Source organism: Mytilus edulis, chromosome 7, assembly GCF_963676685.1.
Source record: "Mytilus edulis chromosome 7, xbMytEdul2.2, whole genome shotgun sequence".
Lineage (NCBI taxonomy): Eukaryota > Metazoa > Mollusca > Bivalvia > Mytilida > Mytilidae > Mytilus > Mytilus edulis.
This window is the reverse complement of record NC_092350.1, coordinates 23,693,097-23,981,454: the sequence shown is the minus strand read 5'-3', so window position 1 is coordinate 23,981,454 and position 288,358 is coordinate 23,693,097. Positions and strand designations below refer to the sequence as shown.

General features: G+C 32.4%; 6 protein-coding genes across 15 annotated transcripts; 5 read left to right on the top strand and 1 right to left on the bottom strand.

Annotated features, from left to right (window-relative positions):
- The first annotated feature begins 7,814 nt into the window (after positions 1-7,814).
- On the top strand, positions 7,815-25,795 carry LOC139481067 (SET and MYND domain-containing protein 4-like). The gene is made up of 2 exons (XM_071264137.1): positions 7,815-7,913; positions 21,164-25,795. Exon 2 carries the CDS (start codon positions 21,188-21,190, stop codon positions 23,204-23,206), a length of 2,019 nt encoding a protein of 672 aa, XP_071120238.1. The 5' UTR covers positions 7,815-7,913; positions 21,164-21,187; the 3' UTR covers positions 23,207-25,795.
- A 6,791-nt stretch (positions 25,796-32,586) lies between these two features.
- On the top strand, positions 32,587-40,417 carry LOC139481066 (microtubule-associated protein 1 light chain 3 beta-like). 3 transcript variants are annotated; one of them, XR_011654552.1, is made up of 5 exons: positions 32,587-32,745; positions 35,637-35,692; positions 36,691-36,797; positions 37,126-38,692; positions 39,250-40,417. XR_011654552.1 is itself a non-coding variant. In XM_071264136.1 (4 exons), the coding sequence occupies exons 1-4, from the start codon at positions 32,706-32,708 to the stop codon at positions 37,283-37,285; spliced, it is 363 nt and encodes a 120-aa protein (XP_071120237.1). In that variant the 5' UTR covers positions 32,587-32,705; the 3' UTR covers positions 37,286-40,417. The 3 variants fall into 3 exon arrangements, 1 of the variants encoding a protein (XP_071120237.1); XR_011654553.1 differs by having other exon boundaries at positions 37,126-38,962; positions 39,242-40,417; XM_071264136.1 differs by having other exon boundaries at positions 37,126-40,417.
- Positions 40,418-44,675: 4,258 nt separating this feature from the next.
- Positions 44,676-49,306, top strand: LOC139481065 (acetylcholine receptor subunit beta-like 1). The gene has a single exon (XM_071264135.1). The coding sequence runs from the start codon at positions 44,847-44,849 to the stop codon at positions 46,473-46,475; it is 1,629 nt and encodes a 542-aa protein (XP_071120236.1). The 5' UTR covers positions 44,676-44,846; the 3' UTR covers positions 46,476-49,306.
- A 23,044-nt stretch (positions 49,307-72,350) lies between these two features.
- LOC139481064 (MAM and LDL-receptor class A domain-containing protein 2-like) lies at positions 72,351-219,968 on the top strand. Its single transcript, XM_071264134.1, has 168 exons — positions 72,351-72,485; positions 76,793-76,939; positions 77,362-77,624; positions 78,091-78,181; positions 78,601-78,774; positions 79,210-79,469; positions 80,750-80,840; positions 81,319-81,456; positions 82,267-82,526; positions 83,015-83,099; positions 83,651-83,737; positions 84,120-84,260; positions 84,667-84,932; positions 85,401-85,485; positions 85,957-86,154; positions 86,797-86,951; positions 89,037-89,147; positions 89,591-89,684; positions 90,198-90,338; positions 92,602-92,760; positions 93,210-93,392; positions 93,541-93,744; positions 94,478-94,746; positions 95,474-95,561; positions 96,603-96,767; positions 97,152-97,346; positions 97,909-98,064; positions 98,268-98,411; positions 99,231-99,493; positions 99,751-99,838; positions 100,548-100,670; positions 101,090-101,230; positions 104,845-105,113; positions 105,487-105,568; positions 105,973-106,164; positions 106,621-106,886; positions 107,203-107,293; positions 107,648-108,063; positions 110,124-110,295; positions 111,069-111,215; positions 111,744-112,006; positions 112,407-112,494; positions 112,826-112,990; positions 113,382-113,533; positions 114,146-114,262; positions 114,695-114,785; positions 115,171-115,311; positions 115,733-115,989; positions 116,394-116,478; positions 117,071-117,148; positions 117,414-117,554; positions 119,094-119,362; positions 119,527-119,611; positions 120,036-120,197; positions 120,541-120,735; positions 121,130-121,291; positions 121,719-121,865; positions 122,809-123,074; positions 123,716-123,875; positions 124,252-124,389; positions 125,025-125,308; positions 125,505-125,592; positions 126,007-126,247; positions 127,245-127,458; positions 128,257-128,344; positions 130,056-130,193; positions 130,908-131,068; positions 131,723-131,909; positions 132,230-132,307; positions 132,728-132,877; positions 133,375-133,722; positions 134,296-134,448; positions 134,769-135,025; positions 135,360-135,591; positions 136,407-136,541; positions 136,952-137,076; positions 137,753-137,837; positions 138,535-138,612; positions 139,654-139,800; positions 140,096-140,256; positions 142,603-142,798; positions 143,118-143,267; positions 143,628-143,887; positions 144,130-144,220; positions 144,685-144,825; positions 145,067-145,323; positions 146,679-146,763; positions 147,334-147,555; positions 148,009-148,365; positions 148,713-148,859; positions 149,190-149,534; positions 151,051-151,194; positions 151,622-151,881; positions 152,197-152,281; positions 153,150-153,233; positions 153,474-153,626; positions 154,196-154,470; positions 154,830-154,917; positions 155,825-156,246; positions 156,863-156,953; positions 157,285-157,706; positions 158,610-158,727; positions 159,270-159,410; positions 159,722-159,978; positions 160,509-160,623; positions 160,990-161,127; positions 161,592-161,851; positions 162,107-162,338; positions 162,709-162,834; positions 163,298-163,558; positions 164,155-164,301; positions 164,896-165,237; positions 165,660-165,800; positions 166,240-166,496; positions 166,823-167,051; positions 167,439-167,695; positions 168,265-168,352; positions 168,715-168,831; positions 169,174-169,311; positions 169,512-169,637; positions 170,108-170,238; positions 171,013-171,217; positions 171,642-171,791; positions 171,964-172,073; positions 172,915-173,079; positions 173,473-173,563; positions 174,041-174,199; positions 177,066-177,200; positions 177,651-177,782; positions 178,215-178,348; positions 178,700-178,823; positions 179,492-179,626; positions 180,429-180,688; positions 181,653-181,743; positions 182,328-182,468; positions 182,946-183,211; positions 186,367-186,721; positions 187,285-187,415; positions 187,882-188,014; positions 188,914-189,066; positions 189,640-189,798; positions 190,356-190,483; positions 190,860-190,950; positions 191,312-191,458; positions 191,775-192,031; positions 193,120-193,351; positions 193,647-204,098; positions 204,432-205,054; positions 205,453-205,621; positions 205,992-206,089; positions 206,449-206,631; positions 207,128-207,224; positions 207,608-207,760; positions 208,179-208,328; positions 209,499-209,837; positions 210,142-210,270; positions 210,563-210,706; positions 211,811-211,956; positions 213,346-213,550; positions 213,951-214,109; positions 214,473-214,679; positions 215,232-215,357; positions 216,064-216,139; positions 217,237-217,316; positions 218,062-218,158; positions 218,506-218,575; positions 219,118-219,153; positions 219,748-219,968. The coding sequence occupies exons 1-168, from the start codon at positions 72,434-72,436 to the stop codon at positions 219,793-219,795; spliced, it is 38,931 nt and encodes a 12,976-aa protein (XP_071120235.1). The 5' UTR covers positions 72,351-72,433; the 3' UTR covers positions 219,796-219,968.
- Positions 219,969-222,901: 2,933 nt separating this feature from the next.
- On the bottom strand, positions 222,902-240,492 carry LOC139481063 (glucose-6-phosphate exchanger SLC37A4-like). 3 transcript variants are annotated; one of them, XR_011654551.1, is made up of 12 exons: positions 240,412-240,473; positions 237,906-238,069; positions 237,055-237,192; positions 236,237-236,331; positions 231,385-231,520; positions 228,554-228,646; positions 227,459-227,614; positions 226,609-226,694; positions 226,078-226,191; positions 225,018-225,156; positions 223,575-223,875; positions 222,902-223,494 (listed from the first exon to the last, which is right to left on the bottom strand). XR_011654551.1 is itself a non-coding variant. In XM_071264131.1 (11 exons), exons 2-11 carry the CDS (start codon positions 238,042-238,044, stop codon positions 223,697-223,699), a joined length of 1,275 nt encoding a protein of 424 aa, XP_071120232.1. In that variant the 5' UTR covers positions 238,045-238,069; positions 240,399-240,492; the 3' UTR covers positions 222,902-223,696. The 3 variants fall into 3 exon arrangements, 2 of the variants coding, with proteins under 2 accessions (XP_071120232.1, XP_071120234.1); XM_071264131.1 differs by having other exon boundaries at positions 222,902-223,875; positions 240,399-240,492; XM_071264133.1 differs by having other exon boundaries at positions 222,902-223,875; positions 240,412-240,470.
- Positions 240,493-240,525: 33 nt separating this feature from the next.
- LOC139481062 (phosphonopyruvate decarboxylase-like) lies at positions 240,526-271,200 on the top strand. 6 transcript variants are annotated; one of them, XM_071264126.1, is made up of 13 exons: positions 240,526-240,682; positions 243,467-243,562; positions 244,619-244,636; positions 248,538-248,552; positions 256,773-256,917; positions 258,283-258,413; positions 259,358-259,517; positions 262,340-262,395; positions 263,067-263,176; positions 263,806-263,916; positions 265,539-265,644; positions 266,036-266,236; positions 268,322-269,840. In XM_071264126.1, exons 1-13 carry the CDS (start codon positions 240,629-240,631, stop codon positions 268,499-268,501), a joined length of 1,383 nt encoding a protein of 460 aa, XP_071120227.1. In that variant the 5' UTR covers positions 240,526-240,628; the 3' UTR covers positions 268,502-269,840. The 6 variants fall into 6 exon arrangements, with proteins under 6 accessions (XP_071120227.1, XP_071120226.1, XP_071120228.1 ...); XM_071264125.1 differs by having other exon boundaries at positions 244,616-244,636; XM_071264127.1 differs by lacking the exon at positions 248,538-248,552 and having other exon boundaries at positions 244,616-244,636; positions 268,322-271,200.
- Positions 271,201-288,358: the final 17,158 nt, after the last annotated feature.

The following is a 288,358-nucleotide window of genomic DNA, read 5'->3' as shown; positions in this document are numbered from 1 at the left end:
CTTATGATAGCGAGATCGCTTGTTGTACCACCTAATCACAGGGTTCCTATAAAGATATTGAATGCAAGTAACGTTCGTATAACACTACCCAAAGGCAAAAATATTGCAGAATTTACTGTTTTATCAAATGATAATTCATATGTTAGAATGAGTGACAATACAGAAAGTTTTAAAGTACAAAATATAGAACTTGTGGCTGAAAGCATTAATATTGTTGAAGGACAGGACGTTCCTTTCAACCCGAGTAAATCAGTAGATTTAAGTGTGAATATGGTTGCCGAATTTTGCAAAGAATTTCATTTATCATTTAAGATTTGACTGAACCACAACTGCTACAACTACAGCGATGTCTCTATGAAAATCGAGATTTGTTTGTCACGAAAGATAATCCAGATCTCGGATTTACATCTCTTATTGAACATAAAATCAATCTCAAACCAAATGCGGTATCGAAACATCAGAATCCATATAGGTTACCCCCGTATAAGCGTGAAATATTACGGGAACAGTTGGACGATTTACTAAGACAAGGTATCATTACACCCGTTAGTGAATCAGAAGCATTACCAATCACCAGCCCCGTCGTTTTAGTAACAAAACGCAGTGCAAATGCCGATAAAAAGGAATCGCAAAATTTTAGGTTCTGCTGCGATTTTCGTCATTTGAACGCTCAAACAGAGGAGTTCAAGTACGTTATTCCAAATTTGCAAGAATTAACTGAATCTATGTCCGATTTAGTACCAAATTTTATAACATCAATTGATCTCTCCAGTGGATTTTTCCAAATGGGAATATCACCCGACTCAACTCGTTACACGGCTTTTAACACTTGCTTCGGCACATACAAATTTCAGAGATTACCGATGGGTCTGAAAACTGCCCCTAATACTTTTCAGCTTTTAATGGACAAGGTGCTCCATGGATTAAAATTTAAAACATGCCTGTGTTACTTGGATGACGTTCTGCTCTGCTCGGAAACATTTGAGAAACACTTAAACGACTTGAACGAGATTTTCGAGAGATTTCGATCAGCAGGGTTAAAGTTAGGTGCAAAGAAGTGTTACTTTGCAAACCAGAAGTGCGTTTTTCTTGGTCATGAGCTATCAAAGGACGGTATATGCCCTCCCAAGGACCGTATTCAGGCTATCACAGATTACCCGGAACCGAAAAATGTTAAACAGCTCCGTCGTCTTATCGGCATGTTCAACTGGTTTAGGAAATTCATTCCAAATTTTAGTCCCCTGATTTACCCACTTAATAGACTTTTGCAGAAAAATCAACGTTTTGAATGGAAATCTGAGCAAAGAATGGCATTGAATGATTTAAAAACACGTCTCGTTAATTCTGAAATTTTAAGTTTTCCGTCTTTTGACCTACCTTTTCGGTTGGCAGTGGATACGTCTTCTCGGGGCATTGAATATATGCTTTACCAAAAAGATTCACAAATTAGTAAACCGAAAATAATCCGCTTTGATTCAAAATCTCTAAAGCCTTGGCAACAATCCGGCATATGGACCGACAAAATTGGAACTCTTAGGCATGGTGACAAGCGTACTAGATTGTGCTGATTATTTAAGGGGTGTTAAATTCATAGTCGAATGTGACCACCAGGCGCTTCAACCTCTTTTTCAGAAACAATTTAAAGGGGCCATATATGAAAGATGGCTTGCCGTTTTACAACAATTTTCATTTGTTATCGAGTACAAACCTGCTGAGCAGATGCAGGTTGCGGACGCTCTGTCTCGTTGTGAAAACCCACATAGTTTACAAGCTGAAAGTCCAACGGAAGAAGATCCTTATTTCCCGTTTATAAATGATGAAGTCGGAGAAATTGAATTACCAGGGGGTCAAGATTTTGCGGAATTATTTAAACATCAAAAATCTACGTCTAATGGTATGTCCGACAACGATATTGTACATACTGGAAAGGAAATACCGATAGTTCAAGTTTTGCGACAAAAATCAGGACCCATATGACGCCGATACTGATGAGCCTACGGCTAGGGAAAACAGAAAGAACGTTACTAGGAAACGAAATATCAAAAATAAGCCTACAAGTGACAGTGCTAAAAGTGTAAATTCTGCGGAGTCAACAAATGAGGATAAAACTTACGATAAGAATCATCTTGATTTGTGTAATGGGGTAAAGGACATGGCAAAAGTCAAAAATGAACAACGAAATGATTTTGAATATAAACATATTATTGCTTATTTGGAGGACAACCAACTCCCTCTGTCTCAAAAACATGCACGGCGCATACTACTAGAGGCTCCGGATTATAAATTGATAAGTGATGTACTGTATCGTAATAGAAAAGCTAAATCCGATTGAAATAAGAGCAAGTCCGCCTATCAGTTAGCTGTTCCCAACAAAATGATCGATATGATATTATTTATGGTTCATGATTCGCCGCTAGGTGGTCATAGCGGTATTCAAAACACACTTGATCGTTTGAGAGATGATTTTTATTTTCCTAGGATGGGGAAAATTGTCACAGATTATGTTGCTTCATGTCATGACTGTCAATCCAGAAAAGTTACGAATCTAAAAACAAAGGCAAAGATTGTTCCGTATCGTACACCAAGTGAGCCATTTCAGGTATGGCAAGTTGATTTGTTTGGGCCGCTCAAAACATCTCCGAACGGAAACCAATATTTATTCACTGCAAGCGATATGTTCTCAAAATATCTATTTGTATTGCCTATTCGGAATAAGGATATGCTTACTGTTTCAAATGCAGTATTTAGTCTAGTATCTCAATTTGGACTATGTGAAACACTGATTTCAGACCAAGGTTCTGAGTTTATAGGAAGTTGTACACAAGAAGTATGTAAAATGTTTGGTGTTCATCAGGATTTTATACCGAGTTTTATGCATCATTGTCTCGGGCTATGCGAAAGAACGCACAGAACACTAGCGGAACGCATTACCCCATATGTAGAAAAATGGAAAGAATGGGAATTCATATTACCCGCTGTTGTGTTTTCAATCAATGCGTCAATCAATCAAAGTACAAAGTATTCCCCTTTTGAAGTTTTATACGGCAAGAGACCGGCTTTCCCATTATCCGCATTTCCGTCAACAGATTTAAATAATATACCCGCCGATACAAAATCCTACATTGTGGCACACCAGAAGCGTCTCGACACAATTCGAACTTCAGTGAAAGAACATTCTATTAAAGCACAAGATAGGATGGAAAAAGCGACAAATGCAAAAACAAATGAATTGGAATTATCAGTTGGCGACTACGTATATTTGCAAATTGACCAACAAGGACAAGGCAGAAAATTCAAACAAACATACGATGGTCCATTTGTAGTCACGAACATACCGAGTGAACATTTAATTCTTTTGCGGGATCCAAACGGAAAACGTAAATTCAAACAACCAGTACACATCAATCGATTAAAACTTGCCAATATCCGGGAACCTAACCCTAAACCCTATTTTCGAAGGGACCGCACATCTAGCTCATCTCACAGTACGACAGAAGCTGAAGTGTCTCAGTCTGATAATTTGTCAGCATCACAAGGCAACGATAGTCCGGATGAACTTAATCCGCAGCATGCAAATGAACTTAGACGTTCTTCTCGAAAAATTCGTTTACCTGCACGATATCAAGATTCTGATTTTACAAATTTAGATTCTGTTGCGTCGGAAACAGACAATGGTTGCGTTTTTAAAGTAAAACGTATTTTGGCGAAAAAGCGAAATATGGGAGGATTTCTATATCTCGTGCAAAAAGTTGGTGAATCCGCCGAAAATGCCGAGTGGTTTACAGGTTCACAATTACCACCGAAAGCTCAGGAACTCATGATTAAACGACCACCTCCTTTAATTGAATGAGGACTATGTAGTCAACATATGTTAGATTGCACTATGTGTAAATAATTTGTATCAAAGATCTATTCCCATTGAAATTTACTGTATTTTGGTGATAATTGTATCGCCAATGAAATGATAAGTGTTATATTATGCTGATGTACAGTCGGAGAGAAAATACCGTTGTTATAAGACATTGGTTTCCTTTTTGTTTGGTGATAATTGTATCGCCAATATCAAAATAAGTGTTCAATTATTTTGTGTTACAGTCAGAGAGAAAATACCGTTGTTACATATATATAAGCCGTTGGTTTCCGTTTTTGTTTGGTGATAATTGTATCGCCAATGTTATAATAAGTGCTCAATTATACTGGTGTACAGTCAGAATGAAAATCCCGTTGTAATAAGACTTTAGTTTCCGTTTTTGTTTGGTGATAATTGTATCGCCAATGTTATAATAAGTGCTCAATTATACTGGTGTACAGTCAGAATGAAAATCCCGTTGTAATAAGACTTTAGTTTCCGTTTTTGTTTGGTGATAATTGTATCGCCAATATTATATGTTCACTTAGGATGGATTATAGTCAGAGAGAAAATCCCGTCGTTAAAACATTAGTTTTAGTTTTATTGGTGATGATTGCATCTCCACGATTTATATAAGAAGACTGCGTTTAACAACAACTACCATTATGCCGATATTGTATTACTGTATACTTACTTAATTTAAGTCAACCAAATTTACTTGCATTTAAGACATATATTGTGGTATATAAAATTGTGCTTGGTACTTAAGTTCATGTGCGAGTTAGACATAAAATCTACTGTTTCATATGATAATGTTGATCTTGTATGTGTGTGTGATTGTGAGTGATGCGTGCGTGTCTGGTTGTAAGCTTTTGTAGTTTGATATTTTCATTTGAAGTCAATTTAAGAGTATAGATCTCTACTAATTTCACAAAGATAGGAACGCAAAGTTACCATTGCAAAATATACAATATCATGAGTATTGACACATCAATTTTATTATTATCCATTGACATGTATGCTTATTTAAGCAATAATAGCAAGAAATGGTATGAAATGTCTCAGAGTATACTAGAGTATGAAAGTAGAAATATATAATGGATTAAGGTAGAAAGCAGTCTTTTAAATTATATTGTAATGTGTTCGGCACTTCCGATAACCAGACAAAATTTTCCAAATTTTATAATTTGGGGCGGGGATGTTATATACCAATTTTGGGTCTTCTGGTTATCGGGACTGCCTCACACAATTTATACTATTATGTCAGAAAACGTGGAACATGTTTTAGCTATTATGATTACGTTGAGTTGTCGTCTGCCTATGCAAGAGCATGGTCATCATGTAATAAAGAATTTATTTGAAGAACAGTTTATTCGTCTCTCGTTACTTGCGCTTACCATAGTCCCCCAGCCAAGTACACGATAAAAGAACGTAGTGACTTCTATTTCCCAATTTCAACCAAACAGAAACCCTCTCATGAAAAAAAAATCCACAGCAATATTATTTACCTACGTAAACATGTTTAACCCGAAACGCCCCAGCCTATTTTGAAATAACTTGATAGCTGAATAATGACCCCCAGTCAGTATAAGCTCTAGATAGATTTAAAGTCTAAGGTACAAACCATTTGATTTGAGGAGGCAGTCTAAGGTATTTCAGAGAGAAAAAATACGCCTCTGATTTTTGCATTAAATAAAAATTCTGGCCGTATCTGGATTGAAAACAATAATTTTGTCCACTTTTTTGCTATTAGAAACGAAAATTTTCAACAGAATTATTTAGCATTAAATGAACATGATGAATAAAAAACGGGCGTATTTTTTTTAGGCCGGGGTTTGCATGTCTGACGCGGCGGAATATCTGTTTCGCCGAACTGATATATTGAATACTCTTTTCAAGACCAGACTGCAACCTGACTGCTGAGTGTGGCCTTTATGTCTCCATTAGTCGACCGTCATTCATAAATTCGTTGTCATTTCAGACTCATTCGTAGCCTTTGGTTGATTTGGAACCGGCCCTCACCTAGCTCCCTTTATTTTGTCGGGTGAAATATATCAACCAAACATTTGAATGACAATTGCTTGTTTGACTTTTTAACTCGTTTCGGTCGTATTCACGATACATCTCATCGAATATTATAGCCCGACGTATTTCTTGTTTACAACAAGAAATCTGTGAGGTTATGCATACTTAACATACATGTAAAACAAACGAGAATTTACCATGTCGATTTTTTACTGACAAGTCCGACATCAAATATATCAGTACATATATCTTTGGATCCATATACTATCATTTTATGATAGAATATCAATAGGGAGAAAACAGCATAAAATTTTTTCAACACTTACACTTTACAAATACAAATACAAATAAATACAAATATTTTATTGGCACAAACACAATTACAATAATTGGCAATGGCCCATACAACTGGTATACAAATAGTAATAATGCATAGAATATCAATAGGCATATTTAGAACAATATCATCGAACGATATCAATATCATCAACAGTAAATGATTAAAAAAAAATATATCAATTACATAGTTGGTCAAACATATTAAGTATTGAAAATAATGACAATATTAATATGTAATATTATGAACAATGATTATTAGCAATTTTATAGAGTTTGTTCTGCTTTACGCAGGTTCAAATTGTCTGAGATGAAAGAGGAAGTTAATTTTAGGATTGTGTATGAATTATTATTTAATAAAAAGATTATATTATTTTCATGTTTTTGAAATTTTGTAGGATCAACGATTATATTTGAAACTTTATGGTAAAATATGTCCCTCTTAGTTGAGTATTTTTCACAATGTAAAAGAAAATGTTTTTCATTTTCAATTTGACTAGAATTACATACAGAGCAGTATCTCTCATTTCTGGGAATATTTAGATGTCTCCCTCTTTCAATCATCAGTGTATGAGCGCTTATACGGATCTTACATATTGCAGCTCTGTCACTTCTGTTTTTTAATATATCAACATAGGGTGGTCTTCTGCCCATTATGTAGACACTTTTGAAAAAGTCTAACTTTTTGGATTCAAATATATTTGCATTTTGAACTTGCAAACATTGGTCATTAATTCTTTTTTTAATAGAATTTAAATTACCTTTAACATAATTAAAGTTATTGATGATATAAGACATTTCAAGTTCATTCAAAAGACTCTTGACCTTTATGACCCAAGGGTTTGAATCTACAGATTTAGTGAATATATTATATGCCAAAGAATTTTCCGAAGAAACTATATGGTTCAGGTAGTTGAATATTGAATATAATATTTTATTTTTCAAGGGAATTCTATTAAGTTCAGCTCGACAATTCTATTAAGTTCAGCTCGACAGCAACTATAGAATATACATGCCCCACGCCAGGAACCGTTTAAAATGTGCATTTTACACTTATTTTATGTTTTTACGGCCAAAAAAGGTAAAAAAAAACCAACTTAGCCCTTTCCAAATTCCTGGATCCCGCGCCCCTTACATGAATTCCAAGGAAAATTAGTCTAGGCACATAAATCATATTTAAAGATTAATCCACAACTGTAAAACAATATAAAAACGAAGAAATATATATTCCATTGTTTACACATATGTGAAAAATTTCTTTTATTACACATTAATGATCAAGTAAAATAAAGGACATTTTTACCTAGGGAATCATGATTAATGAAATGGATGATAAATTACTAGGAAAAATAGTCTGGGAAAACAAATTGCTGATATCAGCCTATAAATATTAGCAGAGACATATAAAACAATTATATGTCTCTTATATTAGTAAATTATTTTACCATAGACTTTTACACTAGTTAATATTTGTTCGCCCGTACTCTTTAAATCGGGACCTATTTAGCTTTTACACTTTGACTAGCAGATGGGTGCTCCTTCGAAAGGAGGATTATACCGCAGTCGATTATATTAATACATGGATTGCATTCTTTCCCCTCTACGTATCCGTCCCCCCTGATGCCGAGGATCAAATTTCAGATCAGATTGGAATCTCGTGTCAAAGAATCTTATTTAAAAACGCATACATGAAAAGAACTTGGTAAGGTCTACTGTAAAAAGTTATTTCGCATAGCTAGAGATGTGTAAAATGAAGGGAAATATACGTGTACTCATAAATGAAGAATAAAGAGGTGCATTCATTCTGTATTTTCATAATTAGTTAAAACATTTATTTATAGTGGATTGGGAAACAAGTTTTGCAACTTATATTAATCCCTTTCCACTTTGCGGGTGCGAGTGCTGCCTTATAGCGGCATTAGCCTGCTCTTTTTCGAAATCTACAAGGGTGTCTTTAACGTGCAAGAGATATGGCTCTCTCTTAACACGGGTCAGCTATTTTCATAAATTTTATTATTTGTGCATGCCATGTTTGGCTTCCATTATATCATGTTTCTAGTGATATTGCCTAACAAGCTTAATTTTCCTGGATTCTTTTTGTTTTTCAGTCTTTATAATCTATTCCTCCAAGAGTTATTGCTTTGTAAATGTATGCAAAGAAGAAATATCTTGTATTAAAAAGCATAGGAGGATCCAGGATGGGGGATCCCCCCTTTTCTAGGGGAAAATTTGGTTAATTTTATGGCACTGGCTACGGTTACATGGAAATGTAACAATAATAAAAATGTTATTGTTACATTGAGGACTAAATGCCGGAATGCATGGTTGGATAAGGAACAGATTATTTACGAATGTAACAATAATTATTGAGGCTACGGTTACATTGCGTTATTGTTACATGAAAAACAGCAATGTTCGATGGGACTAGTAATATGTACTAAATAATAAAAGTTGAAGACATTATCTTATATTAACAATACATACAAGTATAACATACAATTTTTTGATTTTTTTATAGTATGTCCTCCATGGATTCTGAAATCGGACTCGGACATCTCTTAAACTGAGTTTTACTATGCGTAGTGTTGTGAGTTTGTTTTTTCTACATTGGCTAGAGGTATAGGGGAGGGTTGAGAGCTCATAAACATGTTTAAGCCCGCCGCAATTTTGCGTCTTTCTCAAGTCAGGAGTCTTTGCATGGCCTTTGTTAGTCTTGTATGATTTTTTTAATGTTAGTTTCTTGTGTAGAATTCGGAGTTTAGTATCAGTGACGTCCATTATCACTGAACTAGTATGCATATTTGTTTAGGGGCCAGCTGAAGGACGCCTCCGACGGGTGCGGGAGTTTTTCGCTACATTGAAAACCCATTGGTGACCTTCGGCTGTTGTCTGCTCTATGTTCGGGTTGTCGCTTTGGCACATTTTCCATTTCCATTCTCAATTTTATACATGTATACAGAAGTTCACAGTGTTAGTTCACAGTTAGCAAACTTTGCTTTTGATGTATCAATGTTTGGTAAGTGCGTTTGTATAGCTGTATGGAATTTGTGTCTTGATATTGTTTCAGTTTCGTTTCAAACGCATCCCATGCAAGATTTAAATTTTTCACCTAAAAAAAATTGGTAATAGGAATCTCTTCATCTTTTGTTCAAAGTATAATGACAGTAGTACGAGTAGGTGTGCAGTTAAATACTTAAAAGTGAAGTTTTCTCAGCCCGAATTTTCAACAACAAACCATTAAACAATATTTTTCGCCTTTGGCACTACTAATTTGAAGTAGTATCTTTAAGAACATCAAATCCATTAATACCTAAAACTATTTAAACACCATTTGTTGAATAATAATATTTATTATTTATTATTATAACAAGTATTATTTAGTAGACATAAATGAATTAAGCAACAAAACTATATAGAAGATTTAAGTTTAATAAATCTAGCGTACATTGCTGTTTTTCATGTAACATTAACGCAATGTAACCGTAGCCTCAATAATTATTGTTACACTCGTAATTAATCGGTTCCTTACCCAACTCTGCATTCCGGCAATTAGTCTCCAATGTAACAATAATATCTTTATTATTGTTACATTTCCATGTAACCGTAGCCAGTGCCTAATTTTATAGGGAATCACTGAAGCATGATTGGAGCAGGCCCACTTATGTCAGTCAACAGCTCCTCCCCCTTATGAAATAATAACAGCACAATGCAATGACTTAGATTCCAAAATTACTGATCCTAAAACTGACTGTAAAGATTCTAAACCACTTAGAATGAAATTCAAAACAGTGTGGCTGTGGCCATTGATTGACACATTAAATTCATCCATTGACTGGGACAATTTACGTGAACTTTTGTCTGTAACGACCACTATTCACGACGTTCCTACGATAGGCATTTAAACTGTGGGGTCACCAAGGTTTCTTAACGCCTTTAATTATAAAATAATTCGAAAAAATAATCAGAAATAACCTTTATGTTTTGATTTAAATAATTGATATAAATCAAAACATCGTGTTATTTCTGATTAATTTTTTCGAATTACTTTATTAAGGTGTTGAGAAATTGGTTTCTTTCCCCCTTACCTATATTCCCTATCAACAATGCTGGTTGTTAGAATGAAGTACAAAGAACTTCTGAAGGATTTGCCTTCAACTGCAATTATATTGTATGCTGGCGAAACAAAACTATCCATAGCCGCTGTATGTTTATGCACCTGTCCTGATTGATTCAGGAGCATGTCGTTCAGCAGTTATCGTTTGTTGATGTTGTTCATTGGTATTTTCTCGTTTGGATATAAATTAGATCGTTGGTTTTCCTGTTCGAATTGTGTACGCTAATAATTTTGGGGTCCTTTATAGCTTGCTGTTTGGTCTGTATCAAAGCCCTGTGTAAAAGGCCGTACTTTGACCTTTGTTTGTTGATATCAGGTTGAGAACAACCCTCCCTCAGACAAGGGGTAATTTTACTGATGTTAAAAAGAAAATAGAAATACCAAGGATTTGTTTAGTTCTTCTATACAAAACCTTAGAACACTTAGAATTTTGTACTCAAAAAGAGGAGAGCTACATCATATTTTAAACAATTTTTTCTAAAAGAGGGGTCCACTTATTTTGAATAATATTAAACTGTTAAAGTAAATGTGTTAACATGGTTAAAGTCCAGGAATATTACTAAATTCTTGGACATGTTTTGACCATTTAATACCAGATAGATATATAGTTCTATGAGAAAATATGAGCCCTTTTGTACTAACAAATATATTATAACTTATATTGATCCCTCATACAACATGTAAAAGGGATATTTATAACATTAAGGGGTTGCCCCCAAACTGATTATGATTTGGATGGAGAATTGTCTCATTGTCAGTCACACATACATAGACCAGATTTAATTATTTCTTGGTGAACAGGGAAAAATTACTTCAGAAATTAAAGAAATGTCAAAGTACAAGGGATAAATCAAGTTTTAATATTGTCAAAACCTATTATTTTATGTTTACAAAAAAAAATTATAATCGCTCGCCTATACTTTTTAAGCTTCGCCTCAAAAATTTGCAAATTAAATATTTTTTCATTAAAATTTTCAAATCGCTCGCTCGCCCCAAATTTTGGAGTCCAAAAATCCGTAGAACAAGAAATTAAATTGGTGTGGCCCTATGTAAAAGTTTCTTTAAATGCTTTTTTTCTAACGTATATATATTTTTAGCTTATTTTGGGTTTTTACCTAACTTTACCCACGTCCAAAAACTTGTCTTCTTGTAATCAGCATGGCTTAATACAGGTAATTACCGGGGTATTGTAAATGTGACATATTCGGGTATTCTAACAGTCAACTTCCTGGCAGGCTTGTTTAATTTAATACACAATGAACAAGGTCAACGAATCACATGCGTGATCGCGAGTGAACCAGGTGTGCACCGGTAAAATTTATAAAATATACCATACCAATATAAAACTGTCCGTGATATACGGCCTGTGTACAAAATCTAACAATTTTTTTAAGAGTGATCGCAAGAATACGTATAGATTATCCCACTGTTATCTAATTTCAATTTTATTTATATATATTTCAGCACCTATTCTTCCGTTTCTATATATAACTGTTAATCCCGTTATTTCGTAATTCGTCTAGTTTTTATCCTCACATATGTGACTTCATTTTCACTCTAGAAAACAGTGGTATATTTTGAAATGAATGCCGTTTTATTTTAATAACTGTTCATTCATTTTACATGTGAAATAAGAATATCAATTTGTAATCTTCGGACTATACTAATGCAGAATATACTGTGCAGGTTTGCTTTCGTCTAACGAGATAAGAGAACTGAAAAAAACTGTCATATAAAAACAAGCACGCTCAAATCAAAATATAAAATTATGTGAGTAAAAGTTAACTTGAACAGCAAAATTAACAACCTTTGATCTCGAGTGTATTGGTAATAAATTTATGTGTTTTTTTATAGTATAGCTCCTTCCATAATCCAAATGATATCAGATAATTATTTTTCATAAGATTAACCCTTCCGACTTCACTTAAATCTGAGACTGTGTTATAGTAGTTTCAGCTAAAATCTAATGGCAAACGCTAGAAGTAAAAATGTAATACAGGTACACCTTTCTTTGATCATGGCTTTCAAATGTCTAAATTTAAGTGTTCCCGTACATTTTTTGCCTTTATAAGACAATTAAAATGCTTTTGTAAAAACTAGTTCTATTTTCCATCATAAGAGTTATATCATTTTATTCCGAAAACTAAATTTAAAGGGAAACTTCGCAAAAAAATCAAAAATTGATATTATGTCCATTCTGTATAAAAATGCTCAAATTTATAGATATTAAAGTTTTATTCCGCTAAATAAGAGATCACCATCGATTTTAAATTTTGAGTATCAGTTCTCTACTCTCCGCCATCTTGTCACCTTCTCCGATGAAAAATCCCGATATGTCAATAAACCACAAAGGAACAAAACTACAGTAAACGATGTAGTCGTAATTGCGTGTCGATATCTTGTCAATCGTACGGTTGTTTTATCTGACTGACTAACTTGATACGGAAAATGGTCTTATATTTTTAAATAACCATATAGTCTGTTATTTTTAAACTGATAATATTGTAATTAGTTAAAAAGTCAAAGTTCAAATCATAAAATGATAAATAAGTGTTCCGTGGAAATTGTTTTCGAAAATCTAATTCGTTCATAATTCTTTCAAGTAATAAACTTTATTTAAATAAATTCGGATCTTCCCTTATCTGATCACCAGCATGGCTAAAGGTATTACTCCCAAAGGTATTGGAAGGGGTGTAAGGTGACACGTCCAGGTATTCAATCGATTTCCTGTCCGGCGGGCTTGCAAGTTCATGCATCGTTTCACTTCTGTAGGTATTGATCAGTGTACACGACCGTTACTTATAACTTTCCATTTTGAACTATCAGGTGCATGTATAATATACATTTTTGTCTTGCGTGTCCGAAAGTGATATAATATACTAGTCATTACTGAACTCATACGCTTGTTTATAAATAACATTTCTGGTGTAAAGAATATTATTTATAAAAAAAAAAATAATACAAAAAAAATAATTGAAGAAATACAAATCTATTTACATATTTTTCCAAGGGTTAATTTTGGAAAATGTAATATATACTCGTTGTCAATAGTTTAGGACAGATTGGAACATACCAGAATTATTGATCTAAAAAAATGTGCGCACTTGTCGACGAGTCGTGTATACATACGCCTGGTAGAAAGTTACGGAACTATATAGTCAGTAGCGCAATTTAAAATATGTATACATGTATACATTGAACATAAGAAAGAAACATACATTTTGTGTAAATTGTGGTAAAAGTTTTGTAAATAGACTAGTCCATGTATGCCAACAGTATGTAATCAACGAATTCGATAGACTATTGTATACCAAAAGAAGAAGAAGAAAAAAAAGAAACAATTTGATTTAAATACAGGTCAATTTATAACTTGCTTTGGTTCATCGAAGTTAAGAACATAGTAAACTCACAGATTTATATATCAATTAAATTGTTCTCGAATAAAGGACGAAATTCGTCATCATCACAATTGTTCCAACATTCATGTAAAATATATGCAACTGGACGTACACTAATAATCCCCAAGGAATGTGAATATTTTCTAGGAAAACTATTGAGTATCAATTTCGGGATTTATTTTCTTTCTTGATATTCAATGACAGCAATTTAAAGAATAAACTGCTTGTCGGATATTTGTCCGCTTTAGGGGTATTCTTGCAAGTTGAACAGACTTATAATAACATTCAAAAATAGGGAAAGATAACATTAAATTCGTTGTCTTTTAATTTTAAACATCGTTGATCAAATAGTTATTTTTAAAGTATATATATACGTTGGGAGACGACGATTATTATAGTTGTCTCAGATTTTAATAAGGACGTTCCCCATTATGAATAAATTTGGTTGACGTTTATCACACTTGAAAAGAATATCTATTCGTAATTTTTCGATTCCATTACAAAAATATTTTTTTCTTTATTCGTACATATTATATTCCGCTTCGGTAGAGTTATCTTCAGATAGTTTCATATATTAATTAATACATGGCTTTCAAAAGTCTAAATGTAAGTGTTCTCGTACATTGTTTCGCCTAATAAAGACAAATAAAAATGATTTAGTAAAGCTATTTCTAATTTCTAAGTCCCCCTTTTTTATGAGACATAAATCAAGGACAAGACTTGTATATCATTTCATTCTGACATATGAATTAAGTTTCCCGTCTTTAACCGAAAATTGTGTATTTCTTAGTAAATTAACTTATTTGAATTCAAATAAATAATAGCACCAAATATAATTAAATAATTCCACGGCGACCAATTTTTATTTGTCACCAACTTGAATATGTATTTTTAATGTGTGTATTAAATGCTACCACTGATCCGAATAGACAGTCACACCTGGCAAGGTGTGCCCTAGAGGCGTGGTTAAATACCGAAGTGCAAATAACAATTTACCTTTCAACAAGCCATCTACGAGTATTGCCACAGAACCGTGAATACACACATCGTATAAACCTAGCCATAGCAGAGATAGTAAAAGGTCAATAATAGTACACCAACATATTGTCTTTACAGATTATTGTACTTTAATTTGTTCACCTTATCAGTCCGAAAATGCATTTATTAAAAATAAATTTATAACTTTTTGTGTTGTCTACAAAAATAATTCGAATATATACGTTTAACATAGATAATTTATCTCACGAATGAGTACAATTGAACGTCTGTGCGTTTTATCTTCTTATTATCGGATGGTTATTAGATAAAGCATAAGTCATCGGCGCGCTTACGATTACGTTAAAATATGATTAAAAACCAAGACTTTAACCGGTTCATTTTTGGAAAGATTAGAACTTGTTCTAAATCTTTACTTAGGCACCTGCCTCCCCCCTAACAACAGGACAGGTTAGCTACTGTTACTAAATGTATTCACACTGAAATATAGTTCCCTATGGTTCTCATGTATGTGCACATAATACACATGTAAACTGAAAAAAAACTGGGTATATTATTGGAGCAGTTCATTCAAGAATGTATGTCATTAAGGTGTGTTGATGTGCAGGCTTTTTAAAAAAACATTTTGATTAGGTAACTGGGAATTGATTCAACTAGTATGATTGACAACTGTCATTATCACTAAACAATCAAAGACTAGGTGGACCTTTAATTACAATGCCCCACCTCCTAAACTGCCAATCAAATTGACCACATTACCTATCAACCTCAGTCTTACATGATTATTCAGACCACTCAATATACATATAATTCTTAAAACACAAACATTTGACCTCATAATTGAATACACAAATGTGTATATTAGATGTTTGATATTTATAAGGATGATAGATTTATTTATTGCCAATTACTTTTGATCTACATTACATAAAGTGATTCTGTAAATTATATCTGAAAGATAAATGATTAATGGATTAACAAGATCTTAAAAAAAATGAAATATGAATATAAATATGAATAAATAAAAGGTATTCAAGTAAGGCCTATAATTTACTTGATAAATTTCCAATAATCATCTGTAATTAATCAACAATTAGATTAATTTTAGTACACTTTTTTTCATCAGGAATTAACTTGAAACAGTTTTAAAATTTTTAAACTTTTAATTATAACAAACCATTGTTTATTAGTTTATTTCCCATCAATCATTATGTCTATTTTAGTCATTTGAATTTTTATTAGAAGTGAATATATATTTTTGCAATCAAGAAAGAATCCACATTTCAATTAGATAAGTTATTTAATTGGTTTACGTTGAAAAAGTACATTTTAATGCCCTGTGTTGAAAAATACTTTAAAAATTGATCAAAAGACACTCTAAAACTTTTAATCTCCAATGCCATATAACCTCTGTTTCAACTTACAAAATGCCCCAAAACAACATTTTTCAATTTTTTTTGTTGACACTCTAAAGTTTTAAGCTGTTGGTCCAGATTTTTGTCTTACAAGGATAGTTGGTAACATTTACTAGAAGAATTTTTGCATTTTTTTGTTTTTTTGAACTTGTTCAGAACTGGCAACATAATTTTTATAAGATATAAATTGCAGTTTAAATAAAACTATGCAAATTAAGAGACCCATATTATTTAATTTGAGCTCATTTTATCCTCATACTGGAAAAGCAAGTTTCCTTCTAAAGACCTGCTGTAAATGCAATTTTCAGCAATAGTGCTTTATAAATGTTCATTTTTCCCCACCATACCTTAATATGAAATAATTCAAACTACTCTTCTAATCTTTCCATGAGTGATTTCCATCACTTTGATTCAGTTTAGTTACTTATTTGAATTCAAATAAAATAATAGCATCAAATATAATTAAATAATTCCACGGCGATTCACTTGTATTTGTCAACACCTTGAAAATGTATTTTAAATTTGTGTATTAAACGCGACCGCCTGTCTTATAATCCACTGATCCGAATAGACAGTCGCACCTGGCACGGAGTGCCCTAGTGGCCAAGCTAATTACCAATCTTTAAATAACATTTTACCTTCACAAGTCTTGTCGGAGAATAATACAAACATCGCATCAACTTAGTAATAACGTAGATAGTAAAAGGTCAATAAGCGTAAACCTATATATTGTCTTAACAGTTTAAAGTTATATACTTCAATTTATTCACTTTATCAGTATGAAAAAGCATATATTAAACATGTTAAAGCAAAATAATAATAATAAAAATTTCTTGTGCTGTCTACAAAAATAAATCGAAATATTTAGGGAAATATAGAAAAATTATCTCATGAATGTGTACAACTGCACGTCTGTGCGTTTTATTTTCTTATTATCGGGTGGTTATTAGATTTAGCATTAGTCATCGGCGCGCTTACGATTACGTTAAAATATAGTTAAAAACCAAGACTTTTAATGATTGTATTTTAAATACCGGCATGCAAAAACCAGGAGAAAACGTCACGACCTACAGGAAGTAATTAATATTTTTTCATTAATTATTGAATTTCTCCTTTATTACTGCACATATAGCGATAAAACTTTGTGAATATATATATTATGTCATAATGAACATATTTAAACCATAAGTAAAAAATCGTGAATTTTCCCTTTAAGATATGGTAGTTGATCCTTCGCATGTGATCGATCAAATCACTGACACTTTTCAATTTGTTGTGTTCATGGAAAATTACAAACAGACAAGTTGTTGTCGTATATATGTGCGAAGTAACTCACATAGTCCACTCGTTATATTCTGCTGATGTACGCTGCCAAATAGAGTAATTCGTTCGATGTTGATTTAAGTCCAATTTTCATATTTCTGTTTATTTTGATATTAATCATGTGTTAATAGCTAGCACAGAAGAGACATACATTAAAAATTAAAATGCCGAACATAAATAAACTTTAACAAAATCAATGTAAAATCAATGCGGAAAAGAGTACTATAAAAATGCGGAAACGTAGTGCCAAAATGGGGTAATGTAAAATGCTGCTTTATTATTACCATACTCAATAAAATTATGTGACTGATATAAAGAAAGTCCAGATGCCATTTTACAACCATGGTATCACAGAAAGTTACCAAAAGGGGTCTTGCCGCTGAGACTATAATTGGATAAAATCATATGACTTTAGTGCAGAGCTCTACATGCCATTATAAATACATGCTAATTAGTCGTTGTTATTCCTTTTCAATATTACTTCCACGGTCTGAGATTACTCTGATGTCCACCACATGAACAAGTGTTTTGATATGACATTCCACGGCCCCAGATTGCCTGGCAAAAAAGCTGTTTGACTGTCAGAGTAAACAGCCCCAGCTTGTCAGGCAAAACAGTGGGATTGATGTCAGGTCAGAGTAAACGTCCCCAGCTTGTCTGGCAAAACAGTGGTTTGAGGTCAGAGTGATCTCAGACTACTGTAGTCTGTGAAGACTGCCTTAGCTTTGTCTATCCTTCTTATTGGAAGCAAGACAACACGCCCCACAGGGTTATCACTATGGACATTTTTACCTAGGAATATTAATGAAATGGACATAAATTCTTATGAAAAAAGTATAGGGCAAAGTAAAAATAACTCTAAATCAAATTATGTCAATGAAAAACTATCTTTATTTCCTGATGGATTAATTACATTTTGTAATACATGTACAAATATTTCCTTTAAATGTAATGAATAAATAGAAAATATCCTTAACAAATTTTATTTGTTGATTATAGGGAGTCTATATCGCCTTCTTAAAAATTACCTACATCATTTACTATGACTACATGACAACAATAACTACACTGTAGTCTGCATTGGTTTTTTGTCGAGCCTGCAACTTTTGTTGCAGAAAGCTTGACATAGGGATAGTGATGTGTTGGCGGCGGCAGCTACGGCTGTGGCGGTGGCGGCATTAGCTAACTTCTTAAAAAAGCTTTATATTTTAGAAGGTGGAAGACCTGGATGCTTCATACTTTGTATATAGATGCCTCATGTTACGAACTTTCCTCATTTCATAGATCAGTGAACAAGGTTAAGTTTTGGTGGTCAAGTCCATATCTCAGATACTATCAGCAATAGGTCTAATATATTCGTTGTATGGAAGGACTGTAAGGTGTACATGTCCAACTGGCAGGTGTCATCTGAACCTGACCTCATTTTCATGTTTCAGTGGTTATATTTGAGTTTTTGTGTTTTGGTCTGTTTTTCTTATACTATATGCAATAGGTCTACTATATTTGGTGTATGGGATGAATCCGATGATTGTATGGTGTACATGTCTAGCTGACAGGTGTCATCTGACCTTGACCTCATTTTCATGGTTCAGTGGTCAAAGTTAAGTCTTTGAGTTTTGGTCTTTTTTTCTAATACTTTATGCATTAGGTCAACTATATTTGGTGTATGGAAATATTTTATGATCTATATATGTCTGTTATGCAGGTTTTATTTGACCTTGACCTCATTTTCATGGTCCATTGCTAAGTGTTTAAAAGTGTTTGTGTTTTGGTCTGTTTTTCTTAATTTATAAGCAATAAGTCAACTATATTTGTTGTATTGAAAAATTGTTAGCTGTACATGCCTGGCATGGTTCATCTGACCTTGACCTCATTTTCATGGTTCATTGATCAATGTTTCCTTTTCTTGGTTAATGTTGAGTTTATGTGACAGTTGTAATAAAGCTTTATATTTAGGTCTATCAACATCTATAATACTAAAATTACGAGGTCCAATTTGTCAGCCGTCATCACGTAAAAACGACGAATCACAGAATTCAACTTTATATATAACTAATATAGTACAAAGGTGTAGATTAAAAATTACACCACTCCAGGCCCTTTTGTTTTCCACGTAATTAATATTGCCAATAATTAAGAAGTTCCAGGTAGAGTCCGCTACCGATACCAATAGTAAAGTTACCTGTTACCTATTACCTTATCTGTACGTTCCGCATCTGACAGGCGCACCACCAAACGTTGTATTCAGGATTAATATGCTATATACACGGGTCATAACCACAGGGTTGACACTACTAAATTGTCAAATTGTTACCTATTGTAGTATTTTAATCAGTAACACTTTCTAAGATAACAATATGAATACTAAAATTCTGGACTAAAAATAAGGCGTATAGGTACAGTTTTCAATTTGTTAGTGGGCATGACGTAAAACAGCGAAGCAAAGAATTCAACTTTATTTATAACTTATATAGCCGTCATCACGTAAAAACGACGAATCACAGAATTTAACTTTATATATAACTAATATAGTACAAAGGTGTAGTTTAAAATTACACCACTCCAGGCCCTTTTGTTTTCCACGCAATTAATATTGCCAATAATTAAGAAGTTCCGGGTAGAGTCCGCTACCGATACCAATAGTATAGTTACCTGTTACCTATTACCTTATCTGTACGTTCCGAATCTGACAGGCGCACCACCAAACGTTGTATTCAGGATTAATATGCTATACACACGGGTCATAACCACAGGGTTGACACTACTAAATTGTCAAATTGTTACCTATTGTAGTATTTTAATCAGTAACACTTTCTAAGATAACAATACGAATACTAAAAATCTGGACTAAAAATAAGGCGTATAGGTACAGTTTTCAATTTGTTAGTGGGCATGACGTAAAACAGCGAAGCAAAGAATTCAACTTTATTTATAACTTATATAGGACAATGCTGTTGATTAAAAAATACTCCATTCCAGGACCTTTTGTTTTCCAAATAATTAATATTATTGTTTCAGTTCGACGGGTTCAAACAGAAAGACTTGAAAGCAGAGAAAAACTGTGTATCTTATAATCGGCATGACTTTATCAGATGACAATACTTATACTAAAATAAGGCTTGCGCATAGTTATATACTTTAATTCAGTCACGGACCCGTGATATCACGGGTGTGTTCTAGTAGTATTAATGATTAGTAAAGAAGGCGAGACATTTCAGCGTGTGCACTCTTGTTTACCTATACATCTTTTATTCATGAGGGCATATATTTGTAAACTGCCTCTGTGGTCCTGTGGTAGTGTCTATGCCTCAAGTGCAGGAGGTTGTGGGTTCGAATCCTGGCTGGGTCAAACCATAGACTTTAAAATTGATGTTCGCTGCTTCAGCGCTAAGCACAAGGCATTAATTAGTAATTAGAACATGACTGGCCAGCTTGTAGTCAGAATAATGTGTCCGGGTAAAATGATGTGTCCTCTGTGGGCTGTTATCTTGTGAACTAGCACGTTAAAAATCTGGCTCAGAGTATCGGTCTAGTACAAACAGAATTTTCAGCTGGATATTAAGCAGCTGCCCATCATCATCATACATTTTAAAAAACTCTATCCGCATTTCATTTAAATTCATTTATACAATACATGACAGTTTATTTTATGAGTTGGCATAAGCATTTTAATTTTTAAGTTCTAAAAATGTTTTCAATTTTGCAGATACATGTACATTGTACTAACAAAATGACTGTGGTACAGAAGCTTCAAAAAGAGTTAATGAAGACACTGAAGCAGGATGGTATCTATGATGAAGTTCTTACAAAGTTTAAAGATTGTAAAACAAACAAAAGTAGAATTCAGCTGGTTGCACAGATAGATGGTGTAAATAAACATTTTGACACTATCCCCGACACTAAACAAAAGTCATCTGATACTTCTATTAGGTTTAGAAATGAAGGAAATACATTCTTTCAGAAGGGAGAGTTTCAAAGAGCGCTGGATAAATATAACCAAAGTGTAGTATATGCTCCTGCATTGTGTTCTGATGATCATTCCAAGGACACACATAAGGGAGACAACTTAGAACTTTCCTACGCCTTAGCTAACCGCTCAGCTGTCTTTTTTCATCAGAAAAGCTATGATGATTGTTTGAATGATATTGATTTAGCCATTCAGAATGAATATCCTAAATCTTTGATTTATAAATTACATGAAAGAAAGGCAAAGTGTTATGTTGAAAAGAAAGAAATACCAAAAGCTACTGAATCATTTCAAAATGCACTTAATTCATTGTCAGATGCTGAACTTGATGACAAAAAATCCCAAAATATCAAAAACTCAGTTGAAAAGTCCATTGAAAAATGCAAGAAAAGTGTATCAAATAATGATGGAAAGGCAGGAACCCAGTCAATCCAGAAATTTCATGGTCCACTTCCAACCATTGAGAGGAGAAGTAAGATATTCCCGTCTGCATCTGATGCTGTTGGGATAACTGAGAACGAAGAAACAGAATTTGGACTGGCTGCCACACGAGAAATTTATGTTGGTGAAGTACTAATAATAGAAAAGGGCTATACTTCCATTGTATTACCGAAGTTTGATACCATCTACTGTCATCATTGTTGTCAGAGAGTCGTGTCTGCTCATCCATGTCATCAATGTAGTGAAGTCATGTTCTGTAGTGGTACATGTCACATGGAATCATGGGAAGAATATCATTCGTTAGAATGTCCATGTTTAGGAACGGTGAAGCAGGCCAATTTGGGCCTTGGTTATCTAGCCTTTAAGATGGTAGTGAAAGCAGGATTGTCTTTAGTAATGGAATATGAAAGTCAAGAACAAGAGGATGGATGCAAGAGGTCTGTTGGCTTCAATACTGATGGTGTTTATAATTCTGCTGATTACAACACTGTATATAGCTTAGTTAATCATAGTGAAAAACGTACACCAGAAGATCTGTTTAAGAGAAGTCTACAAGCATATTTTCTATTGAAATGTCTAGAGAAGACTAGCTACTTTAATGAAGATGAGAGGAAAGTATCATTTGCTGACAAATGTTACGTAGCTGGGCATATATTACGACATATCATGATGCTACCATGCAATGCCCATGAAGTATCAGAACTTGCGCTGAAACCAGAATGTTTGCCAGAATCTGAAACCAAGGAGATAGGATCAGGAATCTATCCTATACTCAGTCTTATCAACCATTCATGTGACCCTAATGTGGTGAGACACTCATATGGTGATGTATGTGTGGTCCGTGCAATAAAGAATATTGATGCTGGTGAAGAAATAGCAGATAATTATGGTGCTCTCTATCCATTAACAGTATGTTCTGAAAGAAGAGAAATCTTAAAACCACAGTATTATTTTACATGTAATTGTAAAGCATGCCGAGAAGATTGGCCATTGTATTTCAACATACCTGTTGATGTACCCAAGTTCAGATGTCAGAAATGTAATGGGCCTGTGGTCATTCCTCCGGACAGGAAGACAGAGAACTCTGTTTGTCTCAATTGTTCACATGTCCAAGATACAACCGATGTTATTGTCAAACTCCACCAGTCACAAGATGAATATCAGAATGTTCTACAACAAGTCCTTACTGGAGAGAAATTACACGAAGCTCTGCCCAGGTTAGAAGCATATCTTCAGTTCCTATATAAAACTGTTTGCATACCATGGCAGGACTGTAACAATTGTCAGGAAGCTATCAAACAATGCTACGCTGTACAAGCAAGCTGCTTTATTGCTAGCTGAATTAACCATTCAATGTTTTTAGGTGCTTTAAATATGTGCAATCCCATGTTGAAAAAAAATAGGAATTAGGAACATGCACAAGTTCAATGAAATTAGATTTTTATTATTCTATTTTAATTTATGATTGGGAATTTCTAATTAAAAGGTGTTTTATTCAAGTGTCTTAATGTGTCTGGTACTTGCATTTTTTTGCTTGACTCACTGCTTTCCTTATTTCCATATCAATTGAGTGCATACTTTCAAGTATTGCTGGAACATATTTTTTGTGAAAACTGGTTCATGTTTATATTATTAAAATTTCTAAACTTCATGTTTTAGCCATTTGCCAGTGCTACAAACTTCCTAATTTTTGCTATTATTTGAGTATAGATGTATGTGTAATTGAAATTCTTTGTTTGAGTCAAAACAACAATGAGCACTTACTCAATATTCTCAGATTTGTTACTAGTTTATTTTGTACATTTGTTTGTGATATCATGTTTAAGTAATATGCACAACTTTTTATGTCAAAGCATTTATAAATATTTTTGAATTTCCCTTGTGATAATTACAACTGAAAAATTAAATGAACATTGTTACATGTAAACAAATGTTAATTGGCATACATATAGCAATGTCAGTTTGTTCATGACAGATGTACTTAAAAGCTGATAAAGTCCAGCTGTATATATATATACAGGTATCAAAGTTACTCTGAAATGTCATCTTGCAATATAAAAATATGGGAGTTGTGGTATTGTGCCGATGAGGAACTATCCTGCAGAGACCAAATGACTGTATGTAAACAACTACAGGTACAGCCTTCAACAATGAGCAATACCTGCACCTTATGGCAAGCTATAACACCACAGGGGTTAACAAAATGTAAACAATTCAAAAAAGAAGAACAGCAGCCTTATTTAATTCAATATTTTTATTTGTTGTATGCTTCAAATTATTATTTATACTAGGTAAAAAAAAAATCTTCTGTCATAAACATGTCCATGATGTGGTGGAAACATTCTCTAAACAAGATATCATTGGTTTACATGGTCAACTGTATATCTTTTACAGTTATCAGGGGCGGATCCAGCCATTTAAAAAAGGGGGGTTCCCAACCCAGGACAAAGGGGGGGGTTCCAACTATATGTCCCCATTCAAATGCATTGATCGTCTGGAAAAAAAAAGAGGGGTTCCAACCCCCGGAACACTCCCCCTGGATCCGCCACTGGTTATTATGATTTAATAATTATTTCATGGTGCCTATTCATAATATATTTGTTAGACTAAATGAACAAGTATGACAATGAGTTATGAACATTGTGTTTGTTTTTTAGAATATTTTTTGTCACCAATCTACACTTGTGTTCCTTTATTAACCTTGTAAGTTGTTTACATATAAATCTTGAATTTTCATGATTAAATGGACTGTTTGTTTCATTATTCTAATGTGAAATATTTAAATTTTTTTGTCATGTTTGTTTTCTCATTTATATTTGCGTTTTCAGTGTTTTGTTATTGTATGTCTTACCAACATTAATACCAATTGAACAATATATGCATTGATGTAAGCTTAAATTGGATCTTATTTTGAGGGGGGAAATCATTTGAGAGAAATTAAAGTTATTACTGTGAAACACTGCACAGTTACATTAATGAAAATGTGTCTGTGTTTATTAATGTTATAGGAGAAAATATTATGTTGGATAACTGTCAGTAATGCTAGCTAGCTCTATAAGTTGAAGTTAAAGTTACAAACTCTCAGTCATGTTGCAGATGGTTAATTCAGTTGCTCAACTGTCAGTTATATTTTAAATGGATAAAGTTCAGTTGGATAACTGTCACATGATATTGTTGGACAATAAAACTGAGAATAGAAATGGGGAAAATATCAAAGAAACAACAACCCGGCCAATAGATTATTCATTTATAGGTGAACTTTTCCAGTTGAATAACTCAATCATGTAATGTTCAGTTGAATAACTAAGTCATGATATTCTTGGACAACTTCAGTTGAATAGCTGACTTTTTTTATTACAAAAAGTCATGTTTACAAGTTCAGTTGAATAAATCAGTCATGTTACAGGTAAACAGTTCAGTCAAATAAATTATCAGTCATGTTAGAGGGGATAAGTTCAGCCCTCACACACTACTAGTCATGCTACATAAGTTCAGTCACATAAATTAGTTAGCATGTGCGGACGAACAAGTTCAGTTGGTCCAAATTAAGTAACATTAACAGTAACTGCAAATTTGATTTTAATCCTTTGTTATCTTTGACTGATATATTATAACACTGAAATGCAACGAATCAGTTACTGTCATGTGTTCCTTAGTTGTTGTTCTTTATGATATGAGATAAGATGAGTTTAACATGTTTTAGCTTAATTATTTAAGATCATCCATATTTTCAATCTTAAAACTGAAGCAATGGATGGTGTGTGATTCCTGTATACTGTAATATATCTACAGATTGTTGTATGATTTATAGCTGAAGTTTTGTGTGAAACCATAGAAAAGTTTGATTTCAGATATTGTTTTTGAGAACATATATAATTTATTACAATGGAATGTTCATTTTTGATGATGCAATAAAATCAATTTCTTACATTGGAGTGTTCTTTACCTTGTGTCAGCAGCTAGGTATTCGGTCAACTGTGATCAACTGTAGACGCAAATCGGCATGGGGTCGGGGGGTGTTCAAGGCCACCGGCATGTCCAGGGAAGGGGGCTCAATGGGGGGAAGCCCCAAGACGCAAAACGGTTTTTAGCATTTTAGTAGCAAAATGTTGTGTACAAAAAAGAACAAAGGAGTAGGTCCGGTAAGGACCGATTTCGGCCTCAAATTTCAGGTTCATCTGACGAAAGATTTTTACCACATTTTAAACATTTAAGTGTCTATTTTATTTGAATCAATTAGTTTATGTGAAAGATTTTAACTGATTTAGTCATTTAAAACGATCCGTTTCAAGCTCAAATATGGAAAATCTAACAAATATGCCGAAAATGGCACTTTTCAGATGGTTTTTGTCAAAAATGAAAGTGCTCGCATCCGTGTTCATCCTCAACCTTTATATTATGTTATGTATTATCATCGAATACAACTTACATTTCAATATTAAGGATGAACACGAATGCGGCCACTTTCGTTTTACACGAAAACCGTCTAAAATTTAACTAAAATGCTAGAATTGTGAAGATTTCAGTAATTTAGCATGACTTAATGGTACTAGTACCCGATATATGTGCATTGTATTGTCAAAAACAGCCCATATTTATGTAGAAGTATTCTGCTGTCCAATAAATAACTAAAATTTTACATTTTAACAATTTTGTAAAACTGCTATATTTTTGGGCAAAAAAGGGGTCTTACTGGACCTACTCCTTTACTAGTTAGTCCGACACTTATCATGGTAAAATAAAATGTGTCTGTCTGTATTATTCCCGTGAGGGAGTTACTGAATATCCTTTCGGGTATAACTGTGACGACAGCACTTGCCAAATCATACCCTGTTATAACCAGAAAACATTAAAAAACATACCCTGTTCTATACATGCTCAGAAAATGTATACCCTGTTCTAGACCGTATAAAATAAGATGCTGTCCTAGACCCGGGTTCTAGACTGTATCTTCAACAGTTGAATAAGAGATCCTGTTCTAGACAAACACTTTTTGTTAAAAAAAACTGTTATCACCAGCAGGGCATAAAAAGCGACCCTGTTCTAACCAACAGGACATGAAAAAGAAACCCTGTTCTTACCAGCAGGGCATGAAAAAGTGACCCTGTTTTGCGGTACACCTATACCACTTAAATATAGTTAGTAACCCCCGGAGTATTATAACGTTTATGTTATAACATATTTTAAGAAATAACTCCGTATATATAACATAGGACTAAGGTAGTTCGAATACTTTCTAAGTACATACTCAATTCTAAATCTGCATATAGAATAGAACAGAAAAGAATATTTCATTTTCCAAATTATAGGGTAGATATATATAAAGAGCATATAAAGAACAATCAGTGAAAGTGCGAGCTACTGATGATACCCCCGCCCAAATATTTCGGTAAACATGAAGTTGTTGAGTTGTGAATCTGAAAAAGCATCACACGATAAAGCTGATTTCAATAAACCCGGAAACCAAATTTCAAAAATCCTTGTAAAGTAGTTCATTGGAAAGATGCAACCAAAATATTCATGGGACGGACGGACGAACACTGGCGGATTGGTGGACAGTTCCCCCCTTGCACACACTTTTTTTTAGAAGCGGCGGTATAATGATTGGGTCAACATTAAGACATTACAATACTAGTATGATATAATTATCTTTATAGCAGCATAAGCCTCAGTCAGAATCGGAACCCAAAACAAAATAGAAAAAAACCAACTAACACATTGATATCAAATAACAGTCAGTATCAAGACCTGAGACTTTTTTCCCATATATAGTAAAGTTTTCTTGTGTTAACATCAAAACAAATTTCGAAGATTCATCATGTTTATTTAACTTTTTAAAGTTCGGACAAGTGCTAGAAATATGCTGAAAGAGTTCATCCCTCAAATATTATAAAGTGAGCATGCGATTAAAAAAGGACGCTCATCCTCAACTTTATCAGTTGTACAATACGATTTTTTGAGAATCTGGCATTTTTAATTCCTAATGTAATGGGTGAGCACCGATTCTTAATTAACATATGAACTGCCTTTTTTTCATAAAATCAATGATATCTAAATATATTTCTTTTTAAAAACAATCTTTAAATGAAATAGGTGTCAAGTTTGCCTTTGTCAGTGTGCATTGTTTGAAATTTTTAATAGATGATTCCAGAAACATATATAAAATTGAGAATGGAAATGGGGAATGTGTTAAAGAGACAACAACCCGACCGAATAAAAAACAACAGCAGAGGGTCACCAACAGGTCTTCAATGTAGCGAGAAATTCCCGCACCCGGAGGCGTCCTTCAGCTGGCCCATAAACAAATATATACTAGTCCAGTGATAATGAACGCCATACTAATTTCCAAATTGTACACAAGAAACTAAAATTAAAATAACACAAGACTAACAAAAGCCAGAGGCTTCTGACTTGGGACAGGCGCAAAAATGCGGCGGGGTTAAACATGTTTGTGAGATCTCAACCCTCCCCCTATACCTCTAACCAATGTAGAAAAGTAAACGCATAACAATACGCACATTAAAATTCAGTTCAAGAGAAGTCCGAGTCTGATGTCAGAAGATGTAACCAAAGAAAATAAACAAAATGACAATAATACATAAATAACAACAGACTACTAGTAGTTAACTGACTCCAGACTTCAATTAAAATGACTGAAAGATTATGATTTCATCATATGAACATCAGGCACAATCCTTCCCGTTGGGGGTTTAGTATCATAACATATGTGTATATATGTCTCTGATGATTCCAATATGTATATTTAACCAAAACACATAATTTACTAAGTTTTTTATTACAATTAGATAATTCAAGGATTTGTTTAGTTATATAATATACTGAGACAAATATCCAACATGAAAAGAATAATTGGAATCAAAATGGACAACCACAAATAGTATAGAGAGCGGAGTTTGTCTTTTTAGAGAAAATTTACCCATACACACAAGATAAATGCATTGGGAAATAATGAGCTGTCGGTATAATGGGCTGTCGGGGTAATGGGCTGTCAAAGTAATGGGATGTCACCAAAAAAATATATATTTAATGGGGCGGTACATTTTGTTTGGTATTTTTATATCTATTCCTTTCTGATTGAGGATAGACTTGACAACTATGTGTAGATTTGAGTAAAAGACATAGGATGTACAAGGTCAGCTGCCCAACCGAGTGCCAATATTGTCAACATGATTTAGTCTACTCTTTAATGATTTAATTGTCCCGCCTCTTTTTAGACTACCAGTATTCCTAATACTTTTTGGAGAAGATGGCCGTGTTTTTTACGATCAAAGGGCTAATACTTTTTGCATGCACAGAAAACGGACAACAAATCATATGCTTCTGTATGTACTCAAAACGGACAACAAAGCATGCTACTGCATTTACTCAAAACGGATAACAAATCATATACTACTGTATGTACTCAAAACGGACAACAATTAATAGGCGAAAGGTACCGAAAACGTTAAACAAATCATAAGCTACTACATGTACTGAAAATGGACTACAAATCATATGATATTGCATTTCTGAAAACGGGCAACAATTCATATGCTACTACATGTACTGAAAACGGACAACAAATCATTTACTATTACATGTACTCAAAACGGACAACAAATCGTGCCACTGCATGTACTCAAAACGGATAACAAATCATATACGGCTGCATGTACTCAAAACGGATTCAAAATCCCTATCCATTCAACTTAATTTAGTCTGTTTAAATGCAGATTTCCATAAGCGGGACGAAAGATACTAGAAGGACAGTCAAACTCATAAATCGAAAATAAACTGACAACGCCATGGCTAAAAATTAAAAAGACAAACAGTAGTACACACGACACAACATAGAAAGCTAAAGAACAAGCAACACGAACCCCATTAAAAAACTAGGGATGTTCTCAGGTGCTTTGGAAGGGTAGGCAGATCCTGTTCCACATGTGGCACCCGTCGTGTTGCTCATGTTATAACAAATCCGGTAAATAGTCTAATTCGGTAGGTCACATTCATGAAAGGAAAGCAGATTGTAGTTACGACGTAAGGAACATATCTGATGTCATCTGTGAAACGGATACTCCATAACGGTCAACCAACTCGCGATGGCGTCTGTAAAATTTACGAAGGGATGATTTCAACTTCACCATTTGGAACTTTTGGTTTAATAGCTTCCTTGTGAGCAGCAATCCTCTATCAAGAAAATCATGATAGGAAATACAAGCACGGGAATATTGTATCAATTAGGAGATATATACCCCGCATGCAGGTGCTGCTGGATTGTTGCTACTTAGAAATGAAAAGTTAACAATTAGAAAGCTGAAATCATCTCTTTTGTCGTAAAGTTTTGTTTTCAATCGACCCTCATTGCCAAGTTTTAGATGTAAATCAAGATATGAGGCCGACTTACTTGTATCTGTTGTATCCTTTATCTCTAGTTCGATGGGATATATGCGCTCAACATAGTCACCAAATTTTAAATTATTTAGTGAGAGAACATATAGCGGAAAGTAGAGTTAAATATTGCTAACTTCTAATCTTTTTTTTTCGAAGAAGTTCCTGTATGAAGTCAAAAACAAGTCGGCAAAAAGAGGGGCACAATTGTTTCCCATTGGAATGTCGACAGTTTGTTGAAAAACACGTCCTCCAAACGTAACAAATATGTTGTCAATCAAGAAATCAAGCATATTAATAATGTCACTTTCAGAGAATGACTTGTTTGAATCAGAGTGATCCTTTGTAAAGTAGGATGTATATCTCCCTAAAACAAGATACTTGTATCTACGTTGGCCATTCTTTTTCATAAAACAAAGCAATACCAAATCTTTCAATTTGTAGTTTAGTTTGGAATATCCTACCATAAGTTTAACTTCATAGAATCCAGGTCATCATGAATTGTGCATGTGTCATCTTTCTACATGCCAATTTTGAACCAATTTTTAAAATTGTGTAGCGAAATACTACCGGCGGGAGTCAATTACTACTGAAAATAACCCCTGGTTATAATAATATCTGTAATACTCAATTTTGTATGCAAACTCATGGAAAAGTAAATTTTGGCTAAAAATGGTCTACATATATTTCTCTTTCAATAAAAGTTGCATTTCTGCACATTTGTTTGTTAGATTAAGTAAATAATGAAATCAAAAACACTATTCTCTGTCAAGGGAGAGCTGGTTTCACGTTCTAAATTGAATTGGGTGAATTGGTGGTCTGACACTTGAAATAGACACGAAATAATGGGTCCCAATTTTTTTCCCATTAAATTCACTTCTTGCGTCAGTATATATCAACTCTATATATCCGATGCCGTCACTATTTAAAGTTCTGCAGTCGTGAATTCGCTGAAAGCAAGACCAAAACAGAGTTCAGAATCTAGCAATTTCATATGCAGAATTGTGCATTTGGTCTGAGGTTAAAAACAGGAGTTAGACGAGGATACACGATGTCTGCTCTTCTTTTCAATTCGATAATCGATTGTAATGAGAAACCCCAACATTAGCTCCAAGAAGCCGGAATAAGATGGAAAATTTCATCAGGATTAGAAGATTTTGACTTTCCTCACGATCCAGCTCTTTTATCACATACCCACCATTTACAAGAGATAACTTATTATTTGGTCCTTAAAAATAAAAAAAAATATGTTATCGTTTGCATGTCTTCTTTGACTGGAAATATGACATCATACTACTAAGTGTATTGTTGGCACCTTTTTAAGACCTTTCAATCACCTTAGTATTAAACCAAATGCAATAACATGAATAACTGGCACATTTACAAATTGACACTTTTTCAACGTGAGAAATTCAGGTACGTTGTTTCTTGAGACTAAATGAAGGTCGCGTTCGATTTTTCACGATGTAAAGTTATCGCTGTCGGGATATTCACGAACATTGATACGTAGAGGATCTTCAAGGTACAGTGATACATATGCATGTCTGTGCAATAATTTACTTGTGTTCAAAACTTCAAATCTGTAATCTGTAATCGTAGTTCTGCCAATCAGGCACACCTCCATTCACACAGAGGAAAATGTCAATACGCAATATAACACAATACAACGCGCATCACTTCATATATTAAAATATAAAAATTTTCCGCCACCTCAAGAATTTATGTTACATACACAAATAAAACATAAGAAAAATCTTTGATATAAATAAAACTAAATATGTTCTTTGAATACAAAAACAACTCATTCTGGGACCATGTGTGCCCGTTATGTACTTGCAAGGCCAATCTTTCTATACTACACTATTAAGCAATTAGAAGTTAGATTTTCTACTGCCTTGCTTATCTATATTAGCTAATAAAGCATAGCGTTTGTTATGCAAATTATAAAGCAACTGTCTACACAGGGGTTACAAAAACTCTTTGACAAAATATTTAACTTACACTATTTCCTTTGACTAAATGAACGTGGTGTAGAAAGCTGTTATAACTTAGGTAAACAATAGTAAAAGAAATCTGCAAATAAATGTGATCCTTTTTTCTTTATATGATTATTGGTAGGCCGAGTTTGTTATAGGCCGAGTTTATGATAGGCCGAGATTGTGTTAGGCCAATGACAGCTGATTGCTATTCCTTTAAACTCCCATCTAACGTAATTATTTAATCAAACTCAACTTGAGAGTTTCAAATTATAAAAATAAGTTTAAGCAATGCAGCATTTTAATTTCAGTTTTCCCTTAGTATATAATAATAAATTTTATCATCTCGGCAACGAGTTCAATAACATAGAATCATGAATTACGGGGTGTAAATTTAAAGGAATGTCGATAACATCCGGTTAAAAAAAACTAGGACATAAAAAAGTAATTCGCAATTAACAATCACCCAAATCATGAATAAAATCACCAGGTTCAAGGAGAGGAGGAACTATGGTAAGCTTCTATATTGGTCTATATGTTGTAAATATAGAGTTCTAGAGAGAAACAATGACACAAACTATTGAAATGCTCAGTCCAAAATTATAAACAAAGGCCTTTTTCATGGAAATGTACCATATTTTGTTTGATTTTCCATTGAAAAAGTGTGAGGGTATCTACATATATATATTATTATTTGAGAGAAGAAGCAAAATGGAATTATCAAACACATGTAAATGTTTCATTGATATAGCTAACGTGATGGTACCAAAATTGCACCTATTTTGACAGTTTTTTTAACTACTTTTTTTTTATAATCAAGACAAAAATTTCCATTTTGTGTTTATTTTGTAGCCGTATCCTTCTGTATTAAATAGGTACACCAATTTGATTTTCAATCCATATGGAATCATAGAAAAATTGGTCTGAACCTAGTCTGAAATACTCTGACGTCCAACGGCTGTTTTGCCAGAAAATCTGGGGCCGTGGGACCCCAGCTTGTCTGGCAAAACAGCCGTTGGACGTCAGAGTAATCTTGGACTACTTCTTCTTTTGGTTTCTAGCGATCCTTCAATTATTGAAGATTATTCGCCGGGCGTCGACTATAAAATTTATAATTTACACTAATTTAGCAACAAAAAATCAAAAATACCAAAATCAAAAAATCAACATAACGTATGTACATTTGAAAAAAATAAGTTGTGATAAAACTATATACATTTGATAACAGAATAGTTAGGGATAGAATATGGGGATTAGAGCAGATTCTGAGATCATACTCTTGAATCCCTCTACTGTACTGCATGATACTATTTGTTGTGGCAGATGATTCCAATTTATAACTGTTCGTGGATAAAATGAATATTTATAACTGTCTTTAGATGTTTGTATTTGCCTAAATGAGTGTGGATTGCTATGTCTGGTTCTATTGTCAAGTGGGATCAAAAGATTATGTGTAGGAACTGCAACAATTTCATGAATAATTTTGTAAAAGAAAACAAGTCTGTATCGTAAACGCCTAATTTCGAGTGGGTACCAATTTAGGTCTGTCATCATTTCAGTAACTGAGCTGGTGTTATGGAAGCGGTTGCATGAGAAGCGTGCTGCTCTTCTCTGAACTTTTTCAATTTGTAAATTTTGTTGTTTTTGATGTGGGTCCCAAATTGTTGAGCAGTACTCTAATTTTGTTAGGTTGGACTAGTCTGAACCTAACCGCCAAAACATCAATGATTCTGTAATGAGTAGTACCCAAATTGCATCCAGTGGCGTAGCTAGGTCATTTCTATGTGAACGCCCGAAACTTGGGGGTTCTTAGCGGGTCCATTTCATAGCACCTTCTGGTAGTATAGGTTCGAAGTGGGGAGATATCTGGAATGAGATACTATTGCTATCAATAGCAACATTCTTAAAAATATCTAAAACTTTTTTATGTTTAATTCGTTCATTGTCAGTTAATTTGGAATCTAATGGTCATTGGTTTTAGAGAAAATGTCCAAAGCAGTTACTTTAAAATGTGTTCATTCTCAATTTTAACAGAAATGTTAAAATGCACTATTAGTTCTGTGAAACCTTGGTTCACGCCTGGGATTACTGACTTTCCACCAAAGCCGAATCCGACCTCTCGCAGTCCTTTATAGGATTTTAAAAAAAATCTTTCGATATGTTTGCTTGAACTGGTCAAGTTCCAAGACAATCTATGAAGGTTTATAAATTTATCATGTAAGAAAAAATCCAGACGGTGTGTTAATTGCGGAATAATAAGCCTGTCTGTTAATATAATACTGAAACTTAAAATGAAAAAAACAACACTTTCAGAATTTTGCTTTAGACAATAATCTTTAAAAAGCTTCTGTCAAACTTTCATGAAATTCGATGAAGGTTTGACAAAGTAATTGATGTGTTACAAACTAACCCAACACTGTATCCACTTATTGACTTCTAAAAGAACTTCCTATTATCCGTGAAATACAGGGTAAATACACATTACTTTACCATTATGCTCTGGATACTCATTTGATCACAATTAGTTTCAGTCCAACTTCCGTAATGTTTTTACCCCATACTGAACTTTAGTATCATTGAGGAAGCCGACGTTTAGAATCGTTATGTCTTGTTTTTGCGACACAAATGTCACATGCTCCAAAAATAATGCAAACCACATCGAACTTCAGTAGACATGGTAGATAATGAATTGCTTTAAAGAAAAGCAAAGTGATTAGAATTCACATGTTTCAGACTTTGACAGAAATTGAACAAAATTTAATATATAATTTGATACCATTTGGTTGAAATGTGGTATTTTTGTTATTTTCAGTCAAAACTACAAGCCATTGAAGAAAGAATTGCATTGTGGATGTGCTTTTACCAGTTCTGTTAATATTCTTTATATTAAAATATCTTTTTATCAAATTTCAAGTGTACGCCCGGCATTTTGACGTAAACATAGCTACGCGCCTGGCATCCATGCTTAAATTCGCATCGTCAAAAGTCGAATAACAGAGTTTTTGTTTAATTTTTTCAAATATTTAAACCAATTGGATATTTGTCCATGGTTACTCTTCATTTTTTAAGAAATGGATACTTGAAACATATTGTATTTGCTAATTTTAAAAAGATGACGTTTTGATGATGTCGCATGGCGGAATTCCTTCGCCAGTTGGGTATTATTTTTTTTAAAAGGACTGTCTGAACTGATTATCATTGAACTAGAACACATTTTGGTTTAAGGGCTAGCTGAGGCATGCCTCCGGGTGACGGATTTCCTAGCTGTATTGAAGACCCATTGGCGGCCTTCGCCTGTTTTCTTATCTTTGGTCAGGTTGTTGTATATACACATATTATATGATATGATAACAACACATGCATGGTAATTTTAATGTACATGTAAGTTAATGTTTTTGTTTTAGAACAGAGAAGTAGGGATGTTGAAGCTATCAGATGTCAACACGATGACAAGATACCAGTAAGTATATATTAATGAATAATAATTATTTAATTATATATATGTATCTACAAATACTTCAATATGATTGGTTAACAAATTAAACAGTAGACCAGATGCTATTGTTAGGTTTGTAAAGACTGTCGATTTCACCATCATACATTCATGCACAGCATGATATCAAACAGATAAATGGAATAGTAAGGATTAAATATGGTTTTTTTGGGGGGAGAGGGTATAAAAGTTACTATTAAAATAATAGTATTGATCTGTAAACTGGTTTAGCATGTTTATTGATACATTTTACATACAAAAAATATAAACATATTACGTATTAATCCACTTTTAATGGCTTGAGATTAGATTTTAGAGTACAGTACATGTATGTAAAAAAAAAGCATTATAAAGCTTGATTATTTTGTAAGGCCCAAAATATAAACATGTAAATCAAAGTTGTTATCTGATCTGTACAAAATCTTTTGACATCAGACTCGGACTTCTCTTGAACTGAATTTTAATGTGCGTATTGTTATTGTTTTACTTTTCTACATTGGCTAGAGGTATAGGGGGAGGGTTGAGATCTCATAAACATGTTTAACCCCGCCGCAATTTTGCGCCTGTCCCAAGTCAGGAGCCTCTGGCCTTTGTTAGTCTTGTATGATTTTAAATTTTAGTTTCTTGTGTATAATTCGGAGTTTAGTATGACGTCCATTATCACTGTACTATTATGCATATTTTAGGGGCCAGCTGAAGGACACCTACGGGTGCGGGAATTCTCGCTACATTGAAGACCCATTGGTTGCCTTCGGCTGTTGTTTGCTCTATGGTCGGGTGGTTGTCGCTTTGACATATTCACCATTTCCTTTCTCAATTTTAAAGATGTTAATTCTGTTAAAATACAGCAAGTTTTCAACAATAACACAAATGATCAATGTTAGAGCATGTTGATAACTTCTTACATAAGCATCAATACATACAAATTTCAAGATTTTTTATTAAATTATTTTTTTTGATTATAGGTGATAATTGAAAGATATGAAAAGGAGAAAAACTTACCACTGCTTGACAAAACCAAATTTCTGGTACCAGATAATGTTAATATGAGTGAGCTGGTCAAAATTATAAGGTATGTTGGTGTGGAGGTATGATGTGCTAATCAAGTGTTCTCCCCAGGATTTTTGGATAGCGCTGTGGTATAAAAAATGTAAGCGCATACAATGTAATTTTCGACAATTCTGAGTATTAAACTATATCGCGACGCACAGTTTGTTTGTAATTGATTTGTTATGTGTTTTTATTATATCATGCTGTTGATGTTTCCTCTTGTTATGATGCCCTTGTCATGCTCATGGATGTTACAGTGTATCCCTTAATGATGCTTTGTTCGTTAATGTTATTGTCTGGATAAAGAAGAAGAGTATTTAATGAGTGATATTTTGATATTTATTTTTCAGACGTAGATTGCAGTTGAATTCCTCTCAAGCTTTCTACCTCTTAGTAAACAACCGAACCTTGGTCAGTAATACAACACCAATAGCAGACGTTTACCGGAAAGAAAAAGATGAAGATGGTTTCTTATACATTGTATATGCTTCTCAAGAAACTTTTGGGTGATCAGATAATGCATTATTCATAAGTCAAACAATTGTGATATTGTCATATAAGCAAGTCAGATTTATCAATGCATTATGACCATATTTTTTTTATCATAAACTTTTTTTAACACTTTACTGGACTGTACAAAGCTGGCATAATTACTTTTGAATCTGACATATAATCGGACAACATATGTACATACATGGATACCCTATAAACATGTATATTATTTCAGAATATTTTTTTAACTGGTTCATCAGACCTGTTCTATTTGTAGCAAATTGTTAGATTATTTGTTTAAGTATTAAATTGTTATTTTTCTAATAAATTTACTTTAATTTGGCACTGTAAATTATTCTATTCAGTATGAGTAATATGGATTTGAATAACCAGAATTTGAGCAAAAAACTGATTGTGTTATGTTTATTGATTCACCATGACATCACTGGCATTGATTTTATTGGATTTGTGTAATTTTAACAAAGAGTTAATGGTTTCTAAGTTATATACTTAAAGTAAATAATTACATAGAAAATGACTTTGTAAATTAAAAAAACATTATATACATTTACTTTAAATCTGTTAAAGTTTATCAGATACTTTTGAAGGTTGTAATTAGTAATCTAAAGAAAATACATATGTAAATTTAAGAAAGAAGTAAAGTAAAACAAATCTGCTAGGTATCCATACAACCGTTGTCTTTTGTGTGCTATACATTTTATATCTTCCCCTTCTTTTCTATCTTTAGCTACTGTTTTTGCTATGTACAGCCTTACTTTGCTCTCTGTTAGTTACCTCAATGTTGTCAACCACCATTTTATTCAACTGGTTCCTGTTTGATATTTATTTCACTGCCATATCCATCAATAGAGATGTTTGGATTAATTGGGAACAGTTAGTTTGAAGAATGTATATACATGTTAAAGGGGATAGGAAAAACTCATTACAATTTAGTTAATTATGCTTTATTTAATTATATCATATTGTGGAATGTTTTTTTCTAAATCACCTGAATGTGGGAATGCCATGTTAAGTACTATAAAAACTTGGTTGTACAATGTATAGGTATGGATTGGTGCTTGTTGTATTAAGATTGTTTTGTTAGATGTAACTGTTATATGTGTATTTTAACTTTTCTTATCAGTCTATAGTGTTTGATTTTATGTTAACCAGTGTAAATTATTTCTTTTTTTAAAAGGAGCAAATAAAGTAAAAATGTTGTACTTTGATTGGAATATGAAATACTTATTTGGAAGAAGGAATAGTTTTATATTGGGAGTAAATTTTATTTTTTGTGATATTTTGTAAAAAGAGTGGACATCTTTAAAAAAAAAAAAGATATAAGTTAAAGCAAAGATTTGTAGAATAAGCTAAAGCCTTAAATCCTTGTTTACAAGAAAACCAATTTGTAATTTTTGTTATTTTGTAAACTTTTGATGACACTTATTAATCTCTAAAACTGATTTGCTTTGGGGACAATACGTTTCATTTGGTTTGTTTCAAGTCCTGATAAATATACTTATTGAAAAATTAAAATTATGTACAATGAGCATTATTTATTTAGGACGTTAAGCAACCAACAATCAATCAATCATTATTTATTTATTTCAAAACTTGATTGATATTTTAAGTTTAAAAAAAAAGAATGTTTAAACTGTATTGATGATTTGTTAATTATGTTTGATATCTTTTTTTGTTTGTGAATACAGGGTCATACAATTTTTCAATTCACGTGTCCAAACAAATGTTTAAGTTGAAACCATCAACAAATCTGTGTGAAAATGTTATATTGTTTTACTTAATGTGTTATGTATCTGTATTATGATAATGATCGGTATTGCCACACTTATCCCAGTTTTTTTTATAGCATTTCTTTATCTTATCAGTTGCTTGATATCCTTATTTAGAATGCAGTATGTCTTGAAGAGATACCTTGATACAATTATTGATTAAATTTTTTAACTTTCAAATTAGAATTTAAGAAAAATCTAAAGTAAGCTTGCAAACAAATTCTGAAGCAATTTCAAATTTCAGAAAAAGTAGACCAATTTCATGAATATTTTTTTCTAATTTTTAGACACAAGCTTTAAAAGTTATTTTCATATATACTAGTGATTCAATAAAGTAAACTTGCTGTTTCATTATTTTTTTGTGTTAGGATTAGACTCTATATTATTTTAGCATGTGTTCAACAAGTATTCAAGATTTATGCATTCTTTTCATGTAACTATATTTTCTGTGATTTGTTGTAGTGGGCATCAAAGAAGATGTAGATAGTAAAATTTCATGTGTGTATTTACTTTTACTGGTATACAATACTTAATTTGAAGAGTATTGAGCAAAATTTCTCATTTTGGTACTTCAAATTGTAATATTAGCCTTTTGATATTTCTTTTTTTTTTTATTTAGGTTTTATTTTGAGCAAAAAATAATCTAATTATTACTATTTCTCTTTGCTCTTTCCTGTATTGTTTTAATTGATGAATTTTATTGAAATTCTTTGTTTCACAGCAGAAGAGTATATTAGAATAAACATATAACATTTATAAGAAAAACTATGCAAATATTTTCTTGTATAAATCAAGTGTATTTACCACAGGAAATGGTACTTTTTTTCAGCATCTTTTGTGATGAAAGTCTTTATTTTTTCTGTTAATTGTTGAACTTTTATATTTTTTTGTATTCTTATGTTTCACATTAATATGGTTAATGTATTAAACATTTTCATGAAATAGATAAAAATTTATAAATAAATAACAAGAAAGACCTATTATTTTCAGTAGCATTTAAAATTGTCATTGTACTTCCTGTATCACTTATGATATACTTGAATAGCTACTTTGATTTCTAAAGTTTTTATAATTACAAGGAGATGTTTGTTATTGGAAAATCCATTACTAGTTTCCATGAAATGCATACAAATTAATACCAAAAAAAAGATTTAAAGTCTAAATGTATTCTATCAATAAAGTATCAGTATTAGGTAACAATTATAACCTTCCTTGAATTTTTTAAAACTGGTTTATTGATCATAGATTATGGTATTTATGATTTTCTATAACTAACATGTTTAAAAAATTATGGTGAAAGATTAAAAATTGATGATACAATTAATGTATACTGATATTGTAAATAAAATAAAACATGTGATAATCTGTTATACACAATGCCATTTCTCCTTAAAAATGATGCTGTACTCAACACTGCTGACCTGGACTTGTGGTCATACAAATTTGAAGTATGATTATTGTACTTCGACTATTTTGAAACTGGTATATTGATCATAGATTATGGTATTTATGATTTTCTATAACTAACATGTTTAAAAAATTATGGTGAAAGATTAAAAATTGATGATACAATTAATGTATACTATATTGTAAATAAAATAAAACATGTGATAATCTGTTATACACAATGCCATTTCTCCTTAAAAATGATGCTGTACTCAACACTGCTGACCTGGACTTGTGGTCATACAAATTTGAAGTATGATTATTGTACTTCGACTATTTTGAAACTAGTATATTGATCATAGATTATGGTATTTATGATTTTCTATAACATGTTTAAAAAATTATGGTGAAAGATTAAAAATTGATGATACAATTAATATATACTATTGTAAATAAAATAAAACACGTGATAATCTGTTATACATTACCATTTCTCCTTAAAAAATTATGCGGTACTCAACACTGCTGACATGGACTTGTGGTCATACAAATTTGAAGTATGATTATTGTACACCGACTCAGATTTCAACCAATCAAAATGCTTGATTTGGTGTTTCAAGTAGAATTTGTGTGCTGACCTGGACTTGTGGTCCTACAAATTTGAAGTATGATTATCATACTCCGACTCAGAATTCAACCAATCAAAATGCTTGATTTGGTGTTTCAAGTAAAAATTTTGTTCTCAGTACCAAGTAAAGTTGTATGACCAAGACCCCAGATATATGTTACATCCCCTCCCACCTCTCCTATGCTTTCTTTTCTTATAGGGAATCACTGATACATCATCTCAGCCATTATTGTTTGAATGTTTACCTTAATCAAAAATTCTCTGTCAAAAGTCTGAATTTACATATATCAGGAACCCTCTGTCAAAAGTCTTAATTTATACCTATATCAGGATTTCTCAGGCAAAAATATTAATTTACCTACACCACTGAGGAACACTAATTTAAAAGTCTGCAATAGCCTACACTAAGAGCGCTCAGCCAAGAGTCCGAATTTACCTTTACCAGGAACGCTTATTCAAAAGTCAGAATTTATCTACACCAAAAATTGTCAGTCAACAGTCTAAATTTACATATATCAAAAACTCTCAGTTAAAAGGTCAGAAAACAGGTACATTTACATAAGGAACTCTCATCCAAAAGTCAAAATTTATCTACACCATGAACACAAAGTCACAAGTCTGATTCGACCTACACACCAGGAATGAGCTCAGTCAAAAGTTTTGAACTAAAATATACATTTGGCACTCATACCACATTTTCCTATATCTAATTACAAAAAGTTCCTGTACGTACAACAATAACAAAACCCTTCTAAAGTTAAATTTACTTGAAGCGATTTTCCAATCAATGTATTAATCTAATAAATCTGCACCAGTACTTCACACTGACTAACAAGTTATTAACGTAAGAAATGAATTCTTAGTTTTGAAGCCACGTTTTTATCCAAACCTGCCAAGCGTACAACATACAACATGACAAATGTTCAAGATGACGAATGTACAATCTGATAAGTGTGCAACATGACAAATGTACAAGCTGACGAATGTACAACCTGACAAGTGTGCAATATAAGTGTACAACCTGACAAGTGTACAACCTGTAAATGTACCACCAGACAAATGTACAACATGGTAACTGTACAAGCTGACGAATGTACAACTTGACAAGTGTACCACCTGACAATGTACAACATGGTTACTGCACAAGCTGACGAATGTACAACTTGACAAGTCACGGTACAACCTGACATGAATGAACAACCTAACAAGTGTACAAGCTGACGAATGTACAACCTGACGAATGTGTAACCTGACAAATGTACAAGCTGACGAGAGCACAACCTGACAAGTGTACAACATGATGAGTATACAACCCAGCAAATGTACAACCTGACATGTGTAACCTGACAAGTGTACAACCTGACAAATGCACAAGCTGACGATAGTACAACCTGACAAATGTACAAGCTGACGATAGTACAACCTGACAAATGTACAAGCTAACGAGAGTAAAACCTGATGAGTGTACAACCTACCAAGTGTACAACTTGGCAAATTAACAACCTGACAAGTGCACAAACACCGCAGTTTACCGACATTCTATCTGACATATATTTTGAAACAAAAGTCACAAATTTACGACATATTCTTTGCATCACCTAACAACAAACAATTAATATATAAGTTCATCTAGATGTAAGAGGCATGTTTATAAAATTATCAAGAATACAATCATAAATTTGCTACGTCTACTACATGTATCATCTTAAGCATGTTACATGCATTACCATGATTACGTACATATATCTTTTTCATGTGATAAGGAAAAATCATTATAAACACTGAAAGCTTCTATCTCAAATGCTCTATTTACACAGCCTTTCAGGTTTTGGATCTTACTACATATATACATTGTTAAAAGTAATCACGTTAGATAAGATTACAAATGAGTAACTTCCGCAAGTTCATCAGGTACGATCGACAATAAAAAGTTGGAATATCTAAAAATATTGAGAATTGAGAGCATTTAAATCATAAGATGCTAAAATGAACATTAAACCAAAACGACTAAAACAGGGTATTTAACCAACACTGCACGAACAGAGCAATACACCAAAAAGGGCACATAATAGCATTAAACAAAAGGATATATAGAAAGCATAAAACCAAAACAGCCTTTAGATACAGAGCATTGAATCAAAATTATCTGAACAGAGCATTACACCAAAGTGATCTGAACAGAGCATTACACTAAAATGATCTGAACAGAGCATTACACCAAAGTGATCTGAACACAGCATTACACCAAAATTATCTGAATAGAGCAATACACCAAAATTATCTGAGCAGAACATTTAAACAAAAGGACATAAACAGAACATTGAACCAAAAGGCCCTACGCCGATCATTAAACAAAAATTGGCATACACAGCATTGAATCATAAGGACCTATAAACATCATTAAACTAAAAGAACCTTTGATAAACCGTAAAATAGAAGGGCAGTTATATGAAGAGCATTAAACCAAAAGGGTTTAGACAGATCATTATCATAACAGGGTCTTTACTGACCGTTAAATCAAAAAGACCTGAACAAAGCAGTGAATCAAAAGAGCACGTGAACAGAGCTTGAATTAAAAGGGCATAGTAACACCACAGAGCTTGAAACCAAAAGAACCTGATTATAAACATTTAACCATCTTAATCTATGTCATTACTGAAACAGTGAATTCATGGCGCGGTTTATACCCGATGAGACTGCAAATCGGCTAGCTGCAGAATTGAACAAGTCGCTGTAATTAAAATATTTGATTCCACATATACCTGCCATCTGCCTGGACGAAGATGGCTAGTGCATGACAAGAATTGCAAAGGTTTTAATTATTTATGGCGGGTTTTTTTTTTTGTACATGTTTCTTATATTTGACTGCTGTCTCTCTTTAAGCCAATTCTTTTTTTGTTGCTCCTCTCCGCTATCATAAATCCTGGCTCAGAAATGAAGATCATTAAGTGAAAGCATTTGTCTGTCAACGATATAGGGGAACATATATGGCCTTTTTCCATCATTTTCAAGATGTATTTAAATCTTTATGATAATCATGGTATTAATTCGTACTATACTATGAGGCTAAGCTAGTGCTGTCAATAATTTGACACTATTTCATTGTTTTAGTCAAACCATATATCCTATACAATTAGATGCATCAAAACCGTGATAATAAGAAGGCATTCATAGCTAAAAAGTAAAATTATATTTAAAAAGTGTCTTCTGACAAAAATACCAATCTTTTTAAAATCGTTGCAAATTTATCTGGAAATGTACACCCATTACTGTTAATAAATTCCTTTTGGATAATCCCCTTTTTGTCTTGTACACCATTTTCACATGATGACTTAATTAGGATCCATTTGGGGATTATTTCATATTTTTCAGAATCACAAATGGGAATTAAAAAATGGAAACAGTTTTGTACCATTTACTTACTTCAATAAATGAAAATCAAGCCATTACTTTCGAAAAACATTGTTTTTGAGGAAAGTTTAATAGCGTAATGGTAAAGAAAATATTATGAAAATTCGATTTAACATACAATATAATTCGATTTGTTTGTTAGAAAATTTACATAATATGATTAGTTAAGACGTCATGCATGATTTATATATGTAACAGGACAGAAAATATTCAATACAACTGCCGCGTAATTCATCATTCATTTTCTTCCTTAATATCTTACTAACAACACACTGAGAATATCTATCAATTTGTGTATCACAGTGTATGCAAGAGAAATACAATATTAAGTGTAATGGCGACAGACAGAAAATGATTGTTTATTATGATGTTTGGATTTAACCATTTATTCCTTTTATTAATTATAATGATTATAAAATTGTGTCGGACTACGCGCCATACACGTGGATTAAACAGTGAGGATGAAGTTCGACTAGTTAATGATTTATTTGAACATGGGAGATACAATCCTTTGATCAGACCAGTAAGAAATGTTAATGACACACTTACAGTGGCATTCAATGTTGCTTTAAGTCAGTTGATCAATATTGATGAGAAAAATCAAATAATGAAGACAAATGTCTGGCTTCAGATGTTTTGGCATGACTATCAGATTAAATGGGATCCAGAGGAATATGGTGGCGTTAAAAATATACGTATCGATCATGCAAAGATGTGGAAGCCGGACATTGTCTTGTTTAACAATGCTGATGGAAAATATGAGGTGTCATACAAATCCAACGTAGTTCTGGGACACGATGGTAACCATTCATGGGTACCCCCAGCCATATACAAAAGCTCATGTACAATAGATGTGGAATACTTCCCCTTTGATCAACAAATCTGTGAAATGAAGTTTGGATCTTGGACGTATAAAGGAGATCAGTTAAAGTTTCGTTTTTATAAGAATATGGATTATGTTGACCCGACTGATTACCTTAAAAGCGGTACTTGGGATATAATTGAATTTCCTGGAAAAATTGAAAGGATTAATGATTCTGAAACGAAGGATTACAAATATCTGATCGTTTTCAAGTTTGTCTTAAGAAGGAAAACGTTGTTTTATACAGTCAATTTGATAATACCGTGCGTTTTGGTATCGTTTGTCAGTATCTGTGTATTTGCGTTACCAGCTGATGCCGGTGAAAAGATAACTCTCTGTATCTCTATTTTACTTGCCTTGGTTGTGTTCCTGCTTCTGATATCAAAAATTCTACCACCATCATTGAAGATTCCTTTAATAGCAAAATATTTGCTTTTTACATTTATAATGAACATATCAGCTATTTGTTTAACAGTTGTCGTTATCAATAGAAACTACAGAACCCCTAGAACACATAAAATGCCGTACTGGGTAAGATATGTGTTTTTAAACATGCTTCCGAAATTGTTACATCTGGAACGTCCTGATCATGACAGTAGATGGCGTCCCTTGCTTGAACAGGCTAAGCTTAACAAAGCAAAACAACTTAAAAGACAACAGGCTCAACAAAACAGTTATTTATCTGCAGAACACTATCCTTTGTCAGGCAGTAGAAATTCTAGCAGGCATTCGAGTACGTTAGACTTGACAGAATTTCCCCATTCAAACTGTAAGCTGAACCACATGAAATGTGATATCAAAGCTGGGAATACAGAAAATATGCCCAAAAGAGTAACTGCTGAGTTATTCAAAGCCACCGAAGCATTAAGTTTTATTACACACCACCTTGAAACTGAGAATGAATTTGAAACAGTTCTGGATGACTGGCGATACGTAGCCTTAGTATTAGACCGGCTCTTATTTTACATCTTTCTCATTGTGACTATCGGTGGCACTCTTGGAATTCTAATGCAGGCACCCCACATATTTGAATATATAGATCAGGATGCAATTATTAATGCTGTCATTAAACGAATCGGCGAAACAGACAACATACAAGAAAACACAGCCAATGTAGGAACAGGGCAATAAAACATACATTATACGAACATTATAAAGTATTTATAGAAATTGTAAACGCATTAAACATTTGCAAGAACCATTATCATTACATTTTAAGTCACGTTTTTCGGTTATTTGATGGATATATATTGACGTTCGATTCTACTATCCATACATTTGAAGAAGACAGTACTTTAATTTATTTTACAAGTAGAAGAATTTCAAATCTAGCATCGCGGTCATGAAGGTTACCAATCTTTTTTTACATATAAGATTAATCTGACTGTTTTTGTTTTACATGTATATATATATATAAGGACATTGCTGGGTTTTAGGAGTCATGTTTTGAAAAATATGAGGTCTTGACTGCTTTGTTTTTTACAGCTTACATATGTTTTCGGGGGTGGGGGTTCTGCATGTTTTTGTTTGACATGTATAAGGTTTTGACTGCTTTGGCTATAACACCTATAAGGGTCTCTGACTGTTTTTGCTTTACAGATTTCTCTGGTCCTGTCTGTTATTGTTTTACAGACATCAGGGGGTCTTGATCGATTTTGTCAATATATGGGTCTCTGTAATATTTTTGATTTATATATGAATGCTGTCCTGACTCTTTTTGGATTTAAAGAATTAGGGGTCCCTGAATGCATATCTGTTTTAAATATACTAGTGTCATGACTGGGTTTTTTTTAAACAGGGCCCGATGTAAAAAGTCTTAAAGAAGATATAAGGTCATGACTGTCTCTGGTTAACAGTCACCAAGGGATCCTTTGTGACAGCTAGAAAATATATTAAAAAAAATGTAAAGTTATAAAGGGGGAAACGTTGTGAATCGAAAACGACAGACATGATCACGCTTTAAAAGACAAATAACAATCCACAAAAGCTTGCACAATTTTCTAAGGTGAAAGGGGTAAAACAAATAGAATTAAAATGCTGTAGAAGGGAAAGCCATGATCAGGATATATATTAAGTAACAGTCTCGGATATACGTATTAATAAGATTGATTGATTGATTGAGTATTTGCTAATCGTCCAGTTTCAAATAGTACATGCATATTCTTAGTTTTAATTTTCTTTGAGATATAATCCGAACAAGGACAACGGTTTTGCTTCAGAACTGTTTTATAACATGGGAAATTTAATATTCGCCATATCATGCTTAGTTTAAAGACATAACATGAAAGAAAGGAAGATAAAAAGAAACCAAACCAGTGCTGATTGAGAAAAAAATCATCAAATGCACTCCATTTATTTACTAATTGATCACATGTTGCTTTTATAAATCGTTTAGATTTAGTCATCAATTGCAAAGCTATACATGTTGTGTGTGTTAAGCAGAAATAGAAATAGAAAAAATTGAATGCAATGTTATCTTGTTTATCATATCAATTGGATTTGTACTGCAGTTCGGTTTTGCTAAAAAATAAAAAATAAAATCAACCTGTCTAAATTTGTGGTGTTTTTTTAAAAGATATAGTGCTGTTTTAAATAATGACAATATCAGCTGTTACGTAATAAACACGCAGATGTAATAACAATATGTATGTTTAAAATAGATAAATCAGTTGTACGGTTTTAAAATGGTTTTAATTTTAGAAGTGACTTGAAAATGTTGGTTTGTTTTTGTACTTGAGAAAAGCGTTAATTCTTTAGACAGATCTAACAAAAATGTTGGCAGATATACATTTGGGGGAAAACCAAAATTCGTTAAGAAAAGACAAACTAGATTAATCTGTCCAATGCACAATGCATTACTGTTAGGAACAATTTTGGATGATTTGTTCATATTTTATATTTTTTTCCGCATGGAAAGTCAGCTAGCTAATTTGTTTTGTGCTAGGTCGCGAATTAACATTGTTTATATTAGATATAAGATCCCCATATAAGAGGTGCGTAAGCATAAGTAAAAATATAAAAAAAGAAGATGTGTCGTATGATTGCCAATGAGACAACTGTCCACAAGAGACCAAAATGACACGGACATTAACAACTATATGTCACAATAGTTTTGCTGAATCAGAAAAGGTGTCTTCATGTAGTAACACTTTCAGGATGTTTTATAATTATGGATTATGAATTGGAAACGGAAATGAAGTCTCTATCATGTCTATTGTGCATGTTGTGCATATGATTTATTTTCTGTCATCAAATTGATAACATATCTCTGCTTTTGTATGGCAATATTGGTCGTTGTACTATCTTTGTCTTTTTCTGGTGTAATTGCCAAAATCTGCTGATAGATTGTATTAGTTCTATGTAAATCTAGATTATCTTGTAGACAAGTATGTTTTATCCACTGTTTAGGGCTTCGTGGTCATGAAGAGACTCAGTAGTGAGAAGATTTTCACTTTCGAATCATGTTCTTTTATATGTCTCGCTGACCAGGGTGTGTGATATAGGGGATAAAAAGGGGGTCTGGGATTAGGCAATGAAATAAGCATCTGTAAAAAGGAAAATATCGTGCCCTGTGTCATGTGTGTGTAGTGAACGAAATAATAACAAAGCGGAGTTTTAGGACCCCCGTTTATCCCCTCTATGTTGCCAGCTGTGTTACACTTGCTAACTGTTTGCATCAGAATTATAATAAATCTATGAACTATTAAAAATTTCCTCAAGATTATTAATGTATATAGTAGAAAAGAAGGCGACATTAATTTTGTCTGTCTGCATTAACCATTTTATCAATTAATTTTACAAAAATAACTTCTGTTACAATATTATGTAAGTATGTGTATAACATCTGTGACAGTATTATATAAGTATTCGTATGATTAAATAGTGAATATTTTATTGTAAATTGCAACTCTATGAGTTTCTGTCTCAGCAAATAAATAAAGATATATATGTATTATGACAAATATTGCACAGTTGTTTAATTTTAAAAATGTAACAGTGGTGGATCCAGTGGAAAAGGGGGAGGGTCACTGACTGCCTGAAGTGGGGGTCCGCTCTAGTGATTCCTCAAATAATCAACAATGTTTTTCCAAAAAAGGGGGACCCTAAATCCGCCTCTGTATAAGACGTGGTAAATCTACTAGTTATAAAAATAAGGAAATGTGGTATGATTGCTATAATGATACAACTATCACCAGAGTTCAAAGGCGAAGATATAAACAAGTATAGGTCCCAGTACGTCCATCGACAATGAGAAACACCATACTGTGTGGCAGGCTATATAAGGCCCCTACAAGAAAAGTGTGAATCAATTCAAACGAGAAAAACTAAAGACCAACTATATAACAATTGAAATGAATTGTATTTACAAAAAAAAAAATATGACGAACATGAACCAAAGACAACCACTGAATTACAAGCTCCTGAGTGCTCCGTCAATCTTCCCTTAATCCGAAGTCAGTTTTTCGGGGTTTTTTTTGTGTTATGATCTCTGAAAACATGTTGATACATACGAATACAAACATTTATCTGCAAGGTTTATTGCACAAATGTTGAACCATTAAAAATGTCAAATCTCCCGGTACATGTATCTCAACGAAGACATTATCGTTATTCAGAAAAAATCATTTGTTGTTAAAATGCTGATACACGACGAAACCAAAATGCACACCAGCAGCACTCGCTTTCTATTGCTTGTTTTAACGATATCTTAATATTGTTAAAAAATTTGAAGATAGACGAAGTCTAACAAGATTTCGCATATCTGCTCACCATTTACTTATAGAGAGAGGTAGATATAGTAATACTCCCCGACACAATAGAATATGTAAGAGATGTTGTAGTAATGAGGTCGAAGATGAAACACATTTTCTTTTCAACTGTGATAGTTTATCAGATCAAAGGAAAGACATGATAACAATGATAAATAATTGCTACAAGATTTTTCAAAATCTTGACCCTAACCAAAAACTGATATGGTTAATGAATAATGAAGATGAGAATTTATTATCAGAATTATGCATGTTCATTAAGAAATATGAAAAGTTTTAATGGGATTTATCTCCCTCTACTACTTGTAATTTGAACTTTATATTTTCTCCATATGAGTGAGTTTTAGAGCACCGTCCCTTGATGAATATTGCCCAGTAGCAATGTCAACCTTTGCTGCTGTGCATTAGTCATGAGGAGAATCACTATTGGAGTAATCTCATGTATCTGTAGCTAGTTCTGAAGGATCTCCCCTTGATGACCTTTGCATTGTTGTGATGTAAAAGTCCCTCACTACTGTGCACTGGTCATGAGGAGAACTACTGCAGAATGAGATACTAAATTCCCGGTTCTATTTTTACTATTGTTAGTTTCCGTATTTTAAAATAAACTTATAATATCATATCCTTTTAATATCGGCCTCGTTACACTCAATGTCTCTTACCATAATTATATCCTACATTGCTCATATTATCAATTTATTATTTGTGTATTACTTATTGTGTATTTCACTAATGTTTATATAATCATTGTATTATCATGATGTTTTTGTCTGACAAGGGCCCATGATTGGTATAATAAAATAATGTCTAATGTCTAATGTTTTAACAATAAAATAGGATAGAATAAAAAACCAAATAGAGGGTCAATGAAATATATATAAATTGTGAGAACGCATGATTGTATCAGATAGAGTGAATTGCCTGTGAAAGAAATGCCAGTAATTATATTTGATAAAAAAAAAAACCACACAAAATGCAAAGAAACAACGCTTTCGTTGAAACTCTCACCGCACTCAACTTTAAGACAGTCCCTAGCACCGGTTTGAGCGGAATTCTTTGCAAAACGATTTGGATAGACTCTTTTTATGTAATTCCTCATGATCGGGCCCATTAGCTTGTTCTTTTAACTTATTTGGCTTCTTTGACAGACGACATCTAGGTAATATATTTGAAACATTTTCCCTCGTTATAGACATAGTTGTCTCTCTTTTGCCAGACAAAACGTACACCATGTTATTAAACCCATTGATGAAACATTTTGTTTGTATATGGTTTTGTAGTCTGCGACACCGATTTTCATTGATTTGAGTGCCTTACTGTAATATAGTGGGTTGTCCTCTGTATCTTTGACATGTTTGAGGTTATAACACTGTTTGCGATAAAAGAGGAAGGTTGAGTTTTCAGAAAACTAGAAGTTAATTGTCACAGTTGTGATTTTCTGCTTTAAACATCTGTATGTTGATTCGAGATAAAGAGTGTTTAATCTGTTCATAAATATTAAGCACAGAGCGGTTAAATGATAATCATTGCTGTTCATCTTAGAATAATCGAATATTAGTAAGATTTTAACGGTTATAAGAGAACATATAACAAGACCATGTTTTAGCCTAATATTATAATCTGTTATATAACACCCTTGAGTTATCACAGGAGATAAGTGTGTCTACAATCAGTTATAATACTTACTTAGTATGGGCTTTATCTGATACCAGCGGTCATATTTGAATATTACCTATAATCTATAATCTATTTTCTTTCAGCCTTCGATTCCCTTGATTTTCAGAAAACCTTTAAAAAAATTGTCTCAATTTTTAGATCCTATCATATTGATTAGAAATAAACAAGAGCCTAACTCCTTACTACTGAAAAGCAAGTCTTTTTTTAAAAACGTTTTAATTTACGAAGAGCCAGAACAAGTGTTTCGGACAATACATTGGGATAGTTGAAAGGTGTTTTTTTTCAATTTCCTTCAATTTTTTTCTATATATTATAAATGTTCATCTCGGCTGATGTTGGTTGTACGGTGGAAGTATCTTTCAATTCATTCTGTTGTAACACTGTTTGATCACATGAAGGCTGCAAACTCACAGTTTAACTACTAGTATCCACCAGAGACCAAATGTCATAGATGTTAGCAACTAAAAGTCGACATATAAGCTTCAAAAATGAGCAAAACTCATACCACATAGCAAGTTATTAAAGGACCCGGCAGAACGAAATGTAAAACAAATCAGATGTTAAAACCAATGGCCCGATTTATGTACAAAACAAATCCCGAAAAACAAATTTTATAAACAGTAATAAACGACAACCACTGAATATTACCAAGGATTTGTATAGTACTATACAAATCCTTGATATTACAAACTCTTGGCTTGGGACGAGAAACATACAGAATATAGCGGATTAAATATGTTTGCGGGTGTCCAAACCCTCTTCGTATACTTGGACAGTGGTGTAATGACTCAATATAATCACATAGTTTTTACTATAAAAGTCAGTTGAAAAGTGCTTTACTTATCAGATCGATACAAAGCAAAACAAACAATAATTTTTGTGTTATTTTGGTCTCTTGTGGAGAGTTGTCTCATTGGCAATCATACCACATCTTCTTTTTTTATAACAAACAAAAACACTAAAGACAAAAAGCAATGATCTTAGAGTGCTTGTAGTATCTGAAGGCTAGTTCAAAGACAATAGCAAATAATAACAAAAATCAACAACAACAAATAAAAACACCAAAGACATAAAGGACCGAACTGACATAACTTGCGTGTACTGAAAGCTAGTTCCAAGCCAAAACAACTACAAATGTAAAACAAAAGTCAGAATCAAAATATCAATCAGAACACAGCCAATAGATTTAGTGTGCATACGTCATAAACAGTATGATTGAGGTACAATTCTATTCATATGATACCAGGCCGGTCTCAATTTGATTATAGTAGCGACAATAAATACGAGAAGCAGAGATTTCTTATGGGAAATTTGTGAAATTTCTGGTTGTTGGTCTTTTTTGGCAAGATGAATGACAGTTTTAACTTTCTGTTTCGGTTATAGTGGAATACATTAGATACCGAATCTAAGATTTATATGCAAAAATTAACATCTAGCGTTCCCGGTATTTCAAACCATCATACAATTTCCCGAAATGTACCTATTTCAACAAGTTTTTTTCTAGGACACCGGTCAATACGATGTCACTGCAACTTTTGATATGAAAAAAATTGTCTTATTGTGTCTCGTTTGTTCATATTTTAACATTTTTTCATACCACTGCCTTTTATAGCTTGTTATGGCTTCAAGGATCATAGTTTAAGATTGCATGATGACCAAAAGTAGCTAGCATCTACATCATTTGGTATTTGGTGCATAATTATTTCATTTGCAATTATACCACAACTCCTTATTTAGCTCACCTGGCCAAAGCAAGGCAGAGAATACACTTTAAAAGTCAAGGTCAAAACTGTTGGTTTTCTCTGTAATGGATTTATTGCCCATAATGGATGATTTTTACCATGTAAGTGATTTTATGCGCCACCTACGATAGTAGAGGGGCATTATGTTTACTGGTATGTGCGTTCGTTCGTCCGTTTGTCTGTCCGTCCGTCTGTCGTACCGTCCGTTCGTTCGTTCGTCTGTCCCGCTCCAGGTTAAAGTTTTGGTCGAGGTAGTTTTTGATGAAGTTAAAGTCCAATCAACCTGAAACTTAGTATACATGTTCTTTATGATATGATCTTTCTTATTTTAATGCCAAATAAGAGTTCTGGCCCCAATTTCACGGTCCACTGAACATAGAAAATGATAGTGGGAGTGGGGCATCCGTGTTCTGGGGACACATTCTTGTTCCTTTTAATTCAAAAACTATAAAAGTTAAAGAAAAACTTTTCAGAGCAGAAATGATCAGCAAACTTAATCTAAAAATATTTCAACAAAGGCAAAATGGTAAGTAAATCACTAGAAGAAGAATCAGATGTTATTATTCACCATAAAGAAAATTTGAGACTTATCAAATTTCATGGAATTTTTTTATATAATTTTACATTCTGTTTATTTTCTTATTCGAACATTTTTTTTATTTTTTTTATTTTTTTTCAATAATCAGAAGCATTTTTTTTTGTTGAAAACTTGGAAGTACTCCATTTATATGTTATTGTCACTGAATTTTAGTCCAACAAGTAACTATAGTATGTTAATTTGGATACTGTTATATATTATTCATCTAAAGTTTGTGAATAAGTTTAAGAATGTTAACTAGAGTAAACTGTTTGTTTTCTACGGAAAAGTGACCTGCTTTAGCAATTTAGTTAGTATTTAGCAATTTTCCTTGGATGGAAATGTTAATTTGCCCTGGTCATCTAGTTGCGTATAGTCAGGCACCATTAATACCTTGGTATCATTATAAAATGTGCAGTTTATAAGAAAATGTAGCTCACTTTCAACATTTTGAGAATTACAAAATCGACATAGTCTGTTTTCTACTGGTTCCCCAATATATCTACCAGTCTCAATTCTGATCGGTAATATCCCGCATCTAAACTGGGCTAGCACAGATCGCTCGTGTTTCGTAAGATTTAGTTTTCATAGTGCTCTAGTTCGAAGTTTGTTTTAAAGTTTAAGCTTTGGCTTATTTATCAAAGACTCTCTCCATATATCACTGTAATAAGTTCGTACAATTTGTTCAAAAGATTTTACATCCACCATTGTTTTACTTTCGTAATAATGTAACAAATTTAAGTTCAGTGAAAATATCTTTAGTGTCACTACACCAATTGTTTGTGCAACGATCATAATCCATATTGAACACCACTTTCGTTAATCGGTTAATCAGCCTAATCCAGTAGCGAATAATGTTTACCCAATGCCGAAACTGACTTGGTATCCATCCAGTATCCCCATACAGTGCTAAAACTGGTGCAAATCTGTGAACGCCTACGTAATATCGAATTGCTCTGTTCTGTACGTTGTCTATTGATTGGAACTTCCTATTTCCCCATATTCCAGATGCGTAGTCGAGGATTCGAGTAACACGCGAATTAAAAAGTTTTTCATAAGACTGAAAACCAAAATCCTTTAAACTATGGATTTTCGAGATAATTTTACCTAAGGCTTTTTCTGCACCTTTAGCCAAAGTCTCTGCATGTAAATCAAAGTTACCTTTATATATAGTTAAAAGTTACACCTAAGTATTTGTAATCGTCCACTATTTTTACGCATTATTGCCGATTGAAAAGTCAAATTCACTCTGCTTTTTACTTCCTTTACGAAAATGCACAGATTTGTCCGTGTTGATCAGAACCCTCCAACGTTTACACCAGCTATGAATCACATTTAACATTTGTTGAAGTTCATCCTCACTTTTGGCGAACATAACAATATCATTAGCGTAAAGTAGAAGTGAAATCTGTCTTCCATTCATATCAAATCCTAAATTCAAATCATTAAAACTTCTTTAACCAGATCGTTGATGAAGATAGAGAAAAGTGTCGGGGAAACGTTATCCTCTTGTTTTACGCCGGATTTACAGTCAAACCAATTCGTCAGCTTATTGTTGATACGCACACAGGAGCTTGTATGCTGATAAATGCTTTTAATTGAATTGTAAATTTTGCCGTCTATATTATTTAAGCGCAACTTATACAACATCATGTCTCTATCAACGAAATCAAATCACTTTTTTAAGTCAATGAATGCCGCTAAGACGTTGGGATTGTTTCTCACAATACTGTTTAAGGTAAAAATAGGATCTTCACAAGACCTATTTTTCCTGAACCCATTCTGTTCATCTGCAAAAATATTTTTAGTCTCGAGAAAACTTGATAATCTCTTGTTAACAAATGCGCTATAGAGTTTGCTTACACATGATAATAGACTGACTCCTCTGTATTTCATCGGAATGCGTGCATCTGACGACGGATCCTTCAATATAGGACAAATTATGGATTTTTTCCAGGCAGACGGAATTAAACTCGAGTCAAAAATCAGTTGAAAAAGATGGTGTAATATGTCAATAATTACAGGAAATTTTAAAACATCGTATGGTATTTCGTCATATCCACTTGCAGATGGTAGTTTCGCTTGTAATACTATAGAATTTATCTCATTTCTTGATATGTTCACATTTAAAAGATTATTCGGCATATACAAGGGGTCCTCCATATTTTCCTCTAATAGGTTTTTGTGTTCTTTAGCTTGAATATAGTGTTCTAAATCAAATTCATCACTCGACAAACCATTGTATAAATTTTCAAAATCACAACGCCATCTTTCCAAAACTTCTTGTTCAGATCTAGTGATGGTACCGTTATCATCAACGACTTCCTGTGGTATACATTTGTTACTTCTAGGTCCTAATTTACGTATTTTTCCCCAAAAGTCAGTTGGATTTTTGCTCGTCATTGTCTCTATTTTTACCTCTAATGTTCTTCTATAGGTACGTTCTGCCCGTCTTAGATTTTTGTCGAAACATTTTCTAGCTTGCATGTAGTTATTGCGGAAAGTTGTTTTGATATTTCTCCTCCCTGAATACTTGACAAAATCTTTTTCACATGTATGCATCTTATTCCAAAGTTCAGTCAGATTTTCGTTCCAGTACGGATTTTTTGTTCGTTCTCTACGTTTAACTAGTTTGTGCATTTCTGCTACAGAGGGGGCATAAAAAAGATTTTTATAGATTGAAATAAATACATTTGCTTAGAACAGTAGTTCAAATTCATTATATCTATCAACAATATAAGATATCAAACTGCTCCAATTCTTAGTATACTTTAACACCTTTTAGATTTCAATCCCGTAAGTGGCTATAAAGTACGGCAAGCTGTTGTATATTTATTCAAATTTCTAGATATCTTGTGATTTTGAAAAGATTTCTTAGAAGATGTCTTATATACTCGCCTATTAGTCGATACCTCTCTCTGGATTATGAATTTCACTCCCCAAACTTCCAACTAATAAGCAAGTAGGTACGGTAATTGAGATATCTTATAAATTGAATAAGGTATATTTTTGGTTGAATGGGATACATCTTATTAAATATTCTATAAAGATATCTTATTTGGTTTATTTAGGTGCCTCGGGGGCTGTATGGTCTAAATAGTCAAACTACTGTATCACTAGCCTGTCAATAGAGATAAGAAGTTATCCCTGCCTTAGTATTTATATGTCTAGGATTTTTACATACTATATATGCATGTCATTACAAAACCCATAGGCCCTGGGTGCTGCTGACCAATAGACCCTTACGTTGCTACCCAATATACCTGGGAACGTCACACGAGTTTTCCTTAATTCCATGGTTGTTAGTTGTGACATATTGAATTCTGTTGATGTCTTTAATTAAAAATTAATCCACTAACAATTTTTCTCTATTATGCTTATCTTTTGGACTCATTTTAGTAAATGCATCACTTGGCTGCCACATTGTCAATGAATGGGACAACTGTTATTGCCCTGAAACTAGAAAAAAGCTTGTTTGGTCCCTTATTCCTAAACGGTTGAGACATTCACTCTAAAAAATATGTATGTGATACTTGACATAAAACCATCAATACAGACTTTTAAAATCAATTCAATGATAAGTTAAAAAGGTGAGACATCTCAGTATATTAACTCTTGTTTGTTTTTTAAATATTTTTCTTTTTGTCTTTAGGTTCTATGTACAAACATGTTTACTCTATGCCCCACCCCACCCCATCCCCAACCCAACCCCTTTATCCCACTTTTATATTAAAAGTTTCACATAAAAATAAGAAGATGTGGTACAACTACCTAAGAGAAAAATCGCCACTACAGACGAAATAACATAAAAGTTAACAATTATAGGTCACACTCATTTACCAATTTAAACCGTCGTTCTATAATCTTTTATATGAATGTTTCGTCAAACAAACAGCACACTGTAGGATTATAAATGTTGTTTTTTCTTATTTTCAGTATGTTAAGAAGTTCAGAACAAGCTATTTTGTTTAAAGAGGAATTACAGTGGTCAAGACCTCGTCTTTAAATAAAGTTAATTGTATTAGAAGTGAAGCTTTAACAGTCATAAAACAATAACCAATCTTCAATTGGTATTTCAAAGACTATGTGGATGTTACCTGACTATCATTTGTATGACTTAAATGTGGCATTTTTCATGTAGAGACTCACAAGGCAAAGAATTGAATGTGACAATAACCTGCATGCATTTGAAGGCAGTTCTGCGTTTGAAATGAAGAGTATGTGTTTTTTTAAACAACAGAAAAGATAGAATTTTTTTTTTCTTTTTTCAGGACTTTTACTGAATTTATAGACGTGCTTCAAGAAATTTCACACAGTATGCCTTTTGCAAGATTATTTGTAATCCTGAAAGAGAAACTAGATGGGTTATCAACATAGAAAACTGGTAGGATTGCCAATGAGACAACTATCACAAAAGATCAAAGAAAGTAATTAAAATTATAGCTAAACATGGATTTCAATATTAAAAAAGAAAGATCACCATATACTGTGGATTCATTTATTTTCATGGGTACCATTTTTCATGGATTTAGGAAAACTTGCATGTTCACGGATATTTGATTTTGTGGTTTTGCCAAAAACTTTATATAAGCCTATCAAAAATTGTTATTAGTCGATCGTTTAATTTCATGGTTCACCTGTATCCATGAAAGCCACGAAAATTGATATCAAATAAATAATGATCGATCCACAGTAACATTCAAATACCATTATTAGGTTCTATCAGTTACAATCATTTATTGTTAAAGACAGTTTTTTTTACGTGGGTTTTCTCTATTGTTGAGTTACTGTCACACTGTGTTCATCTTCAATCCCCCAAGAAATCAAACCTAGATTACTTGATCAATCTTTTATAGAACTTTTATACAAAAAATATTCCATTTCTTACAACAGGAACCTCAAGGTCTTATGTTGTTATTGCAGTAGGTATTTAATTATAAGTTTCTACATTTTATTTTGTACAGTGACTGACATAGAAAACATAATGTTACTTATCAGTACCCTTTAGATACTTGTAAATATAAAAAAAGAAGATGTGGTATGATTGCCAATGAGACAACTGTCCACAAGAGACCAAAATGACACAGACATTAACAACTATAGGTCACCGTACGGCCTTCAACAATGAGCAAGGCCCATACCGCATAGTCCGCTATAAAAGGCCCCGATATGACAATGTATTTTAACAATTCAAACGAGAAAACAAACGGCCTTATTTAAATAAAAAAAATGAACGAAAAACAAATATGTAACACAAAAACAAACGACAACCACTGAATTACAGGCTAACACGTATGGGAAGTTAAGCCGCACTCTGTGTTTAGGGTTCACAGATATTATACCTCTGAGCCTCTGCTCTATGTATAGTAACGTCCCCTACCATACGTACCAAGTATCCAAGTTTACTGGTACAAACTGAGAGTGAGGAGGCTCAGTCTGGCTGAGAGTGAGGAGGCTCGGTCAAAAACCTTTTGGGGATGTTTTATCCCCAGTACAAATAATCCGCTAGTTTTGGTACAGACTGAGAGTAAAGTGGCTCAGTCAGCATGTGAAGCTCTGTAACATGGTTATAAAAGTCCAGGGGTATTTTATTTGTTTTTTTGTCATGTGCACGTTGCACACTGTGTCGCTGCATATAGTAGATTAAGGAGAACAACGATTCGTTAATGTGCCAGTGCATGAACCGTCGTTAGCGAGAGCAATTTTTGTCAAAATTTTCTTCAGTTATATAAATAAGTACAGAACTTTATTTTGTTATTGTACATATTGTCATATTATATTGTGTTATTATCATGTTTTGAAAACTTTTGTAATTTGAGCTGTTTACATATATGATTGTTCATTGAATCTCTTAATAGAGGAAATAAAGATATGAATGAATGAATGAATGCTCTGCATAAATTGATAACATTTTAATTCTCTTCGCATCCTTGATTTCAAGTTTATTTTTCATTATCATTATATTGATTTTGTATCAGTTTTAAAATTTTGTATTTGTATTTTGCAGTTAGCTTCAAAACGTATATTTCATGGTAAATTTCCAATATATCCATATTGGTGAATCAATTTTCCCAAATTAAGTTAAGTCAGTGAAAAAAAATGTGAATTATCAGGTACATTAAACTTGATATTGTCCCCAAAGCTTATATTCACCAATCGTTTAATACTGTTTCATTTTAGGAGATATGTGTAATGATGGGTGAGGTTGTGATAAACAAATGAAGAAATCTTTGAAAATAGTGGTGAAAAATTATTATTGAGCCGTTTCAATTGAATACATGAATATCGAGTTAAATATCAGGAGACTGTTTATTTAAATCAAGATTCCTAGATATTTACATGAAAAATGTATTTTACTGATAAATGAAATAATAATTATAGTGACGACGAAAGACTATTTAAGCTAACAAATTCGATTATTACTTTTTGAACAGTCCTGCACTGGATTTCAAATATGAAACGCTTATATGCTTCTAAAATAAAATTGTGAAAGACCCCTGTAACTTTGTTGATATGTCATTTTATTTGTACATGTTTGTATGTAGATATGATACCATTTGTTGATTTGTACTTATTACTTGAAGACCCGGAGGAAGATAAATTTGGACCAATGAGGTTATCTTTTTTCAATAAAGATTTGTTTTAACTTATTATTATATTTTATCAAAACGTATTTTTGAAACTTTTGATAAATAGAGTCAATGCGGAAAACGTACCAAAATCTGAAGAGTCCCATTTGCAAAGTCTATAAATTTTTTCACTAATTTTTCCACTGCATTGCAGTAATTCAAATATTACTGAATAATTGCGTGGTGCATTTTTTGTTCTAATATTAAACCAGTGTGGAAAAAGATAGACAACAACAAGAATAATGATGATAAAATGATAATTTTAAAACTAAAGACAATATAATGATAATAGTAATTAATAAATAATAATGGCGAAGAAGGGAGTCTTTCAAATGGTATAACATTTCATATTTGTTTGTTTGGCGGATATTTGCCTCATTGACAATCATGCTGCATCTCCTTATTTCAATATTCATTTTATATTAAATTTTAAAATTTGTATTATTAACCAAAAAAAAAAAAAAAAATGCGTACGGTAAATTCAAAACTTGAGAGGGAAAGGGGTCCATTAAATCTGACGAACCCAAACGCTCGACTATAAAGTCAACTTTGAAAACGGTTGTCATATTCCTGGCTTGGTGCAGGTATTTTCCGAAAAAAAAATGGTGGGTAAATCTGGTATAGCAGTTTCTCACAATTTCTGAAGTAAATAAGTTTTCCCCCATTGTCTCCCTCTTTAACCACCAACGACGGATATCAACTCTTGAATATGTTCTCATTCTGAACATGCATGGAATATTTGCCAATGGACGTTTAGCAATCAATCAGTCCATCAAATGTTGAAGTCACAATGATGCATTTTATTTCCTTCATGAGCATTGCTTTGATTTGCCTGATGTCGGTCGTACAAAAGTCAAACATTTTGGTGTTCTAGTTTACAACACGGGTAGTAACTGAAGATAACCAAGTACCTGCACGATACCAGGTGAAATCTATATTGTGCATAGTACATACAATTACCTGGCCTAATTACAAAGAAATAAAACAAATAAGATAAAATAATCAAATGTTATACAGCAGTTTCATATACATGTATATAATGATAATATGATAAATTAGATTGATACGATATCCAATTTACAGAAATTGAGAAATAAAATTTATACAGCATATCCTAGTTTAATCTAAGGTCGCATGACATTTAACGGCTTTTTATTGCTCACACTGATACCCCTTACCAAAACTAAATCAGATCCTGTTCATGAATGAATGTTTTAAAAAAAGATTTTGCTTGCGAGGATAGGAGTTTATCTATCCTTTTTATATCCTTATCGACATAACTCAGTAATAAGTTCGTATTGGTTCTCTCATGTCTTTACAAGATACCACATACTTCCATTTGATTGATTGTTGTTTTTATCTTCACGCTGTACCCAGTGCAGATCACAAAAGTCGTGATAAATTTCAAATTGTTTAACTTAATTTTGTTACTTCTCTAAAAGATTAAATGTATAGTGGTTTTTATTTTTCTGTTCAGTTCTTTTGAATTTTGCTGCTTGGACTTTTCCCCTCCGGTAGACTTGAAAACTCATTTTGAGAAAATGTCTTCTTGTCTGTGCAGGATCTATATACTGATTCGATTTCTCATGTCATAAGAAGGTCACGCAGTTTGTATGTGAATGAACCCTAGCATCGACTCTTTGAGGGGTCCATATCCCGACATTTTACAATTCAAAAGGTAGCCATAACCGACATGACTAACATACTCTACTTTTTAATGGCAGTCCTACATCCCAGTCGTCCCTCATTTGACTTATTCATAATATATTTGCTACTGGACGTTTAAGTACAGCTCTTTATAAGAACCAGGCAGTGTGCCATATACATGTGATACATGGGGGGTTTCAGATTTTATCTATATTTGGCCTAGTAGAAGCAATACGTGAAAAACGCTTAAAAAATAATTTTGAGTGGGAAAATATGAGTGGTTGCCATGGTAACAGACACACAATTTTTTGGTTGTTAAGCGTTGTAAAATCTTTCAAAAATCAGCTAAATCACCACATTTCAGAGCCTGATTATGAATACAATCATGCATTTTTCATTAATTTTCATATATAACATTGATAGAACTTGGTTTAAGCTTCATTTTAGTGAAGATTGCATGTCAGCCAAATTTGTAATTTTTTTGTAAAATTTTGTGAAAAAATGCATATTTTCAACTTTTCTGAAATTGGGATTTTTGCTGAATTACCACATTTTCTCTGGTGTTTTTCAGAAAAGTGCAAATGTGTACAGAATAGTTAGCACTGTAGTTATGAAGTTTGGATACTACTTTACCAAATTTAATAGAAAAATGTGTGGGATTTTTTTTAGTTTTATCACCATAGCAACCGATTTTTTCCTTGGAAACGGAGTTTTCATTTGCAGAATATTGCAGTTTAAGAGCTTAAATGTCCTGAATTTTTCATAACCGATAAGAAAAATACATAAAAGCTAACGAAAACTTTAAATAGCAATCGTTAAGTGTTGTTGACTTCAATTGTTACAATGGAAAGACATATTATCCATAGCATCATCCACCAAAAACCTGCATAAATAGAAATTTATGTACAAAAAACATATAAATAAAGCGTTCAAATTGGAATATGACTTAAGTCTTTGCTTCACTCACAGTCTTGTCTGGAATTTTTTCTTCAGATTGTTCAATAAATGTAATATGTCATGAAACATTAGGGTTGGGGGGGGGGGGGGGGCTTTGGAGAATGGGGGGAGGGTATAAGTTGATTTGTTTAAATGTTGCATACATTAGTAGATACTTGAAAAGATAATTGCGTTTCGTCGTCCGAAGAATCATTGGTTTTCGCACTTTAACTTTAGTTTAAGTTAATAGAAATCTATGAAATTTATACACACGGTTATTTACCACAAAAAGAAGGTTGGGATTGATTTTAAGAGTTTTGGTCCCAATAGTTTAGGAATTAGGGGCCAAAAAAGGGCCCATTTAGACATTTGTCTTGATTTTCACACAATAACTTCAGTATAAGTAAATAGAAATATATGAAATTCAAACACAATGTTTAAGAACACAAAAGAAAGGTTGGGATTGATTTTGGGAGTTTTTGGTCCCAAAAGTTTAGGAATTAGGGGCCAAAAGGGGCCCAATTAAGCATTTTCTTGGTTTTCGCACCATAACTTTAGTATATGTAAATAGAAATCTATGAAATTTTAACACAAGGTTTATGACCATAAAGGAAGGTTAGGATTGATTTTGGGAGTTTTGGTCCCAACAGTTTAGTAATTAGGGACCAAAAGGGTCAAAATTAAACTTGAATAATTGGGGTTCTTAAATACTAGTATGCCGAATCTGAACTGTGAATGCATATTCTTAATTTTTGGTCCCGTTTTCAAATTGGTCTACATTAAGGTCTAAAGGGTCCAAAATTAAATTTACTTTGATTTTAACAAAAAATGAATTCTTGTGGTTCTTTGATATGATGAATCTAACCATGTATTTAGAATTTGGATATTGGACCATAATAGGTAAGTTTAAGTTCTAAGACCACATTCATTCTGTGTCAGAAAACTATGTTGTGTCAACTATTCGCAATCCAAATTCAGAGTTGTATCAAGGTTTAATGTTGTGTCCATACTGTTCAGGATTCGGACTCTGCGGTCGTATAAAGGTGTGCTCTGTGGAGCAACTGGTTTAAGGTTGACAGGTGATGAACTTCATGGGATTGCAAAAGCCGGGCCAACCTGGCTTATGGAAAGGCAAGATATATATGGCCCTAACAAACGTAAGACAATTCTTAATTTCTTATGGCACACATCCGTCTGAGATGTTATTCCACCAGCTTGAATCACAAAATTGACCCGTAACATAATATTAACAAACCAATAATAGAATCATTTGGTCAATGCATTTCTAAACTGAAACTGAAGTGTGATGGACGGGTGGATAAAGAGGGAAAGGCAAATTGAACACATTTTAAGTTGGTGGTGATTTAAACAAAAAATAATAGGCAATGGGTGATAGCTAATATCGGAAGTCCAGTATAATGGAAATTCTCTTAATATATACATGTAGCTATTAACATATCATTAATAACTGCTTTGTTGTACTATTATCCCGCAAATGAAATTCATGATCTACGAGATAGACAAATAGAATACATCTACTAGGTTGGAATTGTGCTAATCCCATTAAAAAATTTATGCTATTACCGGCAAAACTATCAAATCAGAATTATCAAGCAATGGGTCCAACAGCACATTAGTCCAACAGCCAATTAGTCTGACAACCCATTAGTACAACAACCCAATAGTACGACAATCCGGTGTCTTCTGGCTATTCCTACATTTTGTATTTTACTATTCTGGCTATTCCTACATGGGGGATTAGCCGAAGAACAATACATGTTGTTATTGCGAAATATGTTGTTTTAGTCATTAGTGTCTAATTTGGTCAAAGGTAAATTTACCTGTGGAAATTAAATAAAAATTATTATTTCTATGTAAAAAATGAGACTTTTTTGTTTGAAAACATGCATAAAGTAATAATTTTAAGTATTTTAATGCCATGGAATTTCTAAAAAATAAAACTAATTGAAAGAAAAGGAAGTAGAAGCATTTGTAAAATAAAAATAAAATGAAAGAAAAAGTAGTAAAAGCATTTAAAAATCTGGAAAGTCTGAAAGAAAACCCCGTATTTAAAAAGAAAATTAATAGTAACCCACACTTTCAACTTCAGCCTCAAAGAATTTGTTAATTTCATTATCTTAACAAATTATAATTTTTAAAAATGAATATAATATCAAAAGTACTTAATTATCATAGATAAGTGTATATGTTGGCCTAATAGATTAAGCAAAGCCAAATAACTTTGAACTTTGATTAGCTTTGAACACTATTAACTTGTGAAGCATGGTCTCCAACTTGTTCGTAGAGCTGCAGTACTGCCACTTTTACCACCCAATACAATTGAAGATGTTTGGTTTATTTCACTTGAAAACATCGATGATTCAGATACTACCACACCAACACTTAACTTTACTGACTATGTAACCAGCTACTGAGTAGTGAACAACCAAAGTCTGTGGAATCACTATGCAACAGAAGGTCCTAGAACAGCAAACCATTTAGAAGGTTGGCATAGTAAGCTAAAGAAGTTAGTAAAGGCAGCTCACCCAAACATCTTCAGTATGATTAGTGTGTTGTGACAAGAAGAAGCCTTCCATGCTCTCACGTTGATCCCGTACAGAGCTGGTGGGAAACGTATCCCAAGAAAGAGGAAGTAGAGGGAAATAGATGACAGACTCCAAACAATGAAAATAAGGTTACAGAATGATGAACTTACTCCAGTCGAGTATGGAGATGCTGCTTCTCATTTCCTGCACATTGATTAATACTTTGTATTCTTTTATATGTTCAATCATGATCAATGTATTACTATGTGAGTGATATGAATAATGTCAATTTAGTATACTTTTGGTGCTTTGTTTAATGTAACTCAAAATTTAGTGCTTTGATTTATAGAATGATTTAACATTGATATTTCAAATGATATTATTTACTTGTATATATTATTGTAAATAATTGGAATTACATGTACTTGTGCATGCCATTATAGCTATAAATTCATATAGTGCTTTTGAATATTATTTACATAAACTGTGCTATGAAATTATTAAATGAAATAAAAGACTGATATAAATTATTCTTTTTCTTTATTTTCTACAAGAATTACCTGGATTTACCTCGATTCATTAGATCTCATTAGTTTAGTGTTGTTACAACATAATCCTACATAATCCCATTGTTTACACAAAAATTCTGGGAACTCCTACATAACATTTTACTATTTTACCTATAAAATTCAAAATGTAGGAATAGCCAGAATGAACCGACAATCCATTGCTCCGACAGCCCAATACTTCCACAATCCATAAGTCCAACACTTATCAAGTCAAGCATAAGGGTAACAGGATAAAAAAAAATGTCTGTCTGTATTATTAGATATAAAAACATGTTTTTTTAAAAAATAACTCTGTATATATAACATCAGGCTTAGGTAGTTCGAATACTTTCTATATACTCAATTCGAAATCTGTATATAGAATAAAACAAAACAGAATATTTCATTTTTCCAAATTAAAGGGTCTATAAAGAGCATATAAACAACCAATGATGATGCAAACTACTGATGATACCTCGCCCAAATATTTCGTTGTTGAGTTTTGAATCTGAAAAAGCATCACACAGTATAGCTGACTAATATAAACCCCGAAACCAATTTTCAGAAATCTTTGTATTAAATTGTAGTTCTTCAGAAAAATATGACGATTTTTTTTTAACTTGGCTGTCATGTAAAAAGTGTTTGGTAAACAGGAAGTGGTTGAGTGATGAATCTGAAAACATATCACACGATATAGCCGACTTCAATAAACCTTTCAGAAATCCTTGTAATGTATACGTAGTTCATGAAAAAATTCAACGAAAATATTCATGGGACGGAGGGATGAACTGGACGGTTGGAAGGACGGACAGACAGACAGAGGAAAAACACTATACCACACTTTTTTGAAGCGGCGGTATAATGATTGGAACAACATAAAGACTTTACAACAATAATAATATGATATAATTATCTTTATAGCACCATTAGCCTCAGTCACAATCTGAGCCAAAACAAAATAGAAAAAAACCAACCAAATTTTTCAAATAACAGTCAGTATGAAGACATGTACTACATATTTCAAAAGAACTATATTTTAACAATACAATCGTCAGTATCCCACATAATAGTCAAGTTTTCTTGTGTTAACATCGAGATGTGCTAGAAATGTGCTGAAAGAGTTCCTCCCTCAAATTGTTATGAAGTGAGCATTCGATTGAAAAATGACACTCATCCTCAACTCTATCAGCTGTACATTACGATTTTTCAATTCTTAATGTAATGGGTGAGCACTGATTCTTAACTAACATATGCACTACCTTTCTTAAAATCTACGGAAACGTATTAGCGCCACACATTTTAAAAATTTTTCTTCCAATGTTTGCGTTACAATGCAAAACTTTGCGAAATAATGCAAACCTTTGTTTTATCTTATTTCTTATTTAAGATTCAAAGGAAACAGTTGTTATTAATAGAGGAGGCTGTATATATTAAAATGTATCACTATTGTAGTCATTGCAAAGTAAAATCATTGAATAATTAGATCATATATCATTGACTTCAATAATGAGCAGAATAATATAAGAAAATGTGGTATGAATGCCAATAAGAAAACTCTTTATCTAAGTCACTATTCCTAAAAGTAAACCATCATAGGCCAAAGTACGGTTTTCAAAACGGAGCATTAGCTTACACTGCATGAACAACAAACTATAAAAGCCCCCCAGAAACGATATCCTTGTTACTACTAGTATATATATATATTAGTGTTGTCAAATCGTACACTTTTGCCTAACCGGTTACTCGGATAATCGTTCGACCGATTAACCGGTTAACCGGTAATTTAAGTTGATGATTGAAAGCCTTATCAATAGAACCCTACACATAGATATAAGGTTTGGTATGAGTGTCAATTTGACAAACTTTCATCCAAGTCTAAATACGCTTTTAGAATTAACGTTTTTCCTTTAGCATTATAAGGCTTGTCTGTGAAGATTTCTGGCGAAGTTTGACTTTTAATAATCAAATATACCGTATCAACTATAGCGTTTGTACCAACTTCGGATTAAAAATTCCAAAAAGAAATCTTAATCTCGTACAATTGAATATGTCATATGTCTGAAACTGATTATTCTTTTCCTTTTCTCTTGTTTTCTCCGAAAATAAAGGGGTGTGTTTCAATTTGAAATGATTAATTATAAAAAAGAAGATGTGGTATGATTGCCGAGTCATTTTTTCACAAGAGACCAAAATGACACAGAAATTAACAACTATAGGTCATTGTACATGCTGTACGGCCTGTTTCTTCGCTGTGTTTTTTTTTTTTTTCTTTAAGCATGTTACTCGTACTTTCACGTATACATTGAGTACATTCACATGACTGGGTTTGCATTTCACAATTTTTGAATTTTAAGTAAGACTAACCCTTGCACTACGGAGGTTGCACATTTAAATGTAGGTTAACACAATATTATATCGAAAACGAAAGTATGAAGTAATTAGTACAATTAAATCTCATTACTGATTTAAAGTTACTGTTAAAAAAACATATTTACTAATTATGTTTCTTAAAGATCCTGCCCCGAACTCTAATTAATTTTATGTTGTTATGATTAACAATAGCAATCAATATACTGGACAATTGATCTGTCAAACTAATTACCATGAGGACAATTTTAAAATAAAACATAACTATTTAATGATTTGATTTTCAACACAAATTTATATCAAATCTATTGAAATTGAAAAACAGTGCGGTTAACCGGTTAGCGTTTTTGGTATTCGGTATTCGGTCGTTCGACCGATTAACCGTTAATCGTTGACAACACTAATATTGCGGTTATACGGAAAACCAAAACATCAACCCTGCTTATATAGCTATAACCCAATATAAATATACTACCAAAGTAAGCTCTCGTTTGTGTAAAGTAGGTTGGCAAGAAATATATATAGAATGGAGATGTTTTATTGATAAAATTATGTTCTCTCTATTTAAATTGCTATCCAAGCATCTTAAAAATACTTCATTAGTATATTGAAATGAAAATTCAATGACTAAATTTCTATCAAAGAATCTTGATCATATTCTGAGATTCAAAAAAAAAATGTTTCCTTATTTAAAATTCATTTTAAAGCAGAAAGATAAAGGAGTAGGTCCAGTAAGACCCCTTTTTGGCCCCAAAATATAGCAGTTTTACAAAATTGTTAAAATGTAAACTTTTAGATATTTATTGTACAGTAGACTGGTCCTGCTACATGAAAATGGGCTGTTTTTGACAATGCAATGCACAAATATCAGGTACTAGCACCATTAAGTCAGGCTAAATTACAGAATCTTCACAATTCTAGCATTATGTTAAATTTTAGACGGTTTTCGTGTGAAACGAAAGTGGCCGCATTCGTGTTCATCATTAATATTAAAATGTAGGTTGTATTTTATGATAATACATAACATATATAAAGATTGAGGATGAACACGAATGCGGCCACTTTCACTTTTGACGAAAACCATCTGAAAAGTGACATTTTTTGGCATATTTGGTAGATTTTTCATAATTGAGCGTGAATCGGGTCGTTTTAAATGACAAAATCAGTTTAAATCTTTCACATAAACTAATTGATACAAATGAAATAGACACTTAAGTGTTTAAAAAGTTGTCAAAATCCTTCGTAAGATGAACCTGAAATTTGAGTCCAAAATCGGTCCTTACCGGACCTACTCCTTTGTCCATTTGACTTGGAGTTTCACAATTGTATGACATTATTTTGGATCTTTCAATTTAAATATAAGTGAATATCGATAGGGGATGATTAAAGGAATCAAAAGAGTAAAAAAATATAGAGATCAATGTGCTTGATTTCGAGATATTAGCCATTGAAATTTTGGCTGGAAAATATTCTCTTGACTTTTCGTAGCTATTTCATTGACAAGTTTACATTCTCAAAACTATCAAAGAATAATTTGAATTTAATAAGACTTTTACAGATTGCTTAATATCATTATACATGTAAAAGATTTATAAAAAGATAAATGGGGGTCAATGCCTTTTTTTTTTTGGTATTCAAATGAATAAAACCTGAGGTTTCCGAAAATCTGACAAAAATCAAAAACCCTGACAAGCGAACTGCAATATACCTTAACTAACCTCTGAAGCAAAACCCAAGTTATAGATAATCGATCTTGTATATATAAAATTTCTGAAAAAAAAAATGATTCTATTTATAATCAGGCTCTCCGACCAAACATAATCTTTTCAAGAATCTACATGTATATCTTTAAAAAATAAACCTACCACCCCACCCCACCCCTTTTCTAACCTTCCAACCATAACATTACATTATATATTACATTTGTTGAACCTTATGAAATAAACAGAATAGACTGTAAGTGAAGCAAAGCAGTCATATTCCAATTTGAAAATAAACACCCTCTATTTAATATGTATTTATTACATAAGTTTCTATTTATGCAATTTCAGAGTGGATGTTGCTATGGATAATATGTGTTTCCGTGGTAACAATTGAAGTCAACAACACTTGACGATTGTAATTTAAAGTTTGCATTAGCTTTTATGTATTTTTCTTATCGGTTATGAAAAATTCAGGACATTTAAGCTCTTAAACTGCAATATTCTGCAAATGAAAACTCCGTTTCCAAGGAAAAAATCGGTTGCTATGGTGATAAAACTAAAAAAAATCCCACACATTTTTCTATTAAATTTGGTAAAGTAGTATTCAAACTTCATAACTACAGTGCTAACTATTCTGTACACATTTGCACTTTTCTGAAAAACACCAGAGAAAATGTGGTAATTCAGCAAAAATCCCATTTTCAGAAAAGTTGAAAATATGCATTTTTTCACAAAATTTTACAAAAAAGTTACAAATTTGGTTGACATGCAATCTTCACCAAAATGAAGCTTAAACCAAGTTCTATCAATGCTACATATGAAAATTAATGAAAAATGCACGATTTGATTCATAATCAGGCTCTGAATTGTGGTGATTTAGCTGATTTTTGAAAGATTTTTCCATGCTTAACAACCAAAAACTTGTGTGTCCGTTACCATGGCAACCACTCATATTTTCCCACTCAAAATTATTTTTTGAGCATTTTTCATTTATTGCTTCTACTAGACCAATTATAGAAAAAATCTGAAACATTCATGTATCGCACGCTGCCTGGTTCTTACAAAGAGCTGTACTTAAGCTCTCGGGCGGGGGGGGGGGGGGGGGGGGTGGGGGGGGGGGGTGGGGCACTTCGACACTAAATTGCACTGTTATGCAATTGAAGCACTGTTTTTGGTTTGAGTTTTTTTTTTAAACTTGTCGGAAGTGTGTCCTCTTCCTTTTCAGTCAACTCATATGCCTCCGGTTTGCTTAATGTTTTGTGGAAAATGTGAAGTAATACTGAGTTGTGTAAATGATACGAACGGTTGATGCAGCGCTGCATTATGCATGTGCTTATCATATTGAAAATAGATAACATTAATATAATTTTGTTTTACACAATTTCTGTAAAGATGAGTCCAGTGTTGGTGAGTATTCTCCGTATCAAGGAAGAAAAATGATAATATCTATATAATTATTTACATAAATATATGTAAATGTACTGAACTAACAGTCTAGTATACAAATTATTGTCGTATAATATGTTTATATATCAAGTTAAGGAATAAATAATTCAATCAAATATTTTTTCGGCTAAAAAAAAAGAGAGATAAATTATTTAGCCGGGGTGACACACACTAAAAATAATTCAATTTTGTTTCTACACAATTTCTGTAAAGATAAGTCCAATTTTGGTGAGTATTCTCCGTATTAAGTAAGAAAATGATAATATTTATATAATTATTTACATAAATATATGTACTAAATTAACAGTGTAGTATCTCTATTATCAGAACCTTTGGCCGTCCAAAGACGTACCTGTATATATCGGGTAGATACTTCATTAAAACCATCGTGTTGTTATCTATTATTTCACTTTTACTCAGCCACTTGCTGTGCTGAGTTCAGTATTATTTTAAAAGAGGAAAACTAATTTTAAATGAATTATTGGAATTTGTTTAATACCATATGAATTTATACTTTTGTGTTTTAGTGTCCATCGTGGCAGTCGGATTTCCGGGTAAGTAAAGAATACTTTGAACTCCATAATGGGAGTAATTTTTGGTTGCATAAACCCTTCACCCGACACCAATTGCACCAATATTTTTTTTATCCCATTTGATTCAATAAAATCATAGTTCTACATAGTACTTAAGAATGCATTTGTAAAGAATAAAACTGACTAACGAATAAAGGGGCAAATAGTTGAATAAAAACTTTTGACAAACAATCTGTATTTTGCATTTAATTAAATAGAATGCAATTTATCCAAGATTTTTTTTACATAAAGTCTAGCTCTTCAACGGTTTCCACTGTCTTTTTTCTTTTTATAAAAAAAAGTAGCCAAATCCAAGCATTCATGTGTGTGTTTGTTATAAAGAGAAAGAAAACAAAAACAAACTATTTAATTAATAAATTGCAAATTTTCTTAAATATTAGCTTAAAGTTATGCTTGTCTAAAGATATCAGAAAAGTTTGTGAAGTAAGCATGCTGACTAGGGAGTTATTTTACATCTGTATCTCAGTAAAGCAATCAGAATTTCTCGTCGAAATCAACCAACATAATTATAAACGAATGAATGAATATTTTAAGATTTAGGTGCAGCCTAAATTATAACAAACATTATTTAAGAATATACAATTTATCTTTAGCCAGACAAATAGGCTTATTGTGCATTTATATATGCGTTTCAATGAATTTTAAATGAGTAAGATAAGATTTTTTTATGTAAAGACATCATGATATGCACCATTTACATGAAAACAAAGTAAGCTGCGGAGATTATGCAGTTTTCCATCATTATTTCATTTGCCGAAACCTCATGCTCAGAAAAGAAATTACATAATAATAAAAAAAAAAAGATTTTATAAGTTTCAGCGTAATAAATAGCAGAAGAGAACAATTTGTTACAATGCCTATAATGGTGTATGCGTGTGCTGTGAAATCTGCTATGACGCGCAGCCACCGATATTAGAGGATAGGACGGCATGGTTTTAAAACAGAAAGAAAAATACTCAGTTGACACTTGTTTTCAGTAGCTGCAAACATTCAGCATTAAACTCGGCTGATTTTTTGATTTTTTTGTTGTTCTAGGTGTTTTTTTTAAATTTTTTTATCGTCTATCGTTTATTTAAGAGTTCAATGATTTTCTATATTTCATATTATATAAGGCATTTCTTCCGGAGTCATGATTCTGAATACTGATTTTTATTCTCAAGTTTATTATTTACTTTTTAGTGGTCAGCTGCATATACCGTGGCGGATCCAAGGGCGACGGGTTGCGGGTAGGGTAGGGGGGAGTCGTGGTTGGAACCCCTTTTTTGGGGACGATCAATGCATTTGAATCGGGACATGTAGTTGGAACCCCCCTTTTGTCCTGGGTTAGGAACCCCCTTTTAAAATGGCTGGATCGGCCGCCCCTGATATATATATATATATATATAGAAATAAAGGCCTGTTATCTCTGAGCAAGCATATTCTATAAGAAATAGGGTCTATAGTTTATTATTTCATACTTGTACTGCTGCAATTTTTTTCTAATCCTATTCGACTTTTACAAAATATGCATTGTAATCTATGAGAAGAATAATAATGTGTTCTGGGCCTACATTTTGAATTGCCTTTCCATTTATTTTACTTTGTAAGTTCATAAATCGAGACTAGAGACTGGTGGTTTATATTTCAAGTTAAACAGGCAGTGGCTGTTTTGTCGTGGAGAAAATATGCTATTTTGCCGACTCTAGGGAAGTGGAAGTCTATTTTACCAGTAAACGAATTTAATTGTTTTATACCGATGTTCCATTCAAAGAACCTGGGAACAGTATGTAAGTCAATATGTATGTTCCTGAAAGAACTGACTATTATTTCAAAAGTAAATTTAACTTGATTCAATGATTTTTTTACTGATTTTGAAGCTATGTGATTGATTTTGGTAGATTGTATGATGTATAATCGAATTTGAATGCATTAATATTTTTTACATTTTTTTATACAACATACATTGATTAATTTCAACTGTGTGTGTTGGTTCACTTGAATCCTAGATTCCACCATTTTCTACATACGAAATGCCCGCGTACCAAGTCAGGAATATGACAGTTGTTATCCATTCGTTTGATGTGTTTGAGCTTTTGGTTTTGTCATTTAACTGTTTAATTATGGACTTTCTGTTTTGAATTTTCCTCGGAGTTCAGTAGTTTTGTGATTTAACTTTTTGATATGATTTCATTGCTATACAAATCTGAGATGAAACTACTATCACACATATAGTTAGTTAGTAGTCTCAGATCTGAGATAGTAGTCTCAGTACAAATGAATGCTCAACTTTTTTACTTTTATTTTCTTTTACAAATTCGTATTTTATGCACACATTCTTAGTACTTTGCAAAAGTAAATACTAAAAAGTCACTTTTTATCTGTTTATAACATCACAGATCATCACAGTCAAGTTATCGGAGTGATGATAATTTATGAAAATAAATTTATATACCGGAACAAGCTAGTTTCCATGAACGATGTTGTGCTCAAATTTAATTTTGAAGGGAGGTAATTTTGCGGGAAATTTGCAAAAACAAATTCATTTACATTTTGTAAGACTACTATTTATATGGGGACAAAGGTTATGCAGGAAAAATCCAACTATTTAAATGCACATCTGCAAAACTCGCAGAATATTAAATTAACATAGCTTTTATGAGCTTTAGGCTATAATATGTCGATTTTAAAAGCTCACTAGAGGCTAGAGCTTGTGTACATATGATGATACTTTGTTTACTATGTAGGCCTATTGACAATAAATAAAACTTTGATTTGATTTGATTTGAACACAGTTAAAACTTTTTTTTCGTACGGGTATGGATAGTAAACCCCATATTGACAGAAACATGTGCCTGACAGTGTGTATATGTACCCCATAGCAAAGCTGTAAAGTGCATCTGCAAGAGGTTGTGGGTTTCAAATTTTTTTTTTGCTTCTTCTTAAGGACATAACATTAAACATGGTAAGCAGTAAGAGCAAATATACTGGTCGGAACAAGATAGTTACCATAAGCAATGGTATGCTAAAAAAATGTATAATTTTGAAGGGAGGTAATTTTGCGGGAAATTGCAAGAACAAATATTATACATTTTGTAAGACTCGATCATAATTTATGCACAAAAATACAACAATTTAATATGTACATATGAAAATTCGTAAAATATCACAGTTACATCCTGAAAATGCATCAATCTTGCAACTTGATATCTAAAGTAGAGTCCCCAATGTCCGTTTGTCCGGTGTTTTCGTCATATCGTCAATGTAAAATAAATAAAATCGTTCTTGTTATATTTTAGTTTTCTGAAGGGACAAAACAGATTAAGATTGACAAGTTCAAGATAAACTTTATAACTACAATCTGAAGACTTAACAAATTTAGACAATTTCAATTAAAAATATTACATCATCAGATAAAGTTTGTTTCATTTAAGTCAAATTTTATAAATCAGATTGAAATAAATTTTGCTCTGCATCCTAACGGCAGTCTGATTTTTTCTAATTCAATTATATTTTGTACTATAAGATCTTTCTTTTCTTCAAAATAAACTGATCTCAAAATCCCGGGCTTAAAAACATGAAATCCTGAGGTCCCGAACTTAAATAAATTAAAATCCCGACATCCCGAATTTCGAAAAAATAATTCCCAGTTCCCATAAGGGTCAATCCCAAAATCCCGAGATTAAAAACACCTGATCCCAGAGTCCCAATAAAGGTCCTATCCCCCTCACTAGTCACATGGTTCAAGTTACATGTAGGTGTACTGTATCAAACCAACTTTGTTGGTATAAAAAAGGAAGTTGTGGGAAATTTCACCTGAATATATAAAAAATAAGATGTGGTATAATTGCCAATGAGACACTGTCAACTGTCCACAAAAGACCAAAATGACACAGACATTAACAACCTGAATGCAGGTTTTCTACATATGTCACAAAATAGAAAATGATCAAATATTTCTAGTGAAAATCTGTAAAAATCATTGCATTTACATTTACTTCATTTGCTTGCAAGACAAGACTACAGGCAGATGCATAAAAATATGTAACATGATATGCAATTTTAGCTCACCTTTTCATCTGTATTGAGAGGCTTGATAAGAAAAAAAGTATGTCAACCTGATCAGTTATCAATTACAAAATGTAAAACATACAATTAGGCAATCAATCACTTGACTTTATTTAAAACCCTAAATCGTACTTTGATTATTTGGACTGTATACGACATTCACGAATCTACATAATTAAATTCATTTCAATGATTTGTTGAACATGTACTCTTTTGTTTTGCAGCTGCCCAAGGACAGAATCTCAACTGTACTTTTGATACTAACTTATGTTCCTGGACACAACTAAGAAATGACAATTCGGACTGGAAATTGAAGAGAGGATCAACTACTACAACAAACACAGGTCCTACAAGCGATCATACCTCTGGAAGTAAGATGCTTTATAGTAGAAAACATAATTGTAGATTACTGTCCTTCAAATTTCTTTTCTAAAAACTAGTTCTAAAAACTAGTTATATATAGATAACCAATATGAAATCTCTTTTACACATTTAAACTTAAAGAAGAATGCTTTAAGATTTAAAGTTTTGATATTGAGTTATTTTTGTTCTACAGTCAGTCTACGAATTCTCTATTTAGGGGTGTTACAGGGGTGCTAATTTCCCAAATCATGTATTTTTTGTAATTTTTTCCAAATTCAAACATTGTTTTCTTTCTTTTTCCCAGATTCCACTTTTTTACTCCATACATTCCACATCCTCAAAGTGTTTCATTCTCCTACAGCATATCTGCTTTGAAACATCAGCATGTTGAAATGTCAAAAAAGCTTTAACTTTATACTTCTATTTTTAGATGGACAATATATCTACTTTGAGACATCCCAAGGAGCCAGTGGATCTAAAGCCCAGTTATCTAGTCCACAATTTACAGTGCCTAGAAGACCACCATCGTGTTTCTCTTTCTGGTACCACATGTATGGAGACAGTGTCAACAATCTTAATGTGTACCTCAAGTCAGGAAACACTTTAGGCAAACCAGTCTTTACAAAACATGGTAACCAAGGAAACAAGTGGATTCAGGCAAAAATCAGCGTTAAGAACAAAAACAACATTAAGGTAAAAAATTTATAGAGAACAAAAAATCTTTAGTTTTTTTTCGTAAGGAAATAGACTAATATGACTAAAAGCTAGATAATACATATTGATATATTATGATTAAGTTTGGATATACATGTATTGTAATTTAATAATGATAACCAGAGAGTAACCCTGGATTTCTTGTTAAAAATATAAAGGGACCCTTCACTAGAATGCTGGACTTATGAAGTAAATTGTTAACAGCATGCAAGATATGGTTGAATAAAAAAGAAAAAAAAACTTTTTGTAAATGTTCAAATTATGTTCAATCATATCTTTAATGTGCATATAAAAAAGTTAGCTTCTTTCTACTGATAAGCCATTCTTAAAGTTAAAAGAGTTATTGCACATTTCTTCAATCCATCTGTCATAAACATTTTCTATCATTTCAGTGTTTAATTTATCCATCAGTGGTATGTTGTAAGTGGTTATAATTCTTTTCCAGGTTGTTTTAGAAGCTGTAAAAGGACGTGGATTCCGTGGTGACATAGCAATAGATGATGTCTTGTACACTCCTGGAATACGATGTCCACAAAGTATGAGCTAACTATAGCAGAATTAATCATCTATTTGTTTCAAAATTCACCATTAAATGATTCATAGAGCACCATCTGAAATGACTTTATAATTTCATACGTCTGACATGCCTTTTTCGGAATTACCTTCATCAGGAACTGACCTCTGAAAGTCCGTGTAACAAAGCAAGATAAGAACAAATTGAAAAACTCAGTTCAAAAGGGCTTGACTCATCAGATATACTATGACCAACAAAATATAAAAAGAGAGCTCATAGTAAGACTTAAATATTGATCAATTAACCTCCAACAGATTTAGTGTTGTGATGTCATAATCATCTAAGAAAAGCATTACCATGTGCCATTTAAAAAAAAGAAGTATCGGTAGGCTGTAGGACCATAAGAACACCCCTGATCCTGTTTTATTTTATCTATTTCAGATACTGCACCAGGTAACACAGGGAATACATCTATCACCTGTAACTTTGAGGATGATGCACTGTGTGGTTACAAACAGCTTACAAACGACAATTTTGATTGGTCTAGAACAACTGGTACCACATCCACTACAGGAACTGGTCCCTCTAGTGACCATACATATGGAACATCAAAAGGTAATATTATTATTATTTTTTTGTCCACACAATTCACAAGATGACAAATTGGGATTGATTGATTGTTGCTAGTATCAGGTATCTTCATGGATAAAAACTTTACGAGGTAGGTACTTTTACCATGACAAATACCCTGTCTACGGCATGGCATCATTGGAAGATAATTCAACGATGGTGGGGGTCATTTGATGGTGGCGTAAGATATTTTAAAGATGCCATTACATAAAACAAGTCATGAAGATCCCTGTGGCATAATGATCTATGGCTAATAGTTCATGCAGATTAAGCATACAAGAACATTTTCTGATCCATTTACATCATTATGATAAATAATGATAAAAAGTTGATTTAGTCATCTATCCTTTTTCTATTTTACTGTATCAGTGAAACTAATTTATACTTGATAATTGAAATGAGACATTCAAAATTTTCCAGGTCATTACATGTTTATTGAGGCCACTGGAAAAAGACGCAACCAGAAGGCTCGTCTGATGTCACCACGGACCACTACACTGGGAGACAAATGTCTTCGCTTTTATTACAACATGCATGGTTCTAACATTGGAAAATTGAATGTATATGCACAGGCTAACAATGTTTTGGGATCAGCAATTTGGTCCATGACAGCAGAACAGGGTCAGGACTGGAGACTAGCACAAGTCACTGTCAGGAGGAGAGGAAACAGACGTTATAATGTAAGTATTCAAAAAGGGATTTTCTACAAAAGAGGGGGAAAGATAATAATAAAACTTTATTCCGAAAGCAATACAGCTTATAGGATACATATAAACAATTTTACACCAATATAAGAATTTTACAAGAGATATATAATATATATAAATATAAAGGTGTGCATGAAAGAAAATATAATACATAATACAAAATACGAAATATGAAATAGGAGCGGAGAATGATATAATACTTTAATAAAGTGAGAACAAATATACTATTTACTGCAATTAAATTCTAAGTTTTTCTGCTGATTTTAAAAATATACCTAAGTTATTCAATTCTTTAATATTTCTGACAGATAAAAACTGAATAAATTTGTATGTAGAAGGATTTCTCCAATATTACTTTTTTATATACTTTTCTCGAATTTTAGTATATTTTTTACATTCAAGTATAAAATGGTATTCATCTTCAATAGAGCTAGTATTACAATTTGTACATAGTCTTTTATTTTTATCAACATTATAATATCTGCCTGTTTCTATGCTTAATATATGAGCTGATATACGATATTTACAAATGTATGGTTTGTATATATAATTTACAGGTTTATCTAAATAAAATTGCAATGCGTGTGTACTATACATGTATCTATACAAATGATATTTATTTGAATTCTCAAAAAACACAGTTACTTCACAAATGAATGCACCAAGCATTCTTTCTTTTAATTGTGATAGAAAAATATCTTTACAAACTACACTTTGGTCTAACCAAACATAATTAAATCCATATCTAAACAAAATATCTCTAATTTTACAACACCAGTTTTGTTTATCATTCTTTTTAATACAACTTCTGTCATACATCTCATCATAGCAATTCTTTAATATACAATTTTCTGTACTCAAATTTTTAACCAGTATTTGACCATTCTATACTGCCTTTCGATGTACATTGGCAATCTACCTAATTCACAATAAATCATATTAGTTACAGCACTCATTTTGACTTTAAGAATATGTTTTAAAAAATACAAATGATTTTTTTCGATATTTGGTGCCATATGAAATCCCCATATTTCTGAGCAATAATTCAATATACTTGCTACACAAGTATCAATTAATGACAACCAACAAAGATAACATAGGGACATTCAACTCAAAGTTCAAAAATAAACTGACAACACCATTGCTAAAAAAGATTAAGAAAAACAGACTTCATTTAAATATGGATTTGAGTGTTAATATTTTTGTGTATTTTTTGTTCATAAAATGAATTTATATGATGTTTTTTTTTCCAGATTGTATTTGAAGGCGCCAGAGGAAATTCTAATACAGGAGACATTGCATTAGATGATGTTTCAATTATTCCAGGAAGATGTCCTGCATTAGGTAAATACATATTTTAGTCATAAGTTCCCATATTTTGCAATCTTATATAAAAAAAAATCACATAGCTGTGAGATTTGTATTCAAAGAAATTATTTTCGTACCTAAATCATTTTCTATTGTGAAGCAATTTTTTTTTTACTTTTGCTTGAAAATAACCAATATTTTAATTTAATTAATTTATTATTGTTACTATCATGAGTAGAAAAATAATGTGAATAATTATAAATACATTTTACAAACAACTTGAACTTGGATCTTCCCTTACATGAATATACAGTATCAAGAAAATTTAAAAAAAGTGAAAAATAAATTGCACTCTAGAAGGAACTCAGCACATTGGTTCATGTTATATATTTTTTATCATTTGCATTTAAAAAAAAGTGATTGTTATTGACTTTGAAAATAATGAATATGAACAGTGAGATGAATTGCACAATAAATGATTTAGAGATATAAACCAGTGATTTCTACTTTCCAGGATCCTGTAACTTTGAGAAAGATTTCTGTGGTTGGACTAATGTAGCTTCTGATGATTTTGATTGGAGGAGAAATCATGGACCCACATCAAGTACAGGGACAGGACCCCCAAATGATCATACACTGGGGAATACCAAAGGTACTTTGCACAAGATTGTTTCTGTAGTTATGACCAATTTATGATAATGGTAAAAAGTCCCAAAAATGGTTTCATGTTTATTAGTTCTTTTATTTTCAAATGTAGAATGATAACATTTATTTCACATTTTCTAAAAAAAAAAAATTCCACATTTGGAAAACATTATTTGCTCCTGAGGATTAAATACATTGATTTCATGTACAAACTGACAACATATCTTTCACATGTTAATAAAAGCATTACCTTAGATAAGGTACAGTCAAACTTGTATATAAAGATCACCCTCAGAACAAGAGAAAACCATTTAAGATTGATTGATTGTCGGTTGCTTTACGCCGCATTAGCACAAACAGGCTAAAAAACCATTTAAGACAGATGACCTTTCATATGAGGTTCAAAATGCAAAGGTATTACGACATAGGGACAATCCGAGTGTGACCTGACAAGACAGAATAGATGTGAATGTTATAGTAGGTTTCACCTAAAAGAGGGTGACACACTTATCAAGATGTGTGATGTATGGGGTAAAAAAAATTGTAATGTGGGATATTGGGAGTTAAAAATGTTGGATCTGGTAAAAAGAAGGTAAAAAGTGAGAAGTGGTAATAAATTATAAAAGAATCAGGATTTGAAAACGAGCACCCCATGTCTCCCCTAACTGAATAACAAAATTTCTTTCTCATGTTGAAATTTCTGTGCAAGCGGTTTTCCAACATTGTAGTTTATAATTTTAAAGATGTTATTTATTGGAAAATACAAAGTGTTTAAAATAATGATAACTTTTTCATCTTGTATGGAAATTACTTATAGGAACATACATATATATTGAGACAAGTGCACCAAGAGTTACTAATGATAAAGCTCAACTGAGATCAGAAACATTCCCAAATAATAATGGCAACAAATGTCTACAATTCTGGTACAACATGCTTGGCTCACAAGTAGGAAAGCTGAATGTTTATATTGTTCAAAATGATATTAAAACATTAAAATGGACTCTTAACGGACAACAAAGTGGAACCTGGAACCTAGGTAGACTTCCTGTTCCCAGAGTAAAGAACAGTTTCAGTGTATGTATTGTTTTAAACAATTTTACAAATATAATTATTACTAGTCTATGCCGTAATAAAGTTGAGAATGGAAATGGGGAATATGTCAAAGAGACAACAACCCAACCCAAGTGCAGATATCAGCTGTTATGAATTGCTGAAGAATTCATTTTTAACAGCATTAATTTTTAGCTTCGATTTGTATCAAGAGCCTGAAAGTAAATTAAAGAAAATGTTTTGTCATATGTGTCACTTGACATTCATCATCCAGCAGTGACTGCTAATACTACTGTTGTCTGCAATGTTTTGCTTTTAAAGAAATTTTTGAAGTTACTATTTAAAAATTGAAATTTTGTTGGTTTTAAAAAAGTTAAATAGATGATGAAACTTAAACAACTAGAAATGTTCTTATGTTTTTTGTGTGTCATGGATGAATTTCCCATATCCATTGTGTTTCTATTATATATACTATGCTTATGCTTTTGATGTGACATTTTATTTTTGTTTAGTTTCTATTGGAAGGAGTTCGTGGTACAGGGGTCAGAGGTGACATAGCCATTGATGACATCACTGTCACAAACACTAGATGTACATGTAAGTTTTCTATTAAAAGACAAATTTACTTGAATATTTTGTAACTCTGCACTTTTGATAACATCTTAATGTTTAATTCAGCCACCAAAAAGTCAAGATTATTATTTTTACTTAAAAAATATAGTATTCTTCAAGAATTGTTATAACATGAAAGTTTGTAGAAAAAGCATTGAAAGAATTCTTCCTTATATCATTGTGTTTGTTTGTTAGTATATGTTGCATTAAACACAAAAAAATTGTATAAATGTTGCCTAGCGTCTGGAGATGAAAAGAAAGGTCATTCTTAAGGTTATAGGTTAAGTTTGTGCTCACCTGAAGTAGTCGTTTTATTGAATGCTTTTAACAATATGTGCCTTCAGATATTTTAAACCTGAGGTCCTAATTTCACATTGTCTGGTCCATATGAAAATTGTATGATTATTAGATCTTGATTAAATTATATATATTATATTAATGTAATTTTAAACCTTATGAATAAAACTTTCTTCCATATTATCTGTGAATAAATAAGCAAAGTACAAATCTAACTCTTTCATGTATTTTTATTTTAGTGTCGCCTAGCACTGCAGTGGCATCTAATCAAGGTTCTACAACTCCTACTCAGGCAACAACTTTGGGGACAACGAAAACACCAACAAGTATGTCTCTTTTGCATATATATTACAAGAAATCATTGCATAACTTTATAAAAGCTTTAAGTGATAATTTAAAAAGAAATCACAAGGCTTTTTGCTTTTTTGAAAATAAGAAGCAAACTTTAATAATAGCATGCAAATTGAGAATATTGTGGATTTATTTATTTTCCTGGATTGAGAAAAACTTGCATTTTCGTGATATGATTTCATGGTTTTGCCTATGGCTATTTACAAGCCAATAGCAAGTTTTTACTTCGTTGATCACTTAAATTCCTGATTCACGTATATCCACAAAATCCACTAAAATAAGTACACCATGAATAATAATGAATCCACAGTAACACAAAAACTCAACTAAGTTATTGAATATCTATATTTTGTTTAGATGGCAGAACAGTTAGCTGTAGTTTTGATGCTGGTTTTTGTGGCTGGACACAGTTGAGAAATGACCAGTTTGATTGGTCTAGGAAAAGAGGCAGGACAAGTAGTGGTAGAACTGGACCAAGCAGAGACCACACTAGTGGAAGTAAGAAATTTAAACATTTAATTTTCTATATCAACCTTTATATCAACTTTAATATCAGTGCAGTTATTAGTTAATACAATTTTGAAATTTTGTTTTCAGATTTATTCTTAAAATCATTTACAAATTCAAAATTTAAATAAATTTTGTTTTTACCTAATGACAACACCTAGGTGATAATATCTGTAACATTGTACAAAATGTATGGAAAAGATCCATTATCAGAGGGTTAATGTTTTATTCCAGGTATAAAAGGTAAATATGTGTTGAGTTTTCTTCAATATTTATCATGCTATTGAATCTAAACATATTTAATAGAGAGTGACCTTGCATTGCACTTTGCCTAAAAAACCCACAAAAAATGCTTGTAAAATTTTTTAACAAAACCTCTTTTTTGTGACTTTTTTAGCTGGTTACTACATATATACTGAAGCCTCAGCTAAGACAATGAATCAGACAGCACGTCTGCAGAGCGTACCTGTCAAACCAACCAGGTCATCATCCTCGTCATGTCTGTCCTTCTGGTATCATATGTATGGACCTCAGATTGGTGGACTTAATGTCTACATACAACTAGGTGCATCTATAGGCTCACCTATTTGGACAAAGAAAGGGACACAAGGGAACAAGTGGATCAATGCTAAGATAACTGTCAGTCAGACAAGACAATATAGTGTTAGTATTTAGTGCTTATTTTATTGTACAGTTTAAGAAGCTTTGAAATTAACTTTGAAATAACATTAACAGAACCAATTTTTCTGAACCAGATGAGCATTTTAACAATAAATGTCCATTCACTGATGCTCCAGTTCAAAATATTTGAAATCTGTAAATTATTAAGAAAATATAATAGAACTTATAAATGAAAAAGGAGAGGCATAGCCAACTTAATTTAAGGCACAGTTTCATTTTACAATTATGCACAAAATAGCAAACATCAGATGTTTCTGGTTGTTCAACAAATCTGTTTTGAATGTTGAATTTAAACTTGAAAATAAATCTTTTATAGACAAGAAAATTTTAATTGTTGCTTTGTTTTTGATCTTAAAAAATATTTTGAAGGCCTTAAATTATTTTATCTTCCATATTTTCATTATGATATTATAATAAAAATAAGTAGTAAGAATTTGAATTAAATTGTAGATTATTATGGAAGGTGTTATAGGGAATGGATTCCGAGGAGACGTAGCTTTAGATGATGTGGCATTGACAAACGGAGCTTGTACTGGTTAGTTATTTTGTATTTATAGTCAATTCTAATAAAACCTAGTGGCTGTGATGCAATGATACTTTCTGTTAGAAATCACTGGAAAATAGGATGGATGGCATTTGAAGGTTATTGTATGACCTCTGACAAAAATCAGTGGTCCATACTATACAACAAGTTCTGGTATGACTATTGTAACCTGTTCGGCAAACTCAGTGTATATATACTGTAGTTCTTAGATTGAATACTGTAAATAGAGAGAATTGATTGGGGTTTTACTATCTTAACTTTTATGTTTATATCTTAACCTTGAAATTTAGTGTTTTTGAATTTATAAGTATAAAATATATTTTGAAAAGAGGAAATTGAAATGAAACAAATGAAATTGAGAATGGAAAAGGGCAATATATCAAAGAGACAACATTTAATAGGTCTAAAGTTTCTACACAATTATAAATTATTATCAAACATGTCTTTATTTCCAAATATTAGGACAGACAAGTGCCCCTGGAACAGTGACCACTATACCACCATCAGGAGGAACTGTAAGAAGTTGTGACTTTGAGAACAGGAATCTTTGTAGATACACTCAGGACAAAACAGACAAATTTGATTGGACTAGACAGGCTGGTACCACATCATCAACCAATACTGGTCCTTCAAGTGACCATACATATGGAACAGGAAGAGGTAGGGAAAATTACAAAACGGGAAAGTTTGATTTATCTGTAACTAAAGCATCCACAAAGTAGTCACTGAGCCCATTGTGTAATCGTTATGAGTGCACATGCTTTAAATTTAATATATGGAGCAATGTTAGTGGGTAATACAGGTATTAATGACCAATGAAAAAGAAGATGTGGTAAGATTGCCAATGAGACAACTCTTCACAAGAGTGACTGTTATTTACACAATAAACGCAAATGTTCAATGTTTTCTGATTACTGTTCAGTTCAAATAAGAATTTTATGTAAAGATTTTGTAAAATTTTTGGATATGTTAATCTGTATTTTATCAAAAGAAACCCTGTGTTAGATTTACCTCAGCACCACCTTAGCAATTTTGGTACCAACACCTGAAATTCTTTTAAGCAGATTTTTTTTTTTATAGAATTGAAATAAATATGACCTGTTGCAAGAATGTTGGTTATCATTATGTAAGATTTTTGTTGTAATGTACCTAGACCTATTTTTGGTAAATCAGTTGAGAAAAAAACAATAAGAATCAAAGAGGAGGTGCACACGTTCATTAATTAAATAGAACAGAATTTAACTTAAAAACGAAAGAAATATACAAGATCTGTAACAGACGATTTCTTACATTTAATTTCAGGACATTACATGTTCATTGAGGCTTCAGCTCCACGTAGAAGAGGAGATATTGCTCGCTTGATATCACCACGTTATGTTGACAGACAGGATATGTGTGTTCAGTTCTACTATCACATGTATGGCACAGGGATAGGAACACTCAATGTCTATGCTAAGGTAAGGTATAATTAAGCTCAATGCAATTGTTTGATTAGGATTTTAAAAAAAACCAGAAATACCACTATTGTCTTTAATTTCATAAATACCATGAAATTTATTTCTCTTCTTAAAAAAAAGCTCTTGAACTAAAAAAAAAGTATCATCTTGAATAAATGAATCCACAAGCTTCTTTTTGTTACAATCTTTTTTGCTATTTCTGAATATTTCATTGGTAATCCCCCTTTTTGATAGAAATTGAAACATGCGCTTAAACAATATATAAACGATACAATATGTTGCATTCATTTGCATAATTTGACAACCCTGCATACCAAGGTATCCACTTCAGGGACTCTATCGAAATGAGTCACACAGGCATTGGTTCACCAAACAGAGTTTAATTTACAGCTTTTACATTAATGCTAGCAAGACAAATCTTTGTTTGGCTTGCTTGCTTTGTTTGTATCAGTGATTGCTCAAGCATGGTAATTAAGATAGGCGGGGCTTCAGCTTGTATACATCATACTTAGATTTTATTGGACGTTATGTCTGAGGTTAAGGACACTTAATTTTAAAACATCACATGACAAATACACTTTTTTCTTGTATGAGGCTGAGAAACTGGCCTTCAACATTAATTGACTTAATATTGTTTTTATAACATATCAATCTATTAGTTCAGTCAGTTATTTCCATGTCTGTCCTTCGATTATGCAACTCCAGAAAATATTCTAAAAAATGGGAAACAATTGTATTGAAAAGAGAAAATCGAGTGCACCTTTTTTTTTTTTTTATGTTAGGGTGTGTTTGAGATGAATATTTTGTCTTGAAAATGTACAAAACAAGAGTATTTGATACATCATCTCGCTTCAGACTCTATCATTTTATATAGCAAAGCTACAGGTTGACTTTATAACATAAAAAAAATCACAGTACTAAAAGATGAAATGAGGGCCCTCATGGGGTTTTTGATTATGTGATTACTTGGCCGTTTTTTTAATGATTATTTGATTATTAAGCCAAATATTTCATGATTATTTGATTACCTAGGACTGTATTTTTAGTTTATGATTATTTGATTACTAAAGATAAGCAAATATTTAATGATTTTGTGATTATATTGGCAAAAAAATGGTGATTATGTGATTACTAGGACCCCCCCATGAGGGGCCTCTGAAATATAGGGGTCAAGTGAAATACCTATCCAATGGATCACAAAATCAGAGTATGTGTGTTCGAATAGCTATTTTACTAAAAGTGCTTCACGACAGTCTTTAAGTTGGATCTCTGAAAAAAAAATTGTCTTCCGTTTCTACGATTGTGAAAATGAACAAATAATTTCGACGAAGTAGAATCCCGTCTGTATTGTATATTTACAGGTAAGGAAACATGTGAGAATATGTGTCATGTGATGTTTTAAAATTTAGTGTCCTTAACCTCCAACATAACGTCCAATAAAATTTAAGTATGATGTATACAAGCTGAAGCCCCGCCTATCTTAATTACCATGCTTGAGCAAACATTGATACAAACAAAACAAGCAAGCCAAACAAAGATTTGTCTTGCTAGCATTAATGTAAAAGCTGTAATATATAAACAAATTAATGATTAAACATAATATATAAGTAGATCTATAAATAGACTGAAGTAATATAGGGTTATTGCATGAATATTGGGGAATATTGTCCCTTGTAGAATTTTATATTGCACGAGCTTGCAAGTGCAATATATGTTCTACGAGGGACAATATTCCCCAATATTCATGCAATAACCCTTTTATTGTATAGCAATATAATATTTGAAAGTAAAAATTAGTTTATAGTAAGATTTTGTCGCTGATGACATCATGAATTTTGAAGATTTATTGCACTAGTGCAATATTGGAATTTGTTGCATGCTAACTTTTGGTTACTTTCTTTGGGTAATATTATATTGCTATGCAATTATAATTGATATCCAAGGCTGACTGTATCATAATTTCTTCTGCATATAGATATAATTTTTTTTGTATAAATTATTTAAACCTTCCAAAAAATGGATAGACACTTATCCATCTTCACTTCATCTGATTCTTCCAAATGTTTATGTAAAATACATTTTCAGACTGGTTCTCAACTTGGACGAGCATTATTCTCTATGACTGGTAACCAAGGAAACAGGTGGCAATATGGAAGTGCTACTGTTCCCACATCAACTGGATCCAAAGGTTACTATGTAAGTATACCTTACCAGTGTTTCAATTGGATATTTAAATCCTTCAACATCAGATTGTTCAAGTAATGTTTTAAGAAAAATAAAGGTCATATGTGTCAATTTTTTCAAGTGGCCAAAGTGAGAGTTACTTTCTGAAATGTACATCAAAACACACAATTAAGAATTTTACCCATAATTTCATAGATTCTCATATGTTGAATGATTTGTGAATGTTATTATAGCCTGTTATAGTGTCTGACACAACCTTTTGTAAGTTTTGGTTTTCATATACATGTATGAGGTTTTTGGGCCACTGTTAAGTCTTATGTAAAAGTAAAGTGTGTCTGGCATACTAAACTATAAACCTGGGTTCAATGAAGATTTTTAATAACATTGAAAAACAAATTGAAAGTATGATGTGTATTTAACTAGAATGCTAGTAAAACTAGAGTTTGTATTTTTAGGTTGTGTTTGAAGGAATTGTAGGTACCAATGTGAGAGGGGATATTGCCATTGATGATGTAAAGTTTACAACTGGAACATGCTCAGGCAGTGATGGTGAGATTCTTTAATTTATTTTGAAAATATTATTTGTTGATATAATTAGAGAGTAAATTTATAAGCTGTAGAAAAAAAGTGAAAAGAATTAGTTTCATTTGATTTTAAAAGCTTATTTTTCAAGATTATTTAAAAAGTTCTAGATTAATATTGACCTAACGGAGTTTACAATTTTCGAGTCAACAAACTGTGTAGGTTTTTGGTGAACCTACACATATATTTTGCTCTACAAGAATTGGGTAACCTAGAGTAGATCATCAAATGGTATGATTCAGTTGTTTGTATTCACATACATTCAAAGCAAATTAAGTGTTGGATATTGACAATTCCACAATAGTATTGAAATAATTAGTTTTAAAATATATAAACAGCATAAAAAGGTCAAAATAAATCATATTTACAAACATACAACATGTTGTCTGCTCTATGGTGGGTTGTTGTCACTTTGACACATTCCCCATTTCCTTTTTCAATTTTACTTCAGAGAATGGTAAAAAAAATGTTCAATTACAGGTTCCTGTGACTTTGAAAATGGATTATGTACTTGGACTAATGCTCATACCGGGGACCAGTTTGATTGGACTTTAAATCAAAGAAGAACCAGTAGTGTCAACACTGGACCCCAAGCTGATCATTCTTTGGGTACACCACAAGGTATTGGATTTTTCAAATAATTTTTTAATTTTTTTTTATTCAAGTTTTGAAAATCTATGATAAACGGGACGATTTCAACTTCCCAATTATCAATTTCCCATTTCTTAGCAGTAACATACCCTCTGCCCCTTCGTATGGTGTTTACATATCACAATTGATACGTTATTCACGTGCTTGTTCACACTATACGGACTTCATATACAGGAGTGTGCTCCTTACGCAGAAACTGCTCCAACAAAGTTATGAGGAGGACAGATTAAAATTGACACTCCGTAAATTTTATGGACACCATCACGATTTGGTGGATCCATACGATGTTTCGTTGACCAAACTAGCTAAGGACATTTTTACCACATGGTAGATTGTGTTTTGTCATAATGTCGTCTAATCTTTTAATTACCAAACGTGACTTATTCCCGATTGTGACTGTTTTGCCGAGTGTGAACTCACATTACTATAAGACGTGGTACGGTACTTATACATCCCAAATTCATGTATTTAGTTTAAATGTTTAATGTTATATTTGTAATTCTCATCGGATTTTGTCAAATGTGTTGACGTCTTTTCTATTATATTTCTGTGTTATGGTAAAGAAAATTAATCACCGCCTTCATTTATCAGATTTGATTTCGTTCAAAGTAATCAGTACGATATTTTACGTTTGAAGTTAGATTCATAACAAACCTGACATAGTTTTATAATATAGTTAATTGCTACCTCAGTTTTATATTAATAAGAATTAAAATGTGCTTTGTTATTAAATGCAATATCAGTATTTAGTTCAAATATATAATCTTAAATTAATCCTAATTCTAATGACGTCATTTTTTCGTCATTTTTCATTTTTTGATGCTCTGTTTTACTAATTCTAATGACGTCATTTTTTCGTCATTTTTCAGTTTCAAATAGGACGTCACTTGGCGTAGAGGTTTAAACGTATTCGGATGTGTCTACTTTTGTGTTTCAAATGTCTGGTTATGTAAATGTATTTCAGTTGTTTCCTGTAATTAGTTAATACTTCAGCTTTATCATGTACATCTTTTGAATATTCATTTTATTAAATTTACTGTTTGCAAAAGTATAAATTACTCTAAATTATAGGGATTTTCTGGTAACTTAACGGAAAACCCTTGCCGTTTTTGGCACAACCTTTTTGATCTTTTGGTCCTCGATGCTGTTCAACTTTGTACTCGTTTCGGCTTTCAAACTTTTGTATCTGTGCGTCACACATAGGTCTTGTGTGGACAAAATACACTTCTGGCGTATTAAAATTTTAAACTTGTTGCCTTTTGTTGGCTGTTGTTCGTGTGATTCTTTGTCAATTGTGTTCTCCAATTTATTTATATTGTAGTCCTGTGTTGTCATTTTGATGTTATATTTCATATGGCCATAAAAGTGCGAGGTTTGGCATGCCACAAAACCAGGTTCAACCCACCATTTTTTCCTTTAAAAATGCCCTGTACCAAGTCAGGAATATGGTCATTGTTATATTATAGTTCGTTTCTGTGTGTATTACATTATAACGTTGTGTCGTTTGTTTTCTCTTATTTTTTAGTGTAAATTCACATTGCGATAAGACGTGTCACGGTACTTGTCTATCCCAAATTCATGTATTTGGTTTTGATGTTATATATATATGTTATATTTGTTATTCTCGTGGGATTTTGTCTATATGTGTTACATTTTAGTGTTATGTCGTTGTTCTCCTCTTATATTTAATGCGTTTCCCTCGGTTTTAGTTTGTTATCCCGATTTTGTTTTTTGTCCATGGATTTATGAGTTTTGAACAGCGGTATACTACTGTTGCCTTTATTGAACTATGAGCTGCAAAGCCTTAATTGCTTATATTTAAGATTATCAATGGTAATTTCTTCTCTTCAATCTCATCAAAGGGTAAAGGCAACCCCCAGATGGTTGATAATTTTGATGTACAGTATTCTGAAGACGAAATAGTTTTCTCTTATACTAAATAAGAAATATTTTAACAAGAACCAAGAAATAAATTGAAACTTTAGACTTTTTCATTTATTTTTTTCCATATTAGATACGATGAGATGGGATACATATAACACAAAAACAAAAAGCTCAAAACATACAAATCTTAAATATACTTTCTGTTTTAATCATAAGAAATTTGTTAGTTACAAAAACCTTAAGTGTCAACATGATATTTTCGGGGGTTGTCTAATATGACTTGTCTTATGACTTTTGTATCTTACAACTTTATGTATTATATATTAACATCTTACATGTAATATTTTAGGACATTATGTGTATATAGAGACATCTACTGGACGACAAGGCTACAAAGCTTGGTTGGTCAGTCAGCCATTTACATCTACCACTGGACGCTGTATTAAGTTTTGGTACAATATGTATGGTCAAGCTATAGACACACTGACAGTTTATGTTAATGTCCCAGGTAAATAATTTGAGTATAGATTTAGGTAGTTTACAATTTGTCAACAGTATTTATAGCTATAGCTATTCTATATATTCTATTTCATAATGTCCTGTGGAAGTAATTAGTTTTCAGGACGAATAAAACTGCAACAGTCATGTTGTTTAGATACTTCAAAAATGATACTGACTTTCTTATTCTTTTTAAAAGCATGGGGTTAAATAGAAGAGCTTCATCAACTGCAAACTTCTGAGACTTTGTAAAGTACGGCATTTTGTAATGTCAATCTATACATATATGAATGATTGAAAAAAGCCCTATGGTAGTTGGCAGCTTTTTTTTTGAGTCCAAAGATTTTGTTATTTGTTTTATCTTTGATTTTTAAGCATAACAGATCATTAGCATTGTGTTCATTGTTTAATTTTTAATTTTTTATTTTATCAGTAAATATGTTAAAACTGTTATTTTAGGACAAGCAAATTTTCCAATATGGCAGCTCTCTGGTAACCAAGGACAACAATGGCAGAACGGGCAAGCTGCCATACCTGCTCAGTCTCACAGTTATAAGTTGATATTTGAAGGTCGACGTGGAAATGGAGCATCAGGAGATATTGCCATAGATGATATCACCTTCTCTGATTCCAAATGTGGAGGTATGAAGAAATATCACCTTTTTGCTAAAAAAAATATAATAAGAGAATAATATTTGGGACTTTGTACTTAAAAATACAAACAAAATAAATTATTGATGTACATATATATTTTTTTGCTATGTTAAATGTTTTTTTCTTTCACTCACAGTAAACCCGAAACCAGCTGGATTATTCACCACTCCATCAGGTGCTACCGTTCCTTCCACAACCCCAAACACTGGTCCTTTCAACTGTAACTTTGACCAGAATCTATGCAGCTGGACCCAGGATAAAACAGACAATTTTGATTGGATAAGAAAGACAGGAAGCACTGCAACAGCAAATACAGGACCAACATCAGGTCATTTAGGAAGTAAGCCTGATTTATTATTTGTCACATTTTAATCATGAAGCATCTAATGATATAATAAGGGTCTAGATGGGCAAGTTATCTTTTAGTAATTCTTCTACAGTGCTTACTAGCCCGTTAACACTGAGGTGGTGAGTTCAAACCCTGCTTGTCACAAGGTTGCTGGGGATCTGATCTTAATTGACTAGAATTACCACTTTCCCTGCCAAATGTCTGTGATTCCCCTGCTTCCAAAACAAATAAAAGCTAAATGTGACATTAAACACCAGCAATCAATTAATCAATGACAATATAATCATATTAATTCTTGTATTGTTGTGTGATGTTTTATTCAGATAATCTTACCTTTATATTTAAATTGAAAATAACAGATTATAACTTTTCATTTAGTTTTCTCTTTTGTAAATCATAATTTAAAGTCTATGCATGATTTTTTGATAGTCCAAAATTTTACTATGGACGAAGTTATTCTCATGGATAGCAATAATCATTGATTGGTGAAAATTGGTCTTATTTGTATATTCTTGATTTCATAGTTTTTTCAAAGTCTTTAAAAGCCAAGATAAAATTTGTACTTTTTTGATAATCTATATTCATAGTTGATCTTTAACCATCGGATTCAGGAAAATTGGTTTCCTATGAATAGTTTTGGAATTTGAGTATGCTGAAAATATATGTACGTCTTAACTGTTCATTATTGGAATTTACAAAGTTACATAATCTGCTTCTATTACAGGTGGTTCATATATATACATGGAAGCAAGTAGCCCCGCCAAACCTGGAAACAAAGTACGTCTAGTCAGTCCTCAGGTAGCGCCAAGTTCAACTGGACACAAATGTGTTACTTTCTATTATTTCATGTATGGACGACATGTCAACCAGTTAAATGTTTATGTACAGACAGGATTATCTTTCCCTGGAAATAAACTATGGACCCAACAAGGAACAAAGGGAAGAAACTGGATTAAAGGAACCGTTGATATTGCATCTAAATCACAATTTAATGTAAGTTATGATTACTTGAAAGAATATATTGTGGTCTTTAAATTTCTTTTTACCAAGTCCATATGTCTTATGATTGCCATTAAGACAACTATCAACGAGAGATAAACTGCTGTAGATTTCAACAATGAGCAAAACTTATACCACATTGCAAACTATAAAAGGCCAGGACATAACAAAATGTATAACAAATCATTTGAGAAAACCAACTTCATGATTTATGCAAAAACAACAAACAAGACACAACTTTAATATTCAGACAAGAACCACTGAATAACAGGTTCGTGACATGGGACAGGCACAAACAGAGTGTTAATCTTCATATTTTGGGTACTAGTTTGAGAGGAAAAGTCAAAAGACAACCTGATATTTTAATTGTTGTCATGGTAATATTAATTATCAGCTCTTGATTTTGTGTTGCTATTTAACTGAAATTTAGCAATTTAGAGAAAGGCAATTGTTGCAAAAATTAACTTGGATAAACTAATATAATGTAATTGCTCTTATCTTTGACATTTGAACTTTGTCAGTCTTTTTAAAATCTGAAAAAAATCTATATTGATCAATTGTACATAACCAGACAAATTAAGGATCTAGTTCAAGGGCCAATATGATCATAGGTCTCAGGCAATTTCTAATTTCATTCATGTTATCTAATTTACTAGCATGTGATTAACTTATCATTCTTCTTATATCTCAATTAATGAAATTGATGAATTTTTGCTCTTAGGTTATTTTTGAAGCAATAAGAGGAGCTGCTTACCTAGGAGATATTGCCCTTGATGATATAACAATGACAGATGGACCATGTAGTTCTGGTAACTATAGTTACTTTCATCTCATCATCTTTTGATAATGATTGATTTCCAAGTATAAAAAGTAATTCTTTCCTGACAAATTTCTGTTATCATATTTTCACATACAGTTAACTCTCGTTGTCTCGAACTCGGTTGACTCGAAATTTCGGATGAGTCGAAGTTTTCACGTGGTCCCGAACTTTATTCCATACAAAAGTATGTAATTCGACTCCTGATGAGTCGAAATTGGATGAGTCGAAATTTCGGTTGAGTCGAACTAAATTTACGGTCCCAAGGTTAACAAAGCATTCAAAATTCATTTTTTATCTCGAACTAATACACATATGTCAAAACATGACCTCCGGGATTTAAATGGATTGAAGAGTTAATCTGACAATACACGTGTAATTAAATATCCCCTTGCCATATTCACCCGGATTTATTTTAGCTTTACCAAGCTAAGCAAGAGTTGTGTCCCTTAGATTGTCGAACTTCCGGTGTTCGTTTGAGTCGAACTACGTGTATCTCGAAATATTTCTCTGGTCCGGCTGACTTTGACATAACGAGAGTCGACTGTATATATAATTTATTTAAAACAGTATACCACATACTCCCCTAGCACTTAAAATGATGTCCTCATCATTTCTGATTCCATTAGAAAATACCAATGGAAATAGAAATGAAATAGTATTATATATGATGCTGCAATGGACTGATACTGATGACTATTACTGTGGATTCATTTCTTTTCCTGGTTACCAATTTTTTGTAGATTGAGAAAAACTTGCATTTTCATAAATATTTAATTTTGTTGTTTTTGCCAAATAATAATGAATCCACAGCACATAGAGTGTTAAAAACTAAAGAGAAAATACAATGAATACTATCAATATAATGTTAATGGCATCAAAAGCTTAAATTTCAGCTGGCAAATTCACTGTATTCTATTGAAATACTGTTAAATTTTGTAAACATCTGTTGCAGGTCTGCAAAAATTGGGGAAACCTCAGTTAATACACTTATTTTTGAGACACTGGTTTAATTTCTATGCTTCTGTTGTAGGCCCACAAACTGGAGGCAATGTCAGTTGCAATTTTGAACCTGCCAATCTTTGTGGCTTCAAACAAGAAAGAAGTACTGATGATTTTGACTGGAGTCGTAGTACAAGGTCAACATCTTCTTCTGGGACTGGACCAAGTAATGACCACACTTATAAAACAGCTGCAGGTATTTATACAGTAAACAAGTTAGTTAATATCTTTGTAATCTTATTTGTATTCATGAATTGAGTTCTATTCCCTTTAACTTTCCCTTTATAGAATATAAAAAAATAAAAAAATACATAGTTTTCATATTTCATGTCACTAAGGCAAAACTTAGGTGTGCTAATGTGCCAATGGCAGTGTCAGCAGTTGTTAAAGTTTGTAAATAGGTCATTTTATGAGAAAAGACTAATGCTCAGTCAATGATGTTTTGTAGACAGTTGTATTGGCTTTGGTACGTTTCATTTTTTCCATGAATTGTTTTGGACAGCCTTTCATCCATGGTCCATTTATCTGTTCAAGTGTTACTATTTCAATTATGTTAAATTAAATATCTTAAAAATTTCAGGACATTACATGTACATAGAAGCGTCAGGGAAGTCTGCTAACAAGAAAGCCAGACTGATCTCACCAATATACAGAGGTCCTTCACAGACCATGTGTATGGAGTTCTGGTATAACATGAATGGTGCTAATATTAACACACTCAATGTGTATGTACTTAGGAGTGGTGTTAGGGGAAACCCTGTGTGGACCAAGAAAGGTGAGAGAGTATTATATTAGCAATATCACTTCCTGGAATAATTTCAAAATTTATGAATGAAAAGGTACTGCAATAAGAAAATCTCGCATGTAAAATTCTGGAAACAGATTTTTTTTTATGACAAACTTAATAGTTGTATGCCATACTTTTAATTTGCAACACTTTTAATATCAGATTTCATATATATTGCAATCCCTGCTTTTGAACATTGAAGTAGTTTTGTAAGGACAAATTGCAACACATGTTTACATTGTAATAACAGAAACCTAAATGATGGTAAGCTGATGAATTTTTAATGGCATCTGTTTTAGTTTAGATTGTTGATTTTTTTTTTAACTAATTCACTTCCACATCCATTTAACCCTTTCCTCCATAATGACGCATTTAGACAACTTACTTAAATTTATTTGATGAAATATTTGTTTTTTGCAATGCATTAATACTTTGAAGCATATTTTCAGCATTTTATTGAAAAGTTCTATGTGAATCAAGTATGCAAAAAAAAAATCCATTGAGGAAAGGGTCAAGTTTATAAAAAATGAAACCTCTATGTAAATTGCAGGTAACCAGGGCAGCTCTTGGAATATAGCCTCTCTAAATGTTCCCCAGGGAACCTCAGCATATCAGATTGTATTTGAAGGAATTACAGGAAATGGTTTCCGTGGTGACATAGCTATTGATGATTTCTCAATGTCACAAGGAGCTTGTTCAGCTGAAGGTATGACATGTAAAGTTGATATTTATTGGTTAAAACATTATGCATATTGGCTTCCCTCCATCAATAAAAACTGATCACCACAAAATTGCACAATATTAGTGTTGAAAGTGGCTTTAAAACCCAATCAATCAATTGTTTTTCAGTAATTAACTAAATAAAACTCATTACTATATATAAATATGCAATGTTTTATTCTGTTATAGGAACTTGTGATTTTGAGGTTGGTTTATGTACATACACAAATGACCACAGTGGTGCTGACAATTTTGATTGGGTTCGTCATAAAGGAAGGACTTCTAGTTCTGGTACAGGACCAACAACTGACCATACTAAAGGGTCTGCATTAGGTATTTACAATATGTAAAGTTCACATTTCATGAGCTTCTATTTGATTTTTAAGTGGGGATGGGGGGGGGGGGATTTGAATAAAAATCTGGACAGCAGGTTTGAGTAATAAAAAGGCAGGCTGAGCAACTTAGAAAAAAAAGGCAGGATGGCAATTTATTTAAAAATGTCAGGATTGACAAATCACAAAAAAAAAAAGCAAGACCGAATAGAGCAAAAAATAAAAAGGCAAGACAGAGATTACAACTAAAGAAAACAGCAGGACAACATTTTCATCATAACCCTGACCCCATAAAAATCAAAAGGTAGCTGACTAGGCTTCCTTGTAGAATGTGTAATTAAAACAGAACTGTTGTTTATCTAAATATTATTTTACCTAGTGGTAATATTAGAATTTCTAATGTATCGTATTTAATTTGCATTCTATTCTGTTTAATGAATGTTGAATTAATCCCTCATGTAAAATTTATACTCGAAAAAAGATTATGTTTTCCATCTGTAGGCTGTTATGTGGTTTTTTTCAATCTGTAGCTATTATGTTTTTTTTTCAATTTGTAGGCTATTATGTTTTTTTTTTCAATTTGTAGGCTATTATGTGTTTTTTTTCAATCTGTAGGCTATTATGTTTTTTTTTTCAATTTGTAGGCTATTATGGTTTTTTTTCAATTTGTAGACTATTATGTGTTTTTTTTCAATCTGTAGGCTATTATGTGTTTTTTTTCAATCTGTAGGCTATTATGTGGTTTTTTTTCAACCTGTAGGCTATTATGTGGTTTTTTTTCCAATCTGTAGGCTATTGTGTGTTTTTTTTCAATCTGTAGGCTATTATGTGTACATTGAAACATCTGCCCCAGCAAGACCTGGGTTCGAAGCCAGACTAATAAGTGAAAGCTTGAGTTATGCTACACACAACTGTGTGACCTTTTATTACCATATGTATGGTAATACAATTGGAACTTTAAGAGTATGGACCCAGTTACAAGGAACCAGCAACCCACTTCCTGTCTGGGAATTACATGGTAACCAAGGCAATAGTTGGAAGAAAGCACAAGTTTCGATACCAAAGCAAGGAGGAGACTATAAGGTTTGTAACATCATTACATTGTTATGTGTAATATTTGAAACTTTTGTTACTGATGTGTTAACAGGTCTTTCCACTGAGAAACTTTCTAACGTTTCTTTTAAGTTTGTAAGTGTGCTGAAACACTAGCACAATTTCATATTTAATTCTTAATTAACAAATTGCTTATTTGCATAAATTTAGGACACTTACAGACAGTTTACATCTGTTTAAATTTGAATACATTTTGCATTTTACACAAAAATATTTTGTTTTTTCAGCTTATATTCCAAGGTATCCGAGGAGGTTCAGTCCAAGGAGATATAGCTCTAGATGATATTACTGTTTTCGCCAACAGTGTTTGTCCAAGTAAGTCAATTTTATGTTAAATGGAAAGAAGATTTGTCATCTGTTCCTACAATGTTGGTTCTAAAAGCAAGGTAAAAAGTAAAATACCAAAAATACTGAACTCAGAGGAAAATTCAAAATAGAAACTCGGTAATCAAATGCCAGAATCAGAAGCTCAAACACATCAATCTAATGGATAACAACTGTCATATTCCTGACTTGGTACAGACATTTTCTTGTAGTTAAAATGGTGGATAAACCTGGTTTTAAAGCTAGCTAAACCTCTCAGTGGTATGACAGTCACTTGAAATTCACTCAGGTCTTGTTTAGGGTATTAAATTTTCTTTCTTTCCATATAAACCTTCTACTGTCAAGGAGGAAAAGAATAGGTAGTGTATTTTTTAAGGGCTTAGATGAATATGTTTACAGATGTTGATATGCATTACAAAAAGAATAAACATAAATTTTCAGGTTGAGAAAATATCCCTTTTGTGGAATAGATGGCTAAAATGGTCTCTGTTTAATTTTAAGAGTAGCCACAGTAAACCTGAAGTTCAAATAAATGAATCAAGATCAAATAAACTGCCATTATTAGGGAATTTCTTCAATGAAAAGCATTGTTTGTTTGTGATAATATGTATTTACGACTTACACATGATTAGTTGATTTGTCACTACCAAATGTGAAAAGAAAAATTCTAAATATAATAAATAATGATGTTATTTTCAAGGAATGCCATCCAATGCCCAACCAACTGTTACTCAAGCTCCAACAACAATACTTGCAACAAACAAACCAACAACACAGAAAGTAACAACTCCATTGACAACATTGCCAACAACTAAGGGTACAGGTAAGTTATTAAATCATGGTGTGATCTTATTGAAGTAGTGTAAAAATAATATTTCATTTGGTATTAAAATTTGTGGTTTCACCCAATCTATGAAAACAGCAAAAGTTGGTATCCCATGAACAATAATTAAGCCTCAGTAAAAGTTCAGCAAAATATGTTTAAACAAAATATCATTTTCTTAAGTGACCTAGTGTTTAATTTCTAAGAAGTTCACTATATACACACGAAAGCTATAATAGAAATTGTAATTAAAGTTATATAATAGATTGACAATTACTTAGTTAATAAAACAATCTGATTTCTTGTTGAATAAAAGGCATGACTTCTATTAATGTCAGATATAATTCAGAAATTTTTTGTGTTAATTTGATAGCGACATTTGTTTACTAAATAATTTCCGAACCTCCATTGTATTTTAGGTGGCAGTAAGTTTAATTGTGACTTCAGCTTTGACACATGTGGCTGGAATCAAGATAAAACAGATAACTTTGATTGGACTAGAAACATTGGCAAGACACCATCGACAAGTACTGGTCCAGTTTCTGACCACACCAACGGAAGTAAGAAATATTTCTTGTTTATAAATATGAATTAAAACCTGAACTAAAAATAAGGCATGTTGTGCATTAATTCATACAACAAATTATTACATGCTCTTGACAGAAGCCATAGCTAAACCAACTTATTTTCACAGATACTATATTTCACATTTAGCACTTTCTAGTCCACTTCACGGCAATAGAATTATTCACCATTTTCTAATTAACTTGGTGTTGTTAATTAAGGAAATATCCAAGGCTATATAATTACTTTTCGACTTGTGAAAGTTGCCAAAATTAAGTGATCACGATAAATAAGTTGGTTTACAGTAGTACTTTTAGTGTTGTTCTTCATCCGCAGTGATGTCACTAAGTTTTGAAGAAGCAGGCTGAATTTCTAAAATAGGCGGCAAGTACATGCATACGGCGAAGCCGTTCGCGTCGACGAGCTTGCTCGTCGCTACTACGGCGGGGGGTCTGGGGCCCGCTCAAGGGCCCCAGGATTTTTTTTTAAAATGGTGCAAAATCATGCATTCTGGGGGTGTCCTAGACCCTTATTAAGACCTCTGAAAACATCATTTTTTACTGAAGATAATGTAAATGATTAACTAAAATTAGCAACATGATGGGTAAATTTTCTGTACATGTGATCACATCATTGATCATCTTGATGGACCAATATACATTTTTGTGCATTTTCCTGCAGGTTGACTGCTAGTAAATATTTTTGAACTGAAAGAATCCAAAAATCTTAGTTTGAATAGAAACATATTGTCTCTGGTTTGAATTATCACTTGAATAATTTAGTTTTAAATGAAAATTGTAATTGTGACATTGAGAACATTATGTTTTAATTTTATATTAAAAAAGTGTTGGTTTTGTTTTTACAAAATTAAAAACAATATTCACTGACTAGTAGTCAGCTGGAGCTTCGATTTCAAAGTTAAAACTGTTACAGAGGTGCTATATTTTATAAAATCGTATGCTATCCCAAGGACGTATAACTAACATAATATACGTCCTTGGCTATCCCCAAAAAGATTTGAAAATTTAGACTAAAATTCCTGCATTCTGAGCATACCTGAGAGTGATTTAGATGCTTGGGAAAATGTTAATTTTGTCTTATTTTTGTTGTTGACTTCAATCACATTGATTTTTTTTTTTAAATGAGAATCCGTAGTCCTGGCAAGGCTAATCTATATTATATTTTTTTCTGGGAAGGTGTCTTTTGTAAGACAACTAAGGAAGTCTGTTCTTGAATATATGTAAATAATACACAGGCACTTGCCTGTGAAATAATAGGTGAAATATTATAATTCTATTTCAAAAATAATCGAATTTATTAAATATCTTGATCGATTTATTTGCGTACGTACTTAGTGACAAATGACCCCCTTTTTTCTCATATAAGACTTGTACACGTATTTCAAACATGTTGTCAAGCTATGTCGTTTTATTTTCTCTTATTTGTTAACTGTTCAGTAATCAGTAAACTAAAATCCTTTTGAACTATAAAAGATATTTTTAAAAATTATTTGTGGTCGACAATATTCTACTTTCGTTATTGACCTTCATTCTCTGGACACCACGTGGTCGTGGGCTTTGAAATGTGAACTTCAAAAGGTGCTGTTTTCCAGATTCTTGACAACATTATATATATTATACTTTCTTTTATTTGACTGATATATTAATTTCCATAACATGCTATTGTCATCTTTGGCTTATTCCTTCTCTTGAAGCAAAAACCAAACAGGGTCATAATGTCCATCGGAACGTCTCTCTTTTTATCCTTGCAAACATTACAATACTACCGACTTTAAATAGACGACCAATCAGCGGACTGCATTTACGTGAACTATATTTAGTCAAAGGTAAACACTGATTTACATCCTTGTTTATCGCGACTTTAATCGTGGAAGCTGATGCATTGAACAATTATTTTTTAATATTAACCTGATTATCTTTTTTATCTTATTAATTTTTTTTTACTCATGCAAAAATAGCCGGCGGGAAAAGGACAATAACCGGCGAAAATCGCCGGCTGCCGGCTTCTAACGACATCACTGATCCGAAATTCACATAAGAACCATCAACACTGAGCAACAGCTTACAAATCACTTCAAGATGGCCCATACTACTGGTTTGAGCTGATTTTTTTTTATCATTTTGAAAATGTACTACTAAAAATACTTTAACCTGTACTTTAAAGATTGATATAGATAGATATAGTATTATGGCATTTTTGTTTTTGAGCCTCTGTATAAAAAAATTAAAATGCCATTAATCTTTTGATCAGCTATTTGTCTAAACTGGTTTTTTTTGGTTGAGAATATGAACTAAGATGAGATTGTTAGTAATAGTTAGTATAACAACTTTTAACCCTACAAACTTTGGAATAGTTTTTGTGCCCCACCTACGATAGTAGAGGGGCATTATGTTTTCTGGTCTGTGGCTCCGTTCGTGTGTGCGTCCGTCTGTGCATCCGTCCGTTCAGGTTAAAGTTTTTGGTCAAGGTAGTTTTTGATGAAGCTGAAGTCCAATCAACTTGAAACTTAGTACACTTGTTGCTTATGATATGATCTTTCTAATTTTAAAGCCAAATTAGACTTTTGACCCCAATTTCACGGTCCACTGAACATAGAAAATGAAAGTGGGAGTTTCAGGTTAAAGTTTTTGGTCAAGGTAGTTTTTGATGAAGCTGAAGTCCAATCAACTTGAAACGTAGTACACTTGTTACTTATAATATGATCTTTCTAATTTTAAAGCCAAATTAGACTTTTGACCCCAATTTCACGGTACACTGAACATAGAAAATGAAAGTGGGAGTTTCAGGTTAAAGTTTTTGGTCAAGGTAGTTTTTGATGAAGCTGAAGTCCAATCAACTTGAAACGTAGTACACTTGTTCCTTATGATATGATCTTTCTAATTTTAAAGCCAAATTAGACTTTTGACCCCAATTTCACGGTCCACTGAACATAGAAAATGAAAGTGGGAGTTTCAGGTTAAAGTTTTTGGTCAAGGTAGTTTTTGATGAAGCTGAAGTCCAATCAACTTGAAACTTAGTACACTTGTTACTTATGATATGATCTTTTTAATTTTAAAGCCAAATTAGTCTTTTGACCCCAATTTCACGGTCCACTGAACATAATAAATGAAAGTGGGAGTTTCAGGTTAAAGTTTTTGGTCAAGGTAGTTTTTGATGAAGTTGAAGTCCAATCAACTTGAAACTTAGTACACATGTTCCATATGATATGATCTTTATAATTTTAATGCCAAATTAGATTTTTTACCCAATTTCACGGTCCATTGAACATGAAAAATGATAGTGCGAGTGGGGCATCTGTGTACTTTGGACACATTCTTGTTTAATTGTATGAATGAAGCCACATGCATTTCATAAATAAATTGATTTGTATGTCATTGTTGTACTGATACATGATGTTATTGCCTGATATTATTTTTAAGTATCAAGTCTTGTCCAGGATCTTAATATTATTAAGCAGAAAAATCAAAGAGAAATTGTACAAATTGCTGATATCAACAAATTTTGAAATCCCAGATTAAACCCATTCTCTCATTCATCTTAAAACCTTTTTTTTTGGGGTGATATTTACATAAATAACATGTTTTTGTAGAGGGCTATTACATGTACATTGAGACTTCTGGTCGTAATAGTAGACAAAAGGCTCGACTGATAAGCCCACAGGTCACTCTGCAGAGTGGACAACAGTCCTGTGTTACATTCTGGTATGATATGTTCGGTGCACACATAGACCATCTGAATGTTTATGTCAGAAATACATCCACCACACAACTTGGTACAGCAGTCTGGTCTAGGATGAAGACTCAAGGAAATAGATGGATACAGGGTCAGATAACAATCACTGGTCCTGGACCATTAAATGTAAGTAATTTTGTCATTTCATATGACAAAATGACTGTAATATTAAGATAAAAAATGAGGTTATTTCAAATAGACATGTAGTATTACAGTCTTTCCTTATAATTAAATTATGAATTCAATTTTTTAAGTAGAAAATTATATTGATGACTTTAAAGTTACATGTCCAAATTATGCCTATGAACTATTTGTAGTCTATTCATGTGAAACGTATTGCAAAAGATAGAAGGTCTTAACTTTCTGAAATTTTTATACTCTAACTACAATAGTAGAGGGACATTATGTCAAAAAGCTAATCATAAGATGTGTTACAACCAAATTTAAATTATTTACAATTTAGATATAAATTTATTAAGACATGTTTATATTTTTTTAGGTGGTTATTGAAGGAACAAAGGGAATAGGTTACCAAGGAGATATAGCTATTGATGACATTGCAATGAGGTCAGGAGCCTGTGGTGAGTAGTGTTACTTTAAAATACAAATGAATGCCAATTTAAATGTGAGGTCTGTTGGGAAAAAACATGAAATGATAGGTTTTATTGTCTCACTTTCCCCATTTCGATAGAATATTTACTATAATTGGATAAAGTCATACAAGATAGTAGTTTACAGGTGTAAATTTAATATATAAAAAAATAAATTTGATTTAAACTTTAAGGTGGGTCATGCAAATTATATGACTGTTCAAGTAGTATCTAAGTGTGTGATAAAAAATGCATGATAAAAGCAAGGAACTAGATTATGGCAGATTTTTTAAGCCAAATCTGACAAAGGTATTTAACACTGATAATCTTAAACTAGGCACATAGCATACATTTAACTGCTTTTAATAAATCAAGAAAATATTTTAAATGTTTAGGTGGACCTACAGTATCCCCAACTGGCCCCTCTGGATCTGGTAGCCTGTCAAAATTGGGTTGTAATTTTGAAGTAGGGATGTGCTCCTATACACAAGGTACAAGTGATGATTTTAATTGGACAAGGAAGAGAGGAAAGACGTCATCAGCCAATACTGGACCTGCTGTAGATCATACTAGGGGAACCAGTAGTGGTATGTTTACTCTCTAGATACTTATTTTCATGTAAAACTTATTGCAATAGATAAAGGTCTTAATTTTCTGATATTTTTATGCCCCAACTACAATAGCAGAGGGACATTATGTTTTCAGGACACTTTCATTAACAGTCTAATTTGTAGGGAAAATGGGGCATTGCATCCTATGGATGCATGTTCTTGTTTATTGATATTTACAGTTTAAACTGCATATTTTATATCTTGATCTTTATGCAGTTATACAGTAATTAAATCATCTTTGATTTCAACTTCAAGATATGAATTTTTTACAGAAATTCTTTCAGACAAGAATTAAATACTTTTCAATGCTTCTCATTTTTATTTTTACACACACTTTGAAATCATACATAATAGAAAAGAGCCTTTTTCAAATTATATAAATTATACTGTTATCAAAATTCATTTTTTTAAAGAAATGTATATATTTTTTAGGATATTATGTTTATACTGAAGTCTCATCACCAAGACAACCTGGGCAAAAGGCTCGTCTCTTTTCGGGACTTCAGATCTCATACTTAAAACCAGCCTGCATGACATTCTGGTACCATATGTATGGTAGTCAGATAGGAACGCTCAATGTGTACTTGAAACAAACACGGTCAAACAGTCTAGGATCTCCTATTTGGACAAGGAAAGCCAATCAAGGAAACAGCTGGAATATTGGTCAAGTATCACTGAATCCATCACCAGCTTATCAGGTAATGCAAATCATTCGCCTGAAGTTTTAATAATGGTAGTAAGAAAGGGGAGTTGTTCACTGTCAAAATATAGGTACTGACAGATTGCAGAACACTGAATATACATATGTGTATATCAATAGTCTTTAGCTATAGTTTGGTTTTAGTTTTAATCCTTTTATGAGTTGCTTTGATATAATACCTTTAGGAACTCTGTGGCTTAAAAAGTAACATGGCAATTACCAACACATAATTGGGATGGAATATTAAGCTTATTACTGATCACTATCTGTATACTATTTCTTTGAAAAATATAATCTTTCATATAATTTTGTAGGTTGTATTTGAGGGAGTCAGAGGAAATGGTGTTCAGGGAGATATTGCTATAGATGATATCAGTGTTCAACCAGGATCATGTAGACCACAAGGTAAAAAGGATTTTAACATTCAATTAATTTTGTGTTGATGTTTTACACTAGATGATGGTCTTTTAAGACTGTGTTTGCCCTATTATTAATTTTTTCAGAGCAAGCTTTTACAATATAACAAATAAGTCTGCATTGCTTACTTTTTAGATGGTTATTATTAGTTTTATTTTTTTTGGAGTAAATAATCAGATATGTTAGAGAGAAATTAAAAAATAATTGCCTGTATATTATTTTTTCTAATTTTTTTTTTTGAAATTTGGAAATATTTATTCATTTCTTTCCTTCTGTAAAATTGTACTTCTTGCTTTCTTCTTCCAAAAAATTATGTGCCACTTAATTACTATTTTCTTGTAGGTGCCTGTAATTTTGACACACGTACATTGTGTTCATGGAGTAACCGACAAGATGATGATTTTGATTGGAGTATACAACACAATGGTACACCAAGCACTGGAACAGGTCCAACACGGGATCATACCCAAGGGAATGCCAATGGGTTCTACGTGTTTATAGAAACAAGTGCACCAAGAAAACCTGGACAAAAAGCCTACCTACAGAGTCCAACATTCCCCCCTAACAACAAGAGTCCACAGTGTTTCAAATTCTGGTACAACATGAATGGAAGAAGGATGGGAACTCTCAATGTTTACTTAGCAACAAATATGACAGCATCTTCAGTATCAAAAACAAAACTGTGGACACTAACAGGATCACAAGGAACAGCTTGGAAATCTGCCCAATTTACAGTTCAAAGTTCAACTGGATATCGGGTATGTTACTCTCCCTTCTTCATAGGTTCAGAGATTATTAAAGTCAAGATTTTTATTATTGCAAATGATTTGACTGGGTGTGTATCACAAATGATTTGACTGGGTGTGGTATCACAAATGATTTGACTGGGTGTGGTATCACAAATGATTTGACTGGGTGTTTATCACAAATGATTTGACTGGGTGTGGTATCACAAATGATTTGACTGGGTGTGGTATCACAAATGATTTGACTGGGTGTGGTATCACAAATGATTTGACTGGGTGTGGTATCACAAATGATTTGACTGGGTGTGTATCACAAATGATATGACTGGGTGTGTATCACAAATGATTTGACTGGGTGTGTATCACAAATGATTTGACTGGGTGTGGTATCACAAATGATTTGACTGGGTGTGTATCACAAATGATTTGACTGGGTGTGGTATCACAAATGATTTGACTGGGTGTGGTATCACAAATGATTTGACTGGGTGGGTATCACAAATGATTTGACTGGGTGTGGTATCACAAATGATTTGACTGGGTGTGGAATCAAATGATTTGACTGGGTGTGGAATCACAAATGATTTGACTGGGTATGTATCACAAATGATTTGACTGGGTGTGTATCACAAATGATTTGACTGGGTGTGGTATCACAAATGATTTGACTGGGTGTGTATCACAAATGATTTGACTGGGTGTGGTATCACAAATGATTTGACTGGGTGTGTATCACAAATGATTTGACTGGGTGTGTATCACAAATGATTTGACTGGGTGTGTATCACAAATGATTTGACTGGGTGTGGTATCACAAATGATTTGACTGGGTGTGTATCACAAATGATTTGACTGGGTGTGTATCACAAATGATTTGACTGGGTGTGTATCACAATTGTAAGATATATTTGTATGCAGCTTTTTCTGTAATCTCAATAATTATTCTCACATTTTTGTCTGTCATGTTGAAATTGCATTATTTTAGTCAAAGCATCATAACCCTCAAAGACATCCTGGATACAGGCTTAAGTTCTATTAATGCAAAAAAAAATAAAAAAAATATTAAGATACCACTAGATGTTTGATAAGCAACCAACAATTGATTAAACATATTAAGATCTTTATTATATTTTAATATTGAATATAGAAAAATACAAAATTGTCTCTTTTCTTATAGAAACAAATCAATTAAAGTAGCTGTAAAAAGTATTTTAAAGGATAAGCTCAACTGTTAAATGATTTTTATGCCCCACCTACGATAGTAGAGGGGCATTATGTTTTCTGGTCTGTGCGTCCGTCTGTCCGTCCGTCTGTCCGTCCGTTCGTTCGTCCGTCCGTCCGTCCGTCCGTCTGTCTGTCCCGCTTCAGGTTAAAGTTTTTGGTCAAGGTAGTTTTTGATGAAGCTGAAGTCCAATCAACTTCAAACTTAGTATACATGTTCCTTATGATATGATCTTTCTAATTTTACAGTCAAATTAAACTTTTGACCCCAATTTCACGGTCCACTGAACATAGAAAATGAAAGTGTGAGTTTCAGGTTAAAGTTTTTGGTCAAGGTAGTTTCTGATGAAGCTGAAGTCCAATCATCTTGAAACTTAGTACACATGTTCCTTATGATATGATCTTTCTAATTTTGCAGTCAAGTTAAATTGTTGACCCCAATTTCACGGTCCACTGAACATAGAAAATGAAAGTGTGAGTTTCAGGTTAAAGTTTTTGGTCAAGGTAGTTTTTGATGAAGTTGAAGTCCAATCAACTTGAAACTTAGTACACATGTTCCCTATGGTGTGATCTTTCTAATTTAATGCCAAATTAGATTTTTTACCCAATTTCACGGTCCATTGAACATGTAAAATAATAGTGCGAGTGGGGCATCCGTGTACTTTGGACACATTCTTGTTTTAAATTTCATTCAAATGTTGTATGTGTGGTCCACATGTACTTTATCTTCTGTACATTGTAGGATTGGTACATAGCACACTAAACTGCTGATGGAAATTTTTATATTTTTTTTATAAAGCATATTGTTTAAAATTGATCCTTGCTAATAATCCAAATATTTTTTTTAACAGCTGCTTTTTGAAGGGATAGTAGGAGGAGTAGTGTTGGGAGATATTGCTTTGGACGATTTGTCATTCGTCAATGGTCAATGTGGAACCTCTCCATCCAAAGCAAGGCCAGCATCATTGTCTACAACAGTGCCACCTACCACGGCAGCCACCACACCTATTGTGGCAACATCAGGTAAGTCCATTTTACACTCAACTTTGCATAAAACTGCCCCTTTCCACACACCTGCAACATGTTATGACCACTTAAAACTGAGTGATGTCCAAATTAGTGGCATTTACTAAAGCAGTGATGTCATTTTTCTGTAGCAACACTAGGTGAGTGGTCTTAATAGACCACTTTCGAGTTTGTCAGTCACTGGAAAAAATTGTCAATTATGCTCGCCTTATGACGTTATTTACCAGATAGAGGGGATTGTCTGTATCCCTGCACTATAAACGTTCATCAAGCGTCAAAGTGATCGTCATTGTGCAGGATGAACTAGAAATAATATTTGTTCTGTAGGTACTTAATCACAATTCCCTAATGACAGCAGTGCTGAAAGAGAATTATGAGAATTCAATTTGCCAAATAATTCGTGCAATATAGCTTTATAGTTTTCCAACCACTTGCTCAACATTGGAACGGAAGTGACGACGTCCCCCTAAACGCACAAATGATGTTCACCAAAACCAAAGATTTTGACGGAAATGCATCAAACTCAAAAGTTGTCTATCAATTGACTTGTGTATTGCAGGCAATATTTCTAATACAGGTTCATTATTTATGGACAAACAGAAAATATCCTTGAAAATTTTACTGGTATTGATTAAAAGACAAACTTAAATAGATATTTGTTTCAGTTGAAATATTGACTCTAATAAATATGTATACAGTATATTTTCTTAATTTGTTATGTGTTGATTTATATTTTGGTCAAATCTGATAGCAACAATAATCTCTTTTAGTTGGAGGTGCTTTTAACTGTAATTTTGAGAGTAATACCTGTGGCTGGTTACAAGCTGCTGGTGATACCAGAGGTTTTGATTGGATCAGACATCAGGGCAGGACAGCCTCAGGTGGAACCGGAGCATCATCTGATCACACTACTGGACGTAAGTAATCCTGGTCTATATATATTATATTTTGAATATACAGTGTATGTCTTATTTATCATGTCTACTCATTCTTTTACTATAGTTTTCATTTTCATATTTTTTGATTTTAATTTCTATATTTGTACCATCTTGCTGTAAGATTCTTCTTATGGTTCTATGGTTCCTCATACAATCAAACGTATCATGGATGAAATATTTTATCAATAAAAATTCAAATCTTGTAGTCATGGACAGGTTGAAATTTTCTGGATGTAACGAAACTTAATTCTCACGAAACTGTTAGTTGTCAAGAGCAGACAATGATAAAGTGCACAAAATCAACATTCATAGTCAAGTCTATAAGTATTGAAGGACAGTTTCATTACTATGGTCTTTTTCGTAGAGATGTTTAAGACAATTATATTAATAAATCATGAAGGAATATGAACACCAGGACATACAAGTTGAATATTACTTGAATTTGAGTGTTGCTTTTATTGTCATATATTTTCTTTTCTTCAAACTAAAACAATATTTGTATTTTAGGCGGATATTACATGTACATTGAGGCATCAGGTAACAGACGACTTGGAGACAAAGCTCATTTGGAAAGTCCAACAGTTTCTGCTGATCCATCAACAAAATGTCTGCGATTCTGGTATCATATGTATGGTGCTACAGTCGGTTCGTTGAACGTTTATCTGAGAGCTGGAGCTGGGCTTGGTCCAGCAATATGGACCAAGAGAGGAACCCAGGGCAATAAATGGATCCAGGGACAAGTTGTTATTAACAAGACTTCTGATTTTACGGTAATCTGTTTTAAAAATCATTTTAGTTAACCCCCTGCATCTGTATGAATGATTCAGTGAAAGGGATAATACTTAATGTAAAAACAATCATTATTTATATATGACTTGGCCTTATTCCAACTTAAAGAGAAGTTATCATTATATTACTCTCAATCATGATTTTTATTGACTTTTTATTAAAGTGAGAAGACTCTTAAAACAACAAATTACTGCAGCATTCCCTGAAGTGGTGTTTTTATACAAGTCTTAACATTTTATATGTGTTTTATCATAACAACCCTGCATACATTTAGGGGTTCTATTGTATTGAAAAATTACCTAGCATTGGTTCATTGTCGTTCTTAATTTTAATAAGCAATTTAAACAAAAATTTAATGATAATTGAATTATCGACTTACAGGTAGTATTTGAAGGAGTAAGAGGAAGAAGTTACCAAGGTGATATAGCGATTGATGATGTTTCAATGAAAAATGGGGATGATTGCTCAGGTAATTGTTACATTAGAGATATAGATAAAAGGTAGCTTTGAGAAATACCATTGTATCATGGAAGTCCTTTCAGCATAATAAGCTGTTATAATGTTGAAAAAGAAATGTTCGATTCGATATGAGTGCATGAGATGAAAATATGATGAAATATTAGGGCATTGTGATTATAAGAGTAGTGGTTTTATTGATTTGGTATATTCTAATGTCAATTAGGAAAAAAGAAGCCTTAAAATATAGGTCAGCATATATTAAATTTTGTAGACATAAAATTTAAGTAAGTTATTGTTACATATGAATATGAATATCTAGTTTTTAATGTTTCTTTTCCTAGGTAACGCAGCCACAGTACCAACTTCCTGTAATTTTGAAGATGCTCTTTCCAAATGTAAATATACCCAAGATACAACAGATGATTTTGATTGGACAAGAAAGTCAGGTGGTACAGCCACAAGAGGTACAGGGCCTTCTGCTGATCATACTTATGGAACAAGAACAGGTAAGGATTGTTCATACAAGATGTTTTAAATATATTCATTTACCTTTTTTTATTTCTAGCTCTAATATGAGCTTTTATTGCTGCTCTTCATTGTAAAGTCATATTGAGGCCTTCAGCACACAGCTCACTAGCAATATTTTTGTACATCTAGTACATCTGCTAAAACAAATATTGTACCCTAGGAAGGCACGTTGAAATGGTCTAACAACCTAGAGAGGCAATTTTAGAATTTCACTTACATTTTCATGATGCAAAAAAGTATTTGACACTATCCCATAGATACGATTTTTGAAGTACTTTACATTTGTTCAATGTATATTTAATATTGCTGTCTTTATTTAAATAAAGTGATTTAAATATCAGGCTAATCAAGTTTCATTTTATATTTTAGGACATTATATGTACACTGAGGCCTCTGTACCACGTAAACCAGGACAGAAAGCACGTCTTCTGACTCCACAATATTCAGCTGTACAAACTCCACAATGTCTGACATTCTATTACCACATGTTTGGTACCAATATTGGATCTCTTAATGTCAAGGTCAGGACTCATACATTTTATTATTGGTTACTATGCATATTTCATAGTACAACAAGATAGTGAAAAAGTGATAGAATATTGAGGAAAAACAGCACTTTCTAAGACTGTTATCTTGGAATAGATTAAAAACTGATTTACACCATTAATTTGATTTGCTATGTCATTTAACTTCTTTCTTTACTTTATACTAGTTTGAACAGATTAAAAATAATCCTGACTATGTAATCTTTCATACCTTAGCTGTCTAGATTCCTCTTTGTTGTAGGAGAACTGGGTTTACATACCAACAAAATGTTTGAAATTTCATCACATTTAAATGCATATTTTTGGCACCATTTAGACAATAATGTTTTATTTTCAAATTCATAGCATAAAGAAATAATAAGATAAATCAATGTTGCTGATTATTTCATAAAGTTTCTATTACTCAGTCTAGTCTTTTTGGAAAGGTACCATGGAATAAAACTGAAGAATTTGTTTACTTCCTGGAGGTAAATTGCCATTGTTGTTTTCAATGATATAAGCGTTCACTAATTTGAATTACATCTCTCCATTTAATAAAAAATTTAGGTTTTGTTGTTTTAATTTTAGACATAAATGATTTTATTACAGGTGAATGTCAATAATGCACTTGGAAACAATATTTGGACAAAATCTGGTAACCAAGGAAACTCCTGGAATATAGCACAAGTAACACTTCCTGTCACAACAGTCAGTCAACCATATCAGGTATGTTGATAGAACACATCATAGATTCAGCACTTAAATTTCATTGTCAATTTTGTGAACCAACTAATTTCAGGAAATTTTTAAAATCATCTATATAGATGTTTGAAATATTAGGATAAAGATGTTGATTTCAATAATAGAGGGGCAAAATGTTTTCTGGTCTGTTCGTCTGTCCAATATTTGTCAGTCAGTCTGAACATTATAAATATGTGATCATTTAAGCTTGAAGTCTAATACTTATTATAAATACACCTTTTTATTTTGAGATGAACTTGTGACAAATAATGATTTTGATCACAGTTCACTGAACATAAACATATGATAGTGTGGGACAGGCATTATCTCATGTTTTCTGGTTTTATTATAAAATTGTTTTTAATGAAACATGATCAGAAAGAATTTTTACTTTATACTGTTCTTCTTCTGTATTAGGTTGTATTTGAGGGTTTTAGAGGTAGTGGTTACCTTAGTGATTTGGCTATTGATGATGTCAAAATAACATCAGGTGCTTGCACATCCCCAGGTAAGCTATATGTAAACATTATTTTAGTGCATTAGAACCATCCCTGAGGCCTTCAAATCATAATTCTAAAAATAAAATAAATTGTACATATTTGTATGATTTTTTTATTTTTAAGAAAACTCTTTCGGCATACACAAAATATATAGGTATATAGCTTTGTATAGTAAACATATATGATATGAAATTCATACATAACATTTTGTATTTATTCTATTCAAAGTTTAAAGTAAACATAAATTTCTGAAATAACCCCAAAAAAGTACAATTCAACTCTTTTGATATAAACAGAAATTGTAAATTGAACTAAATACAGACAAGATAGCCAGAATTACTGGAACTACTCATGAATTTCATTCACTAATATATATTTGGTGTTTTTATACAGGTGCCTGTAGTTTTGAGAGTGGTTTATGTACATGGAAGAATGTCCAACAATTAGACGATTTTGATTGGGTATCTAGGAAAGGAGCTACACAATCAGGTCGTACAGGTCCCAGCACTGATCATACTCTTGGAAATGCTAGAGGTAAGGATTTTAAAGGGATATATAACATGCATAAGAAGGGAGATTTTTCAGTCTTACTCGTTTATCTGTAGTGACAAGAATAAAATCTAAATATCAATAATCATGTATTATAAAATCTCTTGACAATTATTATAAAAATTGTTCACCCTTTAAAAACTTTAAAACTGAAAACAGCTTAAATCTTCAAACATAAGTTATATTTCTGCATTTATGTGGCTCTTAATTGTTCAAATCTGAACAATCTTTGTTTGCATGGTTTGCAAATATCTCATTTAATGACCTATGACCTCTGAAAATGTTCAAAACTGTTTTATTTGAATGTTTTAATTGTTAAGCCTAAATGGGATCATGAAACCTAAGGGGGTACCCTTCTGAAGCCCCATTTATAGTGCCAAGAATAATCACACAATATCATTTTCAGGATCTTACATCTATCTGGAAGCATCAGCACCTAGAACTCAGGGAGACAGATGTTGGTTACAGAGCCAGAACTTTGCTCCTACTAAAGGCTCTTGTGTTTCATTCTGGTACAATATGTATGGTCCAAATATTGGTACATTGAGTGTTTATGCTTTATATTCTACTGGTACCAATCGTACATTATGGACACTAAGTGGTGATCAAGGGAACACTTGGAAAAATGGGCAGGCACCAGTTGCATCAGGAGTATCATTCACAGTATGTTGTTATAGCTACTGTAAAATACTTTATTTTCACATATTATACATTCAACTTTTACATGGACATTGACTAAAATAGCAGTTAACATTTGCATACAGTATGGAACTGATTTTATTGGAATGTTTTGAAACTTTGACAAAAATTTTGTTGATTTCAAAATATAACATCAAAAGAAAAGAATCAATTGTAACACATTTTTTTTTTATAATACTGATAACTTGACATAGATTTTGTCAGTCAATTTTCATTTTTACACTGATAGCAGCAATGGTTCAATGGTGAGATATGGTTTAGGTAAAATTCTTTTCAAATTTTACTGATCTTTTTAGAATATACTTCACTTGTAGTTTATAATTATCATTTAAAATGTATTTTACAAGTAGATTAATTATTTTACTCAGATAATAATAGAAGGATTGAGAGGAAATGGTTACGCTGGAGATATTGCCTTAGATGACCTTAGTGTAGCTAGCTCATCTTGTGGAGGTAACATTTTTAATTATTTCTCTTCTTTTTCATCACGATTTGTTTATAATTTTTGAATCAGTTGATCTTTTTGATAAATGTTAACTTATATATATTATTCAATGTTTATCCCAAAAACTGTAGACAGGGGCGGATCTAGCCATTTTAAAAAGGGGGGGTTCCCAACCCAGAGTAAAGGAGGGGTTCCAGCTATATGCTCCCATTCAAATGCATTGATCGGCCAAAAAAAAAGGGGGGGGGGGGTTCCAAACCCCGGAACCCCCCCTCTTGATCCCCACCTGGTAGACATGTAGTGATTGTAGGGGTATTTTAAAATCCTGATTACTGAAAACAAATATAAGATCATAAAAAAAAAACTTTTATAAATTTCTATATTTTAATTTATTTTTCAAATTTTAATTCTTGTGAAGTCATCAATATGTAGCTAAAATTGTTTTTAAAGGGTTGTAAAGTGGGGGCATGTTTACAGAGGATTGGGAAATAAAAGGGCAAGGTCTTGAAAATAAATATGAATATATATTATTTGTAAAATATATTAAGTCTACTAATAATATTATTGAGCATTATTTGATATTGATGAATCTCTTTACAGTTCAACCATCCAATGCCCAGCCAGGCAACCAGACTGGAACTGTCCCTCCACCATCAACAACCGGAGGCACAACACAAGGTTAATATTTAGAACAACTCTCAGTGAAAAATACAAAAAGTAATTTCATAGAGCTTTAAATTTTTACTTTACAAAGTTCAAGAGATGTGGTGTATAGTTTAATAAGATAGCAGCCCAAAAAGAAAATTTTATACATGTACCATTGATATAACATTTATGAGTTGATAAATTATAGAACATTGGTTTCAATCCATATTTATGCAAGGTGAACTATCATTCAAATTTTTAATCTATTTTTTTTAAGTACTGTTTTTATAAATTTCAGCACCTGGACAATTTGACTGTCAGTTTGACTATGGACCATGTGGTTGGACAGAGGACAAAACTGATACCTTTGACTGGATCAAACGTAGTGGAGGGACACCAACAGTAGGAACTGGTCCATCAGGGGACCATACATCAAGTAGTAAGTTTTAGCAAAGAAAAAGTTTGTCTAAATATAAAACTATGAACATTAGAAAATAATTGTTTGATAGAAGTAATATGTCTTTTATATTAAGCACAACCTGATATGATTCGATACACTAAATGTTCTTGGTTTGTCATGATGATTGAAAAAACAAAACATCAGTGGACCCATAAATGATAGATTTGGTTGATAATTTTATGTAGAAATTGTCTTAAATGTCCCTGTTCTTTCTCTAACAAAAGGCTTTAGTGTCAAATTCTAGAAAAAAAATTGTATGGTCTTAAATCAGTCCTTCTACTGCTTTTTTATGCCCCACCTACGATAGTAGAGGGGCATTATGTTTTCTGGTCTGTGGGTCCGTCCGTCTGTTCATCCGTCCGTTCGTCCTGCTTCAGGTTAAAGTTTTTGGTCAAGGTAGTTTTTGATGAAGTTGAAGTCCAATCAATTTATAAATTAGTACACATGTGACCTATGATATCACCGTGTATCATCAGTACACCGGATATAGGTACTAACCAAGCGGGCATGATCGATTTTGACCTTACACGGTAACGAAAATCTTTGTTTTGCTTTATCAATATTCAATGTACATTTCTCAACATTTGAAATTCCTGCTCCCAAATAATTTTCGCATCGATTTTTTCCTACTTATAAAACAAATTTGATATTCTAATAAGAACAATTAACTTGTACATGCGGAAATAGTTGTGAATTTCAACACCAACTTTCAATTTCGATACAGTTGTTGAGACATTTACATGTTTTATCTGAAAGAAACCTAATACAGGACAAAAGTAATTATCACCAATCTTAAACCTACCTGTGATTACTCATTCCTTGAAACTTTTTGGGTAATAAACGAGTATAAAAATAATGTTTTTGTGTACGGTGTACAACAACTAAACTATGCACCGTACATAAGGATTTATGTGGTCAGCTAAACACCGTACACAACACTTTTTTAGGGATAAAATATCGAAAAATAACATATGAATGAAAGATTTCAATGCCAATTATTGAAACAGCTATACTTATTACACGCACACATTGACCTTCTATCAGAAAAAGAGTTGCAATGAATATAGAATTATATCGGATGAGACGATGGCCACCTTCTTTGACAAGTATTTGCACATGCTTTTACAATGTTTTAGTAAACCCTCTTGTTTTGGGAAAATAATGAGACATCTCTAATCATCAACCTACGACCAAATCATTTCTTAAAACAGCAATTATGTTTAGATTGAAGTACACATTGATTTTATGTGAACAAAACAAAGATTTTCGTTACCGTGTAAGATCAAAATCGCTCACGCCCGCTTCGTTAGTACCTATATCCGCTGTACGATGATACACGGTGGATATGATCTTTCTAATTTTAATGCCAAATTAGAGTTTTTACCCCAATTTCACGGTCCACTGAACATAGAAAATGATAGTGCGAGTGGGGCATCCATGTACTTGGGATCACATTCTTGTTTTTAAATTAATTTTTGGATATTTTTGTTTTTAACCAAAGATAATTTTATATTTTAGCTGGATCATACTATTACATTGAATCCTCATCCCCCAGAAGGAGTGGTGATAAAGCCCGATTTATCAGTCCTCTACAAGTGGTCTCCAGTACCAGCTCACCATACTGTGTAACCTTCTGGTACAACATGTATGGTGCTCATGTTAACACACTTAATGTTTATCTGAAGTATGGAAGTAACTTGGGGTCACCGATCTTCACTAAACAAGGATCTCAAGGTCAACCATGGAAACAAGGACAGGTGACAATACAACCCAAAGCTCCATACAATGTAAGTTTGATACTGTAAAACAACGAATTTATGTCAGCAAATTTTTTTCAAGTAGAAAAATAAGGTGGATCGTCTAAATTATGTGAAAATCAGATTGGTTCTTTTAATCAGGTTGAATGTAAATAAAAGTAATATTCTACCAAGATTCTATTTTTCCATTATAGATTGTGTTTGAAGGAATAACTGGTATAAGTTATAGAGGAGACATTGCTATTGATGATGTAAAACTGGGACAAGGACCTTGTATAGGTATGTATCATAACAAAGATAAAACATAGTTATTGGCCTTGAAAGTGATGTAGAGCTAGTCCAGGTAAAACTCCCATCAACTACCATAGTTAAGTCAGGACAGTTTCAGCAAAAGTAAAAACAGTCATTACTTCCAACACTTGTAATAGAAAAAACAAATGTTTTGTGAAATGTTTTTATCGTAAATGCTTTATTTTAACTTATTTGAATGTCAATTTTAATGATGAAATCTTTCCTGCTTGCAGCACTTAGTTAAAAGGTGCAAACATTTTGTATTGTAGTGTGATCAGTTTAAATATGAGTTTTTATACTTGTCATCAATTTTAAAAAATTTACTCTGAAGTTGGAAATACTTGATGATAATATTGTAGTTTTGCGAAAGCATTAATACACATAAAGTAAAAAAAATGAATTTTATCTTCAGCCTCCAGCCTTCAGCCAGCTTCTTGCAATTTTGAAAATACCAATATATGTAGTTACTCTCAGGAAAAGACTCAAGATAACTTTGATTGGACAAGAGCTACAGGAAGCACAGGGTCAACTGGTACCGGCCCAAAAAGTGATCATACTTATGGAACCAGTAATGGTAAGCAGTGCATTCTTGTATTCATTCTATGATTGATTATTGCTATTTTTTGAAATTTTCCTTTGATCTTACAGACTGATAATTTCCTTTCTCAGCACAGTAGACTCTACTGAGTAGACTGGTATGAAAAATTAATCGCTAGAAAACTTAGGGTGCATGTGCTGTCAATGAAATTAACAATGTCATCATAGGTGAAATAGTGATAAACAGTAAACAGATTATCATTGGTAATCTCAACTTGATTGTTTTTCTCACTTTCAAAGAAAATTTGTAGCCAAGAAAATAAATGAATCCACGTTATATTGTCTGAGAAACACTGATTGAGACATTGTATTATTTGCAGGACATTACATGTACATCGAGGCATCAGGCAGACGACCAGGTGACAAAGCTTGGTTACTGTCCCCACCCTCAGGATCATCTCCTACAACCATGTGTGTAGAATTCTGGTATAACATGTATGGAGCACAAACAGGAACTCTTAATGTCTATCTGAAGAGAAATGGAGCCAATGGAACACCTGTTTTCACCAAAAGTGGTAAATAATATTTATTTGATATTTTATAAAAGATTGTGAACAAAATGAAATGATAAAAATAAGTTTTCATATATACAAAAGAAGCACTGGAAAAGTGCAACAAAGAAATGTAAATGAAAATTTTAGGATATGGAAAACTAATTTGTTTTTGTATCAGAAACCTGCATGCTGTTTACATCACTCAATCAAGCATTGTTAAATGAACGCATAACAAAATGTTTAATTTTGTTTAAAGAGAAACTGATTCAATAACGTTTAAATTGTATAAAGCTTAAAAAATAATCTAGAGACATAGATTCATAGTAAAATATGTTATCAACAATAAGTGAAAATAACTATTTTATAATTTTTTGTTAATTGCATAGTGATAATTTGAACATTTGTATATTTTTAGGTAACCAAGGTAATAGATGGATTCGAGCACAATATAATGTTGCCCCAAATTCTGGTAACTTCCAGTTAGTGTTTGAAGGTCTAAGAGCTAATGGATACCAAGGAGACATAGCTATTGATGATGTCAAGGTCAATACTGGAAAATGTGGATCAGGAAACCTAGGTTGGTTCATTTTATGTACTATATTTGTATTTATGATTTCATATAGTTAATTTGGTAAACTTCTTTTGATGAAAGTTAAATGTTGTTGAAAATCTTAAAAGTAAAGAGTATGTAAATTGTGACAACATAAATTTATATAAAAAAATGTTGAAAAAGCTTTAGAATTGCAGGCTTGTGTTTAAAATATCAGATGAGGCTGGGAGAAGGCATCATTTAAAAAAAAATTCTCCAAAAATTATATCTGTGTATATTTTATTTGTACAAGAAATTACCAATCTCTAGACATTTCCAATTAGTTTCAATACAGGCATGTTTTGAGTGGAAAAGGGAGGATCTAGGAATCTATATATTTTTATTTTTATTTTGACTTAAGTTAAAACTTGTGCAAGGAATTGATGATAATTTTTTTGTTTATTGCCATTAACAGATGGTAGCTGTAACTTTGAGTTAGATTTATGTTCCTGGAGTAACTTACATGGAAGTGGAGATAACTTTGATTGGGTTAGAGGAACTGGTACCACTACATCTACTGGAACAGGACCGGCTGCAGATCATACCTATAATAACAGCACAGGTAAAAACTAACATCTATTAACCTTTACCAAATCTTTTCCTTTAAAACTGTAATGCCAGTTGCAATCAATCTTGGCTATAATAATTCTAATAATATTTAGTTTTAAAAAAAAACCTGGCAGCATTGCTGAAAATAAAAGCAAGGGTTTGACAAAGAGAAATTTTCTATCACCTTTTAAACTGATATATAAAATCTGTACGGGGCAAAAATGTTCCAAATTGTTTAAAAGACACTTTTAACAATTATTTCCCTGAAATGGCAAATATTTAAAAAAAAAAAATGCATTTTAAATTGGGTTCACTGCAAGGAAAATTTGGTTATTAAAATGGTTATGGTACGACTTAGTTTCTATGCTATAACTTATGAATTGTTCCACTGATGATTTTCAATATTGGTACTGTGGATTCATTTATTTTCGTGGGTATCAATTTTCGTGGATTGCTGAAAACTTGCATAATCGTGGATATTTGATTTCGTGGTTTTCCCAATCTCTGTATACAAAGCCTATTGAAATATGTTATTCGTTGAACCTTTGAATTCGTGGTTCACTTGTACCCACGAAATCCACGAAAATTGGTATTCCACGAATAATAATGAATCCACAGTATATTGTTTCTGATTACAGGATGTCAAGTTAGATATATCATGTTTCTCTTTCCCCATTCAGTGCTTTAGGTCAGCTCTTTTATAAGTGATCTTTCATCTTAGTCACAGTTAGGCTATAAGCATTAAACAAAATCTCTGACCTCAATAGAAGTTCAAGACTGCTTCTAACGTTAGTTTGAGTAAAATTCTGTTTAAGATTTCTATCATGTAACACCTGTGCATTGAAAAACACAGCTGCATGGAAGATCAACAAATTAAAAATTATGTATTGGGGTTAGAAATCTCACAATTTACAAAGAATGCATGTTTATAATATATTCCCCCCCCACATTTCTAGGTAAATATCTGTATGTGGAAAGTTCAACACCAAGACGCCCAGGTGATGTAGCAGTACTTCAGAGTGCCATGTTCCAACCTATGTCTCGTGTATGCTTTTCTTTCTGGTATCAAATGTATGGCAGTAATATTGGAACTCTCAGAGTCCTGCTACTCAAATCGAAAAACAATGCAACTGCAACAAACCTATGGGAGTTGTCTGGTACCCAGGGAAATCAATGGTATCAAGGAAAGGTACCAGTTTCAAGTGGAGATTCACAGTTTCAGGTAAACTCTTATCATGTATTTACTGTAATCTGTTAAAAATTGTATAAAATATATGAAATCACGATTATTGAATATTAATATCATGTTTAAAGGGGAATAATCCTTACATATTTATTGATTGTCTCCCATATTATGCATGCAATGACTGGTCAGTGTTCTATTGTGTTATGTAGTATTTTAATTTATTATTATTTCATATTGTTATAACAAAAATCATTGTAATCATTGTATAAAATTTTAAACCTGCAAGAGTCCATAATTGGATTAATAAAGTATTCTCATTTTTATACAGTAGATTCCGACCAATCGGATACCTAAAATGTCAGTCTAAAATATTCGATTATCCTATATATTCAAATAGACCATAAAATGAACATTAAACATATAGGGAAGGGTTTTGTGTTTTGAAATAATATAATACCATTTCATGAGGTTTTGAGTATGAATTAAAATGTCTTATTGGTCAATAGATATCCACTAACTTTTACCTGAACATAAATCATTTAGAAAATTTATAAAACTACAAGTAATAAAATATCAAGAAATCCCTAAAAATACCATTTTTATATTATATAAGAGATAAAACAAAATATATATGTGATTATTAAAATGAGTTAATTTTGAAATATTGTATTTCACAGCTGTTAATTGATGGAATTAGAGGAAATGGTTACCAAGGAGATATTGCAATTGATGACCTATCTGTTACCCAGGTGGGATGTGCACTCACACCAAGTCAAGCTGTACCAACTACTGCAGTGCCCTCTACCACCCAATCTGTCACATTTGGAGCTACACCACGTAGGGTTCTTTAAAAATATGTTCAAATGCGTTAATAAGATTTCTTACAAACTTTATAGTAACACTGTATAAAAGTAATCACACTACCTTTAAAAGAAATAATTATTTAAATTCATATATGTACATGCTGGACACAGTGCATGCAGTGTTGTCATGATATGCCAATAGTATGAGTTCAAATCCTGGCGAGGGAATAACAAATTAAACATTGTTGTGCAGATATTGAGAGTAATTTTGAAATACATATGCATATTATAATATAACTAAATAGTTAGATAAGAATTTTTTTAAGAAAATGTACAATTAGGGGAAAATATGTGACAAGGCTTTGACTTATAATTGAAGGATATTGAATTAAAGATATTTTCCTTTTTAGCATCTTACAACTGTAATTTTGACACTGATTTCTGTGGTTGGAGTCAGGATCACAAGACTGACAATTTTGATTGGATAAGGTATCGTGGATCTACCCAATCAGCTGGCACAGGTCCAGCCAGTGATCATACTTCTGGAAGTAAGTGTTTTCTAATATAATTTTATTTTAATTATGTGCAGTATTGAAATTCAAATTGCATAAGAATAGTCAAATATTGAAAGTGAAGCTGAGCTTTTCTTGACTGTGGAGACAATAGTTCTGTTGATAACGCTTCCAGGCTTGAGCTCCAACAGAAAAGTGCTAAGATTAGAAGTATAATAATACTTTATTATTACAATAATATTGTTCACTTTCAATTGAATGTTTTATACCAGTTACTGTCCTACTGTCTTACTTCATACAATATCTATATATTGTAAATTCATTTATTTTCAAGGGTTCAACTTTTTCGTTGATTAAGAAAAGATTGTATTTTTGTAGACACTAGGTTTCATTATTTATGCAAGAGTAAACTGACAAGACTATAGGAAATTAGGACTTTGTTTAACTCATAAATTGTTTGTTCACCTATCCCTTATGAAATTGATATTCCATGAAAAATACACAGTATATTAACTGACTGTTGATTCATTTTTAATCCAGGAAAACTAATTTTCTGGGTAAACATAATTCACATATTAGTTCTTAGCAAAATACTTATAAGTTTGTATGCAGATTTGTGAAAACCACACAATCAAATATCCATGTATAAAAGTTCTTTTTTCCTTTTGTAGCCAACAAAGGATATTACATATTTATTGAAACATCTGCACCTCGTAGACCAGGTGATAAGGCCCGTTTGATTAGTCCTATCATTGCTGGTAACTTCCCTCAGTGTGTCACATTCTACTACCACATGTATGGTATCCATGTCAATGCTTTGAATGTTTACCTATCTACTGGGGACAACAGTAACTTGACCTCACCTATCTGGTCCCGAAAAGGAACACAAGGGAATCAGTGGAAATTGGGAAAGTTCCAGATTGCTGGAGATGCAACCACACAGTCTGTTACAAACGTAAGTGAAAAATAGCATAAACATTGTTAAGGAAGTTATGCTTGAGTTTTTTGTAATTTTATTGAATATTTTCTCCTTGCAAATGATATTTTATTTGTTTTCATGATTTTATTGACACTTAAAATTATTTAACTTTTACTTCACTTAACATTTTTGCAACCCATTTCTGATGTTTTTACACTATATTTAATTGCAGGTTGTATTTGAGGGTGTTAGAGGAACTAGTTATAAAGGAGACATTGCCATTGATGATATGTCCTTGACATCTGGTAGTTGTGGTCAAGGTTTGTTATCTCCCTTTTATCTTCCTAATTTATTTTATAAACAAGTTTTATTTTGTATCAAATTGATAATGTTTATAGTAAAAATGTATGGTCATGTATTGAGATGATGAAATGAATTAGATTTAGATTTTCAAGTATAAGAATAAATAAAAGAGGAAATTATAAATACATTTTGTGATGTGATTATCTATGAATTTTCAGACCAAAGTTCAAGTTAATAACTGATAAATAAAGGCAACAGTAGTATACCACTGTTTGAAATTTAAAAATCAATTGTAAAAGAAACAAATCCAGGTTACAAACTAATACTGAGGGAAACACATCAAATATAAAAGTGTCTTTGGTATGTTCTTATAATTAAGTGTGATTTGAAGATGGCTAAGAAAATATTTGATTATTTTTTCTTTCTTTTAGTTACTCAAGCTCCTCAATCAACTCCATCCACTGTATCGTCACCTATCAACTGTAATTTTGAAAGCAACAAAATCTGTAACTACTTTCAAGATAAATCAGATAGATTTGATTGGACAAGGAGCACTGGATCTACCAGGTCTACAAATACTGGTCCATCTGCTGACCACTCTTATGGAACAAGACAAGGACATTACATGTACACGGAAGCTTCAGCTCCAAGAAGAAGATTGGATGCTGCAAAGTAAATATTTTTTATTAATTAACAGAAACAAAGATGTCTAATTGTTTTATATAGGGGATAATTTGACCTATGATTGAGAGATGAGAATTTGCCCAAAAACTTAATAATGTCCTTAATGGTGATAGTTCCTTGTCATCAGTTAATGTAAAAAAAAAATTTTAATAATTTTTTTATTAGCATTTTATACCTTTTTCAGTAAGTGCTGCCCAAAATTGATCGTTGTGAAGGAGAGGAGGCATTCAAATTAATAAATTGTGGTGATACAGTTTCCTTATGATTGTGTTTAAATTAAAAGTAATGTGAAAACATTATATGATGGTTGGTTAGAGTCTAAAATAAGGACCTCCAGTAAATTAATTCTGGAATTGTTTATAAAATTAAACCAGATTATTGTTCCATGGTATAAACATAATCTGATATAAAGCTCGACTGGACTTCTCTTGAACTGAATTTTTATGTGCATATTGTTATGTGTTTACTTTTCTACATTGGCTAGAGGTATAGGGGGAGGGTTGAGATCTCATAAACATGTTTAACCCCGCCACATTTTTGCGCCTGTCCCAAGTCAGGAGCCTCTGGCCTTTGTTAGTCTTGTATGATTTTTAATTTTAGTTTCTTGTGTATAATTCGGAGTTTAGTATGACATCCATTATCACTGTACTAGTATACATATTTTTTAAGGGGCCAGCTGAAGGACGCCTATGGGTGGGGAAGTTTTTCGCTACATTGAAGACCCATTTGTGGACATCGGCTGTTGTCTTCTCTATGGTCTGGTTGTTGTCGCTTTGACACATTCCCCATTTCCTTTCTCAAATTTATTTTGCTCTTTAGAAAGGTTATTATTTAATTTTTGGGTTTGCTCCTTTCATTCTTCAGTTTTGCAATGTAGATATATCTGCATCATGCTTACTGTAAAAAAAAAATCCCCAATATTTTTTAGAGTGAATAATAATTATTTTTATATTGTTATCTTATAGATGATATTTTTCAATTATAGACTATGGTCTCCAGTATTTCTGCCACAAAGTGGACAGTGTTTGTCTTTCTGGTACAACATGTATGGCCGTAACATGGGAACATTGAATGTGTATGCTAACAACAATGCTACAGGGAGACCACAGCTAGGAAGACCAATCTGGAGTCTGTCTGGTAACCATGGAAACAGATGGTACCAGCAATTTGCCCAGTTACCTTTGGGAAAACCCATTAATGTAAGCAATTTAAAGCCTAGTTAATGTAATTTTCTTGCTTAACTCTCTCCTGATTCTGTGGATTCGTTCATTTTCTTGGGAACCAGTTTTCAGCCTGTAATTCAGTGGTTGTCTTTTGTTGATGTGTTACATATTTGTTTTTTGTTCATTTCTATTAGTACTTAAATTAGGCCGTTAGTTTTTTACATTTGTCATTTTGGGGCCTTTTATAGCTGACTGTGCAGTATGGGCTTTGCTCATTGTTGAAGACCGTACGTTGACCTATAGTTGTTAATTTTTTTTGTCATTTGGTCTTTTGTGGAGAGTTGTCTCATTGGCAATCATACCACATCTTCCTTTTTATATTCAATGATTGAAATAATATTGTATTATTGTGGAGATTTACATTTTTAGTTTGGCCAAAGTTTGCAAATAAAGAAAGATATAATTTGTACTGATTAAACATTCATGTTTGTCTATTTATACCCACAAAATCTACAAAAAATTGGTTTCCCATAGATAATATTGAATCCACAAATGAGCCTTAACAAATCAATCCTATAGCGGAGCTAAGATTTTAATTGTAATAGACACCTAGTCAGTTAGTACAGGCTGAATTACTTTGAAATGTTCATGTAACATCATCATACAGGAGTTTTCAGATTACACAGTCTGTATGGATAAGTTCACATTCTGCATTACTTCTGAAGATTGATTGCATAATCTCTATTTGTAGTAATAGTACATTTGTAACAGTTTTTGATTTCTTATATATTAAATTTCATAGACTATGGTACATGAATTGTCTTTTTATTTTAGATTATATTTGAGGGAATAATTGGAAATGGTATAGCTAGTGACATGGCAATAGATGATATCCAACTGTCTACCAACTGTCCAAGTCCAGGTAACATTGTCATAAAAAGTCAAATCACAAAAAAACTGAACTTAAAGGAAAATTAATTTGGAAAGTCCATAATCACATGGCAAAATCAAATAACAAAACGCATCAAAAACGAATGGACAAGAACTGTCATATTCCTGACTTGGTACATGCATTTTCAAATGTAGAAAATGGGGGATAGAACCTGGTTTTATAGCTAGCTAAACCTCTCACTTGTATGACAGTCGCATCAAATTCCATTATATTGTCACCGATAAAGTTATAATTAGTAAAGGAATATGATGAGATAAGAAATGACAGGAATGACCAAAAGTTTTTGACAATACAACACAAACACCTGACTCCTTCCCAAAAAAGGTGCAAAAAAAATTGACAAGTAACATTAATCAACACATGTCATGTTTATTCAACCTTGCCTAGGCCTTTCTACAAGTCATTGAAAATATTCGCATTCAGGCATAGTTTTGGAATTTAAGTTGTGTTTTATCCTATGTGTTTTGTTGTTGTTTTGTTTGAAATTGGTACCTTTATAATGTTATTGTTACATTTTTTTGGTAAAGTGAACAATTTTTAATGAATTTTGTCATGGAATAATGAAGTTGATTCTTGGTGTCTCAGCTGTCATGATGCCTTCTTGTACACTTTACTTAAGAAGGTGTCATAAGAGTTGGAATACCTTTTGTCATAACAGTTAAAATCAATTTTGTCTTAACAGTAGGAATGTTTTGTGTCGGTGTTATAACAGTTGGAATATCTAGTGTCTGTTTCATAACAGTTGGAATATCAAGTGTCTGCTCATAACAGTTGGAATACATTGTGTCATAACAGATGGAAAACCTTGTATCAGAACAGTTAGAATAAATTTTGTCATAACAATTGGAATACCTTTTGTCTGTGTCATAACAGTTGTAATGCATTGTGTCTGTGTCATAACAGATGGAATACATTGTGTATGTGTCATAACAGTTGAAGTATTTGGTGTCTGTGTCATAACAGTTGGATTACATTGTGTCTGAACAGTTGGAGTATTTTGTGTCTGTGTCATAACAGTTGGATTACATTGTGTCTGAACAGTTGGAGTATTTTGTGTCTGTGTCATAACAGTTGGATTACATTGTGTCTGAACAGTTGGAGTATTTGGTGTCTGTGTCATAACAGTTGGAATACTTTTTGTCATAAATATGGAATAAATTTTGTCATAACATTTGGAATACCTTTTGTCTGTGTCATAACAGATGGAATGCATTGTGTATGTGTCATAACAGTTGGAATATTTTGTGTTTGTGTGTGTCATAACAGTTGGATTACATTGTGTCGTAACAGTTGGAATAAGATTTGGAGTACCTAGTGTGAGATCTTTTGTCATAACAGTATTCAAAGCTGTTGGAGAGGATTGTAATGAAAGTTTTTATTCCTTATTTTTATTGTCATACCGGAAAAAGTGATGACCTCCGAAAAAATATGACAAGGCTAAATACTGGCTTATAATATGTGATTTATTTGTACATTTCTATGGTTAGTTAGTCATTTGTTGGCTTAATTTACTATGATGAGTTTTGTTTTATATCTTTTTAAGTTAGCCATGTTCAAATGAGTTTGTTTGATTAGTTTATATTCTTTTATTTTTATGTCATTATGATATGTATGGCCAACAGTAGAAATATGGTTTAAACACATTAATTAATTTATTTGTAATATTTATATTTGTTTACAGGGGATTGTAACTTTGAGCGTGGACAATGTGGGTGGAGTAATTCCAAAACCGATAATTTTGATTGGATACTATTCAGTGGAGCTTATGGAGGGTCCAGACCACATCCAACAGGAGATCATACATATGGTGTAGGAAAAGGTTGGTAAAACTGTATAAATGTTTGATACACAAACTTATAGTGTATAAATGTTTGATACACAAACTTATAGTGTATAAACGTTTGATACACAAATTATAGTGTATAAATGTTTAATACACAAACTAATAGTGTACTTAGATATTGAAAGATGTGATATGAGTGCCAATGAGACAACTCACCATCCAAGTAACAATTTATAAAAGTAAACCATTATAGGTCAAGGTAAGGCCTTGAACACAAGGCCTTGGCTCATATCGAACAGCAAGCTATAATGGTCCCCAAAAATTACTAGTGCAAAACCTTTCAAACGTGAAGAACAACGGTCTAATCTATATAAAAAACCTTTGATAAACCACTGGATGTAAAACAAACAACAATCATTCAATACATTGACAAATCATCCATTTTTCTGAAGACATGTAATTTGAGGCAATATATAATATTTCAAATTTGATTTTATTCATTCTTCTTTGGAAGATAGCTTTATTTAGAGACTATGAAATGATGAATTTTCATAAATTCTGATGGAGAAAGGAAAAAATATAAGTAGTGCCTTTTTCAACATCAAAATTAGCAAACTTTTTAAAAATACACTACGTTTGATAGCAAATATGACAAATTGTATGATTGGTGATTCCTTGTCCATATTACTATGAATTTACTAAATGTGGTTTAATTTGAAAATGCTCTAGGTACATGCATTATATTTTCAGGAAAATACTTGTACAGTCAACTTTCTGGACAGGGACGAGGCAATAAAGCCCAATACATGTCACCTAACATGCAAGCCACAGGAGTAAATGGTCAATGTATGAAGTTCTGGTTCATGTTCTTTGGTAACTCAGCTGGTACCCTGACTGCTACTGCCACTACTGTAAGTCAGATAAAACTTTTCTTCTTCTGCACAAGTTTCATTAGCAGCTGTACAAATTTTACAGTAATATCAGAATGTGTTGCCCTCATCTATTGAGTTTATTTTGGAGAATTAGTGACAGATAATAAAAGTGAAACATTCACATGTTGCAGTAGAATATTGTAAACAGTATGAGTTTTGGATTTTTCTTACTTTAGCAATACACCTTATCGCTATTTGTCCGCAATTACTGGATATCACACAGGTTCCCGTAAAATTTTGACGTCATAAAACAAAATATCTGATGCCACAATGGAAAAGTGATTGTTGTATGCGTCAAAAGTTCAAGCGGCCGGGTCAGCCGGGATTAGTGATATTGTGTATAGCAGTACCTTGTACTTTCAGAAAACAAGGGAAAAGCACACTTTTAAGTTGAGCTTAAAGATGCAAAAATCTAGGTGTGGATCTAGGATTTTGAAAAAAAGGGAGGCCCTTGACAAGCCAATTTTTGAAGTGATACTTGTCAAAAGTATATACATTTTATCATATATGTAGCTTCATAAGGCCCCCATTGAATCTGCCTCTGTAACTCTTAGATTCTAAAGATCATCTTTTAGATATTTGAATGAATGTAGTAATTATGTACACTTCAAAACTGATTTTATTTTTTTTCAGGGTTCACTTTCAGTACCACTGTGGATTAGGTCATATTCTGACACCCCAGCCAAATGGCAATCAGGACAGTTTCCAATTATCAATGTAAATGGATCCTACCAGATAACCTTTACTCTCACTTCATCGGGAGCAACTAATAGTTATGTGGCTCTTGATGATATAACATTTACCACAGGAGGTTGTCAAGGTTAGTTTGAAATGAACAATGATAAGGAAGGTCAAGGTAATACAATTTGATAGCAAGGACAATTATCTGTATTGAAGGTCAAGGTTAATCAACCTTTAATAGCATATTAAATGTTAACGGTTTGGTGAGTATTTATTTATTCCTTGTGATAATTTATTTACTTTCACTGATAATACAACAGTTCAGTAGATTTTGGAAAAATATTATCTCATAAATTCTTTCCTGCTACAAAAAATTATATGGAGGTAATAAAATCAGGAATATGTAGATTATTTTTTATTAAGATAAGTCTAAATATATTAGTTTTTTTCATTTTTTAGTGATACCAATAGATGCTATGTCAGGAAGTACATTGCCACCAGTACCCACCGTAACAACAACAGTAGCACCGTCTTCTGGTTAGTTTATTATATTTTCATGTCCCACAATACTGTCTCTGATATAGAGCATTGCATATTGAATTGAAACTTAACTGCTGTTGAAGACTTTATTGTCGACTTTAATAACCTATTAGCTAATTTATTCATGAAATATTTGCCATTGGACTTCAAACAAATTCTGTGTTATAAGATGCTGATATTTACTATGCATGTTCTTTAAATACTTGTTCAATATAAACAAATGGATTAGTAAAATTTTTATTATGAAAATTTATATTTTGCTAGCACTTTTTCATCTTTTATTGTAAAAAATTATGTTTTTGTGGACTTTTTTTACAATCATCAATTAGTTTATCAGTAAATAGTTCTGGACTTATTTATTATGTTGATGTTTTTAAAGTTTTAAATTTTGTGTATGCATTGAACCTTTTGTTTTAGCACCATCCACATATGACTGTAACTTTGAGCAGGGTCTATGTAGCTGGTCCCAAGTGACTAATGGAGGGGACCAGTTTGATTGGACACGTTTCCATGGTAGCACTGGTACTGCTGGTACAGGACCTGTTACTGATCACACGACAGGCACTTGTAAGTTATTGCCTCAGAAAATACAGTTGCTTATTACAAATATGAATTAAGGTGGATCAGCAGATATAATTTTCTTATATTTTTCCAAAATGTTGATTTTACCATGTTTTTTTTAATATAATAAAAATAGAATTTTGCAGCCAAGATTTTTTGGTTATTATTCACATTAAATGGTTTTAAGAAAAGATTATCATTAAAATACTTATGTTGGTCCTTTTGACTAAATTTTCTACTTGCACACAATAAAATAAAGCAACTATATTAGTAAAATATTCTGTAGATAAATTATTATTCTTTGAATACTGATTTGCATAGATTTTGTGGGTACAGAGAAACCTTAAGTTGAATTTGAATTTTCTGCAGAAATCTCTGCAGATTTTGGCAAAACCACTAACTCATGACAAATATCCATAAAAATGTTTTCTTCAGTCCTTGAAAATTGGTACAAACTTAAATAAATGTATCCACAATGCAATATATAATACATTTTTTAACAGCTGCTGGATATTATATCTATATTGAGACATCTAATCCACGCAGACCCAATGACAAAGCTCAGATTGTCAGTGCAAATATTGTAACCAAGACAACAAAATGTCTGACATTCTGGTACCACATGTATGGCTCAAATGTCAAAGCACTGAATGTATACCTAAGATTTGCCACAACAGTAGGAAAACCAATTTGGACACATACTGGTACCCTTAGTAACAAATGGTACCAAAGCCAGGTAGATATCCAAGGAAACGCAACATATGAGATAATGTTTGAAGGTGTCCGTGGAACTAGCTACAAGGGAGACATTGCTGTTGATGACATCACTGTTAGGGAAGGATCATGTGCAGGTTTGAAACTTTTCTATTTTTTTTTGTTTCTATTAAGACTGTTTAAGATACAATCAAATTTTTTCTTAATAACAATTATCTAAAACTTATATTTCCAAATCAGTTCTCAGATACTTATATGTCATAAATTACAGAAAAGTTAAATACTACTGTATAAATGTCAGTAATATTACCATATGATTATTATCTTAATTCTTATAGCAATGAGAAGAAATTAGTATCTAAAAGGAATAATATTTACGGTATTAACAGCACCAGATGGGTCTTTCCACAATAAATGTCTCTTCAGTGATGCTAGGGGTCAAAATATTTGAAATTACAAAGCTTATTAAAGAAGAGCTTATAAACCAAAACTGATGAAAAGATATAAGTTGGGGAAGGAATCAGATTTTTGTGTGAGGTAGATATATCGAAAATATAAAAGAATTCAACTATAAAAAATTCAAAGAAATACGCCACTACAATATTTTTACTGACAATTTTCATCATTTTCCTGCTATATGTTATAATAATAATACTTGCTCAAAAATTTGTCTTCAAGTTACGATGCTTTTCATATTTTTACAATTTTAGGTACAATCAATGGAGTATGTACATTTGAAGATACTCAATTGTGTGGTTATACTCAGGCTACAAATGATGATTTTAATTGGTCAAGAAAGAATGGAAGAACAGCATCAAGCAGTACAGGACCATCAAATGACCATACCTATGGAACATCAGCAGGTCAGTTTATATCTTACTTGGAAGCTATAAAATTGATATTGAAGACTTTATGCATTTTCAAATTAGTGCATGTGCATAATCATGATTTTTTTTACATTTAGTGAAATAGATAACACAACTTGGACTTTTTTTACAGGGAAAAAAATATATTTTTCGGGAAAAAAGGGTTTTAAGATAACATTTTTAAAAATAGCTAAATGATTAATTTATGAATTCTATGAAGGAATAATTAAATTATAAGTCTGGTACCTTTGATAACTATTTAGCTCAACAAAGTAAAAATGTTTTTTAAAGGATTTATTTTCTACCTTCAATTACAGGATATTATGTATACATCGAAACATCTTCACCAAGAAGGTCAGGCCAAAAGGCCCGTTTGATTAGTGGTACCAACCCAACAACTTCAGGGGTGTGTTTGACTTTCTGGTACCATATGTACGGGAGAACAATGGGAACATTAAATGTGTATTCCATGATAGGTGGAGCATTAGGTACACCTATCTGGTCAAAGATTGGAAACCAAGCTAATAAATGGCAGAATGCTCAAGTAACCGTCACATCACAAGGATCCTGGCAGGTGAGGTTTATCTTTCAGTCTAGATAACTATTTCTCCTTGGTATGCTCATGTTATAATTTGATTTCTTTTGAAAATCTTAATTCCTTGAATTATTTATCCTCATTTAACGTAAGACTTTGAGGAATAGCAATTTAAAGTGCTGTATTTTTGCTTTGTGTTTATTTTTGCTATGTGTTTGTTGAGGTCCATGTTTGGATTTTGTGTCATGAATAGATAAACCGTATCCTTTCTTTTCCATTTTATTAATACTAAAAAATTGTAGTAAATAAATATCTAAAAAGAATTACTTATTTGATAAGAGATGTTTCAATTGATTTTGTTCTCCTATTGTAGGTTGTCTTTGAAGGAGTTATAGGAAATCCAGTGTATAGTGATATTGGTATTGATGATGTCCAGATTACCCAGGGTGCATGTGGTAATCCTGGTGACTGTGATTTTGAAAAGGACACTTGTAATTGGGTAAACACAAACTCAGGTGACCAGTTTGATTGGCTGAGACAGAAAGGACAAACTTCCAGTACCAGAACAGGACCAAATTATGACCACACTATAGGTTCTTTGTTAGGTAAGGATGGTAATTTATACTACAAGTGGGTTCCCTGGTTGCCAAGTGGTCTAAGTAGTTGAACTACTATTTCACTAGCTTGTCAACTCTCAGGTTGCAAGTTTAAATCCAGCACGAGGCAGGTCAGCTTTACAATCGAAGGTCCATGGGGCTTTCCTGCTTTCTCCACCAGTAAGAACTGACCAAATAGATAGAAAAATAGTGTTGAAAGTGGCATTAAACACTAAGAAAAAATCAATCAATTATACTACAATTTACTTTTTTATTGCTCTTGCCACAGAAGCCACTGAAGGGAGATTTATTTCTGATTATGTTCCTCATTCAAGACATACCTCTGTGTTAACAGATTATTATGATATAGTTTTCTTTAATCATTAGTAATTTTCTAGACGTTAATAAATTTACAAATTGCCTTAAACTTTAGGCCTAAAATAAAATATTTTTTGTTTCCCCAATCCTGACTGACCCTGCAAAAATGGTCCAACACACAAAATTTTATTGTTCAAACTAAGTCAAATATTATTTTATTCATTTCTGATTTTCAGGCTTGTCAGATCAACCGATATTGTTCCAGCTTTTTGGAAAAATTAAAATTATTTCCCAACCTACCTACCCACACCTGGCTTGGCAGGGTCAGGATTGGGGAAACAAACAATATATTAATTTAGGCCTTATAGATAAAATTACATAACCATTTTAGCAAATTAAGCTGCATATGTAATGCATACTTTGTACCTAGTTATGATATTTAAAGTTGGATAGTATTTAAACTCACTGAACCATGACTTCAAATAAAACATATCCTTACTTTGTAGGACACTACATGTACATTGAGTCCTCAGCACCAAGAGTGAAGGGAGACAAGGCATGGCTGATCAGTGCCAGTTTCCCGTTCTCCCAGAATGCAGCTTGTATGCAGTTTTGGTATCACATGAGTGGAAATGGAGTTGGTACGCTACACATTTTTGTTTACATGTTAATTATTTAGAACAAATATAATTATACCTTTGTATTTCATAGAAAGTTATGTAACAGTTCACATGATATAATTAATCATTCTGAAATCCAAACATATAAGATAAAATTATATGAATGGATGACAGACAATCATAATTTAGTTTTATAAGGCACCATTACGTAAACAACATTTTTTTGCATTAAATTTTGTTTATCATTTTGAGCAAAAAAACAGTCAACCAAAATTTTTTTTCTTATTTGACTGTAGCATTTTTTGTGTGTCTAAGATTTTCTTTATTTTATATATGCATTGTTGGTGAATATTTCAAAAGTGGCTTGCAATCTCTATATAGTTTCTGAAATAGCCCAAATTTATGGTAAAAAACTTTCTCTTTTGTTCCAGGAGCTTTGAATGTGTATGTTAATGATAGTGCCTCCAGAACATGGCTATGGACATTATCTGGTAACCAAGGAACACAGTGGGTTCAAGGTCAAGTGCCCATCCCTGCACAAACATCAGCATATCAGGTAACTTTATCTTTAAAAGAAATTAAGTCTGATCTTTCCGCTCACATTATCTGTATATGTTTTTTATTATTTGATATAGGAAAATATGTCAATGAATTAATCATTTCAAGAAGTAACGATTTGATTTCTTATTTCTGAGGTTCTTTGCAGAACTGTTTGTAGGATAGACATATTTACATATTGACTGCTTTAAATTCTGGTATTTTAGAGAGTAAAGTGACTAATACCGTATAGCAGGTTATTTTCGCGGGGTGTAAATTTTCACTTATTTTTGCGGATAGAATGAAATTGCCAAAATCAATTCCAACAATTTAAAAGGACACATGCAAAGGTATTGATAAAAGTTTTAAATAGGCCAAAATAATAACTGCCAAAATTATTCGTAAACCTTATTCAATGAAAATCACGAAATTTTACACCCTTGAAAATAACCGCTATACAGCACTCAGAATAATTTTCCTTATTCTTTCATAACAAGTGAGATATAGGTTGACCTATGTTAATAGAACTGGATGCGGTCCTTTAACTTTCCAAGGGCTAGGTCATTTTGTGTGAATTTCCTATAAATTAAACAGATGAAAAAAATGGATTACTGTCATTTGATACTTACTGTAAAATTTATTGACGGTTTCTCCTCTGAATACCTAATGTTATGAGTATGTCTTTGTTATTGCAGCTAACATTTGAAGGAATAAGAGGCACCAACTACCAAGGTGACATTGCCATTGATGATGTCACAGTCACACAATCATCTTGTGGATGTAAGTAAAAAGTAAATTTAAAAAGAAATACTGAACACTGAGGAAAGTTCTGAACGAAAAGCAAATTGTAAAATCAAAAGCTCAAACACATCAAACGAATGGATTAACAACTGTCATATTTCTGACTTGGTACAGGCACTTAACCAACTCGTATTTCATATACGATTAAATGGGAAAAAGTAGTCACATTTTCGTCTTAGATTTAAATCAATATGTAGTGGAAGAAATCCTGTTGCAGTATAGATAGCAATACTTTTGATATGTTTGCTTTGACATACAATAACTTTACAAGAGAAAACAATAATTTTAAATGAGAAACTTGTGAAAATAATTGTCAAATTCTGAATAATGGCTTCAAAACGAGAATAATTGTTTCAAAGTCAAAGAAAAAGCAACAAAATTTACAATTAATTTTGTATAAGATAAAAGAGATGTGGTATAATTGCCAATGAGACAGCTATCTACCAAAGTTCAAATGAAGTTGATGTAAGCCATTATAGGCAACTGTATGACCTACAACAATGAGAAAACCCCATACCTAAAAGTCAGCTATAACAGGCCACAACAAGTCAAAATATGAAATGATCCAATAAAGAACAAAAACACCATAACTTATAACAACACAATTTACGAAAAACAAGTATGACAGATATGAACAAACAGCAACCACTGACCTGCATGTGTGTTCTATTTTTAGATAATCCAACAAATGCCAATCCAAAGATAGCGCCAACAACTACACCACTACCAGCGTCGACAACTAACCCTCCATTTGGTATGTAGTGTTTTCATGTTATATTGGTTTTTTATGCCCCACCTACGATAGTAGAGGGGCATTATGTTTTCTGGTCTGTGCGTCCGTCTGTCTGTCCGTTCGTTCGTCCGTCCGTCTGTCCCACTTCAGGTTAAAGTTTTTGGTCAAGGTAGTTTTTGATGAAGTTTAAGTCCAATCGACTTCAAACTTAGTACACATGTCCCCTATGATATGATCTTTCTAATTTTAATGCCAAATTAGAGTTTTTACCCCAATTTCACGGTCCACTGAACATGGAAAATGATAGTGCGAGTGGGGCATTCGTGTACTGAGGACACATTCTTGTTTTTATATGTTTTAGATTGGAAGTTTTGATTGGATGATTTATGTTTAACCCTCTTGCTGCCAGTTGTTTTTCAAGGTTGCATTTTGTGTGTCAGAAAATACTACAGATGGACGTCTGTGATGTTAGATATCCAACAATGATGTCATTAGATATATGACGTCATGCCATAATGACCGTTACATTTGGGATCCATTGATGAAAAATAAAACCATGATTGAGGGATCCATTGATGAAAAATATAACCATGGTTGATCTTTAGTCTTTCATTTGAAAAGATACAGCACTGAGGACAAGCTTGCATAAATAAAAACATGGACAATTGTGTCCCTCCAGCAGCAAGAGGGTTAAGATGAGGGAAATGTATTTAAATTGTTAAGACTAGGGATGATAACAAGAAGCCCTACACTAACATTGTCAAAGATATAAAACACTAGCAATCTTTTAATGCACCAGATTTAGAAATTAAAAAAAAGTTAAGGTTTTTGTTTTAACTACCAATTACTGTAAATTAAGAATTGTTTTGAGTTTTTCAAACAATGCAAACAGAGGAGTATCTCAGTAGTAAGAACTCACATTAACAATTCATTAAATATATTTGTTTGCATATTTTTCTGAAATTGCAATAAGTAATCTCCCACTTTTGTCCATTCTTCAAAAATTGCAATAATAAATGCAATGAATAATTTACTGAATTTACAGTAGTGTTTTCTTTACAGTATCCCAGTCTGCATATGATTGTAACTTTGAAAGTAACCTTTGTACCTGGACCAATTTGAAGGATGATAAATTTGATTGGTCAAGAGCTCAGGGACCAACTGGTTCACAATTAACAGGACCAACAAATGACCATACTACAGGAACAGGTATGGTATGATATAGTGGCTCTTCTAGTTTTGTTTATGAACATTGGTTACATTAATAATATTTATGTAGTATTATGCAAGAATGAATGGTCAAATAAGAGTAATTGAAAAAAAAAATAGACAAAAGTTCATAGAAATATTTTAAACATAATGTACATAGTACTACATGCAGTTAGTTCTAATGATAAAGTTTAAAGAATTTTGTTTTTATTACAGTTAAGTTTTATTATTTGTTTATTCCCCCTTCCAAACCTCAAACAAATATATTTTAAAACATTTTATTGATAATTCACAGGTCAGGGATGGTACATGTATATTGAAGCATCAGCACCAAGAAAATATAATGACAGTGCCCATCTGGCATCGGCCAATGTTCCAGCCAATCAGCAGCAATGTTTACAGTTCTGGTATCACATGTACGGACCAAACATCAACATGCTAAATGTTTATATCAAGGTAAGAGAATTGGGGTATTATCACATGCAATCATATCCATAAAAGGAAAAAAGTTATGGAAACTTGCACTTTATTATGCCCCATTTATGGGCATTATGTTTTCTGGTCTGTGCATCCATTCGTCCGTCCGTCTGTTGTGCTGTTCGTTCGTTTGTCCCGCTTCAGGTTAAAGGTTTTGGGTTGAAGTAATTTTTTATGAAGTTGAATTCCAATCAACTTGAAACTTAGTACACATGTTCCCAATGATATGATCTTTCTAATTTTAATACCAAATGAGATATTTCCCCCCATTTTCATGGTCCACTGAACATAGAAAATGATAGTGGGGATGGGGCATCCATGTACTGTGGACACATTCTTGTTCTTAGACATATGTTTGGTCAGTGAAATTTTTGTAATGAATTTATCACAAGATAAGGGAACCAGGGTTAGAGAAATATTTATAGATATATTGAGTATTAATCTGAGTTGATTACATTTCCATACATTCTGTGCTTTTTCATTCATTCCTGATCTTAGGTTATTAGGGCCCCGCCAAAGGCGGGTCCCCTATAGTGATCAGTCTGTCTGTCCGTCCGTCCGTCCGTCCGTCCGTCCGTCCGTCCGTCCGTCCGTAACACTTTGTGTCCGCTCCATATCTAGAGAACCATTATGATTTCATACTTTATACTTTACATGTTTATTAACCACCACCAGAGGGCGTGTCATGATGTGTGTACAACTTCCTAGGTCAAAGGTCAAGGTAAAAAAACTTTGGTTTCAGTTGACAACCCTGTGTCCTGTGGTGAAGATCGTGTCCGCTCTATATCTTGAGAACCGTTATGATTTCAAAGTTTATACTTGACATGTATATGAACCAACACCAGAGGGTGTGTCATAATTTATGAACGACTGCCTAGGGCAAAGTTCAAGGTCAAAAACTTTGGTTTCAGTTGACAACCCCATGTCGTATGGTAAAGATTGTGTCCGCTCTATATCTTGAGAACCGTTATCATTTTAAAGTTTATACCTGAAATGTATATAAACCAACACCAAAGGGTGTGTGTCATAATTTATGTGCAACTTCCTAGGTCAAAGGTCAAGGTCAAAAACTTTGGTTTCAGTTGACAACCCCATGTCCTATGGTAAAGATCGTGTCCGCTCTATATCTTGAGAACCGTTATCATTTCAAAGTTTATACTTGACATGTTTATAAACCAACACCAAAGGGTGTGTCATAATTTATTTACAACTTCCTAGGTCAAAGGTCAAGGTCAAAAACTTTGATTTCAGTTGACAAACCCATGTCCTATGGTAAAGATACAATTTTTTAATGCACATTATTCACAGCGGGGCCCACAGAGATGGCTCCCATCTCAATGATATCTAGTTGAGATAGTGTGTACATCCAACACAGCGACCAAGTGTTTTCCTTGGTCGCCATTTTGGATGACCGCACAATATTTATATCAATCTTTATGACCTTACCTGCTTGCTGTTAATCACCTTAACGTTATAAAATACATTTATGATATAGTTTTACTTAATAATCAATGCTTTAAAGTCACCCATATGATGTAATATTAAAATTTCAAGTGATATTTGGTCATTACAAGTGTTATTTGGATAATAGCGGTGTTATTTGGTCATTCATGTTACCCTCCCCTCAGAGTTGATTACATTTCATACATTCTGTGCTTTTTCATTCATTCCTGAACTTAGGTTATTGAGAATTTTGATATTAAATCATAAAAGGAAAACATTCTATTTTGAAATTACCCAAATATAAATTATGACTGATTTCAATAGGAAAGGTGCAAAGAAGAAATGTGTTTTTAGACAATTTGAAAACTATAGAAAGCTTCTAGTTAATGGGAACTGTCAAAGTTGAATTTAAAGTCCCTAGAAATTTTCAAGATGAAGTTAAGTTCATTTAATATATTTAAAGAATGACTGTAATATTTTTTCTGTCTATGAAGAAATAACACAAGAAAATTGGTGCACACTGAATTACGCGCGTAGCGGGTTATTTAACAGTGTGCAACACATTTTTTATGTTATTTCGAATAGACAGAAAAAATATTACAGTCATTTCTTATAATTTAATTCTAAATTCCATTTTAAACCTTAGAAAACCATGAAAAAACGTTGATGACGTCACGGTCACATTATGTCTATGGGCTCATAACAAAATAATGTCAGCCAATCAGAAGACGTGTTACATCCAAAATTAAATTACTGATTATTAAGTCTCAGGATTATTGTCATGTTGGAATTTAGGTGATTTCTTTTTACAATTGGATCTGCATTATTTGTGAACTGTATATTATGAAATGACAGCTTACAATCTCATTATCCTATTTTTAGATTGGAAGTAATTATGGCAATGCTCTATGGACAAGACAAGGTACTCAGGGTAACAGCTGGAAACAAGGACAGGTTCAGGTACCAGCACAGACATCTCAGTACCAGGTTGTGTTTGAGGGACTTGTGGGAAGAAGTTACCGTGGTGATGTAGCTATTGATGATGTCAAAATGATAGCAGGAGCATGTCAGGCAGCAGGTATGATAAAAAAAAATGAAGAATAATCAATGGAGGATATATAATAATAACATTTCTGTTATCCCCCCCCCCTCTCAAAAAAAAGAACAAACCCAGCTGATCTATCTTTATTGTTGAGTAATAATTTGAGTGGATTTTTGGGTTATAAATTGACCATGATTTTACATATTCAACAGAATACAAATTCCCTATTATCTTGTACGTATGACTTGTTAAAAGCATAAAATCAAATTTTCTTGAATTCCAAAAAACTTTTGGGTGTACATCATAAATCAATGATAAAAAAACAGCGTTCACAAGTAATGTATTTATTTTTTAGGTGGTCTAGCTTGTAACTTTGAAGGTTCATCTCTTTGTACTGGATGGACCCAGGATAAGACAGATGTATTTGACTGGACACAACAGAAAGGAAGTACAGGCTCAACAAATACTGGACCTAAATTTGACCACACTTTTGGAACATCTGCAGGTCAGGATTTGTTTTATTTTGTATCATAGAGACACAAATGTTTATAGTATTGTATTTATTAACTTTCATGTAAAAATATATAAGAAGTGCAAAAGTGTTTGTGTATAGAAAATGCTTCCTTGTGTTTGAAAGTTTACCCAAATTATTTTTATAAAAAAGAAGATGTGGTATGATTGCCAATGAGACAACTCTCCGCAAGAAACCAAAAAGACACAGAAATAATCAGCTATAGGTCCTCGTATGGAATTTGTTTACTCTTATAAAATCTGAAAGATAACAAAATTTAAAGATTGACTGTTAATTCACCAAAGAAAAAGTAACAAAGTAATGAAATACTAAAAGATTCTTAATAATTTTTAGGAAAGTATGTGTACATAGAGACAAGTGCTCCTCGAGTGTCAGGTGACAAAGCCAGATTAATCAGTCCTCAAGTGACCTTTACACAACCTACATGTTTACAATTCTACTATCACATGTATGGACGAAATATTGGTACATTGAATATTTATCAAAAGACTGGTTCAACATTACCTATAAATGCAGTATGGAGCAAGTCACTTAATCAGGGCAACACCTGGATCAAAGGACAAGTAACGATACAATCACCACAAGCTTTCAATGTAAGTTTTCTTTAAAGTTATTCGGAAACCAAATAAAAAATCTAGTTGAAGACATCATTCAAGCTTTACACTCTCAAGAAATAACCATTATATTAATAAACAGATTTAAAATGTTAAATATTAAATATTTGATTATGAAAAGCAAGATTGTTTTTTCAGTTTTAAAATTTTTTTCCATACCTACATTGAATTCAGTGTTCATTGTTCATTCTATGTACTCATTATTTTATATTATTAAACAGGTTGTGTTTGAAGGTGTCCGTAGAAATGGTGTACAGGGTGATATTGCATTAGATGATGTTAGCACTACAGCGGGAGCTTGTCCTCTCACAGGTAAGCCAGTCTTCATTAGCAGCAGATAGGGAGCAACTATTGCCTTACAAAACAGCAGATAGGGAGCAATTATTGCCTTACAAACAACATGATACAAATAATTTCCTTTGAATAACCTATATTTATTTCTGAAAACTGTAAATGAACTCATTTTTGTGAGCAATATATTTTTTCAGCAGCTTTTGCGAGTAGAAGAATACTGAAAAAAGTTGGTTTACGGTATATAAGTTTAAAGGTCTTTACAAGGTCTAGGTAATTGGTGACCTTCATTAGAATTCATTATATCCTTTTCTGTATCCTCCAGGTATATTATAAACCTTTTATACTTGTAAAAACTCATTAGAAAATGTAACATTTGTGTAATCCTGTCTTCAAAGACATCAACTAATTTATGAGACTCTCAGCAATGTCATCATTTACATTTGAAACTTAATAGTGACAAAGTTGTATTTTTCTCATTTCAGGTGACTGTGATTTTGAGAGTGGATACTGTACTTGGACTAATGTTAAAGCTGGTGATAACTTTGACTGGGTCCTTGGAAAAGGAAGAACATCTAGCACCCTCACAGGACCTAGTGCAGATCATACAAAGGGAACCAGTGCAGGTAAAAAAAATTGTTTCTTTAGAAAATACTTGTAAAACCTAGAACAGAGCAATCAAGTGTTTCAGAACAAGTAAAAATACCCTGTTTCTTAAGAAAATACTAACAAGACTTATATGAGATCATGCTAAGAGAAACAGGCCAATATTTACTCAAAACTTACAAGAATCTGACATTTTGAATATTTTACAAGTATAAAATTGTCCAAAATATGTTTAAACAATCAGTTTTTTTGTATTGACAGGTCAGTATATATTTATTGAGGCATCAAATCCAAGACGTCCAGGTGACAGGGCACAACTTCGTAGTCAGTTGTTTAATCCTACTTCTGCTAGATGTATAAACTTCTGGTACAACATGTATGGACCTAACACTGGAAACCTGAGAGTATGGATACAGCCACAGAATGGATCTAATTTCAAAGTTTGGGATCTACAAGGTGATAAAGGGGCCACATGGCTTCAAGGAAGGACCACATTCTCCAGTAAAGTACCATTCTATGTAGGTTTTATTTATCTGTTAATGCATTGTAGTTAATTTTAATGTTATGGATGTACTTTTGTTGTTGGTGGTGTATATTAATTGTGTTAAAGAAAAAAACTGATCATAAGCTAAACGCAAAAAAAGTATCAGCAAAAATAACATAGTTTTCAGTAACAGATTGTAATATTAAATTTGATTAAAAAAAAAAAATATGATGTATCAATTTATGTCACAAAATTCATACAAGCACTTAATAAAACTAAAAGCAATGAAAAAAGGCTATTAGTTCTGTTCCTTATTTGACAGTTACATACAGTTAACTCTCGTTGTCTCGAACTCGGTTGACTCGAAATTTCGGATGAGTCGAAGTTTGCACGTGGTCCCGAATTTTGTTCCATATAAATGTATGTAATTCGACTCCTGATGACTCGAAATTGGATGAGTCGAAATTTCGGTTGAGTCGAACTAAATTTACGATCCCAAGGTTAACAAAAGCATTAAATATTCATTATTTATCTCGAACTAATACACATATGTCAAAACATGACCTCCGGCATTTAAATGGATTGAAAAGTTAATCTGACAATACACGTGTAATTAAATTTCCAGTCACTGACCACTGTATTGATTTATGACATGCTATTTCCATGAGTGTTTACCTAAGATTTTTTATAAATAATTAGTGATGCATTGTTAATGTTCTTGAAAAAGTATTTAAAATGTTTACAAAACAATTAATAGTAATTTACACTAATGCGCTTGGGTGTGTATAAAGTAAGGATTATGACTTACGTTGATGATCACCTAAAAACTACTCAATCGGCGTCTTTAATCTTGTTGTATTTTCTTTTGAAAACAAAGAGTGAGATAAAACAAAATGAAGAGGAATCTAAATTTTCTAAAGTTTCTTGTATCCGAGAATAAACAATTTTGTCAACTATAACTGACCTGAATAACGGAACTATCGATTGGAAATTATTCTCTCGGATAAAAGCCATGGGAAAAGGTTATAACTGAAACAATTGAATATTAAGTAAAAATAATGTTATTATGTTAATGAAAGACCTTGACCTACAAGTACATCGATCCGATATCAGAATACCGATCCCCTTCCCATATTCACCCGGATTTATTTTAGCTTTACCAAGCTAAGCAAGAGTTGTGTCCCTTGTTCTGTCAAACTTCCGGTTTTCGTTTGAGTCGAACTACGTGTATCTCGAAATATTTCTCTGGTCCGGCTGACTTCGAGATAACGAGAGTCGACTGTATTTGCCTTCAACAGGGGCAAGCTGGCTTACAACTCACTACAAAATTAAGATGCTGGAACACTGGTTTAAACAAATTTTGTTGACACCATCTTTTTTCTATTTCAGTTGATAATAGAAGCAGTACGAGGAAATGGTTACAAAGGGGACATAGCTGTGGATGACATCACTTTAACTAATACAGCATGTCCTAGTAAGTTATTTTATCTTTATTTCAAAAAATTTAATAACAAAGAAAAATTGTAAAAATTGATAATATAACAGATATGTAATTTAACAAAAATAAAGAAAACAAAACTTGCCAATCTATGTTAAATTATACTTAACAAAATATAAATTGAAAACATTTACGAGCATGTGACGGAAAATAAACATCTGTATGTTGATGGTTTTCTGAAACCGAAGAAGTAGAAGAAGAATTTGATGTAGAAAGTAGCATTTTCATGCTACATGGTTAAAAACAGAACATGACTGTTAAATTTTATCAAGTTCAATATGTTTTGTAGCTTTAGATTCCGATTTTTCTAATTTTTAAATTAATTACAGTTATATATGTTTTCATGTTATATATTAAAACACAGAACATGAATGTTAGATTTTAACAAACTTGATATTTTTTGTAACTTTTGATTCAGAATTGCTAAGTTTAAGTTATATACATTTATATTTTAAAAATGCAACACAGTCTGCATACATTTTATCCTCTGTGGTAGCAATAAGTGGTAGAGTTAAACTAATGATATTATACATCCTTATTTAACAGCTCTGCCACCAGAGGCCTCCTCCTATGTACCAACAACCCCTGTACCATCTTCAACTGTAATGACCACCCCAGGGATTGCTACACCTTATGATTGTAACTTTGAGAGTGGAGGAATTTGTAGATGGACCCAAGACAAGACTGACATATTTGATTGGACATTTAGTAGTGGTCCAACTGGCACTGGAAAGACTGGTCCTACCAATGACCACACTTTCCAGAATGGTAAGTTATAAAAAATGCATTGATATCAAAGTCAGATAGTAATTAGTATATCAAGTTAAATATTGAGATATAGCAGCTTTAATATTAACAATAAGGCATAACTAATGGATACAGGATTACTAACTAAATATGAAGTTTACTGCTCAGCATTGTCAGATAAGAATTATGTTTTGAGTTGCTTGCTGTGTTTAAGATCCATTGATGGCCTTGAGTTGTTTTCTGCTCTTTGATCATGTTGTTGTCTCTTTGACATATTTTCTATTTCCATGCTCAGTTTTATTGAGTGTCAATTATCATTGAATATGGTGGCTATAACAATTTCATTACAGGATAACATTGAAATAAACTTTACATTATTGAAAATATTGTAGTGTTTTTGTATCTTATATCTCGTAAACCATGACTTTTCATAAGGTTTGCTATAGACTTATTATATGTTTTGATTACTTTCAGGAACAGGTCACTACATTTTCATCGAGAGCTCTTCACCCAGACGAGTCAATGATACTGCCAGGATTATCTCCCTTAACATTAATCCAACCAGTGGAGCCTGTGTAACATTCTGGTACCATATGTATGGTGCTCACATCAACACGCTTAATTTGTACACAAAACAGAAAGGACAACTTGGTACTCCAATCTGGACACATACTGGTACACTTGGTAATAAGTGGAACAAGGCAAAAGTCAATATTGTCAGTCAGACTCCATTCCAGATGGTGTTTGAAGGAGTTAGGGGTACCAGTTATCAGGGAGATATTGGATTGGATGATATTTCATACTCATTCTCACCCTGCTCTGCAACAACATGTAAGAATTAAGTTATTCTCCCTGTCAGTTTTCTTGCCAGCAAACTTTAAAAATATAACTTAAAAATGTTCTAGAATAATTGAAAAATGGTTTGATATACATTATGGGTTTTTCTCCTTGTTGAAGTCAGTATGGTTGCATATAATTGCTTCCATCTTATTTATTTGAACTTTGGTGGATAGTTGTCTCATTGGCAATCATACCACATCTTCTTATTTTTGTTCATTTAATCAGTCTTTTTATGTAGAATACATCTACGAAGAACAAAAATTTCTATGGGAAAATTTTTCTTTTATTTAAGAAATATGATTTGATGATTATTTTTGATTTTTTTTTTTTCGCTTCAGCATCCTCAATGTGTAACTTTGAAGATGTCAAGATCTGTGGGTATACACAGTCTACGGTAGACACATTTGATTGGACTAGGTCTGCTGGTCGTACAGGAAGTAGTGGAACTGGTCCATCCGCTGATCATACTTATGGAACCAATGCTGGTAAAACTTTATACCTGTTTGTGGAATTTTAGTTTTATATTTTCAAAATTTGTGATAGTGCTATATTTAATTCTTTTTTTTTCTTTTAATTTTCCTCCTTTCCTTAAACAAAATTCAAAATAAAAAAAAATAATTTCAAAACATGGCAATTCATGCGTAATTTTGTATGTACAAGTCTTAGAGTTAAATAAAATAAAAGTTATTTCTAAATAATAAGAATATATTTTCTACGTTAATAATAAACTAAATATAACAAGTCTTTCATAGCTTGATTGAAAGATGAATCCTAACGCAAATTACATGCACTTATTGCTTTGTTTTCTCTTACAGGACATTACATGTATACAGAAGCTAGTTCACCCAGACGGCCAGGAGACAAAGCTGTTCTAATGAGTGCAAACTATCCCATAACACCTGGATCATGTCTGTCATTCTACTATCACATGTACGGAACACGAATGGGAACTTTTAATGTGTACCTTAGGCAGCTGTTTTCAGTAAAGAAAATATTTACCAAAACTGGTAACCAAGGCAACAAATGGATTCTGGGACAAGCTACATTACAAACGACAACTAACTTTTCTTTGTTATTTGAGGGAGTTATGGGATCTGGTTATGACAGTGATATAGCTATTGATGATGTTTCTATTTCAAGTGGAGGCTGTTCCCTACCAGGTAATGTAGAATACAATTTCTGTTTAAAAATATAATATTTTCAATATTGTTCACAAAATCATCATGATGGTGAATGGAAATTCAACCAATGAGGTGACAATATTTTCATTTTATGTATGAAAAAGTATATTACCCATAGGCCTTTAGATTCTGAAGCGATGAATTGTCAGACAGTTTCATGGAAACATACTTACATGATGCAACAAAACTTATTCATTTTAAAAAAAAATACAAATTTCTGTTTGTATCTATTTTAAGATTTTGTTTCTTCTTTTATTATACCCCCGCTTTAAAAAAGGGGGGGTATACTGTTTTACCTCTGTCTGTCAGTCCGTCCGTCCATCAGTCCGTCAGTCAGTCCGTCCCATGAAACTTTCGTCACATTTTTCTCAGGAACTACACATCCACCCTTTCTGTAATTTGGTATCAACATTTATATATGTCAGCCACACCGTGTGATGCGTTTTCTGATTCATCGCTTAACAACTTCCTGTTTACCGAACACTTGTCTGATTTTACACATGATAGCCAAGTTGAAAATTTTCGTCACATTTTTCTCAGGAACTACAATACAAGGATTTCTGAAATTTGGTTTCAGGATTTATATAAGTCAGCTATACCGTGTGATGCGTTTTCAGATTCATCACTCGACAACTTCCTGTTTACCGAACACTTGTATGATTTTACACATGATAGCCAAGTTGAAAATTTTCGTCGCATTTTTCTCAGGAACTACAATACAAGGATTTCTGAAATTTGGTTTCAGGATTTATATAAGTCAGCTATACCGTGTGATGCGTTTTCAGATTCATCACTCGACTACTTCCTGTTTACCGAACACTTGTATGATTTTACACATGATAGCCAAGTTAAAAATTTTCGTCACATTTTTCTCGGGAACTACAATACAAGGATTTCTGAAATTTGGTTTCAGGATTTTTATAAGTGAGCTATACCGTGTGATGCGTTTTCAGATTCATCACTCAACAACTTCCTGTTTACCGAACACTTGCATATTTTTACACTATTAATATTATCCACTTGCGGCGGGGGTATCATCAGTGAGCAGTAGCTCGCAGTTTCACTTGTTTGGTATTGCATTCTATAAGGCATCTTATGATTTGATGAGAACTTAATTTGTTGATTTCTTTCTAAATTGAAACCTCAAATCATATTGTCACAAATATCCTTGTAATGTTTTTTTGAATTTACTGAACCCATAAGATTTCTGTCATAGAAAATACATTGAATTGAAAAAAAATAAATGTCAGCCTATACCATTCAGAATGAGACTTGATAGACCTTTTCTGTTAACAAGTTAATTAGAGCTTTGAAACTGCTCTTTTGTTGTAAGTAAACTTTTTAAAAAGAATATTTTTATATGTAAATGGTGTCACAATTGTTCATTGTGGATAACATGGAGTAAGCTAGTTCTAGAACCAAGTTTTTGCTCTTGTTTTATTTCTCATCCCTGTATACAGCATTGAGTAAACAGACCAATTTCTTTTTCTTTCAGGAAATTGTGACTTTGAAAAAGGTTTTTGTGCATGGAATAATATAAAAGGAGACCAGTTTGATTGGTTGGTTGGCTCAGGAAAGACTGCTTCACAATATACAGGACCAACGGGTGATCATACAGTTAGTGATGGTTCTGGATCAGGTAGGACAGTTATATAATTGAATTTTTAATGATTTTGTTTTTGATGAGATAAACAAATACTGCAGAAAATATGGTTGAGGTGTGTAAAGATTTAAACCGCTGTATATCTGTATATATACTAGTTATATCTTGTTGATGTATGCAGTACTTTTTTCTTAAAATCTATTTATTTGTTTTATAAGTGTTTTGTAACACTGTGAATTTATTATTATACTTTCAACACCAATTTTCCTGGAATTCATGGATTCAGGTGAAGCACAAATTTTAAGTTCAATGAATGACAAATTTTGTAATACTTGTATACAGACTTAGTCAAAGACAGGAAAAATGCATCCTTACCTCAATCCACGAAAATTGATACAAAATAGATGAATCCACTAAAACTTTTCAAGGCTAGCGATTAGAAAAGGCTTCTTTTTTTCTATAGGACATTATTCCTTCATTGAATCCAGTGCTCCTAGAGTCAGTGGAGACAAGGCATGGTTACAGAGTCCTCAGTTTAATCCTACCCCAAACAAATGTCTACACTTTTGGTATCATATGCTTGGAAATGGAATCGGAACTTTGAATGTACTGGTACAGATATCTAACACTAACCAGACTGTATGGAGTCTCAGTGGTAATCAGAATAACCAGTGGAACTCGGCTCAGGTCAATGTAGTAGTACCATCTCGTATGCCTTACACAGTAAGTTTTACTCAGCTCAGGTCAATGTAGTACTACCATCTCGTATGCCTTACACCGTAAGTTTTACTCAGCTCAGGTCAATGTAGTACTACCATCTCGCATGCCTTACACCGTAAGTTTGTCAGGGTAGTTCTTTCCGTAGTATGTTTATGTCAATGTAGCACAGGAAGGCCACTTCCTATGTAATGAGTGGTAGAGGTGAGCCACTAAAATAAGTAACTTTTTCAAGCTTAAAATATATGGTAACATGAATTACTAAATATATGTACAAATGTAGAAGAAATGACTTCTTTAAAGATATAATTTTGTTTTTAGGTAATCTTTGAAGGAATTAGAGGATTAAGTTATTCAGGAGATATAGCCATTGATGATGTGTCCTTCACATTAGATGCTTGTACATGTAAGTATTAAGGATAGGTTATTAGATATTTGAAGTGATTAAATCATTATGTTCCTGCATATGTATGTATGAAGGATCATCCTGATTTCTGAAGTGTTTAATTCACTGTTCCAAATTTTAATCAATGATGCTCATATTTTAATGAAATACTTCTGTAAATCATTTTTATACCCCTGCTTTAAAAAAGAGGGGTATACTGTTTTACCTCTGTCAGTCCATCAGTCTGTCCGTCCCATGAATATTTTCGTCGCATTTTTCTCAGGAACTACAATTCAAGGATTTCTGAAATTTGGTTCCATGGTTTATATAAGTCTGCTTTACCGTGTGATGCATTTTCAGATTCATCACTCGACAACTTACTGTTAACCGAACACTTATTTGATTTTACACATGATAGCCAAGTTAAAATTTTCGTCACATTTTTCTCAGGAACTACAATAAAAGGATTTCTGAAATTTAGTTTCATGGTTTATATAAGTCAGCTATACTGTGTGATGCGTTTTCAGAGTTGTCACTTGACAACTTCCTGTTTACCGAACACTTGCATATTTTTACACTATTAATATTATCCACTTGCGGCAGGGGTATCATAAGTGAGCGGTAGCTCACAGTTTCACTTGTTTTGTCTACTTTAAAAATATATTATTTTCAATTAAAAGTAATTAATGCATTTCATTTTTTGTTGTTTTAAAATATGTTATCTTTTAGTGCCAAATTTATTGTAAAGACAACTAGAATTTGTAATAACATGAAGTTTCTGCAAATCAAGGATATGCAATCATTTGATTCTTTCAACCAAATCAATCTGTTATTTTACCAAAATCTGTCTTTTTCAATATTTTTTATATTTCTTGATTATTTTTAACAGTACAACCCAGCAAAGCTAACCCAAGTACACAGTCTAGTACGACTGTCATGACAACCATTACACCAACTACTGGAACTACACCACGTAAGTACAACCCATGCAGAACAGTTCAGATTACTGATATTATTTTATTTATCAATAATCATTACTTGAACTAGTAAACAGAAGCATTGTCAGACAAATTTGGGTAAAATTATCAAATTACAACCATTATTGATCTAGGAATTGAAATTAAAAATTTCTTGAACCATGAATCTTTTAGATTCATAATTAAATGTATAATATATGATAATTCATTATAAATATTGCATTTCTTTTTAACAGCACCAACTCAGTATGATTGTAATTTTGAAAATAACCAGCAACCACTGTGTCAATGGCAGCAGGATAAAACAGACCAGTTTGACTGGACCCGTGCACAAGGTCCAACTGGTTCCTCTTTAACTGGTCCCACTGTTGATCACACTACTGGCACCAGTAAGTTATATGATCTGTTCTCCCCAATGTATTTTAATCTAATTAATTATAATTTTTTAATAATCATTTAAGAAAATAAAGAAGATATATGGTATCGGTCATTGAGACAGAAACTTAACAACGAGAAACTAAAAGACATCTAGCGGTCAACCTTCGGTCTTTAATAAAAGACAGGTTTCTTTATGAATTGTTGACCTCTAAATTGTCCCAAAAAGTTGTTAATACATTAAACAAGAGACTGACAAAGATTCAACATTAACTTCAAATTTGGTCAATGACAAAAAAATGATGTCAAAGAAAGCTGCTGAGAAAGCTCCTGTTTCTGGGCAGACACATTAACATTTGGCAAGGCGCTTTACCTATATTAACATTTTTTATATTTACTTAACCTAAATCTTAATTTACAATGAACTGAAATCCCTACTTAGGTGAAATTGTTTTATGATTGCATATTGAACTTGAATATTGTAAAGTTCTAAAGACATTTAAAAGATATGCATTTTGTTTCCTTGTATTATTTTGAATGTAAAAGACATGTTGTTTTAAATGATTTTATTACTTTGATTTAGAAAATGGATGGTATATTTACATTGAGGTGTCAGGCCGTCATAGTGTCAATGATAAAGCCCGGATTGTCTCCCCTAGTATCAGCGACTCTCAACAAAGATGTCTAACCTTTTGGTACAACATGTATGGTGTTCACATCAACACACTGAATGTGTATGTGCAGGCCTCTGGTAATCTGGGACCAACATTGTCCAACCCAGTATGGACACGCAAGGGGACACAGGGTAACCAGTGGAAACAGGGCAAAGTACCAATTAACCCTGTAGGATCTTATCAGGTAACAATTAATACTTTATCGTCAAACCTGTATATAAAGATCATCCTTGGAACCATATTAGATTGATTGTAAAAGAGAGGTAACTTTTGAATAAATGTTTGAAATACAAACGTATTACTATAGCTGGGAAATTCATGGATGATCTGACAAAACATGTTCAGCTAAATAGATGTGAGCTTCCTATAGAAAGTTTAACTGTATTTGGAAATTCTTGTCTATGGTTTCTTAAATTTCATGCATGTTCTAATACAGCAAAATTTTTGTAATTACCATTTATAAATTCAATTCTCTGTAAGAATACCACATGTAATGCTATAATTACTTTTGAGAAAAATTATACAAGTCTTTTAATTTGACAGGTGATATTCGAAGCACTCCGTGGAGTAAGTTACCGTGGTGATATAGCTATTGATGACATCAGAATGGCTATTGGTTCATGTAATCCAAGTGAGTTAAATGAATTATATATTTCTAACTCGTTAAGAAAAGAATGATGATAACAATACTTTTGTCAGTAAAAAGTAGATTAAGAAGGAAGATTGTTATTTTCATAGGATTTATAATTTGTATAAGATGCACTAAAATATCTCATAAAGTGATATCTTTGACCAGATGTAAGTCATTCTATAAAAAACAAAGTGCATATCAGAATTACTACGCCTACAAAGAAATAAAGTGTATTATTTGTAACTTAAGCATCAGTTTGAGTTTCATGTTTTAAAAATATTTTCTAGATTCTGAGAAAAACTAGCAGTACTGATTTTCAATTGAACATTGTTTTTTTTCTAGCATGAATCCCCATATTTTCATGTGCCTTTTTTTCTAGCATGAATCCCCATATTTTCATGTGCCTTTTTTTTCTAGCATGAATCCCCATATTTTCATGTGCCTTTTTTTTCTAGCATGAATCCCCATATTTTCATGTGCCTTTTTTTTCTAGCATGAATCCCCATATTTTCATGTGCCTTTTTTTTCTAGCATGAATCCCCATATTTTCATGTGCCTTTTTTTTCTAGCATGAATCCCCATATTTTCATGTGCCTTTTTCTTCTAGCATGAATCCCCATATTTTCATGTGCCTTTTTTTTCTAGCATGAATCCCCATATTTTCATGTGCCTTTTTTTCTAGCATGAATCCCATATTTTCATGTGCCTTTTTTTTCTAGCATGAATCCCCATATTTTCATGTGCCTTTTTTTTCTAGCATGAATCCCCATATTTTCATGTGCCTTTTTTTTCTAGCATGAATCCCCATATTTTCATGTGCCTTTTTTTTCTAGCATGAATCCCCATATTTTCATGTGCCTATCTTTTTCAGCCTCATTAAAAAAAACACTTTTTGTTGCAATTTTAGCAAGCACCACAAGTACATCTTGTAGCTTTGAGAATGACCAGTGTGGATACGTAAACAATGTTACTGACACATATCACTGGAAACGACAGGCTGGAGGTACACCAAGCAGTGGAACTGGACCAACTGTTGACCATACCCTCGGTACAAGACAGGGACATTACATGTTCATGGAATCATCATCTCCAATGAGACCAAATCAGACAACCCACCTCATCACACCAACTTACCAAGCCAATGCTAATTCTCCACAGTGTTTGAAATTCTATTATCATATGTATGGACGAAATGTTGGAGCTTTGAATATCTATTTAATGAACTCTGGATCACAACAGGCAGGCAGCCCTATCTGGAACAGAAACTTCAATCAAGGAAATAAGTGGCAGATTGGACAAGTTGCCCTATATCCGACACAAGCTTTCCAGGTAAATCTTGTTTGTAATGTTGACTTTATTATAAGTCTTCACACTTCTTTTTTGACCTGTGTGTCTGTCAGATGATGAATGAAATGCTTTATATTGGATTAAAACTATATGAATAAGAGGAAGATTCCATTTTATCTTGAAACTATATGAATAAGAGGAAGATTCCATTTTATCTTGAAACTATATAAATAAGAGGAAGATTCCCTTTTATCTTGAAACTATATGAATAAGAGGAAAATTCCGTTTTATTTTGAAGTCACTTATCTAGGTTCTAGGTCTAGCTACTAAAAAAAAAAAAAAAATTGGTGCTGGAAAAGTTTTTGCAATTTAACTCAAGAACCTTACTTGGGATTTAAGCCAAACGATAGATTTTTTGGTCCAATAGCAAACAAGAATCAAAAAGTTTCTTCTGAATTCACGTAAAAAATACACACATAATTTGATTTTATAACAATATATCTCATCTAAATAAATTTCCTGTTTAGAATAATAGAGAGTCTTAATAATGTAAGAAATATATTATTAAGAAATTATGGCTATCATGTTACTGAGATTGTTTCATTTGACAATCAGTTCTAATTTTAAAAGTTAAAATGAACCATTTATTTTGTTTCAGGTTGTATTTGAGGGTGTTAGAGGAAATGGTTACCTTGGAGATATAGCAATTGATGATGTCTCAATTTCTCCTGGATCTTGTAATGCACCAGGTAAGGCATTGCATATTACTATCATTATTTTAGTTCTAGAGTTTCCATGGTAATACAGCTATCATTGTTCCATTATTGCTACAATTGTTTTCAATGTAAAGTACTAAACTATTCTCAGAATTTAAACTTTTTTGAAAATTGAAACTAATTTCATATTGAAATTTATACTTTTGAAATGTAATCTTCAAAAGTTTTCTGTTACAATGTGAAAGAAAAGTGTTTGATAATTCGAATTACTAAATTTAGGTACAGTACAAAGATTTGTGTATACATTGTACATAGTTTTAATATTTATGCTAGTCTTTATAATCTTTAATTTTTGTAATTTCAGGATTCTGTGATTTTGAAAAAGACACTTGTAGTTACCAAAATCTTCAAACAGATGATTTTGATTGGTTGAGACACAGAGGAAGGAGTGCTAGTGCCTCTACTGGTCCCAGCACTGATCACACCAAAGGAACCAGTCTAGGATACTACATGTACATTGAAACGAGTAATCCTAGAGTGGCAGGCAATAAGGCAAGATTTGTCAGTGAAGTTTTCCCGCCAAAACAGACTGGATCCTGTTATGTCTTCTGGTACCATATGTATGGAGCAGACGTCGATACACTAAACATTTACATTCTTCTTAATCAAACATCAGATACCATATCGACAGAAGCATTGCTATGGCAACAGAAAGGTGATAATGGTGATGTATGGCAGAATGGACAGATGAACATTCCAACAAAATACACAGCCAAACCATATCAGGTACGAGATTGTTTATTTTATTTCCTTGAACGTATATTTTGTAGTTTTGAAATATATACCAATAAAAATTACATGGGTAATTGATGACTGAGTGGTTTAACTACTGTACTGTATCACTAGCCTGTCAACACTGAGGGTATAAGTTTTAACCCTTCACTTGACAGGTGTGTTTGACTTCAATCTTAATTGACTTGACAGGTGTGTTTGACTCCAATCTTAATTGACTTGACAGGTGTGTTTGACTCCAATCTTAATTAACTTGACAGGTGTGTTTGACTCCAATCTTAATTGACTTGACAGGTGTGTTTGACTCCAATCTTAATTGACTTGACAGGTGTGTTTGACTCCAATCTTAATTGACTTGTCAGGTGGGTTTGACTGCAATCTTAATTGACTTGACAGGTGTGTTTGACTCCAATCTTAATTGACTTGACAGGTGTGTTTGACTCCAATCTTAATTGACTTGACAGGTGTGTTTGACTCCAATCTTAATTGACTTGACAGGTGTGTTTGACTCCAATCTTAATTGACTTGTCAGGTGTGTTTGACTCCAATCTTAATTGACTTGACAGGTGTGTTTGACTCCAATCTTAATTGACTTGTCAAATTTCCTGCCAAAGGATGATTGTTCTCTCTGACATTTCATTGCTTCCTCCTACAGAAAAAACTGACCGTCACCAAATAGCCAATAGTGATAAAAGTGACATTAAACTTCAATCAATTACTAATTATTATTACAAGAGAATATCTATCATAATAACTGAATGTACACACATAAGCATTTTGTATACAACCTCAAACAAGGGTTCTTATAATAGAATATCTGGTCAGTCAGAAATTCTAATGTTTTGTTATTATATCCATGAATCAAAATTAAGTAATTTCCATCTTCTTTTTGTTTAGATATTGATTGAAGGAGTTCGAGGAAAGAGTTACAAAGGTGACATAGCTATTGATGATGTAGCACTGAATGATGGAAGCTGTCAGACTTTACCTTCTGATGCTGATGTTTCTTCATATGGTAGGGTCTTTATATATTTATTAAGATGATTTTTAAATATACAGTTGTTTAATCCTAGGTTGAGTTGAATTGAAAGGGACCAAGATCTTATTTTAGAGACAATTTAATTCAATTTACATAAAACAAAAAATCATTCCTGTAAAATATAAGAGCTTAACTGTTAGATAGGAAGTCTAGATTTCCAAATTTCGATCTGACAGGTATGAATAATTAAAATAATTTTATTGTAAGTATTCTTTTCTTTTTTTGCCATGGTGTTGTTTATTTTGACGTAAACTTCTGAATGTCCCTTTGGTATCTTTAGCTATGTAGGTGAAAAAAACACACTGTATTAGAAATGATTTGTGCAGTCATTCCTTCCTTAACATGAAGTCACCACTTTTCAGCAATCCCCTTTCTAAAATGGTCACTTTCAGATTTACTCATATATTTTCTCTATATAATTTAACTCTTTTCAATTGTCATTGGTCTAATTCTGTCAGCAGTCATCGAATTTTTGGAGGAAATTTCTAATTCAACTTTAAACCACCTTTATTTTTCAGGTGCTGGAAGTCCATTCTGTGATTTTGACACTAATACATGCAGCTGGACCCAAAGTGTTTCAGACCAATTCAACTGGACCAGAAGTAATGGAGGAACACCAAGTTCTGGAACAGGACCTCTAGGAGATCATAGTGGAACAGGTATTCTTACTATAGCTATTTAAACAAGTATTTGAAATAGTACTAGTCTTGATCTGGTCAAATAGTATGTTTCATAAGATTTTAATTTATAGAAACCATAATAGCATCTGTTTAAGGTGATCAGATTTGAAATATGAGTTCGAACAAGCAAATCCTAAACTAAATCTCCATATTTTGGTTGTACTAAAACCAACACAAAAATTTCTGAATTAGTATTTTTAAACTAGAGGATGTATACACACAAGGAAATATTTTAGAGGGTATTTCTTAATTATGCTTAAAGTGACCCTCTTTCTTATGTCATATTTCAGGTTACTACATGTACATTGAAGCATCAGGTCAGAGACCAAGGAGTAGGGCTGTCCTTGTTTCACAGGTCAATGCCCCAACACTGGCGGCTGGCAACTGTTTTGTTTTCTGGTATCACATGTATGGTCCACAGATAGGTCGTCTTAGTGTGTTTACACAATCACAAGGAAGAAACATTCAGAGATGGACGAAAGCTGGAACACAAGGAAACAAATGGCAACAAGCTAGTTTTACTTTTACAAGTACTACAGATTATCAGGTCAGTATAGTATTATTGCTGATGTTTATTCATATAAATTGGAAAAGAATGAAGATTTCTTATAAATTTTTTATTGAATGGAATTTGGTCTGATTCTTTTTTTATTAAGGTTTTATTGCATTGATTCTCAGCATTTGAGATAGTTGTTATACATATAAAAAACGCCTTTAATATTTGTCTCTCCATGTGAACAATTTATCATAACATATCATAGTCATCACTTATCAGGTTTGAACAATTATAAACTTTTGATAAAAATATTAGAATCATATAGTTTAGTAAATCATGATAAAAGAATAGGATCTAACACAACAATAACAAGCCAGGATGTGTTTGCATGGTAATAAGAGCATTTCTACCAATATCTGTAAAAGAACTGATTTAAAATATTTCACATTTCAATGCATCAAAAATGAACAACCAAATATGTTCACAACTTAAAGTTACATAAAAAAAAATGATCTGCACACAAGGTGATTAAAATAGTCATATAGAGGAATTAATGCCTGTTTTTCTTTCTTTTTCCCCAGATTATGATTCAAGGAATGGTTGGTACAGGTTGGGCAGGAGACATGGCTATAGATGATGTTAACATGGATAGTGTCCCTTGTGTGAACTCTTCGTTGATTAATCAGAATGCTGGAAGTATGTATAGAATTCATTTTTACCCAACAACGTTTTCTTGATTAAACATTCATAAATCTGAAATTGAAAATCATATGTTGTCTCTACTGACAAGACCAAATTACATGTGGTCATTCGTTTAAATTTTTATTTTAGATTCCTTGATCTTTTCTGTCATTTCAAATGTATTGTTAAATATTGTAAGCATGAACTTTGATGTTAGCTTGGTATTTTATATTTTCATTTTTTTTTATGATACTCTCTTACAGCGTCTTATAAAATAATGACCAAAAAATCTAGATATCTTTCAATGATATAATAAATAATCATTCTTGGAAAGAAACAAGAAAGAAATTGTTCAAATTATGATGTTCTTTAAAATTCCAGCTTCCTGTAACTTTGAGAATGGATACTGTGGGTGGACACAGGACAAAACCGATGATTTTGATTGGATGAGACATGCTAATACAACAGGTACAGCAGGAACTGGACCGTATGCTGATCATACCACTGGTTCAGGAGCAGGTTAGTATATAAATTGAAAGATTTTGATTGGATGAGACATTTTGATAGTCCTAGTGCTACAGAAACAGCATAATATGATGACTATACAATTGGCTGGGGGACACAAAAAATGCTTCAGAAGAGATTTGATTTATTTAGTCAAGCTACTTCAACAAGTACAGTAAGGTCATCTTCACTGTTGCTTGAAAGTTTAACAGTTTTAGTATATAACTTTTCATTTGGGTTTCTGGGTTCTGTTTATATAGAATGTTTTTTTTAAATACATGTAAATAAAAGTCATCATCTTGCAATATTTACATTCAGTGGATTTCAATTTTCTTCAAGCAATATAGTATAACTCAATCTACTCGTATTAAGTTTTCCTGTTTATAGTAAATTTTCTGCATTAGAATTGCTTATTTAATAAAATTTCTCCAGAAAGTATACTTTTTCCACAAAAATTTAACATTTGTTTTTGTTTTTAGGATACTACATATACACTGAGGCCTCCAATCCAAGAAGACCAAACGATAAAGCAAGGTTACTTAGTCCAGTATACCCACAGACTAGTGGCGAATGTCTGAAATTCTACTATAATATGAATGGAAGAACTATGGGGACGTTCAATATCTACACTGCTGACACAAGTGGTAACCTTGGAACTCCAATATGGTCAAAGTCAGGTAACCAAGGCAACAAATGGAACTATGGTGAAGTAACACTAAAAACAGCTGGTAGTTTCCAGGTAAGATTTTATGTAATATAGAATATGTTGCAAACAAATTTTATAACTTTCTATGATTGAGTTAAATGGTCCATCTTGTCTATAAGATAAATATTAGTTTAAGAAAGCAAGTTAACCATTATAGATTATATATTGAAAAACATTTTTATGTTATTGTCGTTCAAGGTTAAGATCAATATTAAGATAAGCAAACTAATGAATATGTTTTGACAATATTTGACCTGTATAAATTATTTCCTATCAATATTTTTTCAGATTGTACTGGAGGGTGTAAGAGGATCCAGTTACTCCAGTGACATTGCTGCTGATGATGTCTCTATAACTGCTGGCCCATGTGCTCAACCTGGATCATGTGACTTTGAAACTGGTTTCTGTGGATATTCCAATGTTCAGCAAGGAGACCAGTTTGACTGGGATATGGGATCTGGAAAATCACCATCATTCTACACTGGACCTAACAATGACCATACAATAAATTCTGCCCAAGGTAAAAACTCATCAAAGATATAAAGATACAAGGCTTATCATTTAGTAGTTGTTAATTTTGTCAACTTGTTTATAATGGGTTCATTTATTGCTACCAAACTGGTTTAAGTTTTTTAACAGTTTTCAAAACTTTTCATTTGTTTTAACAAACTAGTTTAAAATCTGGTTTAAAATTAAAACTGATTTTTTTTTTTTTTTTTAGACCAAACGAAATATTTTTGATGATGTGACTTATAAGTACATGTACTTTATGGGCAGTTATTCTTTAATGTAATTACACATGGCTTTTTTTTTGTTTTTATTAAAAGTTGTTTGAAATTTGTATTTTTTATCACTTGAAATCAATAATTTTTAAATGTTGTCTTTTGTAGGTCATTATGTGTTTATAGAAAGTAGTACTCCACAGAACGTAGGTGACAAGGCATGGTTAGTTAGTGAATCATTACAACCTACAACAGGTGCTTGTCTCACCTTCTGGTACAACATGTATGGATCAGGTTAGATTTAATTATATATTATCACAAAAATGTGTACACATTTTACATTCATGGATTAAATCTGTTTGAATTTGTTTAACACACAGCAGTATTTATACATTAATGGCTTACTTGAAATTGTTTGGGTCAGGATTACATTGTTTGCCCCAAGTTTCACCCCTAAATTTTGATAACAATTAGGTTGCTGGACTAGTTAATGGCAAAGAGTTAACAATTTGGACATAATGTAAAAAATATTTCTTTTGAATGATCTTGTGTGTACGCTATTTTTAATTATCAATTGAATTTTTTTTAAATTTGGTCAATGCCACTTGCTGGTAGAGTTGAGCATGGTTTTGTTATAATGCTGATATGTTCTAGGTCTAAATGCAGGTTGAGGATTGAATGCTGTATTTGAAACATTCATGATACTAATGCTATATAGCTGCATTATTCAAACCATTTTTACCATTGATTATTTTAGGCATTGGTTCCTTGAATGTGATTCAAACAACCACTACATCAAACAAAACTCTGTTTACTGACTCTGGTAACAAAGGACAAGTATGGCTGAAGGGACAGAGTGACCTGACATCTATTAGTCAGTTTAAGATTGTTTTTGAGGCAGTTCGTGGATCTAATTACAAAGGAGATATAGCCCTGGATGATATCAGTATCAACGCTGGAATATGTTCTCTACAGACTACTACTGGGGTCACTCAACCAACCGTTGCACCTACTCAAGGTAAGACTGTCTTGAACTGTTTTAGTGCTGTTAAAAAGCTCTTGTAATTAAACAGTTGTTTCAGAAAATACTTTTATTAAACAGATTTTATTCATATTGACCGTATAGGAAGAAAAACCTAATAACAATTATATAAAGAGATAATCATGAATCACAGGTTTTAGTAAAGACTATGTCACTTACAGAAAAAAAGATCGAAAACATAATATATGTCAAATTAGTGATATAAGTAAAATAATCTTAAATGTAAAACTAGTGATGTTGATGAAAACTAAAGAAAAAGATTGTGAAAAAATAAAAACAGCATGCTATAAATTTCATGCATTTGAGGCACTTTTCTGGATTTACCATCATCAAGAAAGCTCAATGCCGAATATCTAAAAGCCATTGATGTATAAAAAATATATAGTTGAAGCGAAAGTGACCTAATAAAAATAGTTAAAGAAATAATCTCATAGAATATGTTGACAGGTAAGATATTGCATAAGTAAGGTGCAAGGTACATTACAAAAACTTGAAACAGAGGTAAGGATAGTGTATATGCATATTTTTATCAGTTTGAGATTTGCCTTTCTAATGACTGATATTTTTTGCAGCTGCTCTCCAGTTCTGTACATTTGAAAGTGGATTGTGTGGCTATGTACAGGATACCACAGACACACTGAACTGGATCAGGAAAAACAGAGGAACAACTAGTGTGGGCACTGGACCTAGCTTTGATCATACTACACTAAATACTAATGGTAAGTCTTAGTATCTGATATTTTGTAGGCATTTTGACTGCAACTGCCATCCCTGCTAATTCAATAGTTATTGAAGGTCATTTAATTTTTTTGAAATTCAATTATGAAAATGTCCTGATGTAGAAACCATTTAGGTTTCAATCTGTCAGTCTGCCTCTGTGCTCATCTGTAACCATTTTTTCTGATATCTAATTTTTCAACTCAAAACTTGTTACTTGAATGAAAATTTAAGATAAATGCCATTATATGTTGATATGATTGTCACATTTTTATGAAAATTGTAATAGTTTGTGAGGAAAAGTCATTTTTTTTTCTTAGTCAAAAATAAAGGTGATCGTAGGAAGAATACTATTTCATTAGGTGGAAACAGCATTTTTATCTTAACAAAGACGGTATAAATATAGACAATGATTTTTTAAATGTTAAAAAACAATTCTTCAATATTTGATTTTTTTCAACTCTTGATCTAGAATTCAGTTTCGTCATTTAGGATCCATCAGAAATTAGTTAAAATATATAGGTACAACAACATAATTTTTTTTTGAATTTTGTTCAGTTTTGATCTTTATTTTTATGTTTTTCTATTCCCTATAGGTTATTACATCTATATAGAGGCCAGCAACAATAGCAACAAGACAGCCAGGATAATCAGTCCTGGAATATCCACCACAGCAACAGTGTGTGTGTCATTCTGGTACCATATGTATGGAGCTCACATCAATAAGCTCACACTGTATGCTCAACAGGGGAGAAGGAGAACTCTTATGTGGCAACAGACAGGAAACAAGGGAAATAAGTGGATCAATGGTAAAGTGGACGTTATTGCTAACACAGGAGACAAGGTGATATTTGAAGGAGCCACTGGAACCAGTTACCAAGGAGACATAGCTCTAGATGACATTTATATTCTGAATGGACCATGTCAGACGGCTGCATGTAAGTAATGCGGATAGAAGATTTCAAAATTTTATATAAAATTTATTAGCTAAAACAAAAATGGTGTGTTAGGAGTTACCAGTGATAGGAGGTGAATTGAAAATATGATGCATGAGAAGTCAGATGTTATGGAAGCTTGTCAAATTCATCATTTCCATAGAAACAATCAAGGAAAATAATTTTAAACCCTGAAAGTAATTGATATCAAGCAGAATAAATATTTTGGATCATATTGTATGGAATAAAAAAAAATCACTATTAATTCTTAGTAGCAAAAATGCAAGAAAATAAAATCAAGGTAAAATGTATATTTTAGACATTAGATAATAATGTTGATATTTGTCAAGAACCAGATACAGAATGATGCAATGCAATGCAATCATGGTTCACATTTATTCTAATCTTTTCTAATTCATTTTCAGCTGTCTGTGACTTTGAAACATCAAGCATCTGTGGATATCAACAAGCCATTGATGACAAGTTTGATTGGACAAGAGGAAATAGGGGTACATCTTCTAGTGGTACAGGACCACCATCTGACCATACCTATGGAACATCACAGGGTAGGAGTTTCAAATAAAAGCCAATTTTTGTTAATACCAGTTGACCAACTCATGTGTAGTCATCAAAATGCTGTGAGAAAAACAGAAACTCTAAAGATTGTGGTCTGTTAGGTTGTCCTTGTGTAAAGATTCAAATTCTTATATATTGAAAGTTACTCCTTGATAATCTTGATAATCTTTGATGTTTCTATAACTAGACACTGTAAAACAAGAATAATTGTTTTTTTAATAACATTATTTTTAGATAGAAAAAAAGCACATTAAAATACAAAGGCAACCTACTTGTTTAAATACCAAATTTCTATCCTGAATAATTATATAATGTAACCATAACAATTCCTTAAGATTTAAAGATTTTTTAAAAATTTGAATCATGCAGCAATAAAAATATTTATTTATGAGAGATATATTTACTTAAAAGAAAAAATTCTAATTTCAGGACATTACATGTATATTGAATCCTCTGCTCCAAGAGTACAAGGTGACAAAGCCAGACTGACAACTCCACAGCTACCACCAACCAACAATAAATGTTTGACCTTCTGGTACCACATGTATGGTAGTGATATAGGTACCCTTAATGTGTACGTCAGTACTTATAACAAACTGGCCAGCCCACTTATAACACTCCAGGGTGACAAAGGAAACAAATGGAAAATAGCACAGACGACAATCCAGTCTCAATCTAACTACAAGGTATTTCTACACAATAGTTGTAATATTTTAAATACTTGAAGAATTATTTCCTCTTTACTATACTTTTCAAACCATGCAAGACCTTTAAGGGTAGTCAAGGTCATAATAAAATAAAAATTGTTATACTTTTCCAAAATGCAATCAAATGTTTAAACTAGGTTACTACTTTCATCTTTTTATTTCAAACTACATGGCTGAGTAGCTAGTTAGTTGTTTGATGTTTGCTTTAAGCTACTTTAACGCAAGATGGCTATATATTGGCTTAGAGTTGACTGACTGGCTTGGTAGTTTGATGCTAAAAGTAAAAATGAATGTTTTTTTTATAGATTGTTTTCGAAGGAATCAGAGGAGGTGGTTACAAAGGAGATCTGGCTATAGATGACATTAAAATGACAGATGGCGCTTGTGCTGGAACAGGAACGTGTAACTTTGAGAAAGATTTGTGTGGCTGGGTACAAAGACAAGATGACAAATTTGATTGGATTAGAAGGAGAGGAAGTACCCCTTCTGTTGGTACTGGTCCTCCTGGAGATCACACACTGGGAAATAATGCAGGTACAAAAAGAAACCAGTTCACTACAATTTAAATATTATTTTTTTTTATAGATTTTGAAGTTGTATGATGTATTATTACATATTAGCTATAAGATCCTTTAAAATGAACAAGCCATTTTTTATCTAAGGTTTATTTAAGAAAGAATATTTACACCAATTACAGACAATTAATCATAGAATATTTTATTCATTTGGTAATACAATGTACTCTTAAAACTTCAAGCATTACTAAAAAAATAAATTTTGTAACATTTTAGGACACTCTCTGTATATGAAAACCATAATACTCAGGACAATGATAAATACATTGTTTGACTTATAGGACTCAATATATTTAAACTAGTAGATTTTTCTGATAATGATAATTACATGTAATGATTATTGTAGGAAACTATCTGTTTATCGAAGCCAGTCGACCTAGAGTACAAGGGGATAATGCAATTATCCAATCACAGAATATTCCTAATGCAGAATACTGCTTTAAATACTGGTACAATATGAATGGTGTTGGTATAGGGGCACTCAATGTGTCTTACATGTATACTGATGGAACCAAAACATTACTAAAATCATTAGCAGGAAACCAAGGAGCAAGTTGGAAGCAGGCAATCGTACCAATAAAAGCAGCATATCAAGATTTCTCTGTAAGTGTTATGTACTGCATATATATAACAGATCTTGAACTGATAATATGGCTAATGCTTGGTTAAGTAATAGAATATACTTTCTTTTAGTAAAAGTCCTATTTCTGAATCAATTGTTATAGGATTTATACTAGTGTAAGAGCTACACAATGACAGATTATGTATTCGCTATTCCGCCATTCATAATAAAATTTTGTCTCTAAAATGGCAGTATTTGATATGTTTGTTGAAAGTAAAAAAAAGTTGTAAAATGAGAAAATTTCTTTTACACAACAAACCTTATGTACATTTTAAATCTCATTTATCTAAAAGGCTGCAACTAAATAAAAATTTACAAAAACGCATATTTTTAGCCGTTATTAGGTTTTGAAGTTACCTTAAGTATTGGTTTGGTTTAAAAATCTATGTATTAGTAATAAGTAAAAATTGTTCTTCAATGGTAGAGAAGTTATTTGACTAAAGTTCCAATTTATTTTAAAGCAAATACAATTAAAAAAGTATAAAAACATAATCAGCAATCAAAGTTCTTATGAACGAAAGTATCAATAATGGAATTATTTTATTACTAGATACTGGTAGAAGGATCTGTTGGCAGCAGTTATAAAGGAGATATTGCTGTAGATGACTTTGTCCTTGACCCCTTCAGTTGTAGTACAGGTAAATATCTTTTCATCTATAATTGCAGCTGTACTTTGGTTTTTTTTATGTACTTGTTAAACATGTAAAATATAAGTATTTTTTTGTTATATTTTTGAAATTAGTTGTTCATCAAATACTTAAAAGTATCATCTGCAGCCTGCTCAAGCATATTTTAAGTCATCTGAGTGAAAAAGGTTTAGATCAAAGGTAGTTTCTGAAATTAAATGAATAGACTAGTTTATTTTTTTCTCTATTTTAAAAAGAAAAATTACATCGGAATGTTTGAAAGAAACGACCAATCAGGATCTATAAAGATTTTTTTAAGCTTGCATATTAGCTATCTGCATTATGTTTGAATGTAATTATTTATGTTACCACAGAAGTACCATCTAATGGAACCTACAATTGCCAAGATGGAAAAGGATCAACAATACCACAGAACAAAGTTTGTGATTTCAAAAATGATTGTCCTAATGCAATGGATGAAAGTGACTGTGGTAAGTTTCCAACAGTTATTTATATTTGATATTACCTCTAGTATATCACTAAAAAACATGCTTTGTAGTGATAATTTATTTGCACTCTTGTAATTGATTGATGATCTTGAAAATAGCAACGATTAGATTTAGCAACATTCGTCAGTAGGTAAAATAATGTGACTATAAACTGTCATGGTTAGTAAAATGTATATCTTCCATTATGTAAATTGATGAGGAAAAGTTGCAAATATAAATGGCTGCTAAGTCGACTGGGCTAAACCCAAAATAAAGTATATGCAAAAATAATTAAAATATTTATGCTTCTGAGTCTGACTAAAATTTGTTTACTGAATATTACAGGAGCATGTGATTTTGAGACTGATTTCTGTTCCTGGACTACACTTGGAACTGGTGCCTTTACCTGGTCAAGAGGAGGTAATCAAACTGCCACAGCCAATACAGGACCAGCATTTGACCACACAATAGGAAATTCAAGAGGTTAGTACTGTCCTGGTTATATGGCGACTACTTCATAGGCATTTTGGAATGTAATTAGTGCAGAGCATTTTCCAAACCATATTTTCTTTATTTTAACTTTCTGTTGGTTAACAATATTAAATTACAGTTGAGAGTATCGCTGCAAAAAAAAAGACGATTTTTTTAAAATAATGTTTAAGTATTTTATTTTCATTGCTTAGGTCACTACATCTATGTTGATGCTAACCAAGGAACATTTACTAGTACAGCAGAATTAGATGGAACACTGTTACAAGCATGCAGTTCTACCTGTCAGCTCAATTTCTGGTACCATATGTATGGATCAGGTTAGTAAAATCACAATTGACAGTACTGTAGTTTCTACCTATCAGCTGAACTTTGGTAGGTCACACTTTGACAGTACTGTAAATTTTACATGTTAGCTAAACTTTGTAAGGTTACACTTTGACAGTATTGTAGTTTTTACTTATTTGCTGAACCCCTGATACCATATATATAGACAATTGGGATGTGATTGGTTTTGCAAAAATAGTTATTCACATTTTTGTTTTTGATAGCATTTTTCCATATTCTGGATTTTCAATTAAATGTTTGCATTGAGAAATAAAACAAAGATCATATTGTTGATAGAATTTAGTTTTCATAATTTTCTAATTTTGAAAGAATTTTTGAAGAATGATTTTATCTTAATAATCTTAATTTAGGTATTGGAACCCTGAGAGTTTTAACTCAATAATGTTAATTTAGGTATTGGAACCCTGAGAGTTTTGATTTTAACTCAATAATCTTAATTTAGGTATTGGAACCCTGAGAGTTTTGATTCAAGTTGGAAACAAGTACACAGAGATTTGGAAACAATCCAGAAACCAAGGCAACAAGTGGATTCAGGCAACAGTAGATATTGGTAGAGTAGCCCAACCATTCAGTGTAAGTAAATAATTCTGTCAAATAAACTCATCATAGATACCAGGATTAAATTTTGTATTAATGCCAGCCGTATATATCGTCTACAAAAGACTCATTAGTGACGCTCAAATCCAAAAAAGTTTAAAAAAAAGGCCATACTGTAAACCAATTTATTTTCACATATACTTTATTTCTCATTTAACCCTTCAAGTCCACTTCGTGACTATTTAATTTCACGATTTTCAACTTTCTGGTTGAAGTTTAATAAGGAAAGATCCAAGTTTACCATTTTGGCGACAATTTAAATATGCGTTAATTTTCTACTCACGAAATTCACGAAAACAAATCGCACAGGAAAATAAGTTGGTCTACAGTATATCCTCCAAATATATGATGGTTATAGACGTATTTACACTTGTTTGCAAATTTGTTCCACCATAATGTAACATCACAAAAGTTCATGTAAAATTTGACATAACAATTTAAAAAGTTTGACGTCACAATTGAAAAATGACTGTTGCTTTTGTTGACATCAGAAAGTAATTCTGAGCAGATCTAAGGTCATTCAGAGACAAAGTTCAGATAAATATCAAAAGTGGAAATATGTTTATTCCATTCTTATAATTAAACTTATTTTTACATTTATCATACTACAATTTATATTAATATTTGTATTAAGCAGTCATGCTATACTGAAATAGTTAAATATGCATGCTACAATATGTTATATTTATTTGATTCTGGAAAGTTTAATATTTTAGTGTAAAAGTAAACTATTTTTTTTTATGTTTATAGTTGGCATATAGAGCTACCAGAACATTTAATGTGCGTGGTGACATAGCTCTTGATGATATACAACTGATGAACTGTAACTTCCCTGCAGTACAGCAATCATGTCTGTCCAATCAGTTCAGGTGTACCAGAGGAGCTTGTGTATCTAAAAATACCCTGTGTGACTTCACTGATGACTGTGGTGACAATAGTGATGAAGCAAATTGTGGTAGGTTATCTCCCCTTTGTACAGATTACTTCCCTTACTATACAGTCATTTTAAGTGGCTTTTATAAATAACAAGAAGATGTGATATGAATTCTAATGAGACAACTTTCCGTCCAAGTCACAATATTTAAAAAGTTAACAATTACGGGTCATTTACCGTCAAAGTAGACCACATTTATATTGTAGTATCTGTGTTAAGTTTATAAAATTCGACAGTGAAGTACATGTTTTCGCAACATGAGTAGGTTATTTCCTTTACATAGGTACAGGCTAGTGTAGTGTTTGTATCACATTCTCTTTCGTTTATAGACTTAATGATACAACAAAAAAAAAAAAAAACATCTGGAGTTCAATGAATTTATTGCTTTTGAAAAATTTTCAGATTTAAATACATGTAGTTAAGTGTTTCTTTATTTGTACTTTAGCTAAATTTCCTGGAAGATGTGATTTTGAAACCAGTTTGTGTGGGTGGAGTCAAGACACAACTGATACATTCGATTGGATAAGGGCAACTGACCATACAGCTAGCGGTGGTACCGGACCATCCAGGGATCACACTAAAGGGACTGCTAATGGTGAGATCATTTACATGTAAAAGACATGACAGTTAACATTTAATGGAAGACTTTTTGTACAGATAGCTTACAAATGTATAAGCTAAGAGTATCATTGAATTTCAATGAGTAACTATGGATTATGTAAACTTGTCTTTCTGTATTTACTAAAAGGTTCTTTTTTTCATTATAGGATATTACATGTTCATAGAATCCTCAAGACCAAGGAAGCCTGGAGATGTAGCAAGAATTGTCAGTCCAACATTAGCCATCAATACAAACAATAAAAACTCAGTCTGCACAGTAAGTTTTATTTACTTGGGTTCAAATTGATAAGATAGAAAAGTGTCAATTTAAATTAAACCGATGCAGTGTTTTACTACGAGAGTATATAATAAGACCACTATAAGACCACTAATGCCAGATTGGTCATGTTACAGTTATACTTATTTGTGTGTAAATGTGTTGATAAAAGCATAAACTAGAGTAAGTATATATTTTTGTAATAAATTGATAACATATTCATCTACTTTCTCCCTTTTATTTAAGAGCTGACTGCTTCTTTTTGTAACTTCATTGGAGTGTAAAAGCGTTGACCAAAGTACATTTCCGCGCTTCATTCTAAAAATGTGCCCACGGTCAACGCTTTTACAACCCTATGAAGTTACAAAAAGAAGCATTCAACATTTATAATTACATTTTTTTAGCTAGGATAATGAAAACATGATTTTTATCAAGTTTTTATTTAATTTACTTGTGCACTTTATGTGGGACCTGTGTCAATATGAATGATAAATTTTATTGTGTAATGATGTTGATTAAGGAATAACGCGAGATTACAGTGTTACCAATCAGAATAACCTATTATAATACAATTATGACAATTTGATCAATACTCTATAGTTAAATTTTAAGAATGGAAAAATATTATAATCTAATCAAGATTTATATTTATATTTGTACAAAGTTCACTTTTTTTTTTAAGTAAGCCATATTTTTCATTTATAATTGAGGCAGTCTCAACATAAAAAGTGCTGCTCCTTTGCCTTTTCTGTGTTTTTGCTGTGCATGTTCTCATTTTGTGTCATGAAGGGATATCCATATCTTTTCTTTTCTATCATATAATTATTGTCTTTGATTACAGTTCCGACTATACTACCACATGTTTGGAAGTGGAATTGGAACACTGAATGTTTACACAAGAACAGCTGTTGGAGGACCACTTAAAAAGATATGGACCAAGTCTGGAAATGTTGGAGATTTCTTTGAGAGGAGAGATATACAGATACTTGAAAACAATCCATTCCAGGTTAGATCATTGTGAATTCAAATACTTTGTCTAAAAAAAGACATTGTTCTCACCAGCAGGTCTTAAAAATGGGAACCTATTCTAACCAGCAGGGCATTGAAAAACGACCCTGTTTTGCGGCAAACTCATACCATTAAAAATATAGGAAGTAAACCCCCAGGTGTCCATCCATACATTCCTTATCAACACATTCTTATTTGAATCTCACCTTAACATGTTAAAGTTATTTGTTTGAGAAGAACTATCGTTGAGTGTGCTGAAATTCTCCCAAAAATCTTATTTTTTAGTACACTGTATTGATTCATATATGAACAAACAAGCTGTGTTTCTTTTGTAGATTTATTTTTTATATGACGATGATTTCCTTCATGTTTATTTCTTTCCATTTTTTAGGTATTAGTAGAAGGTGTGGTCGGTAGTAGTTACAAAGGAGATATAGCTATTGATGATTTATCATTCTCTGATGGATGTATGCTGGTTGCAGGTAAATATAGAAAAAATATATTTTATAGAAGGTGCAAATTTGTAATCCTTCCTCTCAAAAATTTGTGAAAAAATGGTCAACCATTTTTTTATTTCACGGTCCACTGAACATAGAAAATGATAGTGCGAAGTTCATGTTAAAGTTTTTGTTTTGGTCAAGGTAGTTTTTGATGAACTTGAAGTCACATCAACTTCAAACTTAGTACACATGTTTCCTATGATATGATCTTTCTAATTTTAATTCCAAATTAAAAGTTTTGACCCCAATTTTACGGTCCACTGAACATGGAAAATTATAGTGCTAGTGGGGCATCCCTGTACTTTGGACACGTTCTTGTTTACAAATAAAATGTGAATTTCATCTTATATTAAAAAAAAAGTCTCAATGAAATATATTTGTATTCAGAGCTAAAAAGAAACCTTTTTTTCAAAAACTTTTCATTCCAATTCATTTCATTGTATTTCTTTATCATTTTAGCAGGTACAATACCAACTGGCACCCCAGGACCAGCAACCACTCCTAATCCATGTGGAGCTAACAGTACTCAGTGTGTCACTGGAACAAAATGTATACCTAATTTCCAATTGTGTGATTTTACATACCAGTGTGCAGACAAATCTGATGAAGCTAACTGTGGTAAGTTGTCTCCCTTTGAATAATACAAATTACACAATTTAACATTTTAATTACTCCCAAGATGGTTCACTCCCCTTTGCTTATTACAAATAACTGAAAAATTACATTTCGCTTACTTAGAAGATGGTTGTCCCCCTTGTTTATTACAAATTACTGAATAATGACATTTGATTAACTTAGAAGGTGGTGGTCTCCCCCTTGTTTATAACAAATTACTGAAAAACGACATTTCACTTAGTCAGAAGATGGTTGTCTCCCCCTTGTTTATTACAAATAATTGAAAAATGACATAACTCACTCAGAAGATTGTTCACTCCCCCTTTTTAGCTCACCTGGCCCAAAGGGCCAAGTGAGCTTTTCTCATCACTTGGCGTCCGGCGTCGTCCGGCGTCGTCCGGCGTCGTCCGGCGTCGGCGTCGTCGTCCGTCGTCGTCGTCCTGCGTTAACTTTTACAAAAATCTTCTCCTCTGAAACTACTGGGCCAAATTTAACCAAACTTGGCCACAATCATCATTGGGGTATCTCGTTTAAAAAATGTGTCCGGTGACCCGGCCAACCAACCAAGATGGCCGCCATGGCTAAAAATAGAACATAGGGGTAAAATGTAGTTTTTGGCTTATAACTCAAAAACCAAAGCATTTAGAGCAAATCTGACATGGGGTAATATTGTTCAACAGGTCAAGATCTATCTGCCCTGAAATTTTCAGTTGAATCGGACATTTCGTTGTTGGGTTGCTGTCCCTGAAATGGTAATTTTAAGGAAATTTTGCTGTTTTTGGTTATTATCTTGAATATTATTATAGATAGAGATAAACTGTAAACAGCAATAATGTTCAGCAAAGTAAGATCTACAAATAAGTCAACATGATCAAAATGGTCAGTTGACCACTTTAGGAGTTATTGCCCTTTATAGTCAATTTTTAACCATTTTTCGTAAATCTTAGTCATCTTTTAGAAAAATCTTCTCCTCTGAAACTACTGGGCCAAATTAAACCAAACATGGCCACAATCATCATTGGGGGTATCTAGTTTTAAAAATGTGTCTGGTGACCCGGTCAACCAACCAAAATGGTCGCCATGGCTAAAAATAGAACATGGGGGTAAAATGCAGTTTTTCGCTTATAACTCAAAAACCAAAGCATTTAGAGCAAATCTGACAGGAATAAAATTGTTCATCCGGTCAAAATCTATCTGCCCTGAAATTTTCAGATGAATCGGACAACCTGTTGTTGGGTTGCTGCCCCTGAATTGGTAATTTTAAGGAAATTTTACTGTTTTTGGTTATTATCTTGAATATTATTATAGATAGAGATAAACTGTAAACAGCAATAATGTTCAGCAAAGTAAGATTTACAAAAAAGTCAACATGACCAAAATGGTCAGTTGACCAATTTAGGAGTTATTGCTCTTTATAGTCAATTTTTAACCATTTTTCGTAAATCTTAGTAATCTTTTACAAAAATCTTCTCCTCTGAAACTACTGGGCCAAATTAATCCAGACTTGGCCACAATCATCATTGGGGTATCTAGTTTAAAAAATGTGTCCGGTGACCCGGCCAACTAACCAAGATGGCCGCCACGCCTAAAATTAGAACATAGGGGTAAAATGCAGTTTTTGGCTTATAACTCAAAAACCAAAGCATTTAGAGCAAATCTAACAGGGATAATATTGTTCATCACGTCAAGATTTATCTGCCCTGAAATTTTCAGATGAATCGGACATTTCGTTGTTGGGTTGCTGCCCCTGAAATGGTAATTTTAAGGAAATTTTGCTGTTTTTGGTTATTATCTTGAATATTATTATAGATAGAGATAAACTGTAAACAGCAATAATGTACAGCAAAGTAAGACCTAAAAAGAAGTCAACATGACCAAAATGGTCAATTGACCCCTAAGGAGTTATTGCCCTTTATATAGTCATTTTTTTTTAACAATTTTCACAAAATTTGTAAAATTTTACTAACATTTTCCACTGTAACTACTGGGTCAAGTTCATTATAGATAGAGATAATTGTAAGCAGCAAGAATGTTCAGTAAAGTAATATCTACAAACACATCACCATCACCAAACCACAATTTTGTCTTGAATCCATCTGTGTCCTTTGTTTAGTATTCACATAGACCAAGGTGAGCGACACAGGCTCTTTAGAGCCTCTAGTTATTATAAATTACCCCAAATGACATTTCACTAACTCAGAAGATGGTTTTCTCCCCCTTGCTTATTACAAATAACTGAAAAATGACATTTTACCAACTCGGAAGATTAGTGTCTCCCCTTGTTTTAATATTACAAATTACCCAATATGACATTTCACTAACTCAGAAGATGGGCGTCTCCCCCTTGTTTATTACAAATAACTGAAAAATGACATTTTACCAACTCGGAAGATTAGTGTCTCCCCTTGTTTTAATATTACAAATTACCCAATATGACATTTCACTAACTCAGAAGATGGGCGTCTCCCCCTTGTTTATTACAAATAACTGAAAAATGACATTTTACCAACTAAGAAGATTGTTTTCTTCTCCTTGTTTACCACAAATTATCCAATATGACATTTCAATAACTCAGACAAGATAAACTGAAGATGTGTGTTCTCCTTTGTTTATGGATTTGTAATTGAAGATGGTTGTCTCTCCATGTTTATTGACTGTTCCCCTTACTATCATTTATTATGATATTATTTAGAATAGATTTCCTTTAGATAAAACAAAATGTAATTCTAGTTCAATTCATTTTTGAATATATTTCAATACATTCAATTGCACAATGTGTAAGAGAGATATTGTTGAAAATGTAAGTTAAATATTTTTATGTTTTTAAAGAAATAAAATTCATACATTTTAATACAGTATTTGTATACAGGATCATGTAACTTTGAGAAAAATCAATGTGGCTGGAAAGATTCCAGTACTGGACGTTACAATTGGCATATCTTCCAAGGTTCTTCTCCAGGAACAGGAGGCCCATCAAGTGATCACACTACAAATAACGCTCAAGGTCAGTATGATAGTACATGGTATGCTTAGCTTTTATTAACCTGATTAAGCAAATTCTGTAATTAAGATTGTACATAACACTACAGGGAGATAACTCTGTAATATTCAACTGAACGTTTTAATCATTTTCTATTGTTGAGGAAACATTTAAAAGCTTTTTAGTGATCATAATTTGTGTTTGTCAAACTGCTAAATATCTAATGAAAATAATGTCAAGTTTTTTAAAATATATATTTTTATCAAAGGGTCAAAGCATATAATATTTTGTCAAAATTTTATGAAAAGTAAAAGAGTCAAATTAACTTAAGTCAAGGTGATTAGTACTACCTTAAAAACTGTAATAAAATAGCGGAAGTTTATTTAAAGATTTCAAAAGATCAGGAATCTCCTATCAAACAAATTCTGATAGAATCAATTTTATTATGTTATATTTGGAATGTTTAACTTTCAGGACATTACATGTTGGTGGAGGGATCTACTGGTACCTTTTTCAGCAGAGCCTACCTGGACACACCTGTATTCCAAGCCACTGCAGCAAGTTGTCATATCACATTTTGGTTCAATATGAATGGGGCTTTGGCAGGTAATTGAATTAAAGTGTTTACAACTTATAAGTCTGTGTTTGCTGTGGATGTGATTCTCAATCAGATACTTTTGAATGCAACATTTTCTGAAATCATTATTATTTGAGTTTTGTATCATGTTTCAACAATCACAAAAATTAATGCACACTAAAATTTTTGAGTTTACAGTAATTTGAATAACATTAGTCAAAAACATTACTGTAAATTCAGAAATTATTGCGTGCATATGTTATTGCGATTTTGTCATTTTGCACTTGAATGCGATTTTAATTTTTGCGATATTTAGAAAAATCATGTTTAATCCATATAAAAAAATTTCAAAATGTGACTTTAAATTATTGTGACTATAACACTGTCACTTTTTTTGCAATCATAAAAACCTCGCAATAATTTCTGAATTTACAGTATATGTTGATATTGTTATGATTCAGGCAATGTTCAACTTTATGTTATCAACTCTAATAAACCTACTCAAAGAACTCTGATCTGGTACAAGACTGGTTCCCAAGGCAGTGGATGGAAGAATGCCTCAGCAGACATTGGTCAACTTTCAGCAGGTTACAAGGTTAGTTTAATGGGTGAAAGTTCAGCGGTCTGAAAATGAGGCTGTACATTGTTGATGCATACTATATGTATGAATGCATTTTTTTAAATTCAATTATAAAACAATAAATTAATGTATACATTTCAAACTCTTATTGTATATCTTAATTATATTGTCAGCACTTTTTGCATGTAAAAATTTTACTTCATTTTTTAAATTTAAAAAACAATGTGATAGTATTGTTTATTTATAGATATGGACAATTAAAAGGAATAATGTATTGAGTTTTAATTGCTTTCTTGTAATTGAATATTAACACATAAAACAGAAATAAAGGTGATTTTTATACCCAAACATATTTTTGTTTTACAGCTAAGATTCCAAGCCTTCCCTAACAAAGGCTTTGGTTCCTTGTCTAATGTACCCAATGCAGATATAGCCATCGATGATGTCAAATTTGTAGACTGCAGTCCCACACAAATCTTCACGGATAAAAGTAAGAAAAACATAATATATAAACATGTTTTACTGTTAAAAATCATCTTTTTTGTAAAAAAAATACATATGCTGTAAAAGCATTTATAATACTTATGGAAAGATGAACAAAGGGGTAAATGATAATGTGACAGTAATCCAACAACGCAGGTTAATATAAAAGACCTCTAGAGATCAACAGACATCCCATCAAGGTCGATTGAAGGAAAGGCAAATATTCACACCACTTTTCCAGCTGTGCATAATTATTTACTCAGAGTCTAATAAAGCTAGGAACAATTTCATGAGACCTTTCCATTTTATTTTTAATTTTATTCATAAATTTTAAATTCAAAAGGGATGAAAAGCAATTATAAAAAGGACAATCATTTACTTAGATCATAACTTTAGACAAGCTCTTTGAGCAAAGTCCATACTGCATAGTCAGGAACTCTACTTCCAAATATGGATATAGTTTTATTTGAGTTGTTTAGAATTCCTCCTGATTTTCTACAGTACTTTTAGGTGTTTCTGTTGATTGACATTACACAGAAATTGTTATTTATTTTAATTTCTAGTCATATCTATTTAATTGATTTTCAATTTTTCATAATGTCTTTTTATTCCATAGTGTAAAAGTAGTTCTATATCTTCTACTGAAAATTAACTGCTGAAATATTTGTTTTGTAGCTTTGAACTGTACATTTGAATCTGATTTCTGTGGATATTTCCAAGATACAAAGGATGATTTTGATTGGACTAGAACTAATCAAGCTTCACCAACCAGAGGGACTGGTCCAGATAGAGATCACACAACTGGAACAGGTGAAATGAGGATAATGCATGCATCTTAACTTGTCCAGGGGGGGACGGGTGTTCTACTACTGTAATCACTAGCCAGTCAAAACTGAGGTTGTGAATTTGAGGAGGGGTCCAGATCTCGAAATCCCAGGCTTAAAAACACGAAATCCCGAAGTCCCAGATTTAAATTAAATCCCAACATCCCAAAATTTTAAAAAGAATTCTGGTATCCCGAAATGGTCAATCCCGAAATCCCGACTTTAAAAACACCCAATCCCGGAGTCTCAATAAAGGTCCTATCCCCTCATCAATCAATCAATCATAATCTTCATTTGTCAATCTTATAAACGTTCAAGTCTGAAATTGGTTTTCTTCTTCAACATGACAGTTAATGATAGTTTATTTTAATTTCTTTCAATGAAACAGTTTAAACATGTTTTATTATTCAAAATGACAAATGAATTCAACACAAGTTTTTAATGTTGTCTTCTAATATTTCTATGGAATGTGTTATGAAGATGGTTCCATAGTTAATTCCATTTTTAAATACAGAAGTATCTATTTAACTGAAGCCTTGTTGCACTGTAATAGAGAAAATTGTCCCGAAAGTTTCGGTTGAAATGGCATTTTTTTTTACGAACTACAATATGTATTAAGTGCAGTATGCTTTTTGTTGGCCATTTATATTTGTGGTATTCAAATAAGCAAAATTACAAAAATTGATTAGCTTGTAGTATCAATAATTTGTTTTGGGGCATTACTCAGTGTATATACTTTCTGAGATCTTAAGTTATTTGTGGGTTTAAACATTTTTTTTTACATTTAGGATATTATATCTATATTGAGACTTCCTCACCGAGACATCAGGGTGACAGAGCTGTATTATCTACTGGTATCCAGCAACCTCAAGCAAATGGTGTATGTTTAACATTCTGGTATCACATGTTTGGTGCCCATGTAAACACGCTGAATGTCTACCAACAAACTACAGACGGAAACAAGTCAATGATCTGGACCACATCTAAAACACAAGGAAATGTATGGAGAAAAGCCACCAGGACAGTTACCAGTAGAACGCCATTTAAGGTTTGTATGCTTAATAGTACACACTAAATAGAGGTCAATCTTAATAGTACACACTAAATAGAGGTCAATCTTAATAGTACACACTAAATAGAGGTCAATCTTAATAGTACACACTAAATAGAGGTCAATCTTAATAGTACACACTAAATAGAGGTCAATCTTAATAGTACACACTAAATAGAGGTTAATCTTAATAGTATACAACAAAAAGAGGTCAATTTTAATAGTACACACTAAATAGAGGTCAATCTTAATAGTACACACTAAATAGAGGTCAATCTTAATAGAACACACTAAATAGAGGTCAATCTTAATAGTACACACTAAATAGAGGTCAATCTTAATAGTACACACTAAATAGAGGTCAATCTTAATAGTACACACTAAATAGAGGTCAATCTTAATAGTACACACTAAATAGAGGTTAATCTTAATAGTATACAACAAAAAGAGGTCAATTTTAATAGTACACACTAAATAGAGGTCAATCTTAATAATACACACTAAATAGAGGTCAATCTTAATAGTACACACTAAATAGAGGTCAATCTTAATAGTATACACTAAATAGAGGTCAATCTTAATAGCACACACTAAATAGAGGTCAATCAACTAAAAGTTCTTAACACCAAATAATGTTTATATAGAACTGCAAAAATTAATATGAAGCATTGATTTGTGTTTCAATTCTTTTGGGATAAGTATTTTTTTCAAATTCATGTAAAACAGAAGAAAAACACTTCATGCCATATGCATCTTTACTTTACATATCTTATATTTGGTCTTGTGTTTGTAAGTTTACATGGTGACTTTGTAATTACAGTAACCGTCTACTTTACATATCTTATCTTTGGTCTTGTGTATGTAAGTTTACATGGTGACTTTGTAATTACAGTAACCGTCTACTTTACATATCTTATTTTTGATGTTGATGACTATGTAACTATATCAACATTTTTTACAGATCCTGTTTGAAGGTGTTGTAGGTCTTAGTTGGCAAGGAGACATAGCTTTGGATGATATCAGCATGGTTAATGACCAGTGTCCACCAACAAGTAATTAAAACTTCTATAGACCCTTTATTGATTTGTATAATTCAAATTTGTAAGTTTTGATAAATTGAGATATCATATGAAAAAAATAATTCCAAGATATTTTTATGCTCATGCTGTAAGGTCGTGGGAAATTAAGTTTTACCCTGGTTAATTTCTTACATCCTGAAATTGGTTTCTGTTCAGTAACTTAAGTTGTTATGAATCTTATATGCAATGTTTATTACCTCAAAAAGTACAAATTTTGGTAGGTTCACTTTTACTGTTCTTGGGTTATTTCACTTTATAATATTGTATGCTAGTGGGAGCATCATCTGTGTCTCATTCCACATTTAATTTACAGAATTTCATTGTTAATATTTTAAATCAAGAACATTACAAGAAAAGTCTTTATGAAGAAGTCAAAGCATATGAAAGTGGCTTGACTAAATCCACAACCTTTAATCTCTGTTGGGTAGTTGTTCCAATTGGCAATCAAACCACATGAGGTATATATATTACAAGGTGATATCATATTTATAAATAAAACAAATTTTATACACAATGTTGTTTTATTCAGACATTTAATGACATTGTGTTTACTGCAGGACTTTGTGACTTTGAAGCAGATATATGTGATTGGACACAGGAATTATCATCAGATCAGTTTGATTGGAAGAGAGATAGGAATGGTACCAGTTCTACTGGAACCGGGCCATTGTATGACCACACAACTGAAAGCCAGTATGGTAAGTATCTAGTTTCCACTGTGAAAGTTTATTGTTAATACAGAACAATTTTTATGTTTTTGAGGCTTATTTGTACATAAAATATTATTCTCCCTTTAGAAACTGTAATGTGATTATTATTCATGGAATACCAGTTTTTGCTGATTTCATGTGGAAAAGAAGATCACAGAGTTTCAACAAAGTATAAATTCCTATAATTTGTATGTACAAAGTGTAAAACCAATGAAATCCAAAATCCTAGAAAATGCTATTCAAACCATAAAAATTAGTAGCCATGAATATAAATGAAACCAAAATTCAGTCCATAAAATGATGTTCCATAGAATGAATCTATATAATTTTTTATACTGAATCCTATCTCTAAGAATCACTCTTTGATGTCTCTTCAAATTCAAGAAAAAACTTTTTATCAATTATCAATTCCTCTTTACCTTTCAAAGTAGCACATATGTGAATAAAATCTCAATTTATTCAAAGGTTATTACATATACACTGAGGCTTCATCACCAAGACGAATAGGAGATAAAGCTCGCCTTAATAGTCCTATGTTTCTTCCGGACCCAAAAAGTGGAAAGGAATGTCTGACTTTCTGGTATCACATGCATGGTGTTAGTATTGGCAAGTTAAATGTTTACATCAGACAACAGAACTCCAACGACAAGCTGGTATGGGTACAACAAGGAAATCAACCAGATCTCTGGTATTATGCTACTGTTCAACTCAATCCAACTCAGCAATATCAGGTAAATGATAGATATTTGACTTAATTAAGAAAAATGCTGAATTGAATTGAGTTATTTTTTCACATTTTTGGAAAATGACGCAGTCATTGTTCCATAACTGCCGACCTGAACTTTATTACATTTCTCTGCCTACCGCGCTTGGTTTCGTATTTACTATTTTCCATACAAACTGGAATCTGCTTGTGTTATAATTATGCATGATCATTGTGTAGTTATCAGCCAGGAACCAGTTTACACTCGGTTTCATATTTACTATACAAACTAACTGGTTTCTGCTTGTATTCCACTACACTCGAACAAAGTGTTGTAGTTTGACGGGAACCAGTTTAGAATTTGTAAACTACAAAACGTAATCGGTTATTGTTCATTCCGTTTTGGTGTTTCATACCGACTTATATGGTTTGAATAAGCTTAAGACCCTTCAAACATTAATGTGATAGGTATATTAAAGACTGTTTTACAAAAGGATGGAACTGTTTTACTTTCAAAGTCGTACTATAGTGATATCTGTCATGTACGGATTTCCACTCTCACCGGTTAATTTCTTCTTTTACACGTGCTTTTGAAACTTCCTGTTTAAACATCGCAAGTTTCAAAATTGTTATTTGAGTGAATTAAACTTATTTTTACAATCATAAAGCGTTCCAGAATCATTTTCAAGCAGTTTCTTCTTCTCTTTGATGATGGAAAATAGGTTTTCTCAAGAAAATACCGCAAACGATCGCAGAGGAATTGAAACGTACAAGTCAAGTCGGCACCTGGTTAAATTGGCATCTAGTCAAATCGGCACCAATTTGACGTCAATTCGGCATCCAGTAATATTTGTTATAATATTTTCTATTCAATTAATTAATAACTGTTACCAAGTACATAGTGAATATGTTGTTGTGTATTTACGTAAACAAGGAAACCAAAGTGAATATGTTGTTGTGTATAAAGGTAAACAACGAAGCCCTTACCCAACTGTTGTTCTAACAATTAGACAATTATTAAAATAAAATAGAAAACTATGAGTCCCTTTCAATAAATCAAACTTTCATGCCAAATAATTAGCAAATTTAAGGTGTTTTTTTTTCAGTAAAGTTTAAACAGCATTAAACCAAAAATCCCGTAAAATGCTCAACTGGTTAAAATAATGCATAAAAATATCCAATATCTCGTGTATTAGTCCAAATAATTATGACGTCTGGCAAGGATATTTTATTTTTTTTCTGGGACGCCTTCCTACGAAGGCGTCCCAGAAAATAATTAACATACCAGCCTTGCGGTCATAGGAAGGTGTCCCAGAATAAAATTAAAAAAGCCTTGCCAGACGTAATAATTATTTGGACTACTCATATTATTACATTATTAAAATACACCAAAAAAGTCATTTAGTTGAGAAAAATAAATAAATATACAAAATGTACATGAACACCCAAAAATGTGAAAGTTAGTATTTTACTCTTTTTGCTTAAATACTGAAAAAATTCTGGCAACCCCTTTCTTATTTTTACTCTTTTTGCTTAAAATACTGTTAAAAATATATATTTAACATGGGTGACGAATTAACTATATCAGGTGCTGATTTGTCCAGGTGCCAATTTAACCAGGTGCTGGTTTGACTAGAATTCTTTGAGAAATGTTTGAAATTACCTGAGTTTCATTAGACCTTTGATAACAGTAACAAAAAGATTATTTACTTAATATTTTGTGGGAGAAGGGGGTTCAGACTGTGGTATCAGGTCTGTTCGCGCCCAATACACTTTCGCACCCTACACGTTCGCACCCAAGGTCCGTTCGCACTCTACTCATTCGCGCCCAATTTTAATTCAAATTCAAGTTGAATAATTGGAAAATCATGATTGTTGTTTTAAATTGCTTTGGTGTAAATACTGAATGTATTTATAGCTTGGTATGAGTAAAACATTGAAGAATTTAAAGGAAAAACACAAAAGATAATTGTTTTTAACAGCTTGGTCCCTTTGATCTGAAACAACGAAGCAATGAAATATAGGAACCAAAATATAGCAATCCACTATTATAACCAAAACATGATAAAATTTATTCAACACACAGAAAAAAACATAGTCAGAATCTCACTTCATTTTGAAACAAGTCAATGAAACAAAGTTAAAGCAATACATTAACCAAAACATGATTAAGAGTTATTCAACACAAAATAAAACGTTGACAAAATACCACTTTATTTAGAAAGGATTATTATTATTTTTAACAATACCCTATCCAAAACATGATTAAGATTTATTCAACACTTTATTTTGAGACAATGACAACAATTATACTTATAAGAAAACACTTGCTTACAGAGTTATTAAACACAAAACCAATTAAGATTGGGTGCGAACATGTAGGGTGTGAAAGTGAAAGGGGGCGAACATGAGTGGGCGCAAACGTGAATGGGGCGCGAACGGACCCGGATTCAGACTATGTACCAGTGAGAAATATACAAGCCTTTCTACGGTATTTATTTGTACAAATTCAGGTAGTCTTGACCTATTCATTTATCTTAAAAAAAAAAACAGCCAGTTGTGACCTTCACTTCACACACACACATATACAAGTATCAATTATATGCTTACGAGACATGTCGCATTGTTAAACTAATTAAGGTATGTGAAAATCAAGACTTGCATAAAAACTATCCCAATATTAGAGACAGTGGCGTCATTTTTCTTCAGAGCTTTCAGCTCTTTGATTTATTTTTTGGGGGGGAAAATTGGCCACACTCAAATAACAACAAAATGATTTAAGAGAAGCGTTCTTATATGTATTTACATTTTTCCACTACTTATCAAGTTGTTAGTTAGGTTTAACCATTCTTTTCAAATCCAACATAAAGTGTTTTTTTTTTTTAATATACTGATTTCCTCATGGTTTATTTCCTGCAATGGTTATGCACATCACATGTGAATTTTGTTTTATATTTTCCAAAACTATTTACAACTTTGATCCTGTAATTGGAAATTGAAGACATTTATAGCCAAATATGGGCCATATTGTCCTGACTCCTTTGTCTTTTGGGCACTTAAATTCTTGGTTAACCCCAATCCATGAAATCAATCAATATTAATGAATTCCTAGAAGAATGAGTTCAGATATTCTATCAATAAAAATGATTGATCCAGACAGCTAATATAAATCAACATTTGTAGATCATCCTGGAAGGAGTTATGGGTAATGGTTACCAAGGAGATATAGCTGTTGATGATTTGGCTGTGTTACCAGGAGCTTGCCCAGCACCTGGAAATTGTGATTTCGAATCTGACACTTGTGGTTATCTGAACACACGTGTTGGTGATCAGTTTGATTGGTTAAGATCAACAGGAGGAACTTTGACCCCTAATACTGGACCATCAGTTGATCACACGACAGGCACAGATCAAGGATTCTACATGTTCATTGAATCATCAGGTCGTACCAAGGGAGATAGAGCCTGGTTCTACAGTCAATATTTCCCCCAAACAACTGGTTCCTGCTTCTCTTTCTGGTATCACATGTATGGAGCAGGTAAGAATCATACTTAAAAAAGGGGGAACACATACCAAATAGATAATACATCAATCACCTGGCTCTTCTCTGGAAAAAAGACAGACTTGCAAAAACAAATAGACAAGCAACTACAGGTCAAGATAGCTCGACTTGAAACAGTATATGTGCACAAAATTTGGTGGGGTACAAAAATCTTCTGCTTTGCCCATCTAGACAAACTGGTTATGATAAAACACACAAAAAAACCTGTGCATTGGTGCTAGCAACATGATGGCCTGTAACTTATGTATCAAGTTGTTAATTCCAATGAAGGACTTAAAGGGTCGATAGAAAGTCAAATGTTATCTATTTAAAAAAGTCATTCCAATGGTAAATCTTGAATTATTTTGTTGATTATACTCTCTTTTAAAAATAGATCCTTAAAAAGCCCTGTTCCTTTGCTTTTTTTTTTTTTTGCTGTACATGTACTGATTGTCATGTCATGGACTGGTATCTCATATCCTTTCTTTTTTTCTGAAAAGAACAAAAGAATTAGCCTAATATTGTACACAATCAAATTGAGTTAAAACTTTTTATTATAGATATTGGATCATTAAGACTTTACAAACCAGATCAAACTCAAACACTTATGTTATGGAATGCCACAGGAAACCAAGGAAATATATGGAAACAATCACAAGTCTACATCACAAGTCCGTCAAAAATGTGGCAGGTAAGGTTTCCATAACCTATCTGTCAATGATGTGACAGGGAGATTTCTATAAAAAAAACAAAAACAAGCACAAGGCTACATAACTTTTATGAAGTTCTTATACACCAACTTCCTGCATAGGGATTTGATATTTTCAACATGTTGAATGAAAACAGATTTATTTTGCCACTTTTTTCTTAGCTTAACAACAAATGCAACAATTTAAAAAAAAAAATTAAGTTATCAATCTTGAATAATTTAAATAAAAGTTTTCAACAAATTGCATTGTTTTGAAATAGTAACTAACTTCTCACTTATTTACTGAAAAATGTCATGCAAGGCTCAGTTGAATTAAGGAAATTAAAAAAAAAAATAATCTCATTTTCATTCTTTAGTTCAATGAGAATGTTAAAAGTTGAATTTTAAAATACTTCCTTTCTTATTGTATTGCCTTCTTGATACTACTATTATCAATTTTATTTTGAAGGTGACCTTTGATGGAGAAGTTGGAGGAGGATATGCAGGTGATATCGCTATTGACGACATTCAGCTCCATACTGGATTCTGTAACCAGACTGTTGCCACAACAACCATGATGCCAGGAACCACTGTTACATATGGTAAGATCAACGTAACGTTTTCCTATACATTAAAAGATACAGCATTGTAACATAATTTAATTTCTTGCATTCAGAGACACAGATGCTAGTTTTATAAGTTCTTATGCCCCATTTATTATGCCCTTTTTATGGGCATTTCTGTAAACCAACTTATTTTCAGGGATTCTGTATTTCGCGTTTTACCCTTTCTTGACCACTTCGAGGCTATTTAATTTTGCGATTTTTTGATTTACTTGGTGAAGTTCATTAAGGAAAGAACCAAGTTTTACATATTTGCGACAATTTATATCCGCGTTATTTTTCTACTCGCGAAACTCACAAAAAATAAATCGTTTGCGAAATAAGTTGGTTTGCAGTTTGTTTTCTGGTCTGTGCGTCCATTCCTTCGTCTGTTCATCCGTCTGTCCCGCTTCAGGTTAAACTTTTTAGTTGAGGTAGTTTTTGATGATGTTGAAGTCCAATCAATTTGAAACTTAGTACACATATTCCCTATGATATGATCTTTCTAATTTTAATGCCATATTAGAGTTTTTACCCTATTTTCAAGGTCCACTGAACATATAAAATGATAGTGTGGATGGGGCATCTGTGTACTAGGGACATATTCTTGTTTTCTGTATTGTATAGATTATTCTAAGTGTTATATCATTGAAAAAGAACATAGTTTAACCATAAAATGTTTATCAGTATAACAAGACAAATTAGAGATAGGGGCTAAAATTTGGCCGTGAGAACAAGCTACCTATAGGTCCCTCAAAAATTTATTGCAAATTTTTAAGGTGCGGAAATTGTTGATCTCTATCTGCAGGGGGAATAACTATTAATTAGAACTTGAGAATACAAAAAATTAGTGTTCTTTGTTTATTTTTCAACGATTACTAACATTTGGGTTTTTTCAGCACCAACAAATGTTGACTGTAACTTTGATGGTAATAACATTTGTCAATGGACTCAAGACCAAACGGATCAGTTCCAGTGGACAATAAAAAGAGGAACTACTACTTCAGTCTCAACAGGTCCTCCATATGACCATAGTACACAGAGTTCAGCAGGTAACATTAAAATATTATCTTATAGTACACAGAGATCAGCAGATAATATTAAAATATTATCTTATAGTACACAGAGATCAGCAGGTAACATTAAAATATTATCTTATAGTACACAGAGATCAGCAGGTAACATTAAAATATTATCTTATAGTACACAGAGATCAGCAGGTAAAATTAAAATATTATCTTATAGTACACAGAGATCAGCAGGTAACATTAAAATATTATCTTATAGTACACAGAGATCAGCAGATAACATTTAGATATCCCATAGAATAGAGAGTTCATTTACTAACTTTTGAATATTTTACAATCGTAATAATTCCTTTATTGTGTTGAACATTCCTTACTATAGCAACAAACATTTTTTCACAAAGACTATTTTTCATTCTCTCAATTTTAAGTGTCACTGAAAAAGGAAAATTTGGTTTTCTCTGTACTAAGCAATTATGCTCCTTACAGTATTAAACCTTTTGAATAACTCTTTTACAGTTATTTAAACAGTTGGTATGATTGAAACTTTTTAGGATTTTTTAAACAATATGCTGTAAAATGTTTGTGTATATTTTGCAGGGTACTATATTTACACTGAGTCATCAGGAAGAAAACGAAATGATACGGCCAGAATTATAAGTCCAAGCGTGTTCATGATGGACAGTGGGAAGTGTGTCAAGTTTTGGTACCATATGTACGGAGAAAATATATATCTCATGAACTTCTATGCTAAATCAGGTAATCTTCAATCTATATATTATCCAACAAAACACTTTAAATTTTTGTAAACTTGCTTTGTTAAGTTGTTTTTTTATATCAAGTTTACCCAACATCAGCTTTTAGTTTTTTATCATGTATTATAACATGCATACAAATAATAAATATTGTTTTCCAGCAAATATTTATCAATATTTTTCTCCTATTCCCAAGTCTGGGGAGAGGGGCTTAATTGTATATAATATCCCTTATTGAGTATCCATTATACATTTTGATTCCAGTAAATTCAGAAATAATTGTGATTTTTTCATTATTGAGAAGAATGTGACAGGGTTAGTATAATGGCTTAAACTCGTATTTTGAAATTTTGTATATGAATTAAATAGGACTTTTCTCAATATTGCAATAAAATAACACCGCATTTTAGTCTAAAATAACAAAATCGCAATAATAAATGCACTCAATAATTTCTGAATTTACAGTAATGTAATGGATATATTGTTGTGTACCTGAAGTTCAGGTAACCATGTTTCTATACCAAAGTCTAGTGAAAATTCATGGGTTATTTTTCTTCATAGGGACAACTCTTGGAACACCATTATGGACAAAGCAAGGAAATCAAGGTAACCAATGGGCATATGGACAAGTTTATGTGACCCCACATGCATTGTCATCTGTATCAGGCCAGACTCAGGCCACTGTTCAGGTATTTCTTGTTTAGCAGATTATTTTATTTAAATTTGTTGAAGAAATATAGAAAAGAGAAAGTTTAAGACATGTTTTCTTATTTATGCTGTATGCTATAGCAGTAAAATTTGTTATATAGATTAACTGAAAAAAAGGTTGCAATGTATAAATTTTTGAAACAAAATCACTACTAACATTTGCCAAAAAGCAAAGCCAAGGAACAGTTCTGTTATTGCTTTTTATATTATATGCAAATTTTGTTGGTTGATATAGTAGTCCCTAAATTACTATGAATTATGAAATAGTAATCAAATGTTGACTCCACAGAAGTGGTACCCTTATATTGTCTTTTTTGCATTGTTTTGTCGATTAATATTTTTCATTTTTTCTAACAGTTTGTTTTTGAGGGTGTGTTAGGATTGGGATACAAAGGTGATATGGCTTTAGATGATATATCAATGAATGACGGACCTTGTCCACCATCAAGTAAGTCTACTATAAATAGTCTGCATTCTTTACTACCGTTAATCTGTCATATTGTAGAATTTTGAAAGTAGTCATTCACTTGATTGGCAGTTCTTGTCACATAATTTCTTATGACTTAAAAATTCATAAATTGAAATGATAGTATGTGATTAACTTTGCAACCATATATTTTTCATGGACAGTTATTTAATTTTTTTCAGCACTATTTGTCAAGACCAATATGCACACATACATTGTAAACATATTAGTTTTCATAAATAACCTCAATATTAGCCTTTTTGATTTATGATATAAATATTATATTTAGAAAAATCTTACAGGCTACAGCATGTATGAAATCTCTTGCTTTCTCCTTTAACAGGTACCTGCGACTTTGAGACAGTTGACCTATGTGGATATATCCAGGATTCAACTGATACACTTAATTTTGATTGGATAAGAGCATCAGGAAAAACGTCATCAGCTAATACTGGTCCTTCATTTGATCATACTTATGGTACTAAAGCTGGTAAGTTCTAAAATCATTGAAACATAAAATCCCTTATATTCAATACAATAACTGTTTACAAACTGAACCCTTAAAATTGAATGAGCTTTATTTGCTAATTTGTTAATGAATTATTTAAAGCTTTCAGTTTGTGTACATAGTCTGTATATAACTTTGTAAAAGAACCTGACCCACCTTTTGTCTAAAGTTAATTGGTTTAGAATAGGATGTACCCAAGACTCAAGTGTCTGGAAATGTTAGAAAGTTACTTTATTTGGAATTGATTTTATTTATTTCTTTTTTTTTTAAATTGCTTACTTTTGTTTTGCATTTGAAGGTTACTACATGTACATTGAGTCATCAAGGCCAAGGCTACCAGGTAATAAAGCCAGACTATTGACTCCTAAATATCCAGCAACCAATGGCAAATGTTTAACATTCTACTATCACATGTATGGAAATGGTATCGGCACATTAAATATCAGAATGTTTCAACAAGGACAGCTTGTACCACCAATCTGGACAAGGAGCGGTAACCAAGGCAACATCTGGAGAATTGGACAAGTCAATTTAGTAACAGCTTCTACATTCCAGGTATTTTAATTTTGTAAGAGATGAATATTCAAATGTCATATCAGAAAAAGTTGGCGTAGAATTTTTTTAAAGGAGAATGCGGTAAATGCTTAACAGTTAAAGCATCCCCCAAAAGATACTAGATTTCTATATGTTTGCTCAATTCATATTTTAGTTGTAACTTTTAACTCTCTTTAGTGTAGGCAAATTTCAAACAAAAACAACTCTCTTGAAAATTAACTCATCACAGATACCAGGATTACATTGTTGTATTCACTCCAGACCCACGTTTCGTCTACAAAAGACTCATCAGTGACACTTGAATCCAAAAAAGTTAAAAAGGCCAATTAAAGTACAAATTTTAAGAGCATAGAGGACCAAAATTCAAAAATTTTGGCCAAAAACAGCTAAGGTAATCTATTCCTGAGGTAGAAAAGCCTTATTATTTAAAAAATGCAAAAGTTTTGTAAACAGTAAGTTTATAAATATGACCATATCAATGATAATTCATGCCAGCTAACTATATATTATTTAGTAGAGATGACCTTATCATCTAGCACTTTAAAATACTTTAAATTCAGAATAATGGCATACTTTTATTATTGGGAATTTTGAAAAATTATAGATCATCGTGGATCATCTCAACAAGATTGATTTTCTTGCTTGAGCCGGTACGGCGAAAGCAAGAAAAGCAATCGAGTTGAGATGACCAATGATTATCTGTTTATTGCTATTTTACCTATGATGATGTTGTCAATTTCTTATCAATTTCATTAGCAACGCCGCATTCCTCCTTAGTTACTATTGATAATTTTCCATCTCAAGCAAGTAGCATGATATGAAAAATTATCATAAAAAAAGATCAAAGTAAAAATTCACAAAATAGCAATAATGGAAATTTTTTATTGGGATTTAAGGAAAATCTTCGTACAGTTATATGTATAAGATATCAGAATGCCAGTTTTTATTATCGTGAAACTCATTCAGTCACATTATTGGCAATAATTTAAACCATGCAATCGTTTCTCAATTTATAAATTTGTCAAACATTTTTGTATTTTTAGGTGACATTTGAAGCTATTTGAACGACAAACATTTTTGTATTTTAGGTGGCGTTTGAAGCTGTTCGTGGTCGTACCTACTCAGGTGATATAGCTATTGATGATGTGAACATTATTGATGGCAAATGTCCACCTCCTGGTAACTGTAACTTTGAGAAAGGACTGTGTACTTGGTCTAACGACATAATAGGAGATGATTTTGATTGGATTAGACATAAGGGAAGAACAGTTAGTTCTGGGACAGGACCAACAGCAGATCACACCATAGGCAACCAGAATGGTAAGATTCCAAAGAGTATTTTAGTCATTCTATGTTGATTTTTGTTATGGCTTGCCCACATGAGCATCTGAACAGCATTACAGCATTGAAACAAAACTTCACAAATAAACATTTTTTAAAATATTCTAACAAGGACATAAATGTGAGCACACATACACTTATAACTGTTAACCAAACTTTAAACTATTCAAATAATAAGGAATTGACTGTGCATCTTAAAATCTGACACATAATTATTGCAAAAAATACTTTTTTTTAAACAAAAGTCTCTCAATTTTACTCTTTTCTCTTTCAGGAAATTACCTATACATTGAGTCATCTAAACCTCAGCTTCCAGGCCAGAAAGCTCGCCTACGATCAGAAGTCCTACCTAAAACTGCAGGCAGTTGTTTTACATTTTATTACCTTATGCATGGAAATACAATGGGAACACTAAATCTATACAAGGATACAATTGGCTTACAGACAGTACCAAATCAACATTTTAGTCTGTTTACTGTATCAGGGGACCAGGGACTAAAGTGGGTCCAGGGACTGGTTAACTTAACAAGTACACAAGAATACACATTGGCTTTCGAGGCAGTGATTGGAAGTGGATATTCTAGTGATATAGCTATTGATGACATCTCCATACAGACTGGATTCTGTCCTGCAGTACCACTGACCAGTAAAATGTATACCTGTACTGGTGGATCTTCAATCTCAGCCCTTAAAGTGTGTGACTTTGTCAAAGACTGTCCACAAGGGGATGATGAGAAAAACTGTGGAAACTGTACGTTTGATGCTACACAATGTGGATGGATTGATTCAAGTGTCGGATCCTTCAGATGGACTAGACATAACAATGGAACAGAAACAGCCAACACTGGACCACAGAGTGACCACACCACAGGAACAGCAAAGGGTTACTACATGTATGTGGATGCAAATTTCGGCAGGAGATATGCATTTGCAACCTTACATACTCCTACTCTGCGAAAATCAGCAGCAACCTGCCAGATGTCCTTCTGGTATCATATGTATGGACGTTCTATTGGATCACTTACAGTGTCCAAGGTCATTCAAGGTCAATCTACTGTTCTACAATATTTGTCAAGAAATAAGGGAAATGCATGGCAGCAAGCTACAATAAATATTGGTAGAGAGTCGAGAGATTTTATAATACAGTTCATGGCTAGAAGAAGTTTTTCAGTTCTTGGAGACATTGCTATTGATGATGTAACCTTTGTTAACTGTGGACTACCCCCAATACAAGCATCATGTGGTACCAACCAGTTCAGATGTCAAAGAGGTTCTTGTGTTGACAACACCCGACTTTGTGACTTCACTGATGACTGTGGAGACCAAAGTGACGAAACACAATGTTCAGGTTACCCATCTCGATGCTCTTTTAGCAACTCATTTTGTGATTGGAGTCAGGACAAGGGAGATAACTTTGACTGGACAAGAAGAAATTCACCAACACCATCAAGAGGCACTGGACCTACCAGAGACCATACCTCTGGACTAAGAACTGGAGGGTTTGTTTATATTGAAACATCAAGTCCAAGGAAGCCAGGAGATGTAGCTAGACTTCTAAGTACACCATTCCAAGCAGTTTCATCTGTCTGTAATCTAGTCTTTTATTTTAATATGAATGGAAGATCCGTAGGTAATCTTAATGTTTACATGAGAACAAATGGTGGCAGTACTCCAGTAACAAAACTTCTTACCAAGACAGGCAATCGTGGGGATATATGGGACAGAGCCAGTATAAATCTAATCAGTCAGTATCCATTCCAGATTATCATTGAGGCAACAGTAGGTGGACTTGTCTATGGAGACATAGCAATAGATGATGTGGTATTCAGTAAAGGATGTGTCAAGGCAGGAAATGTCATCTTCCCAACAGCTGTTACAATTCCTGCGACTGTGCCGACACCTAATCAATGTTCAAACGGACAAGGTAACTTCAAAGCTTGTGGATCATGTGACTTTGAGTCTGGAACTTGTGGCTGGACAGATTTAAGCAACGGAAGATATAATTTTAGTCGACACTCAGCTACTCAAAATCAGGGAGCAATAGTTGGACCCCCAGTAGACCACACCAAGGGATCTCCATCTGGATACTATGTATTTGTAGAAGGTTCACAAGGAGTATTCTTCAGTAAGGCGTTATTCCAAAGTCAACTGCTTCCCCCATCAGCCAGCACTTGTGAGATGTATTTCTACTATGACATGTTTGGTCCAAATGTTGGAACTCTGGTTGTCTCTGCTAATATAAATGGAACAATAACAAACTTAAATGTAATAAGAGGTGACCAAGGAAGAGGCTGGCACCTAGGAAAGGCATACATTGGACAGAAACTTGGAGCCATCACTTCTCCATTTAGAATGCAACTGAGTGTCCTTCCTGCAAGGTCATTTGCAGCCTCCACTACAAATGATGTTGGTATTGATGATATTTCATTTGTTAACTGTGACCAAAATGTAGCACCACCTAATATTAGTTGTAACTTTGATAGTGGAATATGTAACTGGACTCAAGCTATTGATGATGACTTCCAGTGGACCTTAAAAAGTGGTTCCACACCATCCCCAGGAACTGGACCACCTTCAGACCATACATCAGGCAAGGGCCAATACATATATATTGAAACATCATCTCCAAGGAAGAGAGGAAACAGGGCTGTAGTAGACAGTCCAGTGTTGCCACCCACACCAGCCCAGGGTAATTGTCTTTCATTCTGGTACTACATGTATGGGCCTACTATTGGAAATTTACAAGTTTTTGTCACATCATCAACAAGAAGGTCTCTGTTCTGGTCTAAAGCAGGAACACAACCTGACCAATGGGTTCAAGCCACCAGAACTATTAAATCAACAACAGATTTCAGAATGTCTATAACTGGAACTGTTGGGAAAGGACCTCAGGGAGATATAGCAATCGATGATCTTACCTACACTGCTGGACCTTGTCCATTAAAACCAGGATGTGACTTTGAAAGTGGTTTCTGTGATTGGCAACAGAGTACAGCTGATGATTTCAATTGGTCAATAGGTGTAAATGGTACAACATCAAGAGGCACTGGTCCCCCATTCGATCATACATATGGATCCAGCTCAGGTCACTATGCTTATATTGAAACTTCAGGACAACAACCTAACAACAGAGCAGTGCTTACAACTCCTACAATTCTAGGACAGGCATACCAGGCTAAGTGTATGCAGTTCTGGTATCACATGTATGGCACAACAATTGGATCTTTGAATATCTACATCCAAAATAATGGATCACAAGCCCGTCAAATTTGGTCAAGGACAGGAAACCAGCAAAACATTTGGAGGCATGGACAAGTCAACTTAAACAATTATGGCCCTTACAAAGTTTTGATTGAAGGGGTCAGAGGTCTTAGTTACCAGGGTGATATTGCCATTGATGATGTGGTAATTACTGATGGTTCTTGTTCTCCTGCAGGAACATGTAATTTTGAACAGGATACCTGTGGATGGACCAATGCTTTAGTGGGAGATAATTTTGATTGGCAGAGAGATTATGGTGGAACAAGAAGCTCTAGGACTGGACCTAATGTAGATCATACCCTAGGAACTGTTCAAGGTCATTATATGTACATTGAAACATCAGGTACTGGTAGAACCATTGGTGAGAAGGCATGGTTGGTCAGTGATATTATGAAACCAATAACCAGTGGCTGCATGAAGTTCTGGTACCACATGTATGGAGCAGGTGTTGGAAAATTGAACATATACAAACAGACATTTGGTACCACATCTATGAACTTAATATGGTCATCCTCTGGTAACCATGGAAATGTATGGATGATGTCAACAGTTGCGGTTTCTTCTGCACAAGAGTTTAATGTGATCTTTGAAGGAGTATATGGAGGAAATTATACTGGAGACATTGCTATTGATGATGTCAGTTTTACAACATATGGATGTTCACAGATACCACCATCAACTACTCCAATGTACCCACCATCTACATCCAGAAGTCCATACCCACCAACAGCTATAGATTGCAACTTTGAAAATGGTATCTGTTTATGGAATCAAGATAAAAATGATACATTTGATTGGTCGATGCATACAGGAGCAACCGTGTCGGCAAAAACAGGACCAATATCAGATCACACACTGCAGAACTCAGCTGGACACTACGTTTATATAGAGGTATCAGGGAAAGCAGCCAATAGTACAGCAAGAATAATAAGTCCCAATATCAACATACGTTCATCTGGTGTGTGTTTGAAGTTCTGGTACAATATGTATGGTGCTAATGTCAATAGACTGAATGTCTACTCTAGAAATGGTGGTGTGATGAGTCAAGTGTGGACTCGACTTGGAAACCAAGGTTTAGACTGGAAGTATGCTCAGGTACACATAACAAATCAAGGACTTGGTCAGCAGCTTGTGTTTGAAGGTGTGGCTGGAACTGGTTATAGTGGGGACATTGCACTGGATGATGTTACATTCAACACTGGAGATTGTCCACAGTCAACTGTATGTGATTTTGAAGATGGCCTCTGTGGTTACACACAAGATAAAAGTGATCAGTTTGACTGGACCCTACATACAGGAAGGACTAATAGTAATAGAACTGGACCAAGTGCAGATCACACTTTCCAGACAAATGAAGGAACTTATATTTACATTGAGTCATCTTTACCTAGACATCAGAATGACAAAGCTCGACTAGACTCACCACTTTATCCACCTACTAGTGGCTCTTGTCTCAACTTCTATTACAACATGTATGGCAGAAATGTAGGAGCATTGAAAGTCTACATCAGACCAGCTGGTATCACTACCTTAGGTCGTCCTATGAGGACATTTGGACATAACCATGGAACTGACTGGTTTCCAGCTCAGCTTACAATCCAGAGTGGTACCCCATATAGGATAACATTTGAAGGGGTTATTGGTAATGGCTATCAAGGTGACATTGCACTGGATGACATCATGCTACGAACAGGAAGCTGTCAACCTAGAGGAAGCTGTGACTTTGAGCATGATACTTGTGAATGGAGAAACCGTAGAAATGACAAGTTTGACTGGGAGAGAGTGCATGGTAAAACTGTTACTTCAAATACTGGACCATCAGCTGATCACACTTTGAACACACAATATGGAACTTACCTATACATAGAAGCTTCAACACCAAGAAAGCCTGGTGACAATGCTATCATAAGTTCGCCATGGTTCCCTAATATTAATTCAAGCAGATGTTTAACATTGTGGTATAACATGCATGGTTCTGGGATGGGAACACTCAATATCTATAAATGGTTGCCAAGACAACAGAAACAGAAGGTCTTTTCTCTGACCGGAGAGCAAGGTACTGCATGGAAGCAAGCCCAAGTGACCATACCACCCACAGCATCTGTTGGATACATTCTCTACATTGAAGCAGTTGTTGGTAGCAGTTACGTAAGTGATATTGCTATAGATGATATATCTGTTATTGACTCCAGTTGTGCAGCAATACCCCCAACAACAACTGCATCATCATGTGCATACACATGTACAGGTGGAAATAGACAGTGTATAAGTAGTGACAAACTTTGTGACTTCAACCAAGATTGTTCTGATGGTGGAGACGAAGCACAGTGTGGATATAGTTGTACATTTGAAAATGGTCAGACATGTAAGTGGACGAACAGCTCCAAGACTTCCTTTACATGGTTAAAATTCAGAGGAGCTACACCAGATTCCAACACTGGACCTTCAACAGATCATACAACAAATGGACCAAATGGATATTACATGTATGTGGATGCAAGTAATGGAGGATTTTACAACCATGCATACTTTACCAGTCCTATGTTAAAACAAGCCGCAAGCACCTGCCAAATGTCATTCTGGTATCATATGTATGGAACAGGGATTGGAAACTTGTATGTGTACTCCAAAACATCAGGAAGTTCAACCAACACAAGGCTTTGGAACTTGGCTGGAAATCAAGGCAACCGATGGAACCAGGCTATAGTCAGAATTGGTAGAATTGATACAAACTTCCAAATGATTATCGATGCACGCAGATCATTCAGTACACAAGGAGATATTGCTATAGATGACATACAGTTCCAGGGCTGTGGACTTCCTGCTGTTAGTACATCATGTGATACAACTCATACTTTCCGTTGTCAGAGAGGATCGTGTATATCACAGAATCGTGTTTGTGATTACACTGATGACTGCGGTGACAATACAGACGAACAGATCTCAACCTGCAGCGCCTACCCAGGATGCAATTTTGAAACTGGCTTATGCAAATTCCAACAACTACAGGATGATGACTTTGATTGGACAAAGCGAGCAGGAACCACTCCAACAATCAATACTGGACCAGCAAGAGATCACACACTGAATACAAACTCTGGACGTTACCTTTATATTGAAACATCTGCACCTAGACAGCCAGGACAAAAGGCACGACTTGCTAGTCAATTCTTCCAAGCAGTACCAAACACTCCATATTGTACAATGAGAATATATTACTTCATGTTTGGAAAAGACGTCAATACATTAGCAATCTATACAAGAACTGTCATAAATGGAGCACAATTGCTGAGATACAGGAGAACAGGAAATCTAGGAGAATACTGGGAAAGAAGGGAGATCACTGTCTCATCAACAGCACCATTCCAGTTCATTATAGAGGCAACTGTTGGTCAGTCAGCTTATAGTGACATTGCCATAGATGATATATCATTTACCAAAAATTGTAGACCATACATGGGATCAGTATCAACTGTACCTGCAGGCTCTGTGACAACAGTGGCTCCATCTGGTAAATGTCCTACAGGACAGTTCCAATGTACCAATGGCAAATGTATCAACGCTGCTTTAAGATGTGATTTCCTCAATCAGTGTGGTGACAATTCTGACGAACTTCAATGTCAGGAGTGTAACTTCCAATTCTCAACATGTGGTTGGGTAGACAAGAGTTCAGGAAGATATCAATGGGACAGACATAATGGATCCACATCTACTGGTCCTAGGACAGACCACACCTACGGCACATCATCCATTGGTAATTACATGTATGTGGATGCAGGCACTGGACAATCATATGGAAAAGCTGTACTAGTTGCAACACCATTTGGCAGCCTCAATTCTTTATGTCAACTTACTTTCTACTACTACAAGAACACAAATTCTGCAGGATCACTTCAACTCTTCTTGGTACCTGGAAATGTTCAATACAATGCAAACATTGGCAGGATCAGAGTATGGTCAGCTTTTGGTAATCATGGTAACACTTGGAATTTGGCAACCGTTGGTATTGGCAGACGACAACCTGGATACTACCTTGTTTTAGAAGCTGTGCATTCTGGGACAGTAGATATGGCTGTTGATGACTTCCATTTTACAAACTGTGGGTTGGGTCCATCAACGACATTCTGTACAAACAATCAGTTTACATGTGCAAGAAAATCTTGTGTCGATCTATCCTATGTATGTGACTATTCAGATGACTGTGGGGACCAATCAGATGAAAAGAATTGTACAAATTATGTTGAACGTTGTAATTTTGAAACAGATCTTTGTAATTGGATTCAAGATGATACAGATAACTTCCAGTGGAGTTACGGACAAGGGAAAACATCAACCACTGGTACTGGTCCAGGGTCTGATCATACGTATGGAACCACTGTAGGACATTATGTTTACATTGAGTCCTCTTCTCCAAGGAAAATGGGAGATGCAGCCAGATTAAAGAGTCCTGTATTCTCTCAAAGTTCTAATAATTGTAAGATAAGGTTTTATTACCATATGTATGGAGCTGATATTAATGCTCTCAACTTGTATGTGGAAAATTATGAGACTGGACCAAGGAGCTTACTTTGGACAAAGAATGGTTCTCAAGCTGACAGTTGGATAAGAGCAGTAGTATCACTAACTAGTTCCTCACCATTTAGAGTTGTAATAGAAGGGGTCAGAGGTAAAGGTTATAAAGGTGACATTGGAATTGATGATGTATCCTTCACTCCAGGATGTCAGGTGGTTCCAAGGGGGAAACTCCCATATGTTTTAACACCACCAGGGCCATGTGGAAAGGGCAAGTGGCAATGTAGTAATAAGAATTGTATAGATTACAACAAGATGTGTGACTTTAAGAATGATTGTGGTGACAACAGTGATGAATCTATGTGTCCTTCATCTTGTACATTCAGCAGCGGCAGCACATGTTATTGGACAAATAGTAATCCAGGAAACTGGACAGTGACCAGTAATGGTAACCCTACTCAAAATACTGGCCCAAGTAGTGACCACACTTCTCCTACTACAACAAATGGAGGATATGCAGTTGCAAAAAAAATAGCCAATGGCACAAGTAATATATTCCGTTTCAATAGCCCCTTGTATCATCAAGCTGGTAAGATGTGTAACTTCTCTCTGTGGTACAATATTCATGGACATGGATTTAGACAATTCCGTATTTTAATTCAATCTGGTGGCTCAGAAAGCACATTATTTTCACTTTATTATAGTGCTTTGAACAAACAAAATGGACAATGGCAACAAGCTCAGGTGGCATTACCTATTTGTGCCCAACAATTTCACATCATAGTAGAAGCCATAAGTTATGGAAGAAGAGCTGGATATGTTGCAATTGATGATCTTCAGTTCAGTAACTGTGTAACACCCCAGTCTACAGGATCTTGTACAGCAAACCAGTACACTTGTCTCAGTGGCAATTGTGTCCCATTGAACTTAAGATGTGACCTTCAGAATGATTGTTGTGATGGTTCAGATGAGATCAACTCCCTTTGTTCTGGATACAACCAGTGTACCTTTGAATACACAATGTGTGGCTGGCAGCAATTGAAAAATGATCAGTTTGATTGGATCAAAAAGAGAGGCCCTACCTCTTCATCTGGAACAGGTCCAAGTCAGGATCATACGACAGGTTCAAGGTCAGGCTATTATCTATATATAGAATCATCTAGACCTAGAAAGCAGAATGACACAGCTAGCATTGGTTTGTACTTGCCATCACCAACTGGTCAGTGTTCAATGAGGTTCTGGTATCATATGTACGGATCAAACATAGGATCTCTAAATGTTTATCAAAATACACTAAGTACGGGAAAATCACAGCTTGCTTCTATATCCTCACAACAAGGAAACAAATGGTTAAGAAAAGAAGTAGTATTAACATCTAATTCGCCATTCCAGGTCATCATAGAGGGCGTTGTTGGAGCAGGTGTAACAGGTGACATAGCTATTGATGATATAAGTTTTACACCAGGATGTGGTCAACCCAAGTATGTCACTCCATCTGTAAAACCAATGACCACACCACGACCAAATCTCTGCCAAGCAGGACAGTTCCAGTGTGATAATAATAAATGTATCAATAATGGACAAGTTTGTAATTTCTATAAAGATTGTGATGATGGCAGTGATGAGAAGAGATGCCCAACAGACTGTACATTTGAAGGAGGACAAGGAAATTGTGGTTTTAATGAAACTCAAGTAGATGGTTTTGATTGGCAAGTTGGAACTGGTGGTGACACTTCAAGACTTGTAGCACCAGCAGTTGATGCTACTAAACGAAATCAAAATGGTCACTTCCTGTTTATAAATGACGGAACTGGTGGACATCCAAGTGGCAAAAAAGCTGAAGTTAGAAGTCCAACTTACACAGTAGCTAATGCAGATTGTAAAGTGATGTTTTCATACTACGCATATGGTCAGAGTCTTGGGACACTTTATCTATATGTAGTTGAAGGGACTGTTAAAACACAATTATGGAGATTATCAAAGTTTGTACGCAAAACAAATGACCAGTGGCATACAATTACAGTCGGTATCGGTCACCGTAGCAAACCATTCAATCTCCTCTTCACTGACACAGCATCTACATATAGTGGAGGTACCGCTCTGGACGACATAAAGTTTGCAGATTGTAGCATGCAACCAGCAGTTTCCACTTGCAACACCCAGACACATTTCTCGTGTGGTAACAAAGCATGTATTGGTTTGAATTACTTGTGTGACTTGACTGACAATTGTGGAGATGGAACAGATGAATTGAATTGTGGAACATACACGGAATACAACTTTGAGACGGGATTCAGTGACTTAATACAGAGTAGTAATGGTGATGATGACTTTGATTGGACACTATTTTCTGGAGCAACATCAACTTCATATACTGGTCCCTTATGGGATCATACAACAGGAACCAGTCAAGGTCACTATATTTACATGGAGGCTTCTGGTAGAAAATTCAACCAAAAAGCGTGGTTAATAACCAAACCATTCTACCGTACAACTGGGAAGGATTGTAGTATGAGATTCTACTCTTACATGTATGGACAGTATGTAAATACTTTGACAGTTTATTATAGAATCTACAACTCTGGCTCACCGACCAAAGATCTTTTCACCAGAGCTCAAGAACAAGGAGCATACTGGGAGCGACATGAGATACCACTGAATGTCAGTCAAAGTTTCCAGATTATCATAGAGGCCAAAGTTGGTGACAGTTACCTAGGTGATATTGCCATTGATGACTTGACCTTCACACCTGGTTGCCAATTTGCCCAGGAAGGCTTGCCCAATCCACCAGCCACAACACCTACACCTTCTCAGGGAGCAGTCACCACACCTGTACCTAAGTGTGATTCTGATACACAGTTCCAGTGTCAACAGTCAAATAAGTGTATACCAAAGTATAGAGTCTGCAATTTCCAACAAGACTGCAATGATGGGTCAGATGAATTTAATTGTGGTGAGTATTTATTTTTCCATTTAAGTTTTTAAGCCCATATTAAGGCATTAAAATACCTTTCTTTTTTTTCTAAAAAGTTACAATGTTGGATAGGTTTTTTCTATACATATACAGAGTGGCATGAAAATTCTTCTCATGGTTTGTTTGTTTGTGGGTTTTTTTGGTGTTTTTTTTATATATATAAATACCATCTCAAATGTTAACTTTTTTAAAAGTTACTCTATTTATCCTTGTTGTGTTGATGTTGAGATTAATCAAATGATAATTGCTTAAAACAAACATTAATAATAAGTAGAAAGTAGTTGCATTATTATTATTTTTTCCTTCAAACAGTGGAGGTTTCTTGTGGATTTGGACTTGATGAGTTATGTAACTGGAATATCAACTCCTCACTAACTGCTACACCAGATCAAAGCTACAAATGGAAAATAGACCAAGGAGTTACCAAAATCAAAGGTACAGACTTTAGACCAAACACGGACCAGAGTGGACAAGCTCAAGGATATTACTTGTGGGCTGACAGCTCTCCTGGATCCTTTGACAGTCATACAGAGCTGTACACACCAGTAATAGGTCAGACTGGACCCCAATGTGCTTTAGGATTGTACTACTTCATTCGTGGACCATCAGTAGGAGCTCTGGAGGTGTATACCCTCTTCAACAACCAAACAGATCATTTATGGTCTGTTGAGGGCAATCATTTTGGTAGATGGCAACATGCAAGTGTCTTTATTGGAGCACGATCAAATTTCCAAATTGTGATACAGGCAAGACGTGGACGTTCATTCCAAGGAGATATTTCTCTAGACACAGTGCAGTTTATTAACTGTCCAGCACCAGAACCATTTGTTGGAGGTTGTCAGACTGGACAATTTAAATGTGCTAATGGATACTGTATAGATCAGAATAATCGCTGTGATTATGCTGATGATTGTGGGGATCAGAGTGATGAATATGTAAGTTTTTTATGATATAAAAAGAAAGAAACGTGTATTTAAATACCCTAAATTACTACAAATTAAATACACATAAAATCTTTTGCAATAGATAAGACATGAAAAAATTGTACAAGAACGGTCATTGAAGGTTTTATATTGTGTTGGATTATCATTTGAGTAGCACGACTTGGTTACCAAGAATATTTGAAAAAAGTGACACCCTAGATTTATGCTTTAGTAGTTTAGATCATTTAGATTATTAGATCATCTCTATTTAGTTATTTGATTTCATGTGAAATGAATGATGAGTGAAAAAGTTATCACCATAATTAAAAAGTTATTCATATCCTCAATTGATTTTTAGCCTGTTTTGTGAAATATCAAATTTTAATCTATTTGTGTTGCTCTTTTAACAGGCAGAAACATGTGACTCAGTGTACAAAGGAAGGTGTAGTTTTGAGCATGGTATTTGTCAGTCATGGTTTAATGACATTACCGATGACTTTGATTGGAAACTATCATCAGGCTCGACTGCTTCCAAGGGAACAGGTCCAGTTACAGACCACACAACAAGATCACGACAAGGTAATATAAGTTCTTGAGATTAACATACTATGAAAAGCTAATTCACCTATTCAGAATCTAAAGGAATATGGGTAATCTCATTGTTTATTTACCAAAATGAATATAATGTTACGTCATTGGTTCAATTTTCATTGTTTAAGAAGTATTCAACCAATCACAACATATTGGTTCTGCTTTAGAAAATGTAACCCAAAATGTATTAGATTCTCAAACAGTGATTTGATAACCATAGGCGAAATTACATTACAACCATGTGAAAATCATGAAAATAATTTTCCTGCTGGATCCAAAGTTATATTAGAATATCCAAAAAAGTATTATTTCTGTAGTAGATATATAGATATTTTTGAAACCATTTTTTTTCTTTCAGGAACCTACCTTTATACTGAGAGTTCCGCTCCAAATAAACCAGGTCAAATAGCAAGATTGGCTTCATACATCATCAAAGGAAGCGTAACCAACTGTCAGGTACTGAGATTATATACATCAGAAAAATAAGTTTTATAAATATTTCTAAATTTGTGTACTAGTAGAAACATAAAAAAGATTGTTGAAAGAAATAAATATTTCTAAATTTTTGTACAGTAACATAAAAAAAAATATTGTTGAATAAAATTTCTAATAATATATTTTGTAGGCATAGTAATTTTTAATCTTTAAAAATGTTGATCAAATAAAAGTACTATATAATCCTATGAAGGGTGTCATATGCAGCATTTTTTTCATTTGTACACTTTATACATTTAGAAAACCCATTCTCAAAAAAATATGAATATCATAAATGAATGATTTACATGTGACCTTGTTTTTTTCTTTTCTTATTTCAGTTGAGATTTTATTATCACATGTGGGGTCAAGAAATTGGATCATTGGCCATTATAAAGAGGTACAATTACATGTCTGATGGAATTTTAGTGATTGGAAATATAACAGGGAACCAGGGTGACAACTGGATCCGAGGACAATATGATTTAACGGAAGATTCTATAAATATGAATCAGAACTTTGAGGTAAGAACAATGTCTTAACTTTTCAATTATAAGCTATAAAATATTAGTAGGTTTTGACATTTCAAAGTATAGTATAATTATTGCAAGACGTATAACTTGTATGGATTCTAAAATTCTATGTCATAATAAAATAAATATCTCACTCGTGAGATGTTATCACAGGAAGAAGCCAGTATATTACTTCGTGTTATTCCTTACATGAACAAAGCAACCAAATAAATAAAAAGACAGCATAAATTCTCCTCAAAGAACAAACTAGCTGTTATTTTGCCATGAGAAACAAGAATTCTGTTTTCCACTTGATCAATTTTACATTATGAAATATTGGAATCATTTTCCATATTCATATATATACCAAAGTTTCAGTGAATACCTAAGTGCTGTATAGTAATAAGTACATTGTCATGTACTTAATTCATTTAAATATAAGAGAAGAACACCATAGTTAAAAAGTTTATTCTGCATTGTTCATTAATTCAACAACATATTACTACAGGTGGTCCTTCAAGGACAAATTGGAAATGGTTACCATGGTGATATTGCTATTGATGATATTTCCCTAACACCAGGATGTGAACAAGCACCTATAGGAAGTAAGTTGTGTTATAGTCAACATGTGCAGTTATTTTTTTGAAAAGATCTCTTTCATCTTTTCAAAAAAATAACTGCACAGTGATTTGACCCTGTATTCAGGAAATGTTCATGTTAATGGTTCAAAGGTCAAGTTTTAATAGTTTGTCTCCAAAAAGTGATATGTCAGATTTGAGGATACATAGGAAAAGATCACACATTTTATGAATGTTTGATAAGTTTATAATAAGAAAAACATGAATAGTTTATAAAAAGAATATATTTATGCAATCTTTCTGTGGTTAGAAAAGAATTATTTTATCTGTGATGATTTTTGACACAGGGTAAAGCAATATCTATATAATTTAAATGAGATAGAAGTAAATATGATGATCCTATTTTTCAGCTGCATTACCAGGCCAACCTACTAGACCCCCCACAACTGTAGGAGCATGTGGATCAAACCAGCTTACCTGTGACAACGGAAACTGTTACTCAGCTGACCAAAGATGTAACTTTATTGATGACTGTGGAGATAGCACAGATGAAAGATTATGTGGTAAGTGTATGAAACATTTATTAGACAGCAACCCAGCATCAGGATTTTGCCAAAGTAACCTTATCAGGAAACTACTAATGAAAGAAAATGTAGAAGTGCACAAAATGTTAATATAAAAGCAACCTAGCAACACAATTAGCAGAAGTAACCAGTAAAGGTCAAGAAAAGATTTTAGTTATGGACTAGTGGACACCAGACTGGTTATCATGAATCTTCTTAACTAATTCAACAGCGCCAATTAAATTGTTGATTGAAGATTAATTAAATATATGAATATCTACTGGTTGCTTACTAATAAAAAAAAATCATGACCATGATTCAAATTTGATGCCAAGTTAGTAATGTATTTTATTTAAATATATTCTTTAGTGATAGCAATGTCATTACATGTACAACTCATTATGCAATTTTATTCCAGGAACAACTTGTCAATTTGAAAAGAGCACCAATAGTCAATGTGGATGGAGAAACTCAATCAGAGACAATATAAACTGGAAACGAAATAGTGGTAAAACACCAACAAGCCGCACAGGACCTATTACTGATCATTCTGTGGGAACCCCACAAGGTTTGTTACTCAATATACGACAGCATTATTTTTTTCAGAGGAATTCTTTTGAAAGTTTTTTTTTTTTATATTTGATGGTGAATTTTTTCTTCTCTTATCAAATATTTTGCCAAAAGATGTTGTATAGAAATTTTTTTATTTCAAGCTTTGTAATTTGTAAGTAATTGCTGAAGGAATCAAGTTGTTTATTTGTGTTTCTAAGTTGATTTTTACACTTTGTGTTGTTAGGTTGCTGTTTCTTTGATGTGATACCTCTCTTTTTACTTAGATATACATGTATACTAAAGAAAATTAAACCTCTCTTTTTACTTAGATATACATGTATACTAAAGATAATTATACCTCTCTTTTTACTTAGATATACATGTATACTAAAGAAAATTAAACCTCTCTTTTTACTTAGATATACATGTATACTAAAGATAATTATACCTCTCTTTTTACTTAGATATACATGTATACTAAAGATAATTATACCTCTCTTTTTACTTAGATATACATGTATACTGAAGATAATTATACCTCTCTTTTTACTTAGATATACATGTATACTAAAGAAAATTAAACCTCTCTTTTTACTTAGATATACATGTATACTAAAGATAATTATACCTCTCTTTTTACTTAGATATACATGTATACTAAAGATAATTATACCTCTCTTTTTACTTAGATATACATGTATACTAAAGATAATTATACCTCTCTTTTTACTTAGATATACATGTATACTAAAGATAATTATACCTCTCTTTTTACTTAGATATACATGTATACTGAAGATAATTATACCTCTCTTTTTACTTAGATATACATGTATACTGAAGATAATTATACCTCTCTTTTTACTTAGATATACATGTATACTGAAGAAAATTATACCTCTCTTTTTACTTAGATATACATGTATACTGAAGAAAATTATACCTCTCTTTTTACTTAGATATACATGTATACTGAAGATAATTATACCTCTCTTTTTACTTAGATATACATGTATACTGAAGAAAATTATACCTCTCTTTTTACTTAGATATACATGTATACTGAAGAAAATTATACCTCTCTTTTTACTTAGATATACATGTATACTGAAGAAAATTATACCTCTCTTTTTACTTAGATATACATGTATACTAAAGAAAATTATATTTTTCCCCATCTTTACAGGTCATTACATGTATGTAGAAGCAAGTGGTAGTCGTCTTGGTTACAAAGCCATTCTAATGAGCGACATCTACTCTCAGTCAGGACCATCATGTACAATGACATTCTGGTACAACATGAATGGCAGGAATATAGGAACACTAAACATCATCCTGAAAAATGGTGCAGGACAAAACAATGTCTTGACATCATTGACAGGAAACCAGGGTCAGGGATGGAAACAGTTGACAGTTCCGTTGCCAAGTTACAACCATTTCTCAGTATTGTTTGAAGCTGTCCAAGGAAATGGTTACCTTGGTGATATTGCAATTGATGACATTCAGTTTAACAGCTGTGCTCCCAGTAAGTGGTATTTTACTGAAGGAACACCTGATTGTTGGTGTATTTATTTATCTATTGTTTTTTTTATGAAAAAAAAGTGAGTTCATAATTATTTGGGCCTAAATCTTCAAAACAAGATATTTTGTTTCAGAAGTGACAATGTCCATTTATGATAAGCAATTTGTAAGTCATATATATTTGTTGTTCTGGACATGTCCTGAAGAGAGAACATTTATCATGGTAATTACTAAGGTCATGGGTAGATTAAGCTGATTTTATATTCCAATGGCTGGTTTAATTATGCTCCTGTCAAATTATTTTGCAGCTATTGAAGTAAAGTCTTGTCCAAATTCCCAATTCCAATGTGCTAGTAAGACACAATGTATAGATAGAAAGTACAGATGTGATGAAAAGACAGATTGTAGTGATTCTTCAGATGAAGATGGATGTACCAGTAAGTAAAATGAAAGGAAAGATTTGAAAACTAAAAATCAGAAGATTAAAGTTACTTCCTTTGCCAAATAATTTTGTTCCAGTATTTTTTTTAAAAGTGTTTTTTTTCTGAATTATATCCAAATAAAACAAGAAATACATTATAATTGACTCAATTTTAAAGATGATGATTTATTTGAATAACAATTAAAAGGTAAAACAAGAGAAAAAATATAATTCTTGTTGCTGTCCAACTTTGACCACAGAACTTGATAAACATGGCAAAAACAAATTATTTCTTTTACCTTTAACAGCACCAGCAAGAGGAGACTGTAATTTTGATACCAATTTATGTCAGTGGACCCAAAGCCAGGATGATTTCTCCGATTGGGTATTAGGACAAAGCACACCAAACCCTAAGACAGGACCTTCTGTGGATCATCTAGGATCAAACAATGGTAAGAGATTTAGGCAATCATATTCTATTTTTTTATTCCACATACAGTGCATTCATTTATTTTGATGGGTACCAATTTTCGTGTAATAAGGGAAACTTGCATGTCAGTGGATATGTAATTTTGTGGTTTTGCCAAGCTCTGCATACTATCATCCTGTAGGAAATATGTCATTCATTGAACATTTGATTTTGTGGTTTACCTGTACCCACGAAATCCATGAAAATTAATATCCAACGAATAATAATGAATCCACAGTTATGTATTTAACAGTCAAACCTGTTTAATTTGTAAACTTTTAACAGAAAAAAATCTACCCTTTTACACAGGTGAACTTTATTTGATGGTTGATATAACATTTATCAGTTAAACATCTACAGAAAGTGACAAAATAGGTAAAAGTCAAGGGATATTTATAAATTGTACAACTGACTTGTTCATATTTGAAATTCTACAATTTTAACCTTTTAAGATAATAAAACTTATTTTACTAAAATTAGAAAATAATTTTTATTATCATTTTTTGTATGAAGTTTTCTCTGAAACTTTGGTAATTGACCTTGCAATTTTCAATAATTGTAGATATTAATAAATGCATGCAGAACTTTTTGTTAATTTTCTTTTCTGGACATTTCAAGGTCAATTATGATTGTAATATGATTACATTGCATGTATGATACTTTATTTTGATTGGCTAATAGCAATCTTGTGTCCTTCTAAAATTAACAGTCATGACACAATGAAATGTAACAATCATGATGACACAAGGTCAGACAATAAATTGCACAGGTAAATTAAAGAAAAACTTGATAGAAATCATGTTTTCATGATCCTAGCTAAAAACATGTGATTTTAAGTATTGAATGCATCTTTTTGTAATGTCATAGGGTTGTAAAAGCTTTAACTGTGCCAACATTTTTAAAATGAATAGCTTCTGCACTTCATACAAAATGTATTTTAGTCAATGCCAATGAATTTATAATAAGAAGCATTCAATTCTTAAATACAAAAATTCCATATTTCATTCTGTATTAGATATTCCCGTAGATATCTCTGTTGATGTTTATTTTGTGCACTAACTGGTACCCATTCTAAAATGTTTTTCAGGTCAGTTCCTGTACATAAACAGTGCCCAGATGAGAGCAGGTGACACAGCTAAAGTGAATTCTCCTACATTCCCCCCTAGTCGTGGAGTGTGCTATGTTAGACTTTGGTACTACATGTACGGATCCTCTACCATGGGTCCTCTCAATGTAAGAACTATTGCTACATTAAAAAAGTAAAATCACAAAGATTACATTAAATGAGGATGTTATATAAATAACACAAAGCTGAGTAGGTGATATATCAGATTCTTACTCCAGAAAACATTGTCAGCCCTTATAAATTCAAGGTTTCACAATGTTTTTTGCAAGGGGCAACTATCTGTTTTATCACCCTATCTGTCATGGGCAGTTTAATTTATTATACTGAATATTCTGTTAAAAGTGAATTCTTAATTAGGGCTCCGCCTTTAGGCGGGTCGCCCTATAGTGATCAGTCTGTCCGTCCGTAACACTTTAACTTTGTGTCCGCTCCATATCTAGAGAACCATTATGATTTCATACTTTATACTTTACATGTTTATTAACCACCACCAGAGGGCGTGTCATGATGTATGTACAACTTCCTAGGTCAAAGGTCAAGGTAAAAAAACTTTGGTTTCAGTTGACAACCCTGTGTCCTGTGGTGAAGATCGTGTCCGCTCTATATCTTGTGAACCGGTATGATTTCAAAGTTTATACTTGACATGTATATGAACCAACACCAGAGGTTGTGTCATAATTTATGAACGACTGCCTAGGGCAAAGTTAAAGGTCAAAAAATGTTTTCAGTTGACAACCCCATGTCCTATGGTAAAGATTGTGTCCGCTCTATATCTTGAGAACCGTTATCATTTCAAAGTTTATACTTGACATGTATATAAACCAACACCAAAGGGTGTGTCATAATTTATTTACAACTTCCTAGGTCAAAGGTCAAGGTCAAAAACTGTGATTTCAGTTGACAAACCCATGTCCTATGGTAAAGATACAATTTTTTAATGCACATTATTCACAGCGGGGCCCACAGAGATGGCTCCCATCTCAATGATATCTAGTTTCTTTTGAATTTGAAAAGTTGTGGATATATCCAAACACAACAAAAACACAAAAGAAATCTACAAAGCTAAAATTAAGTTTTTGTGGATTGTGAATGAAAATCAATAATTATATTATGTATTACATGAAAACATTCTATAAAAATCAGGATAAATTTGGGATCCCTATCAAGCCCAATTAGATAAGTGCAGTATGTTATTCTTTGATGATTAGATTTTACTGCATGATAGAGCACCAATAGTAGATAGGGCAATTGTATATAAGATTTTACTGCATGATAGAGCACCAATAGTAGATAGGGCAATTGTATAAGCATTTAAAACAGTAGTGTAACTATTTTCTTTTTCTCTGCAACTAAAAAGTTAACTTTTTTTCATTTTCTCAGCATTTTTACCTTTTTTTTTCCAAGCATTTAAATAGTGTATCCTTTCAGTCTCAGCATAAGAAATATGTTCCCTTCTAGCTTTTATATAACAGAATGATATACTTTCTCTTTGGCAGATTTATGTCCAGAATGCCAATGAAACTAATACCCAGTTATGGTGGACCAAGTCTGGAAATCAAGGACCATCATGGCAGTATGTCAACTTGTTAGTAGGAAGTAGCCAACCGTATCATATTGTTGTTGAAGGTGCACGAGGTGATGAGGCTCAATCAGATGTAGCTATTGATGATGTTTCATTCACACCAGAATGTGCCACTGGCAGTAAGTGTACAATTTTAGACCCAGGACTATTCAGAGCCTGGCATGATATACAGACACCTGTTTTAATGAAGACTTTATGTTTTGCTTCAGAAGTCATTGGTTGTTTATTTCCTTGGGATGCTGTGTCAATAACATGCCTGCCTACTTATCTAATAACATGAAATATTTCTAAATGTCTTCTTTTGATGGATGGTGAACCAAACTTTTATCAAACAAGCATTTTCCCTTAATAAGAACTGCAAAAAAAACATGTTTTTATTCAACAAGCTTTAGCCCTTTAATAGAATAGCAGATTCAAATTTTTTATCCAATATATTTTGTTTTCCTTGTATAAACATATTCTAAAAATGGCCTATTCATATTGAGATTTTTAACAAATTATTAAATTTCTTTTTTCTAGAACCATACCAACCAATAAACCACCAATACTGTGGACGAGATACATTCTATTGTAAACCTGTGAAACAGTGTTATCCCAACGCATGGAAATGTGATTTTGTCAGTGATTGTCCAGATGGAAGCGATGAGTTTGGCTGCCCTACAACACCTGCACCAACAGGTTAGAATTTCTTTTTCAAAAAGTAATGATGTCACCTACCATTGCAGGAATGTCACATATTCCAGTTGATAGCCTTAAACATTAGTAAACTTTTACTTTCTCCAAATTTTCTAGAAATAATGAATGGAGTTATGACCCTTGATTGCTCTATCAAAGAAACAAGTAAATGTAGGATTTTTTTTCTTAAATTTGACAGCCTCTTGTTTTTCATTGATATGGATTTTGCAACCTGTTTATTTATCTAGATTATTAGAGTTCATTTAAATGTCATATTATTGTCATTATTCTTACAATTTGAGTGTTATATATTGGAGTAATATATGGTTATTTGAAACATAATTGTGCATTGAATTATTTTGACAGGTTCAACCCTAAAGCCAGGAACTTCCTTAGTACCCAAAACCTTACCTACACCAGGAACAACCAAGAAACCTATGTCAACAGTGGCACCCACGCATACATGTAAAAAGACAGAAATGGCCTGTGGATCTGGAGAGTGTATTGCTAGACTTTACATGTGTGATGGAGTAAGCGACTGTAAAGATGGATCAGATGAACCAGCTAGTTGTAGTAAGTATTTAAGGAATAACAGAGGGTCGTAATGGGGGTACTTTTATTAAGAATAACAGTAAAAAATCTAGCCATATGATGTTAATCATAATTTTTAGTGCATGACAATAAAATGTACACATTTTTTCAGATGATTAGAAGAAATCGTGTAAATGTTTTCCAAAAATAAGGGTAATGATAATTATTTTAGATCTCTGACGAATCATGGTAAAACTTAAACAAGTTTGACGCTAACGGTCGCCTGACAGTAAAGGGCATTCCTGCCCTCATGATAACTGTAGTTGAAAAATTGTTGCCATCAGTTGTAGATTTGACGGTCACAAATGTAGTTTTACTGGAGACTGGTAGCATGTTGCTCTAGAATAGAACATCTATATCTAACAATTACAATTCATCCTGAATTTGAAAACAATTCTCTTTTTTTTTGTCACATTACTTCTTCATGTTTGTTCAGCAGTTATCTTATCAATTTTTTATCTTAAAACTAGATATTCTTCTTTTTTTTTTTTTATCATGTATTGAAAATTACATTCTGTTTTGTTTTTTCTTCAGTAAAATGTCATGCTGGTTACTATTGGTGTAACAAACAAAGACGATGCATCAATGCTAAACGATGTGATTCTGTCAACGATTGTGGAGATTACACAGACGAGAGTTTATGTGGACTACCTGGACAAGGTATGAATAATATTTGGGTGAAAAAAAAATTCAACCTTCCATATTCTAAAAGACATTTTCAAAGTAGTTAACAGAAATGTACTGATTAAAACTAATCAAATGTTTATTTTATTAGAATTTCATTGTCACACAATATAAGGGTGCGTTATGGCTATTGGTTGTGTGGCCTCAACTGTGGGATATTTATGATATTATTCCCAACAAGGCACCTTTTGGCAATTTGTCTCCCATTATTAACCATAACAAATGTTCCAGTAAAAATGGTGATGACATTATAGAAAATGTCTGATGCAACAATGCAAAGGTAATTGTTATGTGATGTCAACAGTTTAGATGTCACAAAATCTCAGGACAAGTGTTTCAGATATCAAAATAGTGATATGTCTCTATGCCAAACTTGACCTTAAAAAAATGATATTTGTTGCTTCTAAGCAAGAAAATAGCAAACAGCAAGCACCAGGGCAAAAATAAAAGGTGATAAGATAATGAATAGTCTATTATACACCACACAGGAAACTTAAACAAAACAAAATATCAATATACAGTCCAACCTGGATTAGTCAAAGACAAGAAGCCAAATCATTTGCATGGGAGGGGGTGAATTGCAGATTCAATTTTGATTTTGATAAAATTCTTCCGGCAGAGTTTCTGATACCCAATATGAAATATGATTGTGTTTTTATAAGAATTAATCATTTATTCACAGGAGGTAGTTGTCCCCAGGGTTTCTGTAAGAACTTTGGTACTTGTACAGCAAGTAAAACTAATAGAGCTTCTTGCAAGTGAGTAACTAACAATCGATTGATGTGGATTTACATGGTACAATTTTCCATCTGATTTGGATTAGATTTTTTAACTGTATAATGTTGTTTCGACAAAAATCGTGAGTGAATAAGGAATGGGTGAAAATATGGTGTACTTAAAAAACTTATTGCCTATTACTATGTTGACATTTTGAAAATAGAGATCAGCAACAGAAAATATGAATCATTGCAATATGATACAGTTATTCCTATTTGAATGTTAAAAAAAGATATGTATATCGATTTCAATTTCATTCTTGTTATCATTACTTTAACAGTAACCTCTCTAAATTTTGACATTAACCCTTTCACCGATTGCTGCCCAGAGAGAAGCTACTCTGAGACGATGGCTTCCCTGGCTACTATTACTTAAGTGGGAGATCTTCACAATAAATGTCAATAAAAACTTGTTTGTAGTTATTTGTGTATTTATTGCATTCACTAACACCATGTTCACAGTTTTTTTCATGTTTTGATAATTTTTTATTCATAAAATATTCAAATTTTCAAATTTTCGGCATTATCTAGGTGAAATTCTCAAAATTCTGCTCTTTGACCCCAAATCGTAATTTTTAAACCCAAAACAGCAAAATTTTGAAAATTTTTATGAGGTTGTACAAATTCCTCACACTGAACGATGTCCATTCCAAGTGTTTTGTACATAAAACGACATTTTACGTCAAAAAAGTATACTAGTTTGGCTTCAATTCTTCCATATTCTTTCATAAAAAATGTTCCCTCATTTCAAATTCTCGTAAATTCCGTAAATTCGGTCTGATTTTGACACGGTTTTCAACAAACGGAAGCGCCATGTTTATACTTTTATCCGGGTATTCATCAAAGAAAGATAACTCATGTTTGCACTGTTTTGAGCGGGAAAAATAAAAGATGTATTCCGATCCCGGTAAAACGGGACTCATCGTCAGCTGTCTGAAGCGTGAATCCCGGTAAACCGGGACTCATCGGCGAAAGGGTTAAAGTTACATTGAACAATATATTAGATTAAATTGAATTCGTTTGACGAGATGAGTCATTTTTTGTCCGAGATTATTACCTATTTTTATTATTTATTACAGTTGCTCAACTGGTACTTTTGGAGACAGATGTCAGTACCAATCTGGAGCACAAAGTAACCCAGCTCCTCCCAAGAAAAATAGTATGTTATTAGTTTTAAAAATAGTAAAAATAACACATGCTGTACCTACAATCTCTTTTGTTTTTATTTCAAAATACTGTAGATTTATTATTATTTCTAGGATACCAATATTGGTCAATTCTCTGGGTAAAGATGAACTACAAAACTACACAATCAAATTTCTGCAAAAATTTGTACCCTCAAAAACAAATAAATCCACTGTACATTAATTTTGTGTCCCTTTTGTGTGCTGTATATTATGGTACAGAATATTTCCTTACATCATTCTTTTCATACATTAGAAAACTGAATTATTTTATGAATTACCACAAATTTTCACACCATCAAAAATATATGTATGTTCATTCTTACAGAGAAAATCTTAATCACAAATCACAGAAATTTTACTCTAATATTATTAAACTGTTAGCTAATTAGTTAACTTGAAAAAAAAACAATTTGTTCTACCAATCTTTTCATAAACATCTTTTGATATTTAGATAGTATAAACTCAGAATATTATAGTATTTCCTTTGGGAAGGTGGTCTGAGCTGGTCTCAAACATGCTTGAATTATGTGCCACTAGACATTAAACCAACAACAAACAATCCATATAGATAAAATCTCGTAATGTTTCCATTATTGTTCTGATTTAAATTCCAAATCTTCTCAGTTGATTATCTAATTTGATCAATGGACTTATTATAATACAAATGTATCATCATTTAAGCACTTTTCTAACACTGTATTGGTGTTTTTGTTTCAGATGGAACAGCGATAGGAGTTGGAGTTACAGTAGCAGTACTAGCCATCGTTGGTTTAGTTGTTGGTGCATATTTCTTTACAAAGAAACGCAGAGAAAAGTATGTATATTAGGACTCTTCTGAAAAAACAGTCAGAAATATCAAAGTTCTCATGTCTTTACTGCACTAAATACTGAGTAGTAATAGGTATTCTGAGAGAGCAGGTTTAAAAGAAGTTTAAACTTTACAGTGAAAAAAATTGTTATGAAAAAAAAAATGACCTATAAGTTAAACTTTCTTCAAAAATCAGAATGTTTTTTACTTTGTTGTCTTGCAATGAATATGAATGTCAGATGAATTCTTCACAGGGTAGGGCATAAAAAAGACTCCCGAAATACTTTTCCAAGGATATTTTCATAACATCAAGGATCATGGATTGTCTAACCTAAGTAATGATTTATTTTCAGGCAATTTTCTGAACGTCTAGGATTTGGACTATCTAACCCAAGTTACGACGGAGATGGGGACGGAAGAGATGTAAGTAATTTATAGACATATTTACACTTCAATGCAAATTTGTCCCCCATTAATTAAAGCAAAAAAAGGTTCTTGCTAAATTCTTCCTCATAATTTAAAGCATTTCACGTAAAAAAAGGTGATTGTTGCATGATGCATGAAGGTTATTCTGAGACAACTCTAGGGTTATGTGCAGTAAATACAGCAAAATACCCATAAGTATATAAAAAGTCTATTCTGTGTTGAATCATCTTTGTAAAGGGTCCCATACTGATTATCATTTTCTCTGTTTCTGTGTAATATGTAACAGGATTTCTTTGTATAATTTGTCTACTCTCAAACCTAGCTTTTTCCACTCTGATGTTGGACTATACACCTTGAGACCGAGAATCTGTCCCACTTGAACAATCCCTTTTTCATTGTGGTGTCAGATATTTTGTGTTATGACGTCAAATTTTATGGGAAACTGTGTGATGTCCAGTAATGGCAACAAATAACAACAAGATGTATTTTGAAACAATACTTTTATTTAGCTATAACAACCTATTTTTTTATCATTTCAGTTCACAATGAATGAAATGGATTCACCATTTTCAGATGTAAGTACACATCCTTGATTTATTGTAAATTTTAAACAAGGTCATAACAAAAAGTGTTATTATACAAATATATATCATGCTTACAAGGGGTATTTGTGAGGGTTGAGAGGTAAGCAAATTTCAAAGGTCCTGCATCATATAATTGTGCTAGATAGTCTAGATTTTTGGAAGTCACATTATTTTTAGACCATTGCATTGCTTGCAAATACCCTGGCACATGGAATTCTCTAATGACAAATAGACTGGCAGAGAAAAGAATTTTATAGATAATTTGTGATAAATACCAGTTTTCTCATCCAATCAATATACAGCATTATAATATAAGGTGGAATTACCAGTACATGCATGAATTCACCTGAATAGATTTATATAATTAATATTAAATAAAGAAGATGTTGTATGACAGCCAATGAGATTACTCACCACAAAAGACCAAATGACTTAGAAGTCATCAACCATTGGTCACTGTAAGATGGGATTTATTTTTCACACATCTTCAGAATCTTTTTTTTCTTTTTAAATTCTTGATATATCAAATTAATTATATTTGTTGTTGTAACCTCAATAACAATATTGTTTTATTTGTTATTTCAGAAAAATGATGGAACCTCCATAGACAATCCACTCTACCAAGACCTTTAAAAACTGTGATAAAACAATACACTGTGATAGCATTTACATTAAGTGCCATGTATAATACTCAATGATTTGTGATAGTGCAATAATATGTTACTCTTTTTGTGCAATATTTTGTTACTTCTTAAATTTGTTATTAGTATGACATGTTATATTATGAAAATAAATATTTACTTATACTTTGATGAATTTCTGTAAGGCCTTACACATCTTGTTTTATCTCAGATCTTCTATCAAAATACAATTACACAAATTTAACAAAATATTTGTTACATTTGAAAGCATCCTCCTATCTCCTGTTTAAAAAAAACCCACTGTATTTGTATACACCTGTAGTGGCAGATCAACTGGCTGCCTAAGAAGGGGCCCGCTCTCGTCATGCTTCAGTGATTCCAATATAACTAACCAAATTTTTACCCCCTGCCCCCTCCCCCTAATTCACCTCTAACCTGTCCTGTCAGGAGCCTGTTCAGTGGTTGTGGTTTGTTGATGTGGTTTATAAGTGTTTTTCGTTTCTTGTTTTTATATTAGACAGTTGGTTTTCCTGTTTGAATTGTTTTACACTTGTCATTTTTTTTTGGAGTTTGGAGGGGGGTTGGAGGCTTTAAATAAGTTGCTATTTGGTTTGAGCCAAGGCTCTGTGTTGAAGATGTACAAAATGTACTTACATCTATAATTGTTTACTTTTTTTGTCACATTGTGACTTGGATAGAGAGTTGTCTAATTTGCACTCATACCAAATCTTCTTATTTCTATTTTTCTATTAGAAAAAGCAACTTTCAATGAAAAGATGAATTCTGCCAGACAGAAATGTACACCTTTCAATCATTCTTTGTGAAAATATTGTAAGCCTTTTGCCTTAATCATCTGAGCAGCCAAATGTGCATTTACTCATGAACATTTAAAATTTGAATATGTTGTTACTGACAACAATATGGAGGTCAAGTTCAATAATGACGATTTTGACTTACTGTTCAGGAGTTATGGTTTTGAAAGATTGAAAAATGGTGTTTCCAGTCCTGTCTGTGCATTTACTTATGAACTGTTCAACCAAAGCTTTTAGAATTTTAATATGTTGTTACTGATGACAAAATTGAGGTCAAGTTCAATAATTGCAATTTTCACTTTTTATGTTGAGGAGTTTTTGTTCTTGAAAGACAGAACAAGAGTGCACACGCTGAAATGTCTCCCCTTCTTTACTTATCATTGATATTATGTTGATAGTCCTAAATATAAAGCTTTATAAAAACTGTCACATAAACTCAACATTAACCAAGAAAACTAAACATTGATCAATGAACCATGAAAAGGAGGTCAAGGTCAGATGAACCATGCCAGGCAGACATGTACAGCTAACAATTCTTCCATACAACAAATATAGTTGACCTATTGCTTATAGTTTAAGAAAAACAGTCCAAAACACAAATACTTAACACTTAGCAATGAACCATTAAAATGAGGTCAAGGTAAAAAAAACCTGTGTGACTGATATATAGATCATAAAATATTTCCATACACCAAATATAGTTGACCTATTGCATATAATAAAATAGACCAAAACTCAATAACTTAACTTTGACCATTGAACCCTGAAAATGAGGTCAAGGTCAGATGACACATGTCAGCTAGACATTTGCACCTTACAATCATTCCATACACCAATTATAGTAGACCTATATATTGCATATAGTATAAGAAAAACAGACCTAAACACAAAAACTTAACTATAACCCCTGAACCATACTAGACTTAATGCGTATAGTATTTGCGATATGGACTTGATAACAAAAACTTAACCTTGTTGACTGATCCATGAAATGAGGTCGAGGTGAAGTGAAAACTGTCGGACAGACATGAGGACATTGCAAGGTACGCACATACCAAATATAGTTATCCTATTACTTATAGTAAGAGAGCATTTAACATTACAAAAAATCGTAACATGAGGTATCTATATACAAAGTATGAAGCATCCAGGTCTTCCACCTTCTAAAATATAAAGCTTTTAAGAAGTAAGCTAATGCCGCCACCGCCGGATCACTATTCCTATGTTGAGCTTTCTGCAACAAAAGTTACAGGCTCGACAAATGATGACAAAATGGAGGTCAACTTTGATATTGACAATTTTCACTTTCACCGTTCATCAGTTATGGTCTTTGTGATATTGAAAAATACCAGGACACAAATAAATCTGGTTTGCTGTCGCTCTGACAGCCTCTTGTTTTCTTTGATTTCTTTCAAGTTTTTCTTTTATTGTGCACTTTATTGTGGAACTCCCTGTTTTCATGAATGTAGGATTTAATTTTGAAATGAAGGTTGATTTCAGAAACCAAAGTTGTTGTTAGCCAATCAAAATATTGTAATTATAATGAAAGATACATGTCGTGTTATTATTGAAGAATAAATCATGAAAATCGGTACAGGTCAGATGAATCATGGCTGACAGACATAAACACCTTACAATCATTGCATACACCAAAAACGGTTATAATATCTGATAAACTAACAAATCCAAGAATATTTAACATTGAAAAATAAAGCATGGAAATGAGTTAAATGTTGACCAATACAGCATGAAAATGGGTTGTTAAACATTGACCAATAAAGCATGAAAATGAGTTCAAGGTCAAATATTGTTTATTTAATACTTAAAGTGTGAAAGATAACGACTTGACCATGAAAGCTTAACCTTGATCACTGATTAATGAAATGATGTCAAGGTCAGGTAGACATGTATATCTTGGTATCACACATTGTTGTCATAATAATGGAATTTGATGTGACTGTCATACAAGTGAGAGGTTAAGCTAGCTATAAAGTCAAGTTTAATCCACCTTTTTCTGCACAAGAAAATGCCTGTACCAAGTCAGGAATATGAGTGTTGTTATCCATACATTTGATGTGCTTGAGCTTTTGTTTATGCCATTTGATTAGAGATTTACCGTTTTGAATTTTTCTCGAAGTTAAGTATTTTTGTGATTTTACTTTTGTAAGGATTACATAAACTAAATATAGATATCCTGTTACTAAATAGTGTGGATTTTGTGTGACAATTTTTCTTAAAGTGGTTGCTGAACCATAAAAATACATCAACAAAAATCAACACTATAGATTAGCACCAATATTTTTAATAAATTGCAATATTGTTTACAACAAAATTGCACATATTCATTTCAGGCAGCGATTCAGATTGTCAACAAAATGCCTTAAGTAAAATATAACCACATAGAAAATTTAACAGCTACAGGTATTTAAAATAGAATAAAGGTTACATTTTACCCTCTATCAAATTATATCTTGATCCCTCATGGCATACTCTATTTTAACCATAATTTTGTTTAAAAAAAACAACAAAAAAACAACAAAAAAACAATTACCTTTTTTTTATAAATTAAAATGTATCAAAATCAATATTCATGTTTAAGTATATCAACATTAATTGATTGATTGATGATAGCTTTACGCCACATCAGGTATATCAGAATCAAAACAGACTCGTAGTATTTCATTTCATATTAACTAATCATCTGTGATGTTTTTGACCAAAAAAAACTCAATTCCAAGACTGTGCCATATTGATTTTAAAATTACATCATAGATTGCTTAAATATTTTTTTAAACATAGGTCCTTGGAGTATAAGCTCTTTAATAAAATTAAATTAAAATAAAAGCATTCAGAAATCAATATTCATTAAAATTCTGCATCTACACAGGGTGCCAGAAGGATACATTCGCCATGAGCGCTGGTGTGCCAAAAGGATACATTCGGCATGAAAGGGTTAAACCATAAACCATAACTTATGACAATTACAAAATAATTATAACTTAATAAAAAAGTTATATCTCCAAAAATATTTGCAATTGTAACAACCCACAAGTTTGAGCAATTTATAATGATATATGAATTTCACTTCATGAATAAAACCTTCATTAGTCCACCCCTATATGACGATAATTCATACTTTAACTTGAATATCAAATATAAAAACATGATGATTGAAAAAGTTCCAAGAATAAAGAACGTTGTCTGTAAGTCATACTGTTTGGCTATGTAACTGAATGGTAAGCCTGCCAGGAAAATGCCAACTGAAAAAATAAATCATCTGTTAGAAATGAAACTCAATGACCTGTAAATGCAAAAATTATCTATTTATGCAAATAATGCATTTGTTTGAGTATTGCAATAAAAAGAACTCACATTTTGATATCTGAAACATACAACTGTATGAAAAAGTTTCAGATATTGCAATATTGAATCTCGCATTTTAGTTTATTTTTACGAAATCGCAATAATAAATGTGTGCAATATTTTCTGAATTTACAGTAATACTGCCAGGAAAATACCAAATTGTCAAATTATGAAAGTGCTGTCATCTTAGATTTATCATCAGTGTTCAGTGGGTTATAAATATCAATTTCCTTTTTTCCATAACCTACATTCTTGCATTTGAATATCCTGACTTGATATTAATTCATATTGTTTTAGAACTCCTAGGTTGTTGCTTGTCTGTGGAAACTTTTGAAAAATGATGTAGGGTATAGGCAACTGTCTTGTAGCTTAACTCCTACAAAAACTTACAAGTAAATAGATATAAGTTTTCAGATAATAATGCATTCAGCTATCATCATTATACATCCTTGGCTTTCAATTTTTTTGTTTTGACCATTCCTGAAGACGATAAATCCGGAAAATTGCTTTGGTTGCAGAGATTTATAAATTGTTTTTGGTAAATTCAGAAATTATTGCAATTTTGTCATTTGAGACTAAAATGTGATTAAATTTTTGCGATATTGAGAAAATCCTGTTTAATTCATATAAACAATTTCCAAAAGCAAAGTTTGATTTATTGCGAGTATAACCCTGTCGCATTTTTTGCAATAATAAAAACCTTGCAATAATTTCTGAATATATTCAGTATATACAAAGAGCTATATGACCAAAAATTACAAAAAGGAATAAGGTTAACTTTGCATAAAGATAAGGCCCCTTATATTTCTTAATAATTCTGAAGTTTATCATCTGGGAAATTACAATTTTTTTTTTAATCATGTCAGTATAGAAGTACTGAGCTGATGACACCCTCAATGACTGAATATATAAAGCTTTTTAGTAATTTTACTGCATTTCTACTATGCACTGTTATTACTATTTCAGTAACTTCTTTTGATTTCTTTTTCTCATATAAATTTATAATATATCCAATCTTTTTAAAATTATGAAAACTTACTATTTGAAAACAAAGCAGCTACAGCATAAGTAGTCCCTGAGATATTTTTAGGTGAAGATTCCAGTGCAATCACTCCAGCTATTGATATAGGTCCATATATGGCAAAGCCAATTATAAAACCTATTAAAGATATTAACATCTGGAAAATAAGAAAGGAAAACATTTTTAATTGAAGAAAAGGCTAGTATGCACAAATCATTTATACAATATCAGACTGCAAAGTAGGAGAGATATTTTCTTTACAACAGATGCAACAATGACCATGACTAAATTTGTATATGCTAAAATGATATTGATAAACTAACAACTAATGGAGAGCTGTGGTGTAGTAGTTAGTGCATTGGACTACTAACACAAAGGTTCCTGGTTAAATCCCCACTCCTGGGAGAAAATTTTCAGCTCTCCCTTGACAACATTTGTATGGTCTTGAGAATGATGGTAGTCTGTCGGAAGGGGACGATAAAAGGCTGACCATTGTTAAGTGAGAGCCAAGTCTCTTGCACATAAATGACACCCTTGTAAATTTCGAAAAAGAGCAGGCTAATGCCGCTATAGGCAGCGCTCGCACCCGCAAAGTGGAAAGGGATTAATATAAGTTGCAATAACTTGTTTCCCAATCCACTATAAATAAATATATTTAAACTAACAACTAATGGTTTCGACAACATCATGAAAAATTCTGCTTTAAAAAAAAGTTATATGAATAAAATGAGAAATGTGGTATATATTAATGAGACGGAATTTATTATCAATACAAAAAATATAATATTTTTTTCATTTTTTTTTCATTTTTTTATGTCTTCCATTTAATTGGAAATAAATAATTTTCATATAATTTTTTCCATTGCAAGAGTAGATATTTCTTGTCATTTTTTTTTCTTTCTTAATCTGAAAGAGTAAATCTTTGCAAAAATAAGGCTGGTCATAATTTCAAAATCTTTGGGCTTGAGCATACCTAATGAAATTTATTTCAGAAATATGGCAAGCACACTGAAATCTTTGAGATAAGTTTAACCTATAAGCATGGATTTAATAACAAAAAAAATTATAAATAGATTACCTTAGACGAATCTTTATCAATAACTGTGATGAAACTATAGAGAGCTACACCTAATACTATGAAAAAATGTATCCATAATGTCTTTCTTACTAAAAACTGTGGAATATTTGAATTCTGAAATAAAGAAATACAAAATAAGTGTTAATTATAAAATAGGTGTAATCTCAACGGTTTTGTCAGGTTAAACTAAACAATATGTTTTTCTGGTTGTTTGTTTTTTTTGTATGTTTAATTTTTCAAAGAAGTTGGTTTTTGGAGTTTTGCCTGTACAAAACCATATTATCTAGACCAATTGTTATTTATTTTTGTCAGTTTGTTTAAATTTTCAGAGGAGATGGTTTTAGTGGTAAGTTAAGTCTGTTATACTGTACAATATTTTAAGGGATTCCTGCAATCATTTTTGTGTGTTATTTTATCAATGATTCTGTTCTAGAAAAAAAATGTATGTGAGAGTTGATTTTGTATAACCCTTTTTTGTTGAACACCCCATTGTTGAGTTCTACAAGGGTACAATTATATCAACATACTAACTTTTGAGATCATGTGGTCTGAAGAATATCCTGCTATAAAACTTCCCACAATTCCCCCTACTTCCACACTACTGACAAAACCACTTCCTGTTAAGATAATGGAATTACATGTATTAAAATTAAACAGGTTGTATAGCTGAATCTTTAAAAAGTAGTGTGAAAAAATAAAGTCAATCTTCATGCATAAATCTCAGATATTTTCTTCCTTTGTAATTTGAAGTGGAATTGTAGAGCTGTGAAAATCTGTCTTTTTATAAAAAAAAATTTAAAAAAAAAGCTCCAATTTACTGGAGTTTATGTTCAGTAGGGAGACATAAGAATCACCACATTCAAACTAAAAATTAAGATGTAATAGGCCCCTTCACGGGAAGTTAGGCCATATTGAACACGGGGCAGATTTTCATAATGGAGGTAAAAATAGAAAGAATTGAAAGTACTGAACGGTTAAGAGTGGAAAGTAAAATTAAATATTGCATTGGTTGTCGTTGATTTAACAGCTATTCTAGACAAAGGAAGATAACTCCAATTTTTATAGATGAGGTTAACAATGACATAATTTATATTTTTAGAACAGATATTATTAGATTCCTGCAAGTGCAACATCATTTTGTGCCTTGAATATCTGAGCATACAGTATATTACATCGATAAATTTCTAGAAATGTTCATGGATAGTATGTATAGAATGGTATATGGCCAATGCACTATATTTTGTGTATTAAAAAAGGTAGTGATCAGCCTTGGAACATTTAGATATCAAGTCAGTCCCATAAGGTTTTGATTGCATTTCATGCAATCTTTACCCAAAAATACAGGAAAACATCATTAAAACAGAGCAGAGTCCAAACATACCTATTAACAAGCTAAGTCCTATGTCCTCTACTAAGTATAGCTGGCCCCATTGTATAATACCATACTGTATTAATGATACAGTCATATAACACAAACATACACCCAGAAATCCTGGTAAGCGTAAAATCTTCCATCTTGAAATACTTTCTGTATCCTCTGTTAATAAATCAATAATATCTCTATTCGACATATAGTACAGAAAATAAAGTTAGAAAACAGAAATGAAAAATTGAACATTTTTTCTTTTGTAAAGGGGCATAACTCTAGAACAGTTAAGGTGATGCCACCAAAATTCAAACTTGATCTCTGTTTTGTGGTAATAAGCATTGTGTATAAGTTTCTTAATATTTGGTTGAAGCAAACTGAAGTTAGAGTCTTAGAGAACAGAAACCAACTTTATGATGTAAATACTCACGGACGGACGTACAATACAATACAATACAATATTTTTATTTTCCAAATTAAAGGGCCCATTAAGACCATAACATTAATTACAACATGACATAAACATTACAGAGTGATTAAAGAAACATAAAATAATAATTCAAAAGCATGAGGAAAGGATCAGTGGTCAAGGGGAGATAATTTTGATATCTATTAGAGTATTTAAGTTAACTAATTTTCTGATTTTCTAAGTTGCAGGCCTTTATCGAGGTATGCACATAAAATAGATAAAAATCTGCTATCTTCAGACAGACAAGGGCAAAACTTAAATAATGCCCCCTCCTCTATAGTGGGGACATAAAAAGCTTAAAACAAGGAGGAGTGAAGAATATTAAACCTGGTAACAGTAAAATCTTACATCTTGAAATATTTTCTGTCTCCTCTGTTAATTAATCAATATTGGTTACCTCTTTTGGACATAAAGTATAGAAAAATTGCTTAAAATAAGATGGAGTTAACAATATTAAAAAAAAATCTGTTGTAAGATTGCAAATTAGACAACTACATGGATTTCACCCAAATATGATCATAAAAAAAAGTTTCCTGAATATATACTCTCTAGCTTTATTCTAAAGGAAAGAAAACTAGCATACAAATTAATATGTAGACATCTAAACTTACAGTTACAGCTTTCACCATTAATATTCTTACCTTTTTTAACATTCATGCTTATATCCTGGCTCTGAACTGGTTTATCTTTTATCAGTACAAAAGTTATAAATCCTATCAGTATTGAAACCATTCCTGAAAGCAAAAAAACTTTTTATCCAACAATGCAAAAATAAAAGTAGAAAATGTTTTTCTTTTGAAAAGACTTCCTTATTTATGACATCAATCTGAAAACTTATTCATATTGAGTCTCTGGATTTTATGCAACTGTCATACAAGTGAGAGGTTTAGCTAGCTACAGCACAAGGTTTAATCAACCATTTTCTACATAAGGGAATGCCTGCACCAAGTCAGATATATGACAGTTGTTTTCCTTTGATGTGTTTGAGCTTTTGATTTTGCCATTTGATAAGGGACTTTCCGTTTTTTTATTTCCTTGATATTTTTGTAATTAGGCCAATTAAAATTAATTGATAGATTTTCATCCCCGCCCGCCCCTCTAAAATCGTCCCGCCCCGATTTTTTTTATTTTGAAAAAATTACGATTTCCGGATTTTGTTCATCTCCGTTTCCGGTAGCCGTCAAAAATTTTGTTTCCTTCCAAACTTTCTGTTTCAAATTTCGGTTTTCGTATTTTCTCGAGTAATTAAAAAAGATTCTGCAGCACTATGATGACAAAACCGTCTAGCAGAATAGAGATTAATTTCGAGAAGTGCATTTAATAATTGGGTTACAAGTAATACGTTGTATCCAAGATGGCAAATTGCGGCATGACACAAATTTCTGTGATAAGAAAACCGTTGATTTTTTTTATTGATTAAATGACTTTGTGGCAGGAATTTTTGACTGTGAATTATACCCAAAGAGCAAGAATCGTGGAACACATTGGTACAAAAACATAACTATAAACAAAATGACGCAAGCACGAACTTGTTAGATTTCTGACAGTATTTCGAGTTCAAAAAGTCGGCAAACATATACTTAGATTTCTTCTTCTTTTTTAGTTACAGAAAACCATCAACATTTTGGAGATTACATTCTGGCGCATGGGTTGCTTTTTAAACTTAATTTCAATTTTTCTTTATTTTTAAACCTACAAATTTTTATTGAACTTTAATTTAATTTTTACATTTGTTTTCTAAAAATGATCAAAAATTAAGAAAGAAAAAAAAGGGTACATTTAGTTTAAGTGGGAAAAGGTTTTAAGGAGTACTTCATGGGTAAGTTTATCCTTAAAGGTGTCTGTAGAAGTTTTGTTTGAAATTTCAGGTGGTAATTTATTCTAATATTTGATTGTTTGGCTGAAGAATGAGAATTAAAAACTGTCTTTATGAAACCGTCTTTATTGCATTGGAGCTGTCTGAATGTTAATTGATGAGTAGATCTTGTTTTTGACTGGCTTTATATGAGAATATCCTGAGATGGTTTTGCAATTTCATTTACCCATGGGTATTTTTTTGTTGACAAACAGCAAACACCTTCTGTCCCAATACCCTCAATAGAGCCATTAAACAACTACTTTTTGGTTAAGTTCATGTTTTACATGTTAATTATATTTGCATCTATAATTAGTTAATATGGAGGTTATATCAATGATTCTCAGAAAAGAGTATTGCTTGCGAGTCAATAGTTATCAAAAGTACCAGGATTATAATTTTATACGCCAGATGCGCGTTTCGTCTACATAAGACTCATCAGTGACGCTCAGATCAAAATAGTTAAAAAGCCAAATAAATACAAATATATAAGAAGAATCATAAAAGCACCAACCCTTTTGTTTTCATTTTATTCTGTACTCGTAATTCTTTAGTTGTATGTTTGTTTCATTTTATGGAGACAAGAAAATAGTCGCTTAGAAAGACACATCAATTTGGTGAAGGTAGTCCAACTGAAGAGAGCATTCTTCTTTCATGTTTTTGCTGTTTAGGTTTCTAAAGCATCAATTACATTTAGAACAGTGGTTGCCAATCAGAGATTTTTATTCATACAGATTTGAAATATTATTTACGATTCCTTATACATGTATATACATGATATAAGCTCATTATTACACTTGCATATTCGAAGAACACGTCACAAAAGGGTTTCATAAGAAATAAAAAATAAAAAATAAAATCCTCCCACCCGCCCCATTTTTTTCAAAAATTTGGATGAAAATCTACTAATTAATTTTAGTTGGCCTTATACTTTTAACATATACATTTCAATCATTAAGTTTTATTGACGCATACTACAGCTTGATATCTAAACATCTAGGTCCAAGTCAGTGTATTGACCATACACTTACATGTGTATTTCATTAAGCATGAATGTTACTTAGTCAATCAATTTGTTACATATCTTACCAGCTAGTCTAATACTTTCTCTCTATCCTACCACAGAAATTTACCAGCTAGTCTCATACTTTCACTGTATTCTATCACAGAATCTTACCAGCTAGTCTAATACTTTCTCTCTATCCTATTACAGAATCTTACCAGCTAGTCTCATTCTTTCTCTCTATCCTATCACAGAATCTTACCAGCTAGTCTAATACTTTCTCTCTATCCTATTACAGAATCTTACCAGCTAGTCTCATACTTTCACTCTATTCTATCACAGAATCTTACCAGCTAGTCTCATACTTTCTCTCTATCCTATTACAGAATCTTACCAGCTAGTCTCATACTTTCTCTCTATCCTATCACAGAATCTTACCAGCTAGTCTCATACTTTCTCTCTATCCTATTACAGAATCTTACCAGCTAGTCTCATACTTTCTCTCTATCCTATCACAGAATCTTACCAGCTAGTCTCATACTTTCTCTCTATCCTATTACAGAATCTTACCAGCTAGTCTCATACTTTCTCTCTATCCTATTACAGAATCTTACCAGCTAGTCTCATACTTTCTCTCCATCCAATGCTTGCAATAAAAGTGGCTGTGATTAACGGACCAAATGTTCCTGCTATGTTCATTGAAGTTGATAATATACTCCATACTGTTCCAAATATTGTTGGAGGACACCACTGATGGAAACAACAAAATAAGAATAAGAATAAGAATATTTATTATTCCAATCAAGGGCCCTTGATGGGCAGCATAACATGTACACATAAAACAATACATCATGATTTGTAACAGAAAAACATTAAAAAGTTCAGACAGATGTTATTATCTTCATTCTATATTAAAAATCACATACATTTAATTCCAGGCAGGATCAGAACTATAAAATCTTTACAATAATCGTTGTTATTGCATACATTAATTAACATTTTGTCTACCATCTAGACATGTAATAATATAGCTCCCTAAATATTTAAGTACAGACACATTTTCATTAATAAATAACCAAACAAATTTTGCCTCATTTGAAAGATATATAAAATTAGGACAGATACAGTTCATATATATACAATATGTTTATATTAATAATACTGTGGATTCATTAATATTTGTTGGATACTAATTTTTCGTGGATTTTGTGAGTAGAGGGGAATCACGATTTTAAATGTTCAACAAATTACAAATTTTCTTAAGGAATGTATGCAGACTAATCCAAAACCACAAAATAAAATATCCATGAATATGCAAGTTTTTCTCAATCCACGAAAATTGGTACATTGTACCCTCGAAAATAAATAAATACACAATAGCAGACAATCAACATGAAAGACTTAATCTAAGAATAAATTCAGAAATATGAATGATTTTGTAATAGTATCATAAGTCAAACTTAAAGTCCGATGAAGAATAGGGTTTTTTATGTAGATTAGACCATTGGTTTTCCTGTTTGAATGGTTTGACAATAGTAATTTTTGGGGTCCTTTATAACTTACTGTTCAGTGAGAGCCAAGGCTCTGTGTTGAAGACCGTACCTTGATTTATAATGGTTTACGTTTATAAATTGTGACTTGGATGGAGAGTTGTCTCATTGGCACTGATACCACATCTTCTTATATCTAAGTAAAAAAGTCAAATAAAATAATTGCTTATTTTTCTCCAAACCAAATGTTGCACTCATACCTCATCTTTCTATATCTATATAGTGTTGTAATATATTTGTTTGATATATCTGGTACAGGTATACTATGTATATTGGGGCGATATCTTTTTGCGCCAAAAAGTAACTCATTTGCGCCACAACTTATTTGCGCCAATACTTCTTTTGCGCCAACTAATTTTTAAAACCATAGGTATCATTTGCGCCAATAAAATAATCATCTAATTGCGCCAATTCTATTTATTTTTATTCATATATATAACAACTAAATGATTGACTAGGTACCATCAGCAAACAATCCTCTTACATTGTACAAAGAAATTTTAAATTAGCCTCGCATCCTAATAAAATCATCCCGCTTTCTGGATCGTTACACAATACAAAGTCATCATCTTTGTTTGTAACATCACCAATATCATCCAATATTGTGTGAAATTCTTCTTGATTTTTAGGTTGAGCCGGATGCAGTTTTCTTCTCTCTATATACATTGACTGACGCACATATTTTAAATCTTTCTTTTCTAAATTTTCTTTTCTAAATTTTCTTTTTCAATTTTGAAGAGCTCTGAATTTATTATTTTTGAAGGTCGCCCTGACAACATATCGGTTGCTTTTGTTTTGCTCGAAGTTCTTTCTTTCTTTTTACAAATGAAAATATGGTATTTTATACTGCCAAAATATGCTATGAAATTTTAATAAAGCGAAAATGTATTTTATACTCATGATAGTTGACTTGTATTTTTAGAAAAATTGTTTTATAGTCTCTCAAAACTCTTTATAGAGTGGCTCTTGTTGTTAACTTGTGTTTTAAAAAGCTGTATATTTCATATGTACATGTAACAAGTCACGGTGGTGAGAGTATTTGTCTTGTCTTGTCTTGTCTTGATAGGTAAAACATGTACAGGTATGATATAGGTAAAAAATATTAACAGGTAAAAGTGGCGCAATTTCATTTCATTTATTGGCGCAATTAATACTATCAAAATAAAAGAGAGTGGCGCAATTAAAGGGAAAATTCGCAAAAAAAATAAAATTTGATATTATGTTTATCCTAAATAAATAAGCATATTCCCAAAATATTAAAGGTTTATTCGTCTAGATAAGTGAGTTATTAGATTTTAAAAATCGACTCTCAATTCTCGGGAAGACGCCATCTTGAAAACTAATGACCACGGATATCTAATTACCACAAAGTCCTAGTATCCAGCATGACATGTCCGATAAATGAGTGTTCAAATGACTTGTCAAGCTGATGGATGTTCTACCCGACCAAGTAATGGAAGAAGTCTACATAGTTTCCAAAATCATCAAATCAAGTAATGGTTCACTAAGATTGATAAGAATATTTCAAAAAATAAATCTTAATTTTTTTAGAGGGTTAAATATTCAGCGTACAATGGTGAAGTCAGGTTGAAAAGCTGTAAATGACAAAAGATCGTACATTCCCCATTTCCATTCTCAGTTTTATTGGTTTTAGCTCGTCACTAAATTTACATTTTCGGCACCGAGATGCAGTTTCAAGTATTATATAGGACTTATGCTATAATAATGTAAAAGTAGTCGCAATAAAGTGAGAAAAAAAAGTCCGGAGATACTTATTGTGGAGGAATTATAAACTGAGATTTATCTTTGTTGTAAAAGTTTTTTTAAATGCTTTTTTCTAACGTATATTTTTAGATTATTTTGGGTTTTGGAACTTTTGATCTAACTTGACCAACGTTCAAAAACTTGTCTTCCTTCTTATAATCAGCTTGGTTTAATACCGGTAATTACCGGGTATTGTAAAAATGACATATTCGGGTATTCTAACGGTTGACTTCCTGGCAGGCTTGTTTAATTTAATACACAATGGACAAGGTCAATGAATCACGTGCGTGATTTCGAGTGAACCAGGTGTGCTCAGGTAAAACTTATAAAATATACCATACCAATATAAAACTGTCGGTGATATATATACATACAGCCTGTGTACAAAATCTAACAAAATTTAAGAGTGGTTATAAGAATAGATATAGACCAAATCTCCATGTTATCTAAATTAAATTTTACTATATTTATATTTCAGCACCTATTCTTCCGTTTTATTGGTCCCGTTATTTTTAATCAGTTCGTCCCGTTTATACCCTCACATATCTGACTTCATTTTCACTCTAGAAAACAGTGCTATATTTCAAAATGAACGCCGTTTTTTTTTTATAATTGTTCATTCATTTTACATGTGAAACAAGAATATCAATTGGGAAACTTCGGACTATACAAATGCAGAATATACTGTGACGGTTTGCGTTCGTCTAACGTGATAATAGAAATGAAGAAAAAAAAAACTGTCATGTAAAAAACAAGCACGCTCAAATCAAAATATAAAAAAAATATGTGAGTAAAAATTAACTGGATCAGAAAAATTAACAACCTTTGATCTCGAGTGTACTGGTAATAAATTTATTTGTTTTTATAGTATAGCTTCTTCCATTATCCAAATGATACTGAATTTATATTATTTCATAAGATTAACCCTTCCGACCTCACTAGAATCTGAGACTATGTGTTATAGTGGTATCAGCTAAAATCTAATGCCAATTATAACGCTAGAAGTAAAAATGTAATACAGGTACACTTTTCATTTTGTCATGGCTTTCAAATGTCTAAATTTAAGTGTTCCCGTACATTTTTTGCCTAAGTTAGGACAATTAAAATGCTTGTGTAAAACTAGTTTTATTTTCCCTTTAAAAAAAATATAAATAAATGATAAGAGTGTATATCATTTCATTCCGACAACTAAATTTAATTTCCAGACTTTAACCGGTTCATTTCTTAGTTTAGTAACTTCTTTGAATTCAAATAAAATAATAGCACCAAATAAAATTACATAATTCCACGGCGATTCACTTGTATTTGTCAACACCTTTAAAATGTATTTTAAATTTGTGTATTAAACTTGACCTCCTGTCGTATAACCCACTGATCCGAATAGACAGTCACACCTGGCACGGTGTGCCCTAGAGGCCAAGCTAATTACCGATCTGCAAATAACATTTCACCTTTATACAGGTCTTTCACGAGTATTGTCGGAGAATAATACACACATCGCATAAATAAAGTCAAAGCGTAGATAGTAAAAGGTCAATAAGCGTAAACCTATATATTGTCTTAACAGTTAAAGTTATATACTTTAATTTATTCACTTTATCAGTCTCAAAAAGTATAAATCTAAGCAAATAAAAATAATTATAATAATTTCTTGTGCTGTCTACAAAAATAAATCGAAATATATACGGTAAATATAGAAATTTTTCTCATGAATGTGTGCAACTGCACGACTGTGCGTTTTATTTTCTTATTATCCGATGGTTATTAGATATAGCATTTGTCATCGGCACGCTTACGATAACGGTAAAATATGATTAAAAACCAAGACTTTTAATGATTGTATTTTAAATCCCGGCATGCAAAAACCAGGAGAAAACGTCACGACCTACAGGAAGTAGTTAATATTTTTTCATTAATTATTGAATTTCTCCTTTATTACTGCACATATAGCGATAAAACTTTGTGAATATATATATTATGTCATAATGAACATATTTAAACCATAAGTAAAAAATCGCGAATTTTCCCTTTAATACTTTTTCAAAACTGCAATTGGCGCAAATTGATTCTGCCCGTATATTGAAATATATATAATATAATTATTTTAAGACAAGTTTATAAAAATACATATATGAGACAACTTATGTCTTACTTGCTTTAGAATTACTGCTGCAGCTGGCCATCCAGCTCCTTGTGATAATCCATTTAAAAACCACCAAAAACACAAAACTATAGTTGAATTAAAACCTAAATTATAATACAAAAAATATTTGTAAGTTTGCTTGAATATGACAAGGTCCAACAGTTGCTAGTACCGGTAATTCTGTTCTAAAAAGAAGGCCTTAATTTGACAATATTTTATGCTGCAGCAATTCATTGACCAAACAGTTACTTTGTAAAAAGTAAATTGGCCTAAGCAAAACTTTGGAGATGAATGAATGGTCCAAAGGCAAGACAATAACAAGCTAGCAGACAATAGACCTTGGAATTGCACTCAGTGCTAAATCACTTCTTAAGCATGTTCTTTTCTTGGTCTATATAATTTTAGCAGATGACTGAATGGTTCATTAACACAAAAGCAAAAGGACATCTGTTATACTGGGATTTTCCAAGTGTAGATAATCACAAGCTAGCATGCACTATTCGATGGAAATGCACTCAGTGCATGCAGTGCAATAATCACTCCTTAAGCATGTTCTTTTCCTACATGATATTACTAGTGCTTGAAAGTTTTATCATATAAGAAAGGCTATTATACAAATAATGGTGAATATATATAATTCTTGTAGAACATAGCTAAATTCACAAACTTCTACAATGAATCAAAAATTCTATTCAATAAAAAAAAATATAAACCTTTATTATTTATATCTCTTTAACACAGAAAAATGTAAATAGATTGTGCATTTATACATGAATATGATTTGGATCAAACAAAATATACACAAACAAAATCCATTATCAAAGTACCTGTAAAACTAATAGCTGTTATACCAGACAGTATTAGTCCACCGCTATTGAGTGCTTTTGGGCTTACAACATCTGCTAAAATACCACAGACAAATTTACTGATGGCATATGCAATAGACTGGCTGCTAGTTATCAAACCTGAAAATATAGAGTTATCTCCCATTTATAGAGTCTTAAATGTCATAGACAATCAGATTTATGTTTCACTGAACATTTTTTCTTTGGAAATTAACATAAATTGGATAATATTCTTTTACTGAGATTATTAAGACCAGTTCGCTGTACATTTTTTCCATACATAATCTTTAATATTCTCATATCTAGTCCCATGACAACAATTTCAAGCAAAGTACATGTATTTATGACAATTCATTTATAGAAAATGAGCATTTTATTTTTTAATTCAAATGTTGCCTACTTCAAGAGGTCAACTGGGGAAACATTTATACTGTGCAGAACAATACAATAGAGGCTTGTCATGCTTGTCAAAACCAGACTATATCATTGTAGGCCAATGCCCAATAAGCTAAAGGGGAGATAATTCAATGAGATAGGAAATATCATTTTATTTACATTATAAATGTACCTTCTAGATTTCTTTTAATGATTATCATTTGCCTTTCAGTTTATAGTACTGCAGATTATATATAAAAATAATCAAATCCAATAAAAACATAGATTTATCCCTTTTCTTTCAAATTAATAAATATTTTAAATTTGGTTGTTATCCACTCTTTTGTCAGGTTGTTGTCTCTTTTACATATTCCCCATTTCTATTTTCAATTCTAAATATATGATACTCATGTATATGAATTTTTTTCCTTTTTCTTAAAAATTTTGCAATGACTTACCAATTTGGCTTTTCTCAAATCCTTCTGATGTTACTAAAGCAGGTATGGAGAAGGCTACAGATCTCCTTACATACACATACAAAGTATAACTAATATATAAACTGGTAAAAATAATCAGTTGTCTCCCTTTTAGTTCCATTCTTCTTCTTTAGCTCTACATTATTCTGTAAAATAAACTCTTTCTTTTACAACAATACAAATATGTTTATTATAGTGACATTGTGTATAACAAAATATGTACAATATTGAAATATTTCAATCAAATTACACCCGGCCCAATGGACCTATAAGTCACTTCAAATCAATACTATAGTATTAATTCAAATTGTCATAATGACTGTTCTAAGTATCGAGCTGTTTTTTGAGGATAATCTAACAATAATAAATTTAACTTTTCATTGTTATTCAAATTCAATAAGGTTTCACTAAGTCCAGAGAATAATTGATTACGTAGTCCATTGTAAAATTGGCATTCAATCAGAAAGTGTAGTTCATTTTCAACATGTCCGGAGTCGCACATTCTACATGTCCGTTGGTATTCTACATTTTAAATTTTGTTTAACATATGTTTCTATTGAATATGTAGATTTAAAGGTTCTATATGTACGTAGTTTCGGAACGTTAGATAAGTTTGTATGCCATTTTATTGCACATATATCCATAAGATTGTTTCTGACGGTATTAATATCACATTTTAGCATTTGTTGAAAGTTATCATCCATACCAACTAAAGACATTATTGTTCTTACACTAGATGACCAATTGTTCAAAGATATAAGTTCATAGACCCATAGGAACACCTTTTTACAAAGTGTTCTATTGTACAGTTCCATCAATCGGTTCCAATTTCTAACCATATTACACCAGAGACGTTCTTTTGAAGGTAACCACAACATTTGAATGAGGGTGGTAATGCCTTTATCGTCAGGCATCACGCAGTAATTTTCAGCTACCATTAGTGTCAAATTGGTTAACATTTTACTGTAATTCATCAAAATATCCTTATCCTGATTCCTCATCTGTCTCAAATAATTATCGTTACCGTTATTTTTGGAAACAAAATAGCATGATTCATCAAATTCAGCTGATTTTTTTATCGTCTAAAAGAAAGTGTACATGTTATCGTCATGCAAAAAAAATTAAAGAGGGTAGTAATGGGGGTACCTTCATGACTCCTATATGTCATGAAGGTACCCCCATTACTACCCTCTTTAATATTTGAAACATTTGAGTATTTGAAAATATTATGCAGTTAAATTGTTGAAAACCTCCATATCAGAATTTAGCGTAAAAATGAATACAGTTTTACTGTTCTTTATTTCCAACTGAGACTACTATAACACATGTCTCAGTTTCAAAAGACTCTTTTACTAGCTAGATCAATGCATTTCATCAATAATCACATTGCTGACAAAAGTTTGTTGTCATTTTTTCCGCAATTTCTTGTGGGGCAATTGATATTGCAGGAGCATAACTTCAAGCAAAACACTTAACAGTAAACCATACACATGTCTACATCTACATCTACATGGGTAATCCGTAAAGAGTCGGTTGACTCATCACACGAATGTATTAAGATTAAAGTTGTGTCATCCAAAATGTGCTCTTTTAAAATCATATGTACAGGTGCCAGTGCAGATAAAAACATGTGTGTGCTGATTTACTGATATCTGTGTGCTATGAGGTTGGTTTTGAATGCCTCATAGTCATCAATGTCCAATAAGCTAGGTGGTAGTTCATTCCAGTTTGTGATGGTTCTTACAAAGACGCTATGTTTTCTTTGTTCAGAACTTGATCCTAATCTGACAAATCGTCGTTGATGGAACTGACGTATCTTTCTTGCTGGTGTCATCAAGTATTCTGGAATCGGAATAACAATAATGTCTCTTCTTGAACAGCATAGCATTCCCCGATTTGCATTATATCCTCATCTAATGGGTTTTCATACTATTAAAAATGCACCATGTCGTCACAATTTCCATTGTAAAAGCATGCATATATAGTATGAATTCATATGACGTACGAAACATATGATCTGACCATGCTTTGATAGAATAATTAACTTTGATATATATTATTAATTATACGATAAATGTATTTTTGAAGTTTCCTGCATAATTAAGAAAGTCACTTTAAAATTACAAGTGGCGGATCCAGAGTGAGGGTTCCGTGGGTTAGATGGAACCCCCCTTTTATTTTGACGATCAATGCATTTGAATGGGGACGTATAATATTTGTAATTTTGCTTGAGTGCCCAACAAACTTACAAGTGAAAAAAAAAAACAACATACAAAACAAACAACTCATATTATACCGTTAAGATTTTTTTTCAATATTCTAAAATACTGATACTTATTAGATTTCGTTCAAAGGGAAATAATCCTTGCAACATTAAACGAGTGTCATCAACTTAACATTTTTTTTCTTATATGCATACAAAAAAACCAGACTGTTCCTGTAAAGGTACATGATAAAATTCCCACATAGACATACATTGTACATAAACCTTTTGCTTTTTCAGTCTTTCTTCACTTTTATACTGGTTCCACTTACGGAGATAAAGGCATTGAGATTATCTTCTTTAAACAGGGAACAAGTAAATATACTTCTTCCGGGTCAATTAACAGGTGCGTGCTCGGAAACCACGGAACGTTATCTGGTTATCTATAATATTTCTATTCATGTTCTGTGAAAATTTAATGTATTCGTAGCATTTTCCACAAATGGCAACATTCACAAAGATGAACAGAATTTGTTCTTCAATTTGCAAATTCTTGGTAAGTGTTTTTACAGTTTGTATTTTTCTTTGAGCACTAGTAGCCGAGTAGACTCTTATATACTATACTATAGTAGTTGTACTGTGACATTGATTCTAGTACAATGTATGATAGTCCCAGCTGAGTAGTTGGACATTATATCTAACTGTCTTAACCACAGAGAAGAAAATAAGATGTCAAAAGCAACGAAATGAAACAAAAATATAATGTTTGAGCAGTTACTAACATTGAAAGTGAAACATCGCCAACGACAGTGGGGGATCTAGTTCTAATAAGCAAAAATTTCTGGGACGCATTTCCAGATTTTTTTTTTTAAAAAGCCTTGCAAGACGTCATAAATATTTGGACTGGGGGATCTAGAAATTTTCATAAAGGGAGGAGGGGGCAGTGACTTCCCTTAAAGGTCTCCTGCTCCATTCATGCCTCAGTGATTCCCTAAAAAAAAAATGTTTGATCACAGCTCTATAGTTTAAACGAATATCCTCTGCTTCCAGTAATTGCATTTCATGCAAAACCTTTTTTATTTAATAATTGATTGTGTGATTCATAGGAACTATAGAATTGAAAGCAAGTTAAAACCATGTGTCAACCTCTTGTCAAACAAATCAATTTTAATATATATATATTCTATACAATTTATATATGGTACATGTCAAATCATACTATATTTATGATATATATAGATTGATATTGATAAAATATGAGAAGTAATTGGTTTTTATACAATCTGTAAAGCATTATCAATTTGAATAAAATTGGAATTAAAAAAAAAAGATTTAAACCTGTTCAAATGACAATGCTTATATAATTTATTTTCATCTTATAATTTTTTTTAATATGCTCAGTAAATTTGAAGTACATTTTGTAATTAATTTTAATTATCAATAAATGAAAATGTCCTATTACATCTAGTCTTTTCCACCTACACCGGTACGTACCATACCAGAAACCTAAATTAATATTAAGCATATACAAGTATACATTTATCACCAATTTATACATTTTCCCTTTGATCTTACTGCATAAAATTTTGTAAGATCATGGACAGGACTTGATACTTAAGAATATTAGGCATTCTATTGCAACAACATTTGTAACATTCATTTTGATTGGATAACGTCACTTACAAAATGTATTTACATGGCATCAATTGACAATTGATGCTATGGGACGTACGCGCAAGCGCAGACAGCATATGACAGATTTTAAATACATGTTTTAACGTTGTTTTCTGTCAGTTGCATTAGAATGGAGATAACAATATTGTAGTTTAAGCTCCGACGGCATCAATTGGGGAATTGATGGTTGCAAATTCCCGTTTACTGTCTCCACTAACGTGTCACCAGTAAACTTAATTTGCGACCATCAAATCCCTAATTGATGCCTTCAGAGCTTAAAATACAATACAGTTATCTCCTAAATGACATCATGTACAATGTATATCAGTGCAGCAAAGTCACACGCTCAAGTCCATCCGCATCATTTTATCAATGAAATGTACACAACTTCATTCAAACACCTGTCATTATATTTTGTACATGCAACAGTAGTTTTACTTACTACATATATATCATTTAACTTCATATTCTCAATCAAAACAACATTTCAACTAAAACAAAATGCTTATAAAAAGAAAATAATGGCATTTTGTTTTTTGAAACTGACTTCATCAGCTCGCCTTTAAGCTGGCTTGCTCAGCTTGTTTGATATTCTTGGTGATAAAGTTAGTATTTAAAACAAAAGTGTCATAAATTAATAATATATGTATGCTGTATTTATATTGTAAGATAGTCTTTATCATCAGAAAGATTCAATTCATGTACATTTTTTTACTTTTAAGTTTTCAACATACGTTTGCAGGGGCCAAAATTATGAGAGGGGGGACTTTAGTCCCCAAAATGGAAGTAAAACTACCAAGAATATATAGAAATGATAAAATCTTAATGAAAATAATCACTTCATTGGTTGAATTTCCTTTGTTTTGGGCATTTCAAGCATTGATTCAATTCCATAGATGATTATACAGATTTTCGTTTCTAATGAATTTGTTTTGAAAGTACCTTTCAAAAATCTGTTAATTGTAAATGGATGTTGTAAAAAAAGTGTTCATGTAGGTCTTTCATTCTAATGCAATTATTTTGTATCAATGGTTCTAATTGGATGACAGTAAGTCGAAATTCTCTATCTCCTTGTCTGTAACAAAGGAAGCCAACATTTTGAATTGCGAAATGTATTGACATGAAATTTCTACAATAATTAGCAAAAAAAACTCTAATTGCACCTAGAAATCTCCTTTTATCAAATTTTATTACATTCTGAAGGGGCCAAGAAGTCAGAAAAAGCCCAGTGTTAACGTTTGAGATCAAAAGCATACATATTGTACATAGTTTATGGACAAAAGAAGATAACATCTTTTCACAGAATTTTCTTTGAAGAAAATTTTACACTAAAATAATGATTGAAATTGAAAAATGTACTTCTTTTGCATTAGAAAGGAGATAACTGTATTGAATTTGAAGCTTTACGGACGTCCATTGGTAGTTTCACTGTCTCAAATAATAGTTAACCTGTCTCTGCCATGCATGGCCAGGTAAACTAAATTTGCAACAGTAAAACTACCGATAGACATCCGCAAAGCTTCAAATACAATTAAGTGAACCCTTAATTGTTTTCAGTATCTGCATCTAGCACATCACAATACAAAGCTCATTGCCTCAATAATATGTCATTATATGCAATTGGTGTGACCAAACATTATACCTTTTATTTATATGTTGATTACAGTTAAAGCAACCAAAGATACTTGAAGGGAATAGGACATTACAGAGAGGATTGAGAACTTCCCCTGTAGCCAATCAGAATCCTCAGGGGCAGGAACAGGTAAATCCCATTAATACATTCTTTTTATTCCACATGTGGTGTCATTAATTGAAAAAAATAATTATATGTAAACCCTGTTTTTTTCGATGGAGTTTATGCTTTTCAATCTTCTGTTTTTAATGAAGTGTTTTATGACTGTTGTTTGTAAATTCATCGTTTTAAGCTCATCTGGTTATAACAAGTTTGTGATCAGCTATTCCAATCATTTGACATCTGTTTTCTCAGTTCTTCTGTCTGTCATCTAATATTCTTTGAATTTGTTACCATATTGGGTTTTAAAAGAGATTTTATTTCAAAATGGGGCTTAATTGGTTATTCAACAGTTTCATATGATAAATACACATGTAGAAACCATAAGTAAAGCTTAATATGGGAAACATGTGAAAAGGTTATTTGAAGATAGATTGTGTTATCAAAGCTTCAAGTTCGGTAAAAATGTATTATAGGAACTTCAAATTTTAAAAGATTATACACATGCATGTTTTTTTTACAATCCTAAATTAAGGTAAAATCCCTGGAGGGCTTTTTGGTTCTTAGGTTAAACTTATTCATCTGTTTAGACTTTTACATATATACTTCAATTTCACATTCATTTAACAACAATGTTTAATAGTTAAGAAAATTTTACAATTTCAGTGTTGCATTCTGATGATTTTAACATTGCACAAGATCTTATTAATCTCTTACTGTTTGTTTATGTTATGACATCAAATCTATTTGGAGGTGGATTAATTGATGATTGACTATCTGAGTCTTAAAGTATATAGTCATCAACAAACTACCATGTAAGGAACATTAATATAAAGACAGCCTCTGGCGTTAGTTACAAAGAGTGATACTGTCTCTATAAAAGATGTAGATTTACGTGAGATGAAAAGAGCCAGTGCATGTTGAATTTGTACTAATATTTTGAATGTATATAAAATACAAAGATGATAGTAATTTACTTGAAATGTATTTTGATTGACTTTCCATATTCACTTGATTTTCTGAATATCAATATGTCATATCATTATAATTCTAATGTCTTTGTTTATTTTCATTCTTTCTAAGCAGGGTAATGGTACTCAATCTGTAAGTGAATTTTCAGTGGAATTTAAAAATAAAAAAGGCAACTGTACAACTATTACAAAATTTAGATTTTATATCAGATGAAATATGAACATAATTTGGATTATCCGACTTTTTTTCCATTTTTTTTTTCGGTACCACTAAAGGCTTTTTCAAACAGCCCCACACTATACAGGATAACCGACCGAACACAGTTACCAATGGTGTAGTTCACATTCAAATATACCGTAAATAGGATTGTAGACTTTTAATTCTCCTTTGTTCATGCAAAATCCATATTGGAATCTGCATACAAAAACAAAAAATATCAAATATACTGTCATTACTGTGTTTTTGAAAGGAAACTAAACCATTGGTAACTGTATTCAGCTGGTTGTCCTGTTTAGTGTGGAGCTGTTTGAAAAAGCCATAAATGGTACTAAAGCAAAATTAAGAATATTGCAAAATTATAGATCATTGGCGCTTTCCATATTCATATAAACACAATTACTTATGACCTCTTATCTTCTATATGGCTCATTCTTTGTCATGTTGTCTTGAATCAAAATGCAATAAATCTGTTGTGGAACATTTTTAGTGTGGAAATGCAAATAAAAAACAGATAAGTCCTTTACCATTCTACACCAAGCATTGGATAGCCTTGAAAAACAAAAGTTGTACAATTGCCTTTAGTTGGCTAGTCAAATTTTGAGGGGAATCTGAAGTAAATAAAATATTTTTCCTCATCATTTTAAACAGCAATTACTGCATTTAGCATTACTGAAACATAATAAGAAATGCTTTATTGCATTATTTCATTATTAAAAAAATTTAGATGATTTAAATTCATAAATAAATGTACTGGTTTGTTCCATTATTTTAATACTTATTTAAAATTTATAATGTGACAAAAACATTTCTTATCACAACATTATTCAAAGCTCTATGCAATGTGAGTTTGCTTATTATGTAAGGTAAAAAAAAATACATAATTTTTTTAAATTGAAAGTATTGCATACTGAAACCATTTTAACTTCAAAATGTATAAATGCAGTAACCACTGTGCATCAGTTTATTACAGTTTAACCAATTTAATTGATAAAAATTGAACACTTGAACAGCTTGTCCAAGGTTTGATAGAATTATACAAAATAGATTTTTACATGTATCATAAAAAACACCTTAATATATTTTGCTTCATATAACAATATTTTAACATGTGTATGAAAATATGAAAACATATATTTGCTTTTTGCCAAAGAAAGGTCAATTCTTAGTGAAAGTTACACATAGCATGGTGAATGTCAAACTGTAAATGGGGGAAAGTCATAATGGCACGTGTTATGTGTAATCAACTGCTGTATATTGCACACACTGCGTCATTACTTTCTTAAATGCTTGTTCATGTATATTCATTAAAAAATACACAATTTTTCAAGTACATTTTTGAATTGATATTGTGAAACTTGGTCTGTTTTCAGCAATATTATTGATGGATGGTACCCATGTCTTGTAATCATCTCCATTCTGGTTCAACCTTGAACCTTCAAATTTTCAAGAATTCATGATTTTATTTGCATGAAGCACATTTTATTATGCATGGTTCACTGTTGTATAGCCAATCTTGTAACTCAATTTAGAATCATAAATCTGTAAAATTTTATAATAAAGCTAGTTTATTACCATGATTTAAGCTAGTTTCTTTCCTTTTTTAGGAAGTAGTAATATTGGAGCCAGCATTTTTAACCTCCAAAGTGGCGGGAGATATTATTATTTTAAAATCTAATGTTTTATTCATATGTAACATTATTAATCAAGGCTAAAATGAATCAAATTATAAAAAATTACTTCATGTACTTATCTAAACATGGAGACGTAGTTGGAACAAACTTCCTGGTACCTATGCCTCTCTGTATTGTGTAAAAAAATCATGTTTTTAGTTGACACTTCTGCAGTAATACAAAACAATAATGAGAAATTTCAGAGAAAAAAAAATCACTGTTATTTCGGTATACCAACATTTCCTCATTACATGTATTGAAATTGAACGCATTGAAAGACATTAAATTCTGCTATAAACATGAATTAGTTCACAGCAAGGGAGATAACTTGCTTCGTGCTATCGCTCATAATTCCAAAGAATAATTCCATGCTTTATACACAATGTGATATTTATTATGATATCACATTCCAACCTTATAAGATTGATAAAATTATTTTACCTGTTATAGATATATACCTTTGAATAGATATTAAGAAGATTTTAGAGTCGGCCTGCAATTTGATATTTCCCTGAAAGAAAATGTAATGAAATTGTATTATAAAAGGATCAGTGTTTTCTTATCAAAGTTTTTGACCTGTTTCATATGTTACTTTCAATAGAATATATAAACATAACAACCCCTAACCAATTTTTTTAAAAACAATGTCATATTATATTTTAAAGTAAGGTATTGTAAATTTGTTAAATATCTAGATATATATTAAAATACTATAATTTTTTTCATAAAATACGTAGATATAGGAAGATGTGGTGTAAGTGCCAATGAGACAACTCTCCATCCAAATAACAATTTATAAAAGTAAACCATTATAGGTCAATGTACGGCCTTCAACACGGAGCCTTGGCTCAAACCGAACAACAAGCTATAAAGGGCCCCAAAATTACTAGTGTAAAACCATTCAAATGGGAAAACCAACGGTCTAGTCTATATAAAAAACAAGAAACGAGAAACATGTATAAATTCCATAAACAAACAACAACTACTGTACATCAGATTCCTGACTTAGGACAGGTGCAAAGATTTGCAGCGTGAATAAACGTTTTAATGGTACCAAACCTTCTCTTTTTCTGAAACAATAGTATAACATCACAACATAGAAAAATACACGATAAAATATCAATGTTTATGTTCAAAATGGTTAATTGTATTTGCTATTATGTTCTGTTATAGAGAAACAGTTTAGATAAACAGGTATATATCTGCAAAGCTATAACACTACATAAATCACAATTATAATTTTGTTTGTCTGTGACGTAAAGTTTGAGTGTGAGAGAGTGAATAAGCTTGATATTAATAAACAAATGTACAAATCTGATTTTGCTTATTTTTAGACCTAAAATTAACAGGAATACACAATTTTAAACATAAGTTGTATACACATCTCCTGGGAATTACAGTTCATCCAGTCTAGTTCTTTATTTCTTTTCTTTCCATATTTTTTCCTTTTTTTGTTTTACAGAATTGGGTGAAGCTTGCCTGTGCTCATCTATAGCTGTGTTATTTCATTTGCCTTGTCTTTCCTTCTACTCTATGCCTACTATACTTCTATGAAATACTTTTAAGCTGACAACACCTTTCATATTCACATCTTGGTGAAAGAAAGAAATATCAGGTGCACAAATTCTTTTGCATTTTCATGGCAAACATTTGAAATAAATTTCAGTAGAAAATGTGCATCTGATTTTAATTTATAAATAACTAAATTGTTTTACGCTGCTTATTATTAATAAAAAAACATACAAGTTTTGCACATTTTTTTGCAGATGCACAAAGAGATACAGCTGAAATATCCTAAAATGTCAATGTACACTGAAACCTGTTATCAAGACACTTTTTATATTTCTTTGTTAGCTGCAGAACTGTAGCTCTTATATCGTACCCAAATAGTAAAAAAATACCTTAAGGACCTAAGAGCTACAATTCTACAGCTATTTCTTTAAGAGCAATATCAGAAAAGTTCTCTTGTTTGAAATTTTAAAAAGTTAAACAAAAAATCATTGGAAGCCTAAAATTGAATTGTTCTGAATTTAACATGGTTCATTTTAAGAAGGTTTCACTGTACTTGTACTGTAATTGATAAATATGCATCTTTTTATTTTCCATGTGACCTCTGTGGTTGCTGCTGATTATTATTATTAAAGTCTTTACAAGAAAAGGTAAGGCAGTTCCCATGTTACTTTGTACAGAGCATGAAGACTCCTATGCTCATAATCTTTTAAATACATAGGCCAAGTAAAAAATATCTTTGGTAGCTAGTGACTTCAAAGTTGACGGTAAATATAAAAGGTTTTTTTCTGAAAAATTTGTTTTTGATATATGTTTCACATGATTGAATTGGTTTTAGAAAATAAGTGTTAATAAAGTGTACAAAGAATAGGTCTCTCGGAATAGCGATGTTTTTTTACTTGGCCTTATTTAATAATTACGGCACCAATTTCATTTATTCAATATTAATAGATGCATTTTCAAAGGATTTATGTTCAGACAGCATATGTTATATACTTACTAATTATTGTTTTTCTTTCAACAATTTTTTTCTCTTACTGTTTTAGTATTCTCAGGCATAAAACAACATTTGATTTAAACCATACAAAAAATTAGATAAAAGGGATACAAATGGCAAGATAAAAACCAAACATAATATTTTTCTTTTAAGTCTCACCATTTCTCCTTTATGATTCTGATCAATTGTAAATAGTCTTTAATGAATTTGACCAATATAGTCTCCTGTCAGGTGTATTTCCTTTACCTAAGGATGAAAACTAATTGTCACAAATATTTTATCTTACCAGCAATTGCCTTTGCAGCACTGACACACTTCAATTTAAGATTTCTTATTAAATGGCTATCAATGATGAATGGTGCTTCATTCAGTGGAGCATACAATCTAGGTAAGGTCACCCTATGATGGAGCATATGATCTTGGTTATGTCATCCTATGATGGAGCATGTTTGACATTTATATTTTAGTCCTGGAAACATATTATAGCAAAAGCAAAAGATTTTTTTATTGTTACCTTCCGAGGTGAATGTATGCATTAGAATACGCTGACTGATTTGTTAACAGAAATTAAAATTCATTCTTAATAATAAATAAAATGAAATTGGTGTCATAAAAACTAATATACAAGAAAAATCCTCATCCATATTCAAGGTATGATATAGCACAAATACTTATTAATATACATGCACTATGAATTCAGAAATTTTAAAATATTTTTATTTAAGTATTGAATGCTTCTTTTTGTAATTTCATTGGGGTGTAAAAGCGTTGACCAAAGTACATTTTGTATGAAGCGCGGTCAACGCTTTTACAACCCTATGAAGTTACAAAAAGAAGCATTCAATACTAAAATAATTACATTTTTGTCGAGCCTGCAACTTTTGTTGCAGAAAGCTCGACATAGGGATAGTGATCCGGCGGCGGCGGCGGTGTTAGCTCACTTCTTTAAAGCTTTATATTTTAGAAGGTGGAAGATCTGGATGCTTCATACTTTGTATATAGATGCTTCATGTTACGAAGTTTCCGTCAGTCACATGTCCAATGTCCTTGACCTCATTTTCATGGTTCAGTGACCACTTGAAAAAAAAGTTCAAATTTTTTGTAATGTTGAATTCTCACTTATTATAAGTAATAGGATAATTATATTTAATATGTGTGTACCTTGCAAGGTCCTCATGTCTGTCAGACAGTTTTCACTTGACCTCGACCTCATTTCATGGATCAGTGAACAAGGTTAAGTTTTGGTGGTCAAGTCCATATCTCAGATACTATAAGCAATAGGGCTAGTATATTCGGTGTATGGAAGGACTGTAAGGTCTAGATGTCCAACTGGCAGGTGTCATCTGACCTTGACCTCATTTTCATGGTTCAGTGGTTATAGTTAAATTTTTGTGTTTTGGTCTATTTTTCTCATACTATATGCAATAGGTCTACTATATTTGTTGTATGGAATGATTGTAAGGTGTACATGTCTAGCGGGCAGATGTCATGTGACCTTGACCTCATTTTCATGGTTCAGTGGTCAAAGTTAAGTTTTTGAGTTTCGGTCTTTTTATCTAATACTGTATGCCATAGGTCAACTATATTTGGTGTATGGAAATATTTTATGATCTTTATGTCAGTTGCGCAGGTTTTATTTGACCGTGACCTCATTTTCACGGTTCATTGCACAGTGTTAAGTTTTTGTGTTTGGTCTATTTTTCTTAAACTATAAGTAATGGGTCAACTATATATGTTGTATAGAAGCATTGTTAGCTGTACATGTCTACCTGGCTTGGTTCATCTGACCTTGACCTCATTTTCAAGGTTCATTGGTCTTTGTTTAGTTATCTTGGTTAATGTTAAGTTTATGTGACAGTTGTAATAAAGCTTAGCTTTATACTTAAGACTATCAACATAATATCAATGATTAGTATAGAAGGCGAGACATTTCAGTGTGTGCACTCTTGTTTAGCTAGGATCAAGAACACGAATCTAATATTTTTTTTATTTAATTCAGCTGTGCACTTTATTGTGGGACCTCATGGGACCTTGAATGATAAGTTTTATTGAGTGATGAAATTGCTTAAGGAATAACATGTGATGTGCAGTTAGCCAATCAGAAAAACGTATTATAATGAAACATACATCTAATGTAATTATTATTGCAAACAACTGTCATGAGATAGATTTTACTAAATTAAACTTTTTAAATTTGATGGAATTTTTGTATTTAGCTATACACTAAATAGCATTAAGTTCATAGATTGTGATAATAAATGGATGCAAACATTTCTGAATTTATGTTAATTTTAAAAATTCTTTCATGATGAATTGGATAAATATATCTTTTAAGACTTCTGCATTTCAATTACATACACAAAAAAGCACATACATTGTACTTTGTCTCTTAGTGACACAAGTGAGGAAATAAGAGTGATTTTAAAATGTTTCACAACAATGCTGATATGTAACAATTTGTTTCAGCTAAGTGGCTGAGTACTGAGAAAATAAACATGTCTTTTAAACAATTTGTATTTATGATTATTTAATTAAAAGTAGTTGAAATGGATAAAGTTCATGATAAAAGAGTAGAAATTTTGAAATATTGCATTTTTGTTTAAATATTTAACCAGGTCTAGAAACAAACAATTTTAAGTTGAAATCAAGGTACATTTATATAGGCGAGTGATATGAGAGCCAAATTTACATTTTTAATGCACCTACCTAACACACGGCTAAATTATATATCACTAGAAAGCTAAGAATGTGTACTTTCTAAATATCCCGGTCGTCAAAAGAAATTATGGTGCATTTTTTTTTAAATCGAGGTCAAAGGTCATGGGTGCAATTAATTCACGGATACTTCCAGTTGTAAAATCGAGTCAAAACAAATGCAAAAACGAAACAATTTTATAGGAATGCTGTATTACTGTTGGGAAAATATATTTCTATCATAATATTAATTAATTTTGGTTGATTTTAACGGTAACGCATGTTACATAACGTTTTCTCTCGGAGTCTTTGAAAATCAACATTTAAGTCACACAAATGTATCTGTAGTCGCCCTTGCATTATCTAAATCATATAATACCTCCATATCATTTGATTGCGCGTATTTACAAACATATATGTCTGCAAATTTGATATAAATAATCCGAAACAAAATATTTGAAGCAAGGGGAAAATATAACATATGACGTATTTTTAATTGTTTAGAAAAGTCCCATGATGAGCTGTTTATTAAAATTGAGGAAGCGTATGGTCTCCTGTTAGTTTGAAAGCCTGACAACCATAGAGCAGATTTTGTTTTATATATGTTGCAATATGTTGATATATAAAAAAGAAGATGTGGTATGATTGCCAATGAGACAACTATCCACAAAAGACCAAAATGACACAGACATTAACAACTCATACATCACTAAATCAGATATGATAAGAGTACTAACAAACATAACTAAAATGAGTAAAGTGCTACTGGTATTTTTATATCAACAAATTGACAATTTTAATATAAAACATCACAAGGAAAATATGATCACTCATTGTACGTCAAAATGTGTTTGATTTTACTTCAGTCGGCCGCCGTGTATCTTGAGATATATAATTAATCAAACAACACTTGATAAAGTAGTTTGTACTCTTTTTAAATATTACACTAGTGATGACGTTCGGCTACTTTGGCACTAAGTATTACGTTTTTTTTTATCTTGTTACACCGCTTCAAACGGAGGACAAGGCTATCCTAATATTGAAACTTTTATTTGGCTTTCTAATGTTAAAATCCCGTGATCGAAACGTCGGACCAATGGGATGTTGGACCATTTAGGTGTCGGAATATTGCGATATCCGAATATTATAGCTTCATTTTAACTTGTAATCTCATCATTCTTATTGGTCAATATATCCATACAAAGACAACTTCCTTGGCATGGGCATATATCAGTACAGCAGAGGTTTTGCTCAAAGCGGACACAAGATCTACTATATACAGATTGAATTAAAAATTTGGAATAGACATGAGGGATTTGTCAAAGAGACACCAACCCACTAAAAAGCAGGCAACGGCCAAAAAACACCAATGGGTCGTCAATGCAGCAAGAAACTCCCAAACCGGAGGCGTTCTTCAGCTGGCCCCTAAACAAAAATGTACTACTTGGAAATGATAATGGACGTCATACTAAGCTTCGAAATATACTCAAGAAGTTAAAATAAAAAATTATACAAAACTAAGAAAGGCACGATGCTCCTGACTTGGGACAGGCGCAAAATTGCGGCGGTGTTAAACATGTTTTTGGAAATCTCAACCCTCCCCCTATACCTATACCAATGCGTGAATAGATCAAATCTTGTAGAAAGTTGGATGACATCATACCGGACCGATGTTGCCTTTTAGCCAACCAAAGTCATACGGAGATCTTTCATTGTTTCTGTAGTTGGGTCGACATTGTCTTGGATAAAATTTTAACCCCCAGAAGAAAAATAATGCCATGTAGAATGTATGCCCCATTTTTATTGTTTCTAATCTCCTGATCAGTCAAACTTGTTAATAGTTATCAAAGGTGTGTCCATAAACACGGTGCATTGGTAGTGATAAATCTAAATGAAAAAGAGTAAAAAAAAATATTTTTAGATAATATACATTCTACTAAAGCCATACATCTAAGAATTTTGTCAATAGGAATATCGTACGCTTTATTAACTGCCGCAGATGTGCCATCATCCAAAAGACAACACAGAAATGTTTTTAAAGCAGGTGGCATAATTTCAATTGAATAATCCAGTGAAATGTTTTAAGATAATGGATATTCATCTGATTGGATTACAACTTTACCCTATATCTGCTTCCGTAAACTAAGTGCTTGCAACCAGTTTCGCAGTCACTGCTCAGATCTTTAAATTTTACAGACCGAATATCACAGTCATTTTAAACGGGTAATTTTCCGTCATTACGGCATAAGACAAAATTATAGAGCTACTGTATACAATATTGGATGTACCTTGGCCTTGTTGAAGCTGTATACATGTAACTATGAAGCTGATAATATGTTGTGTAGTTTTCTCGGCGGCGATCCTCGGGCAGAAATTAAGCCCGGTTAACTGATCAAGTAATTAAAGTTGTTAACCAGAATACTTCCTTGTGTACAGGCACGTCATCTGTAATCGTCGAAATGTTAGTAAAAGCTGTTTTATGTTAAGAACTAAATAGCTCTTTAATTTCTGATTTCAAATTTTGTAGCAAATATTTAGCGATGCTAGCTCGATGGTATAAAGATTTAATAGTAAAATTAACACGAGTTATTTTGTAAATCAGATCATTGTAGGAGATATATGTAGTAACACTCACTACAGCTTGGGTTTGCTCCTCAGAGGATACCTTATGAAGTTGTGTAACTTGCTTATAGGCTTTATACATTTGCAAAATATACAAACAGACAAATCAGAATGAGTGGTAGATCTACTGTCCTCGTTGATATATGAGAAGATCTACTGGTCGGTAGAATTGGTACATGTAGTACAAAGTCTTTGTACAGACAAAACAGAAGTTGATAGGTTGTGCTTACTTTTCAAATATTTATAGCAACTCTTATGATATTTTGTATTTTCAAATGGGATGTTTTCATTTTTTTCCTATTCATCGACCAGTCTTCTGTAAACTTCATCTTTTCGTTTTCCCACTGCGGCAATACAACTGTATCTTCATTTAAGTGTTAACTGTAGTAAATATATGACAGACTATGCATCTGTGTCAATAAATGGATAGTTTTTTTTGCTTTTTAGCAAAGGAAGGGTTTCATTGTGAACTGGACTGTGAAAATTTGACACGACTCGGAAGATTTTCTACAACTTTCCGATACGATTCCTTATTTAGAAAGGGGTGAATTCTACAGAACTCAAAAACTATGTTTTACTTTGATTTGATCTTTATTTTGGACGATTTTATATCTATTTAAGCTACACTGAAGTTAAAGATAGAAATAGAACCGTTTAAATATGATTTATCGTACTCTAATAGCACTATTAAGTACACGGAAATCGACTAATATATTCAGTAAAAAAACGATAACGAAATAGATAAGGGATTCCGGAAATTATAGTGATTTTACCCAACATCATAAAATTACAGAAATTCGTGATTTTAAGAAATGTTGAGATAAAGTCTTGATCTTGAATGAAAAAACGATAACTGATGAGTAATTTGGTGTGATCTAAAACGGATAGATTGCAAAAACATTTAATAAAAATTAATTGTAGATCCGAAAAGGTCGGGATTATGAAAATTTTCGTACAAAATGTCAAATATTTAGAAGGAATGCAAAAGCATGCGGACTTGCAGTTGTAAATATTGTTTTTCATTATTTTAAGAATCTAATTCACTTAATTATTCTGTCTAAAAGAAGAGATACGACTAATTTCCATTGCTTGAAAAACATGTCGTAATTATATAATTTTCAACTAATTTCTGAAATAAACGTCAATTTTACAAAAACTGCACCGTACGATTTTGTGACGACCGGGCAAAAATTAAAGTTTAATCATTATTCTTTCATTTAAAAAAAAATTAGCCGTGTGTTAGGTGGGTGCATTAAAGTCCTTAACTAGACGTCTTTTTCAAATATTACACTCGCCTAATAGTAAAAGAAGTCATTACTTGTTATTATATCTTTTTTGGTTGCATGAGGAAAAATTATTTATTTATAAACATTTAAAAGTCCTTTAATATTTGATTGAAAAGAAATGCTGATATAATTGGTGGTTTTCTCCTGTAGAATAATAATTGTTAGTCTTTAAATTTACACAATTACTATCAATATATGATAATATATATGATAAATACTATAGCTTGCGACAAAGAAGGTTCAAAGTGTATCCGAGAGTGGGATGTGGTTAAACCTTATTTACCATAAAAATCTTTTTCCTTTTGTCTAACCTCTTGAATATTTTCTAGATAAGGTTGTTTAATTCATGTGTATCTTATCATAAGTTGGTAGATGTTAGAATGCAACTTGCTGGGATTATTTGCTTTTCCTACTTCCTATCTACTTACAATTCCTGTTTGTGATTATCTAAATGAACTTATTGTATACATACCCGATCACCAGCTATCACTCTGGCAGATTTAGTAATATATGTGTTCCTTATTGCCATTGAAAACAATTGTAGTTGCTATCCTGTACACCAAGTTTTTGTCTTTTGTTCTGACTGCCATTGCAGTACAATGGATTTTGTAATAGTGTACCTCAAATTTTGATCTGTGTTACCTATTGCATCTACCATAACAATTTCTGGAAATAGGGGATAATATATATCATTCTGATTAAAATTACAATTCATGAATTCAAAATATTGTATTTGGATTATATTTTTAAATGTTTTACCATCTTTTTACATTAAAAGATTACAATTGGCAATAATGTCCTAGAGACAGTGGATGTTTGATCAAATGCACATGCTATAACATTATTTTAAGTTTGGTTTTATGAATGATAAAAATTATTAACAATCAGTCCTATAAAAAGATATTTTTCCACTTAAAGATCAGTAATTCTGGATATTTTAATAGAATATATTTGAAAAGTCCTTCAAATCAGAAAAGTTCTTCAAAGAGGGAAATTTTTTAAACTCAGATGAAAATGTTTTAACTACTTAGGACCTATGAGAGGATTCTAGTTTATAGAGTATTTTAATAATGATGCTAGAAGTTGATAAGTGAATATTACATATTTTATAAATACATTAGCCTTGAGTTTTAATTTCCATCTAGTAAAGGTCAAGGTCTTCAAGAATAAAACTTTAGCCATTAATTCCAGGTTTTCATGAGTGTAACAATGTAAGATAAGACAAAATAAATACAGAAAATATTAAAAATAATTGGTATAAATTTTTTCAGCAATATGAAGAACAACAAAGGAGAAATAAAGAAGCTGAATTCACTGAACTTGTCCGAGACTTTTTAAACCCAGGAGAATTCTACAAGGCATGTGTAGGACTTGGAATAGATTACTTTACTGGAGTGCCTGATTCACTGTTGAAAGGTTAAAAATTAAAAATTCTGTGCAATTTAAAAAATTTAAACATCTAGCTACAAATTGATTTAGACTGTCATGACTGTATAATTATACAAAAAAAGGGCATTTCTGCATGAACTAGTCATTTGTCAATTTCGATTTATGATCAAAATTAATGCTTATATCTTTTGATACATTAAGATAGTCTTTTACAGCAAGATAGTACAGCAACTTGAACAAGTGAACTATATTGTTGAAGGCTGTACAGAGACTTATAGTTGATTATTTCTGTGTCATTTGTTCTTTTATGAAGAGTTGTCTCATTGTCAATCACACGAAATCTTTTTTATATATAAAAATCAGTTATATCTTTAATTTTATTAACAAGACAATATCATATTTCAATAAACCTCAGACACACGAAAGTATATTCAGATTTGATTTAAAACCAATGGACAGTACATTGTATTGATCTCATGATTTCTGACAAGACAAACAAGCTGTTTGTAACAGATAACATCATGGTACAACATTTAACAAGTATTAATGTGAATATAAAATTACTAATTATTTCTGATTATTGGCTATTTAAAAATATAAGTATAAAAGTATGTGACTAAATCATATATCATGCCATCAATGAAGAAATGACAATGGGTATAGATTTATAATATATGTATTGGTCACAGATGTGCAAATAAGATAAAGATGACAATCGGTATCAGCATGTAAACTGTAGAACATAATTTATTATTTAATACTTATCATTAATTTTAATATTGTTAGATTTCATTAAAGTGTCAGAGTTTGAACAAAGACTCCTACATTTTTATACCTCTGATATACATATCGGTGGCATTAAGTATTACCCTTTGTCCTTCAGCTCGCCCACATCTAACGTGCTACTCCTTGATGAAAATTTCACCCATGTAAAAAAAATTTACCGAGGGTATAGTTGGCCGCCTCAATCTTTCTGTCCATCCCGTTTTTTGTTTCCGTACACTGTAACTCAAGTTTTCTTCATCCATATTTTATGAATTCATACACAAAGCTAAGAACCAAAACTTGCAGACTGTTTAGCAGTGAGCCTCTTACTGTTTTAGAGTTATGCCCATTTATAGCTTGGAATTTGCAAAAGTGTTTGTTTCCATATATACTCCTTACTTTATATGTTTTTCTCATATTGAATTTAATAAACACACACAATGCAAAGAACAAAAACTCACAATGTTCAAATTTGGACAGTAATTCTCTAAATATTCTAGAGTCATGCCCCATTATAAATTGATTTTTTTTTTTTTTTTTCCATTTCTGCACAGACTTAAGTTTACCTCGTCCAATTTTATAAAACTCCTACACAATGCTAAGAACCACAAGTCATTTAATTTACAGATTTTTGTGCCTATGTGACAGCCAATGCACCAGAAGGGAAACATCTGATAGCAGCTAATGAAGGCAATGCTGTTGCCTTGGCATCAGGTTATCACCTAGCAACAGGAAAACATTCAATGGTTTATCTACAGGTATATGTCAAGAATATTAAAGTTTATAGATATAAGAAGATGTTGTATGAGTGCCAATGAGACAACTCTCTATCCAAGCCACAATTTGTAAAAGTAAACCATTAAAGGTGAAAGTACAGTCTTTAACATGGAGCCTTGGGTCACACCGAACAGCAAAAGGGCCCCAAAAATGACTAATGTAAAACTATTCAAACAGGAAAACCAATGTACATAAAAAAACAAGAAACCACATCAGCAAATGGCAACTGCTGAACATCTGATTCCAGACTTAGGTCAGGTGCTAACAAATTCAGCTGGTTAAAACGTTTTGATAGGTACCAACCTTACCCTTATCTATAACAATATATCTTTATTTACCAAAGTCATAACAACTATAGGCATACAACATATAAACTACACAAAGTATACATAGATAGCAGAAGGTAATGTGTCTAACAACAGTCTAGATTTCCCCTTACAAATTTTCAGTATGAAATTATCTTCACATTTTATGAAAACATATGTGTTAGGACAAGATTAATAAGAGGATATTTTGCAATGAAGCTTAGAATAGTGTCAGTGAGCTAATTGTAGCATAGGATTCTGTTGATTATATGAGAAGACTACAGTGCTTAACATTAAACCTTCTAAAAGTAGTCTATTTCCTAAAACCCTAGAGGACTAACATTTGGGAATGGTCTTATAATGTATGATTTTACATTCTAATGCAATGAGACATGTAACACCATTTTTCATTAAATATTTGCTGTCTCTGTCTTCATTCAGTGTTGTCAGTTTAATTGTGTTTTCTACAGTTAAATTCTAAATTGACGTTGGAAAGTCTTTAAATATGGTACTGTTATTCCTTAATCGAAGTTTTCATTTCATTGACAGTAACTGGGCTTGATCCACTGAATTGTTCATATTTTCTGTTTATGATATACTTTTGTAATTATATATTTTAGAACTCAGGACTAGGTAACATAGTTAATCCAATCATGTCTCTGACGTCACAGTCTGTATACAGTATACCTATGTTATTGTTTATTGGTTGGCGAGGAGAACCAGGAAAACGAGATGAGCCACAGCATTCAACACAAGGACAATCAACTCCAGGTCTTTTAGGTATGTATTCTAATCTATAACATTATCTTTTAGTGACTTTCTGTATTATTGTTGATTTGTTATTGAATCAAATCTAGTGTCTGTAATAGCTGATATATATGAATGATATTTAGTAATCCTTATTTGTAAATTAAGATGGCCAGCATGTTTTGATTTAACACAAATTTGCTCTTTTGCTGTGTGTGAAAAATCTACACATGACAAGTTTTTGTAACATTTGATTCATGACTTCACTTGTTCTTGATTTATTATTAAGTGGTTATATCTAATACCAAATTAATGTCTCGTCGTTTACTCATACCACTCTTTAACACAGAAATGATAATTCTTACCTCGAGTTGCTGTCTCATAAGCATAAACCCAAACCTCAATTTCTAAAGGACACATGTCTGTAGTTTGTAATAAACTGTAAGTGTGATGAGAAGTATACTAATATATACAAAGACTAAATACTAAACTATTATTTATTCAAGAATCTAAAAGTATATACTTTTTTTACAATATGGCAACTGGGGACTTATACAACTGCAATTAAAAACCAATAATGTATAATGTTCTATCTCCATATGCAAAGGGAGATAACTCTAGCTAAATCTTGAAACTTGGAATTGAGACAATTTTTCTTAGATTGACTAAAAATATTTTATCGAAATAGCCAAATACAGATGCTTGCAGCTGTAGCCCCAAGTTGAAATAATGAGAAGGATAAAAATCAATCCACTCCTTGCTGTCAGTACAAATTTGAATTGTTCTAAGTAGAGGTCATTTGAATTTGAGCTTGTCTAAGTACATCTGAAGAGGTATGAATATATTTGGTATAACAATCTGAATTATCGTCCCAAAGTTTGAACAAGATGATCTTCCAGTCATGCTTTGTGTGCAGTAGTTGCAGCACCACTTCTGAATAAATGGCCATTATACTTTTCGCTGTATAATCCTAATTTGTCTAATGTACATTTTACATGAGAAATGAAAAAAATTCTTGACAAAGGATCACCTTTATTAGTAATAAAAAAGGACTCAGAATTGCTAAAAATACTCATTCTGAGTCTATAGTATTTTTGAAGTACAACTACAGGACATATATCTGTAGAGTTTTTGAACAAAGGAATAGTAATACCATACCTGAAAGGATCAATCTTAGATTTCTTAAGGTGCACAAAAATACAGTCATTTGATATTTGAACATCAATTCTGACCAAAAACAATAGAAGTTCATGTATTGCTTGCATACACATATCATGCACCAACATCGTGTGAAGTAATGACGTAACAATAAAGCTTAGAATGGAATGTGAACTGTGACGTCATAGACCGTGTGCAACAGGGTTTCCCCTGGGTCAATTATTTTTTTCGCCACCTCTTTCGCAAAAACAATATATTTTTCGCCACTTTATTATTTTTTTCGCCAAGTAACACAATATATTTTTCTTTTAAAATTTTCCTTTTTTCCAGCCCCCCCCCCCCCTTAAATAAGAAGTCGTTTTTACAACAAAACGAAGCAAGAATTGATCCCTCGTGTGAGGTGTAGTCATTACATTGAAGGGTTACTCTCATGCCAAACTTTTTGAATAGATTTCTTCATAACGACAGTTTTCTTTTCTAGACCATCGTAAATAAGTAAAACTATATATAAAAATTATGCTTGAAACACGTGTGTCACTGAAACGACTTTGGAGTACCCACTCAAATCAATGATCTATATGAAAGTTAAATAATAAAGTTTTAAATCAGAGACCTTTCTTGCTTTTGAACATTTTTCGTCATAACAACAATTTTCTTTTCTGGACTATCATTAAAAGAAGGAGAGGCAGCGTAAAAATTTTGCTTCAAACACGTGCGTCGCAAAGTGGTTAATAGTTCCCTTTTGTGACATGTGACAGAAGCCATTTAATCATATCATTTTGTTATATCATAACAATCAACACCTTTATTAATTAGTCCTTTGATGTCGATAGCTACGAATGATCTATGAATGCAATCAGCTGATTATTGATTTTCTGTCAAAATCTTAACGAGTTCAAGGTGAATTCCGAGTATTGTCTGATCGGTAAAGTCAGAGAAACCCGAAAAAAAGTAAATAAACAAGATGGCTGAAAATAAATCGTTTGATATATTTCTTTCGCCAAATTCTTTCGCCAATGATGAATTTTAATCGCCACAATTATTATTTTTTCGCAAATTGCGAAAATGGCGACCGCCAGCGGAAACCCTGGTGTGCAAAGATAATTAACTACCCAATAGAGTGAGATGACAAGTTCATAATAAACTCCAATTATAATAAATAATATATAGGTTTTGAATGAGGTTTGTTTTGATATTTTTGGTTAGATTAATAAATATTATGGCAAAAGACAAATTTCAATGATTTTGTGGGAAAATATGGAATAATCCACTAAGAAAACATAACAAGAACCTGATGTGTAAAATCAATGTGAAAAGATATTATTCCTAAAAAAAAACTATGCTAATCTTTTTACAGTGGTTTGTGTCTTGATTTTCTTTAGAAAAAAATGTAGATATTTTATTTTTTCAAACCACTAATTGCCAGCAGAATAGTTATTTGAACATACATAATATAAGATTTTATTTAGTAGTAAACATCAGAGTTGTTTTCTTAAAGATCATCTCTCATTTAAAATAAACATGGCAAACATGCTTGTGCACGTTAAAATAAAAATAATCATAGTATTTAAACTCATAACAAAACATTTTCAGACAATAACTTCATAAGTTAACCACTGAAATATCTACACAACTATTTATTTTTCCATCTTTCACTATTAAGATATTAGTCTAGCATATGTTAAATTATTTTTCAGCTGCACTAGGTATACCATTCCAGCCTTTACCAGATTATCAGGAGGGAGCTGAACAGGTCTGTTTATTATCTTCATTCAATAGGCATTAAGTCCATGGTTTTGTGTTTCCTGTAGACTCAACTTTTTAGCTAGCATTGATAGTCCGCATAGGAGGGTGAACATTCATGTTTAAATTATTTGTTCTTGGCCTAAATACAGTTTAAAATTTTCACCTCAAGAAGCTTAACTTCGAAACTATGTCATTATCTAAAAGCTGCTTGTAAACTCAACTCACAAAATTATAAGTTAATATGTTGCACACACGTATGTGTTGTTATAAGTTATCTCTGCATTATTTAATTTATTTAATTGTCCTCTGTATTCTGTCATATTTGTCATATATGTATATACATGTACCTTGTATTTTGCTAAAGCTATGTTGTTATAAATTCAATAAAGATTCATTAATTTATTCACCTGGCCTTTTCTGAATGTCAATAAAATACTTTTTGTTATACTTATTGTTTATCCACAAAATTCTTATTTCATTGTGATATATGTATTTGGGTTGGAGAAACAATTCTAATCAAAAGAGATAAAAAGAAAAAAATAATAGAATAGTGAAATAAGGTTATTAATATTTTAGAAAATTTTATTGAAAACAGGAAACTGCCAAAAACACTAAGTATTGTGAACAGCATATATCTATTCCAATACAGAATAATTTGAAGGTTTGTGTTTTTTGTAGGCTTTGCTGACAGCCAAACATTATATGAAGAGTGCCAATGCACCATATGCCTTACTTGTTAAGAGACAAATATTTTCTCCATACAAACTTCCTAAGACAGGAGAACCACAGTGAGTATATAGGTTGTACAGTAATCACATGGATAATTAAGTTAGCTTGCATCAACTCTTTGAGGGATCCGTAGGTGGCCTGTTGCAAGGCAAAATTTCTGTCCCTATCCATTATACCCATATTTTGCAGTCCAAATTTCCCCGACGATCATCTTGAATGGCCTCTTTTATTACTAGACGTACCTATTTTATTTATTGATAACATGTTCTCGTCTTTAACATGCATGAAATATTTGCCACTGGATGTAAAGCAACCAACAATCAACCAATCAAATCAAAAATATTCTCTGAAAGCTTTAGGCCTAAGACATCCAGGTTATGAAAAACATCTATTTGAAAACAACTAGGCAAATTGAAAACAACATAGGCCATAATGATGTTAATAAAAGAGCGCTACATTGAAGACCATTGGTGGCCTTCGGCTGTTGTCTGCTCTATGGTTGAGTTGTTGACTCTTTAACACATTCCCCATTTCCATTCTCAATTTTATTTTAAAATATTGAAAACTTATTTTATGATTAAAACTCCCTATTACAGTTTTCTACGCAATGCATGAAGCTTATTTGTTTAAGGATAGGGATGGATTGAGTACAGTATAGTTTTAATTTTGTCTATTATTTTAATTTCAGATTTCCATTAAATAGAGAAGGTGCATTAAAAGTTCTAATAGATTGTTTAGGAAATAAGGATGTTGTTATAAGCACAACTGGTATGACATCTAGAGAGTTATTTGAATACAGGTAAAGTAAAAATATTGTGGATGATATATGTGTAAAGTTTAGCTTTTCGGTTCTGAAGCAGTGGGGAGGGTATGATACTCACACATGTGAGTCTTTCTCTCAATCCACATTATCAACACTATAGCAAATTCATTTCCAATTGGCCTACAGTGATCGGGAAGGACCTGCGCCCTGCGCCAATAGCACATATTGACAAAAAATGGTGCATACAGTGACAAATATAAGCTCCCACGTGGTGCTTAGATATCGTCAAATGGCTTTCCGATCGTGTTCCCTGCCGCCATGTGTGTGTGTACACAAATGAGTTATGTTCCTCCAATAATAGGAGCACCTATATATTTTTTTGGATGTCTCCAGTGTTTCCCTATGATAATAGAACCATGCGATCTAACTGATAACCCGAAAAACGTAATTTACCATCATTCATGATATATTTTTTTTTTTTATAAACAACTTAAAATATGTGAAATTCGGCTAGTACAGACGAGATTTAACTCTAATAATAATCTCATTTAGTTTAGCTTGCTCAAAGACTTTTTAGGAATATAGTTTTTGTCTCCATAAAAGACGCTTAACTGTCCTTGTCATTTTTGGTCTTTGGCTCGTTTTGACATTTTGTAAACATGACTTCAGCGATTTGTTGTTTTGTTCTATGAATTAATGGTACTCTATACTGTTATTCTTGCCGCCGTGATGAAGTTATAATGATACAAGAAGTGCAGAGGAAATGCCTGAAATGTCCTCTGATACGGAACGTCTGGAATAAGTATGGTATCGATGAAGACCCAAATTTAATGTACAAAAAAAAACCATGAACATGAACAAGGCAACAGTACCAGTTTAAACTTTGTAAATAAAGGTTAACTTAAATAATGTTCGGGTTGGAAGAAGTTATTGTATATTCATTGAAATTGAAATTACATAGTCATGAACATCACAGGAACAATTTCCATGATTTTATTTAAAATCATAAAGGTAAGTACCAAGCGTTGGTGACCTCTTTGCCAAAATATACTGATACTTTATTTTTTAACAGAAGTCAATTCAAATGACCCACTCATTTCACAACATGGCCTATTATTTTTTTTAAAATGGCCCATTGAATTTATTTTTGAGGGGCCCTGGGCCCATAGGGAAAAAAACCTTCCAGATCACTGGGCCTAGAATGATTTTCTAAGATAGTGTTCCAGCAATTTTAATATTGTTATAGTCTGCTGAAGCTTGTTTGAAGATAATTTCTGTAGGTTTATTTTTTTTAAAGATTTGTAATAGAGCATTACAAGATTAGGCAAATTTATTACTCCACATACAAAAATAAGCATCTATTTTTTAAAGAGTTAAAAAATGAGTCCTGGTTGTCAAGTTTTTTTATGACTCATTTACATAGACAATAAAACGGCCTTTAAATAGCTCCATTTTTTCATGTTCTATTATTTGACAGGACAGAACTTTAATATTGAAAATGCTCCATTTTGACAATAGCAACACATGCTACTTTTTTTAAAAGACTATTTTTTAGTAACAATTAATTGATTATTTTGTATTTTTAATAGCTGTTTATTTATGTCATTGGGTAGCTGTTTCCATATATTCATAAAGATTCTGTCTTGGTTTTTTTTCAGGGTGACCAAGGACATGGGTCATGAGAAAGATTTCCTGACAGTAGGTTCTATGGGTCATGCCTCTTCAATAGCCTTGGGAATAGCTCTACAGAAACCAAGAAGACAGGTAAAAGGATAAAAAATAAATTCCATAGGCATAGTTTTACATCACAGTTAATATTCAGAAACCAAAATATATTTAGTGTATGTGCGATGTCAAAATGAATGAATGTTATTTGTCTCTACCAAAGAAACTTCTGTTAGGCAGAACAATATACGTTCAGATACGTTCACAAATTCAGCAGACCCATACAACACTGTGCTATAGGATCTGAGATTAAGTAAATTATCTCCCTTTTGAGTTATTAATAATATATTTTATTTTTTCCATTTACCTACTTGAAACATTATTGAGTATGTATAACACTAAATTTTCTGAATAATAATCATGTTTTTGTCTGTGCACAATCTCAAGAAGTCTTTTTCATATTACATTCATATTATTTTATTTTAAAAAGGTGTTCTGCTTGGATGGTGATGGAGCAGCCATTATGCATTTAGGATCTATGGCATCTATAGGTCAGAATGGACCAGCCAATCTAAAACATGTGATTATAAATAATGGAGCACATGATTCAGTAGGAGGACAACCATCAGATGCAAAGAACCATGATACATTCTCATTTGTTAAAATTGCTGAAGGGTGTGGTTATAAACAGGTAGGATATAGCTAATAATGTGTCCATTCATTCTGCCACTCTGTCTATTGGATTGAATTTACTCACTTCAGATAGTTGAATTTTCAGGTTTTAGAACTAAGAGTCTTGCATAGAATTTGTAATAACTTCATGCAGAGTTGATAAATGCCATACCTAATTTGATGCAGTTACTGAAAAGGACAATTCCTAATTCACAAGTTATTGTTATTACATCACCGTGAAAAAAGATTTTTCAATGAAGTTATTTAAGCCGATTGAACTGAGGTAAAAAGGTGTATCTCATTCCTAAAAATCAATTTTAGATTGTTCTAGAGGAATGTTAATCTATTATTGTTGAGCCTGCAACTTTTGTTGCAGAAAGCTCAACATAGGGATAGTGATCCGGCGGCGGCGTTAGCTAACTTCTTAAAAGGTTTATATTTTAGAAGGTGAAAGACCTGGATGCTTCATACTTTGTATATAGATGCCTCATGTTACGAAGTTTCCGTCAGTCAGATGTCCAATGTCCTTGACCTCATTTTCATGGTTCAGTGACCACTTGAAAAAAAAGTTCAGAATTTTTGTAATGTTGAATTCTCTCTTATTATAAGTAATAGGATAACTGTATTTGGTATGTGCGTACCTTGCAAGGTCCTCATGCCCGTCAGACAGTTTTCACTTGACCTCGACCTCATTTCATGGATCAGTGAACAAGGTTAAGTTTTGGTGGTCAATAGATATAGGAAGATGTGGTGTGAGTGCCAATGAGACAACTCTCCATACAAATAACAATTTAAAAAGTAAACCATTATAGGTTAAAGTACGGCCTTCAACACGGAGCCTTGGCTCACACCGAACAACAAGCTATAAAGGGCCCCAAAATTACTAGTGTAAAACCATTCAAACGGGAAAACCAACGGTGGGCAGATGTCATCTGACGTTGACCTCATTTTCATGGTTCAGTGGTCAAGTTAAGTTTTAAGTTTTGGTCTTTTTATCTAATATTTGCCAAAGGTCAACTATATTTGGTGTATGGAAATATATTATGATCTTTATGTCAGTCCCGCAGGTTTTATTTGACCATGACCTCAATTGCACGGTTCATTGCACAATGTCCATATCTCAGATACTATAAGCAATAGGGCTAGTATATTTGGTGTATGGAAGGACTGGAAGGTGTACATGTCCAACTGGCAGGTGTCATCTGACCTTGACCTCATTTTCATGGTTCAGTGGTTATAGTTAATTTTTTGTGTTTTGGTCTGTTTTTCTCATACTTTATGCAATAGGTCTACTAAATTTGTTGTATGGAATGATTGTAAGGTGTACATGTCTAGCGGGCAGATGTCATCTGACGTTGACCCTATTTTCATGGTTCAGTGGTCAAGTTAAGTTTTAAGTTTTGGTCTTTTTATCTAATATTTGCCAAAGGTCAACTATATTTGGTGTATGGAAATATATTATGATCTTTATGTCAGTCCCGCAGGTTTTATTTGACCATGACCTCAATTGCACGGTTCATTGCACAATGTTAAGTTTTTGTGTTTTGGTCTATTTTTCTTAAACTATAAGTAGTAGGTCAACTATATTTGTTGTATGGAAGCTTTGTTAGCTGTACATGTCTGCCTGGCATGGTTCATCTGATCTTGACCTCATTTTCATGGTTCATTGGTCTTTGTTTAGCTATCTTGGTTAATGTTAAGTTTATGTGACAGTTGTAATAAAGCTTTATACTTAGGACTATCAACATAATATCAGTGATTAGTAAAGAAGGTGAGACATTTCAGTGTGTGCACTCTTGTTACTGTAAATTTAGAAATTATTGTGTGCATTTGTTATTGCAATTTTGTCATTTTAGACTTAGATGCAATTTTAATTTTTACGATTTTGTGAAAAATACTGATTAATTCATATAAATTATTTCAAAATCCGAGTTTAAATTATTGCATTTACAACTCTGTCGCATTTTTTCGCAATAATAAAAACCTTGCATTAATTTCAGAATTTACAGTGTAACAAATAATGAAAGTTTAAGAAAAACAACATTTACCAACTGTGATAGTAATATTTATTAATAAACAGAATTAAATGTTTCATCTATTTCAGGCCTTTTCAGCCACAACAGAAGAAGAGATAAAAACTGCTATAGCAGCAATGAGATCAATGGATGGACCTGTACTGTTAGAGATTAAAGCTGAGAAAGGACATAGAAAACAATTAGGCAGACCTACTAGGACTCCATTACAAAATAAAGAAGATTTTATGCACTTCTTAGCTATAGGATAAACAATAAGTTCTTTCAAAACACTTTTCTTAGTATTTTATATGAATTTGCAATTTAAAGGGATTAAATTATCAAAGAGGGGGTATTCTTTTTTTTAGATGTGTTTTATGATTCTTTTTATTGTATTCATATAATATTATCATTTTGTTCTGGGTTTAGAACAGGAGGTAAACAGTATTTTTTTGTCATTTTACATTGGGTAATCATATAGCTTTAAATGTTTCAATTTTAGATTAGACCACCAATGATACATAAGTTTTTTTTTAATGCTGCTTGTCTAAGATTGATTTCAATGCTAAAGTAATCATTCTGCTGCCCCAAGTCATTGCTCAATTCAACTTAATTTTGTATTGTTACAATTTTTACAACAATCTGAATGTTTTAAGTTTTTTGTTCGTATACATTTGTACTTATAAATATAATTTTTGCAGTTGACATTATTTTTTTTAATAAGTAGATATTTCTGATGAAAAATAATATTTAAGGCCAGAAAAAAGTCAAACAAAATACATGTAACATGAAATATCAAAATATATTACAGGAAGTTTTTTATCAGTGTAAAAGTTATAAGATTATTGATCAATGTTATATACAGCAGCTGTTTTATTTAAGAATTGTAATTTTTTATAATGATATTTGGATAAAAATGCTTTAATTATTTACAATGTGTGCTCAATCAAAGCTTTGATAGCTCTATAAAACTAAAATTATAAAGAGGAGCATTAAATTTTTCTTTTAATTAGAATTATCTTGGTCAGGCTGAATGAAAAACCTAATCGCTCAATATTGTCCAAAGTATTTCAAGATGTTGAAATTTAGAAAATAAGATATACCAGTGCTCACCAGTATTTTATGTGATAGTTATCAAATGTGGTGTATATTGATAGAAATTTTACATGTCTGTAACTCTGAAACCTAATCAAGACATAACTTTCTCTGTATCTTCACAAACTGACAAAATAATGTCTCATAGGGCTCTCCATACATGCCATAAAATATCTGTTTCTGAATTGTTAAAAAAATATATATAATGTAATTGTAACCTAGTTTCATTTTCAACAAATTCCTTTTTGAGTGTCAAAATGTGTAACATTTATTTAAAAGTGCAATCAAAATTCATTATGCACAACATTTTTCTGTTTTGGTTTTCTTTTTACTATTCATATATTTTAATATTAATAATGAATGAATTAAGTATTCTTTATTTATACTTTTGTATATTTGCTGATCTCTATTGTTATTATTCATCATGTTCTATCAGATTTCAACCATGGATCCTCTATCATTTACATTGAATTTTGTTAAGAATCTCTAAAAATAAAAAGTAATCTCTTGTTCAAACTTGTATGAATGGTGTGAAGCTGTATATTTGAAGCTTTTAGATAGAAAGGTCTCATTGATTAACAGTGAATTTAAACTACTGATTTTCTTGTATTCATATCTACTTATTATTTTGATTTTTAAAAAGGGACAAAAATTTGAGTTTAATTATTGCAATTTCAAACAAATCTGCATACCGGTCTATGTTTCAGAATAGGAGTTCTTATTATAGCCATGCTCACCCATGCAGTCCCATTATTCGCATTAATAAAAACCTTGCAATAATTTCTTAGTATAGAGTACTCTCCCTTTGAAAGATGACTTTATCTTCCAGTTTTATTATATCAACTTATGCATGCAAATATCATTTCATCTCAAATTGAATAAGGTCATAAGTATACCATTTATAAATGTAGACGAAAAGTTAAGATTTTATTCACCTTGTCCATGAAGTTTTTGACCATAATTCAATATTTTTGATTATCCCTCATTATATACATTTGTTCATTGGTTTTTTGTTTGTTGTAAAATGTACATTTTATATACATTTGTACACATATACATATTGTGGAATACAACATCAAAACAAGCTTTTTAGCAATAAATATTTTTGAAGAATTCTTTTTAACTGTATTTTCCAAAGAACTGAAATCCATGTTGTTTTGTAGTTAACTGATTATGCTCAAGAATTAAAAAAAAGTATGATTGTGCTCAAAAATTGAAAAAAAGTATGATTATGCTCAAGAATTAAAAAAAGGGGGTGTGTATAATGTTCAAGAATGAGCGAAAGTTAGTGTGTGTAATACATTTACATCTTAGTGTGATATCTTTTTATTAATATGGCAACTTGATAATTAATATTGCCATTTGTTATTTGAAAGCATTGGATGCTAGCAATATTTTTCTATCTTGAGCAAGAAGCAGGATATGAAAAATTATCACAAATAAAGATCAAATGAAAAATGCATATGACAGCAAAAAAGACGCTTTGCACAGAAATTTTGTTTGACCCTGGTATACAGATTTGTATCTTGACAATTGTTTTATTCACCTTTCTTAATCAGGGAATGTCTTTTGTTAATATCATCATCACTTCAAAAAAAGGTAAAAACAAAAGGATTGCTTCCTTGTAAGGTAATTAAATTCATAGCATATTTAAAAAAAAATTTATGGTATAGATGTGATATGTTTGACAATTTCTGTAAACATTGTGGGAATTAGTTGGTAATAAATGTTCATACTTGTAGTTGAGGCAGATTTAATTGATTCTCATGAGATTTTACCAAAGTGGAGTGACATATTGTTTTGCCATTTTTGAGATTCCTGAAATGGAATAATGTGGTGACATTCATTTGAATTGTTATTAAATGGAGGTAACATTTATATACATATAATTCGATTGTGTTTGTGTGTAGGTTGTGCGGAACAGAAATCAGTATGTGCCATATGTTTAATTATGTAGCCAGGTTTTTTCATAATGAACTAAAGACTTTTAGAAAATGTCTTTTATTCAAAAGTAGTATAGCTAAGAACGAACTTCAAGAAAAAAATCAATCTTGTTACATGTATGCTTGTCTTGTAATGAACACAATTGAATCAGTGGCTAGTTAAAAAGGTTAATATTTACAACTTACTTAATTATATTTTGTTTATTTGATTGTTAATATATGTTAGAAGATTAGATATTTAGATTTACTTAAAGAGTGTATTTTATTTTGTTTATTTAGATATTTAAGTGTTGAATTATTTATAAAAAGAAGTTCTAATCTGAATAACGGTTTACATTTATATGAAGTCTGATTTTTATAATATTTATGTTCTACTTGAATGAAAGTGAATATTAGTATGGATTAAGATAGAATAGATATTCCAAATGTCACTGCATGTTAAAAAGTCACCATGAGAAAAAATACCAACACAAAATAATGTTTCATTGTTACCATGGTCATTTGTGCACAGGACGTTTGCGCTTTTTTACCTGTAAAACTATAGGACATTTGCGCTTTAAATTTTGAATCACTTGTATTAAATTGACCAGACATTTGCGAAATGTCCGCTTTTTATATTTGTCATTATAACGACAAATGATGCAGAATCCTTCCATGCCCACTTTAATGAACAGGTCTACTCACTCATTCTGCTAATTTTCTTTTCTTTTTGAAGAGCATCATTTCACAACAGTTGGTGAATTACATTAAGATTTGTTTATTTATGAACAGGCACCGCAGAATTGAGAAACATGATTATTGATTTGAAATATGGGCGAAAAACCATTCAGAACAGATAACAAGAGCTGATTTTTTTCAGTCCTTGGGCTTCAGATATCAAGCAGAAACTGACCTGTTATGACTGTACATGTTTTCATGTCTTTAGAATGTTTTCTTTTACTAGTTTTAGCTATATATATAAACTTTTTAACATATATCTGTGTGCTAAGAAATGTGCCATGCAATGATTTTTAAACTTTTAACCCTGCCAGGTATTAACCTGCCGGTCCCAAGCCCAGATAAAAGAGGAGGATATTCATAAAAACCAAATATTGCAAAAGCGCAAATGTCCTATGTTAAAAGTGCAAATGTCCATTTTTAAAAAGAGCAAATGTCCTATGATTTGAAGAGCAAGTGTCCAAAAATAAAAGCAGAAATGTCCTATGAAAAAGCGCAAATGTTCCGCGCCGGGTCATTTATGCAATGTGAAAAAAAAAACTGAATTCTCTGACTATTGATAAATTTTATATTGTCTAAACAGGTTTTGGATCCTGTTAGGTTTCTATATTTTTACCATGTTTTGGCCAAATAAGTTCCATATTAACTTTACACATTTGACTCATGTTTTGTTGTTATTTTCAAGTTTAAACATGTTTTATTGATAATCACCTGTCACATAAAACCAACATTGTCCAGAGAAGCAATACCACATTATTACAAAATCTCATTTGCGTAGGGTAATTATGCTCATGTTTTAACTTCAATATTTCAATACATAATTATTTCATTTAAATAAAAATAAATGTATTAATTGTGGTAATGTCTATTTGTAGCTTGGAAAGCAATCAAATGTTTTAAGACTGCAATATGCATTGTTACAATTTTCTTTTTTAACAAATTTCTCTTATTATTTTTATACGACCGCAAAAAAAATTTTGCGTCGTATAATGGTAGGATGTTGTCGTCGCCCCAAGACACATTTAGTTTCTGGACAATAACTTAAGTTTTAGTAAATGGATCTCTATAATTTTTTTAAAGAAGGTTCAATACTACTAAAGAAAGGTTGGGATTGATTTTGGGGGTGTGTGGTCCAAATAGTTTAGGAATTAGGGGCCAAAAAAGGGTCCAAATAAGCATTTTTCTTGGTTTTCGCACAATAACTTTACAAGTTTAAGTAAATAGAAATCTATGAAATTTAAACATAAGGTTAATGACCACAATAGGAAGGTTAGGATCGATTTTTGGAGTTTTGGTCCAAACTGTTAAGGAATAAGGGGCCAAAATTAAACTTTGTTTGATTTCATCAAAAATTGTATTATTGGGGTTCCTTAATATGCCGAACCTAACCGTGTATTTAGAATCTTTATATTTGGTCACGTTTTCAAATTGGTCTACTTAAAGGTCCAAAGGCTCCAAAATTAAATTTAGTTTGATTTAAACAAAAATTGAAATCTTGGTATTTGGGCCCATTTATCAAATTAGTCAGCATTTAGGTCTAAAGGGTTCAAAATTGAACTTTATTAGATTTCTTAAAAAAATGAATTCTTGGGGTTCTTTGATATGCTGAATCTTACCATGTATTTTGATTTTGGATATTGGACCATAATAGGTAAATGTCCAATTTAAAAGTTTTTAAGCTCTTAGACCACATTCATTTGTGGCAGAATCCTGTGTTGTGTCACCTATTTAATCATAATTCAAATTCAGAGCTGTATCAAGCTTGAATATTGTGTCCTTACTTGCCCCAACTGTTCAGGGTTGACTTCTGCAGTCGTATAAAGCTGCGTCCTGCAAAGCACCTGGTTTCATTTTTCGAATATACCTTGATAGCTTTTTTGTCTCTTATTTTAAAGGTTATTTTTAACATGTTTATAAAGTTCACTTTAACTAAAAGATATGGATTTCTCTATAAACATGAATTTTGGGAACAAAAACTTAAAAAATCAGGTCTGGTGATATCAATAACTGTGTTTGTGTATTTGTTTTGAGGGATCAAATAAATATTTATGATCTATTTTGTTTGTTAATTCAATACTGAAATCACTCTGTCGAGTCTTATCTATATGTCAGCCTTTTATCTTGTTTTGATTTTTGGTAAAGCAAATATTGATGGATTTAAAATGTTATGATAGTTTTGCTTTTTTGCCCACATTAGAATTTTGAAATCAATCAGTAGATTTGAAGTTGCATTCTCTGTTATTGAAGTTGAAATTCTATGCTGGACTATGATGCCATTAGCATAATTAAATTAAAAGAATGAATTATGGCAGGTATGTAGGATACATCAAAGTCTGTGATTTGTACCAAACAAGTATTAGAAAAATACTGAACTCCAAGGAAAATTCTTAAAAAATCTTAAAAACTGACAAAATTAAACGTTAGAATTTATAAAATCATTAAATATCATCAAATGTTTTTGAAGTATTCAAAGTAATAACATAATCTACCAATACATAAATGGTATCTAATTTTATGCAACAAATTTGTTGATGTACCAGCTCATTTAGATATTTTTAGGTACGACAGTTTCCTTCAGGGAATTGCCCAACATTTGCTCCTACCTTTTTTTTGCCCCTGACCAGATGACTCATACAGTTTGAATGGTGGGAAGTTTTCACTGTGCTGTCTGTGTGTACAAGTATCGAAGGGTTGCATGTATTCAGGATATTGATTTTTTATAAATATATGCTCATGCTATCGATGCTGTAACTATTTGTCTTCTGCGTTGTCTGATTCGTCTTTGCTCTGTTAGCTATTCTGTGATCTTTTCTTTACGAACTCTGAATCGTCGTTGTTCTGATAGCTCAGTTGTGATCTGTTCTCTATAACATCTGATTCGTCTTTGTTCTGTTAGCTAAGGTGTTTTCTGTCCTTTACCACATCTGATTCGTCTTTGTTCTGTTAGCTAAGGTGTGATCTGTTCTCTACGACTTCTGATTCTTCTTTGTTCTGTTAGCTAAGGTGTAATCTGGTCTTTACAACATCTGATTTTTCTTTGTTCTGTTAGCTAAGGTGTGAATTGGTCTCCATGACCTCTAATTCGTCTCTGTTCTGTTAGCTAAGGTGTGATCTGTTCTCTACGACCCCTGATTCGTCTTTGTTCTGTTAGCTTTTAAAGGTGTAATCTGTTCTCTACAACATCTATTTCGTCTTTGTTCTAGATCTGTTAGCTAAGGTGTAATCTGTTCTCTTAACAGGCGCGTAGCTCCCTATACGCTAACACGCAGTTGCGTGCACATCGATTCGGCATGCCAAAAAAAAAAAATGGCAAAATAAAAATTTAAAGATTGAATGTTAAAGGAAACACCTATGTTTTCACTTTTTTAATTGATGAAATATCATTAAATAACGGCATTTGGTTTCAAAATATAAGTGAATTTTAGATTATGACAAAATCGGACAGTAACTTGTACCTTTTACAAGATTTGAATTTGTAATACTCAGTCTAAGACGTGTAGTTTTTGGAGCACATTTTACAGTGTACGGTTCATCAGTTTGGAATGATATGTACCAATCGGCATTAGAATTATCAGAACCCTTCGATATCGTTGAAAATATGCCGAGGCGATGTGGTCGACAGATTACCAGAGCCAATCACCCTGCAAACACGCCAAAACAGTATTGGAAAGTCTCATTGTTTTTTGCGTATGTTGAAAACAAATGTACGATCAACAAAGAACGACGACAGTTACTAGCATTACTGCATATTCATCGGCGTTTCAGTGTGAATATTGACAATTAAAGTAATACAGAAGTGTGTTTCTGCCTAGACCCGAAGAGCAGAATTTGGACAATTTTAAGTAAATTCTGTATCACACAAATATGTGTTGTTTATGTATTACTCTATTCAGAAGATTTATTAATAGTTTTACATTCATAAATTTTTTATAAGTTTACTCTGATTTTAATTAACAGGATTTATATACAATGGGCTTCTTTTGTCCAGGATACATGTGGTTATATCAATAAGCTATCTTCATTATTATTCGTGTTATTTTACTAATATTACGTTGAATCATGTCTATGGCATACAGGATGTATTAACGCCATATTTATTTATCACGTGATTGGCAATAGCCATGGGAAAGTGATACAAGTGTTTCCGAGAATATACTGATCCTTATTCTTGGAAATTTTAAATTTTGCACTTATTTTGACTTTAAGTGGTCTTTATTTTGGTCATTTATGATCACGCGATAAAACAGAAACTATATTATGTGATATATGCTACTTAATCAGTACTATTTTTTTTTGTAAAGAAACACACATTTTGGAAAAATTGAAAGTTATTTGCATTTGCCCTAAACGCAGGAACACCAGTTCCCAAAACCAGTTTCATCTTTAATCTTAGCTCCCCTATACCAAGCCCTACAGTTTTATCGTTGAGGAAGGTATTTGTCCAATAATACTATTGACACAGCAAATTTAAACATGTTACCACACGGGTATCCCGGTATCAAATCCGCGGAAAAATCCAAATAACCGAGGAACAATTAATGAAAAGTATATAATGGAGGGAAATAAAATCTGGATCCGATTCCAACGCAACATACTTCCCCGTTAGTTTCGGAATCTATACTTATACTTACCCACTGTTTCAAACTTTTCATTAATTCCTCGGGTTTTAGAACCTTCCGCCGAGGTCGGATCGGGATACCCGGTGTGGTTTCGTGAATTCTTATATGTTATCAACTATTTAATAGCCAATTGTACGAGCTCATTGTACAGGAAGCGCCTTTTCGATCATCGATCCCATTTCAAATATATTTGAGTTTACCATGTTTACAGGCTTAAGGATTTTTTCAAACAAATAGAATGCTGACCAACTTAAAAGAAAAACGAGGTATGAATATCCCTCGTTGATAGGGGTATGTGACTGATTTCTCTTGAAATTATTTCAAATAATCCATTGTTAATACCAGGCAAACTCGAATATTTGATGAATACTAGTGAGCCAAGTCCTCTGCTTTTAAGAGCAATTTTAAAATTTTAAATTTCACATGTCATTTTAAGTTGTTGCATTTATGGACAAACGAAATCAACATTGAATTCATTTGAAAGGTTACAGAAATGAGATTAGTGCAAAGACTAATCAACAAAAAGATTTACCCAAACACTTCTGAAATTATTAAAATGTGCCCTAATTTTTTGAAAGAATTAAAACAGCTACCTATCAACCTATAAAATTCTGTCTTTTCGATAGCTTACGTGGGAACAAAAATCTTCCGTTGGAATAATAAGCTGAATTATTCACTGATCAAAATGTTAAGTATAGTAATTATTTTGAAAATTGACTTTCAATTCTTATGCATACCATCCTCTTGAGGAATAGGAGTACACTACTCGATAAACTATCTTTATGAAATTTTGTGAATGTTATGGAATATTTGTGTTGCAAATTACTACGCATATCCGATTATCTCACGAAAGGCCTTCTGAACATCTCGGGCTGTTATTCTATGGAATTGTTATTTGTATTTTCGAATTAAAAGTTTTAAACGAATATTCAAAATCATAAGTTGAAGACCATACCTGAGCAAAAAAACGGGGTAAAAAAACAAATTACAAACAAAATTTTACAAAACACAACATAAGAAACTAAAGACTGACCACATGAAGACAACAGAAATCCGGGAGGTTAACAAATTCTGCTCCACAAATGTCATCTGTCGTGTTGCTTATATCAAACTGTTTCCTTTATGAAGGAAAACGATCCAACGGTCGAATAATGCACACCTTCTACCCTCCATAACATTTTTGTTAATTCATAGACAAATTTCTGATTGCATTCTTTTATTAGAAATATATATTGACAACATGAGTCAAAAAAGGCATAACTGTTTTCGAAGTTCAATAAAACATCATTAACCTATTTTAAAATTAAATGTTAGTTTTGAGGTTTAGCCTTTTCAGAAAATTTCTTCTCGGTGAAAGCCGGTTATATAAATATTTCGTAAAAACGTGCACAAACATCTTTGGTATTGAATTGAAATCCATATACGTGTATATTTGAAAGTTAATTGAAATGAAGAAAATCCGTTTTGAAAGTCTATTCTAAGTAGTGCAATTCTGAAAACGTTTTGGAGCTCTAATGTTCTTCAATAATTGCCTTTTCTCGATTATTAAGACTTCCCTCAAAAGCTTGCCTTGAGATATTTTCCGGAATATTTTCTCCAGCTGGCATAAGAACGATTGCTATCGTTGTACTTTTGGGTTTACCAACCTCTGCCGTCGCTCCCGCTTGGTCATCTTCAGTTTCCTGAGACTCATCCAACTGTTCACTGTATCTTGGCTTATTTAGTTGTATTTGCAGATTGGCATACCTTTTTCCATCAGGTCTATTAAATAGTCCTTGAAGATCCAGTCGTACAAGTTCTCCTTTCACTAATGTTTTCGGTCTACTGTTTTTATCTATAAAAGTTGGTGCTTTCTCTTCAATCATTTCCCGAGCTTCGTCCGATTCTTTTTTCTTGGCATTAGTTATGTCCGATGATGCTTCATACCTTATTTCGTAAACCATAACTGTGCTTGAATTTGAACGCAGATAAAGAAAGTATTATGAAACCTCGTCCTTTGTAATAATACATTTACCAAAATGCACATATTTATATACTTTATATGCATGGTCATGTAGATGATTTAATGGAAAAGGATCCTCCAAACAACTAGAGTACATCCTGTATTATGTCATTATTTATTTTTGGTTGATACAAATATAATTCGTTCATTTCTTGGAAATCAGCTGAACTCGATTTCCTTAATATAATGTACATTTAAATGGAAATGACTAATGAAATATGAGCTGTGTCGAATAGAAATCGACCTTATGCAAGTGCATGTACACAGATACATGTATTAGACTTTGATCGATTTTGGAAAAATTAAGATATAAAAGCTGCATTTTGGTCCGTTTTAAAGGATTGTTTTCTTATTCTCTTTTGTAACAATAACAGACTTTCCGTAAAAACTATTTTAACCCAGAATATGTTAACAGAGGTATTGATTTTCGTTTGCATAAGGTCGATTTCTATCCGACGTAGCTCATATAATAAACAGACAAATGTCATTCAATGGAAAGTGGGTTGTAGATAAACTCATCATAAATACCAGGATTGAAATTTAATATTTACGCCATACGTGCGTTTTCGTCTATAAAAGACTCGAATCAAAACATGTTAAGAATGCCCAAAAAAAGTACGAAGTTGAAGAGCATTGATGACCTAAATTCATAAAAGTTTTGCCAAATACAGCTAACGTAATCTATTACTGAAGAAGAAAAGGCTTAATATTTCAAAAATTAAAAGTTTTGTTAACAGTTAGCTTATAATTATGAACATACCAATGATACGTCAAGTCAACACAGAAGTGCTGACTACCGGGCAGGCGATACCCTCTGGAAACTAAAACTACGCCAGCAGTGGCATCGACTTAGTGGTTGTAAATAAACTCATTATATATACCAGGATTAAAATTTTATATGGAACGTGGGTTGTTGATGTGATTGAATAAAAACAAATATCATTCGTATTGGACTACATACAGTTAATATATACCCTTATTCCCATGAGATAACAAACACAAATTACATTATATTTTTTTTTATTCTAAATCTAAACTGTTCTTGAAAATGCATGAAATATTTGCCACTAAATGTAAAGTATACACCAATCAATCAATCTGTACATGAAAAGCTACATCTACTTTCTCGTTCATAACTCATAACCGAACTGCTTCAATCATTGTCTTAAGCAAACTGACAATTATCACTCAGTCTAGTAAAGTATGGACAGTACTCTGTCTACGAAAGTAATTTAGAACTAGCATATACGACATGTATTCATCTTGGCCAGCTTAGGCCCACCGGGTGCTGAATTTTCTCGTTGCATTGTTCTTCAATAATTACCTTTTCTCGATTATTAAGACGTCCCCCAAACGCTTGCTTTGAGATATTTTCTCCAGCTGGCATAAGAACGATTGCTATCGTTGTACTTTTGGGTTATTAACTTCTGCTGTTGCTCCCGCTTGATCATCTTCAGTTTTCTGAAGCTCTTCTAATTGTTCTTCACGTTCATTGTATCTTGGTTTATTTAGTTGGATTTGCAGATTGGCATACCTTTTTCCATCAGGTATGTTAAATAGTCCTTGAAGATCCAGTCGTACAAGATCTTCAAGGACTAATGTTTTTATCTATATAAGTTAGTGCTTTCTCTTCAATAATTTCCCCAGGTTCTTCCAATTTTCTTTTCTTGGCACTGGCTATGTCCGCTGATGCTTCATACCTTATTTCGTAAACCATAACTGTGCTTTTTTTGAACGGAGATAAAGGACTCGTCCTTTGTAATAACACATTTATCAATTTATCAAAATGTCCATATTTATATATTTTACGGTGATGCAATGGAAAAAGATCATCCAAACATCTAGAGTACATCTTGTATAAAGTTATTATTAATTTTGGTTGATGTAAATATAACTCGTTCATTTCTTGAAAATCAGCTGCACTCTATTGCCTTTATATATACTTCTGAATGGAAAAAGTAAAATAAAAAAAGTACTGAACTCCGAGGAAAATTTAAAACGGAAAGTCCCTAATCAAATGGCAAAATCAAATGATAAAACACATCAAACGAATGGACTACAACTGTCATATTCGTAGGTACAGGCATTTCCAAATGTAGAAAAGGGTTGATTGAACCTGGTTTTATAGCGCTGAACTCACATTTGTATGACAATCGCATCAAATTCCATTATATTTACAACGATGCATGAATAAAACTGACATAACAGGTAAAATTGTCAAAATAGGGGTACTGCAGTCATCACCGTGTCATAATCTCAAATGACTTATGAAACTCTGCAATAGGACTTTTGGTCCTCGATGGTACCACTTTCCTAGAAGTAATCCTAACATTCACATATGATAATATGTTGAAATTTGCCACTATTAACTTTTGAAAATGATTTAAATATACATACACTTCTTCATCACTAACTACTGTATGCAATTGGACAGTTGGTTAGTTACTGCCTATAGATATGGGATTTTACCAATAGGTAAGCTTTATCGTTACGTTTTTCATGAATTATTATATCTATAGGGGAAAATAGTATTAAATAGCTCATAAATAGTTCATGCCTTTCAGGACGAGTACAAACTGACAATGAATGCAATGTGAAAATTCAGCAAGAAATGCCAACTGAGGTATTAACGGGAAATTTGCACTGTAACTTGATATAAAGGCATGCTGAATATGATCAGATATTTAGCTAAGCAACTGGTCAATTTCGATATGGTAACCTTAATTTCAAATTCACTGGGATATAAGAGATGCAAGCACTCACTAATAAAAAAAATTATGGTACTGAAGAACATTCTGGATGTTGAATGTATCAAACAATTGAAGCATATGAAATTCAAAATTGGGCCAATTTCCCGTATGGCACTATAGGCACGCGCCTACACATTATCCCCCTTCCCCCCAAAAAAATGAAAAAATTGACAACACAATTTTTTTAACCAAATTTGTTTACTCTTTATAACCTTGATCATCTAACTTTTATACTGAGTTTACACTTAATTCGAATTCGATTCGCCTTAAGAAATTCGAATTAGTTTAATTCGCATGGGAAACGTTTAACGTCCTAACATCAATTCTAATTCTAATTGGAATGCGCGTCAAATTCGCTCTACTGTCATAACGACGTTGACTTTTAATTCGGATTAACAAAAAAACGTATTTCTAATGCGAATTAGTTAATTCGAATTCGCCAATTCGAATTAAAAAAGAAGAGTGTGTGAACGCGATTAGCGAATTCGATTCGAATTAAAGGTACGTATGAACGAGGCATAATACATTGAATTTCTATGTTTGTAACTGACTATATTATGTAACTGTCTGTTTATGACACCAGGTACTGTCTGGTGAATGTTTCATTGTACATATTTGAATAAAATTTTATCAAGAGAAAAAACCCCGATGGCTACAGTGCTGAAAGTCCCTGGTTCGATCCTGACTCGGGGCGCTGGAAATTTAGTACCATTATTAGGGTAATTTTCACCCTCCCACACACATCTCTGAGACCTAGACTGGAGATTAAACTATAATACGTACTTTGGGGGCCTCGGTTGGTCAAAGTGGTCCCCGACTTTGACCTGGAGATCAAGCTATAGACTCTTCGGTTTGTCTCTTTCCGCCGAGAAGCACGGTGGTTTCCCCCGAGTTCTTCGGTTTCTTCCACCATAGTAACAGACTTCCCTGTGTCTCCTAACACTCCCTCTGTGTTGGGTTGGGGATTATCCTGGTGGGTTGTATATAAGTAATTAGTGATACATCTCCATTAATCCTGATAGGGAGTGTACACGGATTCCACTGTACCCTCGGAGCAATCGAGGGGTGCTCCGATCACGGAGGGATCTTCGTAAATACATACATACATGCCGAATTTTAGTTATATTTTCTACGTTAAATTGGTTTTCTTATCACTAAATTATACTTCATGTCACTAATAAGGTTGTGTTTGATTTGAATTTTATCGTTCAAATCAAACACAATCTTTTCATCGTGTGTTCTTGCCAAGAGAGTTAGCGTGAAAGGACAAGGTACGACAAGGCCTGTTTTTTGCCCCCCCCCCCCCCCGCCCTCTCCTTTTTTCTTATTTTTCAAATTCTGTTTTTGAAAACTACTTCTTATGTTAAAATATTCCCTAGTTATTGGAGTTTGTTAGGATGAAATTCAAAACCGCTTATTTTAGCAACTGGGTGAGCTTTGGGGTGGGGTGGGGGGTGGGGGGTAAACTTTTTGTCAAGATATTCAAATATTGTAATTATTATTCTCTTTTTAGGTGTTATTTACAACATTTGGTTATTCTTTAAGTGCCTGCGCCAACGTGACACAGGAATTTTTTATTCGAATGCCATTAGCACTGTTTTTGTTGTCTGAATAATATAATAAGTAATTTTTTCCAGGTCACGTAGGCACACCCTATTAAATTTTAAGAATCAATTGCCAAAAATCGTAAGAATCTCTTCTTAGGGAGTTCTTTGGTGCCCTTTAACCCCCAAACTTTTCAGAAATTAGTGATTTTGAAGTTCAGACAAACAAACTTTAAACCTAAGGGAATATTTTAACGTGATAAGTAGCTTTCCAAAACAGAATTTGAAAAATGAGAAAATAGGGGGCCAAACGGGCCTTATCGTACCTTATATATCTTTTTAGTGTATTAAAATTGTAAATGACCGAATTAAAATACGTTTATATAATACTTCACTTTCGATCACGAGGAAAAAGACCGATCGCATAATAAATATAACGTATATTTCAATTTTGAATTTCATTTTTATATGTGTTGAATTTCCTGTTATAGTAGAAGAAACTTACTAAATGCCTTATTGAATATCTATTATAATAGAAAGGACTTGTCGAATGTCCTATAGTTATAGCAGGTACTTGATGGATGTACTTAATTTAAAGCAGGTACGTGTTTAATTCCCCTGTGTTACAGTAGGAACATGTTCAACGTCTTTTAGTTAAAAGCAGGTATTTGTTCAATATCCTATAGTCATAGCAGAGACAGTCGAAATCAGTTTTTCATTAACAGACTGGTGAGCGTTTACATAATGCCTGCATTTTAATACTGCTTTCAAGCATCTATATGTCCCTCAACATTCTTACAGCAACAGTGGATGAGCTCATGCCAATACATTGTAGCTTTTGCAAGCCGTCATCTTAGTTTTTCCTAATCAAATAAATCTGGTAATGGCATAACCAGGATTTGTAATTTTAAAAACAATTAACCCCAAATAACTTTAGTCAGCTACACGTTTCGAATGTTGTAGTAGTGCATCTCTTGAAATGAAATTTTTGATTTTAATAGTTCAAGAGCAAGACATACAAGTCATGTACCACATGAACTGAAATACATCAAAAGTTCTTTCCAAAACCTATCCACAACCATTCAATCTGCAATCTGTTGAAACAATAGAAAGACAACACAACATCATCTTATGATCACTTGTTCAGAGCAATGCTCTGTTATGTACTTTCTGTGTTGTTTTAAATGTATGCTACAAAATTCCTCAAGTGAACACGACCTAAATAATTCATAGCTGTGTTCTGCAGTATATATCTCTTGCAAGTTTTCTGGAACATTAAATTCATCTTGTACTCGCCTTCAATTTCCTTTACTATGAGAAGACGCTTATAAAATACAATTGTCAATGTACGTGCTTGTCACACACAACGTTAATTTAGTGTCCATCTGTTTTAATATTCAGAATACACGGTATAGATTACCTTAGTCGTGTTTGGTGCACTATTTTGGAATTTTTAGTCCTCGATGCTCTTCCACCTTCTACTTGTTTGGCTTTTTAACTATCTGAGCGTCACTGATGAGTTTTATGTAGACGAAACACGCGTCTAGCGTTTCAAATTATAAACCTGATACCTTTGATAACTATAGACATATTGAAAGTGTACTCATTAAATGTTTAACATTAGTTGGTTTACGCATGTTAACAACTACAGATCCACCTAGATTGAGGGAAGACACTACAGTTCGAGGCGACAAATTATGTATACATTTTGACAGAATGTCAGCTTTTGTACCTAAACGGATCGTGTCATATTTGACAACCAATGTACAACCTTGAAAATAAAGAAAATAAACTTCTCAAAAACGATAGCTTTGGTTGCCAAACAAGAGAGGGAAACATCGCTTCGTCACGATGGTCTATCTTTGAAGCTTGTCTGCATTTGATAAAAGTCAATAGAAGCAGGCTACCACTTTTTCAAACACAACCTCCAGCAAAATTGTTAATTAACGTGAGAGTACCCAAATTGCGCCTATTTTGACAAGTATTTTCACCTGTATTTTTCAATGATCCAGAAAAAAAGTTTCCATTCTATGTTTATATTGTAGACCTATCCTTATTTACTATACAGTTACACCAATATAATTTTGAATCCGTATTGAATCATAGAAAAATGCTTGTAACATTTTTTTGGCTCATTTTTAAGATACGATACAGTTTTGATGAACATTTACAATTTGGCTTTTTTTAACCTGATTAAATCAACTATGTAATAGAATATATACCTTCATATGCTACTTTTTGAGTAAAAGGAGGTAGAAATTCTAGATATTTGCACAAATTTGGGATTTGTGGACGTACTATTCCTTTCGAAAGAAAAACTTTTTTTCATTTTAAAAGATAAACACAAGCTGTTTTTTTGTTAAATTGTGTGTCATTTTTGTTTTATAAATATTTTTTTTTTTACAAATAACTCATATTTATCAAATATTTTTGAAGAAGGACTGTAATATTTTGCCAGTCTATTCGAAATAACACAAACAAATGTGGTGCACACTGTTAAATAACCCGCTACGCGCGTTACTCAGTGTGCACCACATTTTTTATGTTATTTCTTCATAGACAGAAAAAATATTACAGTCATTCCTCAAAAATATTTGAATTCCAAAATAGTGCACCACACACGACAAAGGTAATCTATACCTTGTATTCTGAATATTAAAACAGATGGACACTGAATTAACGTTGTGTGTGACAAGCACATTTTTTTTTTTGTTAAAATCATATTACGTTTTGTTCAATATCTAAAGACGGTGAAGACATGGAAGCAACGTCATCAAATTTACCACTACATACCGAGAAACAGCATGGTGGAATTAAAAAGGTAAAACTTTGAACTTTTGCATTTAATGTAGAAGGTAATCTTATATTATTTTCTCGATGCTCGTCCAAGATGAAAATGTTAATAACGCCGATTTTTTTGTGTTTCATTTGCCGTGGCAAAAATTACATGTCTATAATGTTGAAGACATGTTAATATGGTATTAACTTACACCTTTCTTTGTACTAGATTCACACGCTGAGTTTGAGTTTTAACGCATTAGTCACAGGGTAATAGTCCAGATAAACGTATCACCATATCTTGACGCACGATTTATACATCGTGTCGACCAATCTTCTTTACTCCCGAATTGCACTGTCAGCTCTACCTTAGATAGAAACAATGTTAAGACAACAGAGTTAACTTCTTATCCATTGTATCCTATTCTTCAGGTATTTGGAGATCACTTTGATTTCTTTTAAATCCCAGAAACTTATCCACATGTAAAAAACAATCGAAAGATTGTGTCCTGTTATTGGCCATTTCAGAATCTAATGCATTCTGGCGCGTACACCAACACGTCGTGATTAGTTAATAATGTCATAAACGATGGAAATTCAATCAATGACGTGACGTTATTTTCATTTTAGAGTACGAACAATGAAATTACCCATTATTCCTTAGATTTTAAAACGGCCAATTAGATACTTCCTGGCTAATACAACTCGAAAAATGTTCGAATCCATAGATTGATTCACCAAGGAAAGATCTTACACCCTGTCAATACAGATGAGATAGTATTGGATATCATCAGGAACAAGCTAAATATAAACATAGACCTGAATGACATAGGAAGGTCACATGTTATAGGCAAGGCAAGAAAAAGCAGGTCCCACGTTATAGTCAGGTTCATATCATATAGAATGAAACATTTGGTGTACAGCAATAAAAAGGAACTAAAGGGTGACACAAATGGTATTTTTATAACCGAAAACCTATCACAATATAGAACAGAACTAGTAAAAAGCCTGGCCGATATGAAAACTAAAAATCAAATCAGTGCTTACTGGACTGCCGACGGTCGAATATTCGCTAAAAAATCTGAAAGCAGTAGAAAACTAATTATACAGAATTGGCAGGACGTTGGTGATCTTAGACCTCCATTTAAAAGGCCTGCTGCTTATGGCAATCATCCTGACAATCATCCTGTCAATCAGCCAGACAGTGCAAACCAGCAATCAGAAGATCATGATTGATTGGAGACAGTTACAAAAACTGATTTATTCTAGCTTTAAAAGTTGTTATCTTATCAACAAAAGTTTAAAAAATGTTTACCAATACTTCATAACCTATAGACATTGTTTGATTGTTATATATATATGTGGGTTTTTTGTGTGTTATTTTTTTTTTTTTTTATGTTTGATTTAATTATTTTCATGTTGAGTTCATTTTGTTCTGTTTTGTTCTGTTTTCCACCCTGTTATATATGCTCTGATAACGATTAATTAAGTTACACTTTATAACGGTGTAGCTGATTTTCTTCTAGTTGTTCTGATAGCCAAAATACAACCAAAGTCTGTAATTCAATAAAAAAAAAAAAAAATCCCCAAAATATTTTTTTTTTCTTTCCACATCATGTCAACTATATAAAGTTGGCTAAGTAGTAGAATGTTCGTACATATCGTAAGATCTTTTCAACAGTTGATAAAATTACCATCTCTCGATCACTCAAAATAAAAACAAAAAGCAGTGTAAATGTGGCATTCTATAGTGAACGTACACATGTTCTGTTCTTCTTTCGACAACTTTGCTTATAATCATATCAGCTTAATTGTACATTTTTTATAGCTTATAATTAAATAAATCTATTAACGAAAAATGTCGATTTCGATCAAAAGAAGTTTTCAAAAATATAATAAAAGTCAAACAGACCGCCCTTGCCTAACACAAACACGCACCAACAAAATATTATAGTAAGAAATAATTGAATACATGTAAATGTACAAATATATTCTCCGTGTATATAATTTTGTTTGTAAAAAAAGGTATCTTTTTGTTTTAATTAAACACTATTGGGGGGAAAAAAACAGGAGATACTGATTAAATTCTTTACAAAATAGTATTGTATTCACACACAATTGTACATAATATTTATATTTGATTTATATATATATATATACATATCATGTAAAACTGTATACTCAAGTTGCAAGTATGAAGTGTTTAATACTATTACTATATTGGTAGGTATTCGTCTTTAAACCAACTCTATGTTTGGACCTTATAGCTCATACAATTCGTCTTTTAAATATAGTGGCTATAGATCACGGTTCACACTGATTTATAAAAATAGTAAAAGTTAAGAAAAATCCCATTTTATCATCCAATATGACTCCAGGTATCCTTCTGATAACCGTTTGTTTTTCCGTCACCTTTATTCTTTATTTTTCTTGTTTTATATTTACCTTCTCCATTTTTTCTGATGATGATGTGTGCAAGTTACCATGTGAAAAATGCCGTTGGCTGTCGTTATACTTAATTTCTGTACCCCATAAACAATATGGGAGTCAGCATTGAGGATTACAGGGCAGCCATTGGCTTATTTCATTGTACATGTAGCAAGAGGAAAAGTAGTACTTATATTAATTATAACTATTATACTTATTTAGAAATACTAAAAATTAACTTACATTGCTCCTTC

What these genes read in the sequence shown, in the direction of transcription:
- LOC139481064 (XM_071264134.1), top strand. Translation starts at nt 72,434, where the DNA reads ATGAATTTATACTTTTGTGTTTTAGTGTCCATCGTGGCAGTCGGATTT. An exon ending in CACCATAGGCAACCAGAATG is followed by an intron (nt 193,352 to 193,646) that starts GTAAGATTCCAA and finishes TTTCTCTTTCAG; the next exon opens with GAAATTACCTATACATTGAG. An exon ending in GAGATGGGGACGGAAGAGAT is followed by an intron (nt 218,576 to 219,117) that starts GTAAGTAATTTA and finishes TTATCATTTCAG; the next exon opens with TTCACAATGAATGAAATGGA.
- LOC139481066 (XM_071264136.1), top strand. Translation starts at nt 32,706, where the DNA reads ATGAATAAAATCACCAGGTTCAAGGAGAGGAGGAACTATG. An exon ending in CAAGGAGAGGAGGAACTATG is followed by an intron (nt 32,746 to 35,636) that starts GTAAGCTTCTAT and finishes TTTTTGTTTTAG; the next exon opens with AACAGAGAAGTAGGGATGTT. An exon ending in GAGCTGGTCAAAATTATAAG is followed by an intron (nt 36,798 to 37,125) that starts GTATGTTGGTGT and finishes TTTATTTTTCAG; the next exon opens with ACGTAGATTGCAGTTGAATT.
- LOC139481063 (XM_071264131.1), bottom strand. Translation starts at nt 238,044, where the DNA reads ATGGAACTAAAAGGGAGACAACTGATTATTTTTACCAGTTTATATATT. An exon ending in AGAAAGTATGAGACTAGCTG is followed by an intron (nt 228,647 to 231,384) that starts GTAAGATTCTGT and finishes TTTTGCTTTCAG; the next exon opens with GAATGGTTTCAATACTGATA. An exon ending in AGGACTTAGCTTGTTAATAG is followed by an intron (nt 226,695 to 227,458) that starts GTATGTTTGGAC and finishes TTATCTTAACAG; the next exon opens with GAAGTGGTTTTGTCAGTAGT.
- LOC139481065 (XM_071264135.1), top strand. Translation starts at nt 44,847, where the DNA reads ATGATGTTTGGATTTAACCATTTATTCCTTTTATTAATTATAATGATT.
- LOC139481062 (XM_071264125.1), top strand. Translation starts at nt 240,629, where the DNA reads ATGGCAACATTCACAAAGATGAACAGAATTTGTTCTTCAATTTGCAAA. An exon ending in ATTCAATGGTTTATCTACAG is followed by an intron (nt 258,414 to 259,357) that starts GTATATGTCAAG and finishes TATATATTTTAG; the next exon opens with AACTCAGGACTAGGTAACAT. An exon ending in AGAGAGTTATTTGAATACAG is followed by an intron (nt 263,917 to 265,538) that starts GTAAAGTAAAAA and finishes GTTTTTTTTCAG; the next exon opens with GGTGACCAAGGACATGGGTC.
- LOC139481067 (XM_071264137.1), top strand. Translation starts at nt 21,188, where the DNA reads ATGACTGTGGTACAGAAGCTTCAAAAAGAGTTAATGAAGACACTGAAG.